Below are 288358 nucleotides of genomic sequence, written 5' to 3' on the forward strand. Positions count from 1 at the left end.
CACAGAGGATTAAATGCTATTTACCGGACCAGCTTTATAGTTTAATTTTTTTTCATCTTCTTTTTAAGTCATTAAATTGTATCACATCGAAAAAAAAAAAACCCCAAACCCTGCATTGGCGGTTTTCCCTAACGTTATGTAGGCTTAAGGGATAGTGAAACCAGGACAGAGAACTGTTTCTGTGCCCAAGCGAGTAAGGAGCAATAACTTATTCATTACCCGAGAGAGAATGCCACTCCTCCTTTCCAGGCTGCAAAGAGGCCAGGCTCAAAGGGCAGGCGGGCTGGCTTAGGCAGCGCCTCTGAGGCTACCTGGAAGCCGAGCAAGTCACCTGAGTCGTGCCGGTGCCTGGGCTGCCAACCTGCAGCCACCGGGCCGCAGTCTGCGGGGGCAGGAGGACACTCCCGGGGCGGGAGGACCCCCTTGGTCCTCTTAAGCAGGCAGCCGACCCACGGGTGCGGCGGCGCCAGGTGCCGGTACCCAGGTAGCGCGTGCCCCGGCACCTGCCGCACCAACCCCGCGCCCGGGGCGGGGCTTCTCGCGTCCCCTTTAAGAGTGCGTATCGCTCGCCCCTGACGTCAGGGTGTCTCTCCGCACGAGCCCGCGTCCCGCGCCTCTCCGCGCCTCTCCGCGCCCCCGCGCCCACTGCCCCGGCGGCTGCACGACGAGCTGCGGCTCGGCCAGCGCGCCGCACAGCTCGGTCCTCCCTCCTGGCTCCGCCGGCCGCCCGCTCCCCGCACCAAAGCAGTCTCGCGGGTCCTCGTGCGCCATGTCGGTGGCCGGGCTCAAGAAGCAGTTCCACAAAGCCACTCAGGTAAGGCGCGTGACAGGTGCGCCGCGGGGCGGTCCCGGGAGCGGAGGGCGCGCTGGACGCCCGCAGCGGGCAGGGAGCGTGGGGATTACGGCCAGCAGCGAGCCGGGCCCGGCCGCTCCCCGCATTGCTCGCCCAGACCGCCGCGGCGGCGGCCCGGGCATCCCGGGGCTGGGAGCCCGCCTTGCGTCCCGCACCCCCGGCTCAGGGCGACGCTGCGGGCATCCACGGGTCCCAGGCGTCCAGCCTAGTCGCTCCGAGTGTCGCCCCCGTATCGCCCCGCGCGGGCGCGACAGGGAGGGGGCCCCGGGGCAGCCTCGCCTCGGCGCGCAGGTGCCCGGGCGGCACGGTGGGAGATTATGTAAAGTCGCCTTTTCCCTGGTGACCTTGCGGTGTCGGTGCGCCCGGCTGTCCCGGGATGTGCTGGCTGGGGAGGTGGCGCGCCCTGGGGGTGGCTGCGGAGATGCCCGCGGTCTGCGCTCTTCCCCTGTGGTCTCCGAATTCCGCCTTCCAAGGCATCCGCAGGCTCCCTAGGAATGGGAGGATGGGGCTTCCTTCTGGGAAGCTCATGCGTTAACTTTTCCTTGGAGAACTCGGTCGTGAAACTCCTTTGAGGCCAAGGCTCGACCAGCAGTTTGCATGCCTATAAAAATTTCCCATGGGTTTTGCAGCCTTAACATTACCAACTCATCATGTATTTCAAAGTATTATTTTTAGTGAACCTTTTACATTGGATGTGCCCATCTTTATGGGGTTAATAAGCTGTGATTATAATAAAACTTCTTTAATTCAGATTTTAATAATTTAAATCTTGCTGGGCAGGGTTGAAGAATTTTACATAGGGAAAAATAAGTGAATACTTATAATGTGACCTATTTCTTATATAATGAGTATGGTTCCTTTTTTTTTTTTTTTTACCCTTCTGAAACAGTTCTAGTTTAAAATAAGAGGTCTTAAGCCAAGGACTTTGTTGACTTCTTTAAATATTTCACCTAATTTAGCCTTAAATATTTTTTTCATAGATTTGCCCATAATTAATGCTGAGCTTTCTCATAATTTCTCAGAGGTAGTGAGGTTTTTCCCAGGCTACCACAATAAGTCCTATTATAAACCACCTCCAGAGAAGGTGAGGTTTATGTTTTACAGAATTTTGGTTAAGTTAGGGTTAGAGATGCAGCATGAAGTTCATCCCGTGTGCCCACATGCCATCTCTATCACCACAGACCTGCCTTTATAGAATCAGTTATATTTGTCAACTTGGGAAATGGAGAAAAACTAAGACTATTTCGGTAAAAATACCCATTAATGTATTTTTGCTTTTCACCTTGGATCTTTCTGAGACTTCTCTGCCAGAAGAAATATTTGTAAGTATAAGTGCATTGTTGGTGTAATTTGGAAGGCCTCTAATAACTTTATACTTCACATTCCTTCAGGTTTACAGAAGCAGCATATGTGCTATCCAGAAATTGTCAGGCAGGATTTCTTTGATGTCACTAACCTTTTTTATTTCTGGTACTTGTCACTTCTATAAAGCATCACCCCACCCCCAGCACCAAATTGACTAACACCACATCCTTTTCCCACTTTGATTCTGAAGACTTCCTTTGCAAACCCTGGTGTCCTACAAGGCAGTTGGGAACCTTGGCTTTGGAGTGGGAAAGGCTAAGGATTGACCCATCTCTGCTGTCTATGACCTTGAGCAAGTTATTTAACTTTTGAATCTCTCCTTGCTAGAATGAGCATAATAACCATTTCTTAAAATTGATGTAAAGATAAATGAGTTTTTAGAACACACATTTTAAAATGTTCAATAAGTGGTATTAACATTAAAATAATTTTTTTAGTATAAAATACTGTCCTTTATATTAGTAATAATGAGACATGAGGAAATTATAGAAGCTGGAATTTCTAGCTTTGCTACCTTAAAAAATTAATCAAACCACTCCATTTTAGCTAAATTGTGAAGCTACATGCAACTTTGAAGTTCAGAATAAAAACTTGAATTGTGGTATGAAAGAACTTCTCAGAGCCTTGGAGGAGGTCTGCTTGTGATGAGATGAGATTAGTATTTATCACACTAAATCCAGATGCAGAATCACTGTGTCATTTTCATTTTTTTACTGAAAAGCCTTTCATTTTAAAGGGGAAGTGACGCGCAATCCCTTATCCATAACTTAACGTAGCACGATCTTAGAAAGCCCAAGGCAAATGTTATTCTCCCTGTGCATGTGTGGGCATTTTCAAGGATGTGTAAAGCCAGCGCTAATGTTTGCATGTGACAAAGGTATTAGGGGAAATAGCCATGTCCTACTTTTTAAGCCATTTTCCCCCATACAGTTCCATGAACTTGATCTTATCTACAGAGGAAACTTTAGACCTAGAATTACTCCGTTTTGAGAATGGATATGCTAGATTAGGTACACTGTGTTTATAAGTGGAAGGCTCTGCTTCAGGAACATTTCTCTGGTCTCTGTGAAATTCAGTGTTTTGCTTATGTTTGTGAGGGGTGATATTTGTATTAATAAAGCAGTTTATTTTCAGTGTTTACCCACTGATTGGAAATCTCTGAATTAGATGTGTCACCACTGTTCTCTTGGTTTGGAAGTGATTATTTCTGCCTTGTTGCTGACAATTATTTTCAACATCTCTGCTCTTTGGAGGTTAAAAAATGCCTTTGCCAAATAAATTTTATTAAAGGGGAACATCCTTCAAGCTTGAGAACATGTTAAAATAGCAAAAATTGATCATCTTTTTTACTTGAATATAATTTATTACTTAATTGCTCATAAAGATGTAATTTATCATGCAATTAGAATAAATAAGATACAGTTTTTTAAACTATAAAATAGGGCAAATGAGCATGCATTATTCTACTTTAGTGAATTTCATGTATATTGAGATTTCATTTTAGCAAGAGTAATGCCATTTTTTTTCATTTGTTGGTTTAAACCAGCAGCAGATTAGGTAAAAATAGCTCTCTGGTTCCAGTTAACAAGCTGTTCTTACAAAATCTATACTTTTCAAAAAACTTTATCAAGCATTTAATATGGACACACCTTGCTGTAGAGTGAAAGGTTCTTCAGAGTATAATTTGTTAGGTCCCTGTATTAGTTTGGTAGAGTTGCAACAAAGTATCACAAACTGAGTGCCTTAAACAGCATGAATTTATTGTCTCACACTTCTGGAGACAAGGTGTTGGTAGGGCTATGCTTCCGCTGAAGGTACTAGGCAAGGATCTGTTCCAGGCCTCTTTCGTAGCTTCTCGTGCTTTGTTGGCAATCTTTGGCCTTTCTTGGTTTGTGGACACATCACCCCGATATCTGCCTTCATGTTCACATGGTGTTTTCCCTGTCTATGTCCAAATTTCCCCCTTTTGTACAGACACCAGGACAAGGGCAGATTGGGGGCCCAACATACCTGATGAGTATGGCCTCATCTTAAGTAACTATATCTGCGTGACCCCATTTCTAAATAAGGTCACATTCTGAGGTACTGGAGGATAGGACTTTGGCATACGAATTTGGAGGGGGGACTAATCAGCCTATAACAATCCTTATTTTCCTAAAATCATTCACCACAGTGTTCTTCTAAACATTGTGTTCGATTCTATGTAAAGGGACGACTCAGTCTGTAAATGGTAACTTTTTATTGCATAAAATGAGAAATGCTTTCGTCTTTTCAATGAGTTTGGTTAGACTATATACCTATTATAGACTATACCTTCTGATTTTTTTAAAGGATAAAACATATTTGGTTAGCCTGTGTTAATTATGATATAGTCTGGTATGTAATTATTGTCACACTCAGATTCTTCAACTGGAAACATTTAATTACATTGGTATTTTATGCTTTTCTGTTTTAACTAATTTCTTCATGCTTTCCTCACATTTAAAATGCTGTGTTTTATATAGATGTTTTGCTCTGGAGAATGTTACATGAATCTGTTTATGCATTTGTTGATTCAGTGAGACTTAAAACTGGTTGAGGTATTTAATTAAATATATAATTAGTTATGACTCTGAGTGAGGTTCTCAGTTCCTTAATTGCCTGCTCTAAGCAGTAAAATCTCTGCTGCCTTCACAGTCTTGAGTATGACTTACCTCTATCCCTGCAGGTTCTTAGCCTGGGGTCCATAATAGACTGCAGAGGGCCTATTTATTTGTTAAAATTATGCCACATTTTATATGTGCAGTTTTCTGTGGGAGAGTGTCCTTAGCCTATCACCAGATTTTTAAAGGAATTCCTAATCCCTACCTCTCTTCTCAACAAAGTAAAAATACATTATAAGAAGTTGATCATGTCATCAGGAGAGAATGAGGTGGTCCTTATAATAGTGATCACTCCCTCCATTCTTTTTATTTATTTATTTATTTATTTATTTTTTTTTTTCGGTACGCGGGCCTCTCACTGTTGTGGCCTCTCCCGTTGCAGAGCACAGGCTCTGGACGCGCAGGCTCAGCGGCCACAGTTCACGGGCCCAGCCGCTCCGCGGTATGTGGGATCTTCCCGGACCGGGGCATGAACCTGTGTCCCTGCATTGGCAGGGGGACTCTCAACCACTGCGCCACCAGGAAAGCCCGACTCCCTCCATTCTTTACTGGGCTTTACAATGTCTGCTCAGAATGCAGCCTTCTCTGAATGAATTTTAGGGGCAATCAAATATAAAAAAAAAAAAAAGTTTCCAAAGGTGTCAGAATTGAATGGGGTGTTTGTGATAATTTATATAATAACCTTCTGATACACTTGGCAAATGGACCTGTGGGGTGTTTAAACTGAAAGTGGTGACTGAGAGTCATTTCCCTTGCGACTGAGATTCTTCGTGATTGAAGTTTTTTTCGTGGACACGGTTATATTTTTGCAAGGGCTCTCCCCTCACAGTGATTCTTTAATGCTTTAAATTGAGTTTATATGAATTTTGGTGCCAGTCTACTTGGAACATTTAAAGTACCTCCCAGATTAATTGGAAATACCCTTGAAAATGGCAAGGCTTGCTTGGGGAAAATGGTGACTGTTTTGGGAAGAAATGTCATTGTGGAAGGAGGGCTTAACTTTGGGATGCTTAAGCTGGCAGAGCAGATTCCACTCTGCTGAGCCTGGCTGCATAAGGGCGTCAGGAGCCCTGGGCCTTCTTTACAGTGGGTGGTTTGAGGAGGTGAGCAAGAAGGGTAAGGCCACAGGTAAGTAAATAATGAGAATTGTGTGAGTTGAAGAACAGCTCCAGGGTTTAAAGTGGTGGGGCTTTCCTAGGGATGAGCGGTCCTTCACAAGTTAAGGCCGGATGGGCAAGATTCTGGGGGTTAGGAAATTAAAGGATTTCCTTGGCTTTCCTTTTTCCCCCTTTCTGTTCTTTTAATCCTTTGTACCCTTGTTTGTGTTCTTCTTTGTGATGACCAGTCGGGTGTGGCCACAAGTGGGGAACACAGAGGTTTAGGAAAACAAAGTTTATTATACTCACAGGTCCTAGAGAGACAGAGTCACTGCACACTGAGAGAGGTCACAGGGGAGGAGGGCCAGGAAAGTGGGCTCAACCAAGCAGGTGGGAGCCAAGAGAGAGGACGAAGACCCGTGGACAAGCCACCTTTATGGAAGGTCAGGGTGGAGTATGCAAGAAAAGGGATGAGGGAATTTCCTTTGTGCATGAGAATGTTACTAGTTCATGGTCAGGGGCAGGCAGAAAAACAAACCTTGTGGTGTGGCCCACCTTATCACACAGGTGCTCTTAGTCACCTGGGTGGGGTGCTCACAGCTTGAGTGTGTGGGGATGCTGAGGGAGCAGGAAACAAAATATGAAGTTTTAAAAACTTTAAAGTACAGCCTTTCTCTCTCTCGCACTCTTTTTCTTGGTTTAGATTTTCTTTATTTCCCTGACCAGTTTGGAGCCAAAATGTTTGAGTGATTTATATGGTCTATAATGGATAATAAAGACTAAGAAGAGAGCTGTGTATAGCTGTACCTATTAAAATGTCATGTTGTGAGACCCTGTCAAGTATTCTTGCAGACTATCGACGAAATATTTTCAAATGATATTGAAACTTCAGCTGAGTCTGGTGCTTTGGGAAATCACTATTTATGAAGATTTTACATTTAGTACAACTTCTAAATTCAGAATCTGCTGTTCTTCTTGCTTTGCTCTCACCTTTCTCCTCTAGCCCTGGGTCAGATCATATATGGTGTATGACTGTGAAGAAGCTATCTGTCATTCTCTAGAGCCACTCAGCTCCTAGGAGGTTTGCTCAGATTACTTTCTAGCCTCTTCTGACTTGTGATATCTGAAAGAAACAGAAGTATCTTTCTTACAATTCAAACTGAATTTACAAATAGATCCTAATTGGAGCAGCTTAAGCAGTATCTCAGTATCAAGGTACAGTTCTTGTCAGGCACGTACGGGTAGTTTGCCTTTGCTTTTCAGTGTACAGGAAAGCTCACCCACAGTGAACACTCCCGCTTGGGAAAAGAAAGAATGGGAATCATGGCAGTATGGTCCATAACAGTGATGCCATCTGCTGAGTAAGGTGAAGTCCCCCGCCCCTACAGTAGAGGAAGTTCCTTGGTTTTACCCTGTTTCTGCAATCCGGGAAGAACTCTTTTGTTCTTTCTTTTATTTGGCCAAGTCTAAAGAGAGTGACAAGGAGGGTGGCCTCTGGGAGCTGCAGAGCTTCTTTAGGTGGCTTCCTGTTTATGTAAATTTGGGGGTCACTTTACAGTCACAGGCTTTTAACTACTCATGGCCCATGGCTGATTTGACCAATAGCATTTCTTCAGAAACTTAGAAGACTTCTGATATGTTTTATTCTTGTCGTTCCACTTGCCACTTACCACAGTGGAATCTTTTTGTTCCCCACTGGATCCGTTTGACCTTTTTTAGATCTCGTTTTCAACCAGGACATTTGGTTTTGTTAATCTGAACTTTGCACGAAGTCCTAATGCTTTGGTTTAACCAAGGGGTCTTAAGGGATCTTTGTTGCTCAAACTTCTTTCCATTCTTATTTCCTGTTATTTGCTTCAGGGATCCAGGATGACTAGGGTTCCGCCATCTTTAACACATGGTTTTCAAGATCGCCAAAGGGAAAGAGTGTGTCGGATCAAGCATGGGAGATTTTCACGGGCCAGACCTGGAAGAGGAATGTGGTCGGCAGGACATTAAGACCTTCAGTGACCTTCCCTCTTGTATGGTCCCCTTGCCTTTGAGTGTGGGTCAGCCTGTCACTATGAAAAGATGTCCCTCCTGAGATTATTACTTTATATGGCAAAAGGGAGATTATATGGTTGGGCTTAATCTAATCACATGAGCCCTTTAAAAGAAGAGCATTTTTTTCTGGCTGGTAGCAGAAAGGGAGGTCAGAGAGGACTGGACATGCTGTTGCTGTTCAAAGATGAAGGGGCCATGTGACAAGGAGTGTACTTAACCTCTAGGAGCAGAGAGCAGCTCTTGGATGGCAACCTGCAAGGAAACAGGGACCTTCTAAGGTCCACAGCTTTTAAGAACTGGATTTTGCCAACCATGTGAATAGAAGAGATTTCTTCCCCGGAGTCAGCAGATAGGAGCCCAGTCTAGGTGACACCCTGTGGCCTCGTGAGACTGAGCAGAGACCCAGGCGAGCTGGCTCAGGCTTATGACCTGTAGAAGTCTGAGCAAAATAAATGGCTGTTGTTTTAAGCTGCTAAGTTTGTGGTAATGCGACAACAGAAAACTAATAGAAGGAACAATCAGTTATGTTTAGGTTCAGTTTGCTGGAACTTGTATGGCCAAGCCATGGAATACCTAAATGCAAGGGAAGAAGGGAGGAGGCTGGGAACTGTGGTCTATCGAGTGTACCCAGAATGTAGAAGTGGGTGTTGGTAAAAATCTAGAAGCCTTTGCGATGCCTGTGTCTATAACACATTCATTTGTATGGGTGCTTGTGTGTGTATATGTATACACACACATATACATACAACATAAACACGCACACATAAAATTTAAGTCTCATTTGCTGTCAGTCTTATTACATAAGGTTCAATATTACATATGCCTCTTTTAATACATGTTATATTTTACAGTTTTTTCCCCATGGTTAGTTTGTTTGGTATTTTTCTCTGGTGAAACACAAGTTTCTTTTTGTAGTCCCTGATCAGTTTTAAACAGTGAAGCTGTTAATTACTTTCTGAGCATCCTCTTAGCTTGGTAGGCTGCTAGTGCAGTGACAGCTTCATTAACCTTGGAATGGGGAGAATGTGGAACATTGAACAGTTTTTTGAATTGTTAGTTTCCAACAAGGCTTCAGGGATCTTCACCAGTGAGAGCAGAGTGGTTGACTGTTCATCCCACATCTGTTTCTGTGCTTGTGGAAGGCTGATGCCACCACAGGTACAGTGAAATGCCCTTATCTTGTATGGGCACATTAGACAGCTACATGGTAATTTGAAGTTGTTCATTAAGTAGTTGTCGAGGGTTCCAGATGACTGTGGCACACGTTGTGTTGTTTGTGAGTGATGTGTTAGCTTCACGTTCTTTGACATGATTCCTGGGTCCAAAGCCCTGAGTGGTTTTCTAGGTGTAGCTGGTGGGCAGTGCCAGACCTCTTTTGGAAAGGATGAGGTCTTGCACCCTGAGATGTCCTGTGCGGGCTTGGTGTCATTTGACAGCTTGACCAGGGAGAGACTAGTCAGACAATGTTCTGTTTCTGAGTGAAGTAACCTAAAGGTGATGTATCCCGTAAGAATTGATTACAGAATGAGTACAGCTTTCACCCTTGTCATTCCCTGCATTTACTGCTCACTGAAGTGACCCTGGAGTGCTTCTTTATGTTGCATGAATGTTGGCCATGTTTATAGTATTCATTAAACTGCTTAAGTGGCTACTTCTGGGCACCAGGGACCTGCAAACCCAAACCCTTGGCCGTGGCTGCCCTCCTTCACGTTTGTAGACTGACTGAGTGAAGTGCTTTCTGGAGATGTTCTCTTCATTACTGTTCCCAAGATTTTACTCATGCAAGTTAATATCTTGTTACCCAGAGATTCTATTCTGCTTCTTAACACTCAGCTTTTCACTTGAGTGCTGTCTCCTATTCCGCTTTCTAATTAAGTTTAACAACATTGTTTTTCATTAAGCTCTTTTCTGTCCATCTCATCCACTACTCTCTGTGTGACTTTGGTCCCTTTGAAGCTCACAGATCCAGAATCTTTAGAATTTTCTACTTTTTTTGCCCATTACCTTTACCTTAAACCCAATCCAGAATTTCCAAAGAGATACTTAAAATGCTCATCATCCACCTCTTTTCTAAATTTTTTGATACAGACGTGGAAAACTCCTTTTTCTTAGCTCCAACAGAAGCTTGGAAAGCTTATCATTGTTTACAAAATTTAAATTGTTCAGCAAGTATTTTGTGATCATTAAGATGCATCTAATTCATTTTTATAAGCTCTTTCAGCTACTTTCTATGTCTCAAGATATGCACACTTAAATCATCTTGATCCATTTTCACCATAAACCACCTTATGTGAAAGGATGTGTCCTAAACAGAAAGTTTATCATAAAATCTCTATAGCAATGCATTTGTCGAAATTTGATTACTGTTACTCTGCTTTTATGAGGCAATGAGTTATGCTGATATCATGTGATACGTATTGGCTTGCCTTTTATAACATTTAAATTATTGCTGTCTTCCGTCACTGTGTCTGCTGGTTGCTGCCGTGAGTGATTCAAGTGAATTTCTATAGGCTCTTTTGATTTCTGTAGGCTCTTTCCATATGATTATGGTGGAGTAATTTGACTGTTTCCCATATTTGGCATTCAGCTTTATCTTCATGACTTTTGGACATCTGCATTCATCTTTAATTTACTGACTTAAACAAGGAATCGTTATCCTTTGATAAATGGAAAAACCACTATCACTTATCATAAATAGAGGTATAGGAAATTATCATACAAAAAAAGAGAGTCAAGTCCTACATACTCTTGCTTGAGGAAATCTGTGAGCTTGAAGTTTATTCTGCTTTTGTTAAAACAGGAGATTAACAAATGTTAGACAAGCAGTAAATACCCTAACAATACACTGAAGCCTTTTTCCCTCACTAAATCAGAACGATTGTAAGAAGACTAAAGCAAATGATATCTTCATTGAGGGAATCAGTGTAATTGAGGGCACAAGTCTGCACCAACTGTGTTGTTCAAGACTTGCCCCCTCCCACAGTTGCACTGTGTAAATGGTCGGCTCTTCTCTGACTGTCAGGGAATTTTCTGCCCATGATGTAATTTGATCATGTATCATAAAAGCCAAGGTCATTTGTTTAGAGCAGCACTGAGTCATCTGTTCTGTGCTTAATGTTCAGAAGGGTGCCCCAGGCGTGCTTCAGGAGAAGCTCTTGACATCCTGTAAAATATGGTAAAAGCCTGTCCCTCATTAGGATAGTGTAAAACATGAGCGGTAGGAACCCAGGATTAGAAACTCAGAGACCTCCGGCATCCTCCTAGTGTTCCCATTCTGAGGGCCCGTGAGACCTCGGACAAGTCACCAGTCACTTGATTTCATCTCCACCCCCACAACCCCCAGTCCCTAAGTTCCACAGCCGAGGCAAGATGGACTTGGACGTGCGTGTAGGTTCTGACGTTCACGCTTCTGCTCTTGTTCGCCTCTGATTCATATCTGAGTGGAGCTATCATCATCTTTCTAAAGAGCAAATCTAACGTTGCTCCTCTGCTTAAAACTCATCAGTGGTCCTTATGGCTCCCAATATAAAGCCCTTGTCAGTCCCATGAGAGAGTTTGGAGTGTGGTCGGACGCTTTTTACCTACTTAGTCTCATCTCTCACAGCTGTGTAAGTGTGAGATTATCTTTTACCCCATACTGTACACACTTACCTGCTTTTGGGCCTTTGCACCATACTGGCCTCTTTGTGGAAATTCCCCTTCCCTCTCTTCCACTTTATACTTGACTAATCACTGCTTCTCTTTCAGGTCTCAGCTTGATAATTTCTTAGGTACCCTTCCCTCATTTGGTATGGGTTAAATGCCGTTCCATGTGCAATGAAAACTGCCCATAGTGCTTCTCTTAAGTATGGGGCTTGGCCCACTGCACTGCTTGTTGGTTTATTTCCCTGTTGGTATCCGCCAGTGTGGGTATAAAGAAAGGGACTCTGTTTTGCTCTTCATTGTTTCCCTAATGCCTGTTCCTTAGTGGGTATTCAATAGACATTTGTTGAATGAATACATCCTTCCTGTTTCTCTTCTACTTATCCATATTTATGTATGTTTAAAAGGGGTTCTCTTGTGTATGTATTTTTTTTGTTTGGTGTTTTTGCGGTACGCGGGCCTCTCACTGTTGTGGCCTTTCCCGTTGCGGAGCACAGGCTCCGGACGCGCAGGCTCAGCAGCCATGGCTCACGGGCCCAGCCGCTCCGCGGCATGTGGGATCTTCCCAGACCGGGGCACGAACCCGTGGCCCCTGCATCGGCAGGCGGGCTCTCAACCACTGAGCCACCAGGGAAGCCCTGTGTATGTATTTTTTACTTTATTTCTGCTTAAAGATACATCACATATTTTGAGTTAATTTAGAAGTTGAACTAAAACATGCTCTTATAGAATTGTAAATTTGTAAATTTAAAATAAACTTCCTTAATTATAAAAATGGCCAACATGGTTATTAACTCATTAATTACCCAAACCAACCCCATAAGGGCATTATTATCCCCATTTCACAGATGAGAAAACTGAAGCACAGAGTGGTTAAGTAAGTTGCCCAAGATTACGCAGGTTTGGTGGCAGAGTTAGGATTTTCGTCCAGACTGGCTAGTTTCAGAGCTGATAACTGCCAATAATTCTCAACTACGTGTCCTATTCCAGCCTTAAGTGTCAAACTAAGAAATATCTGAAAGGGTTTAGTAATCAGTAAGATAAAGATGAACATCTTAATAGAAAAATTAGAAAAGAATATGGAAAGACAATTCAGCTTTCCCTTGTTATCCACAGGGGATTGGTTCCAGGACCTCCACGGATACCAGAATCCGTGGTTGCTCAAGTCCCTTATATAAAATGGTGTAGTACAGTTGGCCCTCTGTGTCTTCAGGTTCCGCATCTGGGGTTACAGAGGGCTGACGTTATAGGAAAGGACTACAAGTGGCCAGGATACAAATATAAAAATCATGGAAATCAAACAGCAATATATGACATTTCTCATTATTTACATCGGCGTGGATTAAAGGGATGATAACATTCTGAGTCAGCAAAGGTAAGTATGTGGGCTCTCGTTTGATGGTGGGAGTATAGATGTCAGCAGTTTTCTTCCTTGTAATTCTTTTTTTAGGACTCTATTTACAGAAAATAAATGTATGAGCTTGCAAAACTTGTGTACACAGTTGTTCATTTTAGTAGTTATTGTAATGAAAAGTTGTAAAGAACCTAAATGTCAAATGATAGGGGATAGGGAGGTAAATCGTGGTATGTCTGTATCGTGGAATATCTATAGCTATTTTGTCCATAGGGAAGGATTTATCAGTGCAGAGAAGTATTCACGATGATTGCAGTGAAAAGAACAGGTCATAAAACAGATATGCAGTAGGCCTAATAAAGGGTAAAGAGCTACAGTAGTAGGTAAAAGACACTGAGAATTTATATGTCAGGCACTTTGCTATAAGATCGTTTTTAAAATTAACATTTAAACAGTGGTTTTTCCTGGTCAGTTGGGCTTATGGATGAGCAGTCGGTGTTTCTGCATTTCTTCATCTTTTGTAATTAAATTTTATCTATCACTACATTTTCTTTCCACCCCATCATCCTCACTTCTTATTCCCATCCCCACTTCCTCAGGTTAAATTGAAAACAAGGAATAGAAGAATCTTGCAAGCCATCTCTGGGATTGGAAGCAAACCCCATTTCCAGCGAAGTTCTAGAACTGTCAATCAGTGTAGGTCTGTTCCTTTAGGCGTTTGGCTTCACAGCATTAGAACACCTACCTCGCCCTCCATAGAGCCCTGGATTAAATTGTGCTGCTTGGGTTCTTTCTGAATGCGTGGCTGCTTCTCCTGTTTCTTCAAGAACTGTAGAGGCCTCATGAATAAGAACGCTGCTAATGACTTTGGCTGCCATTTCTCTTGAATGATGTTTTCTTCTTCCAGATCCCTAGTCTTATCCTTAGGAAAGACAGTGTCATGGCTTTGACTCTGTTTTGCATAAAGGGAAAGAGGGTAGCTAGGACATGTATGGTGTAAAAGAGTGTTTCTGCAAGATGCTCTCTGTCATTTGGTGCATACTGTCCAGCCTCATTCTTCAGCTCCTGTAGCAGGAGTCTCCTGGGCATCTGTCACTTCTTAGCTTCTCAGCAAAAGGCCCGTAGGCAGTGCATCCCAGCAAAGAAGAATGAAGCCTGGTGGAGACTCTCTAACAAGATAGGAGACATCCCAAGTGATTGCCTTTGAACATGAATGCAGAATTCTGTTAACAGCCTCTCGTGGGCTTCCTTCTATTGAGGATAGAAAATGCAGAGTTTAGGACATAAATAGAAAAATTATACCTTCTTTGCACCCCAAGCAAAATAGAACAGACTGGAAGAACCATGACCAGGAAACACAGCCTCAGTCATGAGATGGGCCGGCGGGATCAACCCGAGCACTGAGGGTGGCTTTGGGTTGGGTACCAGTGTGCCTTTATGGATAGTTCGGCTTTCTCTGGGGCCTGGCACTCTTTAATGGCTTCAGTGAAAAGTGCTTCAAGCTCTTAAGATGAATAGGCTGTGAAGTCATTTCTGGATTAAAGCTTGTTTTTCCAGCCTTTGCAGAATCGCTTTAAATTTCTGGAGCCAATATTTGTAAGTTGAGAAATAGGAGTTGAAGACTCTGCCTCAAGAAATTTGTTTCCAGCATAGTAATCCTGCATATACTAAACGGATGCTTTTACTTGCTGCAGAACTTCAGGTTTTGGTCCTCTTAAGTGTTTTGAGACTTGAATATTTAAATAGATCCCTGAGAAAGAGTGATTTTTGAATTGAGGTATATGTAGCGTGATAGAACTTTGTTACCTATGCATTCTGGTCTGTGCTCTTCTTAGGTGGTTCTCTGAAGAGTGGAAGAGTTTTGCAGGACATTTTTCTCATAATTGGGCATTACTGGTGGAAGGTGAGGTGTGAGTCTATTTGATTTGTAAGATTTTTAGAGCAGGTTATTAAAATATGCTTTTAAAGCTATTCAGTGAATTATCTTGATTTAAAAACTGTCTCCATGCAAGATAGATTATTATTTGTATCAGTATTTTAGTCTCTTTTTGTTCCTGAATGGACCGTTGGAATCCTGAAGTCTTGGTTATGGAGTACCCATGGACTGGGAAAAGGTGTGCAATTCTGTTCCTGTAGATTAAATTACTACACTTTTTGGTTATACTTCTGAAGATGCTTTCCCTTTGCCTCATGCTTCATTTAGTAGTGATTCTCACCCCAACCTACCATCTCTGCAGGTAGTTTAAGGCCACTTACACTTATGTAGTGGTTCCCAAACCTGGGTGTGCATCAGTCACACGTGGTTCCTACTGCATGGGAGTCTGAAATAGATGTGAGGAGGGGCACAGACATCGCCATTAGAAAACTCAAAACCCCTAAAACAGCTCCTCAGCTTTAGGGACTGCTGTCCAAAGAATCTTCTATTAATACAACAAGGGGGAGAGATACCTACCAAGACCAAATAAGTCTGAGAAATATTGGAAACCAGGTTAAGCATGTGTCTGTACCGCAGGGCTTTGCTGAGCCTAACCATCACAAAACGTTCAGAGTCCTTAAAGCAGGGTTTGACTACGTACAGTTGATTTACTAATCCTCCTGCCTGTTTCCTCCCCGCTCCCCTTCTATTCTTCTTTTCCTTTTTTCCCTCTTTCGTTTCTCTTTTTTAAAAAAATTAATTAATTTATTCGTTTTGGGCTGGTTGGGTCTTCGTTGCTGTGCGCGGGCTCTCTCTGCTTGTGGCGAGCAGGGGCTACTATTCGTTGTGGTGCGTGGGCTTCTCACTGCAGTGGCTTCTCTTGTTGCAGAGCACGGGCTCTAGGTGCGTGGGCTTCAGTAGTTGTGGCTCACGGGCTCTAGAGCGCAGGCTCAGTAGTTGTGGCGCACGGGCTTAGTTGCTCTGCGGCATGTGGGATCTTCCCAGACCAGGGCTCGAACCCTTGTCCCCTGCATTGGCAGGTGGATTCTTAACCACTGCACTGCTAGCAAAGTCCCCATTTCTCTTTTTTTAAAAAAAAAAAAGTTTAAAGGAAGATTTGTTGTAGACTACCCATATATAAAATAATGGTTCTCCTTCAGAAGTTCTTAAAGTTTGGTTTTGATATGTGTTTCTTTAAGTGAAAGCATCATCTGTATTTTGAAATAAATGTTAGGGTCTTTTGAATAACCCCTTCTGCCAGATGAAAGTTCTTTATTCAGTATGTCAGTTAATTAGATCATCATGATTTGTCTCTTCAGTAACTACTCAGATTCTTGATTTTCTAACATCCGTCTCAGGAAACTCACATTAACTTTTCCCTTTTTGTTGATGAACGTGGAGTGACAGCTTAACATTTTGTAGTGTGTACGTACTGATTTTACTATTCTAATACCTCTCTAAGGAGAAGGCATGTTGATACTTAACCATTTAACATATGAGAAAATGGAGTCTGAGTACCTTGCCTATAGTTTCTGCAGAAGCGATGGTATTATGAGAGTCTGGGCCAAACTTGGTTTGCATCCTTCTTGCCAATCAGCAGGCTGTTTGTGCCTAAACCACTGCCCGCACTGCCAGATGTGTTCATGGCAGCTGTGAGGGATTGGAAGGGAGAGAAGCAACGCAGGAGTGTGATGTTCTTAAGATACTGCAAGAGGCAAGGGCTGTAGATGGCTTGCCCTTGCCGAAAAAGCCATTTGCAAATACAGAAACTCATTCCCTTCTCAGATTAGAAAGAACTTAAAAATATGCAGTCGTAGGTTTTTCAGGAAGGTTATGAGGATTGAGGAGTAAGCATTCAAAGATTTTTTGGTAACATTGTGTATTATTTACTTATTTATTTTCCTAAGAGTAATAAACCATGGTGCTGTTGAGTTGCAAATATGGCAGGACAAAGGCCTTTAGCCTCTAAGCTTTGTGATCTTGATTTGATATTGTTTGTATATTCAATATATTTAATACACGGGAGCTGTCTTTTCATGGTTAATAATTCATGTCCTTTGGATGAGTGAAATTGCTTCGAACTGGGACTCCTCTGTGGGAAATAGACTTTATCTAGTTCCTACTCCCATTTGGCTTTATAGGTCCTTGATTACAATGACTTATTTCTACATTGTACAGTCTCACACTTGTATCAAGGTTACTAATCATGTAGAATTTTCTTTTTTTAAAAATAAATTTATTTATTTATTTTCGGCTCCGTTGGATCTTCGTTGCTGCATGCAGGCTTTCTCTAGTTGCTGAGAGCGGGGGCTACTCTTCGTTGCGGTGTGCGGGCTTCTCATTGCAGTGGCTTCTTTTGTTGCGGAGCACGGGCTCTAGGCACGCGGGCTTCAGTAGTTGTGGCGCACGGGCTGAGTTGCTCCGCAGCAGGTGGTATCTTCCCGGACCAGGGCTTGAACCTGTGTCCCCTGCATTGGCAGACGGATTCCCAACCACTGCGCCACCAGGGAAGTCCTAGAATTTTCTTTTCTGATGCCAAACCTCTCCCGTCAAACGTTGGCAGTTGTTGTAATGTCGGGTTTTTTTCTTTTTTTTTGTTTTGACCGCACCCTGTGGCATGTGGGATCTTAATTCCCTGGCCAGGGATCAAACCTGCGCCCCCTGCAGTGGAAGCGTGGAGTCTTAACCACTGGACCGCCAGGGAAGTCCCTGTAATGTCCATTTTGAAATGCTGTGGAAGTCCCTCAGTCCACTGCTCACCCTCCCTCACCCCCCACCATCGTGGTTCAAGCTGTGACCCAGCATCTCTCCTGCCTCCAGTCAGGTCACATTTTAGCCAGAGGGATCCAAAGCTGAATATATCTTTGACTCGTACGTGCTTAAAACCTTTCAGTGGCTTCTGGTTGCACAGACTAAAATCCTAAATCACGAGCTGCAAGGGCCTGCCTGATCTGACCCTTGCCTCTCCACCCTGATTTAGTGCCAGGTTTCCACTCGCACTGTGCTCTGGTCATCCATCTGTCTTACAAATAGTAGGCGTTAAATTGATTACCTGCCAGGTTCTGTGCTAAGTTCTGAGTGTAGGGAGGTGAATAAAATACTCATTCCCTGCCTTCATGGAACTGGCAGCATAGTGTGGGAGACAGACCAATAATCCTGCAAATGTATGGTTAGACATTGTCACAAATGCAACAAAGAAATGCTAGGGTGCTATGACGTGAGGTCATACCTGACGTTGTGCTGTGGAGAGAGACCACACTCCCTTCACGCCTAGGAAGAAGGTTCAGGGTGCTTATCAGGCGCAGCAGGGGAAGCTCTTACCAGCAGAGACAATTCCAAATGTGAGAAAGGGACCATTATTTGCACGTAAAGAGCAGATGATGGTTTCAGAGATACCTGCATATGTTAATTCAGAAAGGATAGCCTTGAGGATAGATACTACTTCTTGTATTTTACTGCAGCTAGGATCTTGGAACATATCTAGCTGGAGTAGCTTCTGTTGAATAAGTAAGATTGTATGATCTGATTTACAGCAATAGCTTTCTTATCAAAGACCGTATCTCTGGCTTTTCAGAGTAGATGATCATAGAGTGTCTCTCTGAGGTTGGGAATTTAAACTGAGAAGAAACCAGCCCTTTGTGAAGTTGCCAGTAGAACAGGCAGATGTGGGGCTCTGCTGCCAGGCCTTTGTGGCTGGATTGTGTGTGCCTGTCCTCCCCTCACCCTAGGGACACTTCAGTCCTACTCATCCTTTACCCTTAATGCAAATGTTACTTCTTGGAAGCCCCTTCTTGGATCTGATAGATTAGATGAGGTTCCCCTTTAATCCGTTTACTGTGGTTTGTTACTGTGCATTAATATTGTGGCCATTTGATTAAATGTTTATCTCCTTCACTGGTCTCTAAATTCCTGAAGGTAAGGATCATGTTTCTCTTTGCTTACTTTTGGGGATGATGATAAGTAACATAAAAATAGTGGTTACCGTTTAGCTTAACCCCATAAAAAACCTATGGGGTAGGTACTATTACACCCATTTTACTGATGAGGAAACTGAGGCGCAGAGAGGTTAAGTGTCTTTCCCGAAGTAAGGCAGCTATTAAGTGAAATAAGTCAGACAGAAAAAGACAAATACTGTATAATATCACTTATATACGGAATCTAAAAAATAAAACAAACTAGTGAATATAACAAAAAAGAAACAGACTCACAGATATAGAGAACAGACTAGTGGTTACCAGTGGGGAGAGGGAAGGAGTGAGAGGCAAGATAAGGGTAGAAGATTAAGAGGTACAAACTACTATGTATGAAATAAATAAGAGCTCCATCAAAAACAAACAACCCAATCCAAAAATGGGCAGAAGACCTAAATAGACATTTCATCAAAGAAGACATACAGATGGCCAAGAGGCACATGAAAAGATGCTCAGCATCACTAATCATTAGAGAAATGCAGATCAAAACTACAGTGAGGTTATCACTTCACACTGGTCAGAATGGCCATTGTCAAAAATCTACAAACAATAAATGCTGGAGAGGGTGTGGTGAAAAGGGACCCCTCCTGCGCTGTTGGTGGGAATGTAAATTGATACAGTCACTATGGAGAACAGTATGGAGGTTCCTTGAAAAACTAAAACCAGAACTACCATATGTCCAAGCAATCCCACTACTGGGCATATACCCTGAGAAAACCATAATGCAAAAAGAGTCATGTACCACAGTGTTCATTGCAGCACTATTTACAATAGCCAGGGCATGGAAGCAACCTAAGAGTCCATCTACAGATGACTGGATAAAGAAGATGTGGCACATATATGCAATGGAATATTACTCAACCATAAAAAGAAATGAAATTGAGTTATTTGTAATGAGGTGGATGGACCTAGAGTCTGTCATACAGAATGAAGTAAGTCAGAAAGAGAAAAACAAATACCATATGCTAATGCATATATATATATGTGTGTGTGTATATATATATATATATATATATATATAGAATCTAAAAAAAAAAAATGGTACTGATGAACCTAGTGGCAGGGCAGGAGTAAAGACGTAGACATAGAGAATGGACTTGAGAACACGGGGAGGGGGAAGGGTAAGCTGGGGCGAAGTGAGAGTGGCATGGACATATATACACTACCGAATGTAAAATAGATAGCTAGTGGGCAGCAGCAGCATAGCACAGAGAGATCAGCTTGGTGCTTTACGACCTAGAGGGGTGGGATAAGGAGGGTGGGAGGGAGACGTGTGTATATGTGTACATATAGCTGATTCATTTTGTTGCACAAGAATCAATTATACTCCAATAAAGATCTAGTAAAAAAATTTTAAAAAATAAATAAGATACAAAGATATATAGTACAACATAGGGAATGCAGCCAGTATTTTATAATAACTATACATAAAATGTAACCTTTCAAAATTGTGAATCCCTGGGACTTCCTTGGTGGTCCCATGGTTAAGAATCTGTCTTGCAATGCAGGGGACGCCGATTCGATCCCTGGTCGGGGAACTAAGATCCCACTAAGCCTGCATGCCACAACTAGAGAGCCTGAGTGCCGGAACTACAGAGCCCCCGTGCTCTGGAGCCTGCGCACCACAACGAAAAGCCTGTGCACCACAGTGAAAGATCCCACGTGCCACAGTTAAGACCCAATGCAGGCAAAAAAAAAAAAAAAAAAAAAATTGTGAATCACTGGGCTATACACGTGAAACTTATATAATATTGTACATCAACAATGCCTCAGTAAAATAAATAAAAACAAAACAAAACAAAAGCAAACAAAAAACACAGTAACGCAGCTGTTGATGGTGGAGGCAGAATTTGACCCTGGCAGTCCATCCTTTGGAAACTGGAGTAGACTTTAAATCAATCACTTAGTGTTTCATTTATTCAGTCAGTGGAGCAGAATAGAAGGTCCGGTGATAAGTAGTGCAGGTGTATTGTGGTAATTTGGTATACAATAAAGGCAGCATTTCAGATCAGTAGAGAAAAGAATGGGTTGTTCAGTAAATGATGTTTGGATAGTCATCTGTCCCTTTGGAAAACTGGATCCTCTTATCACACTTTATACTGAAATGGATTTTAAGTGGTTGGAATGTATAAAGGTAAAAGAATATAAAGTAGTAAAAGGAAAATATGGGTTCTCTTGAACTGGAGAAAAACTTTCTGAACGTGATTGATAAGGTGCAGAGACTGTACAGTAAAGGTGGGCGATTTTTTGCTACATAAAAATGAAGAGCTTCTGAGTAGCAAAAGCATCCTAAATATGGCTGTAATGACTAGTGGGATTAAGATATGCAGCATACAACTAAAGAATAAAATGGACAAAACCCAGCTTTGGCAGGTGTGTGGGGTCAGGGGTTACTCTCATGTCCTGCAGGTTCCTCCTTTTTGGGAGCCAGTTAGGCAATGTGTTGATATGTAAGTTCCCTTTGATTAAGGCATTTCTTAGAATTTATCACAGATAGGAAAGTAGGAGGTGTGGTCAAAGAGAGATGTTCAGAATTCATCACTGTGTTAATGGTAGTGAAATATTGATGTGGTCGTCCAGTGGATTTCTGTGTGGCTAATGAAAATGACGTAATCTAGATTAATTCACGAGAACACCTTTCCTTGATATCATTGGGGCCAGGGGGTGGATTTTAGCAATATGTGTATAGTGTGAACCTATATGTAAAATTGTAGGCAGGGCCTGTATCCGAACATGTGGCTGGGTGCATGTCCGGAATAAGGTTTACAATGTTAATAATTATCTCTAGATATGTCTTTTAAAAGTTTTCTGTTTCTTAAATTTTTTTGGATGTTATTTCTTTCAAAGGTATATGCTCATTGTTTGTATTTTGTTTTTAATAATAACAAAACTATCCAGAAATGAGAATAATTATCTAAGGTGTATTTTTTTCCAATCTGAACAATTTTCCAGCTTATGAAATAAAAAAAAATTAAGACTTTTTTTATCCTTTTGTAAATATTTAAATTTTTAAAAATTTTTTATTAAAGAATTTTTATGGAAGTATAGTTGATTTACAGTGTTGTGTTAGTTTCAGGTGTACAGCAAAGTGATTCAGTTTTATATATATACATATATATACACATATATATGTGTATATATATATATATATATATATATATATTCTTTTTCAGATTCTTTTCCCTTATAGGTTATTGCAAAATATTGAGTATAGTTCTCTGTGCTGTACAGTAGGTCCTTGTTGGTTATGTATTTTATATACAGTAGTGTGTATATGTTAATCCCAAACTCCTAATTTATCCCTCCCCTCCTTTCCCCTTTGGTAACCATAGTATTTAAATTCTTATATCACTTATTTTTGGCTCCTATAAATGCTATTCCCACTTTTGTTCTTCCTAGCCGCTGTATTAGGGATGTTTGAAGTATTCAGGGTACTGAACAGAAGGTCAAACCCAAGGAAGGAAATGGGGTTCAGAAGCATTTTCATTAAAATTGCATGAATACTGAAGTTTATTCCACAGCACAAAGCCTTACTGCATGAGCTGGATCAGTGTTTAATGGAAACAGCCTTTTAAGCATTCTTAAACTCTCTGTTCTTAAACTCTCTGTTTTTAATTAAACATACTATGTTCTTTAGCCTTAAAAGATGGAGTAACTAACACAAAGGAAGGGAAAAAAAGCATCAGCGTCAAAGATAGGAGTATAATGTCGAAGGGAGAATTTCAAATAAAGCACCCACACACACAGCTCCCTCAGAGATAATATCAAACAGCACAGCTCGTTCAGATTCTGATCTTTTTTCAGTTAGATCTTCAGAGAACAGTTTAATAAAGCATTAATTATGTAGCAGCCCTACACACACTGTAGACAGGGATAATCTCGCTGCATAATTTTGCTAATGATACATCTATAGGATACTATTTCTATCCTAATATATCTGTTCTTTAGTGACTAGGGGTAGGCTTATTTTAGAACCACAAGCAGCATTTGATATTCAACACTCTATCTGCTTCAATGGCTACATGTACCACTATTTTGGATTTTGTGGGGAATGGACTTCTAAGAATGGTTTTAAGATAATCTGCAATGTGTGGACAAATTGGGGATTTTTAAAATAATTTTTACTCATTGTCCTAGGTGAGGAAGGTTGGAAGGCAGAGCATAGGGAAGGATGGGATAAATTGTCTACATAGGTGAAAAATGCCACGTGAATTTAGGGTTTAGGGTTTAGGATATGGAGATTGTAATACGTTGATGGAGCTGCAGTAGGTAACAGATCTCTCCAAATTTTTTCTTTTTCGTTAGCTCTATGATAAAACACTGTGATTTTTTTCCCCTTTAATCAGTGTGTTCCTCAGACTTTTAAACCATTGAATGCACGCATCACCCAAGCTTTTCTTTTTCTTGGATGCCTTCTGCGTGTTGTCGTATCTTCATCTTTATCACACCACTTGGCATCTTCATCCCATTTAGGTCCTGTTCGGTGGTTTTTGTTGTTGTTGTTTGGTTGGTGAAGCTCCTGTTGTCTTAAGTGAGATCATACGCTTTACTCTGAACCAGTCTGTTACCAAAGGACATATAGTAAAATGGGTGAAAGGTGGAAAAAATAAACACAGGGTTTAATATTCAGAGGATTTTTTTTTTTTTTTTTTTTTGCAGTACGCGGGCCTCTCACTGCTGCGGCCTCTCCCGTTGCGGAGCACAGGCTCCGGATGCGCAGGCTCAGCGGCCATGGCTCACAGGCCTAGCCGCTCCGCGGCATGTGGGATCCTCCCGGACCGGGGCACGAACCCGTGTCGCCTGCATCGGCAGGCGGACTCCCAACCACTGCACCACCAGGGAAGACCCGAAATGCTGATTTTTAACTGCATGTGTGCGCTTGTGTGTATGTCTGTGTGTGTGTCTGTGTGTGTATTTGGTTCTCCAGGTTGATGGAAAGGAGTGTGGTTATTTTGTCTAATGGCTATGTGGATAGTATTTCCTTTTATCTCTTGTAAAGTATCCTTTTTAGTTGTTACAGAAATCAAGTCTTTTTCCTACATTAGCTTCAGAAAAGGTGAAGTGGTATATAAAAATAAACCATGACAGTGAGTAAATTTAAAAAAAAATTAGGTATAGAGGAGAAACCCAGTGAGTGGTTAAATGACATTGTTAATTTTCAGGTTCTCTAGAATGCTTAGGTACAGCCAGAAGTAATTTTTTTAGATCATTTGAGTTTATTTGGTGACTGTTGAATCCTCAGAATTTGGATGTGGTCATTGCAGGAGAGAGTCTCATTGTGGGAATCCAGAGTAGGTTTGATTCTGTCAAATAGTTACAAGTAATTCTAGTTCTAGTAGTTACAAAAGAGAAATGGTCAAGCTTGGGAATCATGAATTGTATTTTTAAGCTGGGGATTTTACAGATCATTTGACATAAGTGAAACTGAAACCTCACCATTTTAAGGGCATTTGAGAAAGCCTTCTGGCTTAACTTGATGAAACCTAACTCTTTCTTCCCAGATTCTCTTCCTCCTTTGAAAACCAAACTGACATTCTTCATATAAAGTGCTAAAACATGCAGAACTCTGTTTATTGGTGGTAAGACTTAAAAGAGGAAAAGACTGAAGAATGACAATCAGATATCCTTGAATTCTCCTCTGGACATGAGGCAGAATGCTCTTGGTGTCCCAGCACCCTTTATCAGGATCAGGTTAGCTAGGGACAGAAATGATCTTAAATCATGGGACCATGACTTGAAGTGGGGCTGCTGGGCTCCTGGTTTTTTTTTAAAAAAACGCTTGCAATAACCTTTGAGTTCGCTCTCAGTGCATTGTCTAACAAGCCAGGTCTGTCCTGCCTCTCTTTTGCCCTGAGGCTTGGCTTCTTACACACTGCAGTAGTCCCTTGGTATCCCAGGGGGATTAGTTCCAGGACCCCGCCCAGATACCAAAATCCACGGATGCACAAGTCCCTTATATAAAATGGCCCAGTACAGTTGGTTCTCCATATTCACAGGTTCTGCATCCGTGGATACGGAGGGCAGACTGCACCTCAGCCCACTTGTCTCCCCCAAGATGCATCGTCACATGTAAGGACATTACTTTAGCTTATTTACCTCAAAAACCTACTCAGTGGTGTCGGTTTGATTGCTGTCATCTGAACTCTTTTAGTTTTACTTAGGTCGTTTGTGGTAGGTCACAGTTGAAGTCAATTAATTTTATGGCTGGGTTATGATGAAGCATACAGAACTATCTCTGATTCAGTACATTTCATCCAAAACATTTTTGTGCGACTTTGTCTTCTCTCTTTCCAAGTGTTTTGTAGTGGCTTCTGCTGTAGAGGCCACCAGCTGCTTATCTCTTTCACCCTTGCCTCCAGGAGATTGACAGTTCTGATTACTGTCAAAAGGGTGGATCTCGCCCTCCAGGTGAGACTTGACCTCTTGTATAGGGAGGAGTAGCCTGGTTTCCTAGGGCCATAGCAGTGTAAAAATAACAAATATTACTGATTTGAGAAAGAAGGATTACCAACGATGGTAGCAAGACAGTTGATTATGATATCTTCCTCTTTATTCATCCATTTTTTGGGAAAATGGAATGGGCACAGATAGGAAACACCTGTACCAGAATGGAAAATTTTCTTGTAAGAATAACAAAGGACTTCTATTATTGAATTTTTTTTTTTTTAATGTTTGAACTAACTGCAGGGTGTTCAACATAAAAAGAAATCCTACAGTTATTCTAGAAATTGATGTGCTGTCAGGAAAACTGCCTTAAATCCCCTTTGGAGTGCATTCAGATGCTCCTATTGTGGTATTTTTTTGGGAGATTATTTCCCTTGGGTAGCAAGTGTTTGTTTTATTTTTCAGTTATAGGCAAAGAGCCATATTAATGATGGGGGCCTGGACCCCGTGATGGAGCAGTAGTGTGGGTGATTCTGATTCTTGAGATATGCTACACATGCTTGGGCCTGTGTTGAGAGCTTGGCTCAGTTCAGGAAGATTTGTTTATGAGAGATCTCCTGATTTGTTAAAATTTTTCTGAATGTTATTTGAATCCATCCTGTTCATTAACACCCCAGAGTTACCTGCATAACCATGTTCATAGGAACATGAGTCACAAGAGCCAAAAGGTGGAAGCAGCCAAGTGTCCGTTGACAAAGGAAGGGATACACAAAATGTGGTCTATCCATACAGTGGAATATCGTTCTGCCTTAAAAAGGAAGGAGTTCCTGTCATATGTTATACGATGATCCTTGGGGACATTATGCTAAGTGAAATAGGCCAGTCACAAAAAGACAAATACCGTATGATCCCACTTACACCTAGAGTAGTCAGATTCACTGAGACAGAAAGTAGAATGGTGGTTACCAGGGACTGGGGGGAGGGGGAATGGGGAGTTAGTGTTCAGTGGGTAGAGTTGCAGTTGGCGAAGATGAAAGTTCTGGGGATGGATGGTGGTGATGGTTGTACAACAGCGTAAATATACTTAATGCCGCTGAACTGTGCACTTGAAAATGGTTAGTGTGGTAAATTTTATGCCTATTTAATCACAACTTTAAAAAATCCAGAGTGGATCGTTCTGCTTTGTTTTGGCTTCGGGGCACAGTGGGGTGTGGCTCTCCCCATCCTATGATTGTTGATGGAAACTGTCGTCTGGAAAGGACCTTAGACTTCCTCAGCTCCGACACTCATTTTGCAGGTGAGAAAGCCGGCTCTCAAGTGAGGAGATTTCCCCGCTTCATTGGTGGGCATAGTCCTCCAAGCTATGGCTCACCCAGTTTTCTGTGGAGGCAGTATAGAGAATATTAAGAGGCTGGCTGTGGGGTCCTAGTACTGGGCTTCACTCTGCCTCTGCTACTTAACTCAAATTCACACAGATGGTTCAATTCTCCTATCCTGTTTCTGAATCTATCAAGTGGAAAACATAGTAGAATCCCATGAGGTTGTTATGAGCTGATCCATATTAGCACTTAACACTTAGCATCGTGTTTTTCCATACAGTAAGTGACAAATGAATGGTAGCTGTTTAAAACCTGGTGGTCCATGGGTTAGGACTTGGTGCTTTCACTGCTGGGGCCCGGGTTCGATCCCTGGTCAGGGAACTACAATCCCACAAGCCGCACAGTGCGGCCAAAAAAAAAAAAATATTGTTCTTGTCTTGTTGCTGTTAATAGCTTCTGCAAGGAGGATTTGGAGACCAAGGTGTTGGGATCGAGGCTCAGCGGCAATTACGTTTTAGTTCTCTGTCCTGAGCTGAACTGCTTAGCGTGTCCTTGTCAACCGGTGTGTGAGCGGGGCAGAGGAAGTGCCTGTCGTGGTGTGGCTGTGAAGGAAGCAGTGCGGAGCCTGACAGAGCTTGGTTCATGGTTATGAGCTGGGTCAGTCGTAGCGGTTAAGCGGAGGTCACCGCGGGCAGCAGGCCTCGCAGCTGCAGCTCTGCAGCCCTGCAGCCATGGCCGTCAAGAGCAGTGCTGAGAGTAGACGTGCTCGGCTCTCGTCAAGGCCCGAGGCTGCAGGTGTGTTCTCGTGGGCCTGTTTTCCGGGGCCTCCTGAGGGAGGGCTCCTGGACTCCTCTGGGTCGGGTGTCCCTAGCAGTTGGCCCGAGGTAGGCCTGCAGGTAGGACTCGGCTTAGTTCGGGGCAGGGCAGAGGTGTTAAGTGTTTTCTCACAAGTACTTCTGTTTCTGATCCAGATGCTAAGCACCCCTCACTACCGACTCATTGTCTTGTCAGCTCTTTTTTAGCTCTTCCCCCAGTTTAGGGTGGAAGACTTCATCCAAAATTAAGCTTACCAGGGAGGTCATTTGTGCTCAAGGCAAATTCATGTAACACATAGGTATGGAGTGCCTGTGTGCCTAGCCGGGGATAAGAGGCTGGAGCTACAAAGAGAAATGAAATGATCTTGCCCTGGAGAGGCTCAGCACTCTACAGTCAGTGTACAGTCCTCGCCCCTGAGACCTGAGAAGAACTGGGTAGAGATGTTCATCTTAGCCCAGATAGCATCTCGGTGAGGAGGACTGGGGCCACCATTGCAGTCTTACCATGTATTACAAGTGTGTGTGTGAGTTTGTGTTCAGTGTATATATAAACGTTCATGTGTAGGTGAAATATATATGGTAAACTTCCTATCAAAAAATTCATGGTGTGGGGCTTCCCTGGTGGTGCAGTGGTTGAGGATCTGCCTGCTAATGCAGGGGACACGGGTTCGAGCCCTGGTCTGGGAGGATCCCACATGCCGTGGAGCAACTAGGCCCATGAGCCACAACTACTGAGCCTGCGCGTCTGGAGCCTGTGCTCCACAACGAGAGGCCGCGATAGGGAGAGGCCCGCGCACAGCGATGATGAGTGGCCCCTGCTTGCCACAACTAGAGAAAGCCCTCACACAGAAACGAAGACCCAACACAGCAAAAAAATCAATTAAAAAAAAAATTCATGGTATGAGATTTGTCATAGTCTCTGACATTCCTGGTTAAAGAATCTCCTAATATTGTTGACCTCCAAACCAGATGAATCCTGAATGACTTTAAAACTCCGGTGCCAGAGTGGACAGAGGACGTGGCTTCCTGTCCGGGTGCGTGCACACTCACCCAGATCAGGGTCAGGCAATAAGTCAACTAATTATTTTATCTGCTCTAAAATTTCTGCACTTGTCCACAAGATCACTGTCACTAATGGCTTATTCTTTTTTTCAGTAGTCTAATCCAGTGGTTCTCAACCCTCACTGCTGGGTTAGGATCACTTGGGTTAGCAAAAAAAAAATGCTCAGACCCCAACCTTCCCCAGACCAATTAAACTCACGTGATATCACCGTGCAGCCAGAGTTGAGAACTGTTAGCCTACCCTTTACTTGAATAACATCTCCTTTCCCTTTTGATGTGAGCTATGCTAGTCTTCTTGCTTTAATGGCATGGCTATGCCAGTTGGGTTTTTTCTTGTTAGCCATCCTAGAGGTGTTTTTTTCTTTTAATAAATTTATTTATTTATTTATTTATTTTTGGCTGCGTTGCGTCTTTATTGCCGCGCACGGGCTTTTCTCTAGTTGTGGCGAGCGGAGGCTACTCTTTGTTGCGGTGCGCAGGCTTCTCATTGCAGTGGCTTCTCTTGTTGCGGAGCACGGGTTTCTAGGCACCTGGGCTTCAGTAGTTGTGGCACGTGGGCTCAGTAGTTATGGCTCGGGCTCTGGAGTGCAGGCTCAGCAGTTGTGGCGCATGGGCTTAGTTGCTCCGCGGCATGTGGGATTTTCCCGGACCAGGGCTCGAACCCACGTCCCCTGCATTGGCAGGTGGATTCTTAACCACTGCACCAACAGGGAAGTCCCATCCTAGAGGTTTGATATAGGAAACAAAAAGCTAAAATTAGTTTAAGAAGTTTATGTCAGATTTAATTGATGCTCTCTAGTGAAGGGGAAGCTTGATATTTTCCTGAAGTCTGAGCTGCCTAACATTTTCTGTTTGACGTTTTACTTTCTCTCCTTTAGGTGAGTAAAGAAGGAATTTAGTGTTCCCTGTTCTCTGTCCATCAATGCTGAAAGCTACCACAACGGATAAGTAAAAGTATGGAATTCAAGATATATTTTGACCAGCTTCACTTCTTGTCTAGGCAGCTTCTTCTCTGGTTGTGAAATGGCAAATTAGAGTGTCAGCAGTTTAAAACGGGGCCTTGCTGTGATTTCCCATGAGTTCATGTGAAAGATGGGAGCACCCCACAAGCACACTGAGCTTCAGAGGAGCACGTTCATTAGCTGTTGCCCTTTCTTCCTTCTCTTCTTGTAGATATAGAGGAAGAGAGTTTGTGTGCCAGGGAAAGGACTACTTTACTATGGCTCTTTGAAACGGTGACACGTTTAGCTGAAGGATTAAGTGAAATAAACCATATAAGGCCTTTTCCAAAGTATTTTTTACAGGCTTACTATTCATAGTCCGTATATATTTACATCATATTCTGGGATGTGCATAATATGACCTGCTTCTTCAAAATTTGAATGGATAATACTTCTAGCAGCTTCCAAGAGTAGTCTGTTGTTTGTTTCAGCCCATAGCAGAATTGCCTGTATTGAAATTCCATGAAAATAATTCTGTGAAACATGATACCATCACAAACTGATTATTCAGACTCATGGATTAAATGAGTTTATTATTATTAACAATTTTATTATTAACAGTTTATTTTGTTTTATTATTTATTGAATACTTTTCTGTCCCAAATATCTGTGTTCAGTGCTGGACGTATTGATGATGTGAAATTTTTTTACCCTGAAGAAATTCAGGATTTTTCTTTCCCCTCAGCTCACCTGTTGAAATTAAAACAGAATCCTGGTGTTTGGGGGGCTGAGTTGCACTTGTATATCAACAACTCAGGAAATTATATATTTAGAAATAACACCTTTTTTGAATTTGGAAGCAGCCTTCTTTATGGTCAGCCCTTATCAGAGAAACCTGTTAAAGGAAACGTTGGTAAACACATTAGGTTCTCTCTCACCCAGTTCTCACCCACCCAGATTGGAAGCAACAGTTATTTTTCTTTGACTCATCATTTATCAAGTGACATGACAATTTGCTGATGGATGAAGCACAGAGATATTTCAGCTGCTTTGACATTCCCTAGGAAAGCATTGTTTCCTGCAGTTTGAGATTTGCTCATGTTTTCATGATTCTTCACTGTCTCTCCTTACATAAGACATTTTGAGACAGAAAATAAAATGACTCAAGGCTCAAAGCACAGGAGTTGTCATCTGGATTTGAGGTTAAAATTTAGTAACATAAATGTGGAAATACAGTTTAACCAATCCTTTTTACTTCTAGTGAATATAAGACACTTATAATCCCATAATTCATAATAATTTCAAAAATAACAACTTTTTAGTAAATTAGCTCTGTTTTGGTGGATGGAGATCTAGGTGACCCACTGACACATAAAGGTGATCTGTTCTTTCACTATCCTTATCAATAATGGCGAACTGATGCGAGCGTCTTCTGCTTCTGCATCACACTGTTGGTGTCATGGGGGATGCAGAGCTGATGAAGACGTGGTCTTGCCCTCAGTGGGCTTTAGTCCAGCAGGTGACAGTGCTAGTAATCAACATTATCCAGCCCTTAATGAAAAATAATTCAGATAGTCTAGTGGCACCTCCTTTTATAGGTATAGCAGTGACATGCAGAGAGATAATAGCTTGCTCAGGATCACAGTTTATATGAGAGAGAATTAGAGTTTCCACCCAGGTAGTCGGGGATGTACAGCCCAAGAACCAAATAAGTAGTTTAGGTGAAATTTTTCTGGGATTTTGCAAAGGAGGATTGAGACTGAAGAGAAGAAGCAAAGATGCCCAACCTTGTGTTCAGGCAGATCCATTGAGCACTTTTTGGGTCATGGCCTTTGTACCTATGAAACTCTTAACGGGTAGCGGGGGTTACAACTCGAATGCCTGCAGGAGCCCGGTGGGTAGAGTGAAGCCTGCCAGGTGGGGCTGTGGCGAGCTGGAGAGCCTCTCTATGGGGCAGCCTCGAGGTGCAGCTGTAGCCGTGGGAAGGTGAGCTCTGTATGACTGCTCTTTAGAAGGGCAGCTAATTAAAGGTCTGAAAAACACCTGTGGGCCATGACAAGTTTGTGAGTCTCTAGTGTGCAACGCTGGACATGTACTTGAAAGGCGGTTGGGGAGAATTTTTGAGAATGTGGGGAAAACACTTCGTTCTCTAAAAGAAATTTATACAGATCACATTACAGAGCTACGGCTGAGCTCTGTGAGGCTGCCCGAGAAGGGCCTGGGCTCTCATTGGTGGGTGGGAGGCTCTTGGAAGTTACAACAAGATGCACCACACTTGGGCTTCTCAAAGCGTCATTATGCTGCCCTGAGATCTCCAGGCCACTAACAAGAGTACCTTCTGATGCAAGTGTACGGCTCAAGTACTTCTTTGCTAAGTTAGGTGGAGCCCTTGGTACCATTCAATCCGATTTTTCCTAATTTGGTCAGTGTGTTATGCATTGTTAACTCTCTGGGCCTGGATTTGGTTTGAGACCCCACCTTACTGGAACTTGGCAACCGTGGACCAGTTCTGCCTTCTCAAGATTCCGCTTCCTCAGGGTACTGGAAGGATTAAATACCAAAATACACATAGGGCTCTGACATATGGCAAATGGTAGTTTCCTTTCTTTTCATCCTTTTCATTGATCACTTGATTTATGGAAGTGATATCAAATGAGCTTTTCTGATCAGTGCTGTGTGTGAGCCAAGGGCTCTGATGTTTTAAAATATTATTTTATTTTTTATTGAAGTATAGTTGATTGACAGTGTTGTGTTAATTTCTGCTGTACAGCAAAGTGATTCAGTTATACATACATACATATATATACATTTAAAAAAATATTTGTTTTCATTATGGTTTATCACAGCATACTGAATATAGTTGTCTGTGCTATACAGTAGGACCTTGTTGTTTATCCATTCTGTTTATAAACGCTTACAGCTGCTCACCCCAGCCTCTGGCTCCATCCCCCCACCCCCACTCTCTTGGCAACCACCAGTCTTTTGAGGGCTCTGATTCTGTTTGCAGTCTGTTCTGGCTGACAGGCTGGCTTGGGCATTAGGAGACAAAGATGGGAGTGAAAGGCCTGTTTCTATTCTCAGGTTTTTGATTTAGGGTGAGAGACACGTAAAATCGGAAGTTTGATGGTGGGATTGGTTTCAGTGTTTGGATACCTTTGGAATGGCTACAATGACTTTAATGGGGTGAGTACACCCTGCAGTGGGAACTGAGAATTTAGGGAGACCCTCGCAACTGTTAAAACATATACTTAAGGGGCTTCCCTGGTGGCGCAGTGGTTGAGAGTCCGCCTGCCGGTGCAGGGGACACGGGTTCGTGCACCGGTCCGGGAAGATCCCACATGCCGCGGAGCGGCTGAGCCTGCGCGTCCGGAGCCTGTGCTCCGCAACGGGAGAGGCCACAACAGTGAGAGGCCACAACAGTGAGAGGCCCGCGTACAGCAAAAAAAAAGAAAAAAAGCCCTTAGATTGTCTTCTGTAAGCTTGTTAGCTGATCCTCTGGAGAACTGTAATAAAAATAGGGCAATGACCCCTTAAAATAAAGCCTTTTATTATGTTATAGGAACACTTTTTTAAATGAATAATTTATATTTACTGATCCCTTTCTTTAGGTCGTAGGCTCCTTACACTAAAGTTAATACAGTTAAAACATTACTGTCTGGATAAAGAAAAGTTGTTAATAATGCCAGGGTGTTAAATAAAACTCTCATTTCTCTTCAGTGAAGCATCTTGTTTTGAGTCGGCAATTAATGTTTTCCCCCGTTTCTCTAAGACTGTACTGAATCATTATGACAAATTTCATTTTATGAAAGATGTGAATAACTTCTTTAATTAGTTTTTGTTGTTTATGGTATAGACATTATATATGAATATAACTTGCAAATAGGAAGATATGCTTTATTAGTCTTTTATTTCATAAAGTTTAACAATTATTTTGCTATAAAGAAAGAAATACACAGGTATAGTAATTCCATCTGATTTTAAGACAGTCTTGTAATAAGTAAGTGGATGACTCGCTTTTTACAAGTCTTCTAAACTTGTTTTTGAAGCCGTTTTTAGAGAAATACATCATAAATATTTATTGAGTATTTTCATGATTATGAAAGCAAGATTAATTTTTATGGGATAAGTATGCATCCACAATAGACATATAGTACATTTTGGGTTCTTTTTTTCATTTTTTCATTTTTGCTTTTGGTTGAAATTTATCATGAAAACTAAAATATATTCTACAGTGAAACAAGTTTTCTCTTATCCTCAGGGCACAGCAATTTCATACAAAGGAAAGCTCATTTAGAACTTTATTGGCTTCAGTTCCATCTAGCTACAGCAAAATCAGAGACGTTGAATTTTCATGGCACTGCAGTGGTATGTTCGAGAGGCGCATGAATTGAGTATGGGACATTATACCTGAGACTCCATGACTGGTAACCATTATTAAGTTTGTGATCTCACACTGATATTCTCATAGGAAGCTGGTGGATCCCAAAGACATGGACTAAGGCTTTTAGTGCCTCTCAGAACATGTCTTGTCTCACTTTGGTCGTTGAAGCCTTTCTTCTCTGGGAATCGGCGCTGCCCTCGCTAAACCCCTTCGGAGGGATCAGAGAGGGCAGTGCCTTGGCCTCTGTCTGCAGAGCTCCCAGGAGGGGGCAGCAGGAATTTCCCATCCCCCCAGAGTCTAACCAGCTTCTCTTGTCTTTCGGGTCCATCAGGGGAATTGTAATGAGAACTTGCCTATCTGAACACTTTTCCCCATCATACAATAATATGATACTTTACGGTTCTTTAGGCTCTTTTTGCAAGCATTTTTTAATTTCACCCTGGAAACAGCCCTGTGAAGTCCTCGGCTAGTGGTATTGGGTCCAGTTGTACATATGAGAAAGTTGTCTCGGAGATGAGGGTGCTGGAGGAAGGTCTTGCAGCAGTAGAGCTGGCAGAGAAGGCAAGCCCATGCCCCGTCTATGTGTAAAGAAGTCCAAGGGTTCAGCGGTGGAGTTGCCTCTCGTCCTGTCTGTACTACAATACTACAGTACTGTGCCTGGGAAGGTCAGGGAGGAAGCACCCTTCCTGGGATACTCCTTGGTGTGGCTTGTGGCCGGACTTGGGACAGTAACTTTTTTTTTGTTTGTTTGTTTTTGTGGTACGCGGGCCTCTCACTGTTGTGGCCTCTCCCATTGTGGAGCACAGGCTCCGGACGCGCAGGCTCAGCGGCCATGGCTCACGGGCCCAGCCACTCCGCGGCATGTGGGATCTTCGCAGACTGGGGCACGAACCCGTGTCCCCTGCATCGGCAGGCGGACTCTCAACCACTGCGCCGCCAGGGAAGCCCTGGGACAGTAACTCTTGTCAGTGCTCAGTGCTTTAGGATATGATGAGTCCATATATGTGATACAACCTCTGTGGTGTGAGAAGCACATGACCCTCTTAACATTGCCGTACCTGAGAGCTTGCTAGAAATGCAGAATCTCAGGCTCCACCCCAGACGTGAGGAATCATAATCTGCTCTTTCACAAGGTCTGCAGTGATTCTCATGTACCTTAAGTTTGCAAAGCACCAGCTCTAGAATACAGAGGACAAGAGATCCTCCAGTTGAGAATAAAGTGAGGAGGGGGGAGTGTGAGTGTGTGTGATTGAGATGATACTTCATTTTGCATATGTGTGTTTATCTCATGTAACTTTTTAAAAAAATAACAAGTTTAATGAGATATAATTCATGGACCATGTAATTTGCTTATTTAAAGGATACAATTGAGTGGTTAGTATATCTACAGACTTGTGCAATCATAAACACAACCAATTTAAAAATTGTTCACCACCCTAAAAGAAACTCTGTACCCATTAATGTGCACTGGCCATTTCCCCTCGAAGCCCACCTGCCTTCCTAGAAGCCCCTGACAATCACTAATGTACTTCTGCCTTTTTGGATTTGCCTATTCTGTACATTTCATATATGAAAGAACTCATATAACATGTGGTCCTTTGTGTCTGAATTTTCTCACCTAGCATGGTGTTTTCAAGCTTCATCCATGTTGTAGCATGTCTCAGTACTTCATTGCTTTCTTTTACTGTCATTGTACTTGTCGTGAGTTATTTTGAACAGGAGTCAGGAGATGCTGCCTTTTTTCTTAGCCTTGATGAAGTTGAGACAGTCTTTTCACAGTACAGTAGGAGTCAACAAGAGTAATTTAATTTCTTAGTGCAGTTGTTGCTTTCTAATGCCACAAACTCTAGGATCTGAGAGCTGTGTGACAGTGAAATGGAGCATTGTTACATGCTTTCAATTGAAAAGAATAAAGTATTATTTTCCATTTTCTTTCCAAGTGAAGTTTTGATTCCTTAATTTTCATCCACTTTTTCTATGAAAGCAGTGGTATGCCATCCATGTTCTGCTGAAAACTCTGCCTATCTTTACAAAATATCCAGCTGATGTTGGTGAAAATTAAAATGACAAAATACTGTTTTCAGATAAATAACAACAATAGCTATATTTTTGGCAAGAAACCACGATTGTCCCTCCTCCAAGCAGTCTGTTCCCTGTGGTTCTGAATGTTAGTAATTTTAAGCTTCCCAAAGGAAGACTGCATTCTTTCCTTTGCTGTCTGTGCTAAGCTCTGAAATTTTTATTTGTCAAATAAAGGACAAATTTTCCTCTAGATGTTTAAAGACCTTTAAGAAATCTGTCATGCAGAATACCTTACTGATGGAGGAAGATGTTTGCTTGGCCCTTGGGCTTTCTTTTTTTTATAGGTTTATTTAATTTATTTATTTATTTTTGGCTGTGTTGGGTCTTCGTTGCTGCGCGCGGGCTTTTCTCTAGTTGCAGCGAGTGGGGGGCTACTCTTCATTGTGGTGCGCGGGCTTCTCATTGCGGTGGCCTCTCGTTGTGGAGCACGGGCTCTAGGCGCACGGGCTTCAGTAGTTGTGGCTCGCAGGCTCTAGAGCACAGGCTCAGTAGTTGTGGCTCACGGGCTGTGTTGCTCCGGACCAGGGCTCGAAGCCGTGTCCCCTGCATCGGCAGGCGGATTCTCGACCACTGTGCCACCAGGGAAGCCCCGGCCCTTGGGCTTTCTGAAGATCATTTCATAATGCATTGTAATGTGTGATGAAAAGGAAAAGAATGGTAGCAAGATATGTTTATACCTGCACAGAAGTCATTTTAGCATTTCATTGCTCTGATGGTGTTACACAGTCATTTGGAGATGCTTACTCTGGTTTTAGCAGTGTGAGGTTTCCCTTTCCCTCGGCTCTCCTCCCTGACTAAGCTCATCTTAATGCCACTAAGTTACCAGCGCCTTATTTGGCTGGCTGCCTGGTAAATCAAATGACTGGCCGCACTGGAGATCTTGTGTGGCCACTTTCTAAAGGGTTTGTACTTCTTTTGGACTCTGTCTCCCTCTCCTCCTTTGGTGGGTAGAGTCAATTATTTGGCTCTGTTTGAGAAGGCTCTGGGCAAAATGCCATCTATCTATCTTTTCAACTTTTGGGGACATGCTTTCTTAACCGATCTCTTTGGGAAGTAAGTTTCTTTCTTTAACCTAACTACTATTTTTTCAGTGCTGATCGTTCTCAGCAAATCACCAGCGTTCTGTTCTTCCTCAGCATCCCAGCAAAGTCGCTGTCTTGTGGATGTGCATTTGTGTGTGTGTAATGCTGAAAACGCTTGGTTTCCAAGAAGAGAAAAAAAGATAAAGATCCTTGCCTCTTTTTGTCTTGGAAAATGAACGCGACTGGGTTAACCAGATTCCTCTGTTGGACGAAATAGGAAGGATTGGATGGAACCCTTATGTCAAGGCAGTTGACTGGGCTGGATTTCAGGGAGCAAGCTGGGCTGCGCCACTCAAGATTCGTGTCAGGATCTTTAGTAGCCTTGGAATTGGCCCAGGATAGCTATTGTTTTATAGTAGGTCAGACTCTGGGGAAAGGGGCTGGCCACCAACATTGTAGCAACCTTGCGAGCTTTTGTATTACTATTGTTGTTGTTACCACTGTTGCTTTATAAGTGGAAAAACTGAGGCCCAGAAAGGTTAAGATTCAAATTTCCCTGCTTCCACAAAACTATAAGCAGCATTTCCAAGACAGGGGAAAGCTTCGGCCTCCAGGGACCCACAGAGGGGCCCAGCAGCCCGTGACACCCCCTCATTAGTGTAAGCGCCCCCTTAGCTCCATCTGAGAATGCCCTATCCTCCCTCCTCTCTCCTTGTGGCCCCTCCCAACTATATTGGATATTTTGGCTGTGTGCTTCTTGCTCACAGGTGCTAAGAGACTAGTAGCAACTCATTGTTGAGTGTTTCTTTTATTTATTTATTTATTTATTTATTTTGCGGCACGCGGGCCTCTCATCGCCGTGGCCTCTCCCGTTGCGGAGCGCAGGCTCCGGACGCGCAGGCTCAGCGGCCATGGCTCACGGGCCCAGCCGCTCCGCGGCATGTGGGATCTTCCCGGACCGGGGCACGAATGCGTGTCCCTTGCATCGGCAGGCGGACTCTCAACCACTGCGCCACCAGGGAAGCCCTGTTGAGTGTTTCTTACACAATTTGGTGAATCAAAGGTTGACCTCCCGGTGAGTACCCTCTGATGGGCTGAGGCTACGGACCCGCCCAAAGTCTGTTTTGTAGGAAGTGTTTTCTGGGACCTTTCAGCAGTTCTCAAATAAAGCCATGTAATTGACCACCTGTATTTTCTATTAATAAATTTGGACTTTTGAAAAATGTATAATCTTTCCATCTTCAAAATTTCCCCATAACACCTTATTTTTTTATTTCCCTCTATTAATACATGCTCATTGTAAAAAACTTAGAACAAAAGTTAAATTAAAAAAACCCGACCCCATTATGAAGAAATCCTTATTAAAGAATTCTATATTTCTTTCCTATAGAAAAATGTTAACACTAGCCTTGTAGAACTCAGTTAAATGGCAGCGCAATCATTTTAATCAGTTACTAATTTGCTCTAGTAGTTTAAAAAATAGTTTCACACCATTGAATAAGAAAGTTAAAATTTGTGCTCGTTGGTAGGATCCAGAAAGGTGTTTATGGGAATGGAGGTTCTGAGACAGTCGGCATTCTGCCTTCTCCAGGGCTCCCTAATTAATGGTGTGATGACTTTCTAGGATATACAGTGAATCAGTGATCCATTTTTCAGGAAGGTAGCGGCTGCATTTTGTTCCATTGTGGGGAAAACATAATATATGGGTACAACTTCAACTGTAGTTAGTTGGTTGTAGTGATACTTTTTAAAAATTGGAATCAACAAGGAGAAATCTGCCAAAATGAATTCCATATGCACTAAGCTAATAAAAGAAGCTGCTGTATTTTTTTGTGTGTGGAGGTGGTGGGTTTTTTTTCTTTTTGTGAAGGGTGTGCAAGAGGGAGGGAGAAGGGCCTGGGAGTTGGAAGAGGCTGCAAATGATAGAGCAGAGTGAATAACTAGATGATGAATCTTGAGGAAATCATGAGGGGGAATAAAATATTGTTACTGTTCTATCAAAAAGTATTTTCTCCTTTATTATTTTAAAAACAAGAAGGTATCAGCCTTTAGAATCATATCAATGATAGGTTGTTTCTTGTTTTGCCTCTTTACTAATAGAGCCTGCAGTTTTAGTAACTTCTTTAATTTCTGTTTGAAAGAGACTGGTAAAATTAGTTTAAGTAGTTATTTTTAACTTTATTATATTTTTTTCTGAGTATATAATGCAGTCAGTATAGTACAAAAGATTAGACAGGGTAGTGTTCTGTTGTACTAGTATTGTGCCATCACTTACTTAACCTTTGTGCTTTTGGTGAATGTTTTCAATTTGATCTTTTGAATAATGCTGCAATTTATGAAATTGTAAACATAGGTACGTTTGTGAGGAAGGAAGTGGAAATCAACGACTGAATGATGGTTTTAGGATTGTCTCTGGAAGTTGGGGCTCTGTCATTGTTTCCCAGACTGGTGCTCCTTGGAACCCTCATCAGGGAAGTAGACGTTTTTGGAGTATAAGGAAAGTATTTAATGGCCAAGTAGGCTTGGGGGATGTAGTGTTCTCTATTTTCTCTCGGAGCTTCCTAAGCAAATTAGCATATTAAAGAATTAAAGTGATCACATGGTGCTAACAACAACCAAAAAAAAAAAGGCCAAGATAATTTTTCAAACTTATTTGAGCACCACAAATATCAAGATGCATATTAACATCTGTCAAGATGGTTTCTGGGAAAAACCAGTTCGGGAAATGTTGACCTGTGTGATTCTTCCCTGCCTCCCCACTTCCGTAGACAGTGAAAACGAGCTAAACAATAGATTTTTCAGCTGAGAAATTGCTTGCCTTTGGAGTCATGTTTCCTGACACCTGTAGCTTGCTTACCTCTCTGGTCATAATGCTTAATGTGAGAAATGCCTTCTTGGGAAAGCTGTATGTCAGGACCATCTTCTGTTGGTGGGCATGAAGACAGGCGGATCCGGTATTCTGGGTGGAGCCCAGTGTGAACTAAAGCCTTGAGTTGTGAAATCATGTACTACTTGGAGACAAAAGCAAGGAGTTCATTTTGACTGGGATTCAGGGTGTTGCAGGGGGTGAAGGAGAGTGGGGAGACTTTGTGAAATAAGCAGCACTCCAGCAGAAGTTGCCGTTTGGAGTTTCTGCTGTGGAATATGGAGAGGAAAGGGCTAGTTTTTTTTTTTTCTGTCCTGCCCTGGTTCTCAAGGAGGGATGATTTACGCCCCCGCAACCAGGGGACATTTGGCAACGTCTAGAGACATTTTTGGTTATCATGACTAGAAAGGTGCTTTTGCCATCTAGTAGTGACCAGGGTTGCTGCTAAACAGCCTACAGTTATACAGGACAAAACACCACAGCAACAAATGATTCAGTCCAAAAGGTCAGTAGCACTCCATTGATAAGCCTGCTCTAGTGGGATCCTGCCGGGGTTGGGGACTTAGTAAATTTATTTTATTTTTTTCTAAGCATCTGAAGTAGCATAGATCAGCCATGTGCCTTTTTGGAATGTTGCTGCTGCTGTGATGCTAGCATTTGATAATACAGGTTCAGGACTTTTATTCACAGTTCTACATTTAAAAAACTCTGAAAATGTAAAGTTTCTGCATAATTTATTTAGCAGTAAAATCTCACCTGTACTGAGCTGTCTTGGTTTATTTGATTCTGTGTGAATGTTAGTTAGTGTTTTGATAGTAGGGTGCTGGCCCACACCTGGCTTGGGGTTTTATATCGAATGGTCAGTGCACACTGTATCATCTTTCTAAAATACGAAAAATTCTGTATTTGAAAACACTTCGAGCCCCAAAGGTTTCTGATAAAGGATTGTAGATTTATATATTGAGCTGAATTTTTGCCTAATTTGGTTTCTTTTAAGAAATTAAGAATTATTAGTGGATATTTACTGATTTTTTTTTTTTTTTTTACTTCAAAAATGACATAGGATCCTTGAAAAGAATTTGATAAGTACATAAAGGAAATAATATGATTAACCACCTGTGCAGTGCTTACTGTGTGTCAGGGGCTGTTCTCAGTTTACATGAATTAACTAATTCAGTCTTGAGAATTCTGTTGTTGATGTTTACAAGTGAAGAAACTGTGGCATAGTAACTTGCCCGAGATCCCATGCCTAATAAATGGCAGAGCTGAGCCTTTCTGAACTCAGCAACAAAGAAGGAAATCATCCATAGTCTGAACAGCTAGAGAGGTTAAAGGGTAGCTGAATGAACCATAATTTATTTAAACAGTCTTCTATTGCTGGGCATTTAGACTGTTTTCACTTTTTCACAATAGAACATTGACATGGGCATGTTTGTCTTTAAATGTTTGTTCACATCTCTGATTATTTCTTTAGGGAATATTTTGAAGGGAACCCTTAGAGTGCATAACTTTTTACAAACACTTCATATATGCTGTGAAACTCCCACGAGCACTTCACCCTCATCAGCACTGAGTGTTCAAGTTTTTTTTTTCTGATCCTGGGATGTATAGTATCTTGGTATTTTCTGAGAAGATGGGACAGATGGCTGGACATTTAGCATGATTTTTTAATTGTTCAGGATACCAGAGTTAAAAATAAAAATTTCCCAAGAAAAAAGTTGGAACAACTGAATTTTAAAACTTTATATTTCAAAACATTAAAATGTATAGCCACTTTCTTTTCAGGTTGATTCCTGAAGTTAAATTGAGGCTCCATTTCAAATTATTATGCAGAGTTGGCAGAAATAAGGATATCCAGCATTAAGGAATATTTTGGTCAGAATCTAATTGGTATGTGATCAGTGTATGACTAAAATAACCCTTCACTAAATATTCATGGAGCATTTTCTATGTGCCAAACACTGCACTTTGTGTTGGAGATGCAGTGAAGAAAAAGGAATAACAAAAGCAAATGCTTGTAGTGCTTCTTAGGTATCAGGCACTGTCCTAACTGCTTACGTATATTAACTCATTTAACTGTCACAGTAATGTTATGAGGTAGGTACTATTATTATCTCCAGTTAATTGATGAGGTTGAATCACAGGGAAGGTAAGTAACATGATCACAGACATACAGTGGCTAAGGGGCAGAGTCAACGTCTGAACCCAGGCAAAGCCTGATTCTATGAGTTTGAGGAGTAGGCATAAGCGTGTTAGCGCAGTAATCTGGGCATGAGAAAATGGCGGTCTTAGCTGATGATCCAGCAGTGGGGTTGAAGAGAAATGGAAAGATCAGAAAGTTTTTTCAAGGCACAATTCATCAGACTTGGTAAATTCATCAGATTGGCTGTGAAGGAAGAGGGCCACGCCTAGATTTTCTGGCCTGAGAGACTTGCTGGATGGTGGTACCATCAGTGGATTGGGGAAGACCAGGGTAGGAAGAGGAGCATGTTTTGGGGAGGTAGAGATGACTAGTTTTTGGATTGGTTATACTGAAGGGGTCTAAAAGATGGAGATGCCCGGAAGGCCATTATCTCTAAAATATTTGAGAGTTATTAGGTTTGATGCCCAGGTAGTTTATTTATCAGAAAGTTATTTTCTTTAACTATTTACAGTGTGTGGTTTATGAGAAGGTTCTGCAGCTTTTACAGATGTCAGCAGTTTCAGTTGATGGCTTTGGTTTTCATGTATCAAACATGTACAAATTTAATTGTGTCATTTTAATGCCCTTTAAAAACCTCATTTTAATGCTTATAGACAGTTTTATAATGTGGTTGTACCATTATTTCTATAACCAACAATCTGTGAAGGGATAGGTTATTGGCATTTTTTCTTTAGATAGATTGTAGATATAATTTTATACTTAGTGTCTTTGTTCATAAAACACTTCCATCATTCGGGATTATTTCTTTGGAGGTCGATCGGAATGAGAGCTACTAGATATTAGTACATATTGCAAAATTACTTTCTTGTGCTAATTTACATCCACCAAATATGTGCAGGACTTACCTCTTGATCAGCCAGTGGGTTGAATGTTGTCTTGATTTTTGTGACGCCATCATTCACTTCCTACTTTTTATAACATATCCTATAATCACAATCATATGATGACTTGTATATTCTGTCTTTATTTCATTTTGATCAATAGCTGATTCACATATTCACAAGAATGTTTACAAATCTCATCTGATAAGGATGTGGAGATTATCATCATTGTTCTTTAACTCTGTCTAAAGTATTACCAGCATGATATTTAAAGTCATTTGAGATTGTCTGCCAAAGTCTGGCTGATGATGGCATAAACACCTGGAATTCAGCAAAAGATGCCTGTTCTTCAGTGTGTGGTTTGCCTGTCTCTATGTGATAAGTGGAGAATTAAAGCCATTTTATGGATAATTCAGGACAAAACCAAATTTTACTATAAGTTATCTGGTTATCTGGGGCAAATTAAGATAACGTGTTGACTGGAATTATGCCAGTAATGGCCTCAGTTTTGTACTTTGTTTTCCACTTTGCTCAGTAAAACTTTGCTCTCCAAACTTTAATTTCTATAATTTTTCCACCACCAGTATCCCTATTTTGTGTAATTTTCTTGAAGTTACTAATGCCTGCCTCCAGAGCCATGGTATTTGGCTTCTTTTGATTATTCTCAAGTGAAATTTTGAGAAAACTAGAATCAGGCTATTTGTCATGTTAGAATTTTCTGCATTTATAAACTGACCTTCTTATAACCTTTTAATGAACTTGCATGAGTTGTGATGAAGGTTTATTATTCAGGGATTACTTATTAGCCTGGTTACTTGTCAGAGTGACACATTAAAAAAAAGAAGTTTGTCTACCCATCTGCCTCTTCCCATATCCCCCCAAACAGTCATCAACTGGGAGAATAATAATATGCAAATAAGCCATCTGCAATGTCCAAATGGGAGGATAGCTTCCAGTTCTCAGTCAGAGATGTGTCAGAAGCTGGGTAGTAATTTCAGTAGTTTTCTTAAGAGGGCGGGGATCTCTTAGGAAGTAGCTTGATTAAAAATGTTCCCATAGTATTGATAATAAGGACATTTGGATGTGAGTGCCCAGGCCACTTGTGAGTTAAAAATCTCCTATTTCCAGATTCAGCCTATAACTGTGGGATGCCTATGTTTCATCATAGGTGTTCTCAACTTAATTTTTTTATCCCTCTACAAAGACTCCTCCCACCCCACCCCCCCCAAAAAAAGTGATACCAGCTAAAAAATATGAAAGAATACTGGTTCAGGTTAAATAATACCTTTGGTTTTCTGGTGCAGTCCTGGGCCTGTGTTGTTCTCTGAGAAAGTGTGTACCCTTGATGCCCTGATGTTCAAAATGAGGAAGGTGAGAGGCAGCCATGGCAGGTCAAGAAAAATGGATCCTGAACCTGACCTGCAGGTTCTTCTTTTGGAAATGTATGTGTTCGGGACATGAGAACAAAGACTTAAAATTGTGACAACTGGTGCTGTAGTTTTAGAGAATGAGGACTATACTTGGTGTCATATCGCAGAGTAAAATTATACCTGCTCTTTTCTCAGTTCCTCCCTTTCTCTTGAGCTTTTGGGTCGTCATTCTCCTCAGCTTGCTGTTGTTGGAAGGCGTGAAATAGATCATGGCTCTCTTCCATCTGAGTGGCCCCATTAGTGGTGATCAGGAGTGAGGGGTGAGAGGCTGGTGTCCGGTGCTGTTGCTTTATCAGGCCCCAGGCTGTGTCTGAATGTTTTCCAGATCTGGAAGCTGTGCCCTGTCAGTGCTGAGTGGCGTGTACGGAGCTCGTGGGAATCTAGATGGAGAGGTCCAGTAAGTAGAGTGTTTGGGAATATGGACTTAGGTGGTGGTGTGTCCATGTGTAGTTCAAACTTTGGGTGGGAGTTTATATATGACACTGTGTAGACTGAGAGCTAGGGACCTACCAATTTTAGGGAATGAATTGAAGGAAAGTTGCCTATGAATAAGAAGTCAGAGAGGAAGTGGGAAACCCAGAAGAGAACAATGTCAGGGAAGCTAAGACATGACAATGATTCAAGAAGAATATAATCAGAGGATGAGAGCACGTGTGGTTTTTTTGTTTGTTTGTTATTTATTTTTTTAAGATGTTGGGGGTAGGAGTTTATTAATTTATTTATTTTTACTGTGTTGGGTCTTTGTTTCTGTGCGAGGGCTTTCTCTAGTTGTGGCGAGCGGGGGCCACTCTTCATCGCAATGTGCGGACTTCTCACTATCGCGGCCTCTCATTGTGGAGCACAGGCCCCAGACGCGCAGGCTCAGTAGTTGTGGTTCACGGGCCTAGTTGCTCCGCGGCATGTGGGACCTTCCCAGACCAGGGCTCAAACCCGTGTCCCCTGCATTACCAGGCAGATTCTCAACCACTGCGCCACCAGGGAAGCCCGCTTGTTATGTTTTTACTTGGAAATAATTTCAACTTACAGGAAAACAAGTACAAATAATAACTGTCTACTCTTTCTGCAGATTCAGCTGCTATTAAAATTTAACACTATTTGCCTTGTTTTCTATATACACGCATGCACCACTATACACCTCTACACACCCACACAATACATTTTTCATTTTGAAGATATGTTACATACATCATGGCCTTCTACCTCAAAATTCCTAAATATTTCATAAGAATTGGGATAGTCTCTCATATAACCACAGTACAGATTATCAACTTCAGGAAATTGAACATTGATACAGTTTTAAAGTCATATCTAACATTCATATTCTAACTTGGTCAGTTAACTCAAGATGTCTTTTTAAATATTTTCCCCTCCAATACAGGATCTAGTCTACGCTCAGGTACTTACTTTTATTTCATTCATTAGCTTTCTTTCATCTGAAACACTTCCATAGCCTTGTTTTATCTTTTATGACATTGACAGTTTTTAAGACTGTATCCCTCCCCTCTGAAAAAAAAATAGAATGGCCTTAAGTTTGGGGTTGTTTGATGTTTCCTCATGGATGGATTCTGGTTATATAATCTCAATTGGAATATTGCAGAGGTGATGTTGTATCCTTCTCAGGATATCACATGTGGAGGCGAATAAGGCCTATTGGTGGTGATAACTTTGATCACTCTGCCAAGATGTGGTCAGTTTCTTGACTGTATGATTACTGTTTGCTTACTAGTTGCAGGAGAGGGAAAATAAATCAATGAGGAGACACTTTAAGATTATGAAAGTATCCTGCTTTTCATAAAAATCCAAGTAATGTTTAGCATCCATTGGTGATTCTTACTAGATCTAATCTTTCCTGGGATAGGTACAAAATCACAGAATTCCAACTCAGTACTCCTTCCATATTTACCAATCAGCTTTCAGCATTCTACTATAAGCAAGAGCCTGCCATTCATTCTTGTCTTTCTGTCTATCTCTCTATCAATCAATCAATCAATAGGTTATTGGTATAGACTCATGAATTCTGTTTTCCAGTGCTTTATAAGTCACAGTTGAACTCAATTATTTGGTGCTCAAATTCTCCCAGACTTGGCCAGTGGGAGCCCCTTCAAGGTGGCTCTTGTGTCCATGTGGTATTTCCCCATCATTTTTTTGAGACCTTTTCTTACTTTCTGGCATAAAGAGATGTTTTGGGATCACCTTGTCCCTACTCCACCCCACCCCTGAAGCCAGCCATTTCTTTGAGGAGCCCAGGTTTCTTTTAGTAGAGAAAGGATACAGTACCTGAAGGTCCATGTTTTCGGTGATCCTCTCTGCTGTATAAGGATTGGGAAAACTGCCAATTTCTTGGTTGATGAATTTTGGATCAGGTAGAAACCTTGTGGTAATGAGGAAGGGCAGCTGATTTTCAGTTGTTAAAGAAAGAATATATATTCAGAGTACGTCTGAGATGAGGATTGTTCTTGCATTTAATTTATTTGTAAGCCTTGGCTGGAGTTAGCCCGGCAGATGGTATCCCTTTGCCTCTGGCCATACCTTTTTGGAAAGGGTCTGGCCTGCATTTTAATGAACGTGCCGTGCGTATTCTGGTCCTCTCCCATACCTGCATTTTTAGGTGTCCCTTTGTCACCAAGCTCTATAGACTATCCTTTAACACTGGATCATTGTGTATGAATGGACGGGCAGAGGAGGGGAGGGGAGGGGAGGGTGTCTGGCTCCTCGGCGAGAGCAGTCTGCAGGTGCCATTGAGTCCACGTCTGTCTCTTGTTGCCTGGGTCCTGTCTGGGAGCCCCACCTTGTACTGCTGTGTAGAAGGAGCAGAATCATAATTGCAGGGCTGTGCGGACACATGGTTCCTTTTATAGTCTACCCCTCCTAATTTCCCCCATACAACCCACGGCTTCTGACCACTGGAGCTATTTAAAACGTATTCCTACCTGTCCCATCATGGGATCCTCTCGACAGTAGCCTTGTGTAGTGATCAGGGAAAGATTAATTCTGTCTTATAGGGAGGAAGCTAGGCAAAGAGAGATGAACTTTCCAAAGGTGAAACGGCTAGTAAGTGGCAGAACCAGGACTTCAGTCCAGCTTTTCTGTCTCTCCATTCCACACTCTTTCACCTTGGTTTTGGAGATTTGAAGACGAAGGAAGGTGAGCCCTCTAGAAATGACCTAGGCATGGAAATTGGTGGGGGCAGGACGTGGGTTAGATGACCTCCTTCTCAATCAGCTTCCTGTATGGGACTTCACATATCGAGGGTATAATTTTTCAAAGTGAAAGAGAGGCCAAGGTCACTCTATGTCCTCATGGAGAACCAGACCCAGGAAGTATGTCCAAACCCCAGGGCTACCCCAAGGTAATTAGGGGAAACAGTATAAAGCAGCCTCACTGCTTTGCGGTTGATGAAGCAGAGCAGAAAAGCTGTTCTTTTCTCCTTGGCTTTAGTTTGCGCTTCCTCCCCTGATCCTCCTTGTCTGACCTGATGGGCTGGCTGTCTTGCTGGGCTGGGAGAGGTATCCGCTTGTCTCCCTGGCCGTAGCACACAGCAGATGGAGCCAGTGGGAGCCTGTATTTGTATGCCTCAACAGGTGCAGTCTGGGATGGGTTCTGACCTCTGCCTGGTACTGTATGTCAGGAGGATCTCACCCCATATGAGGATTTCCAGATTTCCTCTGGCCTGGGGCCAGGTTTGGGAACACCAGCAGTGATGCTGAGGGGGGCCTTTGTGAGGGGCCCTTGAGATAGCCTGAGGTTAGAAAACCACCGAGCTGTCCCTTCCGAGCTGAGCTGTCTCCACGGAGCTGAAGCTTCCCCAGGGAGCTGAGCCTGAGGCATAGCTTCAGAATGGCTGTAGTTAGGCTGTGTTCTCATCTCTCGTATTTCCCGCTCCAGTTGTGTTTTCATTGTTTTGTTACAGGCTCGTGAGCTTGGCTTTTTCAAGTGGCAGTGATGATACTTTTCTTGTTTTTTAAAAAAGAGTAAAACAATGGCGATCTAGTGCAGTTACTTCAAGACACACACCAGCTACCCTTCACCAGTAAATTGAAGGCCATCAAATTAGTAGTTCTTAGGGAGTCTGTGGACCCCCTGAGATGAAATGCAGAATGTTACATGTGTGCATGAATATGTTTTTCTGCAGTTGCACAGGTATTTGGCAGCCCTTCTCCAATGCCTGGCCTCCAATATCTTTGCCACCTTCCCTTGGCTTTGCCTGTTGTGTCCCTCAGAGGTTTCTGAGCCCTTTACTTAAAAAACAATTTTTAAAAAAATTTTAAATTAATTATTTATCTGTCTGCATTGGGTCTTCATTGCTGCATGTTGGCTTTCTCTAGTTGTGGTGAGAGGGGGCTACTCTTTGTTGCGGTGCGCGGGCTTCTCATTGTGGTGGTTTCTCTTGTTGCGGAGCATGGGCTCTAGGCGCACAGGCTTCAGTAGTTGTGGCACGCAGGCTCAGTAGCTGTGGCTCACGGGCTCTAGAGCGCAGGCTCAGTAGTTGTGGCGCACGGGCTTAGTTGCTCCGCGGCACGTGGGATCTTCCCTGACCAGGGCTTGAACCTGTGACCCCTGCATTGGCAGACGGATTCTTAACCACTGCACCACCAGGGAAGTCCCTGAGCCCTTTAATTTGTGGAAGAGTCCAGGGAGAGGAGGCCTTGAACATGGTCTCTCCTTACTACAACATTGCGAGTCTTGCCCTCCCCTGCCTCCTCCCGGTGCCTTGAGCACCATTCTGAGCCGGGATGACTTTCTTTCTTCTGGACTTAGTGTCAGGCCCTGGACTACATGCTGTGTGCACCTCCCCTCGTTTAATATCAAGATTCCCCTCTAAGGGAGGTGGTAAACATTCAGTAACACTTTCAAGCTATTAAATAGAGGAACTGGGACTACCAGTCACATTTGCCAGATTCCAAAGCCAGTGTTCTTCCAATACACTCCACAAAAATGCCAGCTGTCATTGTCTGAGCACCCACCGAGACACCCTCTAGCGTGCTCCCTCACAGCCATCCTGCAGTGCTGCAAGGCACCCCACTGCACAGAGAGTCCTGGGGGCCGCCTTGCAGCCCTGCTTCCTGTGAGAGGCAGAGGACTAGCCTGCTCTTTGGGGAACAGTGGCAGAGCTCTCAGAAGCTTCTCCATCCTCAGCCACTTGGCTGGATTCTTCATTCCTGGCCCAGATGAAGGCTCTTCTCAAAACGAAGACCGGAAACTGTGGCCTTCTTGCCTACAGTGATTCTGCTGGAAAAAGACAAGTAACACAAATGAACCATTAGCAAGCAGACACCATCCGTTATCTGACTTTTAAAATTAGAAATAATTAAAGTAATCATAATTACAAGGTGTTTTTTTAATGTAGTCACATTGGCATGAAAAATATAAACCCGAAGCTCAGGGATTTTAACTCTGGGAGTGTAATTTGTGTGTAATGCTATGAACATTGTCAATTAAAAAAACACATTGCTGTGGCTGTGCTCTGATGGCACTCTGAGAAGGTAAAGGTATTTATTATCTTGCCATGCCCCTTCGTCTGTCGTGCTGACCATGTAAACAAAGGATAAACCCAGGTAAAGCTCCTGAGATAGGGGCTCCAGATGGCCTTAGCTGAAAAGACACCTGGCATCCAGCGTGGCCATGTGGCTCTTCATACATGAACCATGGGGAATTTTTTTTTTTTTTTTTTCACCGCTCTAGTGACTCAGGCACACAGTGGTGATCTGCGAAGTTTGGCTTTTAGCCTCTCTGCTGTATTTAACCTCTCCATACCTCACATTTCTTCCTTTTTTCCAGCCATCACACAGGCTGATTGTGAAGATAAGTGTACAAGAGATACAAGCGCCCTAAGCTCTCTTGGGTCAAAGGAGTGCTGTCCCTCTGAGGAGTGTTTTGCAGTACAAAGCAGAAGTCAGTGCACATCGGAGACTGATGCTGTGGCCGTGGGAAAGTTACTTAAGCTCCCCGAGCCTCAGTTTCCTCTTTTGAATATGATTCCATCATTCAAAATCATGGGTGATCGTTGTGCAAATGAGCCCAAATAGATCAAGCACTTAGCATTGTCACTGGTACGTGGGCACTGGGGGAGAAGGTGACTCTTCTCCCTGCCCCCTCACCTCCCTGTGTGTCCCCAACCCAAGGAGAACCTAGAGTAGGAGCATTAATGTATTTCTCAGACACAGTGCCAAGCTTAAAAATACATCTCCAGGGCTTCCCTGTTGGCCCAGTGGTTAAGAATCTGCCTGCCAATGCAGGGGACAAGGGTTCGAGCCCTGGTCCGGGAAGATCACACATGCCACGGAACAACTAAGCCCATGCGCCACAACTACTGAGCCTGCGCTCTAGAGCCCGTGAGCCACAACAACTGAAGCCCACGCGCCTAGGGCCCGTGCTCCGCCACAAGAGAAGCCACTGCAATGAGAAACCCACGTGCTGCAACTAGAGAAAGCCCGCGTGCAGCAACGAAGACCCAATACAGCCAAAAAAACAAAATCTCTAGCTCTGGAGATGGCCAGGGAACTTTATTATGGGGTGTGTGTGTATTAATCTATGTGAGTAAGGATGCATAAGTCAGGATCTCACCTAACGAGAGGAAGCTTGCCTTGGTGACTTTAGTTCTTTTTACTCAGATTTGAAGATCTTATGGTGAGGAAAGATAGAGTAACAACATATATTTGAAGCTAGAAGACTCAGTGACTTGTTTGGAGGATTTTTTTTTTAATGGTTAGCTTAAATTTCCAGCAAAAAGTTCTGGGCAGGTTTTGTCTAGCTAACGGGAGAATTGCATATCGGACACTAACTATTAATGGATGAAATCCTGACAGCTACCCTTTTATAGATCTTCATTGTGAAACAGGGCTTCATATAGGTTGCCAACTAAGAATCGATCTTGGATCCAATTCCATCAGAGCAGTTTTAATATTTTTAGAAGTAATGCTCACCCAAGCACAGCAGACGGTGATATGGAATACCAGCTGTTTATAAAAATCTATGTTTTAATTAATTTCTAGAAAATTAAATTTCCTTTTTTTTCTCTCCGATGCCTTCTGTCCAAACTGTATGAAACTGCATCAGGGTTCAGGAAATGGCCTTTGCAGAGAATTTAGAGGTGAATTTGGATGTTGACTTGTAGGACATGTGGATAGTATGATATTGGGATAGCTGGGGCCAGGAGACCTGGGCTGTAGCCCCAGTTCTGCCTTTCATGAAATGTGTGATCTGGGCTTGATCACAAGGGCCATTGTGGCCCTCAGATTGTGCAGTTATTAAATAAGGGGATTTTATGATCTCAGGGATTTTATGATCTCTAAACTTCGATCATGTTTTCATTTCAATAAATTACTATTATAGCTGCATGATAGAAATGAAATACAGTATTTGTAAGTCTCTGTCCTAAAATTGTGATATTATATCCTTTAGAACCATGTAGCTTGGATGGTTCCGAAGAATAGTTTGGGGAAAATGAGATTTAAAGAACCAAGACATTGGTTTTTGGCAGTCTGGCACTACATCCTCGCCATATTAAGTGGATTCTCTTGTTCTGTATTTGAAGAGCATGTTCAGCTTACCTTAGACCTATTACTTTCCCATTTACCCAGGTTTCACGTTTTGTGATCGGCCACTGTAAGGCCCACCTTCTGCGTACACCTGTGATCAGGTTTCTCAGTTCAGTGAAGTCCTGTAGTGTTGTTCATTGATACTGACTTGGACTCTCAGATGATTCCTTGAATATTTCTTTCTGTATATATTCTGACCTCTCTTAGGCCACTGATTGAAGTCTAGTTCCCAGGCCACCTGCAATAGAATTACTTGGAGGTTCTTGATAAAAGTGTGGTTCCCTGTTCACATCCCATTCTTACCGGAGCCAAGTCTCTTGGGATAAGACATAAAAATCCTAATTTTTTTTTAGCAAGCTTCCCAAGTGACTCTTAAATTTAAATCGGCCTCAGAATCACTGTCTTTGGGAACTGAGGCTATACCTTTGTTCATGTTCTCAGGATCTAACATAACTGGAGTTCAATGATTATTTTTTGAGTAAATGAATCAGTGCATGAATGGGTGAATATGTAGTAGTTTATTGGAAAGCTATAAAATACCTTTACCTGCCCATTTGTATTGAAGGCTCTGAGATATTTATTGAATGAATGAATGGTGCTGATAACAAGGTGATGGAAGTAGTATTTTCATCGATAAATTTCTAACCTACCACCTTTCATTTCATAAGTGTTCCTCAAACATTCATTTCATAAGTCTTCCTCAAACAATGTATCTGTGTTAGAATATTATTGAGTGTGTACTGAATGTTACTGGAGGCGGCTCTGCTTGTGCACAGGTGTCTTTGACCTTGTGTTCAGAAGCACACTACTCCCTTGGTGAGAAGCTTGTAGGAGAACATAGGCACCGGGTTTCAGTGTAGGAAGGCCATCAAGTGGACTGACTAAAGGGCGGGATGTGGAGGGTGGGTAAACAGGCTCTGGCTCCTTGCTTTTGCTTGTTGTTTTAGAGCTTTGTGGTTGTTACATAACACCCCTAAAACTAGAGACTAGGCAAGGCCAAAATGCACTGATTAAAGAAACTACTGCTGATTAGCAGTTAATCTGGAAATGGCCTATTTCCTTACTTCATGTTATGTTGATGATGTAGCCTGAGGGGCTTCCAAAGCCCATTTGGCTGCTAGGGGGTGGGAAGTGGATTTTGGTTCTGAGGCCCAATCTCTGCCTGCTCTTTATGGTCAGGGCAAGGCTTGATCAGTGGTAATTTCTTCAGTCATGGCCCATTTCTCCCATAATGACAGTAGATGGTTAGGACCCTTTAATTGTTGAGGAACTCGGTTATTCAGCAGATAGATGCAATCAGAATGATGGGAAGGAAAGGTAGGTAGCAATTGATTTAATATGTGGTCTTTGATAAAGATAGAAAAGTATCCAGAGGCTGTGAACACTGCGATTGCTTGATAGTATAGTTTTAGTTTGAGTAACGGCATAGAGATGGTGATTCTCTAGAGGCGTGGTTGAGAGGAAGAATTGAACTGATCTCTAGGCTTCTTAATTCTTAGAAACTTTTCTGTTAATAAAACCAGCCTAAAAAGGTGAAACGTACAGTTAATAGCTAATAATGTAAGCATAGCAGACTCTCCACTGTTGTCACATTTCTTCTAAGTGATTCTGTTTTGGCAGTACATTTTGTTCTTAGAAAATACAAAAGTGTAGTAATTCATTTTTCAGAGAGCGAGGTGGATACTATCCATCTTTATTCCCTCTAGAATTCACAAGAGCCTCCTTCACACAATCCCTGTTGGTGTGAAATATTTTTCTAGTCTTCTGAGATGAAATTTTTCTTCCTAGTCTCCTGAGTCTGTTTTCTCACGTCTAAAATGAGAGTTTTGTATCACAAATGATCTTGGACGCCTCTTTCAGCTCTAATAGTTAGATTCTGGGTAAGAGACGGTTTTTTTCTAAATGGATAATAAGTTTAACTAAGATCACACTTTACTTGCAACATTTTAGATCTCTTAATATTTGTAATCTAGTCCTAATATCTTTCCTTAAATTTTTTTTTCTTCCTCCATCCTCCCTTTCCTAGATTTATTGAGAATGTATTCTATAGTTTGATTAATTTGCAATAGAAAGGTTGAACTTAGATTTTAAATAAACCGTTTGTATTCCAAGGATGAACTGCAGTTTCCTCAGTTCAGTGAAAACTGCCGCTGGTGGGTTTCTCTGCCGTGCCTTCCCCGGGACTCTGTTGGCCAAATTCCCTCTCAGGTTTCAGTGCAGTGATGATGACTGTGACAAGAGGCCCTGCTTGTGTGGACAAGAAGCAAAGAGAACCAGGAGTGTGTGCACACGAGGTTTCTGGGAACCCTGGCCATAGCGTAGTCCTGGTTGTGCCGTGCATGGCCTGCGTGACATGGGTGGGGAGGGGCCACTGGCCGTGTCTTTGCCTTTGCTAAGCGGTAAAGTGAGAGGGTTATAGTAGACAGGCGTTGAAGTAGATGACCTAATACTGACGGAATGCTTCAGATTACCAAAGTGTCTTTTAAGTCGTCAGAGAAATTACGCTAGTTATAGTTTGAGTGTAACACGCACTTACATTCTAATTCACCAAATATTAGTCATGTAAATATGGAATAGAATAGAATGCGTGGTTTCACACTGGGTGTGTAAGATGGTATGTGGAGATGTAGGAAAAAATAGTAGAACTTAATATTTCTACAGTTTTCTCCAACTTAAAAGTTGTTTTTATATTTTGAACTAATGTAGGATGCATATTGTTTCTAAATAAAAATATCAGGGCCCTGCATGCTGAATTTTTACTGATTGGGGTTTGTATTTGGGGTTAGAAGACCACGAGAACAGATTATAGGTCTCTTTCGCCCAAAAGAATGTATTTCATTAGGACACTCCAGTGTCTGATTGTTAAGCAATTAGGATCTTCTGCCTTTCCTTGGGAAAGATTATGATAAAGAATTATTGTTTGAGTGTGTCCAATTCAGCAAACCTTTACTGACTACTATGTAACTTGGGGTGTGTTGAGAGGGGAGTACGTTTAAGCAGGCAATTCTTGCCTTCATAGCGTATAATTAAAATAACAACAACAGCTTATGTGTTCTAATACCCTCTTGTTCAATTCTTATGTTCACCTGGGTATGAGATGTATTTGGTGAACCTTGGCCCTTCTAACTATTCCTGCTGCCATCTCTCTTGCTACTCTTTTCTGGGTTTATTGTAATGTAAACCAACCAAACAAGACTTCTGGAAGCCCTTTAGATGGAAAATATGAAGACTTAATTTGATATCCTGGAGAAAATGAAGCCCCACCATACTGGATGTTCACATCAGCTGGGCTGGGTTACAGTGCTGGTGAGTGGGTGCTTTGAAGGCACTAGGGTTAAATGTTTTGAATACCACCCTAAGCAATAAGATCTTGGGTTCTGTGGGGCTTTAAAACATCCTTTATTCTATCCCACTTTTCACTGACCTCTGCAAACATTTTATAATTCTCTATACTCTTTCTGAAAATGAGCTTTTTTTATATCCCAATCATGTACCTGGAGGAGACATACTTTGAGAAGTAGAGAGGTTGACTTATTGATGGGTTTAAGGCTTCTCCCTAGGTGTTCATGTTTACATTTTTTTTTGAAATTGACCTAAAACATCAATGCTTTGCTTTAGTTTTGAAATTTATATGATAATTCCTTTCTGGGCATGTGAAAATATTGTTTCTTGGCAAAAGCATTTTCTTTATAGGGTTGAGCATCTTCTTTTTAATGGATATTTTTGGGAAGATTTTAATAGAGCTTAAGGACTTTCTTAACCACATACAACATTATTTTTTCTATAAATTTATGGGAAAGAGGATCAATGAAAAGGTTAGCATAACACTAATTAGTGAATGTCATTTTCTCTAAAGCTGGCCTAAAATTGTCTTTGCATGCAGAAAGAGTTTGAAAAATTGATCAAAACTTAGCACGAGAAATAAAAAAATATTACAAACAAATAGGTCTTTCACTATAAAAACAAACTATCTGTAACAGCAAGGAAAAATAATATAAAAAATTCACTGTCCCTAGCTCAACTATTTTTATTGATAGTTATGCATGTTGTTTTTACTTTTGTCCATATAGTTATAAATCACTTATTTGATCTGGAGCAATTAGTTTGTATATATTTTTTAACATCTTTATTGGGGTATAATTGCTTTACAATGGTGTGTTAGTTTCTGCTTTATAACAAAGTGAATCAGTTATACATATACATATGTCCCCATATCTCTTCCCTCTTGTGTCTCCCTCCCTCAGTTTGTATTTTTGATTTTTATCTGTAATTTATATATGATCACTCTTTTAGTTTTTCCATTTACTGTACAAATATTACTGAAATAGCTACAAAATGGGTTATCCAGTTGATTTACTATAATCAGTCTCATATTGTTAAAAATTACATTGTGTCCAGTTTTTTGACACTGTAGACAATATTGTTGGAAAAGTATTTTTGCCTGTAGTGTTTTCCTTTTTGGGGATTACTTCTTTAAATTAAATTTGGACTTTACATTTGGAGTTTCTGGGTCAATGTTACTTTCATGGTCCTGAAATAAAAGTTTGTTTTATAGTTTTTAGAAGAAATTTTTTGACAGTAATGCAAAATGGAGAAGAGAGAATGACAGAGCTAGCCTAACCTTAGTTTTTAGCTTTAAAAAAACACCTAGAAACATTTAAGACATTTGCCCAGGTAACAAAAGTTAGTAGCAGAATCAAGACATGAAGCTAAATCTCTACTGAGTGCCAATGAGCTCATTGGGGCCTGGCTTCTCTCATTCCCGGGTTCTCAGACTTTAATGGACGTCAGAATCACTGGGGTTTCTCAGAGCTGCATTGCTGGGCTCCACCTCCAGAGTTCCTGATTCAAGGAGGCCTGAGAATTTTCATTTTTACCAAGTTCCAAGGTGAGGTCAGTGCTCACACTTGGAGAGTGTGAGCTAATACCTCTTTGTCCTCAGACAAGTCAGTTTGTGTGTCTCATCCCTTTGATCTATCTATAAAGCAAATACAAATGTGGGAGAACATATGCTTACATAGTGCTTACTACATGCTGGGCACCGAACTGAGTGCTTTGAACATGTTATGTCATTAATATCTCTAGTGATCCTTTGAGGTAGGTGTTACTATTTTTCTCTGTATTACACATGAGGAAATGAAGGTACAGAGAGGTTGGATGGCATTAAGTTCCCTTAACCAGGAAATGTTGGAGCTGGTATTTGAACACAGGCAGTCTGGCTACAGAGTCCATGTTCTTAACCACTAGGTGAAAACAAAGGTAGTGACAGTATCTACCTCCTAGGGTTTTCTGTGATGATTATATGAGATAACCTTTGCAGTGGGCTGGCACATGTGTGTGTTTAAAGTCTCCTTCCCTTATTCTTATTCCACATGTAAAAATAAAGTCTAATTTTCCAGCTGTTAAGCCCTGTGGTATGTTAAAACACTGACCAGAAAGTGACTTTTGGCAGGAGAGGCAACTAGCCAAGTGTAGTTTGTGTCGCAGTTGCTCTATAAAGGTATGTTGAATGAATATGTGAATTCTGAATTGTCCGAATTAATGTGAAACCATTGCCGTTTTCTCTTGTGACACTGGATTAGATTTCTAATCTAAGATTTCTTAAACAGGACACAAAGAGCACAAAGTACAAAAGAAAAAACTGGTAAAATGGACTCCGTCAAAATTCAAAACTTTTGTATCTTTCAAAGAACACTTGGGGATAGAAAGGCAAGCCGTAGACTGGGAGAAAATATTTGTAAAACATAAATCTGGTAAAGGGCTTCTGTTCAGAACGTATAAAGAACTCTCACAATAATAATAATAAAAGAGGCAGCCCAATTAAAATTTGGGCGAAAGATGTGAATAAACAGTTCATTAAAAAGGTACATAAATAACCAATAAACACAGGAAAGGATGCTCACTATCACTAGTTGTCAGGGAAATGCATATTAAAACCTCCGTGAGATACTATTACATACCCACAAAAATGACTAAAGTTTAAAAGACTAACAATGCCAAATGTTGGTTAGGATGTGGAGCAACTGGAACCTTTATATGCTGCTGGTGGGGATCCAAATTAGAAACCAGTATGGCAGGATCTTATATAGTTAAACATAAATTTGCCGTATAACTCAGCACTCCAGCTTTTTGGTATTTGACAAGGAGAAATGAAAACATATGTCCGTATAGACTTTTATGTGGATGTTCATAGCAGTGTTATTCATAACCGTCCCCAACTGGACACAACCGCAGGGTGGCATACCTGTACTCTGGAATACTACTCACAAAGGAACAAAATATTAATACATGCAGGTACATGTTGACTTTTAATGAATCTTAAAAAATTATGCTACGTGAAAGAGGTCAAACTCAAAAGAATAAATATTATCTAATTCTATTTGTATGAAGTTTTATAACTGGAGAAACTAGTGATAGAAAGCAGGTCAGTGATTGCCCGCGCTGGAAGTTGCCTGTGCATATAGACTGCACAGGAGCACCAGGAAGCATTTCAGGGCAATGGGATTGTGAGAACTTGAATGGAGGTAGTGGAGGTTACAAGGTTGTGTATAATTACAAAATTTATCACACTGTACAATTAAAATGGGTGGCTCTTATTGTAATTTATTATTTTAATTATAATTAATCAGTGAAATGATAAATTATACCTCATAAAGTGAAAACGTTTAAAATATATATAGCCTCTGCCAGTTTATCTTACTGGCTTCTACCAGTGAAGCATTCTGCAGTGTTTCTTAATTAAATGTGGTAGTAAAGAGTTATTCTTCTAAGCATTTTATACTCTTAGTCTTTTACTAGTCATTATGTGAGTGGAGAATTTGGAAGGAGGTTACTTTTTCCCTTTCTTATTCTATGTTTTTTTAAACCATATTAATCCAGTTTGCTGGTCCTTTATTATTTTTTTCCCAAGAGCATTTTTTCCACTTACTGTTAAAAAGACTGGACAGGTTGATGGGACACATATTCTGTTTTGTACTAGACAGCTTGTACTTCATAATAGTAAAGAAAACCAATAACATTTGTATTTTAAAAGGGCCTCTCTCAACCTGTTTTCTTACTGGGAAAGAGCCGAATACTGCCCCTTGCAGGGCTGGTGTGAAGGTGAACTGAGACCACCTGTTTGCGGTGGCTGTACTATATGCCCAGGGCATGGCCCTCGCAGGGCCAGTGGCTTTCCTGTGCTTTTCCATGACACTTGGTTCAGTTTTCTCAGAGCCAAGGCCTGGGAATGTTTTAAAAGGTTTACTTGAAATGTTTATTTTCTGTGACTGTGTTTTATTTATTCGTTTACTTACTATTCCTGTGTCCTTAAAATGAAGGCTGTATTATACAAATATTCTGATCAGATTTAACATATCATTCAGGCCTAAGAGAATATTCTTTTCTTTCAACATGTTACCTAATGTAGCATAATAGCATAGGATTTCAAGTTTCTAAATTAATTCCAAGGAAGAATGTAAATATAGAAAAGCTTGCCTTTAGAGATTACCTAAATTTATGTATAAATTCTAAGTAAAATACTGGCAGTGCATGTGGATACAGAATTACATAATCCTTGTGATTATAATGAAATTGAAAAGTTTTGTTTGGTTTTTACCTGGATGAGTTCCTTCGTAAAAATTATTTTCAGGCTTTTAAAAGGAGCCTTTTTGGCTGGGTAGGTGCTGACTCTTCTATCAGTTTTCTAATATTCTAGACGCTGTGCTTAAGTTGAAGTTTATATTTTCACCTCCGGCACTCAGTAGTGTTTCCAAGCAAGTAGCTTTTCCAGTTGTCTGACATTAGGCCCAGTCGCTGTCTCCCTACTGCTCCTAGAGTACGCACTGCTTCTGGTAACAGATGAGAGCAAAGGTGCACCAATGAGATCAATCCATAAATATTTTGAACTCAGATTCTTCTCAGATTTCTATGGATATGAAATTGACAAGACGCAAACTGCTTCTCTAAACTGACTTACTTGTAAAAGAAATTTATTTTAAGAAAAGGTGGAATATTCTCTAATCACACATATATTGTTTGTTTCTCCAGTGTATAAAAACACTATGCTATATATTGTGGGAAAAGACTAAAATGAATAATAGCTGACACTCAGCAAGAGCTCATTGTGTGCCAGATGCTATACTAAATGCTTCATGTGGGTGATTTCATTTAATGCCTACAACAGCTCTGTGAAAGAGCTCTTGTTAGTTACACACACACACACACACACACACACACACACACACACACACACACACACACACACACACACATTTGAGGAAACTGCTGCTTTAGGAAAATGCAAATGATAGAACTGGGATGCTAATTCAGACCACAGAGCCAGTGTTCTTAACTCCCATGATTAACATCCAAAGCCTCACCTTCCTCATCTGTAGAATGGGGATAACAAACAAGCTTGTCATGAGGGTTAAATATAGTCAGGCTAAAAAACACTTGGTAGTATACTTAATGGTAGTAGCTATTATGGCAGTCATTGGAAAGGGATTGTAACGATTAAAATAAATAAAATGTATGTAAAGCACTTAGCAGAGCGTGACACCTAGGTACTCAGTGGCACGAAGAGACATCCTTTGAATTGGACGTTAAAAACTGACAGGGTTTTTACATATGTAGATCAGTGCTTGGGGGAAAAACCATGACCAATATTAGGGAAATGCATGTACAAAGGCACTGAGATGAGATTGAGGACTGTTAAGTAGTCAGCCTAGCTACATTAAGGTACCTAGGAAGAGTAGGAAGCTGGGTAGCAAAGGTGATTTGGGGCCAAATCATTATAGGTGAATGTCAGGCAACCAAGTTTGGCTTTATCCTTCGTTTGGAAAGCCAGTATGCCGATTTAACTTGTTCAAAAATGTGCTGTATTTTTCCTTAGCATTAGTAAATTAATGATTTAGACACTTGAGAAGGAGAGTTCCCTTGGATTATTTTCTTATTATCATATCATTTAATACATTAATTTTCCAAAATGTCCTGAGATGGTGCCCTGATAGAATCAAAGCTGCTCAGAAAATGAACCATTGGCTTCTTTCAGGTAGCTTCTTGGGATTCTAAATTATTGTGTTGTCAGGTCCCAGATACTGTCTCAAGTCTGTCTTTTGTTATATCTGATGTATTCAAAAGAGTTTTCTGTGATAGTTTGGTTCATTCAGGTTGAAATAATGAAGATAGCTCCTAGAGAAAGCTGACAATGTAGGTTACAATTGAAAACCTGGAAGCAAAGTACTGTGGGCTGTTCATCACATCAATAATTGATTTTCTTTTCAAATTATTACAATGAAATCCAGGTAGAAAAAGCACTGCTTCATCAAGTATATTATTTTATTCTGAGTATAAATGTGTTTCCTGTGTGACATTCATTGTGAGTGTGTGTGTATAAATCTGTTAGTGTGGGCTTTTATGCCTTTTTCTCTTAACTCACATATTCATTATAAGGTTCTACAGTATATATTTTTAAAACATTTACTTTTTTATTAAAGTATAGTTGATTTACAATATTGTGTTAGTTTCAGGTATACAGCAAAGCAAATATATATATATATATATATATATATATACACACACACACACACACACACACATATATTCTTTTTCAAATTCTTTTCCCATATAGATTATTACAAAATACTGAGTAGAGTTCCCTGTGCTGTACAGTAGGACCTTGTTGTTTATCTATTTTATATACAGTAGTGTGTAGCTGTTACTCCCAAATTCCTAACCTATCCCCCCCAACCTTTCCCCTTTGGTAATCATGAGTTTGTTTCCTAAATCTGTGAGTCTGTTTCTGTTTTGTAAATAAGTTCCTTTGTATAATTTTCAGATTCCACATATAAGTGATATCGTATGATATTTGTCTTTCTCTGTCTGACTTACTTCACTTGCTATGTTAATCTCTGGGTCAATCTATGTTGCTGTAAATGGCATTATTTCATTCTTTTTTATGGCTGAGTAGTATTCCATTGTGTATATATATATATATATATATATATATATATATATATATATATATATATATATATATATATACCACATCTTCTTTATCCACTCATCTGTCTATGGACATTTAGGTTGCTTCCATGTCTTAGCTATTGTAAATAGTGCTGAAATGAACATTGGGGTGTACAGTATACATTTTTAAAGAGAGAAAACAACTATATTTTGTATTTAACAACTCACTTTACCTCACAAATACTGCATTCTGATTTGGCCAAAAGGTCTATGTTTTCAGTATGATTTAAATGAAAAAATAATTAATAATGGTATGATAAAGATAAATCTATGTTACCAAATGGTATGATATTTAAAAGGGCAGGGGGGATGCCATAAAACTTTATTTTTTTCTATTTCAAATGAAAAATAAATTAGTTTTCTCTATGCCTATTAATTAATACAAGTGAGTTTGCTTTATTAGACTTAGCTCAATGAGGCAGCACAGTTTTCTTTTAATAAAAACCTATGCAAGGCATCATTTCAGCCATGAGGAAAATAATGAATGTTTTTAGTTATTTTGAATAAAAAATGTGTAACACTGTTTTACTTAGAGCAATGTAGGTGCTTTTTCTGCTATGCCTAAGTTTTGAACAGATAAATGTTTCAAACCAATTTGTCATACATCTGTTATCACAGAGAAATGAGGAAGAAAAATCACAGTTAACAGTTTTGACAGGTTTGTACCAAAATGGTATTTAATAAATCCAGATGTTCTACCCGGAAAAAAATGTAGAATGACTCATAGTTTAACTTAATCTAAAAGAAAAGCCTTCATATTCACCAGTTTTTATTTAGAGTCCCACACATTTCGAATATACTGACAATAACATCTTCTCTGTAGAGAGTAAAGTTGACTTCATACGAGCTCTGATTAGAATTTTAACTAAAAACAACAGTTCAGATGATGTAATTTTCATTCAGATTCTCAACTCAGTTATGGAATAAAATATTGCACATGTGTATCGATATAAAATAAGTAAGATGTGGTTACTGCCAGGATTTTACTTAAACTAGAAATAAGTGACATTCTTGTAATCATTTGAAGTACACAAAAGAACATGAACTCTGGTTTGTGTGTTCCCCAAGGCTTAATAATCATGTTGCAGTCATCCCTTGGTGTCCGTGGGAACGATCCAGGACCCCTCTGGATACCAAAAGCCACCAAAGCTCAAGTCCCTTATAGTCAACCCTCCACTGCCTCTGGGTTGCACATCCATGGAAATCTGTGGTTGAAATGTGTTTGAGGTGATATCCACATGATGTTTTCAGTTAACTAACTGAAGCATATTTTTGTAAAACTGTCTGTAAATGGTAATATTAAGGATAAAGCAGATCTTAGTACATTATAGAATCTTGTCATATTTGGAATATATAAATACATGAGATTGCTCATGGTAATTCTTTGTTTTAGAGCATCTAGAGCCTTTCCTCTACTGCATAGGTGTGTTTCTTATTCTATGGAATACATGGTTTCCTTCCCTTCACTGGTCACCCTCATATCCTAATTATAGAGCCATAGAATTTCCCCAAATCTGAATTATGACACCCTATCACTGACCCCAGACCTTTTCTCTGATTCCCTTCTTTCCCCCATTTGTGTGTGTGTGTGTGTGTGTGTGTGCGCGCGCGCACGCGCGTGTATGATAGCTAGAAAGAAAGAAAACATATTCTGTTTCATGACTTTTCTTCTTGATTCTTTTTCAATAGTTTTTACCATTCTCAATTACTATTACATGATTAATTTTAATATCTGGCAGGATAAGCCCTTTCAGCTTTTGCTTTAGTTTCTTCCAAAAAATGTCTTAGCTGTTATTTTTCTTTTTTTCTTCCATATATGTTTTTAGAATTAATTTGTCAAGCTCCCTCCAATTCCTGATGGGATTTTATATGCAATGCAGTGATGTTATAAGTTAATTTTAGAGAAACTTGATATCTTTAAAAATGTTAACTCATCCTGCCCATGAGCATCTCCTCTCTCTATATATACAGATTTTTTTTTAACATCTTTATTGGAGTATAATTGCTTTATAATGTTGTGTTAGTTTCTGCTGTATAACAGAGTGAATCAGCTATACGTATACATATATCCCCATATCCCCTCCCTCTTGCACCTCCCTCCCACTGTCCCTATCCCACCCCTCTAGGTGGTCACAAAACACTGAGCTGATCTCCCCGGGCTGTGCGGCTGCTTCCCACTAGCTACTGGTTTTACATTTGGTAGTGTATATATATCAATGCCACTGTCTCACTTCGTCCCAGCTTACCCTTCCCCCCCTCATGTCCTCAAGTCCATTCTCTGTGTCTGCGTCTTTATTCCTATACAGAGATTTTTAAATGTGCTTTAAGGTTTTAACGTTTTCTCCTTGAGAATCTCGTGCAGCCTTTGTTAGGTTAATTCCTAGATATAATGCTTTTGTTGTTGTATATTGTTTGTTGTCCTTATTACAGTGGAGAGGAATATTATTGATTTTATGTATATTGGTTTTGTACTTGACAGTTTTGTAAAACTCTCCCATGAGTTCTCCATTCCCTTATCATACACCTCTTTGTTTTATTTTTAGTGGTCTGTGGGTGGGGTGATTAATTCTTTTGGCTTTTGTCTTTCTTAAAAAGTATTTCACATGATAGTTTTGCTGGGTAAAGATGGTTGATGGTTTTTGCTGTCAACATGTTCATCATATCATTTTCATATTTCCAGGATTTTCTTATCGTTAATATTGATGTTACTTAACTGTTTTAAATTCTTATTCTCTTTGTTCCCTCACTCTTTATTTCAGTAGTTATTTCCTCTCTATTCTGCCCTTAAACTCCTTGGATTTTGGTTTTTCTTATGGTGTGAGGGAGGGATCTTTGCCATTTCTTTGCCTTCTCTCTTGTCAGTCTTGCCTAAGGCTATTGTAAATCATTAGCCTTTAAAAAACACCACTTGGTTGTTTTTTAATCTCTCTCTTTCTTTATTTTTTGGTCTTCTTCTAGTTCATTGATTTCTGCCCATATCTTTATTCGCTGCCTTCTCATTTCTGACTTTATTCTCTTGGCTTTGTCTTCCTTAATGAATTAACTTATTGGCTCAGAGTCTCCTGCTATTACTGTTTCAGGCACAGTCCACAGATTCCGGCATGAGCTCTTCCCTTGTCATTACGCCGTAAGGATTGTGAGTTCTCCTTGCTGTTTCTTCTTGAAATCACATATTATTTTTCATTATTACTTTTACATATATTTCAGATAGGATATCTTCTAGTTATCCTTTTATTATTTGTTTCTGCCTATTATTATATTGAGGTAAGAACATAATCTGATGAACTTTTTGGTAACTTTTTGAGGATTCCATTGTCGTTTATGAAGTGGTCAGTTTCTGTGAATATTCCATGAGTGCTTAAGAAGAACACATAGTCTGTGTTTCTAAAGTTCTATGTGTTACTATTAATTAGTATATTTACATTTTCTCTTATCATTTCTGAGAGGAGTATCTTAATATTATATGTAATATATATAATATTATTAATCATTTATTTAAATATCCTGTCAGTTTCTATGGGGAGCATATTAAAGTAACTGATGAAAATAGTTGATTTGTCTATTTATCCCAGTAGATCTGTCACTTGTTTACTTATATATTTTGTGGTCCAATTTTTAGGTACATAATACTTCTGTGATTATTGTAGTCTTGTTCTGTTTCATTCCTTTTCTTAGTAGGCAGATTCTCTCTTTGTCCTTGATGATGTTTTGGCTTTAAAGTCTATTCTATCTGATAGTAAAATTGCTATATTGGCTTTCTTCCATTTTATGCTCCTCTGACGTATATTTTCCATACCTTTAATGTTGATTCTTTGAGTCACGATTTTTAAAAAATTCAATCTGAGAGTCTTTTGGGTATTAAGTTTCGTCCATTTACTTTATTGCTGTTCTGTCTGCCTTATTTATGCCACCTTATTTTGTGTTTTGTCTTCATATGCTTGTTTTTTGCCTGCCTACTTGCTTGCTTTCCCACCTTCCACTGGAAACTCTTTCAACTGGACGTTTTAGCCCCACCCCCCCACCTCAGTTCTTGGAAATTCTTGACTGTTAGCTTTTCAGCTGTTTTTTTCCCATCTGTTTACATTTCTGTATCCTCATGAGACTCATATGGAGAGTTTCTTGACCTGGTTTCCTCAGAGGATATAGATTGTTGTCTTTCATTCCTAGTGCTTGTGTTCCTCAGCTGCCTTAATATCTTCTCTGGACTCCTTTTAATTCCCCTGGAATTATCACCTGTCTTGGTAATGATGTCTGCCTGAGACTAGAAAACTTTGATAGGAAAAAAAGGGAGGAAGAACCTTTCTCTAAGTGAGAGTTTAAGACTCTCTCTGAAGCAAGAGTTGTGTGACCTTATGGGATAACTTGTTTGGACTTAGGTTTTCCCAGTAGGAGAAGAAAGGAATAAAAAGAATTCTCAATAATTGAGTTCTTTCATGTATTAACCTCTATGCCAGGCACTGTCCCACAGTATTCTCATTTAATTCCAACAGAAATCCTCAGAGGGGTAAGTAGCTACCATCCCCATTTTACAAACAGACCTAGAGGGAGTAGCTGACAGAAGGAGGTAAAGAGCAAAGGTGGAGCAGAGTCTTTAGGAGAGTCACCAGCTTTAGATACCCCGGCAAGCCACAGTCATGAAAAGAGGAGCATGGAAAAAGTCATAGTGTTTGAGATTATGCATTCACTGTGTGATGATGTGTGGGAAGGGGTAGGGAAAGACCAATGTGTTGAAATGATTTGTTGCCTAGAGGAAGTTAACTTTTTCACGGAAGCTGGAAGGGTGAAAGCAGTTCATTCGGTGGGCAGCTGAATTGGGCTGGTCCTACGAAAGAAGAGGAGAGACGTTTCCTTGATGAACGTTCACTGAGGCCTTCATAAGATGCCAACATGGAGGGTACGGGATAGCTTAGCTTCAAGTAGGTAGAAAACATCAAGTTCATAACAAAAGGAATGACGAGAAAGGTTTTTTTTTAACCCTGGGAAAAGCAGTTGTACAGTATATTTACACAGCCAGGCTTCTGTCATTATTCAGTCTACATTTTAAGCTTTGACTTTTCCTTGACTCTAATTAGTGACGAGCTGCTAGAAGGTGTCAAGCCAAGGAGAGAGCTGGCAGGTGGTGGGAGGACAAGAAATCAAGAGAATCCTTTTCCCAGTCAAAGGAAAACCAGGCTGCGAAAGTTAATACGTCTCTGGCTGCCCCCTTCTCTTCCCTTCTCTGTGTCTTTGTTCATAAATCATTCACGAGCTTTCCTTTCTCTGGTGAATGTGACTTATTTCTCTGATGGGTTTCTGTGCTGTTTCCCCTGAATAACTGCAGTCCAGGAGAGAAGGGGGACTGTTGTGTTTTTTCGTATTTGTTCACTGAAGTTTTGTTATACAAATGAGTGGATAAGCAGTCATGGAAAATGTAGCAGTAGATATGAATCTTGCCTTTCTGCTAAGAAATGAGGGTTTTGATTTGTTTCTAGGAGAGCTCTGTCTCTGAGTCAGTATGCCTGTCTGAAAGGCTAGCCCAGAAGAGTAGATTAGGGCCCAGAATCAACGGAATTTAATGATGAAAGTGATATATTCCATGTCCAGGAATGTCCAGGAATCTCATAAGAGAAAATAACAAAATGTTTAAAGAGAACATTTATGAAAATGAAGTTGTGGGTAAAAATGAATTTAATCACCACTGACTGTATTAATCAGTAATTACTGTGGATAGGAAATAGTATGCTGAAAGATAAGAGAACACATTGTTTTGTGACAGAAGTGTAACACTCTGTTGCAACTTTAAGAGTATAATAAGTAGAGAAAATGAGGTAATGGTAAAAAGTGAAAAATAACTGGGTGTGGTAACATGTGGACATTTTCCATCTAATTGTTCCTTTTAATGACAGAGACATGCTGCTCCAGGAGGATGTGATTGGAGGTCTGCAGTGAGATTAAATAGGTCCCGGAAGAAACCATGGTTCAGTGTTCTGCAGATGTTCAGACATCAAACAGTTCTTTGCCTTTCTGTGAAATATCCCTCAGCAGAGGGCGGTGATGAAGAGAGGAACTGGATCAGCGTGCATTTTTCTTTTTCTCTGGAAATGCTCTTGGACCCCTAAGAGGCTTTGAGCCAGGGTCCATGAATGGGAAGCTGTAAAGGGGAAAAGAAAATCACAATCCAGCAGGTCAGAAGGCCGTAATTTATGATAAAATAAGTACCTAGATGGACATTTCGTTGTTTCATCTTTCTGAATTCGCATAGCACTTGCTTTTTCATGTAACTGTGGGAATATGACAACAAGGAACACACTGCAGTCTCTTTTCCATCCCTCTCCCCAGGTTCAACTCTGTAATAGGGAAATTGGGTGTTTTCCTACACGCTCTGGCTCTGCCTCCCTGATCATACAGCTTGGGAAGCTGGTGACATGGACTGAGTCCATTCTGATAATGCACATGGCAGCATGACTTAATATTGCACAATATGTTTTGTGTGATGGATCGAGTTATGCGCCTTGTAAGTTGAGTCTGAATAGTCCATTTTCAAAAATCATTTACAGAGAAATTTGTTTTACATTACACCTTGATTACCTAAAACCTTAAAAAAAACCCAAAATAGTGTTTATTTAAACATACCACTTAAAACCTAAATGTTTTGAAATGCTGATTGAAGCACTTTTCCTTTATTTTTCACATCAGCTGACCTAGTTGCTGTCACATCTTCTGGGTCTGCCTCCTCTGGACTTCTAGCCCCAGTAATGTTCTTTAGCACACTGAACAGATCCAGTCCATGTGGTCTAAACTGGATCATCTCTAGGGTCACCATACCCTTCCTGCCTGCTTGCCTTCAGCCAGAGCCTCCTGAGTCAACCCCACCTGCTGTGTCCCAGGAAGAGGGGAGAAGGGGGTCCAGGTGGCTCTGCACAGAGACCTGTGCTTCTTGAAGCTGAAGGAAAGTACTGTTAAGGCCTAATGTGTTACATTTTAAGTTAGGATGAGATCTGAGGTTGGTTCACCCCTTCTGTTCTGTCTCAGTGCCCTGAATCGTACTTGGAATGAACTGTGGATACGTATAAATAAGGTCTTTCCTCTACCATGTTCATGTGCTGCTATTGAGTCATATGCCGACACAGTTTTGGTTTAGATGCCATATATAAAATATATTCATGCTCGGACCAGAACTAGAAGTGTTGTATTCACCATATAGAACTTTGAATTGGTTTGGAGTATCTGCAGATACTCTATTAGTTACACGCTCAGCTTAATTTCAAAAGCAGTAAAAATACCAGAGCAATACTTTAAATTTCAGCAGTGGCTTTGAGGTAACATTAGCCTTAACTTCATGGGCAAATGGACTGCTTAGTACAAAGGAAACTAATTCTGTTTTTAAATAAATAAATTTATTTATTTATTTTTGGTTGCGTTGGGTCTTCGTTGCTGTGCGCGGGCTTTCTCTAGGCGAGCAGGGGCTACTCTTTGTTGCGGTGTGTGGGCTTCTAATTGCGGTGGCTTCTCTTGTTGAGGAGCGCGGTCTCTAGGCACGGGGGCTTCAGTAGTCGTGGCGCGTGGGCTCAGTAGTTGTGGCTCGAGGGCTCTAGAGTGCAGCCTCAGTAGTTGTGGTGCACGGGCTTAGTTGCCCCGCGGCATGTGGGATCTTCCCTGACCAGGGCTCGAACCCGTGTCCCCTGCATGGGCAGGTGGATTCTTAACCACTGTGCCACCAGGGAAGTCCCTTCATTGTAGTTTTGATTTGCATTTCTCTGATAATTAGTGATGTTGAGCATCTTTTCATGTGCTTTTTGGACATCTGTATGTCTTCTTTGGAGAAATGTCTATTTAGATTTTCTGCTCATTTTTTGATTGGGTTGTTTGTTTTTTTGACATAGAGCTGCATGAGTTGTTTGTATATTTTGGAGATTAATCTTTTGTTGGTCAAAAACATTTTAAATTATTAACAAAATGTGACTGTTCCTAGGGAATGGTCTCGAAATAGAGTTTAGTCATCGACCTCAAAGAGGAATATAATCTAATAAACTTAAGCACGTTGAACTAGTATTTCATTTCTGCTTTTTTTTAGTCCCTACTAGTTGCCAGCCACTTTATATTAAGAATTAGTATATTATGTGATGAATACCTCATCATCTTGCCTTCCAGGAGCTTGTCTAAGAGGAGAAAAAAATGCATGAACAGGCCATTTTAATATACTGCAGTAAACACTGTGATAAAGGTATGTACACGTGACCACTTGGAGAATTTGGGGCAGGAAAGCAGAGAGATTTAAGGGGCAGATGGTCCTCGAGGTCTCCCTGTGTCATCCTACGTAGAGGTGAGACCTGTGGCAGTAGGTCCTTACACGCCCTACGTGGGTCGGCTCTTATGGTTGACTTGGTTTCTGATGTCATCGCCTCTAACTACTTGTGCCTTTAGGCAAGTTTCTTACCTCTCTAGTTGGTTTCTTCATCTATGAATTAGGGACAGAAGTAAAAATACGTGCCTCACAAGGCAGTTATGAGGACCAGAGAGATAATGTGCCTTACTGTGCTTTGTAAACAGGGAAACGGCATATGCGTGCTATTAGTTGACATTCTTGGCACTCACCTTGTCACTTGAGCTAATTACTTAATCTGTCTATACTTTGTACTTAGGTGTAAAATGGAATAATAGTAGTTTCTTTGTAGGGTTAATTGTAAGGATTAATGAATTAAAATATGTAAAGCCCTGAAGACGGTGTCTAGCACACAGTAGAAACTGGTTATTTTAATTATTATTGCAACAGAAGAGGTTGACCCTACCTCTCAGTGATTCTAATGGAAGATTTTCAGCATACTCAGTTTACAGTGCTCTCAGCATAAGGATTCCATGTAGTTTTAATGGCTTAATAAAACTTGCGTGTTGTTGGACTGCTGTTATAGATGAGCATCAGAATTGGATTAACTGATTAACTGCAGGTAGGATCGTAGGAGGTGCTCCATATTAGATCACTCTTGAGGCTGAATTGTTCGGAAATGCTTCTTTCTGGTATTCGTATCATATCCTCTACTCTGGCTGCAGAAAGTTGGTTTAATGAACAGTGAATAAGATGCTGCTCTTTTTAACAGTCTTTAATAAATTGTTAATTAAAAACTTCAGTCTGGGGCTTCCCTGGTGGTGCAGTGGTTGCGAGTCCGCCTGCCGATGCAGGGGACACCGGTTCGTGTCCCGGTCCGGGAAGATCCCACGTGCCGCAGAGTGGCTGGGCCCGTGAGCCATGGCCACTGAGCCTACGCATCTGGAGCCTGTGGTCCGCAGCAGGAGAGGCCATAGCAGTGAGAGGCCCGCGTACCACAAACAAAACAAAAAAACTTCAGTCTGGAGTGTCTGATGCTGTACCTTCAGTAGGCCACTTATAAGGAAAAACCCTTTTCCTTTTCTTGTGAGGGCTATGTAGTGTTGGTGGTTGGTGTCTTTTTCCTCCTGATACTTTTTTCTTTCCTAGCAAAAAACAAAATCTATAATCTATTTTGTTTATACAACTACAGCAAGGTGAGTAGCCATTTCTGATAACTTTTCTTTTTTTAGTAGTAAATCATGATGCTTCCCTTTTGTTTGATTTCTTCTTAAGGCATATTTTAATTCCCCTCCCCTTGGGATGTCTAAAAAGGCTTTATTTCATCTGAATTTCACTAGATGTGTGAAAGAAAATGGGTTTATAATAACAGTTAATAAAAAACAGTACCAAACAACATTGCTTATTAAATGTTTACTATCTATACCATCCACAGTACTAGGCATTTTAATACATAACCTCATTTAAAAATCATTTAAGAACATTGGGAGATATCCCCCGCAGTAATTTTTTTTAAAAAACTGGATGTTTATTTGAAGGTGGCTTGAAGCTGCATTTACATAGCAGGAACTCTGTAGTGTACTTACTGGGAGGGGAACTGTTAGAAATTGCGGGGAGGAGTGTGACTGAAGTCCTCCAAGCTGTACCTTGAGGTCAACACCTCTCGCCCTACCAAGGGACCAGAAAATCTACTGTGAGAAATGAGTCCTTTAGATTAAGTCTTCCCATCTTTGGGAGCCCCCGCTTAAAATGCAAATGTCCCTCAGAGGTAACTGATTAAATAGGAAATCAGTCATGAAATTATCCTCCTCTGAGCAAAAATGGAGCTGAACAAAGGCTCAAGTGACTTTTAATGGGACATGGAGAAACGGCGATGGAAATTTTCTTGCTAGCGGTAGTTCCTAGGGAATTAACTGACGGGAGAACGGGGGACCTAGGGAGGAAATACAGAGTGGGGAGGAAGAACGGGAAAGGGGAGAGAGCGTGAGGCACCTCCCTGTACTTACATGGGGATCCCAAGTTATGAAGGAAGTCTCTGTTTGGCTCTGATCCCTCCCTCAGACAATGCTTTGGTTCTCTTTGGTCCGCTATTGTGTGTTCCTGGCATGACTCTCAGCCCCATGCGCAGGCTCAGCAGTAGATAATACAGCTGTAGGATAGGAGCCAGCAAATCCAGTTTTGAGATGCCTGGTAGGTGTGGGGACAGAGACATAGAAGTTGTCCCTGGAATGTCAGCCCTTGAAGTAAGTGTGGTGTGTGTATGTTTTCACACCAGCATATTCTGTATGTCCCTGGGCTAGAGAGAGGTTTATGAATGAGTAGAGGTTAAGAAAATAGAATAGTTAATCTTTGGGTGCCAGTATTTAGATTCAGGGAGAGAACACTTAATCCTATTTACACAGAATATTGTACTTACATGTCCTCTTGAATTCAAGTTAGGAACTGGTGCTAAAACACAGAAATGAGTGTACTCACAGGGTTTACTGATTATTTCATCAGATAACAGTTCATAGTCAGTGTTATTTATTTGTTCCATTAAAGTTGAAATTGGCTTACTTTAGAGGCACAAGAATCTGGACAGTGACCTCCAAGCTAAATAAAAAGTGCAAGTCAAGAAGTATCTTCTAGTTTTAAGACTCACTGCTTCAGAGTCTTTCGTCCCTATTAAAACTGGAAGACATAAAACTGGGTTTTTGGTGTGTCAGGGGAGAATTTACTAATCTTTGTGACTTACTTCCCCCAATCTGTAAACGTGGATAATCGTAACTGCCTCTGAGGGTGGCTATAAGGATTAAATGAGGCAGTATAGTGCAGGTGTTTAATTAAACAGGCTTGAATTATGACTCTGCTACTTCTTAGCTATGTGGGCAACCTTACTTAATCTCTCTGAGCTACAAGTGCCTCATCCATTAAAACCCTGGTTGTGGAAAGAAAGAAAGTATGCAAGATGCCTGGCATATATTGAGTGGTTTGCCAGTTGGATGTGATTTCTTTGATGGGGACTGTGTCAAATTTGAAATCGTTGCTGACATTTAAGCCTCAGAAGAAATCAGAAGATCTGGCCGCCTTGCACCGGTGTCTCTGGCTGCCTGCTTGAGCTGTGTGCCTGTGGGGTCCTCTTTGGGTGGGACCACTGCTCCCAGCTGGCTATACCTTGCCTGCTCATTCACTCATGCTGTCTGGCTGATCCTGTAGGCATTTATTATTTTGCCAATAAATGGAGGTTTTGGTTAGGAAGTATGCAGCACTGGCTGTGACACTTGGCATCCATCACCATGCTCAGTCAGTGTTTCCCTTTTTCTCTATGAGGCCACTGATGATGTAGTGAGAACGCAGGTTTAATCCAGATGATTTCAGCCCTGAACTAGATTCTGTCTCAGTTGATTGGGTGACCTGAGAGAACCACTTAACTTCTCTGAATCGCAGTGGGTTTTTTTTTCAGGTAAACTGGAGCATTTGGACTGGTTGGTTCTCAGGGCTTCTTCAAGTAGTGAACTTGTCTGAAAAGTGGTATATACCACACTTAAACTTCCACAGGGTGTTTGCAGAAATCTTGTATGATATCCTAAAAAGAAAATGGTGAAGTATGGATTGTGAGACCAATTAAGTGAATTAAAAAGTGGCTGAGGGCTTCTCTGGTGGCCCTGGTGGTTGAGAGTCCGCCTGCCGATGCAGGGGACACGGGTTCGTGCCCCAGTCCGGGAGGATCCCACATGCTGCGGAGCGGCTGGGCCCGTGAGCCATGGCCGCTGGGCCTGCGCGTCCGGAGCCTGTGCTCCGCAGAGGGAGAGGCCACAACAGTGAGAGGCCCGGGTACCGCAAAAAAAAAAGAAAAAAAAAGTGGCTGAAAAAATGTGTTCAAAGTTGTTGGTAATCCCAGTCTGACAAGCTGAAGAATTAAACCTGTGCTGTTGAAATTTTCATTCTTGATTGAATAAAGCTGTTGAGGGCAGGTCCATCAATGTCGCAGCTCATGTGAAGCTGGGAGTGACAGTCAATGATGGATGACAGGCCTCGGATAGAATGGAGCAGTGGACCGTAATTGAGCAAGGATAAATGGGCAGTGCTATAATTTGGGTGTGAAAAATGAACTGTATAAGTAAAGATGGGGAAGAAAATATCTTAAGAGCAGGTGAAAAAGAATGCTCAACCTTGAGGGATATCCGTGACCATCACTGTGTTACATAAAGAAAACATTAGGACCTCTGTTCATGTTTATTTAGACGAGCATCTTTTCAAAATACCTACTTTTTGTATGTTGACGTACGTAGTAGGATGGTAGTACATGAATAAAAACGTTTGGAACACAGGCTTTCAAAAAAAATAATATGGGAGGGTGTGATCAAGTTTGGCAATTACTGGATTGGAACCTCTGCTTGTTGAGAGGTAACATCGTACTGTGGAAACTGTAGACTTTGGAGTCAGATATTCTTGAATAAAATTTTTAGCTTTAACACTTAATGCTTATGACCTTACATAGGTAGCATAGCTTCTTTGAGTCTCACTCTTTCATCAAGTGTACAACGGGTGTTACAGTACCTTTCTCAAAAGTATGTTGGGATGGTTACAATGAGATAATTTTCTTACCATCTTTCAGCTATTGGTTTCTAGTTTGATACCATTACGGTTGGAGAATATACTGTGGATAATTTTAGTTCTTTTCAACCTGTTGAGGTTTGTTTTATGACCCAGGATGTGATTTGTCTTGGTGAATATTCCTTGGGCACTTGATAAGGATGTGTATTCTGCTGTTAGGTGCTGTGTTCTATAAATGTCAGTTAGATCTCATTGGTTGAGGTGTTTGTTGTTCAGTTCTCTGTCTCTGCTAATCTTCTATCTAATAGTTGTATCAGTTGCTGAGAGTGGGATGTTGTAGTCTCATAGTGAGTTGATTTTTTGTAAAGTGCCTGCCCGGTATGCCCGGAGTAGTGAGCATGGTATACCTCAGAGAAGAGAAGACTTAGTACCTGCATAATATTAGGTCTTCAGATATTCACAGGACTGCTTAATGGAAAACAGAGGCTGCCCCTCTGAACAAATGCAAAAAAACCACAGGCGTAGAGTTTTCAGTACCATGCAAGGGAAGTGTTCTCATCTTATGGCTTCCCATGAATTCAATATCTGATTCTGTCACTATTAGCTCTCTAGGTTTATAGAAATACTGTCCTGCCTTTGTACCCTTCATGGTTGTTGAGCAACCTTGAACACCAGAACCTCCAATTTCCTCTCTATAAAATGAGTTGGATAAGTTATTCTTTTAGTTTTTAATGACTCTTAGGTACAGTTTCAAATATTTGGCCCTTTCTTTTGACATGTAGCACATAGAATTAACCTGTTTCCACATTTCACAGTAACATATGTAAAATTATATGCTTTCTGTTCTTTGGCCAAATCCTTTCTTAATAAACCTCTTGGGGAGGACATATTCTAATGCAGGAGAAAGGAGTTACATGTTAAGTGACAAAAAATAGCCACAGGCTTTATATCTTAACAAAGCAGTCATTCATCACAGTAACATTTTGTTTCTTTGTGCCTCATTTTCTGGAGAAAGCTGTCCACTTCTTTGGGGGCATTTTTCCCCTTGGAATTAAGAGAAACTAAAGCAGCATCTATTGGTGTCAAAAAAAGACACATAAATGTGACTGCTGAAGCATCAAGTATTCAGTAATAACCGTAGCAGAGCAGTGCCACTATATTTCAGATGTGTCTCTTAAATAGCATATTGCTGGAATTAAAAAAAAGTCCAACTGAGAATTGATCTGTTAGCTGGTGATTTTTATGTAGAACAGATATATCAACTGTGATGGCTGTTATATTGAGATTTATTTATTTCCTCAGTTTTTTCCTCCATTTTCTATTTACTTTTGCTTTTTCTTTTTTTTACTATGCACTAATGCTTTTGCTTTTTTAAAAAAATTAATTAATTTATTTTTGGCTGCATTGGGTGTTTGTTGCTGCACGCGGGCTTTCTTTAGTTGTGGTGAGCAGGGGCTACTCTTCGTTGCGGTGCGGAGGCTTCTCATTGCGGTGGCTTCTCTTGTTGCCGAGCACAGGCTCTAGGCACGCAGGCTTCAGTAGTTGTGGCACCTGGGCTCAGCAGTTGTGGCTCAGAGGCTATAGAGCACAGGCTTCAGTAGTTGTGGCACGTGGGCTCAGTAGTTGTGGCTCACAGGCTGTCGAGCACAGGCTCAATAGTTGTGGCTCATGGGCTTAGTTGCTTCACGGCACGTGGGATCTTCCCAGACCAGGGCTCAAACCCATGTCCCCTGCATTGGCAGGCAGATTCTTAACCACTGCACCACCAGGAAAGTCCCTGTAATGCTTTTTCTTTTTTATTGCTTTACCCTTATTTATTATATGGATTAAACGTTTTCATGATTTCCCTTCCACTTGTTTGGAATGTTATGCATTTTATTTCTGTTAGGCTTAAATTTTAACCTGTATGCTCTGGTTCATTTTACAAAAGATAAATCTGGCTTTTAGCAAAGTTGTGAATCAAGTAAGTAGGAATTTATTATGGTATCAAAAAACATGAGCACTAAGTTCTGAAATATGGATTTGTTGTTGTTCTGTGACTGCAGTCTGACATTTAGTAGTTACTTGTTAATTATATTCTTATTAATGATTCTGGGGAATGATCCATCATAGAGATGTGAAGGCTGATGTAAATCTACCGTGAGATGATTTAATCTGTGCCTCGGCACTGCAGACTTACTGTTAATGCATCTGTAATTAAAGTGAAGTTGCTGCCAGTGGCTGAACCTGAGTTAGGAAATGAAATAACAGTTAAAAAGCAAAAATAAACCTCTCTTATGAAACTAAAAAATATCTATTGGAATAGCATGAATTAAAGACTCACCATTTCATTAGTGAAACGAACTTTTTTTTTCAGGTATGGAAAGAGGTGCTCTACCAGCCATCTTGGTTATAGTCACCACCTGTGGCAGTTTTAAATGCAAGAATGCCAAGGGAGAAAAATTCTGAAACAGAAATATTGCTATCATTAAAAAAAAAGTCCTTTGGAAATGGTCTTTAGTTTTAGCTTTCCTGTATTCATACACTAAAGCTTTCATTTACGTCTAAATGAAGTTGGTAGCAGCTGAGGAGCAGCTGTTGGGAATGCTATTAGGCTTAAATCTCTGGTTAAAACATTGATACTGGTTTTTTCATCTCTTTGAAGCAAAAATGAATTCCCATGAATATGTTAGAAAATGGGCTTCCCATTACTATTTCTCTTACCATATGTAGTATCCGGAAATGTGTGCTCCAAAACAAATCAAATCAAGGCGCTTGTGATGTGGAAATTGGGTCAGACTTGGAGTTTTCCGTTCCTGGCTTGCCTTGCATTATTGATCCTGAGAGGCATGCACAACACTGTATGTCTTTGCTTTAGTATTTTACTCTTTAAAAATGAAAATTATAATGAGTTTGAACTCACATGATCGTGAGGCAGTTGAGGCTCTGAAAGAGGCAAAATTTTGCATTTAAATACATTGTAATGGAAATATATTAATGTCAAATTTATGAGAAACAAACTTATTTGACAAAGACAGGGAAAATGACTGACTCTATGATTGTATAGAAAATTCAAACGTACCTTTGGAAAGAGTCAAGAAATATTTTCCAACTACTTGCATGCATAACCTTTCTTTCCTAGACCTTCTTTTCCCTTTAATTCTCTCAACTCTCTGGAGAACAGTGACATTTCACGGGGAGATTCATTCAAAACACAGAGGGAGGTTTAAGAAGGTTTTCTTTGCTTGAAAAAACTGTTTCTATTTCTTTGCTTTGATTATATTTTAAAGAAACTGATGGCTTTTGAGTAACTTTTTATTTTACAATGATGTCAAGTTTACAGAGAATTCCGTGATTTGCTTAAAAAACTACCAAACATAAACGTTACCCAAATTCGCCAAGGTTTGACCATGTGCTTCACTGGCTTTTTCATTAGCTCTTTCCCTCTTGCATACATACTGTTTTTTTTCTGAACTGTTTGAGTTAGTTGTAGACTAACCCTTACGTATTTCAATACATATATCCTAAGAAAAAGACATTTTCTTACATAACCTTATTACATTGATAAGAATGAATACTTTGAAAATTTTATCTATTGTCCTAATAACGACTTTTTTAGCATTTTCCCTTTATACTGGGTCCAGGATCCATTTGTATGGATAGTATTTAATTGTCATGTCTCTTTAGTTTCTTTTAATTTGGAACCGTTCTTTATCCTTACTTGTCCTTTCATGACCTTCGTATTTTTGAAGAGTACAGGCAGAGTATTTTTTAGAATGTACCTAAACTTAGATTTGTCTTATATTTCTTCATATTGTATTCAGATATTTGTTTGCTTGTTTATTTCTTCTTTTACTTATTTATTTATATTTTTATGAACTCATGGATTATTAGTCAGTGGTTTATAAACTGTTACTACCAGTACTTAGTTTGATGCTCAAATTCTCCCAAATTCGGCCAATGGGAGCTCCTTCAAGCTGGCTCCTTAGCCTTTAGAACATGCCCTCATCATAATTTGAGTTATTTACTTACTTTCCAGCACAGTATGATGTTCCAAGCTCATTTTGTATTGTATACTTTCTCTGCTTCAGTCCTGGAATCAGCCAATTCACCAAGGAACCCTAGTTCCTTTTAGGGGAGAATGGTATTTAGATCTTGGTGCTAGGTGTGTGCATTGCTACCAGGGTGTCGTAACTGTTAGGCCCTCTTGGAATTCCAAGCTAGAAAGAAAGAAAAAAAAGATCTATAGACAGACACATTACATATAATGTGTGTATACGTATATACATACATATATACATAATGTGTATGTATACAGCTATCCATCCATCCATCCATCCATCCATTAAAAACCATGAATTCTTACTGGTACCACCACTTTCAGTCTAGTACCACAGAGCTCTTTCTGGCATTCGTTCCTTTCCATATTTGTAACTCATTCACCATCTGTGAAACACCTGACTTCCAGTGTTCTCAATATACCTACTTACTTGCTCAATCCTAAAAATGCTTTTAGAATTTTTTTACCTGTACTACTGTGAAAAAGAAACCTAATCACTAGAGTTCAATATTTATTTATGGTTCTTTTTGTCCTTAGATTGAGGGTATGTAGTGAAAGTACTGCATTCACAAGTTGCTTGAGCTAATTCCCTTTTTCCTTTCTTCAATGGGATTATGTTCTTTATTCGAAATACGGTTGGGTCCCGTGTTTCTGTTGTGTTCCATTTTAGGATCCCTTTACTCATGCTTGTTGTTTTTATTTATTTGAATATGTAAAACATTAATATGTACCCAGAAAGTGAAAGTGAAAGTTGTACCCAGAAATGTCCACGGCCCCCCCGCCCCACCCCAGTTCACATCCTAGTTCCTAGTACCTATAAGTAACTACAAGTGTCAGTTTCTGGTTTATCTTTCTTTTATTTTCTTTTGCAAAAATATGCAGCTACAGTTGGTATATTTTCTTTTCCCATTCTTTCATACACACGAGGTGACGTATGGTATATGTTTATGGGCTTTGCTGTTTTCACTTAACAGTATATTCTGGGTTCTTTTACAGCAGCATAGTGTCCTTTGTCTCGATATCACGTGGTTTATTTAGCCAGTTTTCTAAATGTTCCCATGTAGGTTGTTTCTGGTACTTTGCAATCAGAAACAGTGCTGCAGTGGATAACTTTATGTATGTATAATTTCATAATGTTAGAGGTGTATATTTAGGGTAGACTCCTGGAAGTGAGATTGCTAAGTCAAAAGGTAAACACATAAGTTAATTTTGTTAGATATTGCCAAATTCCCCTTGGCTGTGCCAGTTTTCATTCCTAACAGTAAGCTATGAGAGGGCTTTTCTTCACAGTCTTGGCTAATACCCCTTGGTAACTTTTCCTTCTCAGTGGTTTTCGAGCGTGAATGGGGAGAAACAGTTGTTTTTTGTCAGTGACATGATTTTGTCTCATTTAACCTGCTTATTGGATTGTAAATGGGCCACCAAGTAGCATGCCCTCTGTTTTCCCAACTTCAGTGCTATTTTTGGTCCAATTTAGCTTGGAAAATAAAGTGGCAGAATCAGGTTTTATCCCTCTTTTATCTATTCAAAGCAGTAGGATTTTATGTAGGATACTTCAGTGGTTCTCAAACTTGAGTGGGCATCACAATCACCTGGAACACAGAGTGGTGGCTCCACCCCCAGAGGTTGATTCAGTAGGTCTGGGGTGAGGCCAGATTATTTGCATTTCTATAATCTCAGGTGATACTGATGCTGCTGGTCCGGGGACTGCACTTTAAGTCTAGGACTTCCCTGGTGGCTCAGTGCTTAAGAATCCACCTGCTAATGCAGGGGACACGGGTTCAAGCCCTGGTCCAGGAAGATCCACATGCCGTGGAGCAAGTAAGCCCGTGCGCCACAACTACTGAGCCTGTGCTCTAGAGCCTGCGAGCCACAACTACTGAAGCCCGCGCGCCACGACTACTGAAGCCCGCGCACCTAGAGCCCGTGCTCCGCAACAAGAGAAGCCACCGCAATGAGAAGCCCGTGGAAGGACTGCAACGAAGAGTAGCCCCCGCTCACTGCAACTAGAGAAAGTCCGCACACAGCAATGAAGACCCAGTGCAGCCAAAAATAAATTAAAAAAAAAAAAAAGAACCAGTAGTCTATATTAATACAATGGTTTATGGAGTATCTCAAGGAAGCTGTTAGATCTTATGATTGATACTGTATTTGAGTGATTGTATAGGACAGATGTCATCATGTCTGTACTGCTGAAAAGGCAAGCTATCTAACAGACCTTTAAATCTTAGTACTGAAAGGCGATAGAATAGTCAAGCTTTAGGTCATCCATTTATTGAATCATATATTTATCAATCACATTTATTGGCTTTGAACTGTATTTGCTAGAAAGTGCAAGTGCTTCTGTTTTACATGTTGAAGGCTTTTATTTAAGGAAAGCTACATGTATTTTCTAAGATCCTACATTTAAAAAAACAAAGCCCTTGACCTCAGGACCTTCTGAATAACCTCAGCAGTTCTGTGCGTCTTTGTGCACATAATTGATTTTATTGCAGTGGAGCTGAAAGTTAAAGCTGGAGTCTAATTCCACAAACTTAATAATGGCCTTCAGAACTGATAATGACACCTTGATTACCTTGAGATGATGTGGCTGTTGGTTGAAACACTATGACTTTAGGTGTTTATCTTGACACATAACAACTGTGTTACCTCATCAAAGATTGTACCCATACCCTGACTCAAATGAAACTATACCAGCCAGTTAATCCCATTTAAATCAGTGTAGAATTGACTGGGAGGTACCCACGGAGTAGTTTCAGAGCCTAGTATGTCACAGGACACCTAATAGGAAACTGACCTCTGCAACCTGATGTTTTATTTTGCCCTGAATCTACTCTGCCATGTGAAATACAGTTATTTAAAGATATGTAAAAATGCAGATATTGAATTTTCTTATTTTGTTGTGAAGGTGATACACAGACATTTCTGGTTTGGCAATAGTTAAAATTGGGAGTAGAGAAGGAAAATTTGAGAAATCTTTGTTTCCAAGCAACTGAACACATAATATCAGATCCGTGTACCACTTGCTTAATGTTAAGATTCCTGAAGTGTAAATAATTGATTGAACAGAGATGAAAACAACCATTATAGTCAGCTGAATTCTAAACTCCTTGACCTGAGTCAAGGCATATACATGGATTTTGAAGAGTTGATGGACTTAAATAAGCATTTAGTTTCCAATCTTTGGTTTTGTGAACGCGGGAATCCTGAGCTATAACCCATCAGGAGGTGAATGAGCTGCAACAGAGCCTTGGGCTCTCCCTTCACATCCCTCAATACAGAGGGCCTAAGGAGTGATTATTGCTATAAACGATGCAAAGTGTAATATGCCTTACATTCATCAAATCCTATAATAACTTTCACTTCTAATTCTCCCTCTGATATCTCTCTTTTCACTCTAGAAGCTTTCCCTGGTTGATTTCATCTATACTCATGGTTTTAATTCTTGTACTTACATAGATGTCTTCCATATGTACCTCTAGCTGTATTTTGTTGATAATTCAGACTTGTATATTCCAGTACATGCTGTGCATCTTAACTGTTCCATTTGTAAGTCAAACTCAAAAGGTCCGAGAAGGAATTTATCTCGAATCTACCTTCTCCAGAGGAGACTACTGTGCCTGCTCTGCTCTGTCCTATTTGGAGGTGATACCTGGGAATAGTATTGGGCTCTTTGATTTCTCCCTTATTACCCTTTACATCCAGTCATTTGCCATGGCCTGCCAATTCTTTATCAGTAGTTCTCCCCAATTAGTATACGCTCTCTTCTCCTATGGTCTCTCACCTTGACCTTGACTGTTCTACCTGTCACTGGGTGTGGCCCTCTCAATCTTCTACATCTTATTTACTGCAACCATAATCTTTCAGAAACATAATTCTAACCATAGTACTCCCCTTCGAACACTTGGATGATGCTTGATCACCAGCAGGATAAAGCCCAGACTCCTTATAGCCCACTGTGATCTCACTCTGCTTCTCCAGCTAGACGTCTTGCCGTTCTCCACACATCCCTCAGAATGCAGCAATTCAGAACTGCTTTTAGTTCCCTGAAAATACCGTGGTGTTTCACACATCCTCACTTGTGATTGTGCTAGTCTCTCTTTACTAACCTTTCTGCCCCTTGTAATTCTTTTGCTTTTAAGACTTTGCTCTGTCTGCTCTAGGATGCCTTCCTTAATTTCTCTTGCTCACTCACCTACTACCATCTCAGATTGTCTGTTGATTTTTCTCTACGGTCTCCATGGGGTACTCTATGCATATTTCTATGGTAGAATCTTGTCTACTTTATTGAATTCATTTTTAAGTTCCTTGAGTGGAGGGTCTCTGTTTTGCTTCTCCTTGTATTCCTCTTGCCTAATAAGGCTCCTGAAATCATTGTAAATTGATCTACACATTGGCTTATGAGGACGTGCAGAATTAACTGCATAGTGGTAGCAAGGAGTATCTTTGCCTTTTCAGTGACAATTTGAGGTAGTGACATTTTGGGGGTATTTATTTAGGGTGTCTATTGCTGCATACCAAAACACTCTAAAACTTTAGTGTTTAAAACAACAAACGGTTTATTTATTCATGATTTTCTTAGAAAACTTTGGACACCTAATTGGGCTGGGCTTGGTTGGATGTTTCTTCTTTTGGTCCTGTCTGGGCTCACTCAGGTGTCTTCATTCATCTGATGGCTTAACTGAGGCTGGATGGTTTAGAATAATCTCACTCACATGTCTGACAGTTTGGTGTTAGCTCTCAGCTCTGCCTCTCTCTCATCCTCAAAAGAGCTGGCCTGGGCTTCTTTACATGGTGGTCTCAGGGCTACAACAAAGTGAGGGTGGAGGATGCAGGTCTAGAAGTCACATGGTGGCACCTCTGTCACATTTTTAGGTTAGAGCAAGTCAACAGGCTGGCCCAGATTCAAGGCATGGAGAAGAGCAGTCATGTCGCATTGCAAAGGAGTGCATAAAGGGATGGGAGGAGTTTTGTGACTTTTTTTTAAACCTTCAGTATTCCTTGTTAATACTGGATTGACTTCTCTACTTTTTGAGTTCTTTTTGCACATTGTATTACTTCCATGGTAGTCATCTTACATGCTTTACAGCTTGTATGTTTTACTTCCTTCTTTAATTAAGTGATCTTTTTCTTGCATTTAGGAAGAGTATAATAAAAACAGATTTCATAGTGCATACCAGATTTTTTCATTTGGCAGGCTTTCAGTAAATACTTAGGGAGTGAATTATTTTTTTCAGTTAAGAAACATTTCAAGTATACAGAGAAGTAAGAGAATAATATAATATATAGCTGTCTACCTACACTCTGAACATCTTTCCTGAGATAGAAATAGTGCTGTGAACCGATAGCTAAAATAGCATTGCCTGTGCAGTTACATGTGACTTATAATAAGCTGTTGTTGGCTGACTTGAGCTTTTAACAACCATTTATGACCTTGTTTCAAAGGGAGAATGAATTCAAGCACTCTGCCTTGCAAATTTAGTTGAGTCGTAATTTGGGGACCGCTTTCAAAGCCAAGGAGCTACCCCTGCATGTGAATATTACAAGCATTTGGATAATGTCAGTATCTATCTGAAAAGAATGAGCTAATTACCGAATTCTTTTAAGTTGTACAGAGGTAATTGTTTTCCTTGGAACTTCAAAATTCTTTGCTACAAGACACTGAGGAGTAGATAGAGGTGCTTTAAGGGTGTAGACATGCTGTGTCTAGTACTGTTATTTGTTGTCAGGAATACCCTGCTAAAAATCTCAAGCTCTAATTGCATATTGGATTTGCTTCACAGATGACCAGCAGAACCCAGTAAAAATCCTAAGGCTTTCACTTGCATGTTGGATTCATTTCATGGATGGCTTTTCCCAGAGTGCTTGGAAGCTGTGTGTACACCATAGTGAGCTGGAGAGTGAGAGAATACAGCAGGTTAGAAAAAGGGAGAGAAATACTTTCTAGTTTAGGGACGGTGCATACTGTTCAGTTCACTGTGCCCTGTGTTATGTCTGGAAAACATAAATCCCTGCAGTTAATCTTAATTCCTCATCTTAGTCTCTGATGTCTCCCCCTTTTTTTCTACCTCCCCCAACTTTACTATAAAAATAATTAAGTATTTAGAATTATTTTTGCCAAAAGTTTGAAAAGTATATCACAGACCTCATTACATTTTCTTCCTTGATAAATAATTGTGTGTCTCTAAAAATGACATTTTCCTACATAGTCTCAGTATAGTTTTCACAACTCAGATGTGTCCTCTTAAAATGAGAACGATGATTCCACCTTCATTGAGTCAATGGGGTTGTGGCTAAGTAGGTCTGAGACATAACAGGTGTTTCCCCAGCTTGCTTTTCCATCTGTTCCTGGTTTCCTTTATGTCTTTTTTCTCTATTTCTTTTTTTTTTTCCCCATATTTCTGCCTCCCTGTTTCTGCCCTGAGTTCTCTTATTGGCATTTCCACCTTGTGTGCCAAATATCTTAACTCCTCTGTCTTGGTTTCTTCCTGAAGTGACTGATGGAAGCCATTGCAGCACCAGGGCTGCTCAGAGGGGTCACCGGCCAGTACCCAAGGAAAAGCATCCAGAGAGGCCTCCCCCTTCCTCATTTGCCTTCAGTCATCCCTGTGGGCTTAGGGATTTCTGCAGGGGTGAGCATGAGCTTCTGGCTTCAAAGTACCCACAATTATATTCTGACTTGTTCTCTGTGAAGATTTCAAAAACATTTTTTTTTTTCCTGAAAATCTACATCTGTGCCCATTTGTGCAAACACTGGAGTCTCTTCATTGTTTCCTTTTTTTGCCTCTCCACATGTTCTCATTCACTAAATAATCTTGGTTTCGGCTTATGTTTGGCCTTTATGCATATAACATGGTTTGGATAATTTTCCCGTGATGCAGTGCTCTGACATTGTACAGGTGATATTTCAATATTGATTTTTCTAGTGAATGCTTTGAAATATTATCAATTAGAAGCATTTAGCAGTTTCTGACCTTTCACCAAGCTCTTATTTTGGGATCTACAATGGTTCCCTTAATATGTTAAATGAACAAGTTATTATTTCACACAACTCACACCAAATCTTTTAGCCACCTCTGCTTCTACAAGCTCTGAGGAGTCTGGAAGTAACTACATTAAAATGAGCAAAAAAAAAAAAAAAAAAAAAAAGGTAGAAACTTATGATGAAAAGTACCACAAATCATTTTTAGGAATGCTGTATTATTCTTAAACATAAGGGGGAAGAGAGAAGTGGCAAAAAATGTCTTAGTGTAATCAGTACAGGATTGGAAGCCTGTGCTGTAGGAACAGCGAGTGACACCCTGGTAATATTATCAGTTCATGCTTTTGTTCTCTTTTTCTTTTGCTCCCCTTGTGTTGTCCTCTCACAACTTACCTGAAAAAATGAAAGCATATTTCTACACCTGCTGTAGGCTTTCCTGTGATACATGTCTGTGTCACCGGAAAGCCTCCTGGCTCTTGAATTAAGGAAACTTGGTATCAAATTGGAAATGAAATGTTCGTCCTTTGCAAAACCCATCTGGGTTGGATCAGTTCTACGAGATAGCATTTTAATTTGAGTGTCAAGCACTTGGTGATATAATTCTCCTTAGCAAGTTGACATGATGTATGTGCATTTGTGTATTTCAAACACCAGAATCTTTCATGTTAATAAAAACAAACACACAGACAAAAACTCACAAGAACAAGCTACTGCTAGGATGTGGGAAGCTGGAAAGAGTATTGCCCCAATGCTTACAACAGTAAAAAGCCAGATGATCTACAAAAGTCACAACTTTTCTTGAATCCATCAGAGATTGGACCATAACACAAATTAATTCACGAGTCCATACTCATATAAGTAAGTAACTGAATAAATTTATTATTTATATTATATAAATAATATAAGTAAATAACTGAATAAATTAATAAATGGGGGAGTAGAGACAAATATCTCATGCAGAAGAATTCCAAATAATTTATGTACTCTGCTGTAAAGGAGGGCATGTAACTCCTCACTCCTTCAGTGTGGGCTGCTCATAGAGCCTTTCTTCCGAAGGCTACAGTATGACAAAGGGTTTTGGGGAAAAGAGTAACTTTACAGTGGGGAAACCTGACAGTGGGGAAACCTCACTGTCTGAGCCAGGTGATCTAGGTTCCTATTAACAGTAACAAGTCATATTGATAGTATGTACCCTGGATGTGTTATGATGAAAATGGCACCTTACCTTTGTGGTAAACCCACACATGCAGTCTAATTATGAAAACCATCAGACAAACCCTAGTAGAGGGGCATTCTGTCATATGCCTGACCAGCAATCCTTATGACTGTCAAGGTCATCGAAACCAAAGAAAAGTCTGAGAAACTGTCACAGCCAAGGGGAGCCTAAGGGGACGTGAAAACTGATGCGATTATGTGGTGTCCTGGATGCATGCTAGAACAGAAAAACATGTTACTAGGTTAAAAGAAGGAAGGAAATCTGAATAAACTATGCACTTTGGTTAATAATAATGTATCAATATTGGTTCATTAATTGTAACAAACGTAGCATGCTAAGGTAAGGTGTCAATAAGAGGAGACAAACAGGAGGCCCCTGGACCCTCCTTTAGACTATCCTGACCACAGACTGTGAGGCCCCACGTGGTCTGGCCTTCTCTTTTCAGCTCCAAGTGTTAGCACTGCCCACTTCAGCACTGCTCCAGCTTCATTGGCTTTGTTGGTCTTCCTTGAGCACGTCAAGGTTCTTCCTGGTTTTCATTGGCCATTTCCTCTACCGGAAGTGTTTTCCCCCGGATGTTCACATATACTATTCACTGCATTCTGGTCTTTTGGCAAATATTACATCATTCGAAAGCCCTTTACTGACCATCCTACTTAAAGGTGTATCTCTTGGAGTCTGTAACCACAAAACCTGTGTTCTTTTTCTTCATGGTACTCAGTATTTCCTGAATTTATTTATTTTTAAAGTTTTCTACCCACCCCACTAGAACTTAGGTCACATTTGGTCAGGAACTTGGCTGGTCATATTTACTCCTGCATCTGTAGCTACTGGACCAGTCCTTGGTACATGGTAGGTAGGCACCTAGTATTGATAAATATCAGGTGAATGAAAGAATTCCCGAATTCTGCTCTTTTCTATTAATGCTTACACCATATTTCCTGTGCCTCTCATAACAACTGTGCTCTGCTGTGCATTATGGTTTTGTATGTATGAGACACTGTTTCCCTTCTAGATTGCTACACAGCAGCAGTTGTGTATCTCTCATTTATCTCCTGTCCCCATGGTGTCTAGCTTGTTGCCTGGCAGGGCATTACTGCTCAAAAGCTATTTATGGGATAAATATTTGTGTCTGCATTGCATCTGTCTTATAACTGCTCTCAGCATAGCCCAGTGGGATGCCACAGGCACTGCATCAAAAGTTAGATACGTCTGCTTTTCTTGGGGACATTACATCTTACATCCCTACTATTATTCTGAACTTCTCCATGCTTTAGCTCCCTGGATTTTGACCTCTTTGACTTTGGTCTTGGTTTCTCCTGCATCATATGTGCTCTTTAGAATTGGAGACATCACTTTAATTTTTTACCAAGGCCATGACATAGAAATCCTGTAGGATGACATCTCATCTTGCCCAATAATTGTGGTTGTGAGGCATCTGGCTCCTGTGGCCAGCTAAAGACCAAGACAGATGTGAGGGCATCTGGGGAGGAAAGTCAACACTGTGAATGTATCCTGTGGCTTGCAGGAGGCAGGCAGTCTGCTTAATGGGAGATCGACTCGCTCCCCACTCCTTTCCTAGCTCCTCACTTTTATTAAGAATGACAGGCAAAGTGCCAAGTACTGGGTACACCTAGACGAGTAAAAGACTTTGGAGAACTTATAATACAGAAAAATGGTCTTCATATAGTTGAATCATGACACCTATGGAAAGCCAGGTCATTTGTTCATGATGCTTAAGCCAGGGTCCCCTGTTCACTTGGTACAGCTTCCATGAATGAATTGTAGGCATAAGGATTAGCTAGAAGCAAAAAGACTTCTGCGATGTAGCCTCCCAACATTTGCTCCCAAAGCAGTGGCAAATATACTTTTTTTTTTGGTTTTTTTTTGTTTTTTTTTTAACATCTTTATTGGAGTATAATTGCTTTACAATGGTATGTTAGTTTCAGCTTCACAACAAAATGAATCAGTTATATATATACATATGTTCCCATATCTCTTCCCGCTTGCGTCTCCCTCCCTCCCACCCTCCCTATCCCACCCCTCCAGGCGGTCACAAAGCACCGAGCTGATCTCCCTGTGCTATGCGGCTGCTTCCCACTAGCTATCTACCTTACGTTTGGTAGTGTATATATGTCCATGCCTCTTTATCGCTTTGTCACCGTTTACCCTTCCCCCTCCCCATAGCCTCAAGTCCATTCTCTAGTAAGTCTGTGTCTTTATTCCTGTTTCACCCCTAGGTTTTTCATGACATTTTTTTTTTCTTAAATTCCATATATATGTGTTAGCATACGGTATTTGTCTCTCTCTTTCTGACTTACTTCACTCTGGGCAAATATACTTTTAAATAAGCTCACCCTATGAAGAAAAGGGCATGTTTTGCAGAGTGGAGACTTCTGCAGTACTTCATAACCAATCAGAGTCTTATCATACTACTTAAGTCAGTGATGGATTTGTCCCTTGTAGGTGCAACACGCTAGGTTTCTGCTGTTTACGTGTGTAACATGTATATTTCTGTTTTCACCTTACTCTGCCAAGAATTAACTCCTTTTTTTTTTTTTTTTTTTTTAGGTTTTCAAGGGAGTAGTAGTGACCAGATGACTAAGGTTTCTATGCATTTATCTTCTTTACTTTGGGAAGAATTTCCTTTAGGAGTCTCATTCCAGAGTCTGAGTAACCTTAAGCACTGTGTTTTTCATAACCTCAGGACCCAGGAGTTTTAGAGAACAGTTTATTAAGTGATCCTTTGAACTAAGAGAGTCTCTGTAGTTAAAGCCATGCCTGTGTTTTAAGACTGTTTTTATGACTTAGGTGTCAAGGTTGGTTCAGAATAATTTTTGCAGTTGTGAAAAGCTGGTTCAGTTGAACATAACTGCATTTTGTTTAAAGCAGGGAATTATGCTTGTGGCAATGCCCTTGATTCTGTTCAGCTAATTTCTTTTCTAGATGATTTCTTTGTTGGAGTACTTATTCCCAATTTATGGTCTCAGTTCTTAATTTCTCATGGACTAAATTCTTTATACAAAGTATAAATTTGACCTTGAAAAGAAAGCAGTTTCCCCTCTCCTCATACCTTCAGCAAAGAAACAAAACTCCTTTTCCTTTTGTCACATTTCTCATTTCTTCTATTCTCATTTAATTAATGATGAAACTATTTTCCTCTGGTAACTTATGGCAAAACAGATCTAGAGCTTAAAGAATCTATTTATAGTCCATCTTCTTTAAGACAAAATTGAAGACTCTTTGGGTAGGTAAGTCAAAATAGGCATTTTTGGTCACTAGGCCCCTACAGTTTCCTCCCAGTACTTGAATTATCAGCTTTTGAATTTTATTTTCTAGGATTGACGAATCTCCTTATTTGAGTATATAGGGACAAGACTTTAAACTGCTGGTAGTCATTTGCAGTTCTGCATGAATTGTTCAGATTTATCGTTTGCATTGACTGGGCATTGATATGGTAAAGTTCTAATGAGGGAGAACACAAAAGTATAATTTGGGGCTGTAAAATAATGCTTATGGAGAAAGATCTGTGAGGTTGCTGTCGTGGGCAGCCTGAATGGTCTAAGAAGACTCAGTTATTCATTCAGCAGTTATGCCTTGAGCACCTGCTGTGTGCCAGGTACTGTTCCACATGCTGAGCATATGCCATGAAGAAAACAAAACTTAGACCTCATGGGACTTGAGCACTAGAGGAGGCGATTTGGAGAAGAGGCTAGTTCCAGGAGAATGCCTTAAAGTTCTTAATAATGTGGCCCAAGATTCATGCTGCCCCCCTTTCTTCCCCAGTAGTTTTGCACCTTGATATTAATTGTTCTGCTGTACACGCTCCATTGAATAGAGCTGTGGATTGTTAAGCGCTTTGCCAGTAGAATCACGTCCAGGTATTTCTTCAGTTGTCTTTATTCGTTGTTCTAGTTGTTGCTTTATAGGTTTTTACCAGTTTTGAAACTTTCTTTTGAGACCTAAATTGCCCTTTTACTTCCTTTCTAACCCTAAGTCCACTAGCGTTTTACCTTGTTAGTCAGAAAAATTACCATCATTATCAATAAAAACATTAAAGACGTTTTATTTACTTCTTGGACAGATCATATACAATTGATTAATAATACATTGCTTAGAAAAATATGAGTACTTAGTGCATTTCTTAGTAACTTTGATTTTTCAGGGTAATCTACGAATGAGTCCCTTGTATAATTGGTTTTCGTCAGTTTATTACATCTTAAGCCTGTTTTTCCATTTGTTTTCATGTGATTCCTATGTGTAAAAGTGAAAGTACTTTGTTTATGAACATATGAAGCATGACTGGATTTGTTTAAATCTACACATAAACTGAATTGCTTTCTTCTTAATTTGCTGTTTTTGTTTTCAGACAAAAATCGATGGGATTTGTAATTACAGAAGATTTTTACACCAACATAGTTGTTATTTGATTAAAAAAACAAATGTGCTGTTCTAGTAACTATAAGGATTATAGACTTTTTTCATTCTTGAACATTATTTAGATTTTTTTCTGATCATCATTTGTCATTTTGTCAGTATTTTATTTTGACTTTAAAATGAATGATTTTAAATGCTTTTGGCAGTTATTGTAAAGTACTACATACTCCATATAAATTGCCTGATATTCTTTGAGGGTATGTGCTAAAGAGGGTATGTATTTTAGTCATTAGAAGAAATGGCTCAATTAGGAAATACCTATCAAAATTACAAATGCAATCAATTTCTGAGCATTTATTCTGAGGTATACTTATGTGAAGTAACATGTGCAAAGGTACATTTTTGAAATGGCAGAGTATTGGAGAGAGACCATGTAATTGTATATTAACGGTATAGATGATGACGGTACATCAGTAGTGGAATACTATGCGAGTGTTGAAAACACAGAGGGAGCTTGCTATGTATTCATATGGAGGAAAGCAAGGTGCAGAACACTCATCATGACAGGCTTTCTGTAGGAAGAGGGGTGGTGGTTCTGTTGCAACAGTAAGGCTGGGTAAGAATCACGGGATTGGAGATTGATGAAAGGTAGCCAATATTCAGTTCGAGAATCACGTGGTTTATTTCACACCATTACCACACAAGTTAGTCAAGTAGTGAAAGTAGAAAAGAGGGTCACGGCCCCTCCAAGAAGTCCGGGAAGGAGGCCTCTTAGCAGGAGCAGTGACCCCTGGTCCAGCAATGGGCCTCTTGACAAGTGTGAGCGGGAAGTTGCCTTCTGCTCCAACCGAGCTGCTAGTGCAGTGTCCCTGGAAGAGCTCTCAGCAGTGTGGAGTCATGTCTTCCAGCGAAGAGCCAAGTCCCTTGGCCCAGTTGTCTCATTTTAAGCAGTCCATCAGTAGGGTGTTAACAGTTGCACTCCAAGCTGTCTTGTCTCTATGTTTGCTCCTTCTGTCCCGGTGAAGTCTCCCTGCAGACATTACCAAACAAATTCCTTATCTAAGGTAACGCTCTTAATTTATCACACTAAGACACTCACAGTCCTGGATCAGATGTCTCAAAACAACTAATATGAAAAAGTCATTGCTGTACTCAAGGTTTTCTAGAATTTCTGTGTTTTCATCAAGGAGCTGTATAGTTTTTGCATTTTGTATTCAGACCTGTGGTTCGTTTGAGGTGGTTTTTGTAAAGGGTTTAAGATCTGTGTTTAGATTCATTTTTTTGCACGTGAATGTCTGGTTGTTCCCTCCCATTTGTTGAAAAAACTGTCTTTACTCCATTTGATTTTTTTTTTTGTTTGCTCCTTTGTCAAAGATTAGGTGACTGTATTTACGTGGGTATGTTTCTGGGCCCTCTGCTCTCCTTGTTTATTCTTTTACCAGTACCGCATCGTGTTGTTTACTTAACTTTATGGTAAGTCGCCATTGAGTAGTGTCCGTCCTCTTTGTTTTCTCCTTCAGTATTGTCTTAGCTATTCTGGGTCTTTTGCCTCTTCATTTAAACTTTAGAACCAATTTGTTGACATCACAAAAATAACATCCTGGGATTTTGATTGGATTGAATCTGTTGATCAAGTTGGGGAGAACTGATGTTTTGACAGTATTGAGTCTACATTATTTAGGACTATCTCTTCATTTATTTAGTTCTTCTTGGTTTCTTTTATCAGAGTTTTGCAGTTTTCCTCATAAAAATCTTCTACGTATTTTGTTATAATTAATACATAAGTATTTCTTTTTTGGGGTGGGCTAATGTAAGTGACGTTGTGTTTTTAATTTCAAAATCCACTTGATTATTGCTGGTAAATAAGGAAGCAATTGATTTTGTTTAATAACCTTGTATCCTGCAACCTTGGTATAATTGCTTATTAGTTCCAGGAGTTTCTTTGTTGATTCTTTTCAATTTTCTGCAGAGACAATCATGTCATCTGCAAAAACAAAGACAGTTTTATTTTTTTCCTTGCTGATTTATATACCTTTTATTTCCTTTTTATTATTTTTTTTGTCTTATTGTATTAGCTAGGACTATCCATACATTGTTGAAAAGGAGTGGTGAGTGGGCACATCCTTGCTTTGTACTTAATTTTAGTGGAAACACCTCTAGTTTCTCACCTTAAGTATGATGTTAGCTGTAGGGATTTTTGTGGATATGCTTTATCCAGTTGAGGTAGTCCCTCTCCATTCCTAGTCTGCTAAGAGTTTTCAGTTGGTGTTGCATTTTGTCAGATGCTTTTTCTGCATTTATTGATATGATCATGTGATTTTTTCTTTAGCTTATTGTTGTGATGTATTATATTAGTTTATTTTTGAGCGTTGAACCAGCCTTGCATTCCTAAGATAAATCACACTTGGCTGTGGTGTATATATATATAGTCTATACATTGGTGGATTCAATTTGCTGATACATTGTTGAGGAGTTTTGTGTTGATGTTCGTGAGGACTGTATACTTTTTAATACTGTTGGTGTTTTTCAACCATGTCACTGTATTGCCCACTAAAATTAAAAAGTTTTTAAAAAAAGTCTTGGCCACTTGGGACCTTACATGTATACCACTATTGATAACGAGTTTTGTAAATTTGCTGGGTATCTCTGTGAGCAAAGAAAAAGTGATGTTTGTACACTGGATTGGGGTCCTCTTTTGAGATTTTTGATTGCTGGTGATCTTTTGTCCTTTGGCAAGCACCTGAGCTCTGGTTCCTGGAACAGAAATCCCTGCAGTAAGAAACCTAGTGGATACTCTTTTGGTTGCATTAGATGCATGAAAAAAACAAAGAGATGAACTAACTACACAATTTTCATTTTTTAGGAGTTGTCATTGCTTCTTTGTAAAATGGGGATAGAGGTAATATTTTTGTTTCTATTTTGTTTGGTACAATTTAAGTGGTATAAAGGCTCTTTAAAGAAATAAAAAAAGAAAGTTTGCTTTTTATTCTACTGTTTTGTACAAGAGCCTTTCCATACACATGAAAGAGGACAGCAGAATTGCTGCGTGAACATTTATAATTTTCTCTCTAATATTGTTTTGTAAGAATTGAGTTGAAATTGCTAAGAACTTGATTCATTCCCTACTGGTTTAAATAAGCAGGCAGTGAGCCAAATGCATGGAAAAGCCATTGATGGGAGAGGGATCTCATCTGGCTCTCAGGATAGGCACTGAACTTCAGTATATTTGCAATAATATTAACTACTTATTTCTTGGTTGGAAATTTATGATAATTTAATTCCTGTTGATAGAAGAGTTTATTATTGAATGTATAATGGAAATTTAGGATAATTATTAATGATCTGAACTTATATGAAGTATATGTTAACTTTCATTTTACTACTTTCTTCCATGCCTACTATTTCTCAAGATATTCATTGGCAATGGTTCTCTCTTTTAGCTAGTTGGAAACTTTCATATTATTCAGAAGGGAAAAATCCTGGTAAGGAAGTTGGAGACAAGAGCAGATCTTGGAATGTACCAAGAGTCTGGTGTTGACCGCCCATTTTTTATGCTAATAAGAAAACATTAGTTCTTTTTTTCAGGGGAGTTTCTCAAGTGTTTTATTCTAAAAGGAACTATTGCTTTTTTATACCATAATCCTGGATTTGCTGTATGCTAGGCATGTCCCTACCAGCTTAACAGTACTGACTATCATTTAGCCTTCAGAATTCAATTTATAAAATGTCATTTTTTTTTTCTTTCTGTCAGCTGAGACAGTAGAGCTGAAGCCAAGAGAGGAAAAAGCAAATATTTGAGAGTGTGAATATTATAAGTGTGTGACGGGTAGAAATGAAAATATCCATCTCTAGGTAAAGTGAGCATATTCTTTTTAGATTTCTATGTGCCAGTAAAATGGGGATGAGTAATTCCCTAAAGAGTTGCTCTGAGGTATTAAAATAATTGGGTTAAACGCCAAACTTCATATTCATAGATCCCACTAAAATTTTTGCAAATAGGGGTTACGGGCTGGACTAATCTTTTTTTTTTTTGGTAGGGGATGGAGTAAGAGAGAAAGCACTTCAGTGATATCTTTCACAGCAATCATGATGTTGAGTTTTGAGAAAATCCAATAAAAATTATAGATAGAGTGCTATAGAATAAATAAATAAGAAAAAAATAGAAAATAGCCAGAGATTGCTACAGGGGAAAGAGGCAAAAACTACTAGAGGGAATACAGAGGAAGAAGATAATTAGAAAACAGGTCATAAGAAAGATCATCTTATTCTCTCCCCTGGCTGTTTTTTATGGCTTTATTCATTGGGTGAAAATTCTGGAATGTTCAGTGATATCTCTTAGCTCAGCATTTTATCAAGATCTTTTCATTTTCTCGTAATGAAATGCAATCCCTCTCCCTTCTTATGGTGACGGGCACATGATGAATGATGGGAAAGGAATTCAAGGACCCCAGGATCTTGTTTCTGCTTGATACACAGCAGATGAGATGCCTGAGGTGTCAGTAAATGTCGGAGATTTTATTTCCAAGTGGTTAGAAACTTTACGTACCGCCTCTCCTTTGCACACATACGGAGTAATTGGATTATTTTCACGGAGTCAGTCAGGATTTTGGTGTCACGTAACATCAGTGAAAGAAATGTGATTGCTTGAGTCTCACTCAATGTACTCCTGCAGATCGAAACTTTCTCTAACCAGGAGGTATGTGAACTCCTTGTGTGCTCGCCTGGAGCCTTCTGACCTCCTCTGTCAAAAGCCGTTTCTGTCCTGACGTTCCCGGTGACGGTCGTGGGTCCGATGGCAGTTACATAACCACAGTCCCTTTTGCAGTCAGGCTGGCCTTTATTCAGAGAGCTAGTACAGGATTTCTTCTTGGCAGAAATAAGCAAAGAAAAAGCTATTCAGATTATTTTTGTTAATGGAAACATTATGAAAAACAAAGTATCTGAATGGCTCTGAAATTTGAGGATGGTATTTTATCTGAAGGAATTGGTGGGGAATATCAGGGTCATTTCTTAGATCTGATCTTTGTAAGTAATAGGGGCCTTTTTGTATTGACGTTGCATTTTTAAAAGGCATCTTGACATTCTGGGGGTTGGGGTCCGGTGTGGGGGGACCCTAGATCAGGAGGAGACAAGGCCACTAGTTCTAGTCCAGGCTGTGTTGTGGTCTCACTTGTTTAGCCGTCTGATTCATGGAGGCCCTGTGTAATCCCAAGGTCCTCGCAGTTCTGAAGCTTGGTGTTTTAATTAGGGGCAGCTTGAGGACTCAGGAGGCCCACGTTATTGACATTAAGAAGACACCTTGTTTTGGGGTGGGGGGGCTTCCCTGGTGGCGCAGTGGTTGAGAGTCCGCCTGCCGATGCAGGGGACACGGGTTCGTGCCCCGGTCCGGGAAGATCCCACATGCCACGGAGCGGCTGGGCCCGTGAGCCTTGGCCGTTGAGCGTGCGCGTCCGGAGCCTGTGCTCCGCAACGGGAGAGGCCACAACAGTGAGAGGCCTGCGTACCGCAAAAAAGAAAAAAAAAAAAAAAGACACCTTTTTTTTTTCTTTTAAAGAGGATATCTTTGAAAGGTAGTGTTGGAACTCAGGGAAGGATATTTTAGCCACAAATTGCTGTTACATTTGTATTTTATGATGATGATTTCAGATTTATGCTTGTGCCCTGAAGCTAACTGATTGTGAAGAAAACAAAAGAAAAAAGGAAGAATGCTTGCACGTATCACAGCAGAAAAGCGATCACTTGACTCTCAGGGATGTGGCTCCTCACCTGCTTTTTTTGGGTTCTTCTAACCGCCCACATCTTTCGTGTAGGTACTAAAACTTAAATTGACCTCCATGCATACCTTTGCAGTGTATCTCTGTGACCCTCTGACATTCCTTTACTTTCTTGGACTTTTGCTCATTTTACGGTGGTTTTGAGAGACAGAACATATAGAAACCTCAGTGTCTTTTACAGATACAGTACAGTAGTTGATTAAAAAAAAAAGTGTGTGTGTGTGTGTGTGTGTGTGTGTGTGTGTGTGGAAAGAACGGACGCACCACTGGGGAGTGGACTAAAAGTCTAGTTGGAACTTTGTTGCTGTCACAGGCTGACAGCTCCTCATCAGGGGTCACTGACCCCACACAGGTACTAGAGTCCACATGGGATGTGAAAACTGGGAGATGAACACTTAGGCGTGGGCAGATATATTGCTCACAGATGCAGAGACAGTCCGCTCTCTTCCATGTTCATAGCTGGCTTTCCATTTTCAGCTTGGGCTCATCCTCAAATGTATTCCTGTATAAACTCCAATCAGAGTAGTAGCCAGTCCCAGCTTTTGTGTTCATAATATAACCTGAGGAATTCAAAGCAACATTTTTAGTCATCTGGCATAAACAGTTCTTGTATTAGCAACTTCATTAGAAATCCCCTGGTGCATAATTTCTGTTAATGACTTCATCGAGGAATCCCCATCATTGCTTCCCAAACAGCCTTTTTGACTACTGAGCTTGAAGTGAATCAAGGAAGGTTTAAATATCCCACAGTTTTGCAGTTACAGAAACTGCTAGGAGTTGTAAGCCATGTCTCCTCACTATGTGGCCTGGGTTGCTTCTCCTGCATTCTTCTTGTCTTCTCATCTGCTCTATCATCATGATGTTGCTTGAAAGGAAAAACAAATACCAGATTGGCATTGAATCTCCAGAATCTGGAAGTGGGCTATTAGAATTTGAAAAGCATATTCATTTTCTGCTTTCTGTCTCTCTGTACTTACTCCTGTTCACCCCTAATCTTGTCCTGTAGCTGGTGTGTAGGATTCTATCATCAGCCTTAAATATATTTGACCAGGTACTACCCTAGAAAAACTTAAGGATGAATATTATGTACTTTAATAGACTCCTGGGTAGGAAGACTTGGAGACCTGGACTCAACTCCAGACACAGCTATTCACTTATGGCTTTGGTCAACACCTTAACCTCCCCAGGGTTCCATTGTCTGGTCTAATAAAGCATGGTGCCTTCTGACTCTGAATTTCTGCCTCATGAAATAATCCAAGCCATATTGTCAATGATTACTGCTCTTCATATCAGCCTTGGAGATAGAGCTTTCCAGACCTGCTCTAAGTTCTGGACTCTACAAATACATGAGCTTTTCTGTATCCAGTGGCCCCAGGAAAGTAAAGTATAGCTGGTGGCATTTTTGAACTTTGTTTGAACTGGCTTCTATTTTTGGTCCACATAGAAATGGAATCGGATTGAAAAGCAACCTCATCTCTGTGCTGTGTACTCCTTTACCCTTTATGTTGGACAGAGAAGCAAAGGCCTTGAGGTCATTGAGCCTTAAGGTAGAACATTTGACAATAGTTATGGGGAGAGGTGGGGAAATCTCTGTGGGGAATGCAGTGTGGTTGTTGAAGAACCTTAATGGTGTACTCTTCTAGGGGATTAATGAGAGAGAAGCCTTGTGCTCACAGGTGTGTGTGTGTATGAGAGAGAGAGAGGGAGGGAGAGAGGGAGACGGAGAGCAGAAGAGGTAGATCGATATCTGGAAAGTCTTCATGAATGGGAGAGAACCAGCAGAAAGTCCTTGGGAAGTTTTTATTTTTTCATCTGTGTGAATATGTTTGTATTGGAATGGTTCTGAATCCCAGGCTTTAGATAACCTAAGGTAGTAGGACATAGTATCAAGAGGTAAAATTTTATCAGCCAGAGCTGAGAAGTATTAAATAACTGAGAAAGAAGAAAAAGAAATAAAAGGTGAAACTAGATGGAGAAAATGATGCTGGGCAGGTCACTTAGCAAACTCTCTGGCATTGTTTCTGCATATGTAGAGGAGTTGGACCAAATTAGACTTTTTTTTTTTTTTCATTTATTGTGTTGTTCATCATTGTGTATTTGCTCTTTAGTTATTCTAGGTCTTTTTTTTTTTTTTTAACATCTTTATTGGAGTATAATTGCTTTACAATGGTATGTTAGTTTCAGCTTCACAACAAAATGAATCAGTTATATATATACATATATTCCCATATCTCTTCCCGCTTGCGTCTCCCTCCCTCCCACCCTCCCTATCCCACCCCTCCAGGCGGTCACAAAGCACCGAGCTGATCTCCCTGTGCTATGCGGCTGCTTCCCACTAGCTATCTACCTTACGTTTGGTAGTGTATATATGTCCATGCCTCTTTATCGCTTTGTCACCGTTTACCCTTCCCCCTCCCCATAGCCTCAAGTCCATTCTCTAGTAAGTCTGTGTCTTTATTCCTGTTTCACCCCTAGGTTTTTCATGACATTTTTTTTTTTTAATTCCATATATATGTGTTAGCATACGGTATTTGTCTCTCTCTTTCTGACTTACTTCACTCTGTATGACAGACTCTAGGTCTATCCACCTCATTACAAATAGCTCAATTTCGTCTCTTTTTATGGCTGAGTAATATTCCATTGTATATATGTGCCACATCTTCTTTATCCATTCATCCGATGATGGACACTTAGGTTGTTTCCATCTCTGGGCTATTGTAAATAGAGCTGCAATGAACATTTTGGTACATGACTCTTTTTGAATTATGGTTTTCTCAGGGTATATGCCCAGTAGTGGGATTGCTGGGTCATATGGTAGTTCTATTTGTAGCTTTTTAAGGAACCTCCATACTGTTCTCCACAGTGGCTGTATCAATTTACATTCCCACCAACAGTGTAAGAGGGTTCCCTTTTCTCCACACCCTCTCCAGCATTTATTGTTTCTAGATTTTTTGATGATGGCCATTCTGACTGGTGTGAGATGATATCTCATTGTAGTTTTGATTTGCATTTCTCTCATGATTAGTGATGTTGAGCATTCTTTCATGTGTTTGTTGGCACTCTGTATATCTTCTTTGGAGAAATGTCTATTTAGGTCTTCTGCCCATTTTTGGATTGGGTTGTTTGTTTTTTTGTTATTAAGCTGCATGAGCTGCTTATAAATTTTGGAGATCAATCCTTTGTCAGTTGCTTCATTTGCAAATATTTTCTCCCATTCTGAGGGTTTTCTTTCGGTCTTCTTTATGGTTTCCTTTGCTGCGCAAAAGCTTTTAAGTTTCATTAGGTCCCATTTGTTTACTCTTGTTTTTATTTCCGTTTCTCTAGGAGGTGGGTCAAAAAGGACCTTGCTGTGATTTATGTCATAGAGTGTTCTGCCTATGTTTTCCTCTAAGAGTTTGATAGTTTCTGGCCTTACATTTAGGTCTTTAATCCATTTTGAGCTTATTTTTGTGTATGGTGTTAGGGAGTGATCTAATTTCATACTTTTACATGTAGCTGTCCAGTTTTCCCAGCACCACTTATTGAATAGGCTGTCCTTTCTCCACTGTACATTTCTGCCTCCTTTGTCAAAGATAAGGTGACCATATGTGCGTGGGTTTATCTCTGGGCTTTCTATCCTGTTCCATTGATCTATCTTTCTGTTTTTGTGCCAGTACCATACCGTCTTGATAACTGTAGCTTTGTAGTATAGTCTGAAGTCTGGGAGCCTGATTCCTCCAGTTCCTTCTTTCGTTCTCAAGATTGCTTTGGCTATTCGGGGTCTTTTGTGTTTCCATACAAATTGCAAAATTTTTTGTTCTAGTTCTGTGAAAAATGCCAGTGGTAGTTTGATAGGGATTGCATTGAATCTATAGATTGCTTTCGGTAGTAGAGTCATTTTCACAATGTTGATTCTTCCAATCCAAGAACATGGTATATCTCTCCATCTATTTGTATCATCTTTAATTTCTTTCATCAGTGTCTTATAATTTTCTGCATACAGATCTTTTGTCTCCTTAGGTAGGTTTATTCCTAGATATTTTATTCTTTTTGTTGCAATGGTAAATGGGAGTGTTTTCTTGATTTCACTTTCAGATTTTTCATCATTAGTATATAGGAATGCCAGAGATTTCTGTGCATTAATTTTGTATCCTGCCACTTTACCAAATTCATTGATTAGCTCTAGTAGTTTTCTGGTAGCATCTTTAGGGTTCTCTATGTATAGGATCATGTCATCTGCAAACAGTGACAGCTTTACTTCTTCTTTTCCGATTTGGATTCCTTTTATTTCCTTTTCTTCTCTGATTGCTGTGGCTAAAACTTCCAAAACTATGTTGAATAAGAGTGGTGAGAGTGGGCAACCTTGTCTTGTTCCTGATCTTAGTGGAAATGCTTTCAGTTTTTCACCATTGAGGATGATGTTTGCTGTGGGCTTGTCATATATGGCCTTTATTATGTTGAGGAAAGTTCCCTCTATGCCTACTTTCTGCAGGGTTTTTATCATAAATGGGTGTTGAATTTTGTCAAAAGCTTTCTCTGCATCTATTGAGATGATCATATGGTTTTTCTCCTTCAGTTTGTTAATATGGTTTATCACATTGATAGATTTGCGTATATTGAAGAATCCTTGCATTCCTGGAATAAACCCCACTTGATCATGGTGTATGATCTTTTTAATGTGCTGTTGGATTCTGTTTGCTAGTATTTTGTTGAGGATTTTTGCATCTATGTTCATCAGTGATATTGGCCTGTAGTTTTCTTTCTTTGTGACATCCTTGTCTGGTTTTGGTATCAAGGTGATGGTGGCCTCGTAGAAGGAGTTTGGGAGTGTTCCTCCCTCTGCTATATTTTGGAAGAGTTTGAGAAGGATAGGTGTTAGCTCTTCTCTAAATGTTTGATAGAATTCACCTGTGAAGCCATCTGGTCCTGGGCTTTTCTTTGTTGGAAGATTTTTAATCACAGTTTCAATTTCAGTGCTTGTGATTGGTCTGTTCATATTTTCTATTTCTTCCTGATTCAGTCTTGGCAGGTTGTGCCTTTCTAAGAATTTGTCCATTTCTTCCAGATTGTCCATTTTATTGGCATAGAGTTGCTTGTAGTAATCTCTCATGATCTCTTTTATTTCTGCAGTGTCAGTTGTTACCTCTCCTTTTTCATTTCTAATTCTATTGATTTGAGTCTTCTCCCTTTTTTTCTTGATGAGTCTGGCTAGTGGTTTATCTATTTTGTTTATCTTCTCAAAGAACCAGCTTTTAGTTTTATTGATCTTTGCTATTGTTTCCTTCATTTCTTTTTCATTTATTTCTGATCTGATTTTTATGATTTCTTTCCTTCTGCTAGCTTTGGGGTTTTTTGGTTCTTCTTTCTCTAATTGCTTGAGGTGCAAGGTTAGGTTGTTTATTCGAGATGTTTCCTGCTTCTTAAGGTGGGCTTGTATTGCTATAAACTTCCCCCTTAGAACTGCTTTTGCTGCATCCCACAGGTTTTGGGTCGTTGTGTCTCCATTGTCATTTGTTTCTAGGTATTTTTTGATTTCCTCTTTGATTTCTTCAGTGATATCTTCATTATTAAGTAGTGTATTGTTTAGCCTCCATGTGTTTGTATTTTTTACAGATCTTTTCCTGTAATTGATATCTAGTCTCATGGCGTTGTGGTCAGAAAAGATACTTGATACAATTTCAGTTTTCTTAAATTTACCAAGGCTTGATTTGTGACCCAAGATATGATCTATCCTGGAGAATGTTCCATGAGCACTTGAGAAAAATGTGTATTCTGTTGTTTTTGGATGGAATGTCCTATAAATATCAATTAACTCCATCTCGTTTAATGTATCATTTAAAGCTTGTGTTTCCTTATTTATTTTCATTTTGGATGATCTGTCCATTGGTGAAAGTGGGGTGTTAAAGTCCCCTACTATGAATGTGTTACTGTCGATTTCCCCTTTTATGGTTGTCAGTATTTGCCTTATGTATTGAGGTGCACCTATGTTGGGTGCATAAATATTTACAATTGTTATATCTTCCTCTTGGATTGATCCCTTGATCATTATGTAGTGTCCTTCTTTGTCTCTTCTAATAGTCTTTGTTTTAAAGTCTATTTTGTCTGATATGAGAATTGCTACTCCAGCTTTCTTTTGGTTTCCACTTGCATGAAATACCTTTTTCCATCCCCTTACTTTCAGTCTGTATGTGTCTCTAGGTCTGAAGTGGGTCTCTTGTAGACAGCAAATATATGGGTCTTGTTTTTGTATCCATTCAGCCAATCTGTGTCTTTTGGTGGGAGCATTTAGTCCATTTACATTTAAGGTAATTATCGATATGTGTGTTCCTATTCCCATTTTCTTCATTGTTTTGGGTTTGTTATTGTAGGTCCTTTCCTTCTTTTGTGTTTCTTGCCTAGAGAAGTTCCTTTAGCAGTTGTTGTAGAGCTGGTTTGGTGGTGCTGAACTCTCTCAGCTTTTGCTTGTCTGTAAAGGTTTTAATTTCTCCATCAAATCTGAATGAGATCCTTGCTGGGTAGAGTAATCTTGGTTGCAGGTTTTTCTCCTTCAACACTTTCAATATGTCCTGCCACTGCCTTCTGGCTTGCAGAGTTTCTGCTGAAAGATCAGCTGTTAACCTTATGGGGATTCCCTTGTGTGTTATTTGTTGTTTTTCCCTTGCTGCTTTTAATATGTTTTCTTTGTATTTAATTTTTGACAGTTTGATTAATATGTGTCTTGGCGTATTTCTCCTTGGATTTATCCTGTATGGGACTCTCTGTGCTTCCTGGACTTGATTAACTATTTCCTTTCCCATATTAGGGAAGTTTTCAACTATAATCTCTTCAAATATTTTCTCAGTCCCTTTCTTTTTCTCTTCTTCTTCTGGAACCCCTATAATTCGAATGTTGGTGCGTTTAATGTTGTCCCAGAGGTCTCTGAGACTGTCCTCAGTTCTTTTCATTCTTTTTTCTTTATTCTGCTCTGCAGTAGTTATTTCCACTATTTTATCTTCCAGGTCACTTATCCGTTCTTCTGCCTCAGTTATTCTGCTATTGATCCCATCTAGAGTACTTTTAATTTCATTTATTGTGTTGTTCATCGTTGCTTGTTTCATCTTTAGTTCTTCTAGGTCCTTGTTAACTGATTCTTGCAATTTGTCCATTCTATTGTCCATTCTATCTCCAAGATTTCGGATCAACCTTACTATCATTATTCTGAATTCTTTTTCAGGTAGACTGCCTATTTCCTCTTCATTTGTTAGGTCTGGTGGGTTTTTATCTTGCTCCTTCATCTGCTGTGTGTTTTTCTGTCTTTTCATTTTGCTTATCTTACTGTGTTTGGGGTCTCCTTTTTTTTTTTTTGCAGGCTGAAGGTTCGTAGTTCCTGTTGTTTTTTGTGTCTGTCCCAGTGGCTAAGGTTGGTTCAGTGGGTTGTGTAGGCTTCCTGGTGGAGGGTACTAGTGCCTGTGTTCTGGTGTATGAGGCTGGATCTTGTCTTTCTGGTGGGCAGGTCCACGTCTGGTGGTGTGTTTTGGGGTGTCTGTAGACTTATTATGATTTTGGGCAGCCTCTCTGCTAATGGGTGGGGTTGTGTTCCTGTCTTGCTAGTTGTTTGGCATAGGATGTCCAGCACTGTAGCTTGCTGGTCGTTGAGTGAAGCTGGGTGCTGGCGTTGAGATGGAGATCTCTCGGAGATTTTTGCTGTTTGATATTATGTGCAGCTGGGAGGCCTCTTGTGGACCAGTGTCCTGAAGTTGGCTCTCCCACCTCAGAGGCACAGCACTGAGTCCTGGCTGCAGCACCAAGAGCCTTTCATCCACAGGGCTCCTTAATTTGGGATGATTCGTTGTCTATTCAGGTATTCCACAGATGCAGGTACATCAAGTTGATTGTGGAGCTTTAATCCGCTGCTTCTGAGGCTGCTGGGAGAGATTTCCCTTTCTCTTCTTTGTTCTCACAGTTCCCAGGGGCTCAGCTTTGAATTTGGCCCCGCCTGTGCGTGTAGGTCGCCGGAGGGCGTCTGTTCTTTGCTCAGACAGGACGGGGTTAAAGGAGCCGCTGATTCGGAGGCTCTGGCTCACCCAGGCCGGGGGGGTAGGGAGGGTCACGGAGTGCAGGGCGGGCCTGCAGCGGCAGAGGCCGGCGTGACGTTGCAGCCTGAGGCGCGCCGTGCGCTCTCCCGGGGGAGCCGTCCCCGGATCCCGGGACCCCGGCAGCGGCGGGCTGCACAGGCTCCCCGGAAGGGCGTGTGGCTAGTGACCTGCGCTCGCACACAGGCCTCCTGGCGGCGGCAGCAGCGGCCTTAGCGTCCCATGTCCGTCTCTGGGCTCCGCACTCTTAGCCGCGGCTCGCGCCCGTCCCCGGAGCTCTCCCAAGCAGCGTTCCCAATCCCCCCTCCTCGTGCACCAGGAAACAAAGAGGGACGTAAAAGTCTCTTGCCTCTTCGGCAGGTCCAGACCCCTCCCCAGACTCTCTCCCGGCCAGCCGCGGCGCACCAACGCCCTGCAGGCTGTGTTCACGCCGCCAACCTCAGTCCTCTCCCGGCGCTCCGACAAAAGCCGGAGCCTCAGCTCCCAGTCCCGCCCGCCCCGGCGGGCGAGCAGACAAGCCTCTCGGCTGGTGAGTGCCGGTCGGCCCGATCCTCTGCGCTGGAATCTGTCCGCTTTGCCCTCCGCACCCCTGTTGCTGTGCTCTCCTCCGCGGCTCCCAAGCTCCCCCACTCCAAATTAGACTTTAAGCTCCTGTTCTGTGTAGGTTACAAGTACAGTGGAAGATGTTTCTGACCTTGAAGAGAAGTTAGATGTTTCATCAATTTTTTTCATTCAGTTTTTATTCTTTTCCTGAAGGTATAGTATATGCAAACTGTAAAAAATAAAATGACAGAATAGCATGTGGGAAAGAAGCCAAAATTCCCTGAAATATCTCCATCTATATAATCCTAATGGGTTTACCGTCAATCATTTGGTGAAGATATTATTAGACTTCTGTGCAACCGGCATAAACTCTTTCATATCATTCAAGGTGAAGGAAACAAATGGTCACATCTTATATTTCTCCAAACTAAGCTAAAACCCACTGAAATATATACTTGCCAGATTGACAGGAGTTTCAGTATTACCCTCCAGGGATGTCCTCTCCTGTCTCTCCCACCCCAAGTTTACACAGTCCAAAGAGGAAATTCACTGAGATTGGCATTCAAGCAAGAAGAGCCTTAGTCTGTCTCCTGCGGCTCTCCCTGCCCCTTAGCCCTCCTGCCATGCTGAACACTGGCCCCACGTGGCTGACCAGCAGTGCTTGGCTGTTTCACTGTGTTATGTCCTGAGCTTAAACTCCCAGGAAAGACCACGTAGCTCTTCGAATAAGCCCAGCTCCACTGGTTTAGTGCCCCATCCATTTTACGTGTTACATAGAATTTCATTGATGACATGTATCATCATTTGTTTAGCCAGTCATCTAATGGTGAATGTTTAGGTCATTGTCAGTATTTGTCATAATTATGTCATGGTGAAAACCCTATTCAATCATGTCTTTAGACTTAATACCCAGGGGTCATGTTGATGGATCAAAAAATATACCTGTTAAATTTCTACCCCTATTGCAAATTTGCATCCCAGGATAGATGCATCAATTTACTCTCCCAGTGAGAGTGCATGAGAGTGCCCTGCATTGTCACGCTTGCTGGTGATCTCTCTGAAAAAAGAAAATAGTTCTGGCTACCACAATCTCCAAAGGAGAACATATGGTCCCACACGTGGGCAAAATTATATTTAGAGAACTTGAGCTCCTCTGTGTGTTCAGGATCCATCTGTTAGGGACTTATTGTTTTTCCTTTTTTTTTTTTTTTTATTAGTTTGTTTTGAATTGATTGTGTCTACCCATTTGGAATCAGAGGATGGGCTATTTACCTCATATTCTTTCAATCATATATGAAGATGTGGCCAGATTTCTCTCAACCTGCTGGGCATTTATGACTTTTTTATTATGTTTTTCCATATACATATGATTTACCCAGTAGAATAAATTTAAGTCCAGGAAGTCCAATTAAAATTTCCTTAAGTGGTATCCTAAAAGCCAGCTGTGAGCTTGAAAACTCAGCAGAACTGTGAAGTTGTTAGAGATCTCTCCCTTAGCCCTCTTTTTCTGTGGTTTCCTGATGGCTAGGTTACGTTAGGTTAGCCAGTATTCATTTCTGAGTCTGTCTCTGTTGTTTTTCTGAAGATTACCCGTTATTGTCTGTCTTTTGTTCTTTAGCCAGATTCACTTGCCATTCAAAATTTTTCATCTTTTCCCTTTATTTTACCCTTCTTCTTTGGAAAATGTCCTATATTCTATGCTTTTGATTTGAATGGTCTCCTAAATATTACAAAGGCCTATGTTAAAATTTTGTCAGCAATGAGGCCATATGGTTTCCTAGATGTTCCACAGACTAAAGAAAACACTTATTCCAATATTTTGAATCCAACTCTGAGGACTTAAACATATGGTATAAAGATGCTAGGCAAATGGCTTTTAATATTAGAACCATATCCAGCAGAGTGGCAGATGAACTCATCTCTAAGACTTGCTTAAAGAGAGGGATGAAGCTTGCAGCTGTGTCTCGTTGTGCTCTTGTGCAGTGTGCCTGCCCTTGGGGCAAGTCCTTTCCTGTTGGGCCTTCGTTCCTCACGGGTAAAATGAGCTGTAACGTTCCACCATTTCATAACCCCTCCCCTTGAAGTGGGCCCACAGAAGCGGAGAGGGAGGCAGTGAAAATGGAGTGTCTAATACATCAAGGAAGACCCCCTCTGAGGTCTGAATGAGCACAATCTGTACACAGGAGAAGTCTGTGCACGGAGGAATAAGACCAGAAAACTTGAAAAAAAAAATGTCTTGCTACAAAACTTAGGAATGCTGGATAAAATATAACAATTATATGTTTTAATGAATATCAGGGATAACCAGAAAATAAAGGAAATATCAGGGACCAAACATGAGGAGGTAACTGAAGACCTGATCTGTCCTGGGAGAAGTCGGAGTAGGGGCCGGGTAAGGGGGGGTGAGACCACAGGAGATGGGGAATGAGGGTGGGGCTTGAGTTTTATCTTTTTGAGAAGTTGGAAGTGAGTCATCCCCTCAGAAACTCAGGACACTCAAATAATTTTTTAAATTCACATATACATGTCCTAACAATACAAAGGAAAATATCCAAATGTTGAAAAACATGTAAATGCTTAAAGACAAAATATTACCTAAAATATGACAGAATTAAGACCAAAGCAGTGTGTATCCCAGGGCTGCTGTAACAACCACAAACTAAGTGGCTTCGAACAATAGAAATTTTTTCTCTCACAGTTCTGGAGACTAGAAGTCCAAAGTCAAGGTGTTGGCAGGGCCATGATCTGTCTGAAGGCTCTAGAGGAGAGTCTGTTCCATGTTTCTCCTCGCTTCTGGTACTCCTGGCAATCGTTGGTGTTCCTTGTCTTATAGACACATCACTCCATCTGTGCCTCTGTCATCACAAGGTGTTTTCCCTATGTTTCTGTTTCCTTGTTTCTTCTCTTTTTATAAGACCATCAGTCATATTGGATTAAGGGTCCACCCTAATGCAGTATGACCTCATTTTAATATGATTACGTCTGTGATGGTATACCAAGTAGAGGCAGACCACCATTTTTAAAAAGCAGGATTATGTCTGAACCTACGATCAGACATAATTAAATTAAGGGTAGAAAGGAAAGAATTAAATGAAGCAAAAAATAGCTTGCTTTTTACAGAAGAATGACACCCAGTAAATGTGTAAGGAATGATAGAGTTAGAAAATCACAATTCTCTAACCCCCAATTGAAAAATGATTTTGATAAATGATGTTAGAGTCATTAATATGTTTGTATGGTACTAGGTTGTCACACCACAAGATTATTCCTAATTGAAAAGGTGGAAATCTAACTTTATCAAGGGGAAACCTGGAGGTGACCACTTAAACCAAGTGATCAAACTGAGCATTGATAATAGTGGGACAACCTGACATGTGTGCCTCCTGATGTGATGTAACCTGAAGCACATATCCTCACCTTAGGAAGCAGTCTTCAGCCAACTAATTAACCTGAACCTAATTAAGCCTTGTGCACCTATCTTTGAGATTTCAAAAAAATACATAGAGGACCAAGTTAAGTGACGCCATCAGAAAACAATTGGATGAATCTGAAGTTTGTAACATTCTCCAAAACAGTTGAGCTGGTCTGTTGAAATACCAGTGTCATGGAAGAAAAAGAAGGGGTAGGGGAAACATTTCAGAACTGAAAGACTAGAAGGATATAAAAACTAAATGTCATTCATGAACCATGATTGATGTTCTGGAAAAGTGAGTTTAAAAGATGTTCTGAAGATCTAAGCAAATCACACATGGATAAGATACAGATATTAGGAAATTATTGTTTTAAAGTGTGGTATTGGCATGTGGTTATTTGAGACAATGTGCTTATTCTTAGGAGTTGCTTAATAAAATATTTGTGGATGAAGTGTCATAAAGTTGGAATTTGCTTTCACGTGGTTAAGCAAAAAAATATATATATAAATCTGTATGTAATATGTATATACACGTCAAAAACAAATATACAAAATTGTTAATTTAAAAAATTGAGATAGTACATATATAGATTATTCTTGCACTGTTGTTTTCAAGTTTTTTAAATAACAAAATGTTGGGGGAGAAATCCAGTTGGTCTTATTCAGGCTCGATGATGGCTTACTATGAGGGAGGCTGCTAACACATTTTGCCATGTTAGGTGCAAGGAGACGTATATAATTATTTCCAGAAGTGATAAAGGCATTTGATACAATTGAGTATTCATTCCAGTAATTCCTTATAGGAATAGATTAATGCTTCCTTAATCTGCCTCAGTCTCACCAACCAGCATCATGCCAAAATTTTAAAATACTCCCATTAGAGTCAGGAATAAGACTGTTGCTTAACTTTATTCTGGAGGTACTTTGTCATCAACACAGTTCAACAAGGAAAGAAGAGTGGGAGTATAGAAACTGGAAGAGGCGTAAAATCATCGCTATTATCAGATGATATGACTGTGTACCTAGAAAGCTTTATGGGATCAAATAGAGAATAACATGACAAACAATAAGCACACTCTTTTTTTTTTTTTTTTCCCCCGGTACGCGCGCCTCTCACTGTTGTGGCCTCTCCCGTTGCGGAGCACAGGCTCCGGACGCGCAGCCTCAGCGGCCATGGCTCACGGGCCCAGCCGCTCTGCGGCATGTGGGATCTTCCCGGACCAGGGCACAAACCCGTGTCCCCTGCATCGGCAGGCACACGCTCAACCACTGCGCCACCAGGGAAGCCCAGCACACTCATTTTAACATACAGAAATATTAACATACAGAAATAGCTTACATAGATAAAAACAACCACCAGTTAGAAGATAGAGTGGAAGAAAAGACCTCATTTGCAATAGCATTAAAGAAAATGGCTAGGAATAAATTTTTTTTTTATCTTAAATTAAAAAAAATAAAGTAAAATTCTTCCTTAGAAGGAGGCATAAGAAATAGAAAGGCATACCATGTTCCTTTTTAGATAAGGAGACTCAGCATCATAAAGGTATCAGTTTTACCTGAATTAAACTATAAATGTAACGTGATACTTGTAAAAAATGCTACTGTAAAATTATCATGAATTTTTTATGGAGAAATAATCAAGTATAGCTTGAAAAAATATAAAGAAGGATCATAAGGTAGTTAGCCCTGACAGATATTAAACACATTTTAAAATCTTTAGTATTTAAAACAGTGTGTTACTGGTTCTGTGACTTTGAAAATATTAGAAAAAAATAAATTAGAAAGACAGGGAATATGCTGCAGAAAATCCTATTAAACTAAATTTAGACACTTGCCCCTTGCAGTGTTCCAAATGCTCTTGAATCTGTTAATGCCTTGCAGTCAGCTGGTTATGTCACTTGATTATCCTTTTGTTAATCCTGGCTCTTGCTCTGACCTGAACGAAGCCAGTTACTTTATCCTGCCCTTAGAAATCGCTTAGGACTGAGACAGAAGACAACCCAGCCGTCTTTACTAAATCCTTCAAGGTGTGTATACATTAGACATTGGCAGGAACCTCAAGCTCTTCAAAGAAGACTCAACCCAGATGAAATGTGGAGCTAGCCTGGGTGTGTCCAGAATTTCTGATCCTTTGCCAGATGAAAATCAGCTACATTCTATGCGTAGGGAAATTTTTTAAGGATTTTGTGGCTCAGAAAAAAAACATTTTTTTTTAACAACTAGACTAAGTGAACCTCTTTTCATGAAGATATTTAAGATGCTGTGAGACCAACTAATTATGAGATTGATCAAGGTTGAATCTTGATACTCATAATGATAAATGTGACTTTTAAAATGAGTGTGACTGTTTAGAATAACATGTGCTGGTTTCATCCAATTTGTAAATTTCAGATTTTAAGTAAAGCTTAGAATTGTATTATTTGGGAATTTACACCTTTTTATTTTGGAGTTAAGGGACTCTGGGCCACTCAGTAGGGCCTGGATTCCACATCTCCCAGTCCCCATGCTTGTGCCCTTTCTATAGGATCATACTTCTTTTCACACCTTTAAATTAGTTATCTTCATTTCCTTAGAATGTGTGCTGAAGTTTTCAGAAGGGCATGATAGACATGAATGTAGTTTTATGGTGTCTTAATGTAAATGTTTTCTCCACATTGCCTGTGATGCTAGCACTTTTTCATGAACTATCCTATGCTCTAAGTTGCTGCCAGATGCAGCAGGAACAATTGCTATTCCTAAGGAAACCCATAGCTCACTTTATTTTCCTCTTACCTTTTCTTACCCTGGTAAACTTTCATGGTCATTTAGCTCTGTCATAAGAATGAAAGAATGCAGTGAGTTTAATCTTTCCTGTGTTCAGTTATATGGTCCACACTGTTTGTGTCTTCATTCCAGTTTTTTTGTGTGTGTGTGTGTGAATGGAAAGTTTTATTTATGAGGGAAGATCTGCATCTTTTTTTTTCCCCCCTCCCAGCTTCAGATGTCTCATAGATGGGCAGCTCAAGTCACTTGGATCTTCCTCATTTGTCCCTCTCTTCCTGATGTCTAAGGCTAATCTTATACTGTTAAAATGAATAATGACATAAAAAATAGAATCCCGCTTCCTATATAGGAGAGACTTAATTAAGAGCCAGAGAAGGCTAGAGAAAGCTGCTGTAGGGTTTTGCCTCAACAAAGTAGTAAGTGTTGAAAGGAAATGCAAGCAGTGTGCTTTGGTAAGAGAATTGTAGCATGTCAGGGTAACAAGGGACTTTTAGGCAACATCTGTGTATAACGATGTGACGTATAAAGCCCCCCCAACTGCTGACCAGTGGTCAGGCAACCGTTTGACCCACGCTGAAGACCAGAAACTTGTGAGTACAGCTAGAATGACAGAAAGAACCTTGGCTTTTGGTAGGTCTCTGCCTCCTGACTGCAACACATGTGCTCTGTTACCTTGGGCAAAACCGTCTCTCATCCTCAGTTTCTTTATTGTAATCTTATTAGGCTGTTATGAGAATTCAGTGAGATCACAATAGCTGTTATTCTCAGCTAGTCCGTACTCAGAAGCAGAGCTGAAGATATCTTCTCGTTCTCATCTCTTGGTTCTGAGTGTACCTCTTGGGGCTATGCAGAACGTGTTTGTAATCTCAGTACCTAACCTCTCTGGTTTAGTTTAATAATTTCAGATCTCACCTCTCTCTAGGGCTGTTTGTTGTCCTTTGTGTATTGGAAAGCTGTGTAATTGAAGGACAAATGCACACAAAGCATTGGTAAGCTGGTAAAGCATTCTCTGTGATCTTCCTATATCCTACTGCCTTATGCTGAGCTTATGCTACACAGACAGTCTCATTTGTGAACTTGGTGTGTTTATGAACAGAAGCTTAAATTAAACTTAACTGTTTCATTTCAGTCATCTACTGATGTGGAAAATTGTTCACTTTCTGGAGAATATACTGTATACATATGTTTCACTCAGAGGAGAGTGAGAGCTATCATTGGCATCAAACATTTACTTTACAGCTGTTAGAACTTAACCCTAAATCCTTACCCCTAAGATATAAAGCACAGCCTATACATAAGTCTTTTCCACTTGCTATTGATAATCGAAATCCTGTCCCAACACAACAGGTGATAAAGTAACCCCATAGACATATATGATCTCACACATACCCATCACATGTATTTACTCTTCACATTCCAAATACAGGGTGAGACCTGGAGAGACACATTTTCACATTTGTCCTCTTAGAAGCATGTGGCTTTTATGCATGCTGTCCCCATCGTGTTAAATAGAGTGTACAAAGATAATTCAGCAGAACTTTATCTCTGGGCATCTCAATTCTGAATGGTCTGTGATTCAGGGGTGCCCTCAGGGCCTCTGAGATGGCTCAAAAAGGGTCTGTCCCTGGATTCTGGACTATTCTTATTGTCTTGTCCTCTTTCTTCCCCTCATGGTCATCTTTGCTCTTTGCAGTTGCTGTGCCTTCTTCTTGACATTCTTATCACCACCTCTACCCCTTTGTTCTTTTTTTTTTCCTCCTACAATTTCCCTTACACTTCAGTTTGTTTTTCATATTCAGCGATGCTGAATTTTGCTTCAGCTTAATTGATTGCCGTATGTCATACATTTGATTATTTGAGCTTCACCCTTCTTGGTCCTGTTTCATGTCAAATATTTGTTTCTAGAGAAACTCTACCTTGAGTAATTTAGGAACCCTGGAGTAGAACATATTCTCACTTGGGCTTTTAAACATGTAAAATTTGAGGATGGACCCTGTTAGATCTTGACTTCCTTAGAACCTCATCGTGTATATAGTTAGCAAATATATATGATTGTATTACATTGCACTCATAAATTAAATGTTCCCTAACCACAAGCACAGTGGTCAGGTCTCTCTGGTGGCTTAAACAGACCACTTTACTTACCCTCATGTAACTCAGATAATGAATGCCCTTTGTTGTGCTTCCAATTTGCTATGTGAAGGAGGTCCACTTCTGAGATCGGTTTTAAAAGTGTTGTTTCAAGGCTGTCTGCATGGCCCCACTTAAGAAATTAGGCTATGCAAATCCAACCTGATTACATGATTCAGGTCTAAGGAACTTCGAAGTTCATTTGAGGTTCCTGGTTACCATAGCTTTTAGATTTTACTGGAATTGAAAAACTGAACTTTAGGCCTTTTAAGTTTGATGCAAGAATTCCACTTCTGGCACCAGTATGTTTTCTTTAATTCTGAGACCTAACTGACCAGGCTATAATTTTTCTCTATATTCAGAAATTGATTCTGTGGCCTTGATATACTTTTGTTTATCAGTTTATTTCCTGCTGCCATGATTCTTACTCCTATCAAAACACTTGTTTCTAATGTAGGTAAAGTGCTAAGCCCAGAGATTCTGCTGATCTGTAATGTTCCTAATTGTGCAGGCTGAAGTGTCCCAAGGCTTGCTCATTTAGGGTCCACGGAGAATGCATCTGGCCTGGAAGAAGCTTGTTTTGTTTACTTATATCTTGTGAGAGAGGTCACTCCTTTATAGTGACCTGGCATGGGCCGAGGGCACGACTCCCCTTTTAGGCCCAGCTCATCAGTAGAAAGCCCAGCAATGTGGTTTGTGACTATTATTTTTCCTGTGGCAGTGCAGTGTGGAAAGCCAGAATCTTTTTGGAAAATCTGATGTTTTTTCTTTACCAGAAAGATTCACAGAATTTAAAGGGAAAAAAATCCCTCAGTCGTCTAGTGTGCACAGTTCGAAACTGTCATTTATTTTAGATTGAATTGTTGCTTCAGGAAAACGGTTATCCATAATCTTTTATCAGGTTTAGCTGCATGCTGAAGTACTCTTCTAATATCTTATTATTAGACAGTGAAACCATTTTTGCTCTGTGTATGAGTATAAAGCAGAAGCTTGTTAAACCTTTAATCAAGAAGTCATCCCAGCTTCCTAGTCCCACATGGAAGAACATATTTCTTGTGTGGTGTGTCCATAAAATCAAAGGCCCAGTCCATGCACAGATGCATGTTACTCCTCAGCAGAGAGACACCCTGGATATTAGCCTGTATCTAGTACTGTGCCTGTCATTCAAGGGAGCTGTGTATCATTGGCCTCTTTTCCCCCGCTGTGCTTAGCAGGGCCCCCAGACTGCATCAGAAAGAACTTAAGAATGAAAATGGAAACTAACATGTGAATGCCTACATGTTACATTAAAAAAGAGGTTTTCTCATTACACGTGTATGTATGTGTGTGTCTAACCTATGTGCATTATACATACACACGCACACATATGTTTAACCTATATTCTGTCTCCTCTGTTACAGTGCTTACTTTACAAAACGGCAATATTTTTATTCTTTGGATAGCTGAACTGGCATTCATTCATATATGTAGTAAGTTTCTACTAATGCTCTAAGCACTATGGAAGAATAAAAATATGAATCTTGTTGTCAAGTAGCTTACAGCCTCCTGGGAGAGGTAGAACCATTAATATAGAGTTGAGGGATGTGCTAATAGAGATACTATATGTAAAAGGTGCTTTGGAACCTTAGAGGAAGGAGTGAAGTCCTTGGGTAGGGATCTCAGGGTAAGATGGAATTTTCTGGGAAAGACCCGCTGTGTTGAGGAATCTGAATTTCACCCTAAAGTCAGTTAGGGAACCGTTAGTGAATTTTATCCCTCAGAATGACATGGTCAGATTTGCCTTCTAGGAAGTTCACTCTGTGAACTACAATTTAAGAATGAGAGGGTAAGGTTATTCCTCAAAAAATTAAACATAAAATTACCATGTGATCCAGCAAGTCCTCTTCTGAGAAAATTCCCAAAAGAACTGAAAGTCAGGTACACCCATATTCACAGCAGTACAATTCACAATAGCCAAGAGGTGGAAGCAACCCAAAGGTCCATGGAAAGATGGACAGATAAACAAAATGTGGTATATAGATACCACAGAATATTATTCAGCCTTAAAAAGGAAGGGCATTCTGACACATGCCGCAACATGATGAACCCCGAAGATATAACGCTAAGTGAAATAAGCCAGTCTTCATCTGTGAAGTGTGATAATAGCACCTGCTTCATAAGACAACAGGGCAGTCCTGAGTGATAAATGAGTCAACTCATATAAAGTGCTTCAAAGGGTGCCTGATACACGGTAACTCCTCAGATATTAGCTGCTACTGGTGCTGCTTTTGCTGCTACTATTACTACTCCTACTTTATTTGAAGCAGTAAGAGGATAGATACAGCATATTAATCTTGGTTCTTTGACTTTGATGGGATGTCCTATTTTTAACAGTTTTATTGAGGTACAGTTGACATACAATGAGTGCACCTACTTAAAGTGCACAGTTTGCAAATGTTTGACATATGTATACATCCATGAAACCATTCATGAAATAGCGAAAGTGAGAGTATCCATTGCCCCTCAGATTTTTCTCAGGCCCCTTGGTAATCACTCCCTTTCACGTCTGGCTTTATCTTTCCAGGCAACCACTGCTGTTCTTTCTCTTGCTATGATTAATTTGCATTTTCTAGAGTTTTATATAAATATGGTCATACAGTATGTACTCTTTTGTCATCTGACTTATTTTAATCAGCATAATTATTGGGATCCATCCATATTTACCTATGAATAGTTCATTCCTTTATACTGCCAAATAGTATTCCGTTGTATGGATATAGCACAGTTTGTTTACACATATGCGCCTGTTGATGGATATTTGGAGTGCTTCCAGTTTGGGGGTATTACAGATAAAGCTTCTGTGAATATTCATCTGTAAGATTTTCTATGGACAGAGATATGCTTTCTTTTCTCTGGGGTAAGTCAAGGAGTGGAATGGCTGAATCATATAGCAGTTTTATACTTAGGTTTTCAGGAAACTCCCAAACCAATTTACAAAGGGTTTGTCCCATTTTACATCCTAGTGGCAGTATAGGAGAGCTTCTGTTGCTCCACATTCTCACCAGCACTTGGTATGGCAGGCTTTTTAATTTTAGCTACTCTAATAGGTATACCGTGTACAGTGGTATTTAATTGTGTGGGGTTTTTTTTTATTTGTTTGTTTGTTTTGCGGTACGCGCGCCTCTCACCGCTGCGGCCTCTCCCGTTGCGGAGCACAGGCTCCGGACGCGCAGGCTCAGCGGCCATGGCTCACGGGCCCAGCCGCTCCGCGGCATGTGGGATCCTCCCAGACCAGGGCACGAACCCGCGTCCCCTGCATCGGCAGGCGGACTCTCAACCACTGCGCCACCAGGGAAGCCCTTAATTGTGGTTTTAATTTGTATTTCCCTAATGACTAATGATGCTAAGTATCTTTTAATGTGTTTATTTGCCATTCTTGTATTTTCCTTGATGATGTGTATTTTCACATCTTTTACCCATTTATTGGGTTGTTCGTTTTCTTGTTCAGTTCTGTTTTATATATGGATACAAGTCCTTTGTCAGATATATGCTTTGTAAATATTTTGTCTCTGTCTATGGCTTGACTTTTCATTTTCTTCGCACTGTCTTTGGAGCAGCAGCAGATGTTAATTTTGAAGATCTAATTCATCATTCTTTTCTTTTAAAATTTGTGCTTTTGATGTCATAGCTAAAAAAATCATTACCTAATCCAGTATTACAAAGATTTTGTCTTATGTTTAGTTTTAGAAGTTTTATTGTTGTAGGTATTAGGGTTAGATCTCTGAACAGTTCGAGTTAATTTTTGTATATGGTGGAAGATATGGATTGAAGTTTTTTTGTTTGTTTTTGTGCATGGATATACAATTGTGATAGCACCATTGGTTGAAAACTATTCTTTCTTCACTGAATTGTCTCTCCACCTCTGTTTAAAACAATGTGTTGTCCTGTATATCTTTATTAATTTCTGGACTCTCTATTCTGTTACACTAATCTCTTTGTCTATTTGATGCCAGTACCATACTGCCTTGATTACTGTAGCTTTATAATAAATCTTGAAATCAGATAGTATAAGCCTTTCAACTCTGTTCTTCTTTTTCTAAGTTGTTTTGGCTATCTGTGTTATTCGTATTTCCATTTGGATTTTAGAATCTGCTTGTCAATTTCTACACATACACAAAAGATTGTTAGAATTTTGATTGAGATTGAGTTGAGTCTGTAGGTCAATTTGGAGTGATAGAGATCTTAACAGTATTGAGTCTTCTAACCTATGAACAAGGTTTTTATTTAGGTCTCCATTTATTTAGGTCTTTTAAAAATTCTCAGCAATGACATAGTTTCCACTGTACAGGTATTTTTTTTTTTGTCAGATTCATCCCCAAGTGTTCTACGTTTTTGATGCCATCTTAAATGGTATTTTCATTCATGGTTAGTATATAGAAATACAGTTGATTTTTGTAGGTTGACCTTAGATCCTACAACCTTGCTAAACTCACTTATTAGTTCTAGTAGCCTTTTTGGTAGATTACATTGCAGTCTCTACACAGAAAATTTTGTTACCTGTTTTCTTCTTAATTTGAATTCTTTTTCTTCTCTTTCTCATTTTATTATATAATAATAAGTATCTCAGTGACTAAAACCTTCATTACAGTGTTGAATAGAAATGTTAAGCCTGAACATCCTTGGGAATATTCTTGCTTTGTTCCTGACCATGGGAAGAATGACTTCGTTTTATTGATCATTAAGTATGATCTTACCTGTACATGAAGTGTTAAATTTGAGGGTGTTCCTTTCCACTCCTAGTTGGCTGAGGGTTTGTAGATGTTGGGTTTTGTCAAATGCATTTTCTGTATCTTATTGAGATGATTATATTATCTTCCCTTTTTAGCTTCTTATATGGTGATTGATGTTTGGAATGTTAATCTAGCCTTGTATTCCTGGGATAAACTTCACTTATTAGTCCTTTAAAATTTGTAGAATATGTAGTGATATCACCTCTCTCATTCCTAATATTGGTAATTCGTGTTCTCTTTCTTTTTTCCTGATTAACCTGCCTAGAGGGTTATCAGTTTTATTGATCTTCTCAAAGAACCTGTTTTTTGTTTTATTGATTTTTCTCTATTGTTTTTCTGCTTTTTATTTCATTGATACTTGCTTTGAACTTTATATATAAAAATATGTTATTTAACCATGTGTACATACATTTATATATGTGTGTGTATACACATATATAATATGTTTAACCATGTAGCATTTTCTGTGCTCTTCATTTTCTGTGTACATCTAGATTTCCATCTGATATCATTTATCTTTTCCCTGAAGAGCTTCCTTTAACATTTCTTCTAGTGTGGTTCTTGTGGTGATGGATTATTTTAGTTTTTGTATTTCTGAATATGTCTTTATGATGCCTTTGCATTTGAAAGGTGTTTTCACTGAATATAGAATTTTTGGTTGACACTTTTTTCTTTTAGTACTTTTAAAGATGTTGCTCCACATTTTTTTTGTTTGTTTGTTTTATATTGTTTATGCTGTCAACCAGAATCTTTATTCCTTTAATCCTCTGTATGTAGCATGTCTTTTTTCCTCTGGCCCACTCTTAAGATTTTTTCTTTCTTTTTTTAAACAGAAACAGACTCACAGATTTATTTATTTATTTTTAATAAATTTATTTATTTATCTTTGGTTGTGTTGGGTCTTTGTTGCTGTGCTCGGGCTTTCTCTAGTTGCGGCGAGCAGGGACTACTCTTCGTTGTGGTGCACGGGCTTCTCTTTGTAGTGGCTTCTCTTTTTGCAGAGCATGGGCTCTAGATGCACAGGCTTCAGTAGCTTTGGCACACGGGCTCAGTTGCTGTGGCTTATGGGCTCTAGAGCACAGCCTCAGTAGTTGTGGCGCACAGGCTTAGTTGCTCCGCGGCACGTGAGATCTTCCCGGACCAGGGCTTGAACCCATGTCCCCTGCATTGGCAGGCGGATTCTTAACCACTGCGCCACCAGGGAAGTCTCAAGATTTTTTTTCTTGATCATTGATTTTGAGCAACTTGATTGTGATTTGCTTTGGTGTGGTTTTCTTCATATTTCTTATGTTTAGGGCTTTTTGCTTCTCAGATTTGTGGCTTCCTCAAGTTTGGAAAAATCTCAACCATTCTTCAAATCTTTTTTTTGCCCCCCACCACTCTCCTCCCCTCCACAAACTCGTTATCCTTATATTAGCTCACTTGAAGTTGTCACCCAGCTCATTGGTGCTCATTTATTTACTTTTTTAGATTCATTTTTCTCTGTTTCATTTTTGAGTAGTCTCTATTGCTATATTTTAAATTCAGCAATTTCCTGCAATATTTTCTGTTAATGTCATCCAGTATGTTTTTCATTTCAGACATTGTAGATTTCATCTCTGGGAGTTTGATTAGCATTATATCTATATCTCTATATATGAAACTAATGTTTATTATTGAACATACGGAATACAATTACAATTGTTTCAATGCTCTTGTCAATTAATTATATCATGCATCAATTCTGAGTTAGATTTAACTCGTTGTTTTTTTGTATTATAGATTTTTTTGTTTGTTTCCATTTTTGATAACTTTTGGTTGTGAGATGTTGTGAATTTTATCTTATTGGTTGTTTTTATATTCTGTAAGACTTCTGGACCTGAGTTCTGGGACACAGCTAAATGACTTGGAAACAGTTTTCATCTTTTGAGTCTTTCATTTAAGATTTGCTGGGGAGGACCAGAGCAGGTGTTACAGCACCTTATTTCGCACTCCTGAGGCAAGAACTCTCTAAGTTCTCTACTCAGTGCTGAGTCAGTTATGGTTTTCCAATATTTCTGATGGGAATATACTCTGTTCCTCTCTCCATGTGAGTCTTGAATGCTGTTCCCTTTAATCTTCTTGGATGATTCTTTCAGCAGTCTTGGTTAGTTTCCTTACATGCTTGCGTTGATCAGTTCTCTGCTGAATAGTCAAGGGGACCCTCTACAGATCTCCATGGTTCTCTCTCTGTGCAACTGTGCAGCTCTCTCCACTCCAGTACTCTGCCCTACAAATTCTAGCCTCCTTGTGTTCTCCTCAGACTCTAATCTCTGAGAGTTCACTTGTGTTTTTCCTCCTTGCATTGTGGCCTGTAAAATCCCTCAAAACAGTAAGTTGGGGCAGTTGTAGGGCCCATCTCATTTGTATCCTGCCAGTCAGGGATCAGTGTCTCATTTCCTGATACCCAGTCTTGAAAACTGTTGTTTCTTATACACATGTACACACATATGCACACACATGTGCACAGGCATACATACATATCATATGGTTTGTTCGTTAATTTCAGGCAGGGGGATAAATCAGTCTGTCTTACTCCATCTTGCTCTGGAACTAACTCTGTTATATTAGTTTCTGCTGTACAGTGAAGTGAATCAGCTATATGTATGCCTATATCCCCTCCCTTTTGGATCTCCCTTCCCCCCTTCACCCCCCCCATCTAGGTCATCACAGAGCACCGAGCTGAACTCCCTGTGCTATAAAGCAGGTTCCCACTAGCTATCTGTTTTACACATAGTAGTATATTTATGTCAAACCTAATCTCCCAATTTGTCCCACCCTCCCCTTACCCCCCGTGTCCACATGTCTGTTCTCTACGTCCACGTCTGTATTCCTACCCTACAAATAGGTTCATCTGTACCATTTTTCTAGATTCCACATATATATGTTAATATATGATATTTGTTTTTCTCTTTTCTAGATTACTTCACTCTGTATGACAGACTCTAGGTCCGTCCACATCTCTACATATGACCCAATTTCATTCCTTTTTATGGCTGAGTAATATTCCATTGTATATATGTATGCCATCTTCTTTTTTTTTTTTTTTTTTTTTTTTTTTGCGGTACGCGGGCCTCTCACTGTTGTGGCCTCTCCCATTGCAGAGCACAGGCTCTGGAAGCACAGGCTCAACGGCCACGGCCCACGGGCCCAGCCGCTCCGCGGCATGTGGGATCCTCCTGGACCGGGGCATGAACCTGTGTCCCCTGCATTGGCAGGCGGACTCTCAACCACTGTGCCACCAGGGAAGCCCTGCCCCATCTTCTTTATCCATTCATCTATCATTGGACATTTAGGTGGTTTCCATGTCCTGGCTATTGTAAATAGTGCTGCAGTGAACATTGAGGTACATGTGTCTTTTTGAATTATGGTTTTCTCAGGGTATACGGCCAGTAGTGGGATTGCTGGATCATACGGTAGTTCTATTTTTAGTTTTTTAAGGAAACCCCATACTGTTCTCCTTAGTGGCTGTATCAATTTACGTTCCCACCAACGGTGCAAAAGGGTTTCCCTTTTCTCCACACCCTCTCTAGCATTTATTGTTTGTAGATTTTTGATGATGGCCATTCTGACTGGTGTGAGGTGATACCTCATTGTAGTTTTGACTTGCAGTTCTCTCATAATTAGTGATGTTGAGTATCTTTTCATGTGCCTCTTGGCCATCTGTATGTCTTCTTTGGTGAAATGTCTATTTAGGTCTTCTGCCCATTTTAAAATTTTTAATTGTTTTTTTTGATATTGAGCTGTATGAGCTGTCTGTATATTTTGGAGATTAATCCTTTGTCCGTTGGTTCATTTGCAAATATTTTCTCCCATTCTGAGGGTTGTGTTTTCATCTTGTTTCCTTTGCTGTGCAAAAGCTTTTATGTTTAATTAGGTCCCAATTTTTTATTTTTGTTTGTATTTTCATTACTCTAGGAGGTGGGTCAAAAAAGACCTTACTGTGGTTTATGTCAGAGTGTTCTTCCTATGTTTTCCTCTAAGAGTTTTATAGTGTCTGGTCTTACATTTAGGTCTTAAATCCATTTGGAGTTTATTTCTGTGTATGGTATTAGGTAGTGTTCTAATTTCATTCTTTTACATGTAGCTGTCCAGTTTTCCTAGCACCATTTATTGAAGAGGCTGTCTTTTCTCCATTGTATGTTCTTGCCTCCTTTGTCATAAATTAGGTGACCATATGTGCGCAGGTTTACTTCTGGGCTTTCTGTCCTGTACCATTGATCTATATTTCTGTTTTTGTGCCAATACCAGACTGTCTTGATTACTGTAGCTTTGTAGTATAGTGTGAAGTCAGGGAGCCTGATTCCTCCATCTCCGTTTTTCTTTCTCAAGATTGCTTTGGCTATTCCGGGTCTTTTGTGTTTCCATACAAATAGTAATTTTTTTTTCTAATTCTGTGAAGAATGCCACTGGTAGTTTGATAGGGATTGCATTGAATCTATAGATTGCTTTGGGTAGTAAAGTCATTTTCACAATATTGACTCTTCCAATCCAAGAACATGTTATATTTCTCCATCTGTTTATGTCATTTTTAATTTCTTTCATCTGTGTTTTATAGTTTTCTAGGTACAAGTCTTTTGCCTACTTAAGTTTATTCCTAGGTATTTTATTCTTTTTGTTGCAGTGGTAAATGGGATTGTTTCCTTGATTTCTCTTTCTGATTTTTCTTTGTTGGTGTATAGGAATGCCAGAGATTTCTGTGCATTAATTTGGTATCCTGCAACCTTACCAAATTCATTGATGAGCTCTAGTAGTTTTCTGATGGCATCTTTAGGATTTTCTATGTATATTATCATGTCATCTGCAAACAGTGACAGTTTTACTTCTTTTCCGATTTGGATTCCTTTTATTCCTTTTTCTTCTCTGATTGCCGTGGCTAGGACTTCCAAAACTGTGTTGAATAAGAGTGGCGAGAGTGGACGTCCTTGTCTTGTTCCTGCTCTTAGTGGAAATGCTTTCAGTTTTTCACCATTGAATATGATGTTTGCTGTGGATTTGTCATATATGGCCTTTATTATGTTGAGGTAGGTTCCCTCTATGCCCATTTTCTGGAGAGTTTTTATCTGATTATCTCAGTAGATTCAGGAAAAGCTTTTGACAAAATTCAACTCCCATTTCTGATAGGATGCTTTTTGAATTGTTAGAACCTGTTAGATGAATGTTTTTCAAAGGCATCCATTGTGGTGCAATGGGAACAGTGATATAAGGCTGTGAGAGCCTCATCCTTTCTACCAATGACCATCTGTATAAGTTTTATCAAGGGATAGACTCATGGAGTCTCCTGGTTGGATGAGACTCTACAGGTTATGTGGCTGATCCTCCAGCTGATGCATAAAACCCTTTCTGTACAGTCTCTCCTATACTCTCCCATGTTGGGCAACTTGCCTGTTTAAAGGACACGTTTCCTATTTAGATGTTTCTCATGGTTAGAAACTTCTTAACTTACATGAGCTAAAGTCTTTCTCCCACTAACTCCCGTCTAGATTTGTCTAGTGAAGTCATGTGAAATTACTCTAATCCCTTTTCCACACAATAGCCCCCCTTACATTTGAGGGCCAAGTGCCTGCTTTCTTCCCAGGGCATCTCCAGGATAAATATCTTGATCTCTCTGAACCTCAGTTGTCTTATCTCTAGAATGTAGTTACAGAAAGGATTCCTGCATCTGTGAGTGCCTTCGTGAGTGAGATACCATGCTAGATGCTAAGGATACAGAAGAGAATATACTGTCTCTGCCTCCCAGAAACTCACCAGGGAAGAGAAGTCAAATGATGCAGCAGAGAGATGAAAAGCCCTCTTAATAGAAGTGTGCAAAGTGTGCTGGACCCTTCACAAGATTTTAGAGAAGATTAAATTAATTAAGATATTGGAAGTATAGTCTGTACACTATAAAAGACTGTAAGTGTGTTTGGTATTCCTATTAGCGGTAGTCAGAGATGTACCAATAGCTGATCTGTCCCCATTATTTTTTCTGAAGCCTGTTGTGTCTCTGACCTTTTCAGTTTGAAGCTTCTGTTTGAAACCTCTGAGTTCCACATAATTAGTGAGTTTGGATAGGTGATGGTGCCCACAGGGGGCTAGAAACATGCCAATAAGTTTATCTTTCCTCCTGCTCTTGCAGGTTGTTTGGGTTCAGGGCTTGTAAAAGACAATTGTACTCAGTGATTTTTTAAGTGAATTCAGATCTTATAAGCTAGGGACACCGTAAATCTCTAATGATGCTTTATTGTTTAAAACTCCAGATGGTGATGGTAATACTTCAGCTTTTCTCCATATGGAGAAACAGAAGACAGCTTTCAGAAGAAAGCAGTGGCAAAATTCAGATATCGTCATTTTGTAACAGTAGGTCACTCTGTGTCTCCCTCACAGGGTGTTTGAGCTTCTCATGGTGATTTTTCAAGCATCTGTTTACTTTGCCAAGCATATCATAAATGTAAATAAGAGGAAGAACTATATATTGATGTGACATGATGCTGAGGTTAGGGTTTGCCACAATATGGCAGCATTTCTTACACTTGGTGAACTTAAAAATGCAGATTCCCAGAGCCTACCTCCAAATACTCGGATTTAGCTGTCTGGTGGGTGTTGGGAGAGGGGGAGAGCTGCTGCAGTGTACTTGAAATTCGTTTCTGGATAATTCTAGTACAGGTGGGCGCTGCATTGAGAAACACTGGGGGCGGAGTGCGCCTGTGATATGAGGGCAGTAAATCTTGTCCCGCCTCTGACTATGTATTTGTTCTTGCCTCCACTAACTTTGGAGGGTCTCCTTTTTATCAGGAGTTTATATCGTGAGGAGTCAACAAGATGAGTCAGATAGTTCCATTCTCAAAGAATCTTCAGTATAGCCTTAAGATGTCTGTAGATCCTGGTTTAGTAACTACATGACTTGGAGTGGGTTACTTTTAAGCTTAGTGATATAACCTGGATAATACAATCTACCTTTTCTTCAGGATTTTTAGGAAAACTGATTAAAGGTTAATAGGAAGACTATTATCTTCCCTAAGCTGGACAAGAACTGATTGAGTATAGCTGATATCCATTATTCAAGAGAAAACATTTCTCCATGCCATCTTGAGCATTCATTTCCTTTTGGACGTACTTTTGTTTTGTTTCGTTTTATAGTTGTAATTTAACTATTTGGCCTTTGAGTGTGCTGTAAAATGTTGGGTTACAAAAGTTCCTTCTGTTACCAAATGGCTCATCAGGATTTAGACTTCTCTGGGCCACTTCCCTTCAGAGTCTGCTAGGGCTGCTACCACCACCACTTATTGTCTTTGTAAATTAGCTGTTTTCTTCTGTCAGTAATTTCTGTTCAAATCTGATTATACCAACTAGGCTTCCACTAGGAAGTGGTAGGTGTAGGTGTATCCAGGGCACTCTAAATATAATTACTGGGTTCTTTGAGCTAGCTCATTATTTCGGCTTCATGGTGCCCCATACCCCTTTCTTTCACAGATGTCTTTAGCTAAATCACCAGTACCTGATTAGTAAATTTGCTTCAATTGTAAAAGATAAACAGTACTCTATAGTAAAAGCACATTTAAAATACACAGAAAGCAGAAAAAAAAAAAAAAAAAAAACCACCGCAACGTTTTCTGAGAGACGAAGCAAGCTTACTGCTGTGGTATAAATAAATGGTCTTTGTGGATTTCATTTGCATTATTTCTGTACCAGAGTTTTCATAATGTACCCTCAAAATCTCACATTATATATTTCTTACTTCTTTTTTTTTAACATAAAGAAAACTACCAACAACGATATATTTTTGAAAAGTAAAACATCATATGCTTTTTGTACATGCTTATAAGCCTTGCGAGAGCAAGGCCTCAAAAAATTGGGGAAAGACTCAGAATTGTTCCTCTCCAGGGAAATCTTTAGTAAAAGGTGAAAGATTTATATGATCTGAAGAGAAACCAGAGTATATTTCTTACTTTTTTGTAGCATCAATAATCAGTGTTTGAGGCATCTTCTAGCGTTTCTCCTGACTGCCCACTTTTATTTTTTACAAACATTGAAGTCTTAAATTTTTAATTAAAAAATATGAATGAGTAAATTCTCTGATTGTGTGGTGTAATTAATCTCACCTGACTTTTGCCTTTATTATCACCCACATGGTACATGCTTATAAGTAGTTAATAATTTAGTCACTTCTTTCTGAATATTAACAAATGAGTCTATATGAATTTCATACACCAACTTAAATACAAAATGCCTTGATGACAGGTCTGGTTGAGAAATGTATCTCAACAATCTGTGAGATGAAAGAGTTGTTAACTTCTCATAAACTTTCAAATCACGTGGATGAGAGTTTTTTAAAAAATTGACTGTAATGAAAAGGTAGGTTTTAGGTAATATCTTTTAACACCTGAGATCAGTATTCTCTTCATATTTTCTCTCAGCACTACCTTCCTGAGGCAATTCTGCGTTCTTCCTCTCTTTGCCGGAGGATTTCTGCTACCTACGAAGACCCTTTCCAAATGTATTTTCTGGGATTTTCTCTCTCCCACAGTCAAAACTTATATGTCTTTTCCTGATTTTTCTTTAAGCGCTCTGGCCTCCATTGTTTTTGATGAGAAGTCAGCTGTTAATTTTATGTTCCACAGTGGAACAAGTTGTTTTCCTCTGGTTGATTTCAACAATATATCTTTGGCTTTCAACAATTTGATGAGTTTGGGTGTGGTTCTCTTTGAATTCATCCTACTTGGAGTTCATAGAGCTTCTTAGAAATATAGATTAGTATGTTTTTTAAAAATCAAATTTGGAACATTCTCAGCCTTTATTTCTTTGAATATATTTCTGTTCCATTCTCTCTCCTTTCCTTCTGATACTTTCAGTGTGCGTATGTTCTACAGTTAATGGTGTCCAACCTTTCTGAAGCTCTTTTTATTTTTTTCTTCTTTTTTCTTTCTTTTCTTTGGATTATATAGTCTCTATTCATCTGTTAATAAGTTTCCAGTTCAAATCTGCAGAGCCACTGTACTGAATTCTTCATTGCAGTTACTGTACTTTTTAACTCCAGAGTTTCCATGTGGTTCTTTGTTGTATTTTCTATCATTTTGTTGATATTCTCTGTTTGATAAGACATTGTCATCATACCTTCCTTCACTTCTGTAAGCTTGGCTTCCTTTTGTTCTCTGAATATACTTAAAATGGCTGCTTTCAAGTCTTGTTAACTTCTGGGCACCTGTAAGTTTCTATTGCCTGTTTTTTTGCCTGTGTATGGGTCAAACTTTTCTGGGTTTTGTTGTTTTTTGGGTGTTTCATAATTTTTTTGTTGAAAACTGCACATTTTAGGTAAAATGTTGTAGCACCTCTGAATACTGACGCTCCTTTCCCCTTCCTTTTTGGAGGAAGTTTGTTGAAGTTGGTGTTAGGTCATTTATTTATCTGTTTAGTGACTTGGCTGGACTAATTCTGTAAAGTCTGTTTTTCCCCACGTTACGTCCTCTATGACGTTCTTGCGTAGGATTTTTTTTTTCTTGTTTTTATTTTTGGCCTGAATTCTTAAGGGTTTTCTGTGGGTCTTTATGAACCATTTATTGATCACAGTTTGTGCTTAAGCCGCCCTAGCTACTTAGATGTGTGTGTGTGGTTTGTAGACTGCTTTCACACTTCAGGGAGTTTACAGTTTCTACCCATTTTTAGCCAGGGTCCAGTAGTTCAGAGGTCTTCTCTCCAGTCTCTCCAGGGAGGGTTCAGCACTAGCTAGGCACAAAGTCTTCCAGACCACAAGGGATAGATATGATTTTATTTTTAAGCCCAACTTCCTGACTTCCTTCTAGGTTAGAGTGGCTTATTGTTTAGCCAGTGTTTTGGTCAAAGGTTTTGCTTAAACCTTTTAAGTCAGTAAGGCTTCCACATTTTGCTGATGGATCTGTGTATGACTTGGGGAGTTTTCATGACTGCCCCAAGTCCCACTCTGGTTACTCCTGAGTGGGTACAGCCTAGGATATGTTCTCCCTCTTTAGGACCCTCAGGGATGAGTGTGATCCCAGGAGCACTCTTCCTGGATGTCTCTTAGGCTTTGTTAAATTTATGGCTGGTCCATCATTTTGTAATACGTATGATACATCATGATACTTACATCATGAAGCTACTAGGTGCATGTAATTATTTGCTTGCCACCGGAATCTCCATTGTTTTTGACAGTGTCCTTAGGCATGAACTTCTCCCTGCTATGTCCCCCCAAAAAACAGTCGATTCAGGCAGCATCCTAGAGCTCTCTGTCATTAGGGCTTCCCTCTTCTCCTGGGCAGAACCTCTGTGCCATTACCTCAGATCTTTGGACGGCAACAGTAGCCCGCTTCTCCCTGAGTGACAGCCCCTCTCTACAAGCAGGCACTGCATGGTATTTTAGCTTGCTTCTCTCAGTGTGGAATCTTTGCCTGATGAGTGAGCTAGGGTTGCTCACTTGGTGATTGGAGCCCTAATGTTCTCAGCCTGTTGCTCCTGGGGCCAAGCCCTGCCCTGCACGTAGAAAAGGAGTCGGGGAAGAGGATGTAGTCCTCTCAGCAGCACCTGCCCAGATTTGTGCTTCTGCATTGGAGGGTTAGGAGTGGAGGAATGGGAGACCCTGGCAGCCTAGCCTGCCTCTCTCAGATGAAACCATAGCCCTAGACTAGGAGCTGGGGAGAGATAGAACCCTGTTCTTGGCTGCCTTGTCTGTTCTTGGCTAACCTACCCAGATTAGAGCTTCCATCACCTCCTCTTTTCCTGAGTTTTTTCAAGGCTTTGCTGTAGGCTAAGAGATATTTAGCTCATCTGGCGATTAATCCCTTGTAGTTGAATGTGCTTCTTAGGTTGTGGTTTCTTATAGCTTTATGTCTCTGTTGCTAGTACCATTAACGTCATAGGAAGTACTCAGTAAACGTCCCTGGATGAATGAGTGGATGAATACCATATTTTTCAAGTGATGTATTTATTTTTACTCAGAGTGGGTGATGTATACAATGGGGCTTTTGAGTACTTGGGAGCTCTGCTGGGTGTGGAAGTAGGTCTACACTCTGCTGACCTAGGCCAGTCATAGCCAGTCAGAACTTTCAAAATAAAAGGAGGATAAAGAACTACCACATGGCACGTGAGTAAGAAAAGACAACCCAATAGCAGAGCAAACATCAGTAGCAACCAAAAAAAACAAAAAAATAGGCACATATATGCACAGGCAGCCCATAGAATAGGTATCCCAGAAGATCAGTTAGTGTGAAAGGATGTTCACCTTCCCTAGTAATCAGGAATATGGAAATTGAAAGCAATATTGTAATATACATCCATAACTATCAGATTTGCAAAAATTAAGAAGTCTGACAAAACTAAATATTGAGGAAGATGTGGAGAAATGGGAATTTTGGTACACTGAAGGGGGGCTATAAATTGGTACAACTTCTTGGGAGAGTAATGTGGCAGTAATGAAATAAACTGAAGATTCATGTATCACGTGTACCTTATGACACAGTAATTTCACTTCAGGGCACATATCCTAGAGAAAACTCCTACTCATGCAGCAGGAGACACTCACAGAGGGATGCTTATTGCTGTACTGTTTGTAATAGTGAAAAGCAGAAAACGACCCAAGTATACGTCACTAAAAAAATAAATTTTTATGTAGTCTTACAGAGGAACACTGTACAGCAGTTCAAGTGAATCGTCTGCCTCTACCTACAGCAACATCTGTAGGTTTGATGTGTGACAAGTTATGGAAGGATGGGTGCAGTATGATACCATTTATATATGCTAAAAACAGAAAATAAACCTTTACACTGTTTACAGATTTTATAGCACAGGTTTCAGCATACCATGATCTGTGGGCCAAATCTGACCCATGGCCTATGTTAGAACAACTCACTAGCTAAGAATGATGTTTATATTTTCAAATGATTGTAAAAACAAACAAAAAGCAAGCAAGCTATGGCTTTTCTCCAAGCAGGTCAGATAGACACTCCAAGGGAAGCTTGGAGCTCTGAAAGAAAGTTTACTGTATAAAAGGGAGAGTGTGCTTTAATTTAAAAAAAAAGTATGAGGCATAGAATGTATCTGATTGTCTTATAAGCCTGCTGTAACAAAATACCATAGACTGAGTAATTTATAAACAACAGAAATTTATTTATCATAGTTCTGGAGGCTGGCAGTCTAAGATTTGGTGTCTGTTGAGGATCCTCTTCCTAGTTCATAGATTATCATCTTCTCACTGTTTCCCCACATGGCAGAAGGTGCTGTCTGGGGGTCTCTTTTATAAGGGCACTAATCTTATTCATGAGGACTCCACCCTTATGATCTATTCACCTACCAAGGGCCCCACCTCCTAATACTATAACACTGGAAGTTAAAATTTCAACATATGAATTTTGGGAGGATGAAAACACTGTCTATAGCACTGACCGTCAAGTCCTAACCTAGTTCTACTTGCCACTTTACTAAAACTTTGCTATCCCCTGGTAAACATATGCTCTGTGTGTCTAGAGTCATATTCCCTCAGCATAGCCTGGTGGATAGTTCCAGCATCCTTCCTCCAGCCTTTCTGCCCCAGGAGTTTCTTCTGTGTCTTGGAATTTTAGCTTTTTCTGGGTTTTGCCTGACCTATCTGGAGGCAGCCTTCAACCAGTGGAAACATGAATCAGATGACTGCCCCAGCTTCATCCAAGGAACAGTACTGAGGTGTGTTCCACATGGTTCCTCACAGGGACCACTGCAGGAGCAAGCCACATTACCCAATTCTGGAGTGTGGTAACCAGCTCCAGAACACACTTTTCTGGGCCTTGCCTTTCTCTGCCCCACTCTTCCTGCTCCCTCATTCTGCTTGCTGGGACCACCATGCAAATAAACTGCTGCCACTTCATGCATGACCCAGACTCTGTTTGGGGAAGCTCCAAGCTAAGACAGACACATAGACAGTAAAAGAACAAAACTGCCGTTGGGAAGGAGAGTGGTACTGTGGGGGTGGCGGAAGCAGAGGGGGGCACAGGGAGCATGAAAGGAGCTTTAATTATATTTTTACATTTTACTTATTCATAAGTATCCACAACAACTAGGGCAGAAGGTGAGCTTTTTAAAAGCTGAGTTGTGTACAGATGGGTATTTACATTTTAGAGTTTGAAATCATGTGCCAGATTTCTATGTGAAAATAGTCTTCCTCTTAAGTTTTCTTCGGGAACCTGTTTCTTATGGTGCTTAAAATCCAGCTTCTGCCTTGACATGTTGATCATACCTTTTTGAGTGACAGTAATTCATTATGAGAATAAAAGAAAGGCACCCATATTTAAATAGTAGAGAAAATGCACCAGAGTAATTCAATTGAAAGAGACTTCCCCTTCATTTTTTAAAAAGATACTTCACAGGATAACTTTCTCCTCTAGTAGTAGTGATATCGAAAACCTTCTGCTGTGTTCAAGATATGCTCCTGAGCTCTAAATGACAGGGTGAGCATGCTCTACGTTAGGAAGTATTATGTAAGAGCAGAAGGTAATTCACTCCAGAGAAACACAGTTTACAGGAAACTATAAAATAACTCATTGGGAACATTTCTTTTAGATTCCAGAAAATTAAGTCCCACTGTGGGTTTTCATGCAGAGTGTAGAAAAGGGAAACAAAACCAAAACAAAAGGACAACAACAACAACAAAATTGTGTTCTCTAAGCCCCCTTAGAGAGCAGGATGTTTTTATTAGCATATTTGGGATTTGATGCAGGCAAGACTTCTTTCAGAAAGAAGCCATATGTTCTCTTGTGCATGCCAGATTTGTGACAATCACGATTCTGTGGTCTTGCAAATGAAAGCAAAATGTTGTGTAGCCCTCCCAGCAGGGATGAAACCTTTTCCTAAAGCAGCATCCTTTTGTGATACCCAGCTCTCATTTGACTGAGCTGCTTTGCGCTCAGTATATCTAGCAAAAGGTGTTAAAATTATAAATCCTCTCCTTTTACCCTCATTGCTCATAGGATGAAGGCCTTCATTTGGCCCAAAAAGGCCTGCAGTGTCTGACTCCTGCCAGCATCTCCAACATCATCTTGGGTGCCTTTTCCTTCCCTCTCTAATCTTCATTCATGCTGGGCTCTTGGAGGAGCCATGCTTACCCCGGGACCTTTGCACATCCTCCTCCTGGTCTCTTCCTTGCCTGACAAATAAAAAGCGTTCAGGGCTTCCCTGGTGGCGCAGTGGTTGAGAGTCCGCCTGCCGATGCGGGGGACGTGGGTTCGTGCCCCGGTCTGGGAGGATCCCATTTGCCGCGGAGCGGCTGGGCCCGTGAGCCATGGCTGCTGAGCCTGTGCGTCTGGAGCCTGTGCTCCGCAACGGGAGAGGCCGCAGCAGTGAGAGGCCCGCGTACCGCAAAAAAAACAAAAAACAAAAAACATCCAGTAAATACTTTCCAAATGAATGATAGAGGTTAGAAAGTAGCAGAATCTTACATGGTGGTGGTGGTGGAGATGCTGTGGCAGGCAACAAGCATATAAAAAAGGCACCACTTCTGTCTAATCACCAGTGTTTTAAATGGGTATGGAATAGGCCAACTCTTCCTTTTACTCTCCTTTCCTATTTTCATCGTAGTCTTATCAGCAGTCATGCCAGCATATTATCTTAATAATAATTTTTTGAAAACTGTTTAAGGTACTGTTGGAGAATGTGTCCAGAGCTGCTGCTGATTATCCTGTATCCATATCCACTTTTTGCCATCAGACTTTGCCACCAGTAGAGGGGTATTTTGAGGGACGGAAGAAGAGATAAGTACCATGATTGTTCAGGGGAATGATACCAAATAGAACTGAAACAGGAAAAGAATAAGCAGACCAAATTAGTGCATAGGTTGGTGTACTGACATACACTGCAGGCCAACCCTGTGCCAGGGCAGTGCTGAGCACTAGGAAACAGAGATGAACAAGACCAAGATCGCTGCCTTCTAGGAACTCTAAAACGTTGGAGAGGCATTCAAGTAGATGATGATAGTACAAAATACAACCTAACAAGTGCTGAATAGAGTTTGACCCAGTGTTACCGAACCAAACTTGGGTCCACTCGCCTGCTGTGCAGCAAAGCCGAGCTGCTGACACCAGGTTGTGGTGAAGGACATACAGTGTTTATTGCCGGGCCAGCTGAGGAGACTGGGCAGCTTATGCTCAAAAGACCTGAACTCCCCAGTGGATTTTAGGGAAGGGTTTCTAAGGACAGAGTGAGGGAGTGGATCCTGGGGCACCTGATCAGCTCGTGCACAGTTCTCTGATTGGTGGGTGGTGAGGTAATCCTGTGTGATCAGCTCATGCACAGTTCTCTGATTGGTGGGTGGTGAGGTAATCCTGTGTGATCAGCTCGTGCACAGTTCTCTGATTGGTGGGTGGTGAGGTAATCCTGTGAGGTCACAGGGATCAGCATTAATCAGTCCTCAGGCTCCAGCTGGTCTGGGGGCTACGTGCTCATGGTCATCATGTAGTTAGCTTCTTCCACCTGGTGGAGGTTTTAGTATCTGCAGAACAATTCAAGGACATGGCTAAGGATATTATCTGTAGCCCCTGAGGAAGAACTAAAGGTTCTTGACTAACGTATTCTTATTTTGTCTTGCTTGACTGTTTTCCTTTGTTTCTGCATTTTCTCACTTTTCTGATTAAATGTGTTCTTTGGAACTCGGGAAAAGCCTAGGAGACTAAAGCTTTTCTACAGACAAGAGGCAGGTGGGGGATATGAGGGGTGGGGAGTCTGTCCTTGGGAAGGCCCTACAGTGTCTTGCTCAGTGTCACCAGGGCTGTGGGAGCACAGAGGAATTTGGACATCTTTACAGGGGAAGGTACAGGTGACCTAGTGACGATTTGATCACAGTAGGTACATAGGCACAGGAAGAAAGTTACAGATTTATTATTGAAGGACAGTAAAACTTAACTGATATTAATCAAGTCTTGTTAGTTACCAAGAAAATGCTTAGCAATGATTTTTAGCAATATAGACAGTTACGGAAAGCAAGTTAAATTTTTTAAAGAACTTTCGTACATTAAACTATCCTCTGATGTTGCAGATTGGTATCTATTGATTACCACTAACCCAAGTAGACTCTCTCCTGGAAAACAGGATTTTTCTTTTTTTTTTTTTTTTTTTTGTGGTATGCGGGCCTCTCACTGTCATGGCCTCTCCCGTTGGGGAGCACAGGCTCCTGACGCGCAGGCTCAGCGGCCATGGCTCACGGGCCCAGCCGCTCCGCGGCATGTGGGATCTTCCCGGACTGGGGCACGAACCCATGTCCCCTACATCGGCATGTGGACTCTCAACAACTGCGCCACCAGGGAAGCCTGGAAAACAGGATTTTTATTGTGTATGGGAATCAAGGGACCTGAGTTTCAGTCCTGTCTCTGGTATGACCTGGCTGTCTGACCATAATGTATCTGTTTATCTCAACCCCACGTCCTCAGTGCTCCCCACCCCTGCTCCTCTCCCTACCCTCCAGCACACACAGGTACCCGTGGGATGATGTAGTCCCAACAAAAACACAATTTTACTCCTGCAGTGCTTCTATTCTGAGGGGTGACCAGACTCCCTCCTTCCTGCAACGTCACCTCAAATTAGAATTGGAATCCCTTATTTTGCCAGAAGGACCCCAACCCCCGCAAAGAAAAAAACATACTGCATGCCCTCATGAATGTATTCACTTTCCTCTCACATTCTCCTACTTAACCTCTACTTGCTAACTCCATGAATTGCTATAACACAGAACTCTGGCTACGTGAGTTGATTTGATAAGAAAACTTAAGAGGTCACTTCTGAAAAATGGGTTCTCAGTATAGCATTGCATTCTGAAATGTAAATCTCCAGTTCCTCTTTAACTGGTAACGAGTGCCCGCAGGAACACCATTTTGCTCTTTAAAGTTCCTCATCTGGGTCGATGCCGTATGTATTAATGGCCTTCAAGCCTTTATTTGGCCTGGATTTTGGGAAGTGTCTGTGTCTTCCTTCTACCACAAGTTAGTCCTGGGTAGACATATTTTGGAAGTCTCAACCTTACAGTCGCCATGTCTGTGATGTCACTGTGTTACTTTTAGGTAACAGAGTCACGTGGTGGTTCTTATAGGGTAACGACACTAATCCTTTGCATTGGTGAAGTGCTTTACAGTCAACAAAGCACCTACTCAGTCACCTTATATAATCTTCATAACTGTCCTGTGAGGTGGCTTTGAATTATCCACATGTCAGAAAACTTGAGAGGTAAAATGATTTGCCCAAGGTTATCAACCTAGAAAATAACACAGAATGTCCATCACCTTATGGATGGACAAAGAAAATAGGGTATATTCATCCAATGAAATATTATGCAACCATAAAAGGAAGGAGGTACTAATACCTGCCACACATGGATGAACCTTGAAAACGTGATGCTAACTGAAAGAAGCCAGAAACAAAAGACCACGTCATTATATAATTCCATTTATATGAACTATCCAAAACAGATATTTCCATAGAGACAGAAAGTAGATTAGTGGCTGCCAGGGGGTGGGGCCTTGAATGGAGTTGAGGCTGACTGCTAATGTGTACCAGATTTCTTTTTGGTGTGATGAAACTGTTCAAAAATTAGATTATGGTGATGATCACACAGCTCTGTAAATATACTAACAGTCATTGAATTGTATATTTTAAATGAGTGAATTTTGTGGCATGCAAATTATATCACACTAAAGTTGTTAAAATTTTTAATTCATTTTTCTTTTCCCTACACCCCAGAGCTTTAGGGAAGTGACTTTAGGAAGTGTCTTCTTGATACATATTTGGCTTCACATTTCCCTGTCATGAAAAGAGATGCCCAGCCTCTTCTTAAGTCAGTCCCTTCCAAATATTCCTCCATCTCTTCTCTCATGTCCCAATTGAACAAATAAGAGGACAGCCTTCTCAGGGTCCCTGTGTCCACCACTCCCTAGCTGACACTAGCACATCAGTAAGCCTGAGAAGAATTAAAAAGACAGTATTCTTTCTTGTGTCCTTTCCATAGTTTATTTTTTGGCATATTTTTATCAGAGCTTTGCAATCAGTCAACTCATTCAAGAGCAAGTCTCCCACATGGTTGGTTGAAAAGCACTGGGCAGAAACTTGAAAGGAAAGGAAGCCAGTAGTGCCAGTTTGGAGTGCTGGAATTGTATTTAGACCCTGTCCCCAATTTAATGTATAACTTTGAGCAACTCTAAGCCTGGAGGAATGCCAAATACTTCCCACATATATGTTTGTGTTTATGTAAGTGTTTGTGTGTGTGTGAGAAATATAACTATTGGTACAGAATTGACTGAGGCAATAGGAAATGGGACAGTGAAGTGAGTAGTTTCTTTCCACACCTTAAAAGCATATTGGGAAAGAAGGGGTCAAATTAACTCTTAGATGATGTGGGATGCAGTGACATTACTCTGAATACATGCTCTAGCTGTTGCAGCAGGCTTGCCTGTGAAATATACCCTGCAGGGGCAGAGGACACTCAAAGTTCTAATAGTAGAAATAACGGGTAAAAAGCAAACCAGGAATTTGTATGATTGTCGGGGCGGGGAGCTTCCTCCACGTCTCCTTCTCCAACTTCAGCATGAGCCTACCAGGTGTGAATCTCCACAGTCGGCTGCAGTGCGGGCAGCAGACCTTGAAGCTGAGGTAGAAGCAGAGTGGTGCACCTGTCAGGGCTTAGTCTTCTTAGGTGTTGACGAGATGCTTAGCATTCAGGAAATTCTGCCCAGATTATAAATGAAATCTGTATCTGTATCTGCCTTGTCACTAAGGTGCTTTTAACATTTTTGGTTCAGATGATGGAATTTCTGTAGGCATGAGTTATCAAACTTGATATCTCAGACAGGGATCCATCTTTCTGAGTTTTGTGTTGTTATTCTGTGTTCCCAATTGAATCCCTCTATTAGCACGTCAGTGATTTTTCTGTATAAGGTGGTGGATCTGGTGTCTCTTTATTGAATGCCAAGTGGTTGTCCATCCACTTTCATGACTATCTCTGAGGTCTCTTCATATCTTCTCTTTATTGTTATTTAAGGTAAAGCTCACTACAGCTAAGAGCATGGTGCTAGCTTTCTTTGGCTTAGGAAGAAAGGAGGATTTTTCTCAGGATAGAGCTTGGCTGCCACATTTGGTGATGTAAAATGCTATATAGAGAGCTGAGTGTGGATGCGTGAAATACTTGCAGGAAGTCTCTCAAGTGTCTTCAAATACCCATTGGCTTGCAGTTTGTCCTTGATGTTTGCTTTCTGCAAAGGTGGGGTATCTACCTTGAATGGATGGATGGAGGCTGTCCAAGCGTTAGTGATAGAAATGGAGCATATTCTGAGCTGCCTGCCCTGCAGCTGAGACCCAGCAACTGTCAGTTACTCTACTTTTTATGGGCATCTCCTACTAAAGATGATTTATTGTCTTTTTTTTTTTTTAATTTTAGAAGGAGATTTGCATCAAAATAACTCTAATCTGAGAATCTGGGGGTGGGAAGGGGGAGAGTTCCATAGCATTTTCTCTTCAAACACTTTGCATGGCATTTTCTCTTCTCCTTCCTTTCCTAATTGTTATCTACCTTTGATGTACTATAAACAGCACTCCAGCAGGTAGAAATTGCATCAGTTAGGGTTCTTCAGAGAAACAGAAACAGTAGGATATGGGGGCAGAATTTCTTCTTCCTCCAGGGAACCTCACTTTTGTTCTTAAGGCCTTTCAGTTGGTTGGATGCAACCCACCCACATTTTCAAGGATAATCTTATTTAGTTAAACTCAACTGATTGTGGAATTAACACATCTACAGAATATCTTCATAGCAACAGCTAGATCAGTGTTTGATTGAATAACCGGGTACTATAGCCTAGCTAAATTGACTCATCAAATTAACCATAATACAAATAGACATCAAATTTTAAATTGGAAGACATCTTAGAACTCTCCTGGTTATCTAACCACACCCTACCCCTGCCCCATTTAGTGGATGAGGAAACAGAGGTCCAGGGAAGTTTGTGATTTCAGTTCACACACACACAAAAGGGCTTCCCAGCAGTTTCTCTTAACAATTGAAGGTCTGGTACTACTTCCCCTTGCCTTATCAGCTGAGTCATCAGGCATTAGGTTCTAGACTATTCATTAACCAGGACTGAAATCCCAAATGAACTACTGGTACTTTTTTTTCTCTTTTTGAGTTCTCCTTTTTTCTCAAGGGATTTTATGACTGAGCTTTAAATAGAATTTAAAAAAAAAAATACTGTGTGACATAATTCTAGCCCCAAGTCTTAGTGTCTATTTTTAGCAGACACTGTCTTTTTATGTTTTGTTCAGTTTGGGTGGCTTATTGCAGTAGACTATGAAAATGTGTATTTTTTTCCCCTATTGCCAGGGATGGGAAACTTTATGGAAATACTCTCCCGCTCTGTGAATCCCCCTTGCTAAATTACCCCTTATCTGATGAGGAACTAGATTATTTGGGGGAGTTGAAAAATACAGAAGTGGTTATTGGTTTTTTATTCTGCACATTTTATATACTTAAAACTTTTTTTTTTCTTTTCTGAAGGCCAGAAATAGGATCACTTGTGAATGAAACTGTAGGTGATAGTATAAACTATGTTTCCAGGGAGGGACTGAAACTTGCATGATACCTCTCCTACCAACTCCCTTTGAGGGGTGTGTGTAAGTAATTAGCCACATAGTCCATGGGAGGTTCTCACTTTAGGGAAACAGGGCTTAGAAAGTTACTGCTTTTAACTCCAGTGAACCACACCAGAAGCTCAGAGAACATCATGTAAATTAATTTCTGCATTTTCTATATAGTATTTGACAAGAAGCAAGATAGGCTGAAAGCTAGGGAAAAGGCCAAAAGCTTAGCTCACCTAAACTCACTTTAAAGTTTGTGGCTCCAGACATTCAAAGAAAATCATTCGCCATTCTATTGAATTCTTGGGGTGTGGGGGGGGAATCACTAGTTTTTAGATTTTTAGGAACCTTTCTATTTTGCTTCAATATAGTGAGAAATAGCACAGTTAGCTCAATTAACTCAATTTAGATAGATGAAAATGCCTTCACTCATTTTCTAAGAAAGAATACAACATTTCTTGACGGGAAAAATAAATATATATTTTTTGAAATTCACTTTCAAAATATCATGGCATTTAAGCATTCCAATTTAATGACAGCTAAGAAAAACTAGTGTGAAACCTATATCCCATAAAGTGTTATCCACCCTGCCTTTCATACATGGAAATACCACCATCTGGAAAAACAAGATCTACTTGTATTTAGCCAGATACCAAGAAAATACTGCTGTAATTTTGACTTTTCTGTTTCCTTCTGAATATTGGGTATGTCATCAAGTATTACCATTTAATTTTTAGGACCTAACCAATGAATAATAATTAAAGAACTTTCATTAAGATTCAGAGTATGGGCTTCTTTTATTTATTATCATAGGTGATGCCTTTCTACAAATATTGGGAAAACAGTATTTTGAATTTTCTATTTTTTTGCCTGTTGACAGTGAAGAAGATATGACACTTTACAGGGGAGGTAAGAGTCTCAGAAAGAAGACTGAGAACCAGTGCTCACTCATAGTTAAGGGTCCTCCTTCAATTTATTTTTGTCTTAGAATAATTCATTGAGATACATTTTTTTTTTCAACTGATAATTGTCTGCTCTGCAAACACTGTGTTAGGTGCTGCAGTCTCAGATGTTTTCAGACAAAGAAGCATGTGACATGATTCCCACCTTTTGCATCCTATAATAAGACGAGCAGAAGTTCTCAGCAATTTTACTCATCAAGTAGCTAGTTCCAGGGAGTCCAGCAGATGATGTGTTTCATTAAGAGTTCACAGGAAATCTAGTAACTTCCATCTAGGGCAATCAAGATGAAGATGGAGAAGGTGAAATCTGGGTGAACAACTTAGAGAATTGGTAGGATTTGAAAATAAGAAATGAGAAATAGGTCCAGATACAAGGCAGAAGGAATTAACACAGCATATTTGGTGGATGCTAAGGAAATCTGGCTTTGTATAATGAATGATGAGACAAAGCTAAACAAAAACAGGGACATTAGGCAGTAAATAACATTGCAGTAAATAACTTTGCAGGGACATTAGGCAGTGACGTATGAATCAATTTGGTCTTAAGTCTATTGAATTTCACTGATGTGATTTTCAAGGAGGCCTTTATAAAAAGTAGCTGGAGATATGGTAGTTGGATCTTCAGTGTTTGATTGAAATGCAATGCAGGGAAGAATCAGAGCTGCCACTAGAGAATGGAGTGTCTTTTGCCTAGAGTTGACAGTTAATGTGGGAGAGGATGAGTCATTGTTGGAAAGCGGGAGGCATCCTTTGGGCTGGGAACAGTGGTCATTTATTTAAGCTGTCTCCTGCTGCTGGTTCCCTTGACATTTTTCTTATTTGGCATATAGAAAAAAATAGCATGAGACAACACTACTGCAGACTCAGAATTAAGACTTAATTTAAAACGTGAGTTGATTATATTATTTATTTTCATTTTTTGAAGAGAAAAACTATCCCTGAGTGAGGTAATCAGTCTCATTTGCCTTACTTTATGCCTCCTTTCAGTCATCTTAACATTAACATTTACAAAACTACACTGTAGTTCAGTCCACAAATCTTTCCTGAGTATGTGTTGTGAGGAATACAATGAAGAATAAGAAGAAGGTGAGATTTTTGGTTTGATTGGAATACAGAATATATGGAGAGTGTAATAGAAAATAAGATTAAAAGTATAAGCTCTCAGGCCTTCCCTGGTGGCGCAGTGGTTGAGAGTCCACCTGCCGATGCAGGGGACACGGGTTCGTGCCCCGGTCCAGGAAGATCCCACATGCCGTGGAGCGGCTGGGCCCCGTGAGCCATGGCCGCTGAGCCTGCGCGTCCAGAGCCTGTGCTCCGCAACGGGAGAGGCCACAACAGTGAGAGGCGTACTGCAAAAAAAAAAAAAGAGTATAAGCTCTCAGTGTTGTGCTGCATGGGTACAATTGAAGATTTTGAACAGAAGAGTTGTTTTTAGACAGTACAGGTGGGCATATCGACTCATTTATACTGTTTTGTTTGATTCACATAACTTTTGCTGGTATTTATTTAAATAGGGGATCAATTTCTCAAAAAGCAAGCATATTAGCTAAAGTATACTAAACAGCATCGGAAATCATTCAGTTCTACGAAATCTTGGTTTTAGGAACCACCTCACTGGAAAATAGTAGGGCAAAACCATTCTTAAATACATGGTGCTAGGTGAGGAAAACAAAACTGATCGTTGGCCAAATGAGCTCAGAGAGCCTGTCTTCCTCACCGCGACTCTTCTACACAAAGGCAATAGAAGTTTTAGTAACGTTATGTAAAGAACAGGAGGAGAAAATGTTTGGCATACTCCTTAGGAGCGAGAAGATTGTTATTTAACACATTGTTTAATTCAATGCCTTGATATGTTTAGATCCTTTGTGACTTGGGGAAAAGAATAGCCCAGAGAACAATGTGGATGTCGTTTTGAATACTCTTCTTTTTCCGTGAATCTAATTAGATGAGAAAATTTATATCAACCAAATAATCAGACCAGGACCAGTATCTACCTGTTAGCTTCATTCAGTATATTTGGTGAACTGTTTCTCTCAGAGCAGCTCAAATGTCAGCTTTTGTGGAGAATAGAAAGATTCATATTTTCTCTTTCTCCCTTCCTCTCTGTCTTCCTGCCTTCCCCTGCCTCCCCCTCAGTACTTAAGCCAAATAGTTAAAGCCAGTGGACTGATGAGTTGTCCTCCATGTGAGTTACCAGGACTAGTTCTAAATTACTAATGGCCAGTGTGATCCCATTTGATATAGAGCCAGCAATTGTGGTGCTAACCTGTTGATGGATGCAAAATGGGAGGAAGTTAAAATTACTCTCAGTTGAGCAATATGGGATTGAAAGTATTATATAAGCCCTTGTGCTTTTGATGAAGGTCATATTTTATGGCTTAGAGATGGCCAAAATGTGATTAACCCAAGGTTACCAGGATTCTCTAATGTTACTGTAAATGGAGACATTTCTCAGCTGCTTGGTTTTTGTGACAGTTTTGCAAATGAAAATTAAATATCTCATTCACGGGTCATGGGAGGGGTATATCTATAATGATCCTCTTCAGCTAAAATGGGGCCTTGTGATATAGTGAGTTCCGTGACATCGAAAACAGACAGGTAGAACTGAGACAGTTGAGTCGGGGTTGTGTAGCTTATATTTCTTTATTGTGCAGGAGTTCACCAAGATTAGAGTTTCCCAGCCCAAATTTAACAGAAAACCACATACTTCAAGAATAAGACACAAGAGGGGCTTAAGTATGAGCTAAAACTGCCATCACTGAGCAAAGTGAAAGGGAGGGAATCAGTGTAAAACTCATAATAAAATTAGTTTGGTGATAGGGAAAATTCGATATTAATAACCTTTAAGTCCCCTTCTATCCCTTTTTCTATAACTTAAACCTCAACATGCAGGTTAAGTTACTGGCACTTGGAATTCCACTAGGAGGTTCTAAACTGAATCCTAAGGCCTTCCCATCCCCATTTCTGGGTTGGTAAACATCTTTAAGAGAGTAGGTAAAGAAGCTGACTTCTGGGCCAGATCACAGTTGATACAGGCTTTTTAGATTTGGTGATAGTGATGCTACACAAAACCTGGATCTGTGCAGACTGTTGAAATAGTTGATAGCCATCATCACCTAGGATACAGGTTAAGTGAGAGTGCTGATGTCAAGGACCGAAGGTTAAAGCAGTGAATCTAACTCTGGCCATCTGGCCCTTTGAATCTAAAGGAACTTCAGGCAGAAGTGGCCAGCACCACGGACAGCTCTTCAGTGCTGTGGTGCAAATGCAAAGCCACCTAGGGTTTACTTGGGAAAATTGCCTTCCAGGTCCTGGTTCCGCCTCTTCCTAGCTAAAGATCCCTACCATGGACAGGCAGTTTAATTTACTCAAGCCTCAGTTTTCTCATCTGCAACATAGGAATAATGTCTGCTCTACATAGTTCTTACGGTATGCATACTGGATGATAAATTACAAGTGAAAGTACCAGTTATACAAATTAAAGATGTGAATATTGTTTTTACTAACATTTCATTTTTAATCATTGACCTTTATCTGCCTAACATTGTATTATGTTAATGAAAATTGCTAGATTCTTCTCAAAGTATGAAACAACAGTTAAATAAACGGATGGGAAAGACCAGGGTATTTAATCAGATATACAGTTTACTGGTAAGAGAACAGAACTAGGATATATTGCATGTCTTGTAGGTTCACGCACCGGTTTTTATATTTACTATGCCATTTATTTTCATAACAACTCTGTGTACCATGGCAGTCCATTCCATGCCCTTCCATCATAGCATATCCCTCCTGTTAGTGCTGCTGAGGGGAAATCTGGGCCAGAGTGGTGATAGAATTCAGACTCTTGGTTTTCCCAAGAGTGATCTCTTCTAAAGGTTTTCCTGATGGCAGAATGCAGGAGTTAAAGAAAGAGCGTGTAAGGACTATACCTCAGCCCCCTATAAGGGGATATCAGAGCTTCCACGGCCAGAAAGATGGAGCCACGTATCCCAGGACCCTTTTAGAAGGAGGTAACCCAAGCTCACTTGGATGACCCAAGTTGTTACTGAGGTTGCTGCAGGTCTGGCCATGGTGGGGATCCTCAGCAAAGACCCTCAACACAGTGGCTATTAAAGGAAATGGAAAATTATACTTCAGTATCTGTGTATGATAACTTCATGTAGCACAGTGACATCTTAGTAAAAAGCATCTAACTACCTTTACAGTTATTTTAAGAGGAATGAAATTCTGGTGTCATTAGCATTTAATATTTCCTGTCTTTGATGAAATTAAAGTATCTTCCTTGTGATCCCTTCATAATTTTTATTAGACTTAATTTGAGTCTTTATTTCAAAACAGAATAGAATATCTAATCTTTTAATGAACATGAATTCTACATGTGGAAAATGACCATTGGCATATGTAAATTGATGAGAATAAAATGTATGATAATGGGAATTGATTGGGTAGCAAAGAAGTACCCTCAGCATCTTTCCACATAGTTTATCTTATGTATATAAGGATGTAGGCAGCTACAGGGAGATTTATAAGATCTGAAGATCAGCTAGGCTGATATTTTTCATACCAGTTTGATAGATGCTTGTGATTATCTGTTCAACAGCCCATTGAGGAATAGGTTGAAGATGTAGCAATTTTCCACCTAGGTAGCATTTTAGATCCATTATCAGAGGGAAATGATTATTGTATGATGCTGTTTTCCCTAGGAACTTTCAAAACGAACACGTTAGTGATTTGATAGTTGTGTGATGATTTATATAATAGAAAGAGCACTAGGGTTGAAATCAGAAGATACAAGTTTGAATTCTTGCTTCAGTACCTACCAGATGCATGGATTTTGGTAAGTTGTTCATATCCGCTGAGCCAAAGCTGTCTCCTATGAAAATGGGACGGCCCACCTACATCAGAGAATAGTTATGAGATTGTATTAGATGATGTTTGTCAAAGTGCTTAAAACTTGTGACACATGTTTAAAAGAAATTTTATTTATAATTCCTTTTTTGGGTTATTTTCTACAGAAAGTGAGTGAGAAAGTTGGAGGAGCTGAAGGAACCAAGCTAGATGATGACTTCAAAGAGATGGAAAGGGTGAGTCTTCATCACTCAGAGTTCCCTTGACATAAAATTGCCCAGCATACTAAGTGGAGAAGAGAGAAAGGAAAGGGGAAACCGTTCTCCACTGGTACCTGAGAATACATTTTGTTATTCTTAAAAGTACTCTCCTTTTAGTGTATATTTTAAAACAGAAAATGTAAAGTATCTGGTTTTTTTTTACTATCCTAAGAACAAAGCCTCCATGAAGGTGAAATGTCATAATGGATTTTATCATTACTTTTCCAAATAGGGGCAACACGGAGCTGGTGTTTGAATTGTGCTGGGGTGGGACGAAAAGAGGATAAGGTGGGGAATGATGTATCAAATGTTTTGGGGAGAGTTTGAGTCACTTCCCAGCTTTCGAGAACTTTCCTGAGGGGACTGTGCCAGCCAGAGGCAGCATGTGTAGTGAACACAGTGGTGAGCCGGTCTGACCTTGGCCTGAGCTCCACTTCTACTGCCTGTTGCACAAGTCAGCATATTGCTCTGAGCTTCTCTATTTTCATAAATAGGAGAATACAATTTATGTAAAAGGAGAATACAAATGCGTTCTTCAGAGACTTTTATTAAGGATTAAAAATAATATAAATCATTTAACATTCTTCCTTAAAAGATAGCAGGTTCTCAACAAGTGAGAGCGGAGGTGGTGAACAAAATAAGCCTTTTTATTTTTCTTGTGACAGATGCCGTATTTTCTCTTTTACTTCTCTTTCACTTTGAGACTGTCCATAGAAAGAGATACATAGGCTTATGATGGAGGGTGGGTATTGCATTGTGCAATTAATTATTTTAGATTTTAAATTGTGGATGAGTAAAGGATCTGGGAATACAAACCCTGCACTTGAACAGAGAGGATGGCGAAAGCCTGTGATACCCAGAAACCACGTTTTTACTTTCTGCCCTTTTTCAGTTTTTCTTCTGAAGAGTTCATTGATGAATACAACACATTTTTGTTCTGTACCTCCTCTGAGACAGGCATGTAGGATTTAGTAGTGAACAGGAGAGATAAGCTTTCTGACTGCATTAAATTCATAATCTAGTGGGGAAGACAGACATTGGACAAATACTGACCAGTGTGGCAAGGGTAACGAAACATGGCACTAGAGAAGCTTGGAACAGAGGAAACTCACCCACATAGGGTGGTCAGGGAAGACTTTCCTGATATTTAAGTGAGGATATAAAGGATGAGTAAGAGTTAGCAGAGCCTAGTGCGTTTCTAGTAAAGGAAACAGCAAGCAAGAGACAACCGGACAGGGACTTCTGTGGTGGTCCAGTGGCTAAGACTCCGTGCTCCCAATGCAGGGGGCCCAGGTTCAATCCGTGGTCAGGGAACTAGATCCCATGTGCCGCAGCTAAAGATCCCGATGCCGCAACTAAAAGATGCTGCAAGCTACAACTAAAGATCCCACATGCTGCAACGAAGACCCAGCGCAGCCAAATAAATAAATAAATATTTAAAAAAAAAGAGAGAGAGAGAGCGAGAACTGGACACATTTGAGGTCCTGAATAAAAGATGAGTTGCTGAGAGACAGGAGTCTTGTGAAATGAGACTGTTTAGTGTTTACCTAGCTGGTATTTCTGGCTGAGTTCTTGAGATGGACCTCACCGATAGAATAGGGAGCCTCACTGATAGGAGATTTAATGAGGCTCCAGAACCCGACACACCTGCTCAGAATGACTTGGCTTTGACTCCTCTGCTCGCCATAGTGTCCTCATAATACCACTCCCCTCTTTATGAGCAGCCCTGTGGGTCTGTTCATTTGCACCAATCTCTGTCTACACCCAGTCTTCCTTCGTCCCCCTTATCCTTTGACGTCTCCCTCCCATCCCCACCCTGGCGGGAGTGTATAATATTCCACGTGGCCAGTGCCCTGTCACTAATGACAGATTAGGCAGGTGTTTAGGAATTTAGGACTAAGGAATCAGAATTTGAGTCCTGCTTTCAGCCTCTGCCAGGACACGAGGTAATAAGCTCGGTAGCCGACTGCCTAAACTGAGACAAACTAACTTTCTATTTCTTAAATGAGATTAAAAAGAATAAGAAATTTGGAGAACAGTGTTTATAACTGAACAACTAATTGAGCCTTTGAATCCATGCCAGTCTTGCAAAGTAATTGAAATAAAAGAGGACCTTACAAACATTTTACTTCAGGCAGAGACCCACAGACATCCCTCTGAGTCTGTTGGTAAGGTTTATTTCTCCTGTTTCCTAGAAAATAATGAGTTTCTGAAGCTTTTATTTCAAAATCTAGATATTACCGTAATAAGGTTTTGCTGGTTGAAGAACACACTTGTGGTTTTGTATTTGGGTTTATAACTAAGTAAACTGAGAGATTTAGGTTTTAGTGAGGTGTGGAAATTGTTTATTCCGCTTCATCCCACACATCTTTTGCCTTATCTCTACTCATGTTAAATTCACATTAAAGGTAGAGGTTTCTGTGGTAATTGGAAAGCACATGCTTTAGATTTAGACTCCAAATCTGTTCTGTTTATATGTTTATTACACACAAAAACATTTTAGCTCAGTGTTCCCAAACCTGCAGAAGAATCACCTTTCCATGGTCAATTTCCTGTTCATCAAGCCTTTAGAGCAGAGAGACCTTTGTTCACTGTGTTCTCAGAGGTGCAGTGAGACAACAAAATGAGATAAATTAGAGGTTTGCATCACACAGCACTACTGGGAGAGAGAAGTGGGTATTCCTAGAGGTTGCTTCCGTAATCAGCCACCGCATCCACTCTCCTGCTGAGATACAGTAAAGTCACCACGTGCATCTCTTAGCCCTTGTAGCCTTCCCGTCCTGGAGCTGACTGGGTAGACTCCTTCGGCTGTGTTGTGGCTGCAGGAACCCTGCCTGTAACCATTTCTGTCCTCCTCCTAAGTGCCTGCATGGAATTGTTTCTTTGTTCATTTTAAGTGGTATTTGTTGCTTACAAGCTTCCTCACAGACTAAATTTCTTACCGTGGTACAGACATTGTGTGGATTTTTTTTCTTTGAAAAGATGCAGATTTTTTTATCAAGAGGAAGCACTAGAATTTGAGGGACCTGGTTTCTTCGAAATTTACATCAGTTGCTGCAGTGATTGTGTGTGTGTGTGTGTGTGTGTGTGTGTGTGTGTGTGTGGTGTGTGGGTATGTTCATTAATTCACATGGAATATCTGTAAATGCGTCCATGTGGCAGGCATCCTGCTAGGCACCAGGAATATAAAGATGATTAAGGTACAGTTCCTGCCTACAGGAGCTTCCAGTTTTGATGGAAGAAATAGACACATAGATTAGTGTCTTATGGGACAATGGGTGCTTGATGCCTTGGGGAGTATTTTCATGGAAGACCTAACTCAGGTTGGGTAGACGAGTGGAGGCTTCCTAGAAGAAAGGGCACCTGAGCTAAATCCTGAAATTTTCTCTTGTTTCTGTGTATATGAGTGATGTAGAAAGAAGTCCAAGCCAAGGGGTACAGTGTCTCTTTTAGGAGCCTGAAAAGTATCATGGGAAATCCCTGCTGTTGAAACCGGAGTCCTCAAGTTGAAAGCATGGCTGTAGACCATTTTAATGAGAATGGAATTTTTCTGAAGGGGCAGCCTCAAGTTTTAAGGCAAGCAGATGTTGAGAAAGAATGGAAAGATTGTCATTCCTTATACGAGTGAGGGAATGTATTGTTTGCAGAGCAGCCTGTGGGGGAAGCGCTATAGGAGAATGTCCATGGTCATTATCTCCATATACTTAACTAGTCATTGGGTGGAGAGGAGCTAGATCCTTCTGTTAAGCCCAAGTGGTAGGCTAGAATCAACGAGTAGAAGCTACGGGGAGATAGATTCAGACTCAACATAAGAAAGAAGTTTCTGTTGTCGGAGCTTTTTAAATAATAAAGAGCCTTGGGGATTACTGAATTCCCCATCACTGCCCACGTTTAAAGAGAGAGTAAAAAAAAATAAATAAATAAATAAAAAAAATAAAAATAAAAAAAATAAATAAAAAAAAAAAAAAAAGAGAGAGTAAACCCACGGTTCCCACATTCTGTGTGAAGCACAATAGTTGTCGTCTCCTTCGAGTTTTGTGGCAAGTAATTTGTTACTAAAGTCATTTTTCATAATGTCAGTCTCACTTGGATTCTGGTGATCTATCCCAAATGGGAGAGAAAGGAGTAAAGTCCCAGCCAGCATGCTCAGAGTTTCACATATCCCCGAGTGCACCGTGAGCACCTGTCATATACGTGAATGTCTTCTTCATGGGTGTGGTGGTAAAAGAGAAGCTGTGGATTACGGTACTGAGACACTCACTTGCTGGTGTGGAACTGTAGGATGGGTGGGAGCCCCAAACAAGATGAGCTTTAAAGACATTTTTCTGCTTATCCTGAAATGTAGTGAAGACTAGCTTCTTCTCAGTTACGTGTTTGCAACATGTGTCCAAGCCAAAGTTCATTGAAGGTAAATGCCTAAGAAGATTAACCAAAAAAATACATTGGGGCAGTCTCAGCCTAATGTGTTGTTTATTTTTGTTTTCAACACACAGTTCATTAATCAGGCTTTCCAAATACATAAGGTAACTGCTGTAAAGCAGAGCAGTCTGGGGACAGGTACATTAATTCTTCCATATCAGTAGGGGACTATTAAAACATCCCCTTATTGGACCAGCCTGTATCTCACTGCCAGACAGACTTTCCCAGGGTACTGTTTTCATCGTGTCTCTGTGGTTTGTTTAGTTAGGTGTTCTCCTTTAGCTCCTGTCCTTTAAGTGGGTGTGCATTCATTCTTAATAGGTACATTTTCTTAATTTCAGTGACAGAAAAATTAAGAATTTGAAAGATTTTCGTGTTTCATGTGACATTTTAACATCTCTTTTGCGTAACCACTGTAAGTTAGCCTGTATTTAAGTGGGTGCTTAATTCATCTATTTAGTATTGATCACTAAACCCACAAACTGTGCTCCATTTTAAGATGTCCATTTTATTTTTCTTAAACTCTGCTACTGTGTACCTGTGACAGCATCAGGTATAATGCAGTGTCTGATGTTGTGAAGTCGTATCTTTCAGTCCTTTTGTTAGTCCACAAAGAATGCTGTGTTTTTCACCTGTGCTGCCTCCTGTGTTCAGGAAACAGTGACTGCTCCTTTTGCAATGGGGAAGGGTACCGTTCAGATGCCTCAAAACAATAGCCCCATTCTAGTCAGTCTGGTGCCTTTCAGTTCTCTTGTATCTTGTCTCTAAAGACCGAGACAGCTGGTGAAATGATGGGCATCCGTAGATTCAGCGTGGCATGCCTTTATGAAAGTAGAACCTTAGCACAGGGAGCAGCAAACTTTTTCTGTAAATACATTAGGCTTTGTGGGCCAGAGGGCGTCTGTGGTCTGTGTTGCAGCTCCTCACCTCTGCTATTGAAGAGCAAAAGCAAGCAAGCATCAGTGGTATTTGAATGAAGGAGCATGGCTGTGTTCCAATAAAATTTACCCAAGGACACTGAAATTTGCATTTTGTATAGTTATTATGTGCAACAAAATAGTTTTCTTCTTTTGAATTGTTCCAGCTATTTAAAAATCTAACAACGGGGGCTTCCCTGGCAGCACAGTGGTTAAGAATCCGCCTGCCAATGCAGGGGACACGGGTTCGAGCCCTGGTCCAGGAGATCCCACATGTGGCGGAGCAACTAAGCCCGTGCGCCACAACTACTGAGCCTGTGCTCTAGAGCCCGTGAGCCACAACTATTGAGCCCAGGTGCTGCAACTACTGAAGCCTTGCACCTAGAACCCGTACTGCACAACAAGAGAAGCCACTGCAACAAAGAGTAGCCCCGCTCGCCGCAACTAGAGAAAGCCCGCGCAGCAACGAAGACCCAGCACAGCCAAAAATAAATAAATATTTTTTTTTAAAAAGGAAAAAATCTAACAACAGGCAGTGGCCCAGATTTGGCCCACCGGCCATGGTTTGCCAACCCTTGACTTAGCATGAAGAAGGGAAATGTTATAGTGAGTAAAGCGGGTTGAGAGAGCTGTTTCTCTCCCTACTCATAGTCGTAAATTACAAGACTGGATAGTGGAAGAAGAACCTGCTAATGTATTGAGTTGCTAAAATCTTGCTAATGAGAAAATTGAAGTAAAAAGACCAGAGGAATATGTGCCTATGCTTTTACTTTGAGGAAAAAAAACCCAGAACTTATTGCGTACAGATAAGTTTTTATTTCCTGCAAACATGCCTGTATCTTATATAGTAAGCTTCACCTCCACTAAACAGCCTTCCCTAATGACTCCGTGCCCCAATCCAGACAAGGGTGGTTGAAGAAACAGAGGCTCAGGTGCTCACAAAAATGGAAGTTGCCGTTTGGGACATATCAAAACTTGTTTTCAAGCAGTAGGAAAATTTGGGCATTAAGGAAATCATTAGGTACAATGTCATAAGTTCAGAATTAAGCTGTGCTGTTCTCAAACGGGAGTAAGCTCTTGCCAGTTATAATAAATTATTTAAGTGGAAATCTTCTTAGTTCATGGTAGTTATACTAGGCCTGTTAATAAGAGGGTATATGGTTGGACATTGACAGTTGCGGTGTATAAATAGTGTTCCTAGTAAGAGCCTGACAAGGAGTGTTTAAGGTTCTCACCGGGTGATGGCCTCACCTTGTCCATGGCTGACACAGTATAGTTTTGTTTAGCAAAAAGAGTTCTGGACAAAAAGAGGACAGAGATGGAGAGAAGTTGGACGTTGGTCAGCCTCCTACTGGCTGATGTCATCAGGCGATCCAGTTCCTCCAGCATTCTTCCTTGGAAACCGTGTCTGATCCATGACCTTTGGAACTATATTTCTTCCCATGATAGCCGCTTGGGTTGTGTGACCTCAGAGAATTCATTTCCCTTCTCCAGGTTCAGACTGGCATATTTAAAAAATCAAGGCTTTGGACTGGATGCTCTACTGGCCTTGTTCTCTTACGTTTATTAAGTCTGTCAAGTGTAAAATCAGGAGTAAGATCCTAGTAAATGAATTTGCTAGTAGCTCTCGCCTGTTTGGTGTATGTCCTGAAAATGCATTCCGCAAATTATTATATTGGATAAAGTTGTTTTCAGAGGTGGATTGCAAGTGAAGGTTATTTTATGCTCTGATCAAAAGGGTTTAGCTAGAAATTTCTCTAGATTGATATCTAGATCAGGTACCTGAAAGTGTTGAAGGAATCTGCCTCAGTGGGCACAAGATCTGGGGTTGTATGGGCTCTTCCCTGGGAGACTTTGGCCAAACCATGGGGGACACTGAGTAGTTTTTATTCTCATTCTTCTTCTAAGGTTGAATCCCACTTTGGGGACCAAACGCAATGCTCTGATATTGTTGTCTCCAGCGTCTCTGTGCCTCCCCCAAGACCACTGGCTTTTGCCAAGCTGATAGATTCTATTTATAGAGCCTGAGTACTTGGGCGGTCTATTTACAGAACCCAGAAGGGAAAGGGGGTTTCATTTCGCAAATGAGAACCACTTTTCATGCTTTCCTTGCTGACTTGCCCATGGACCACTCCAGATATACACTGCTAGCACCCAGCCTCTGTAGAGAAGCCAGTGTAACTGAGGGCATGTGGTCAAACAACGTAGCCTGGGACAGCCTCCCTTTTGCAGAGGCCCAGGGTAGAATGGTTCTTGTGAATGAGTTTCTGTAGACTTTCAGGACTTTCAGAACAAAACCAGAAGGTGAGCTGGAAGGTGCTTTCCTCCTGGTCCTGTGTGGTTGGCCTCTGCCAGGTCTCCAGCTCCATCTAGGAGATGGTACAGAGAGCTTTGCAGCTCTGACTTGGTGTCTCTCTTCAGGTCAGGAGATGTCCCTGTATTGGGTGGTAGTTAACAACACATATGCTGGAGCCGGAATTGGGCAAGTTTCTTAACCTCTGTGTATCTGTTTCATAAGGCTTCTGAGGATTTAGTATGTAAAGATATTTAAAGCCCTTGGAACAATTTCTGACAAATATAAAGCAGTTTATGATGATGGTGATCATGATTATTACTGAGGGTAGAGATGGGGGAAAGTTAGAAATTGGTTCGCTTCCTCACATCAGATGAGTTCAGAATACCAAGTGGTCACTGGCCAATGCAGTCCCTCTGGCACTCTCCCTTAGAAACTTTGACCTTTGGAACTACTTTGCTTCCAGTCATAGCCACATAGGACATTTGGATACATTTGACATTGAATGCTTTAAGCCCTGTCATATAGTCAGCAGAAGATCTGTGTTTTTGTCCTATCACACATGTAACCTGGACTTTCAGCCTGTTTTTTTCTGCACACACCCTTTGACTTCATTTCCATTACATTGAGTGCATAGTGGTTGGTTGGCATGTTGGTAATGCTTCCAGGACCTCCGTGTATGGCCACACAAGTTCTGCACTGTAAAACTCTGGGGGACCACTATTTATTGCAGAACTAAATACTACTTAACCACATACTCAAATCTAAGATGTATTGAAAACTGAAGTTAACCAAAAGAATGTGGTACAGGGTTCACATGTGGGCAGGCATCTCTTCTAAATAGGAATGCTTTTTAAGGTAATTTTATACCATGATGACCTCATAAGAAAAAATGTTTCCTCTATTAATCACAGGAGTAGCAAGCTCCTTACACACACAGTAATCTGACTGCCATGGAAGGGGAACTGATTAAGTATTGAAAAACAAAGCTGAAAGATAAAATCTGGTTATGGTTTGGTTTCTGATTATGAAAGAGAAGAAGGCTTACACAGACGTAGAAAACAAATATATGGATACCAAGGGGGAAAGGGGTGGGGTGGGAGGAACTGGGAACTGGGATTGACACATATATAGTACTCATACTATGTATAAAATAGACAACTGATGGGCACGTACTGAATAGCACAGGGAACTCTACCTAATGCACTGTGGTAACCTAAGTGGGAGGCAAGTCCAAAAGGGAGAGGATACCTATATGTGTATGGCTGATTCTTTTGTTGTGCAGTGGAGGCTAACACAACATTGTAAAGCAACCGTATTCCAATAAAAATTAATAAAAAAGAGAAAGAGAAGGAGGCTTGCCCCATCCATAAAAGGTTGATTTTGTATGTAGGTGCAGTAGGTTACAGAAAAATTGGAATTGAGGGAGGAGCCCTTGAACTCTTAAGAAAACAACGAAGTCTCCTTGAACTTAATTGAGATCTGATATTCTGCCATCAAAAATTAATTCCCTTCATTCATACTTATGTATTCCATGTACATATCTTGGATAGGAGGATGCACTAATTTTCAGTAGTCATTTACCCTGCAGAGTGAATGAATGGACCACACGTGTTGATAAGAAAAGGATTTCATGGGGGAATGTAGAGAGGACCTCATTGCACGGCCTCTTCATGTGGTAAAAAGGGTGCAACAGAGAGAGGACATGGTGACCTGCTGAGTGCAAATACTGACCATTCAGAATTTTGCAAGGATAGACTCTAGGACCATGATTTTAATTTAGAGTGAACCAAAAGTTCAAGAACTGATGAGAAGTGTTTGCTCAAGATTTTTATGTACTTGGGGTGTTCTCAGAAGTTAAATAAAACCTTTCCCTCTCATACTTGAACAAACAGAGTCGATGTGGCATGTTTCTTTCTTTAGAACAGTGAAACATGCCACCATGCCTGGCCCTCTGTAGACATCCAGTAAATGCCTCTGGGGCAAAATATGTTTCATAGCTCCACATTTTTTTTTAATTTATGTTTATTTTATGCTGAATTTATTCCTGGGTCATGTATTTTTGTTTCTTCAGTTTCTTTTGGGACATCTTCTTCTGTGCAACCTCCTCTTCAGGTTTAGGTACAATTTGCTCTTTTTCAATAGGGATCATCTTAGTGTGGCAGAGAGGGCTCAGGTAGGGGTTAACCTGTCCATGAGCTCTGTAAGTCCAGGGCCCATCTCGGATTCTGTTCCCCTGGATGTGCTCGATGCCAGAGATGCTACATCAAAACCCTTAAGTGTAACTTTACTCTCCGCATTTTTAAGCATGTGCGGCAAAAAATTCACTCTTTTTTGGGTCATGGACCCTCTGTCCAGCCCCACTCTTTGACCTGGATGGATACGCCAGCCAACTCCAACACTGTAATGATGGAATAGCATGCGTTGCTTCTGTAAAGTGACATCTTTCAGAGACTTGGTGGCTTTTTGGATATGCATACCCTCTGTGGCCTGGCCAGCTTCATGGGTGTTCTTAAAGTGAACGTGAAGATTTGAACCTCTTGATTTGCAAGATTTTGTGGGGTTTTCTGTGTCAAGTGAAGAGTGAACCATTCTCAGAGACCACATCAGGCAACTTCCAGTGAGAGGAAGCTATATCCACATTATTTTACCAGGAGATAAGGAAGTATATTTTGAAACACATTTTAGGAAATTAGTAGGTTCCTTTCTGGGTAAATGGGCTTTCCAAGTCTTGGTGGAACACAGCTGAATGCAAAGCCAGTGGTAATTCTGGCAGCTCTGTGAGCCCCTCACCTTCCACCGCAGGATTTCGTGCTCGGTTGTACCACCAGTGGTTGTATATATACTCAAGCAAAAACTACGTTTCTAAAGCTAATAATTTGCATCATTTAGAATATTTATTTTCTCATTTCAGAAAGTGGACGTCACCAGCAGGGCTGTGATGGAAATAATGACTAAAACAATTGAGTACCTTCAACCCAATCCAGGTAAGGGCTCGTTTTATACTTGCAGGGGTATCCCTCCAGGTAACTTTTCGTTTCTCCTTGGTAGACAGGCTAGGTTTGGTGTGCTTCTGCTTGCTCTGTCCTCCCTTCTGGAAGTTCAATGGCTTCAGGTGGAGCATTTCGACCGGGAAGGGAGGACTTTTTAGGTTCACACTGAAGTAACTGGAGGCTCCTGTGATATTTTATCTGACTGTAGTGTAGTTAACAAACAGCACTGTGTGGACAGCGTGGGTGGCACATGATGTCAGGGTAGCTGCAAGCTGTTATGAACTGAACACTCATTTGAAAGGGATTGTAAGAAAGTAAATTGGGAGAATTTTCAGATAAAACATAGTAATTCACCAAAGGTGTGAAAAAGTAGGAAGTTGAATGGTTTTTGTGAAATACAGAGGGTTTCTGTCCATACGCATCACTGAAGTCTTTGGAAGGTTGTTCTTTGTTCTGATTTTTCTCCAAGCACATCACAGATCAGCACTTTTCTTGCTAACCTGTTACACTCTTAAGAGAAGGGAGTTATAATAGAGATAATGGAGCTGTACCTTGAAAAGAGAATCCGGCAGAAGTGGGGTGATCTCAAAGAGCACAAGGTGTAACAGCAAAGCAGCTGATACTCTAGACCTCCTCAGCACTCTTCCTGAGTAGCAGTTCCTAACTGCAGAGTATAGAAACTTGAAGCAAGTTTGAATATATTTAAGTAAAACGTATGAATATTGGGAAAACTGCGTCTCTTGAGACCAGTTTCTCTGGGAGTTTCAGGTTGAGATTCCTGTGTCTTTGGTGGTCCTAGGGGAGATGGTTCAGGCACTGTGTCAGCCCCACTGTGTTTGGATTCTGAGCGTTAATGGGTGAGAGATAAGAAAAGGAAATACGTGGGATAAGAGGAGGCAGACAAGCACAGTCAGTGCTGACCAGCTCCCTACTGCCTTCTGCTGCTGCTGGCTGCAGCTTTCGCTCAGGCTAAACTGTGGGAATAACATTCTCAGTTTTTTTAAAAACTGCATCAGAGATGGGATTATGTGAGGAAGGAAAATATTGAAGTAAGTGATAAGCCATAGGAACCAGGCATTTAACTGATAGTAGACCAAATTGTTGGCAAATTAGGCAACGAATAGCAAAAATGAAGTTTCCAATTTTTGCTTGCAGCCTTCTTCATGACCTCTGTATTCCACAGAGATTCAAGGATCTCTTATCTAAGAGATCTTCACCTGTTCCTAAGTATTTAAACAACTGTGATAGGTCAGTTTTGAAAAGAGAACTGCTCACCCCAAGTCTCACGGTAAGAAGTCATTGTTTAGGGAAGGATGTTTTTGTCTTTGTCTTTGAGTAGAATCTTGGAGTGCTCCCTCATTTCCTGGGATTTACGCATGGATGGTGCTAGGATTACTTAGCCCTGCTGTTGTAGGGCTAATATATATTTTTTAACATCTTTATTGGAGTATAATTTCTTTACAATGTTGTGTTAGTTTCTGCTGTATAACAAAGTGAATCAGCTATACAAATACATATATCCCTATATCCCTTCCCTCTTGCGTCTCCCTCCCACCCTCCCTATCCCACCCCTCTAGGTGGTCACAAACTCCCTGTGCTATGCAGCTGCTTCCCACTAGCTGTCTGTTTTACATTTGGTAGTGTATATATGTCCGTGCCACTCTCTCACTTTGGCACAGTTTACCCTTCCCCCGCCCTGTGTCCTCAAGTCCATTCTCTATGTCTGTGTCTTTATTCCTGTCCTGCCCTTAGGTTCATCAGAACCATTTTTTTTTTTTAGATTCCATATATATATGTGTTATCATGCAGTATTTGTTTTTCTCTTTCTGACTTACTTCACTCTGTATGAAAGACTCTAGGTCCATCCACCTCACTACAAATAACTCAATTTCGTTTCTTTTTATGGCTGATTAATATTCCATTGTACATATGTGCCACATCTTTTTTATCCATTCACCTGTCGATGGACACTTAGATTGCTTCCATGCTGTAGGACTAATATTAAGTGTATGGAAGGAGAGGGAAAATATAGTATTTACTGAGCACTAATGCATTTTCATTATGTCGCTAGTTATGTACACTGTCTTCTCTCTAAAAGTAGCTGTTTTTTTCCTGATTATACAAAGAAAACACAGTTGAAAAATTCATAGTATAGCAAAGAAACTAAAAATCCATGAACACAGATCTTTGGTGGGGACCCATCTGTGTTCCTGAGTATAATGGAATTCAGGTGTATGGAGGTATGCTGTGTTGAATAGGATGTCCCTCAAAATCCAGGGCTACCCAGAACCTCCAAATGTAACTTTATTTGGAAATAACATCTTTTGAGATGTAATCCGTTAATGATCTTGAGACGAACTCATTCTGGAGTTAGAGTGGGCCCTAAATCCAACAACTGGTGTCCTTATAAGAAGAAGAGAAAACACAGAGAGACACAGGGCAGAAGGCCACCTGAAGACAGAGGCCAAGATTAGAGTGATGCTGCCACAAACCAAGGAATGCCGGGAGCCACCAGAGCTGGAAGAGGCAAGGAAGGATTCTCCCAGAGAGCCTCAGAAAGAACCAACCCTACTGACACCTTGATTTCAAGTGTCTTGAACTGTGAGAGAGTAAATTTCTGTTGTTCTAAGCCATACAATCTGTGGCAATTTGTTATGGCAGACCTAGAAAACTGATACAGTAGGCTAGCCTCATTTTCCTCGGGGAAAAAACAAGGGCCAGAGAATTTAAGAAACTTTCCCAAAGTTACACACCTAGGAAGGGACGAAACCAGGATTGGAACCCAGGTCTGATGCCCCTGAGCCCAGGAACTTTCCATTGCACAGTCCTGCTTCTGAGAAGAATGGGTTCTTCATTTAGGTGCAAAGGGTACTTTACTTTCAGAGTGGATATGACAGAAATCCAGAAAGGGAACAAATTGTGGGGTTGAGCCTTGTTTTTATTTTAATAAAAAAGATAGCAGGAGGAGATAATTGGGGGAGATTTGAAGTTTTAGAAATGACGTATTTTTAACAGAATCCTGAATGTGCTTATTAGCTACCAACATATTGGTTTTCTGGCTATTTAAAAATTGAATGAACATCTGCCACCACAGAGAACCATTAAGGCCGTCACCAGGCGATCACAAGTTGGTTTCAGAAAAGCAGTTATGTGTGGGCAGGGCACATATTTATACAAATAAGTGTCATCTACAAGGGTCCAGAGTAAAACAAAATTTCATATGCTCATTCTTCAGAATTTAGATAATTTGTGTTTAATTGGCTTATAATAGATACGACTTAGTTCCTCCATGAATTTCTTGCCCTGAGAGCAGACACTGGCTAGAGCTCCTGAAAGGTGGCTGATCCAGTACCCTTGTTCAGAATGCAAGTGTCCTTGAGAAGGGGACACAAGATTCTAGCCAACACCCACAGGCTCCCAGTCCATGGGCACAGAAGAGCAGAATATTCCCAAACTCATGCTGTTTGATAAATGCTTTGACCACTCAGCCTCTCTGTGACCCCAGAAACTGGGTCAACCAATATGGATCACTGGTTTCTGGTCCTGAATAAGCAAGATCTGGCCAGGGTCAGGATAGGGGCTTATGCAAAGTAACAAATTTACCTGGACAGGCCAGTAGGATCTGTGGAAATGAATGCTTTGAGGGTACTTGGAGAGTATCTTGTATTTGATTCATACTCTAGGATGCATTCTGGCTTTCACATCTTGTGGTTATGGAGCATACACATCTGTATAGTCTTGAAACTCAATTCCTGTTGAAATGATGACCAAAGAGAGTTGGATTACTTTTCTTGAATCTGTAGCTGTGCTCTGTGTAGGCACCCCCATCTGCTCTTGCCCACCTCCGGAGTGATATTTTAAAAGGCAGACCTGATCATGTCATCATCTTGCACAAAACCCTTGCAATGGATTTTCACTGCTTTTAGGATTAAGTTTTACCATTTTTAACAAGGCTCAAAGGGCCCTCCCTACATGGTCAGCCTGCCCTTTCCCCTCTACCTTGCCAGACAAACAGTCTCCTCAGGTCCAGCATCAAGGTCATTTAGAAAGAAGCCTTCCTGAAGCCCTGACTGCATTAGGTTCCACCGTCAATGACCCTCTCATGGGCTTCCCTGGTGGCGCAGTGGTTGAGAGTCCGCCTGCCGATGCAGAGGACACGGGTTTGTGCCCCGGTCAAGGAAGATCCCACATGCCGCGGAGCGGCTGGGCCTGTGAGCCATGGCCGCTGAGCCTGCGTGTCTGGAGCCTGTGCTCCACAATGGGAGAGGCCACAGCAGTGAGAGGCCCACGTACCACAAAAAAAAAAAAAAAAAAAAAAAATTACCCTCTCATGATCCCAGCTGCTTTTCCCTGGTGGCACATGCCACACTTACTGAAATTGCGTGGTGTGTGTGCTTTGGTTTGTCCTCCCCTGTAAGGACAGGGCTCTGCCTGTCTTATTCCCCACCATCCCCCCATATGCCCCCAGGCCCCAGCTCAGTTCCAGGCAGCCCGTGACATTTGGATATTTGAAAAAGTGGATTATGAAGCACAGTTGATACCCAGTGGCTAATGTGATAAAACTGCTATAATGTAAAGGAGAGAAGGAGAAACTCTTCCTTTCCCCTAACCCATCAGCTCTACCCATGTAACCAACATTTATCAGATGCATTTACTTTTATACAAGGACCTATGCAATTCTATATATAGTGGGGATAGATACAGAACCAAGATTGGGCCCCTGCCCCTTGGGACCTCACAGTCTAACAGCATAAAGTATGTATACTCTGAGGAGAGCTGTACAGAGGCCTTCATGGCTAATTCCTTCTGGAAATTCCAGCTAACTGATGAAGTGAGGAGGGGTGAGTGGGGTCACAGGCCTGCAGGTGTGGCCTGCAAAGGCAGGGCTTTCGAGGACATAGAACAGAGAGCTGTATAAAGTCTTTCAGCTTGGACTGTGAAATGATTCTGACAGGAACAACATAAACCAGTACAGATTTCCAAGCTGCTTAGATAAGAAACAGTTTGAATGTGAGAAGTCCTGTGTACTTCTACTGATTGTGAGCCCCTATTCTCATGGTATCTAAGAGCAAAGATCATCAGAGAAGATATAAATCAGTTTTCTTTTTTTTTAATGAATTTTAAAATTTTATTTATTTATTTTTGGCTGCATTGGGTCTTCCTTGCTGTGTGCAGGCTTTCCCTGGTTGCAACGAGCAGGGACTACTCTTCACATTGTGGTGCGCGGGCTTCTCATTGCAGTGGCTTCTCTTGTTGTGGAGCATGGGCTCATGGCACACGGGCTTCAGTAGTTGTGGCACATGGGCTCAGTAGTTGTGGCTCGCTGGCTCTAGGGCGTGGGCTCAGTAGTTGTGGTGCACGGGCTTAGTTGCTCTGTGGCATACGGGATCTTCCCGGACCAGGGCTCAAACCAGTGTCCCCTGCATTGGCAGGCAGATTCTTAACCACTGTGCCACCAGGGAAACCCCGAATCAGTCTTCTTATATGAGTATTCTGATGCTTGTGGGGGGAAAATAAATCAGCAAATAAATCAGCAATGGGCTTCCCTGGTGGCGCAGTGGTTGAGAGTCCGCCTGCCGATGCAGGGGACACAGGTTCGTGCCCCGGTCCGGGAAGATCCCACATGCCACGGAGCGGCTGGGCCCGCGAGCCACGGCCGCTGAGCCTGTGCGTCCGGGGCCTGTGCTCCGCAACGGGAGAGGCCACAGCAGTGAGAGGCCCACGTACCGCCAAAAAAAAAAAAAAAAAAAAAAATTTAAGAAATAAATCAGCAATGTCCAATAGAAATAAGTAGCAAGGCACATGTGTAATTTTGAATTTTCTAGTAGCTATATTAACGAAAGTAAAAAAGAAAGGTAGAGAAGAAGCAAGATGAACTACAATCCTGCAGGCTGTGGAACAAAAACCACATTCACAGAAAGATAGACAAGATGAAAAGGCAGAGGACTATGTACCACATGAAGGAACAAGATAAAACCCCAGAAAAACAACTAAATGAAGTGGAGATGGGCAACCTTCCAGAAAGAGAATTCAGAATAATGATAGTGAAGATGATCCACAACCTCGGAAAAAGAATGGAGGCAAAGATCGAGAAGATGCAAGAAATGTTTAACAAAGACCTAGAAGAATTAAAGAAAAAACAAACAGAGATGAACAATATAATAACTGAAATGAAAACTACACTAGAAGGAACCAATAGCAGAATAATTGAGGCAGAAGAACGGATAAGTGACCTGGAAGAGGGAATGGGGGAATTCACTGCTGCAGAACAGAATAACGAAAAAAGAATGAAAAGAAATGAAGACAGCCTAAGAGACCTCTGGGACATTTTAAACACACCAACATTCGAATTATAGGGGTCCCAGAAGAAGAAGAGAATAGGGAAGGGACTGAGAAAATATTTGAAGAGATTATAGTTGAAAACTTCCCTAATATGGGAAAGGAAATAGATAATCATGTCCACGAAGCACAGAGAGTCCCATACAGGATAAATCCAAGGACAAACACGTAAGACACATATTAATCAAACTATCAAAAATCAAATACAAAGAACAAATATTAAAAGCAGCAAGGGAAAAACAGCAAGTAACACATAAGGAAATCCCCATAAGGTTAACAGCTGATCTTTCAGCACAAACTCTGCAAGCCAGAAGGGAGTGGCAGGACATATTTAGAGTGATGAAGGAGAAAAACCTACAACCAAGATTACTCTACCCAGCAAGGATCTCATTCAGATTTGACGGAGACATTAAAAGCTTTACAGACAAGCAAAAGCTAGGAGAATTCAGAACCACCAAACCAGCTTTATGACAAATGCTAAAGGAACTTATCTAGGCAGGAAACACAAGAGAAGGAAAAGACCTACAATAATAATCCCAAAACAATTAAGAAAATGGTGATAGGAACATACATATCGATAATTACCTTAAATGTAAATGGATTAAATGCTCCAACCAAAAGACATAGACTGGCTGAATGGATACAAAAACAAGACCTGTATAAATGCTGTCTATAAGAGACCCACTTCAGACCTAGGGACACATACAGACTGAAAGGGAGGGGATGGAAAAAGATATTCCATGCAAATGGAAATCAAACGAAAGCTGGAGTAGCAATTCTAATATCAGACAAAACAGACTTTAAAACAAAGACTATTACTAGAGACAAAGAAGGACACTACATAATGATCAAGGGATCAATCCAAGAGGAAGATATAACAATTGTGAATATTTATGCACCCAGCATAGGAGCACCTTAATACATAAGGCAAATACTAACAGCCATAAAAGGGGAAATCGACAGTAACACAATCATAGCAGGGGACTTTAATACACCACTTTCACCAATGGAGAGATCATCCAAAATAAAAATTAATAAGGAAACACAAGCTTTAAATGATACATTAAACAAGATGGACTTAATTGATATATATAGGACATTCCATCCAAAAACAACAGAATACACTTTCTTCTCAAGTGCTGATGGGACATTCTCCAGGAAAGATCATATCTTGGGTCACAAATCAAGCATTGGTAAACTTAAGGAAATTGAAGTCGTATCAAGTATCTTTTCTGACAACAACGCTATGAGACCAGCTATCAATTACAGGAAAATATATGTAAGAAATACAAACACATGGAGGCTAAACAACACACTACTTAATAACCAAGAGATCACTGAAGAAATCAAAGAGGAAATAAAAAAATACCAAGAAATAAATGACAATGAAAACACAACGACCCAAAACCTATAGGATGCAGCAAAAGCAGTTCTAAGAGGGAAGTTTATAGCTATACAACCCCACCTTAAGAAACAAGAAACATCTCAAACAACCTAACCTTATACCTAAAGCAATTAGAGAAAGAAGAACAAGAAAACCCTAAAGATAGCAGAAGGAAAGAAATCATAAAGATCAGATGAGAAATAAATGAAAAAGAAATGAAGGAAACGATAGCAACTGTTTGCAGGTGACATGATACTATACATACAGATTCCTAAAGATGCTACCAGAAAACTACTAGAGCTAATCAATGCATTCAGTAAAGTAGCAGGATACAAAATTAAGGTACAGAAATCTCTTGCATTCCTATACACTAATGATGAAAAATCTGAAAGTGAAATTAAGAAAACTCTGCGATTTACCACTGCAAAAAAAAGAATAAAATATCTAGGAATAAACCTACCTAAGGAGACAAAAGACCTGTACACAGAAAACTGTAAGACACTGATGAAAGAAAGTAAAGGTGATACAAATAGATGGAGAGATATACCATGTTCTTGGATTGGAAGAATCAACATTGTGAAAATGACTTTACTACCCAAATCAATCTACAGATTCAATGCAATCCCTATCAAACTACCACTGGCATTTTTCACGGAACTAGAACAAAAAATTTCACAATTTGTATGGAGACACAAAAGACCCCGAATAGCCAAGGCATTCTTGAGAAAGAAAAACGGAGCTGGAGGAATCAGGCTCCCTGACTTCAGACTCTACTACAAAGCTACAGTAATCAAGACAGTATTGTACTGGTACAAAAATACAGAAATATAGATTAATGGAACAGGATAGAAAGCCCAGAGATAAACCCACGCACATATGGTCACCTTATCTTTGATAAAGGAGGCAAGAATATACAGTGGAGAAAAGACAGCCCCTTCAGTAAGTGGTGCTGGGAAAACTGGACAGCTACATGTAAAATAATGAAATTAGAACATTTCCTAACACCATACACAAAAATAAACTCAAAATGGATTAAAGACCTAAATGCAAGGCGCAACACCATCAAACTCTTAGAGGAAAACAGGCAGAACATTCTATGATATAAATCACAGCAAGATCCTTTTTGACCCACCTCCTAGAGAAATGGAAATAAAAACAAAATTAAAGAAATAGGACCTAATGAAACTTAAAAGCTTTTGCACAGCAAAGGACACCATAAACAAGACAAAAAGACAACCCTCAGAATGAGAGAAAATATTTGCAAATGAAGCAACTGACAAAGGATTAATCTCCAAAATTTACAATCAACTCATGCAGCTCAATATCAAGAAAACAAACAACCCAATCCAAAAATGCGCAGAAGACCTAAATAGACATTTCTCCAAAGAAGATATACAGATTGCCAATAAACACATGAAAGAATGCTCAACATCATTAATCATTAGAGAAATGCAAATCAAAACTACCGTGAGATATCATCTCACACCAGTTAGAATGGCCATCATCAAAAAATCAACAAACAGTAAATACTGGAGAGGGTGTGGAGAAAAGGGAACCCACTTGCACTGTTGATGGGAATGTAAATTGATACAGCCCCTATGGAGAACAGTATGGAGGTTCCTTAAAAAACTTAAAATAGAACTACTATACGTCCCAGCAATCCCACTACTGGGCATATACCCTGAGAAAACCATAATTCAAAAAGAGTCATGTACCAAAATGTTCGTTGCCGCTCTATTTACAATAGCCCAGAGATGGAAACAACCTAAGTGTCCATCATCGGATGAATGGATAAAGAAGATGTGGCACATATATACAATGGAATATTACTCAGCCATAAAAAGGAACAAAAGTGAGTTATTTGTAGTGAGCTGGATGGACCTAGAGTCTTTCATAGAGTGAAGTAAGTCAGAAAGAGAAAAATAAATACTGTATGCTAACACATATATATGGAATCTAAAAAAAAAAAATGGTCAGAAGAACCTAGGGGCAAGACGGGAATAAAGACGCAGACCTACTAGAGAATGTACTTGAGGATACAGGGAGGGGGAAGGGTAAGCTGGGACAAAGTGAGAGAGTGGCATATACACTACCAAATGTAAAATAGATAGCTAGTGGGAAGCAGCTGCATAATGCAGGCAGATCAGCTAGGTGCTTTGTGACCACCTGGAGGTTGGCATAGGGAGGGTGGGAGGGAGGGAGATGCAAGAAGGAAGAGATATGGGGATGTATGTATATGTATAACTGATTCACTTTGTTATAAAGCAGAACCTGACACACCATTGTAAAGCAATTATACTCTAATAAAGATGTTAAAAAAATTAAAAGAAAAGAAGAAAGCAGCAAGGGAAAACAACAAATAACATACAGGGGAACTCCCATAAGGTTAACAGCTGATTTCTCAGCAGAAACTTTACAAGCCAGAGGGGAGTGGCATGATATACTTAAAGTGATGAAAGGGAAGAACCTACAACCAAGACTACTCTACCCAGAAAGGATCTCATTCAGATTCAGTGGAGAAGTCAAAAGCTTTACAGACAAGCAAGAGCTAAGAGAATTCAGCACCACCAAACCAGCTCTACCACAAATGCTAAAGGAACTCCTCTAAGTGGGAAACACAAGAGAAGAAAAGGACCTACAAAAACAAACCCAAAACAAATAATAAAATGGTCATAGGAACATACATATCGATAATTACCTTAAATGTGAATGGATTAAATGCTCCAACCAAAAGACACAGGCTTGCTGAATGGATAGAAAAACAAGACCCATATATATGCTGTCTACAAGAGACCCACTTCAGACCTAGGGACGCATACAGACTGAAAGTGAGGGGATGGAAAAAGATATTCCATGCAAATGGAAATCAAAAGAAGGCTGGAGTAGCAATTCTCATATCAGAGAAAATAGACTTTCAAATAAAGAATGTTACCAGAGACAAGGAAGGACACTACATAATGATCAAGAGATCAATCCAAGAAGAAGATATGATAATTATAAGTATATATACACCCAACATCGGAGCACCTCAATATATAAGGCAACTGCTAACAGCTATAAAAGAGGAAATCGACAGTAACAAAATGATAGTGGGAGAGTTCAACATCTCACTTACACCAATGGACAAGTCATTGAAAATGAAAATAAATAAGGAAACAGAAGCTTTAAGTGACACAGTAGACCAGATAGATTTAATTGATATTTATAGGAATTTCATCCAAAAACAGCAGACTACACTTTCTTCTCAAGTGCGCACGGAACATTCTCCAGGATAGATCATATCTTGGGTCACAAATGAAGCCTCAGTAAATTTAAGAAAATTGAAATCATAGCAATCATCGTTTCTGACCACAACGTTATGAGATTAGAAATGAATTACAGGGAAAAAAGCATAACAAACACAAACACATGGAGGCTAAACAGCACGTTACTAAATAACCAAGAGATCACTGAAGAAATCAAAGAGGAAATCAAAAAATACCTAGAGACAAATGACAATGAAAACATGACGATTCAAAACCTATGGGATGCAGCAAAAGCAGTTGTAAGAGAGAAGTTTATAGCTGCACAAGCCTACCTCAAGAAACAAGAAAAATCTCAAATAAACAATCTAACCTTACACCTAAAGGAACTAGAGAAAGAAGAACAAACAAAACCCAAAGTTAGTAGAAGGAAAGAAATCATAAAGATAAGAGCAAATATAAATGAAATAGAAACAAAGAAAACAATAGCAAAGATCAGTAAAACTAAAAGCTGGTTCTTTGGGAAGATAAACAAAATTGATAAACCATTAGCCAGACTCATCAAGAAAAAGAGGGAGAAGACTCAAATCAATAGAATTGGGCGATTGGGATTGACATGTATACACTGATGTGTATAAAATTGATGACTAATAAGAACCTGCTGTATATAAAATAAATGAAATTAAATTTAAAAATTTTAGAAAAAGGTAAAATTGATTTTAATAATATTTAATCCTGTATATTCAAAATTTTAACTGATGTTAAAAATCATTGATAAATTTTACATTTTTTTTCTTATACTAAGTTTTGAAGTTTGGTGTACGTTTTATACATACAGTACTTATCTGTTTGGACTAGCCACATTTCAAATGCTCAGTAGCCCCATGTGACCATTGATTCCCATAATGGACAGCACAGGACTAGATAGTTTGCCATTCTAGCTCTGTATTATATTTTGCTTTGTGTTTGATGTTTAGCTTCTTGGTTTATTTATATTGATGGTTGATTTTTTCAGTAGAAAAATGGACTCTTGATTTTTGGTTCAGGATATCTTTAAGTTGTTTTTTGGTCCATTTCTTTCAGCATTCTGCAAATCCATTTCATGGCACTGTAGTGGAGACCTTCCCCTGACATAGAACTGTAGGCATGGTGGGATTGGCTGGCTGTTGCCTTCCCAGCCTTATCAGAGTGGTGATGACAGAGACCTTTTTAGTTGGCACTGAAAAGTTATTCTGATCATGATGTCATCATTCTATATAAACTTCCACAATGTGTGGATAAAAAGCAGTTTAAACATGAAAAACATCGTGCGTCAAGGTTTGGTTTTCTAAAGAAATGCTTTTCACTTGAATGCCTGCACAGTCTGAGGTTCTCCACATGCCTGAGATTGGGACATTAAGTCAGGATCATTAAATGTCTATTCAGAACTTCTTAATAATAATTTAAAATCCCATTTGTGGAATGTTGCCTGTAGAAATAAAAGTTAGCTCTATTAATTTTAAAATATCTCATTAATCCCTGAAAAGCTATTACATCAAAATTATTATATTTCTTTCTCATGGGCTGCCCTCTTAATCAGCCCCTTCCAAAGACGCATAAATAAGATATTTGGTGGCAACAGAGCTGAAGATCAATGCATATATCGTTCGGCATTCATGTCTCAAATACTTGCCTCCAAAGCACTGTCTTTGCTGTATTTCGTGGAGGACAGGACCTGGGTCGTGTTCATCTTCTTGTCTTTCAGGGCTCTTAGCATTGTGCCTGGTGCATTGTTTGCCCTCAGTATGTCTGTTGAATAAGTGCACGAATGAATATATCCATCCTTTACTTAAAGAATAAGGGATTTGTACTGCGTCTAATAGCAAGGGCTTTTGCTTTTCTAAATCCTGACACTGAAAAGTAATGAAAATGCATAAGGACGGATTACAGAAGATTACTTGGCACTGGCTCTTTCCTCTCCCTGAAGTGCCCCAACTGCCCTGGCAGGTCACCCCCTGCCTTCTTAGTCATCCTTCCTACCTCAGCTTAAATACTCTGGCCCCCTGTCTCATCAGGTCCACTCCACTGACCTCATGACACCTTGACTTGAGTCCCCTCCATAAATCTCTCCAGTGGTTCCCCATTTAGAATAACATTGAAAGCGCTCAAGGTCCGATGACCTGACTTCATTTCCTGAAATCCTACAAGTCTCCCTCCGTCTGTACCAGTGTCCCTGGCCTTCCCATTGCTCCTCTCACCCACACAGCACCCTCATTCCTGGGACTGTGCCAGGCCGTCTGCCTGAACCACTTGGCTCCAGGTATCCCCCAGGTCTTCACTCAGGTCTCTGCTCTAATGTCACCTTATTTGTGTGGCTTTTCCAACCATCTTGTTTAAAACACCACCCTCTAAGCCATTTCCCTGTTTTGTTTTCCTTCGTGGCACTTGTTACTGCTTAAACTTTTATTCTGTATTTACTTGGTAAGGTGTGGCTTGTCTCTGCCCCTAAAATGCAGGTGGCCTGAGTGTAGGATTGCTGTTTGTACATTGTAGTCAAAGAGCCTGTTCTCACCTTTTATTGTACTTATCACAATATTTCCTTTTATAAGGTGTTTTTATTTGTTGCTGATCCTCAGCCGTGCTCAGCTTGTTTCTGCCTCAGGGTCTTTGCACAGGAAGTTCCTCTGCCTGGAATACTCTTCTCCTAGCTCCCATTATGGCTGTGCTTTCTTGTCACTCCACCTCCCCATGGAGTCCTTCCCTGGCCACTCTTTCTGAAATAGCCTCTCCCTACCACTCTCATATCCCCTTCTAATATCCTGTCACCATGTTAAATTGTCCTCTATTTTATATATTTTTTAAAAAAAAAATCGACCCATCATCGACATCTCCCATCTAGAATATAAAGTCCACAGGAGTAAGGACTTTGTCCTGTTTATTATCCCTAATGTACAAATAGTGCCCTCGTTATTTATGGAATGAATGCTGTTTATCTCTCCCACTGTATCATAAAATCATCAAAGACAAGGAATATGGCTGTTTTCGTGTGTGTGTGTGTGTGTGTGTGTGTGTGTGTGTGTGTGTGTGTATAACCTAGCACAGTAGTGCTTATTAGGTGCTTAATTTGCTGAATGAGAGAATCAAATCATGTTAATCGTATTTGAGCTCCATGTATAGGAGTTGCTAAAGTTTCAGATAGAGTTATTGTCTGCAGACCTGAACAGGCCAGAATCAGAGCTGTTACTCTGTATAATACCTACTTGGTGTCATGCGCAATTAATACATTTCACAATTGCTTTGGAAAAAGTGTAGAAGTGCATAATCTCATGTTTAAGATCATTGGGTTGAAGCTATTGACAGCACGTTCATATTTACATAGATAATAGTTGTTCCTATTTTCAGACTAGAGAGCTGAAGCTTCAAGAGAGATTAAATAATTTGCCCAAAGTCTTGCAACAAAAGAACCAGAATTCATATTCACATATGGCTGTCTCCCTGGTCCATTTTGTCTTCATTGCCATATGCTACAAAATATGAAGACACATTCAGTCTTGGTGTGTTTGCAGAATACACTCGAGTGGCCCCTAATGATTCTCGTCCTTTGTAATCCCTTCCCTTTGAGTGTAGGTGGGATCTGTGACTGACTTTTAACCAGTAAAATATGGCAAAGGTAATGGGATCACCGCTTACCACTCCCTTGGTTAGGTTACGTTACATGGCAAAATTGTGGGCTGTTACTCCCATGACCACATTACATTATATACAACTTTCTTAGCAGACTAGAGTGAGAGGGATTCTCCTGCTGGCCTACGAGAAGCAGACAGCCATGTTGTGACTGTCTTAGAAGAGGGATGAGTGCCAGAGAGCTGGGGATGGCCTCTAGCCAACAACCAGTAAGAAGCCAGCGCTGTCAGTCAAAACCACCACAGGGAAGTGAAATTTTGTCAGTAACCCAAGGGAGCTGGGAAGCAGATTCGTTGCCACTGAAGCTTCCTGATAACAAGGCAGCCTGGCTGACACCTTGAATTGAATATAGCCTTGTGAGACCCCGAACAGAGGACTCAGTTAAGTTGTGCCTGGACTTCTAACCTACAGAAACTGTAGGGTAATAAATCTGTGGCTTGAAGCCACTGAGTTTGTGGAACTTTGTTACACAGCATGGAAAACTAATACAGTATGGCTGTTTGTTCCCCAACCAGAGCTCCTATTTCAAGCATATCATTGTCTGCGGGGGCCAACAGGTCATTTGCCCTTATCACATTGGGCTCCTTAATATGGAAGCAGGAAGTCGATGGGGAAAACCTGTCATATCTTTTCAGCTTTGGATGAAGTCTCCTGAACCCCTGAGGGAGTGGTAGGACAAGTCCATTCTATGCTAAGCCTGAAGATCTCTTTAAAACATGTGACAGTGAAAAGCATTTGGTACAGTGCAGGGCACTTTATAAGGGCTCGAGAAATGTCACTCACCTTCTCTTCTCAGTGGTCTGCAGCCCTACCTCAGGGTATCTCAGGGGCTTACCCAGCAATTCCTCCACAGGTAGGGCCTCCAGGGAAAAGTCCCACTGTAGGACCCCTCCCACAAGAATATCATAGTTCTATCTGCTGCAAAAACCTGACGAAGCAGAAGCTCATGATGTTAGTGCACAGAGGATTGTGTACTTTTCAAGTGGCAGGAACCATTCTCTGCTCCTGTGATGTAATTGCCTGCTTTCCCAGGGCATACTGTGAGACCTGTGTTGGCGTCTTATAACACCCCATGCGGAGGCGGGAGATGTTTACTGTCCCATCTCACGGGTTCTTAAGGGCTGCTGACTGTGTATCACGGCTGAGTGCCTTAAAATACCTCCGCACTATTTCCCACTCAGCAGGGGCATACAAGAACTTTGCTACCTTGGAGAGAAGTGTTTTATAAATAGCATTATTTGGGTTGAGAGTAGTATGATTCCCTGCTACAACTACATATTTGTATAAGTCAGCAGGCAAAACTTCCTCTTCCCTTTCCTCAGTCCCTTCTAATATTTAACTTCGAAAGCAACTGCAAAGGTTTGAGGTTATTTACCTAAGTCCTAATTACCATATAAATCTTTTGTACCCTTTAGTAATTGTTAGTGTGCAAGGCTAGGAAACATGTTGCTCACAGTACAAGGCATCAGAGAGATCATTTTAGACTTGCAAATATTCTGACATTTCATCTGGAAAAATTAGGCCATTATACACAATCATCACAGGTTGCCAGTGTGAAATATATGCTAAAATGTTACTTATTACATATATTTTGTTGCAAGTATTAAGCCCCAAATCTAACTTAGTGTGATTTGGGGATTTGTATTCATATCCCGATTATAATCTCTGTAAAAGACTTTACAAATTTAGTTGATGTAATTCAGACTTAACTTTTTGCTCCAACTAAAGATATCATTGAGCTTTGATAGATAATAAAGAGGTAAGTAGATTTTTAGCTCTTGGTGACTATTTCAATGAAATGGGCATGAACTACAGTTTGTTTTTTCCAGTCAAAAGGGGGAAAGGGAAGAAAAGAACTAACATTTATCTACTGCCTGCTTCGATTACATGTATCACTTCATTTCACCATCACAACAATTCTGTAACTAAGTATTAGTATCACTTGCTTATAATCAGGAACAGTGAGATTGGGGTAAACGTTCTCTTCTCAGCAGAGCTACAGTGAACCCCGTCCTTTTATCCTTTTGACAACACATGCCCTTGCATTAATTAGTAGGGAATGATAATAGATTCCATCACAGAAGAACGCAGTTCTAATTTTTTTATCTTCAAAAAGAGGCTATATTTTCACATCTAAATATCACTTTTGTCCTCTCAATTTTAGCAATGCTTGTTCACAATATTTGTTGTGTTTAGTAATTAACTTCCCTATTGAAATTTAGTAACTTTCTACAAGAAGAGAGAGTAAATTACCTTCTTGTTTTCCTTGAAATATCTATTTGATCTTTAAAAAAAATTCTTGTTTTTGTAAAGATCCATACACAGAAAGCAGATCATTAGGAAATAGTCTGGCTGTAGTATTCATTCTTGTAGGAAAAAAACTGAATAAAGGAGGAATTAAAAAAAGAATAAAGGTAAAATCTTTACATTGGAGGTTTAAAGTAAGACCTATTGGGTTTTTTTTGTTTTTTGTTTTTTGTTTTTTTGCGGTACGCGGGCCTCTCACTGTTGTGGCCTCTCCCGTTGCGGAGCACAGGCTCCGGATGCACAGGCTCAGCGGCCATGGCTCACGGGCCCAGCCACTCCACGGCATGTGGGATCCTCCCGGACCGGGACACGAACCCGTGTCCCCTGCATCGGCAGGTGGACTCTCAACCACTGCGCCACCAGGGAGGCCCCGACCTATTGGTTTTGATCTCCAAGAGGGTTTTGCAAAGGACGAGTTTCTTTGGTTCTGAAAATTTACATTAAGGTTCTGTGTACACTGGGATAGATACCATGTACTCATTTGTAGGTGACTTAGTTCACTTATCCTAGTGGATTGTAGTGCATGTATGAGAGGTTGTTAGATTTGAAAAGCATTACAGACATCAGGTAAGCTGGTCTTCTTAGGTTTGAGGCGAGGAAGCAGAGGGTTAGGTGGCTCGCCCAAGGTCGCGCAGATGGAGAGACCTCCAGTCTCCTGACTCTGGTGTAGCACTCATCCTGCTTCCTGAGTCACAGCATGTATCACACTTCTTCACCTCTGCATTTTCAAACACCTAACAAGTGTAAGTATAGCTAGAGCTCTACATCTTGCTGCTGACATGTCTTAATTTGACCCGTTTTAATGAAGAAGTAATAAAGCAGCCAGAGTCAGAGTGGCATCCTGGGAGGAAATTGGGTTTTTGAGACACAGCTAAGATTCAGTTTTTGCTCAGCTTCTTGTTGCTGTGTGTCCTTGAGCAAGTACATCATTTCTTTCTGCTTCATTTTCCTTATCTGTAAAATGGAGAAGCTGAAGCTGTCTCTTGTATTTTGGGGAGGATTAAAGAGATGATGTATGTGAATTACACATAGTAGATATTTCTGAAATGATAGCTATAAGATGAAATGTCATCGTGATCTTCAGTTATTCAAAGGTATTTCAGGGCTCTTTCTAAAATTTCAGACCAGATGGTAGCATTTATGAAGACTAGTACAAATCATTAAGCATTTGTCTGCTAAAGCTCTCTGCTCTTTGAGGCAGTTAGGTTTGTTTTCTGCAAGGTAGGTAGAGATGAGAAAGGAATTAAGTCCCTAAAAGAAGTGAAAGGTTTCTGAAAAATGTATTCCCCGTCTTTGGCCTTCCCTGATGGATGCTAAGTCCATTAGGTTTCCCCTCTCAGTCAGAACATGAAGATGTGACTTGGAATGCTGTGGCCACGTCTTCTGCCTGAGTGTGTCAACTGCCTTCATCAACACTGGCCAGGGTCGGGGTGGCTTTTATTCTTCCCTGTTGTGACAGACAGATGCCCTGTCACTATGTTTTTTTATTTGAAATTTCCCAGTTGAAGAGAGAAGGAAGCTACTCTTGAGAGCATTATACAGCAGTTTAAAGCAGTTGTACTTTTTTTGAATTTACAGAAGGTCTTTTGCCAAACACTCCTGTCCTGATCATTTAGCGTGGAAGAGAGAGATGAGGTGCAGACTCATCACTCATCCCTTCCCCCTTGCAGTGAACACTCATTTTCACCACCCTGTTCCCCTTCACCCCCCCAACCTGCGCTCAGATTTGTGCTGGACCTCTTCATTCCAGCTTTCTGTTCCCGCAAAGACTGCTATAAACCTTGATTTTGAATTATAGTTAATGAAACTAAAAAACTAAAATAAAATGACATCAGAACTGTCTCTCCTTTTTTTTTTCTTCCACTTAGGAAAAAGAGCACTCCATCTTTTGCCATCACTGTCTTTGGGATCAACCCCTCTTTAGAAAACACCACTTTTGCCATGTCCTCAGAGGCTTGGGATCCACTTGTCCTGACATTTCATGGAACCTTTCTAGAAAAGCAGTCTCAAGGGTTTTCCTACAGATGTCTGTCAGGACCTCAGCTCCCACTCATATGAGTGTGCTGCAGCCTGTTTTAGAGATGTAAAAGGAAAACTACTGTTTTTTCCCTACAGTCTACCCACAGAACACGTCTGACACTAGATGAGTACGTTTTTCTCCCTACACCAACCAGTTCTCTGACTCTACCAGGGAGTCATACAATTCAACTCAGTTCTGACACTATACTTGGAGTTGGCATCAGATAAGGGCTCAGTCCCACAAGACTGCTCCAATGTCAGATGCCTCTGCTGCTTCTGACCCCCTCCTTGGGTTTGCTAATTTGCTAGAATGGCTGACAGAACACAGAGAAATGCTTATTTCATGTTTACTGGTTTGTTATAAAGGAAGCAACTGAGGAACAGCCAGATGGAAGGCAAAGGCAAGGTATAGGGAAGAGGCTTTCATAAATGTGAGAGAATTCATTTCTATTGTTTCAAGTCACCCAGTTTATAACTTTGTTACAGCAGCCCTGGGAAAAGAATACAGACAGTAATAAAATACTTATTTAAAATTGCTCCAAAGTCCCTGCAACACTCGTTTTCAGGGGGTCTTCATTGGCCCAGCCAGCCAATTTGTCCCACACGGCTCCATAAGGCGTCCCCTGACATAGCATTCGCTTAGGAGAATATTAAGGTAGGAAGCACCACATGCCAGCAGGGCAATGTCATGCATTTTCTTCAGTGGGGGTTCTCTCGACAGCAGTCAGGGGTTATTTCTGGCTCCCCAAGGGAGTCTAACTTCAGTTTTTCCCTCATAGTAACTTTTGAGAACTTGGGCAGGTTTTCCAGTCTCCCTGAGCCTCTGCATCTTCACCGTGTGGATGCAGCCCTCTCTCCACAGTGGGAATGACACAGTGAGACCCACAGGCTGGTGGCGGTGTTGGTGAAGATTAAGTTTAAATGTTCATGTGCATCACAAAACTACTGTGGGCTGCAGATGACAGGCCCCAAAGAGAAGAGGGGTCCGGGGCTCCCTGGAGGGTCTACCTCCAGCTAACATTAGGAACTTAATGCACATTTGCTATTTTCTGTCATCCCTTTAAGCTTCTAACTCAAATTAGTGATTTCTAAATATATAAGGTTTCAAAACATGAAGATTTTTAAATCTTTATAATCTTTAGGTCGCATGCTTTCCAACTTCTTAATAATTATCCGCCAGACCTTGATTAGCCTCTTCTTCCCTCAGAATATCCCATCTAATCTGCTTCCCTCATAATTAATTCCTCATTATGCCAAATCTGAGCTAGTATCTTCCTCAAGGTTTTTACAAGCCCTGTCACACACAAACCCTTCTAGAAAACTAAAATGTGCGGCTAAAAAGCCATTAATAAACTCTCCTTCTGTGTGTCATCTTTGGAGAAATGTCTGTTTAGGTCTTCTGCCCATTTTCTGATTTGGTTGTTTGTATTCCTTCTGTGTGTCATCTTTGGAGAAATGTCTATTTAGGTCTTCTGCCCATTTTCTGATTGGGTTGTTTGTATTTTTGTTGATGAGTTGTATGAACTGTTTGTATATTTTGGAAATTAAGCCCTTGTCAGTAGCTTCGTTTGCAGATATTTTCTCCCATAGGTTATCTTTTCATTTTGTTTATGGGTTTCCTTTGCTGTGCAAAAGCTTGTGAGTTTGATTAGGTCCCATTTGTTTATTTTTGTTTTTATTTCTATTGCCTTGGGAGACTGACCTAAGAAAACATTTGTATGATTTATGTCAGAGAATGTTTTGCCTATGATTTCTTCCAGGAGTTTTATGGTGTCATATCTTTGTTTAATTCTTTAAGCCATTTTGAGTTTATTTTTGTGTATGGTGTGAGGGTGTGTTTTAACTTCATTGATTTACATGTGGCTGTCCAACTTTCCCAGCATCACTTGCTGAAGAGACTTTTTCCCACTTCATGTTCTTGCCGCCTATGTTGAAGATTAATTAATCATAGGTATGTGTGTTTTTTTTTTTCGGGGCTCTCTGTTCTGTTCCATTAATGTCTGTTTTTGTGCCAGCACCACACTGTTTTGATTACTGTAGCTTTGTAGTATTGTCTGAAGTCTGGGAGGGTTATGCCTCCTGCTTTGTTCTTTTTCCTCAGGATTCCTTTGGCAATTCTGGGTCTTTTATGGTTCCATATAAATTTTAGGATTATTTGTTCTAGTTCTGTAGGAACTGTCATAGGTAATTTGATAGGGATCACATGAAAAGATGCTCAACATCTCTACTTATTAGAGAAATACAGATCAGAACTACAATGAGGTATCACCTCACACCAGTCAGAATGGCCATCATTAAAAAGTCTACAAATAACAAATGCTGGAGAGGGTGTGGAGAAAAGGGAATCCTCTTACACTGTTGGTGGAAATGTAAATTGGTGCAGCCACTATGGCAGACAGTATGGAGGTTCCTCAAAAAACTAAAAATAGGGTTGCCATATGATCCAGCAATCCCACTCCTAGGCATATATCCAGATGAAACTATAATTCAGAAAGATACATGCACCCGCTGTGTTCATAACAGCACTATTTAAAATAGCCAAGACATGGAAACAACCTAAATGTCCATCAACAGATGAATGGATAAAGAAGGTGTGGTATATGTTTATATACAGCGGAATACTACTCAGCCATCAAAAAGAATGAAATAATGCCATTTGTAGCAACATGGATGGACGTAGAGATTATCATACTAAGTGAAGTCAGAAAGAGAAAGACAAATACCATATGATATCACTTAAATGTGGAATCTAAAATGTGATACAAATCAGCATATCTACAAAATGAAAACAGACTCACAGATATACAGAATAGACTGTGGTTACCAAGGGGGAGTGGTGGAGGAGGGAAGGAATGGGAGTTTAGGATTAACAGAGGCATACTATTATATATAGAATGGATAAACAACAAGGTCCTACTGTATACCACAGGGAACTATTGATATATTCAATATTCTGTGATAAACCATAATGGAAAAGAATATGAAAAAGAATATATATATATATAACTGAATATATATATATATAATGGAATCACTTTACAGAAATTTACAAGTATAACATTGTAAATCAACTATACTTCAATAAAATTTTTTTTAAAAAACTGTTTATGTATGGGCTTCCCTGGTGGCGCAGTGGTTGAGAGTCCGCCTGCCGTTGCAGGGGACACAGGTTCATGCCCCGGTCCGGGAAGATCCCACATGCCGCGGAGCGGCTGGGCCCGTGAGCCATGGCCGCTGAGGCTGCGCGTCCGGAACCTGTGCTCCCCAACGGGAGAGGCCACAACAGTGAGAGGCCCGCATACCACAAAAAAAAAAAAAAAAAAAAGTTTATGTAAAGCTCCTGGCTGATGATAACACTAATTACAGCTAATTCCCACCTACCAAATATAAAACCAGAAGAAAAAGAAAACTTGTGGAATTTTGTTTTATCTTGATTTGGGGGGAATTTTCTTCCCCTTTTTCCTTTTATCTAATGGCCTAGACGTCAAGATTCCAGGTGTTTCCTTCTTTATTATGGCTGAATAATATTCCATTTTATAAATGTATGTATACACACCAAAAAATTGTATGATCTCACTTACATGGAATGTAAAAAAACCAAACTCATAGCAACAGAGCCCACATGGGTGGTTGTCAGAGCTGGGGGGTAGGGGGAGTGCATGAAATGGGTGAAAGTGGTCAAAAGGTACAAACTTCCAGCTATAAGATAAGTAAGTTCTGAGGATGTAATGTATAGCTTGATGACTATAGTTAACAGTACCATATTGTTTAACTTCTATATTTCAATACCATATTGAAAGTTGGTAAGAGAGTAGATCTTCAAAGTTCTTATCAGAAGAAAAAAAAAATTGTAACTGTGTGAGGATGCATGTTAACTAAACTTCCCATAGTGATCATTTCATGATATATGCATATATCAAATCATTATGTTGTCCACCTTAAACTTATTCAGTGTTATAGGCCAATTATATCTTAGTAAAACTGGGAAAGAAAAAAAAAGATTCCAGGTGTTATCAGATAATCTACCCTCTTTTGGGCTCAAGACCCATGTATTTAGTTATATGTTTAGTCCAACCTTGTGGATATTCTGTTAGACTTTGTATTTGCTGAATTTGAAACACCTCTATATTTCCTCCCCAAAGTCTCTTCCTCCTGTGTTCTTCATCTCAGATTTTTATCATCACCTACCCAGGTATCCAGTCTAGAGATTGGAATGCATTGTTCTCAAACTTGGTGTATGTTAGAATCACCTAAGGGACTTTAAAGACTGTAGCTGGCCAGACCACAAGGCAGACTGGTTACTCGGAAATCTGGAAGTGGCACACAGGCATCAGGTTTTGTTTTTTTTCCTGAGCTTTCTATTGATCTATAATATACAAAAAGTATAGTGCTCAAATCATAAATGTATGGCTCAATGAATTATTACAAACTGATACTGTCATGTAAAGGTACCTAGTTTAAGAAACTGCCCATTGCTGCCCTTCCAGATGCAAGCTGTCCTTATTTCTAAGGCCATATAGTTCTGTCTAATTTAGACTTTTGCTTAAATGAAATCATAGAGCATGTACTCTTTAGATCTGCCTCCTTTTGCTCAACTTTATATTTCTTTTGCTGTGTGTACGTATAGTCCTTTCATTCTCATTGTTGTCTAGCGTTCCATTGTGGGAATAGAGCACAATTTATTTGTCTGTTTTCTCACTGATACACATTTGGGTGTTTCTATTTTCTGGCTATTTTGAACAGCCCATTTTTGTATATGAGTCTTACGCACATTTCTGATGGATACACGCCTACAAGTGGAATTGCTGGGGCACAGGGTGTAAGTCTTTTCAGCTTTTGTAGATAGATACTGCTAAGTTGTTTTCCAAAATGTTCTACCAGTTCTTGCTCCCACCAGCAGAATTGGACGTGTAGATGTATTTCTGGTGTATCTGTGGGGAGGAAGGTGATCTCCGCGTTTTACTCTTCCATCATCTTCCCCGATGGTCCCCACCAGCAGAATTTGAGAGTTCAGGTTGTTCTACACCCTCTGAACACTTGATGTTTTCTGAGTCTTTTTTCTTTTCTTTTTTTTCCACTTTAACCATTCCTGTGGGTATGTTTCAATGTGGTTTCATTTGCATTGGCAAAATAATGAAATTGAGCCCCTTTCAGATTAGATATTTGAATATCTTCTTTGGCGAACTGTCTGTTCAACCCTCTTGCACATTTAAAAAATTGGGTCATCTTTTTCTTAATGGTTTATAGGAGTTTTTTCTTTTTAATATTTTGGATACAAGTCCTATTTTGGATATGTGTATTGTGAGTATCTTAACATTTTTTTGGTTGCCTTTTTTTTTATTATTTGTTTGTTTTATTTTTGGCTGTGTTGGGTCTTCGTTGCTGTGTGCGGGCTTTCTCTAGTTGCGGCAGGGGCTGCCCTTCACTGAGGTGCATGGCCTTCTCATTGTTGTGGTTTCTTTTGTTGCAGAGCACGGCCTCTAGGTGCATGGGCTTCAGTAGTTGTGGCATGCAGGCTCAGTAGCTGTGGCTTGTAGGCTGTAGAGTGCAGGCTCAGTAGTTGTGGTGCATGGACTTAGTTGCTCCGTGGCATGTGGGATCTCCCGGGCCAGGGCTCGAACCCGTGTTCCCTGCATTGGCAGGCGGATTCTTAACCACTGTGCCACCAGGGAAGCCCCATTTTTTTGGTTGCCTTTTAATTCTTTCTAATGATTTCTTTTGAAAGATAGAAGTTCTTAATTTTAACACAGTCCAATTTAGAAATGCTTTTTTTATGAATAAGTGTTTGTGTGCCCTATTTTAAGAAATATTTGCGTAGTCTACAGGTCATGAGTGTGTTCTCCGATATTATTTTTTAAAAGTTGTACTGTGTTTCCTTCCATAGTTAGATCTGCAATCCACTTAGAATCAATTTTAGGTATAGTGTGAGGTAGAGTTGAGCCGATGTTTTTTCTTATAGGATCTCGTTGACCCAGTACCACCTTTGAAGGAATCATTAGTTTTAAAACCTCCCCAGGTGATGAATGGGCAGCCAGCCACTGCCCTGACACCATCCTAGATGCCCCTCTCCTTTCTCCTCACGTTTAATCAGTCACCTGATTAATGCTACCCACCACAGGAGTCTAAAATTTCTCTCTTTTCCTATTTCCTCAGGACTCATCTATTACAGTGTTTTCATAACTGGTTTCTCTGTCTCCAGTGGCTTTCCATTTTAGGAAGACCCGCTTCTCAGTTTCCCTAAGTTGATGATAGGAATCTTTTTTCCAAAATCTAAACCTGATATAATTTGAATTAAAGCCCTTTTGAAGGTCTAGATGTTAAATAACTCTCTGTCAGAAACCTTTGATGGGAGACTCTAAGCTCCTCAGCATGCAATTCAGGGCCCTTCACAGCCTGGTACCAACTCTGTGGCCTCCTCACATTGTTCCGTTTGGCCTTGCACCTAAGCCACAGACACTTTGAAGTTTCCAAATGCACCAGGCATTGTTATGTGCCTTTGCTCATAGTCGCCAGATGCCTGGAATGGCCCTTCCTACTCCTCTGCCTTTACAGCTCACTCTTCCAGAAACCCAGCTCAAGTGTCACCTGTTTCATGACCCTTCCTGGCCTTACTCTCCTAGCAGAATTCATTGCTCAATTCTGTGGTGTGAATACATTATAACCTTATTCACAGTATGGCCTGAGTCTGCCTCAGATCACAGTGAGTGGAGGCGCTCTCTGACTCTCCAACTAGACAATAAGCTCATTGAGGACAGAGACTGGGCCTTGCTTCTCTCAGAGTCTCTCTGGCATAGTCCCCCTCAGGCAATGAATGTTTTATTCATTTAATTATTCATTTAATCAGTTAATCATTCATTTTATTCATTTAATCATTTAATTCATTTCTAAAAAAATCTTTAGAAAGCTGATTTTTTGGTAAATACCACTTCACTCAGGGAGTGCAAATTCATAATTTTTCTGTATTGGGGGATACATAATTGTTTCCAGTGTCACCTATGTATTGATTTTTATTGATCTTTTTTTATCCCCTTAGGGCTTATAATTTAGCATAGGAGCCCTCTTTTGTTGGGAGAAATGAGAGCCTCTATCCTGATTCCAGGAGATTGTGTGATCAGCTTCTTGTCATTTTCCCATAAAGCACTTTTTCATGGCATAATTGAGAGATGTCGTGCTTCCAAAGAGCCAGCATTAATAATGAGTGAATGGAAAATGGGGTCTCACCCTTCTGCACTTTAAAGAAGTGGAGTCAGGAGAAATGAAAAGGCCCAGCATCCTCGGAAATCTTAAAATCTCGTGTATGTAAGGGAAACACCAGCCAGATTGCCATCAGCATGACCTGCTCTCCCAAATCATCCTATCAGATCGCAGAGTTAGTGTGTAATTAGATCTTATCAGCAGCCTCTTGCTCCATTTTAGAGCACAATAAGAGATTGTTGTGCTTTTGAGCAGGGAAGTCTTTTCTAAGGATTAGAAAAAAATGATATATACAGAAAATTGTATAAAAAACCAAAACCTTTAAATGAAATCATTCAGTCCACAGTTAATAAGTAAGCACCTGCTGTATGCTTGGCCCTTTGCTAGAATTCAGTAAGATGTAGTTTCCTAACTTGTATCAGGAAACAGACATGCAGAAAAGAGAGAAAGTATCATGTGAGATATGATCAGTGTATGTACAGGGCATGGCGGAGACATAAAATGAGGGAAGGGTCACGTATACTTGGAGGCAGTAGAGGTAAAGGGTAATTGGGAAGAACTGTAGAAAAGATGTGCCTCGTGTTGTGTTGGGCAGGTAGACAGAGAATGGGGTCATTCCAAGAAGAGGGACAGTTCTAGCAACTTCAGGAAACTGCTGAAGTTTTCTACGGCTGAAGGCCAAGGCATGCTTTCCTGGAGAAGTCTTCTATCTAAGAAGAACCACCTTAAGTAGGGGAACTTGGAAGAGTTTTAGGAATTTTCCAACTGTCTCCTTTTTTTTCAACTTTTTATCAGTGAAGAACCTGAGACTCAGAGAGGTAAAGTAACGCATACAAAATCACACAGGGAACTTGCTGGCATGTCTGATACTCATAGAAATAGCCAGCACTTATTGAATGTTTATCATGTACCAACATTGTGACATACATTATATCATCTAATCCTTGCATCATCCTAACCTTACAATGAGGGGGACGTACCATTTTACAAATGAGGAAACTGAGGCCAGAATCATCCAGCAAGAAATCTAGCCAGGATTTGGTCTCAGACAGTCTGACTCCAAAGTCTGTGTCTTAATCCCACCTTGTTAAACTGGCTGTCCTTTCTGGTTTTCCTTCCACAGTTAGCAGCTAACTCCTACCTACAGAGCTGCAGAAATTTATGTCCATCCTGAAAACAGAGTTGCACAATTGAAATACTTACAATCATTTTTATTGGCTTACTTTCAGGGCTCTATCAAGGATAAATCATAATTTTTTTTTTACATCTTTATTGGAGTATAATTGCTTTACAATGGTGTGTTAGTTTCTGCTTTATAACAAAGTGAATCAGTAATACATACACATATGATCCCATATCTCTTCCCTCTTGCGTCTCCCTCCCTCCCACCCTCCCTATCCCACCCCTCTAGGTGGTCAGAAAGCACTGAGCTGATCTCCCTGTGCTATGCGGCTGCTTCCCACTAGCTATCTATTTTACGTTTGGTACTGTATATATGTCCATGCCACTCTCACTTTGTCAAAGCTTACCTTTCCCCCTCCCCATATCCTCAAGTCCGTTGTCTAGTAGGTCTGTGTCTTTATTCCTGTCTTACACCTAGGTTCTTCATGACATTTTTTTTTTCTTAAACTCCATATATATGTGTTAGCATACGGTATTTGTCGTTTTCTTTCTGACATACTTCACTCTGTATGACAGACTCTAGGTCTATCCACCTCATTATAAATAGCTCAATTTCGTTTCTTTTATGGCTGAGTAATATTCCATTGTATATATGTGCCACATCTTCTTTATCCGTTCATCGGATGATGGACACTTAGGTTGTTTCCATCTCCTGGCTATTGTAAATAGAGTTGCAGTGAACATTTTGGTACGTGACTCTTTTTGAATTATGGTTTTTTCAGGATATATGCCCAGTAGTGGGATTGCTGGGTCATATGGTAGTTCTATTTGTAGTTTTTTAAGGAACCTCCATACTGTTCTCCATAGTGGCTGAACCAATTCACATTCCCACCAGCAGTGCAAGAGTGTCCCCTTTTCTCCACACCTCCTCCACCATTTATTGTTTCTAGATTTTTTGATGATGGCCATTCTGACCAGTGTGAGATGATATCTCATTGTAGTTTTGATTTGCATTTCTCTAATGATTAGTGATGTTGAGCATTCTTTCATGTAATTGTTGGCAGTCTGTATATCTTCTTTGGAGAAATGTCTGTTTAGGTCTTCTGCCCATTTTGGATTGGGTTGTTTGTTTTTCTGTTATTGAGCTGCATGAGCTGCTTGTAAATTTTGGAGATTAATCCTTTGTCAGTTGCTTCATTTGCAAATATTTTCTCCTGTTCTAGGGTTGTCTTTTGGTCTTGTTTATGGTTTCCTTGGCTGTGCAAAAGCTTTGAACTTTCCTTAGGTCCCATTTGTGTATTTTTGTTTTTATTTCCATTTCTCTAGGAGGTGGGTCAAAAAAGATCTTGCTGTGATTTATGTCATAGAGTGTTCAGCCTATGTTTTCCTCTAAGAGTTTGATAGTGTCTGGCCTTACATTTAGGTCTTTAATCCATTTTGAGCTTATTTTTGTGTATGGTGTTAGGGAGTGATCTAATCTCATACTTCTACATGTACCTGTCCAGTTTTCCCAGCACCACTTACTGAAGAGGCTGTCCTTTCTCCACTGTACATTCCTGCCTCCTTTATCAAAGATAAGGTGACCATATGTGCATGGGTTTATCTCTGGGCTTTCTATCCTGTTCCATTAATCTATATTTCTGTTTCTGTGCCAGTACCATACTGTCTTGATTACTGTAGCTTTGTAGTAGAGTCTGAAGTCAGGGAGCCTGATTCCTCCAGCTCCGTTTTACATTCTCAAGGTTGCTTTGGCTATTTGGGGTCTTTTGTGTTTCCATACAAATTGTGAAATTTTTTGTTCTAGTTCTGTGAAAAATGCCAGTGGTAGTTTGATAGGGATTGCGTTGAATCTGTAGATTGCTTTGGGTAGTAGAGTCATTTTCACAATGTTGATTCTTCCAATCCAAGAACATGGTATATCTCTCCATCTATTTGTATCATATTTAATTTCTTTCATCAGTCTTATAATTTTCTGTATACAGGTCTTTTGTCTCCTTAGGTAGGTTTATTCCTAGATATTTTATTCTTTTTGTTGCAATGGTAAATGGGAGTGTTTTCTTGATTTCACTTTCAGATTTTTCATCATTAGTGTATAGGATTGCCAGAGATTTCTGTGCATTAATTTTGTATCCTGCCACTTTACCAGATTCATTGATTAGCTCTAGTAGTTTTCTGGTAGCATCTTTAGGATTCTCTATGTATAATATCTTGTCATCTACAAACAGTGACAGCTTTACTTCTACTTTTCCTATTTGGATTCCTTTTATTTCCTTTTCTTCTCTGATTGCTGTGGCTAAAACTTCCAAAACTATGTTGAATAAGAGTGGTGAGAGTGGGCAACCTTGTCTTGTTCCTGATCTTAGTGGAAGTGTTTTCAGTTTTTCATCATTGAGGACGATGTTGGCTGTGGGTTTGTCATATATGGCCTTTATTATGTTGAGGAAAGTCCCCTCTATGCCTACTTTCTGCAGGGTTTTTATCATAAATGGGTGTTGAATTTTGTCAAAAGCTTTCTCTGCATCTATTGAGATGACCATATGGTTTTTCTCCTTCAATTTGTTAATATGGTGTATCACATTGATTGATTTGTGTATATTGAAGAATCCTTGCATTCCTGGAGTAAACCCCACTTGATCATGGTGTATGATCCTTTTAATGTGCTGTTAGATTCTGTTTGCTAGTATTTTGTTGAGGATTTTTGCCTCTATGTTCATCAGTGATATTGGCCTGTAGTTTTCTTTCTTTGTGACATCGTTGTCTGGTTTTGGTATCAGAGTGATGGTGGCCTCATAGAATGAGTTTGGGAGTGTTCCTCCCTCTGCTATATTTTGGAAGAGTTTGAGAAGGATAGGTGTTAGCTCTTCTCTAAATTTGATAGAATTCGCCTGTGAAGCCATCTGGTCCTGGGCTTTTGTTTGTTGGAAGATTTTTAATCACAGTTTCAATTTCAGTGCTTGTGATTGGTCTGTTCATATTTTCTATTTCTTCCTGATTCAGTCTTGGCAGGCAGGTTGTGCATTTCTAAGAATTTGTCCATTTCTTCCAGGTTTTCCATTTTATTGGCATAGCATTGCTTGTAGTAATCTCATGATCTTTTGTATTTCTGCAGTGTCAGTTATTACTTCTCCTTTTTCATTTCTAATTCTATTGATTTGAGTCTTCTCCCTTTTTTTCTTGATGAGTCTGACTAATGGTTTATCAATTTTGTTTATCTTCTCTAAGAACCAGCTTTTAGTTTTATTGATCTTTGCTATCGTTTCCTTCATTTCTTTTTCATTTATTCCTGATCTGATTTTTATGATTTCTCTCCTTCTGCTAACTTTGGGGGGTTTTTGTTCTTCTTTCTCTAATTGCTTTAGGTGCAAGGTTAGGTTGTTTATTCGAGATGTTTCCTGTTTCTTAAGGTAGGATTGTATTGCTATAAACTTCCCTCTTAGAACTGCTTTTGCTGCATCCCATAGATTTTGGGTCGTCGTGTCTCCATTGTCATTTGTTTCTAGTTATTTTTTGATTTCCTCTGTGGTTTCTTCAGTGTTCACTTCGTTATTAAGTAGTGTATTGTTTAGCTTCCATGTGTTTGTATTTTTTACAGATCTTTTCCTGTAATTGATATCTAGTCTCATAGCGTTGTGGTCAGAAAAGATACTTGATACAATTTCAATTTTCTTAAATTTACCAAGGCTTGATTTGTAACCCAAGATATGATCTATCCTGGAGAATGTTCCATGAGCACTTGAGAAAAATGTGTATTCTGTTGTTTTTGGATGGAATGTCCTATAACTATCAATTAAGTCCATCTTGTTTAATGTATCATTTAAAGCTTGTGTTTCCTTATTTATTTTCATTTTGGATGATCTGTCCATTGGTGAAAGTGGGGTGTTGAAGTCCCCTACTATGAAAGTGTTACTGTCAATTTCCCCTTTTATGGCTGTTAGTATTTGCCTTATGTATTGAGGTGCTCCTATGCTGGGTGCATAAATATTTACAATTGTTATATCTTCTTCTTGGATCGAACCCTTGATCATTATGTAGTGCCCTCTTTGTCTCTTCTAATAGTCTTTATTTTAAAGTCCATTTTGTCTGATATAAGAATTGCTACTCCAGCTTTCTTTTGGTTTCCATTTGCATGGAATATCTTTTTCCATCCCCTCACTTTCAGTCTGTATGTGTCTCTAGGTCTGAAGTGGGTCTCTTGTAGACAGCATATATATGAGTCTTGTTTTGTATCCATTCAGCCAGTCTGTGTCTTTTGGTGGGAGCATTTAATCCATTTACATTTAAGGTAATTATCGATATGTATATTCCTATTCCCATTTTCTTAATTGTTTTGGGTTTGTTATTATACGTCTTTTCCTTCTCTTGTGTTTCTTGCCTAGAGAAGATCCTTTAGCATTTGTTGTAAACTGGTTTGGTGGTGCTGAACTCTCTCAGCTTTTGCTTGTCTGTAAAGCTTTTAATTTCTCCATCAAATCTGAATGAGATCCTTGCTGGGTAGAGTAATCTTGGTTGCAGGTTTTTCTCCTTCATCACTTTCAATATGTCCTGCCACTCCCTTCTGGCTTGCAGAGTTTCTGCTGAAAGATCAGCTGTTAACTTTATGGGGATTCCCTTCTGTGTTAATTGTTGTTTTTCCCTTGCCGCTTTTAATATGTTTTCTTTGTATTTAATTTTTGACAGTTTGATTAATATGTTTCTTGGAGTGTTTCTCCTTGGATTTATCCTGTATGGGACTCTCTGTGCTTTCTGGACTTGATTAACTATTTCCTTTCCCATATTAGGGAAGTTTTCAACTATAATCTCTTCAAATATTTTCTCAGTCCCTTTCTTTTTCTCTTCTTCTTCTGGAACCCCTATAATTCGAATGTTGGTGCGTTTAATGTTTTCCCAGAGGTCTCTGAGACTGTCCTCAGTTCTTTTCTTTCTTTTTTCTTTATTTTGCTCTGCAGTAGTTATTTCCACTATTTTATCTTCCAGGTCACTTATCCGTTCTTCTGCCTCAGTTATTCTGCTATTGATCCCATCTAGAGTATTTTTCATTTCATTTATTGTGTTGTTCATCGTTGCTTGTTTCATCTTTAGTTCTTCTAGGTCCTTGTTAAATGTTTCTTGCATTTTCTCTCTTCTATTTCCAAGATTCTGGATCATCTTTACTATCATTATTCTGGATTCTTTTTCATGTAGACTGCCTGTTTCCTCTTCATTTGTTAGGTCTGGTGGGTTTTTATCTTGCTCCTTCATCTGCTGTGTGTTTCTCTGTCTTCTCATTTTGCTTATCTTAATGTGTTTGGGGTCTCCTTTTTGTAGGCTGCAGGTTCGTAGTTCCTGTTGTTTTTGGTGTCTGTCCCCAGTGGCTAAAGTTGGTTCGGTGGGTTGTGTAGGCTTCCTGGTGGAGGGGACTAGTGCCTGTGTTCTGGTGGCTGAGGCTGGATCTTGTCTTTCTGGTGGGCAGGTCCACATCTGGTGGTGTGTTTTGGGGTGTCTGTGGACTTATGATTTTAGGCAGCCTCTCTCCTAATTGGTGGGGCTGTGTTCCTGTCTTGCTAATTATTTGGCATAGGGTGTCCAGCACTGTAGCTTGCTGGTCGTTGAGTGAAGCTGGGTGTTGGTGTTGAGATGGAGATCATTGGGAGATTTTTGCCATTTGATATTCCATGGAGCTGGGAGGTCTCTTGTGGACCAGTGTCCTGAAGTTGGCTCTCCCACCTCAGAGGCACAGCACTGAGTCCTGGCTGCAGCACCAAGAGCCTTTCAGCCACATGGCTCAGAATAAAAGGGAGAAATAGTAGAAAGGAAGGAAGGGAGGGAGGGAGGGAGGGAGGAAAAGAAATAAAGAAAGAAAGAAGGAAAGAAAGAAAAGAAAGAAAGAAGATAAAATAAAATAAAATAAAGTTATTAAAATAAAAAAATTATTATTAAGAAAAAAAAATTTTTAATAGAAAAACAAACAAGAAAATGGATGGATAAGAACCCTAGGACAAATGGTGAAAGCAAAGCTATACAGACAAAATCTCACACAGAAGCATACACATACACACTCACAAAAAGAGGAAAAGGGGAAAAAATAATAAATCTTGCTCTCAAAGTCCACCTCCTCAATTTGGGATGACTCGTTGTCTATTCATGTATTCCACAGATGCCGAGTATATCAAGTTGATTGTGGAGCTTTAATCCGCTGCTCCTGAGGCTGCTGGGAGAGATTTCCCTTTCTCTTCTTTGTTCTCACAGCTCCCAGGGGCTCAGCTTTGGATTTGGCCCCGCCTCTGCATGTAGGTCGCCGGAGGGCGTCTGTTCTTCTTTCAGACAGGACGGGGTTAAAGGAGCAGCTGATTCGGGGGCTCTGGCTCACTCAGGTCGGGGGGGAGGGAGGGGCACAGAGTGCGAGGCGAACCTGTGGCGGCAGAGGCCGGCGTGACGTTGCACCAGCCTGAGGCGCGCCGTGCGTTCTCCCGGGGAACTTGACCCTGGATCCCAGGACCCTGGCAGTGGCGGGCTGCGCAGCTCCCCAGACGGGAGGTGTGGATAGTGAGCTGTGCTCGCACACAGGCTTCTTGGCGGCGGCAGCAGCAGCCTTAGCGTCTCATGTCCGTCTCTGGGGTCCGCGCTGTTAGCCGCTGCTCACGCCCGTCTCTGGAGCTCCTTTAAGCAGCGCTCTTAATCTCCTCTCCTTGTGCACCAGGAAACATAGAGGGAAGAAAAAGTCTCTTGACTCTCCCACCCGTCCACACTTTTTCCCGGACTCCCTCCCGGCTAGCTGTGGCGCACTAACCCCTTCAGGCTGTGTTCACGCTGCCAGTCCTCTCCCTGCACTCCTACCGAAGCCTGAGCCTCGTCTCCCAGCCCCGCCCGCCCCGGCGGATGAGCAGACAAGCCTCTTGGGCTGGTGAGTGCTGGTCGGCACCTATCCTCTGTGCGGGAATCTCTCCATTTTGCCCTCCACACCCCTGTGGCTGCGCTCTCCTCCGTGGCTTCGAAGCTCTCCCCTCCGCCGCCCGCAGTCTCCGCCTGTGAAGGGGCTTCCTAGTGTGTGGAACCCTTTCCTCCTTCACAGCTCCCTCCCACTGGTGCAGGTCCTGTCCCTATTATTTGTCTGTTTATTCTTTTTTCTTTTGCCCTACCCAGGTACGTGGGGAGTTTCTTGCCTTTTGGGAGGTCTGAGGTCTTCTGCCAGTGTTAGGTATTCTGTAGGAGTTGTTGCACGTGTAGATGTATTTCTGATGTATCTGTGGGGAGGAAGGTGATCTCCGCATCTTACTCTTCCGCCATCTTCCCCCTCTCCCATCATAAATTTTTATCAGTTTAGATATTGGACCATCAGCCACTGTGTCAGTCAGAGTTCAATAAGGGAAGCAAAGACATGATGGATACTATGGACTAAGAGATTTATTAAAGGAACTAGAGCTTGTACAGTTGTAGGAAGATCTGGGTAAATAAAGGCCAAAAAAGTAGAGTTAAGGATCAGAGAAAGTTCACTGACCAGCCCTGACCCAGGTAAACAAACTTACAGGAATCTGGCAGGTAGGCAGGCCCAGCTGCTGGAGCAGCACTGCACAGGGCAGCTGACGTGGAAGGCTGCGGAAGACTGTTGTCTCTTTAAGGTTACCACCTCTGTGTGCAGCGGAAGCTCTGTGGTGGGCCTGGGGGCACTCGTGGTCAGCAGAATCAGCATTCAAGAAGAGCTGGGCACAGAGTATGAAATCGAGGACAAACTGGGACCTGTGTTCACCTCAGCCTTCCGAGTGTGTGGCTGCTGCTTCACCTTCGCCCCTCAAATGTGCACAGCCTCACTTTGGACCAATTCTAGCTTGGAAACATGCAGGGGAGCGTTCTGGGAAATGTAGTTTCCCATACAACCAAGTTGACAGTGGAACACTTCACACACATTTCTAGAAAGGGAACACGGAGGGTAGAAAGGAGTGCTTGCCCCTGTCTCCTGTGCCTATGGTGTGTGTCTGTGCTAGTTGCTCTTTTAGCTGTTTATCACTGAATCCTGATAATAACTTTCAGAATTAAATGACTTTTCAGGGATACACAGCTAGCAAGATTTGGAGCCTGGATTTTTACCTGTGTTTGTATGAACCAAAGCTAATGTTTATTGTAATGCTCTATGCTGTTTTCCATGACAGACAAGACCTAATGGTCTGTTTTCCTGTTTGATCATTTGGATTAAGAAATATATATATATATATATATATATATATATATATTTTTTTTTTTTTTAACACTAAGATTTAGCAGAAATACTGGGTTTTCAACATTCCCAGTTAGTTACCATGCTAGTTGCTTAGGAGAGACTGAGCAGTGACTCACAGGGACACCACTTTTAGGTCAGAGGAAAATAACACCATTTGGCAGTGCGAGGAGAGCTTCTGTTTCACTCTCCGCAGAGCTTTGACTTCCCTTTGGCTGTGCCCAGAATTAGAAAGCTCTTCAAGGGATGGTACAGATTATGCTTCAGAGTCCAGAGCTGATACGGATTGAGCTTTGACTGCCCCTGTTTCTCTCCCTGAATAGATAGTATAAATTTTTGAGGACAAAAAAGAAACTGCTCCCCCTCCCCTTTTTAACAGAAGACAAAACAATGGAAGCCCTTTGGGGGAATAAATTAGCTTTCTTGGTCATCCTAATTTTACTTCCTGCTGTTTCAGTTCACCAGATACCTTTGCTTCCAGAAATCACCTAGATGTGGACTCATCGAGACCTTGCCTCTGATGGTTTTTTCCTTGATGGCATTTCACCTGTTAATCCTTATGAACTTTTCTCTTCCTAGCCAATTCTCTGTATACCACTGAACATACTTTTCAGCAGAACTTTTTGGTGGAAACACCCTTGAGGTTAGAGCAGTGCCCAGACTGTGAAGATACTGTGAGTAGTTTATGCAGTTCAGCCACTAAATTAGGTCTACTGATGGAAAAAGAAGTGGGAAATATGTTACATTTACTACTTCCTAATGGAAGTAATATATGCTCATATTATAAAAAAATAAAATATTTTTTAAAGCTTTTTACAAAAAACAGCAGTCCTCCTGGAGTTACTTCCCCCATTTCCATTTCCCAGAAGCAACACATCTTTCCCCTCTCTCATTTTTCCAGTATGTTTATAGCATAATTTATGTTGGATCAGTATTCAGTATTTACATTTTACACCCTTGTAAAACTTGTACAGATCTGAGACATACAGAATAATATGGTTATATTTCTTTTCTTATACAACCTTTTTGTTTTTCCTGGAGTTAATAATTGTTTTAATTTTCAGTTTCTTAACTTTTTGTGTACCTTTCACTGATTCTTTCCCTAACCCTCTGCCACAGATATGAATTTCCTGTCAATACATTGAAACATGCCAGGTGTCAATCATCTTTCAGATATGTATCTGATGCTGCATTCTAGATTGGTTACTGTCTTAGTTTGGGTCCCCCCAGAAGTAAACCATGTGCATGGGTGTAAGCACAAGTGGTTGATTTAGAAGATGATTCCAGGAAATCCTGTTAGGAGATTAGGAAAGGGGAGGAGGCCAATGAAGGGTGCATTATAAAGCAAGGTACAGTAGTGGACAACTATAACCTGATTCCAGTGGGGATCACGGGGAGCCTATAGTTCCCTGTAGCTCATGGCTCCCTGAGCTGCATGCACCTGGTTATGTATAGTGTCAGCTGCAGTTGGTGCTCAATGCCTGATGCACAAGGACCATCTTGGGATCTCCCTTTATCATCATTTTTACCTCTTTTCTTACACTGGATCCCTTTTTCTGGATCTCTTAACCTGTCCCTTTTCTCAACTGACACCTTTGTTTTGGTAGAATGCCTCTTCCATTGACCTTGGGAAGACAAATTAAAATCTTCCTTGTGTATTTGAAAATGTCATATGTTACTTTTATACTTCATTGATAATTTGAATTTAGGATTATAGATTATTTCCTCCAAAAATGTTGGAGTCATTGCTTCATTGTTTTCTGAGGAAATTTCTCATGTTGTTCATGGTTTTCTCATGTTCAGTGACCTTCTAATACTTGATACTTTGTGTGTAGCCTATTTTTTCCTCTCTGAAAGGTTTTAGGACTGTCTTTTTGTCTCCAGTGTTATGAAATTTCATGTTAATAGTCCTTGGTAGGATCCTTTTATCCATTGTCCTGGGCATTCGATCGACCCTTTCAATCTGGGAACACGTTTGTTAGTTCAGAGATTTCTTGAACTTTTACAAAGAATTTCTTCCCCTTCCAGTTCTGTGTTCTTTCTTTTTGGAGCTTCTATTATTCAGCTGCTAGACCTCCTGGACTGATCCTGATTTTATGTTTTCTTTCTGATTTTTTTAATCTCTGGTTTTTTGTTCTACTTTTGGGGGGATTTGCCTCAACCTCATCATCTGTGCTTCTGTTGATTTTTTTAAATTTTATGTTTTATTGAAATTCATATTTAAAGTTAAATTATATTTTAATTTCTAAGAGTTCTCTGTTTCTTTTTTATTTCATTGATAAAGTATCTTAGACACCTAAGAATGTTAATGATAGTTATTTTTCTTTCCCTGAGTTGTTTGGTTTTTACAATTTCCTTGTTTGTTTTGCCTCTTTCATGTTAGAAACTTTCTTCAAAGTCTGATGTTAGTGGCTAACCTTTTCCTCTTAGGTGTAGGACAGTAAAGCTGGTCAAGGGAGGGTGCTTATTTACTATTATAGCTTCATTCTAGGGTAATCAGCCTGAAGTTGTTGCATTGGGTGCTTCCAGCTGTGAATATCTGTAGGTCTCTTCTCTTGAGTCGGTTGTATTCCCCAGAGAAGAATCTTCCAGTCTTCTGCCCAGAGGATTCAAACCTGACTGCCAGTTCTCTAGGGCAGGGCTCGCCAACCCCCGGGCCACGGACCGGTACAGGTCCTCGGCCTGTTAGGAATCAGCAGGAGGTGAGCAGTGGGCGAGCCGTGGAAAAATTGTCTTCCACAAAACCAGTCCCTGGTTCCAAAAAGGTTGGGGACCGCTGCTGTAGGGGACCAGTAGGGGAAGTGTGCTGGCAAGTCTCACAGTTCACAGTCTGGACTGGCCCTAAAGCCCTGTTTTCAATATAGGTCAGGTAGCTTCTCTCTGCAAAAGAACTCTATTAGATTGCTACACTTTTTATTCTTCATAAAAAAAACAAGTTTTCTAGTTCCCATTCTCTTTTATGATTCAAAAGGCTGTCAGTCACGTGAGCCATAGGATGTGGACAGAGTCTGCTTATGAAAACCACTTCCATGACCATCTACTAGTTTCTAAGATAGTCTATTTATTCGTTTATTCTTTCCTTCAGCAGTCCAGGTTAAACATCTAATGCGTGTACAGCTTTATGCTAATCCTGTCTGGGAGATACGCAGAGCAGCATACCAGTATCCTGCTCTCATGGGCCAGAGGAGAGATTGCTATTAGGAAACTGTTTCTGCAGTAAACCCAGTGGGGGCAGGTTGAACTAGAATAGCAAAGGTGGGAAAGTAAAGATGGGGGCTTAGAGAGATTGTAACAATTTGAAAGAAAGGCTAAAGCTATGGCAAATATAAAGATAATGTGAAGGAGAGGAGTTAGGTCCCTTTAGAAGAGAAGAGAAGGGTCCCTAAGGGCACATCTAACTTGGTGAAGCTATCTAGCCCGAGATCATATTATAGGAATTCTAGTGTCTTAAATGTGTATTTTTCTAGGCTTCCTCTGTTTCTTCAAGTACTGCTTTTTAAAAATATATATTTATATATTTATTTATTTATTTATTTATTTATTTGGCTGTGCCGGGTCTTAGTTGTGGCATGTAGGGTCTTTTAGTTATGGCATGCGGACTCTTAGTTGCAGCACGCACACAGGATCTAGTTCCCTGGCCAGGGATCGAACCCAGGCCCCCTGCATTGGGAGCGTGGAGTCTTAACCACTGGACCACCAGGCAAGTTCCTTCAAGTACTGCTTTTAAAAATCATTTAAAAATAATTATGTTAACACTTAAAAATGGTTAATTCAGACATCTGATGATGTTTCTCAAGAAAACAGAAATTTTACTAATCCAAGAGTCTTAAAAATAGTTAATAGCTGTGAATAAATTTAAAAGCTGGTCTCTTCAAATATATGAATCAATAAGTATTTTAGATGATTTGAAGAAATAAGCTAATAGAATATGGTTTTCTCCCCCCTTCTCGTGAAAATGTAGAACATATTCAAGATGTTCCTAAGTAATTAATGGAAGAATTGAACAACATAATCGAACAACAGTGAAAATGATAAATTTGAAAATCAGCCACAGTATATTAAACTGTTACAGTTATTTCAGGTAATTGTTTACCGGAAGACAGCTCTTAGCGGAACCAAGATCTAAGCACAAATCAGTAACCAAATTCGTAAAAGGAATAAATCTTTAGAGTGTAAAAACAGGACTTGAAGGGATTAACCACCGTGTGTGTTTTCATTCCTCGGTTTCTTTGATCTCCATTTATCTTCTTTCCTTCTGTTCATTTGGTACCTCTTATTGTCTGGTGTCTGCTTATTTCAGTTGTATTTGTGCTAATGTTACTCCTTCTTTGTGTTTCCCTGGTACCTTGTGTGTATTAGCTGTTATTGCATTTATCGCGTTTGTTGCCACTGTTACCGTATCTGACACCTCACTCTACTGTGAGCACCTTGGCAGGGACTGTGTCTTTCCTGGATTTCAGATATGGCCTATTGTAGAAAAGTCTTTGAATATATACTCTAATTATATCATTCCCCCCAAAAATGTGTCATCATGTGACATTTTCAATTTTTTAAATTTAACATGTATGATACACTTTTCTATGAGAAGCAAAGTAAAGAAAATGTGAATTTTACATTTTTTCCAGGTACCGCCAGGCTTTACATCTGTTAGCATGACTAATTGCTACTCATTATGTGATTCTAAGCTTAAAGATATTTCTCACCCGAAACCTTCTTTGCGATGCCCACTCCTACAGACTAGGGTGATGCTGTGTACTTTCGTGACTTGCTGTAATCTCCCCACATGACACTTAGTATATACACTTCACTCTAATTGCTTTTAAAATAGACGCTACCCTCAGTTCACTATAAACTTCATAAAGGCAGAGGCCATAGCTGTCTTGTTCATTATAATATCCCTGGGCAAACTTGGGAGGGTGACCTCTCATAATAATTCTCTTTGTCTGCAGATTCGACCTTTGAAGCCCAAAGTTTAAATAAAAACCTATTCAAAAGAAATGTTCAAGATGAAATGGCAGCCACTAAATGCTGGAAGTGTGTGCTTTAGCTGTGATTCTATCAGGGGTTTCTAAACAGATGGAATCCTGGGCATAATTCTCGGTTAATGTACATTCCCAACTCTGATAATGGACCTGAGAAGCCGTAGTATCGTAGCATCAAGTAAATCATTGTCTTTAACAGTGTGCTAATAAAGCTGTTTCTTCCATGAAAACTGGATTTGCCTTCTAGGCATCTTCTTTTATAAAAGTAAAAGCAAAAAAGAAATTGAAATGCTGTCTTTGTGGCACAAAACTAATTTTCAGCAGCAGTTATGTGCGAGAAAAATAATTAAGTCTTTTTAATGAACACAATATTTCTGTTCTTCATGGGACTGTTTACTGTTAGAATCTTAGTTGAGAGGTGATTTTGAAAATAGTTCTATTTTATACATGGTGTGAGTGAAACATGGCATAAGGCCCACACTGCAGGAGTTATCAGTTAATTTTCTACTTCAGTCCATAGGCTCCTAGAATTGAAATAAAAGGTAGAATCTTAAAACTTCAAGATCACATAATCCAGTAGTTTTTGAAGTGCTTTCTGTGGGCCACCCAGATCCACAGAGGGACTGAAGGGCCACAGCAATGAAGAGAGTATCAGAAAAGGCACAGGAGTAGAGAATGGACTTGAGGACACGGGGAGGGGGAAGGGTAAGCTGGGACGAAGTGAGAGAGTGGCATGGACATATATACACTACCAAATGTCAAATAGATAGCTAGTGGGAAGCAGCAGCATAGCACAGGGAGATCAGCTCGGTGCTTTGTGACCACCTAGAGGGGTGGGATAGGGAGGGCGGGAGGGAGATGCAAGAGGGAGGGGATAAGGGGATGTATGTATATATATAGCTGATTCACTTTGTTATACAACAAAAACTAATACACCATTGTAAAGCAATTATACTCCCATAAAAATGTTTAAAAAATAAAATAAAAAAAGAAAAGGCACAGGAAGACGGGCAAGATGGGATCTTCACCTGGACGAGCTTGCCTTTTCTATTAAATTCCTCTTGAGATTTTGAGAGAAAGGGAGAGTTTAGCGATTAAAAGAGCAGGTGTGTTTTTATCTGTGGACCAAGCTGCACATATTGCAGATGAAGACATTGGTGGAGGGGCAATTTTCGGTAGCTGAGCTGGTTTAGAGACCGGTGAAGGCCTGACTCCCCACCCAGCCCTGTCCCTCCTACATCACTGTTGCCTGCTTTGAAAGTCTCTTATCTCTTTGTCTTCAGCTTCCAGAGCTAAACTCAGCATGATCAACACCATGTCAAAAATCCGTGGCCAGGAGAAAGGGCCAGGCTACCCTCAGGCAGAAGCACTGCTGGCAGAGGCCATGCTCAAGTTTGGAAGAGAGCTTGGAGATGATTGCAACTTCGGTAATGTATGCTTCCTCACATTTTCATTTTTCATTCGTCCATGGGATTTTAGTGCCACTAAGAAAACTCTGTAGGAAATCATCCAAACCATTTTATATTTTGATTCTCAATTTTAGGTCTTGTCCACATGGGCCCCAAATTTCTTTTCAGACCGTTTCATCATTTGTCTTAGGAATTTTATGTATTTTCTTTTTTCCTAATGAGATCCCATCATTACAATAGCTGGGTGACACATCCGGATGCCTGGACATTTACCATTGCACGTGTCTGGCGGTAACTAGTGTTGGGACGGAGGGAACTGTCAACATGACTCATGCTGACTCAGCATGAGTCAGCACCCCACCCCATGAGCTTTCTCTTTGCTCCCTGCTCTTCTATCCAGGGTACCTAATTTGACTGCCCCAGGTGAATTCCTTCACCCCTCCCTCCTTTGACCCTCAGCCGCCATAGTAACCACCTTCTGTTTTCACTCCTTCACAATGTGAGGTCGCAGCAAATGACTGTCCTTCCTGATTGAGCCCTGTGCTCTGTTCCTGGTATTTGCTTCTGCTCAATGTGCTGGCCTTAAAGAGGTCTCCTCTAAAGGAAAGCAAGTACTTACAAAGGAGGGTAGGGAGCTTCCAAATTGCTTTTTAAAGGAAAAGCACAATTTTATGTTCTTTATAATAAGGGGTCCCTCTACCACCCATTGGGTGCATTGAGTCTATTGTACTCAGTGAACTTTCATGTACTGTCTCAGGTGGAAAATACACTGATCTCCAGAGGGCATTATATGCTGTCTGCTGTCTTGGTTGTCTTCAGAAGACAGACAGTAATCCCAGGTTTTTCGTCTGTGATGGGTGCTGTTATTGCAAGTGCATTTCACCTTCACCTTTGTTCTTTAACGAGTACAAGTGCTTAGTTATCCCCTTGCAGGCCCAGCGCTTGGTGAGGTCGGGGAGGCCATGCGGGAACTCTCGGAGGTGAAGGACTCTTTGGACATGGAAGTGAAGCAGAACTTCATTGACCCCCTTCAGAATCTTCATGACAAAGATCTGAGGGAAATTCAGGTATCTGCAGCTAGTTATTTGGGAAGTGGGCAGTTGGAATTGTACAGATGCAGGTGGCCTTCTCCTTTAGGAAACATTTTTTAAAGCTTACCGTGCATGTTGTCAGCACTGAGCATGTGAATTGCAAAACAATCCAGCACGATAAATCGAGAGAAACCAGAAATGCAGTACTTTTAGCCCCAATGTTATGATGACTGTGCCACTCCTGAGTATTACATTTGACTTCTCCACGTTCAATTTTCAAGTTTTTTCAAGCTTTTTTCTCCATGAGGGTAATATCCTTTCCCTGTGTGAAATCGCCCCCAGAAAACCACAGAATAATAAAGAAAATTTGTTAGCTTAAATACATAATTATTCTGTTACTCTGTAAACACGTGTTTTCATATTCTCATAATGTTTGTTAGGATTGAGGGAGAACCCAACTGTCCTCTTTCTAAAACATGTGGAAGAGTTTAGCTCTTCCAAATAATAAACTTCAACTGGCTTTACCTAGAACTAGGTGTGTGATGTTCGCTCACTCATTCTTTTAACAAATATTTGTTGCACTTGTCTGAAATTTGATTTCCTTGACTGTAAAATGAAGTACCACAATGTGTAGTCTCCCTGATCTTATTCTAGCTTAAATCTCCTTCAGCCCTACCACCGGCTCAAGGTCACACAGTTAGTATGTGGCAGACTCACTCCAAATCTAACATGTAACCCTGCCTCCAGGACTCTACCCTGCAGCTGACTGCCAGTTCAGATGTTCTAAAAGAATATTCCTTCCAAAGATACACACATTTAGTCTGGATCAGGGCATGGATTGGAGGCAGGGTGTAACGTGGATGGGAAGGTCGAGGATATCCTTCCTCCTTCCTTCTCATTTCTTCACCACTCCCAACTCTGTTTCCGTTTCCTTCCCTTTTACTCCTTGCACACCCAGGATCAAGGAAAGTCTAGCATTTTCTCCCACCCATTAGTAGTGAAACACTGCTGCTCATAGGACAAAAATACTTTGTAGCTTTCGGAAACTACTTTCCTACTTGGTCAGTGGAGGTGTCGGACAAGGCTAGGCAGCCACACACCAGGAATGTGTGCATCTGGGGTGATGCAAAGAGGGATTGATGCGCAGTGTATGGTGTTAGGTCCTTTCCAAGTTAGGTCTAGATGATGACTAAGTGTCATCATCTGTTAGATGGGAGGCTTAAATTAACCATGATTCTCCTAAAGATACATCAGTCAACTAGGGTAAGTGCTGAGACATAGATTCCTAGGTCTCAGCCCTGGATATTCTAATTCAGGTGATCAAGAATCCATATTTTTAATAAGCATCTAAGGTGATTCTAACAGACTGGATTACCTCAAAGATAAATCCTTTCCAGCACTAATGTTCTATGGTATGAAAAGGAAGAATACCATGCTATCTCACTCATTTCAAGGAAAGCATTTTTCCTCTGCCTTCCCATGAGATACCACTTCCCTTGAAGATGGGGACTTGTGAGCCCCATATACCTGTGCTTTCCAAATGTGTAGGGTGTGTACACACATTCCTGGCTTCTGCCGTGGGATGGAGAGGGATATATTCCACTTTAGCTTTGACCCAGCAGGGGTAGAAGTAAAGGGTATTGGTATTTCCCACAATTTCTTTCTTGCTATTAATTATTTTTAAAGATGTTTCCCAACATAAATGTTTTAGCATTTGGAAGCGTTTGCCCCAGTGCTGCAGGTTTCTTTATTTTTCTGGTGACATGATGTTTTAGAACTTAGCCTGTCTTATTTTGGAAGCTAATAGGCATGATGGGGAAGTGAGCTGTAAATAGGCCTTTTCCGTACATCCTTTCAAAGTATATTCCCACCCTTGACTTTTTCAGCATCATTTAAAGAAGTTGGAGGGTCGACGCCTGGACTTTGATTACAAGAAGAAACGACAAGGCAAGATTCCAGATGAAGAGCTACGTCAGGCTCTGGAGAAATTTGATGAGTCTAAAGAAATTGCTGAGTCAAGCATGTTCAATCTCTTAGAGATGGATGTGAGTGACTCTCCTGTGGTTTTTAATTTAGCTTTGGCTTTGAGGCACGAGATTCATGTGTTAAAGGGTTATGTAATTAAAAATGTTAATGACTGTACTATGTGGTGAGAACTTCAGTAGTTGGTTATTCTTTCAAATTATTTAAAATTGTAAAGTAGACTGAGAAATGGTGAAGCTTTTTCTCTATTCCTATAGTTTGATTTAACTAGATTTTTGTCTGCTAATGATCTTAAAGTATTATAAATAGTGGGGAGATAAAGAATGTTTCTGATGATCTATAGAAGTCCAGTAGCTTAAGCAAATACTCTGTTGAAATGTGAAATGTAAGGCAGATTGACTTCAGATTAAATAAGATTATCAGTCAAGTAAAATGTATTCAGAAGTGAGTGTCCAACATAGGTTAAGATGGTCTGTATTTTGAAGTAAAGTCGACAGTTTCTTTCCAAAGATGATTTCAATTGAGATTGACGATTGTAGCATAGATACTACATTTGGGACATAGAGGAGATAGTTTAAAAGTTGCCTTCACATTTCCAGAGTGCTGAATTACTATTCACGGCTTTAGAACTTACATTCCGACCGCTCATGTCATAAAACCTGTTAACCAGCTTTCCTGTCCTTGCTCATCCCCACCTCCGGCCCCATCAGTTACTGACCAACTTCTGCCAAGATATTTACAGAGCCTTTATGTACTTATCACACCCCAGACTGGTGACAGGGGAGGCAAGTTGAACATATCCAGACTTTCACACTATCCAGAGACAGGGTCAGAGTGTGTGTTTATGTAAAACAACGTGTCCACCTAACTACTGAAGAGGAACACCGTGGGGATGAGGGTGACCCGAATCACAGTGTTCCTTCCCTTCACCCAGAACCCTACCCCACCCCAAAACCCATGGGGCAGCATTGCCTCTGTTAACTCAGAGGCCATTATTCAGCTGGATCACAACACAAGACTCAACATGAAGAGTAACCAAAGATGCTTAGAATATTAGAGCTGGAATGAACCCAAGATGTCACTTGACTCAACCCTTCTACATTGCAGATGAGGGTCAGAGAGAACAAAAGATTTTCCATCATACCATGCTGTCTCCCATAGTGCTTCATGTGAGAAATCAATACCCACGTTTTTATTAACAGCACTAATACTGACTTGGCATGAAGTTATAGAGAGCAAAGAATGTTCTAGTCAGTGCATCTTTTGTCCTATAGGAAATCAATAAAATAAGCCAAATCCTAATCAGAAGGTTGTAACTAAGCATGAGACTGTTTGATGAGAGTTATGTCATCTTCAGGAGGATTCTGACTAAAGTTTCTTCTCATAGCACTAGAGTTTCCAAACACAGGGATGCTTTCTTATCCTTAATCAGTTTGTAACTTGCAAAACTATCTATCGGTCAGCCTGGCTCACCACACAGTCATGGGCATCACTGAGCACTGGTCCGTGTGTCCGGGGTAGCTGTGTCGTGTGGACTGGGCACTAGCAGCTGGTTAAGGACAGTAACCTGGTAACTAAGGTGTGATTCCCCTGTTGATCTGCAGATCGAACAGGTGAGCCAGCTGTCTGCGCTCATCCAGGCGCAGCTGGAGTACCATAAGCAGGCAGTCCAGATCCTGCAGCAAGTCACAGTCAGACTGGAAGAAAGGTATTTTACAGCTCCCTGCATTTTCCATTTCCATTTTCTTGCTATGAAATGGTGTATAAAGACGTGGAGATATTAGAATGCATTCGAAGAAAAACTTCCACCAAAATTCCTGCTGATCCTACAAAGACACCTTATGGACCATTTGTTTTGATTTTATGTTGTCTTGGGCTTTGTTTTACCTTGTTCGGTTGAATCTAGTCTTGTGTTTATGAGAGCTAAATACTTAAGGAGTATTTCGGATGCCACAGATGGGACGCCAGGACTCTACTGATGATAATGGATGTGATTTGCTGAGCAGCTATTCTGTGTGGGTACTGAACGTGTATCATCATCAATCATAGAAGAGCCCTGTAAACCAAGTATTGTTAGCCTCACCTAACAGACGAGCAGACTGGGGCTCAGGGTCACACAGTGGTGCAACAGGGCTTCACGTTTAAGCATAACCTGTTGGAAAGCCTGTGTCGTTCCATACCTTGTATTTCTCTGAATGGTGACGAGGTCCGTGAGAGGGAGCTGTTTTCTTATGTCTGTTCCACCTCCTCAGATGGGCCTCATAGCCAGGCTGGGTGGTTTAATTCATGAATGAGTCTCCCTGGAGCTGCAGGACACAGCCTGCACAGCTGTACACGGTAGCCCTGTGCTATATCATATGTGTTATTTTAGTTAAACTAAATGCACGTACCTCAAAGGATGGCCTCAGCAGCTTTTATTCTCAGCTCATGGCCAGAGTCGACTCTCATAGCTGATGATATGGCTATAAGTGCACAAGGCAGCCTCCAGTTACGGTGCTGTATTACGGGAAACGACCTCACCCGTTTCCATCTGGCCAGCCTCTTCCTCTCCTCAGTATCTTCCTTGACTAGTGCTTGGATTGTTCATCTTTCCTCAGTGCACCCTTGTGGAATTATGTGTAACACTCTGAAGCCTCTAGAATGGTTTAAAACCATGCGCTTCCACGTACTAAAGAAATATTATATGTCTTTGTGACATCTGTTGAGCATGAAGGCCACTTTTCTTTTTTGCCTCTGAAATACGTCCAAAGCCACTGTCATTCTACAATCGCCATACCCTAAACTGCCCCCACCCTTGCAAATGTGCTGTTCACTTTGCTTCGTGAACACCTGAAGCTGTGGAAAATACTTCCGGGTGTGCAGAATACATTTACTGCCTGTACCTTTCCACCTCTCTCGTGTCTCCCTTGGATTCTCTCCCCCTTCCTCTGTGCTGTTCCCAGAGCACACAGTACTTCCCCCTTTCCTCCCTCCATACCATCTGAAGCTCTACAAGAAATAACTTGCTTCTGGAAACAGCTGTCCATCTAGAAATGACTCCTACCTATCTTTTACCTTTTCTCCTTAAACCTTCTCCAACTTCCCCGTGGACAGGTAGACTCCTCACCACCCCCAGCTCCACCCCTGGGTTCCTGTGGCATTTGGTCCTATCTCCGTAGCAGCACTTACTACAGTTGACAGTAATCAGTTGTTTATGTTCTGTCTCCCCTCCAGGCCATAAGCTGCTTGAGGGTAGGAACTGTGACTTATTCATCTTTGAGTTCCTGGCACCTAGCACCCTGCATACTTGCAAAGTGAGCTCTGAGTAAATGAGGGAGAAAGTGAGAGGAAGGATGAAGGCAGTGAGGGTATAACCACAGCGGGTGTGACCACAGCACTAAAGTGGAGACAGACACAGATAAGAAAACTAAGGGTCCTTTTCAGATTTCCCATACTCCACAATGGTAGGTTGGTGGGTGACCTAAGCATTTTCAGGATTGTATTGCTTTTCTTTTTCTTCTTAATTGGCTGCATACTCTACCCCCCTTTTTCTTTTTAATGCAGAATAAGACAAGCTTCATCTCAGCCTAGAAGGGAATATCAGCCTAAACCTCGAATGAGCCTGGAGTTTACAACTGGGGACAGCACTCAGCCCAATGGGGGCCTCTCCCACACGAGCACTCCCAAACCTGCAGGTAAGGAGCGGAGGCCTGCAGAACCCATTCCCCGGGCCTGGGCACACTGCACTGACACTCTTCCAGAAATGCTAGGAGCAGTCCAATCTGTGTGCATAAGGAATCCACTGTAATATATTTCTTACAGGATGGTTTTGTCAGGTAGAAACTCTTAAAGGAGTTCCTTCTTGTCTCATTGATTATCTCTTCCCCTCCTTTACTCTCTCTCCTCTATAAAACTTTCTTTGTTAAGTCCCTTTTTTCTCTCACTGTCCATCATCAGCACATACTTAACTGTTCTAACAAACACATTTGATTTTGACCCTCCTTTGTGGTCTTACAATTACCTTAATATGTGAGTTTAGTTGTAGGGATGGCATCTTTTCTTCCTGTTATTCTGCCTCCGTGATTCCTGCCTGCATGAGGAATCATGCTCCTGGGCAGTGCGTGCCCACGTACACTCACGTATAACCCACAGACAGCAGGCACTCCAGGAACTTGCTGAGTTGGATTTCCTGAGTCACAGCAGCATGTGGGTGAATATATTTGTAGATGAATATATTCTGAGTCTCAGCATCTGCTAGACTTCCCTCCTTTCCCCACCCTCCAGCCGGTTCATCGTGCTGTGGTAAGAGGTTGATACAATGGGAGCTAAAACTTATTTTCCATCAGGCATGTTGATGTATACCCAGTAATGTATTCTTTTAGGTGGTACCACCGCTCTCCACCCCCTACACGCAGATCAGATAAAAACCTGTGCTTGAAATAGATTCAACCTTGGTAATCCTCTTGGTTGAAGAACAGGAACTATCTCATACTGGATGTGGATTTTAAGGATATACAGCTTTCTCCTGTTTTCCCTGCATCCCCAGTGCCTGATGTTCTACAGTAGGAAACATAGATGCTCTCAGGAGACCATGAAGGAACAAAGTGAGGTGTGTGGCGACAGTTGGAGTTCTCTGCCCCTTGTGCTTAGCTCTGCTGCTCAGAGCCCTCAGTGTGCGGATAAACAGCAGTGGTTTTTAGAAGTTATCTGGTTACAAGGACTAGTCATATAAGTTATAGGTAACCTGCTTCCCCCTGCTCAAAAACCAATCCCATATTTCACTTTTCTTTTGGAGACTCATTAATTTGCTTTCTCTAAGTAAAAAAAAAAAAAAAAAAAAAAAAAATTCATTGTTCCCCTTCAAAGCCATCTAGATGGCATGGAGCTGTATGCACTTGTCTGCGTCGATATACATATGTGTGTGCCTGCTGTGTTAATATATTTGCTCATTTAACATAGATCCCTTTTAAGCTGTGATCCCATCCTTCGATATTTAACTCAAGGAAGAATATATTATTTTTTCTATGCCGTAGCTCTGATGCACACCTCATGTTTATATATGCAATATATAACGCAAAGGTGTAAATTATATCATTTTTATATAATCTCATTTAATAGCCAGAGTAGTACTGTGAAAAGTAAGTTCTACTGTTAGTTCCAATTTTAGACAAAGAACCTGAGAGCAAAGTGCCTTAGGCAAGGTCACAGAAAGTAAGAACTTGAACCCAGTGTTTTATATTGTCTTATTTTTACTACATTACAGCGATTTCCAGAGGCTGGGCGGGGAGGGGTCTTTATTTTTAAAAAGTGAGAACTGCATTGTTATTCTGAAGTTGTAAAGTTTTGTCCGTGTAATAAACTCTATTATTTCACATGTGCAGAGATCTTAAAGTGCTAGCATGGAAAGAATTCTGGCCACGCTTCATTTTGAACCTAAATCTCGTTAATACTCCTTAAGTCATTGGGTCTCCCATCTCTGGGCATCGTTAGCAAGGCCAACCTTGATGAATTGTGTTGTACGTATCACAAGGATAGATGTGGCCAATTTTTCATACTGGAAATAGAAACAGCAATTCAACAACTTCAAGAAACATGAGAAAGCTTCTGAAGACTGCTAGAGGGCAAGGTGCCGTGCAGCAGACACTGGGGACCAGTAGCAAGAGGAAGCGTCAGCGGGAAGAGGAGTGAGGGAGGAACCAAGGGGGACAGCAAGCTGGGCAGGTGCAGCAGGAGGTAGATACGTGCATTAAATTCCCCTTGTCTTTCTGTGTTCTTCTCTCCTGCTCTTACTCCCAGGTGCCCCAATGGATCAGCCCTGCTGCCGAGCTCTGTACGACTTTGAACCTGAAAATGAAGGGGAGTTGGGTTTTAAAGAGGGTGATATCATCACACTCACTAACCAGATTGATGAGAACTGGTATGAGGGGATGCTCCATGGCCAGTCAGGCTTCTTCCCCATCAATTACGTGGAGATTCTGGTTGCTCTGCCCCATTAGGATGTCATGCTGGCTGGCTCACCTCTTCCTGACCCAGATAGTTAAGTTTAACCACTGCTTTGGTAATGCTGCTTACAACACATCCCAAGTGCAGGCTGCAGTGGTCCAAGTCATCAAGCCCCACTGAGTACGTTTCGTTGACTTGTGTGATCCCACGAGAGTCATGGTGATGGATGGTATCTTCTTAGCCTGGTGGGCATGGCATGTGCTTTGTAAATACCATCTGAGACCAGCCAGAATTCACAGAACTGCTGTTGACACAGTTCTCAGGAGGATGTGGCTTCTTAGAATATGACCATCAGCCACATCACAGATAAACCATCCTGCCGAAGATGTTATCTACCACCCGGGGCCATCTCAAGGTCTCAGGTTCTCCATTTAAATAGAGGAGAAAGTTCTCGTTTTCACAGTGACCCCTCCCAAACATGTGGGTCACAGAATTGTCAAAGGGAGCCTCCCTCACCAGCAAATTGTCTTCTGGTCTGAACCAGCGAGTCCCTTGATGCTGTCAATATAAAAGTGTTGAGTGTGGGTTCAAAGCCTTCTCTGAGAACAGTCACCTTTGTTCCACAGCTTATGCCTATTTCTGAGTTACAGCCGGTTTTCTTCCCTCCCTGCTATTAAAGCCAGAGGGGGATTCCCATTTTATTTCTAAGTAAGACAGTTAGCAGTCAGCATATTGAGGGAGGAGCTGAAGAGGAGATTCTCCATTATGAGGAAATGGGAAGAGATCTGGTTTCCAAGCTTAAATTTCTTGCTGTACAGAAACCATGTATACATACAGGGCATTTCTGAAGGTACCTGGACAGAGGAACAAATATCTTCACTTCAGTCTTATTTATGAATTACGTGTTTCATGAATACATTTGGTATAGAGACACAAGAAGAAAAACACTAGAAACCATTTTCCCACTAGTTCATAGACCGAGAAACAGTAACCATCTTCCCACTCCACTTTCACCTTGTGTTCTTTGAACATCATTTGTGCATATTCTGCCCTCAATGAGGACCAAATAAAGATGATTTTTGTGCTTAGCAGTTTAAGATGTGTGGCTGCATATGCAAAGCTCTTTCCCAGTTCAGTCATGACTTTTATTTCTGTCCCTTCTATCTCCTCTTCATTTTGTGTGTACAGTGCTGTGTGTAAACTTATGAGTGGTTTTCTTCATTGATTTGTTTCTTGCGGGTTTTTTCGTATCAGTCATTACAGTCCTGTTAGGCATCCAGAGTTCTATTTATCTAGCTGTACAGATTCTTTCAGAGGTTTAATGTGCTGCTTTGGATGTGCCACCTGCGGTAGTGGATCATGTGGAGCGACAGGCAAATCTTACTGCTTAATGTATAAACTCTTAACCGCGGGAAGCGTCGCTGTTTCCAATAAATATTGCTGAAGACAGAACCAAAGGCTCTGGTCCTTTATTTTGTGTCAGTTCTCTGGGTCCGACAGTGAGTGGACTAGTCTTCATTGCCTTCTGATACAACCAAAGCAGACCTGGTTCCAACCGCAGACCTACTTCTCTGTAAGCAAGGGAAGTTCCATTATCAAGAAGCGACTTAGCGTGGACACTGGTAACTTACTGGTAACCCAGGGAAGGAGGAGATTTGAAAAAGAAGATAAGAAAGTGGAGAGAAGAGGTCTTCTAGAAGTTAAATGAGATAGCATCATGGTGATATAATCAAAAGAGTGTAATATTCAGAGGAGCAAATAAAATGTATCATTTCAATCAGTCTTTTGTTTTCTTTCATGCTTAAAGAGAAAGGAATAGATGTGGAAATACAGACCGGCCAAAAGGTGGCCGCTTTTTCTCTTGGTGTATATATGGGGGGAGGGGGAGGTAGGTGGGGGGAGGGGAGCAGTGCATACAGAATATGTATTTCCTGAGCTCCTGAGAAAACAAACATGTTCTTTATGTACTGGGTGCCCTTTGTATTCCTCCATGCCGAGGCCAATAGTCCAAATGTTCTAATCTAAAACAAATTGTTTTAATCAAATATATTAGGTTCACATATATACTGTATGTGAACTGCTGTAACATGAAAATAATATTTTTGCTAGCTATGAGTTAGAGTATTATAGATCAATTCTTCAAACCAATTTAAAGAAGAAATTACCAATGTCATTATTGTGAATGGAGAAAATCCAGAAAAGTCACAGATAAACTATTAGACTCAATAAGTAAATTTAATAGGATTACTGAGTATATAATCAATATCCAAAAAATTTTTATATACCAGTAACAGTCAATTAGAAAAAAGTAATTAAAATGTATATCATTTACAAAGGCATCAAAAATTCAAGTCTACAGACATAAATCTAATAAGAATTATATAAGATCTCTACATAGAAAATTATGAAACGTGTTTGAGAAAAAATAAAGAAGACCCTAATGAGTGAAGAGATATTTACATTTATGGGTTGGAAAACTCAGCATTGTAAATATGTCATTTCTACCCAAATTGACCTATAGGTTTAGTGCAGTTTCAGCCAAAATCTCAGGAAGTTTTTTGTGTGTGTTTGAATATTGACAAGCACATTATGAAAGTTATGTGAAATGCAAACGGATATTTCTTCTTAAAGAAGAACAGCTTAGTTGGAGGACTTTCTCTAGATGTAAAACATAAAGCTATAGTAATTCAGAAAGTGTGATGTTGATTCAGTGATAGGACAAAAGATGATCCGTACAGAAGAGCAAGTCCAGAAAGAGGCGTATATGTATCCAACCATATTTGAACCAGTAAAGCTTTCTGTTGTCTTTAATGTTACACAGTCAGGTGTGATATAGATATAATATATATATTATAAACTGAGTAATTGCTGTAAACCAGAAACTAACACAACATTGTAAATCAACTATACTTCAGTTAAAGACAATCATGCCTCAGTAGTAAAAGCTGGTTTATAGTTATAAAGTTAAAAAAACAACAACTGCTTTTGCAGACTGCCTTTCATCCCATGGGGGTGGTGATGGTGACAGGAAGGACTTAATGCTAAAGAAAGCAACATCTTGAAGCTACCATTTGGAACTCTGTGTGGTGGTTGGTGAAGACTTACTGGGCTCCATGGAGACGTGGCTACACCAGCAATTTCTAGGCCCAGCTGTTGGGGCCCGAGGAGATGTCAAGGAAAAGAACAAACCTATTTTTGAAAGGACCCGATGAAGGCTAGCCGCTTAAAGGTCAGGGTGTTGAATGTCACTCACTTCTCGTGTGTGTCTAAGTGATGGTGGCCTCCCATCTGGGTCAGAGAAGCTGTGATTCTTGACAGGAGTGAGGCAGGCTGTCAGCTTTGGAGGTAAAGGAGTGGAGAGCAGCATCTCAATACCATTTTCTCAAAAAGGAACCCTGGACTTCTTTTGTACTACCTTCTGTGGTTATTCACCCATATGTACCAAGGCCAAGATTTTGGGAAGTCCCTTCAGATAAGAAATAACAAAGCTTCACAGTAGAGGGGTGGAGAATAAAGTTTGAATATCAGGAAAATTCGAAGATGTTTGGAGACCTTCGTGTCATCTGGGTTCTTGAATTTTTTTCTGCATGACGAGTGTGGTCTCAGAAACAAGGGTTTCATATCTGTTTTCGGATGTCATCTGAAAAATGTTTGCAGCATTCCCGAAATTAGCAATTTTCCTTTCTTTATATTCCAGGCTTGCAAAATGTAGATTTCTTCACCTGGCAGAGTCTTTCCTGATTCTAGGCTTTTAGGGGCCTTTAAGCAATAAAAATAGGTGTGTATTTACAGCTGTGTTTGAATTTCCTGTATCATTGTTTTCACACCAGGGAATCAAACACATTCAACGCTTTTATCAGATGATGCTTGTAATTGTTGCTTGTAATTGTATTACGGCGTATCGAGCACTTCATTAAGCTCAATATATGTGATTTTGATTGAAGACTAAGGTGTTAAACACTTGGCTCTTTGCGGTCAAACACTGGAAGAAAGAGAGCTTTGTAAAAGGGTTGATTGTTGACCCAATGTAGTCTCAGGCTTACTGGTATTCAGAGCTTAGAAAAGATAAAAGAACCTGTCAACATTATGAAATATCTTAGTAGCAAGACAAAAGGTGAGCTCCTTGATGGTGAAATAAAGAGACTATAAGGTCTTATAAAAGGCTGGTTTTATAGAATGTCAGACATAGGAGATGAAGAAAGTAAAGAGAAGTTTCATAAGAAACATTTTTCACACTTTACCTCCCTGCTAGTGTTCCGGCTTCCTCTAAATCTTTCTGTGTGTGACTGGTAAAAGAAACATCACATTTCTTTATTTTTCTAAACCCAATTAAGTATGGCTTTCTTCCCGCTCCCACCAGAATTGGCAGGCAGTGCTCTCTCGATTCTGTCTGTGGGGAAGGGCCTCTGGTCCTCAGCGTAGGTGATGCTACTGCTGCCGGGTTTTCTCGCCCAGGCCTTTGTGGTCTGCTAGAAAGTACAGCTCCAGCCCTGTCTGCCCGAGCTTGCTGCTGGGTCTTTGCTGGAAGTCCCAAGCTGGAGCATCAGCACCCAGCATCCCTAAGCACAGGGCCACCCCCACCCCTGAAAATTTACCCCTTCTTCATTTAAGTCCCTTACTCCAGTAAAACAAAATACACCATGTACTGCTTTACCACCTATCCTAGATACAGTGATTGACTGGATTTGGGGAAAAGGCCAGAGAATCTGTATTTTTCAAAAGCTCCACAGTGTCTTACCTGCATCTCTTACCAAAACGTCTGCCTCCATCAGGGCTCGTGAAGATGAAGAAATCAGGAAGGCACCTACAGAGCCTCCTAAACTTACCTAATGGTTAAGAGTCAGGTGGGGCAACTTGCACAAATTTCCAGGTTCTCCTTCCAGCTGCTCTTCATCAGAACGGCCCATTGAAGGGCCTGGAAAGGTATATTTCCCCTCAGAAAGGTTTAGGAAACAATCATCTACAGTGCTTCTAAAACTGAAACATGCATGAGAATCCCCTGGAGCTTGTTAAAACAGATGCTTGGGCCCCACCCCCCAGAGACTGATTCGGTAGGTCTGGGGTGGGGTGAGAATGTGCGCTTCTAATAGATTCCAAAATGATGTGTTTCCTGATCCCTGGACCACACTTGGAGTAGTACTGCTCTATGAGGTACACTTCTTAGGAAGAGCCAGCTGTGTCACCACTCCTGTCAGGAGTTAACCTGTGCATTCTGCGGTACTTTTAACTCTTTTCACGGGAATCTGCCTTGTAGCACGCACCTCTTCCTGCTTCTGATGGGAATGGAGGGTGTGACCCATTGATCTAAATAAAAGCCAGGGCAGATTCCCGGGTCCTGATGCCTGAGATTCTGATTCCGTTTCCTAGAGTGGAACCCAGTATCTGCAGGTGTGTCAGGCATCCTGTCCCACCTCATAGCTTATGCAGGCAGTCTTCAGGCCACATGGAGAAACCCTGGTTCAGACTTAGGTTTGTGAGTACCGTGGAAGAGGATCCCTTAGCAGACATGGGTTGGCAACTAAGAAGGGGAAAGGAGGGAGGAACCAGCTTCCTTTCACATGCAGTGCCAGTTCTTCCCATAAAAAAGAGAGAGAAGTATTGCATAATGCACAGGTTAACCCCTGACAGGAGTAGTGACACAGCCTTTTCCTTGCCTTGATTTTTCTTTTTATCAATAGGAACATCAAAGCATCTAAATGTATTATGTAGGAAATACAGATGGGAGGAGAAGGGCGGAGAACGGGAAGGAAGAAAGTGGTTCATGAGTCTGAGGAAACCAGACTGACTGCCTTAGCAAACCTAATCACCGAAATGCTGATGCCATCTGATTATTATATATTGTCTTTTATGTTCTTTTTCCCCCTTTTTGTTTTCTCTTTTTATTTTTTTTTTGCGGTACGCGGGCCCCTCACTGTTGTGGCCTCTCCCGTTGCAGAGCACAGGCTGTGGACGCGCAGGCTCAGCGGCCATGGCTCACGGGCCTAGCCGCTCCGTGGCATGTGGGATTTGTTTTCTCTTTATTCCCTCGGTTTTATGGGACCTAGATTGCCCTCTGCTGGCCAAAACAAAAAAATTTTTTTTAATCAGATAAAAAGCTGACAAAATTTCCTGATTGTTTTATAATCGTCGTGTGTAAACAAACCTTAAGATCTGGCTCTTTCCCGGGGCGTGATGCTTAAGGTACTGCTCTTTTAATCAGTTAGTCATTTTTAGCATATCTGGGTATCCAATGGATACATAGTGAAATAACGTGTGATGTTCAGAGAGAGACCTGAGTTCCTGCTCTTGTCGTAAAAAGTACGGCATAATAATCCAGTTAAGACACATGTGATTAGCAACTTACAATGACTGCATGTGTGCAGTATGGGAATTAAACTGTGGTCTGCTCCCAGCTTTCTGAAGCTAAGCTGAAAAGAAGTTGTAGGTCATAGTATCTCACCTTGAACAACAGCCTTCAAGAAATGCCATCTCCAGAAACAATAACAAAAGTTACAAAGTCTAAACAATGTACTTGGAGTAATTTTTAAAGCCGATTTACTGAGGTATAATTTTACATACCGTAAAATTTACCTATTTGAGATATACAGTTTAATTATTTTTAGTACATTTATAGAATTGTGTACCACCATTGAAATCTAGTTTTAGAACATTTCCATCACCCCAAAGGGATTGTGTCCATTTGCAGTCAATTCCGCTTCTACCCCCGCCTCTAGGCAACCTCTAATCTGTGAGTAGGGTTGTTTTAAGGCATAAAAATTGAGACATCTTAGTTAAGTGGAAAAGATAATGATTTAACTGATAAGTGGTACTGGCATAGCCGGCTATCCATCTGGAAGAATATCCCGTCTCACTTGCTCACCGCCATGAATCTTGTCACCTCTTCCTTAACACTCTGCAGAGCAGCTCCGGCCTCTCACCTCACTTACTGTGGACTATCATCCTATCTAAGCTGGTAGGAGCCGTCGCAGTGACCTGTTAGGATGGCTCGAGGTGTTGAATGCGGGGTCACAAGAGAGTCCTCCCAAGCCAGTAACCGCTCCACCTGCCAGCCTTACATTCTGCCCACCCATCCCCACTTCGGCACGCTCACCAGAGATCCACTCCCACATGTCTTCCCCCAGTTCCTGCCAGTTCACACCAGCCGCCTCTTCTTTCACTGTGGAGACTCTTTCTCCCAGACCAGGGACTGGATTTCTGGGTTCTGGGTGTGCTGAGCTCTGATGCTGTTTATTAGCCTGGAAGCAGTGAGAAGCAGCAGGCTCTGCAGGTGGAGTCTTTGTAGGGGCTCCAAGGAGGGGAGGCTGCTCTCCTCTGACAAAGTGGACGGAGGATGGGCCTCTCTCAGATGGGATGATTTAGAGCGCTCGGGAGTTTAGGGTTCTGAGCCTTGTCTACCTGAACGGCTCCATCCTAGTCCTCTGGGTCGCACTCTCCTGACTTTGACAGAAGGGAACTGTCAAGGCTGTATAATCAGTTTTCTTTGTAGCTTTGCCTCCTGGGCGGATTTTGAGTTGATTTCCAGTGAAGTCCGCCCTACAGTTGCAGGAGATAAGGGTTTCCTAAGCGCCTCCCTGGAGGCCCTCTGTTTTTTACAGTTTATGGCTGGTTGACCTGTAGCTATCTTTTTTTTTTTTTTCCCCAAGATATTCAAACAGTTACCAAAGCAACGAACACCATAGCCACAGCCGTCATAATTACCATTTCACTGTGCTGTTCAAGTGTTCTTCACCTTCCACCAGTGCCTAATCCTATTACCCCAAGGTAAGAGTTCATTATGATGCTTTGTCCCTCAAATGGCCACCGTAAATGGGGCCCTTGCCGTCTGACCAGTGGGTAGGCAATCAGCTGCTGAATCCTCCTCCGAGAGTTTGCTTTCCAGGCCATTTCTGGTACTAACTTTCTTAGCCTGGTACCCCAATATCCAGAGACTGAAACGAAGGCTTGCATGCGGGTGGGTTTGGAGGGAACTGTAATTCCAGGAAGCCGGAAATCAGGATGGGGAATCCACAAAAGACAAAGATACATTTCTGAGGTATTTTACTGCTTTGCAATTAGTGTTTGATCCCACTGGATTCTACCAAGGAGAAATATTCTCTTGGGGAATGAAAGGGCTAAGCACTGATCTATTGGCCCCTATGCCCTACACTTTTGGGTTTCTCATGGCCAAGTGTAAGAGTGGGTTCCCAAGGGGTGAGAGGTAAGCAGCCTTAACCCGAAGCAAGGCTCTATCTATCTCCCTGCATCTGTGCAAAGCTAGTCAAAGCTTGCATGGAAGTCGATGCTGCAGCTTTTTGGCTGCAGTAAGGAGTAGGGGAAGAGGATTTTGAAGTGCACACCGTACCTACCCCGCACCTCATGCAGCTTCTACTCCATCCATTTTTGCCCTTCTCTCCTCAGATCTTGCAGCTCTTGTTATAAGCAAGGGATTATCTACCACGTTGGGATAAGCCCCTAACCTGGAGGAAGTATATTCTTGCTGGCATCTTTTGAACCCCTGAACCAGCTTATTAAGCATATCCCCCGGCACAGCTTCTTCCTAAATGTCTCCTCACCCGATTTCTTTACTTTGGATGACCCTTGGATGTTTCCTGAGACTGAGGATTAGATACCCCTCCTAATTTTGCTCAAAATGTCATTATCCATACTGCTGTTGTTTCCATTAATCTTGTTTTGTGTGACATGATGGAGGAGAACTGGAAATTTCTGTCTCATGCTGCCATGTTTATACTGGAATTCCTACTCTGATTCTTTTACTCACACAGAAATGGAAATGTCAGGTCCCTGAGTGAGAGGCAAGGTAGAAGGTTTCACGCTCTCCTGTGTTACCATCCATGCAGGGCCAAACACTACTTAGATACTAACCTTGTTGATTTTAGCCCCTGCTGAAGGCAAGATGTTTCAATTGTCTTCACAATCCTGGCTCCAGAGCTGGTGTGAGTCCCTTGGTGATGATCGGTGGGGCTTTGTCTGCACGCCAGCCAAGCCTCCGTGGTAGCCACCAGGTGAGTGTTCCCTAGGAGTGGGGGGAGTACACGTTCTGACATATTTTATTATTTTTCCTCAGGGTAGAAAATACAGGCCCGCGGTGATGTCTAATTGCAACTCTCTGACCTCATTTGTGGCAGATATCTCCCTGTGCTTTTATAGAAACATAAAAATCAAGCAAGCATGATTTCTAGCCAAAGAGAGACTTTTAAACATTTTTTTCTTTCATTGCTGTGTATCAGTGGCCTGTTTCCTAAGAAAGCTCTCAAATGTTTCAAGTATCTTGTTCAACAATCCACAGGCAATAGTCTGTCAATCCCTTCTGCTTCACAGGAGGGATTTTTCCAAGGGTTTCCCATAGCTCCTGACATATATTATCCCATTTAATCCACACAACAAACCCAAGAGAAAGGTGTTGTCAGCCAGTTCTATATATGAAGGAACTGAGACTCAGAATTCTAACTCAAGTTTTTCTGACTCCAAAGCCCATACTCTTCTGGTACCATAGGACACAGCATTTCACATAACTTGTATTTTGTGGATGAGGAACACAAGTCCCCAGATTCAAAACACACGACCCCCTCCATTTACTAGTTCTGTTACGTTGGGTAAACTACTTAAACTCTCTGTGCCTCATTTCTTTGTTTATAAAATGGGGATAAAATAATACCTACTTCATTGTTGTGGTAGGTTGTTGAGGATTAAATGAGTTAACACGAGAAGTGTTTAAAATAGAGTGACACAGGGAACTCCCTGGCAGTCCAGCGGTTAGGACTCTGCGCTTTCACTGCTGAGGGCATGGGTTCGATCCCTGGTTGGGGAACTAAGATCCCATAAGCTGCCTGGTGCAGACAAATTAAAAAGTAAAATAAAATAACGACACAGAGTGGGCATGCCACGTGGTTTAATAAAACCAAACCAAGGTTCTGGGACTAAAATCAATTCTTCTGACTCCTGCCCCAAAGTCTTCCTCTGTGAAGCGTCTCTGAAATGGTAACTAAAGTCAATGGGAAAATGCATTATACTTTCCAAATGCTTTATGCACCTTTTTTCAGCAAACATTTACAACATTAAACAGTGACAATTTATGTCTTTGGTTATTTGGACACTGCAGTCAGTGTAGAATAATTCAGATCCATTCACTAGAAGACCATTTATTGTTCATGCCAGGGAGAGAGCAGGAGATCGTAAGGTTGGAGCTAATGGATCTTTAAAGAATGGAGGTAGCAAACTGGGGAGACCAGGTAAATGGAGGCTGAACAGGCCAGACAAGCCATATTTGTCCTACACATTGTAGTGGTGAAAGTCTTCACTGCAAGTGACAGTAACCTAAGGTACACCAAAACAAAAACAGAGAAAGGAAGGAATTGGTACATGTGATTGGTAAGTTCAAGGATAGCACTCACTTCAGGCAAGACTACATCTAGGGACTTGAGCAATGTCATTGGAACTTACCCCATCTTTCTTTCCCCCTCATCTCTTCTTGTTTCTTGTTTCCTAATAATTTATTGGCTTCATTCTGTACTGCCAGAGACAACTCTTTGTACATCATGGGGAAAATGATTACTGACACATCCGTGTCTTCATCCTTACAGGAAGGAGAGCACTTTCTCTTCAATATCCAAATAGAAAAATCTCATGGAAGAACATCAGTTGGCCCCGCTTGGATCTGTGTCCATCCTTGGACCAGTCACTATGGTCCGGTCACTATTGTTAGTTGGATAGGGTCCCATGAGAGTCCCAGCCTTGGTCGTTGCCCTCCCTAATGGAGTAGGAGAGTCAAGGCTTTGGGCTAGAGAAGAAATAGCTCTCCAATTAAAAGGGGAATACTAGACAAACAAAAATCAATCAATGTTTCTTGCCCTCTGTATACAGTCTCAGGTTTTCTCAACTGTTTTCTTCTCCTTTCCCCTCAAGTCTATTTCCAAACTGGTTTCTGGCTGTTGGTTTAATTTACCTTCCATAATCTCACCCTTAGACTTAATGTTTACATGTGAACCCCAGACTCCTGACTCCTGTCTGCACCTCAAGGATTATGGCTCAGATGTGTTCTTCCACTCTTTCTGCTTTAGACAATAACCTTAAGTAAGATTTCCTTCCTTGGCAAATCCTATGGAGCCCAGATTCTAGCACCAGTTTCATCTTCCCAATTCCGTTGAGCTTCCCAGAATTAGAGATTTTGTGTGACATGAGAGTATGTTTAGAGTACATTAGGACTTCCCTGGTGGCACAGTGGTTAAGAATCCGCCTGCCAATGCAGGGGACACAGGTTCAATCCCTGGTCCGGGACGATCCCACATGCTGTGGAGCAGCTAAGCCCGTGCACCACAACTACAGAGCCTGTGCTCTAGAGCCCGCGAGCCACAACTACTGAGCCTGCATGCCACACCTACTGAAGCCCACGTGCCTAGAGCCCATGCTCCTCAATGAGGGAAGCCACCGCAATGATGAGTAGCCCACGCACGCAACAACAGAGACCCAATGCAGCCAAAAATAGATAAATAAATAAATAAATAAATAAATAAATAATCATAGAGTACATGTGTCTGATAGTAAGTAGTAAGCCTTCAGTTTATATAACCCACTGAGGGCTGGGATCTCAGGAACACTGGAGTAGGACGCATCTGAGGATTAACAGTGGATCAGAGTAAGAGCATTTCTGTAGCTCAGGACCATTTCTATAGGTCCTGGGAAAACTGTGGGACTTTGAGATTAAAAGGGAACAGATTGACTCCAGGGTTGATAAGAAACATGGGGACATCAGTACAGCTTCCTTTTACTGGGGGGAGGGGTGGGTATGTCTCTTAAGACTCACTTAAACTGAAGGTTTCTTCTCTGTTTCTTTCTTTTATTGCAATTTGTTGAAGACACAGGATGATACATTTTATAGAGTGTTCTCAGTAATTTGGTATTTGGATCTAGACAAGTGACTTGATCAAATTCAAGCTTGAGTTTTTAGCAAGACTACCTCGTAGGTAGTGTGTTCTTTCTTTAGGAGGCATTTAATCTTTGATCATATATATCTTTCTGTGATTTTGGCAGTCATTGAAAATCATTCTTTAGATACATGAATAGAAGTTGCAAAGTACTGATATTCTAATTCTGTTATTCCTTCTACACTTATTTTCTAGAATACTTTTATAAAAAGAAACTTCCTTTTATCAACTATTTTTTTTTCCTAGTGGTACACTGTATACAGGAAAGGCAGGATAAATTCTTGATTCCTTTTTCTGTTTTCCTGTTTTCAAGATAGTTAATTCATTAGCATTTCCAATAGTGACCAATAGATTTTGTAAGTATCGTTATGAACTCATGGATCTAAACATATTTAATATGTTTCAGTTCATTGAAGTTATCCTTATTGATACTCAGATTGCCCCTCTTTTGGCCAGTGTGAATCCCTTTAAGTTGGCATCTGAGTCCTTTTAATACAACCTTAGGAGTCTCTGCTAACTTCCGCGCTTTCTAGTGAAATGAGATATATGGGCTCATCTGGCAGGTTTCTTGCCCCAAAACTGGAATCGGCCATTTCTTCAAGGAGCCCTGGTTCCTTTGAGTAGTAGATCTCAAGACCACAGCCGAAGTGCTAGGGACTTATTTTATCTTCTGAATTAACAAGAAGGCAAAGTTATTCAATTACAATCTACTTAAGTAATATGAAGGCTCTGAAGGTTACTAGTTCTACGAAAAGGCCCTATAGATTTTCAGAAATTTTGGACAGTATATTAGTCAGGGTTCTCCAGAAAAATAGAAAATAGAACCAATAATCTGTCTATCCATCCATCCATCCATCTATCCATCTACACATATATATAAAGAAGATTTTTTAATGAGGAATTGGCTCATATGATTATGGAGGCTAAGTCCCACAGTCTGCAGTCCACTAGCTAAAAACCCAGGAAAACCAGTGACGTAATTCCAGTCCCAGTCTGAAGGCCTGAGAACCAGGGAAGCTGATGGTGTAAATCCCAGTCCAAGGGAAGGAGAAAACTGAAGTCCAGTTTAAGTGGATAGGCAGGAAGGAAATGAATCCTCCTTCCTCTGCTATTTGTTCTATTCAGGTGCTCAGTGGATTAGATGATGACCACCCACACTGGGGAAGGCTAGCTATTGTAATGAATCCACACATTCAAATGCTCATCTCATCCGGAAGGGAAGCGCCCTTACAGACACACCCAGAAATAATGTGTCATCTGGCCCTGAGGCCCAGTCAAGTTGACACAAAAAATTAACATCACAGAGAGTATGTTTGACCATATGGGTATGTTTAAATACTTTTGTGAAATGCCCCCTAATTATCTCAAGAAGGTCTTCAGGGGCTTTTTAAAGATTCAGGCTCTTATCCTCCAGAAGGGTTGAAGCTGAGGTATGATGAGAGGCCCCTGGGACTGCTGACTGGGTGAGATGTACTAAATGAACAGAGAAATCAAACTGGGGTTCAAGTATAAGCCTAAAATTGAAGTCACTAGATGGGCTAGATGCTTCAAATTGCAGGCATTGATTTGCAAGAGCAAGCTGTTTTTCACGTGCGTAGCCCTATGTAATTGGTCTCAGGAGGACTGGCAGCTTGGATTGATTTCTTTAACAATGGTTAAACATTCACCCAAGCAATGCTGGATGCCGCTAGTGGGAAAGCTATCACACAGGCTGAATAGGCCATATCAGTCCCTCTGCGTGTTTGTTTGTTTGTTTGTTTGTTTGTTTGTTTTACATGGGTGAACTGTGCAGAAAGCTAAATTTTAATCTCAGTGTACTTCATCTGAGTTCAGCTAGTTGTTGGTGGTAGTGTTCAGCCTACCGTGCTCTGACAGCCTGTTGCAATTATTTCCACCATGGGGCTGGCCGGCCATTCCTGCAGGAGGTCTGGAATGTACCTTTCACTGGTCAAGTTCCTTCCCTGGACATGGCTGGAGGCTGTTCAAGTTGTGTAAAGAGCCATACTCCCCTTTATGAGTGAGTTCATACCACCACCTCCCCTTTATCTTAAAAATATGGCATTTTATATGCGTTTTCTGATGCAGGTCAACTAGAGAGTTTTGGAATCTTTAGCTGGGGGAATTCTAGGCCTTGCACTAAGCATGTTAAGTGCATGAAGACTTTGAGTGACACTTGTCTGTACATCTGAAGGAGGTCATTGACTTTGCTTTCCAAAAATGATTCACTTCATTCTTCGGACCTGAAGATGGACAGTGGACTTTTCAGAAGGCATATCTAAGTTGCAGAGCTGATTGGCTTCTGGGTGAGAATGTCAAATTACAGTTGTATGTTTGGGGCTATCACCAATGTCAGACTAAGGATTTGGAGTGACTAAAATCAACTGGTGGTCAGACCCTGAGATAGTGTGACATCATATTGTCCAGCTAACATTAATAATGTAACTCTTTTTTCTTTAAATTTATTTATTTTTATTTTTGGCTGCGTTGGGTCTTCTTTGCTGCGTGTGGGCTTTTCTCTAGTTGTGGTGCGCAGGTTTCTCATTGTGGTGGCTTCTCTTGTTGTGGAGCATGGACTCTAGGCACCTGGGCTTCAGTAGTTGTGGCACACGGGCTTAGTTGCTCTGCAGCGTGTGGGATCTTCCCGGACCAGGGCTTGAACCCGTGTCCCTTGCATTGGCAGGCGGATTCTTAACCACTGCGCCACCAGGGAAGCCCAATAATGCAACTCTTAAGTGGTACCTATGCCATGTTTTAAAGCCTCCCTAGCTAGTGCAATACTGAGAAAGCATATTCCTGTGGTATTTTTATTGAGGAGGTTGCCTACAGTGCTTTTACTTCTGAGTAAGCACAGAACTTTCACCTTCGCCTTACATCGATTTATGAAGGAGAGGGAGCTTATTTGGGTCAAAAAAATGACACAGACAAGCATATGTAAGAGTAGAATTTCTGGTGGGCAGATAAATGAATTATAAACAACATTGATTGAGAGCGTATCATGTGACAGGAGCAGCTCTAATATTTTACATGGATGGTTTCTCACACTTCCTTATAACAACCCAGTGAGGTAAGAGCTGTTGTTGATCCTTGTCTTTGTCCATTCAGGCTGCTATAACAAAAATGCCACATACTGGGTGGCTTAAATAAAAACATTTATTTCTCACAGCTCTGGAGGCTGGGAAGTCCAGGACCAAGGCACCAGCAGATGAGGTGTCTGGTAAGAGGCTGCTTCCTGGTTCATAGAGATGGATATCTTCTCACTGCGTCCTCACAGGGCAAAAGGGGCGAGAAAGCTCTCTGGAATTTCCTTTATAAAGGCATTAATTCCATTTATGAGGACTCTACCCTCGTGACCTAATCACCTCCCAAAAGCCTCACCGCCCAATGCTATCACTCTGAAAGTTAGGATTTCAACATATGAATTTTGGGAGGAAGCAGACATTCAATCCATAACAACCCCCGTCTTGCAGCTGAGAAAACTGAGGCCCAGAGGAATTAAGTTATGCTGAGTGCATGTTGTTTGCCAGAAACTGCTAAATATATTTTCTAATAGATCTTTATTGGAGTATAATTGCTTCACATTACTGTGTTAGGTTCTGTTTTACAACAAAGTGAATCAACTATATGCATACATATATCCCTATATCCCCTCCCTCTTGAGCTTCCCTCCCACCCTCCCTATCCCACCCCTCTAGGTCATTGCAAAACACCCAGCTGACCTCCCTGTGCTATGCTGCTGCTTCCTGCCAGCTAACTGTTTTTCATTTGGTAGTGTATATATGTCGTTGCTACTCTCACTTCGCCCCAGCAACCCCCCTCTCCCCCGGCATGTCCTCAAGCCCATTCTCTATGTATACGTCTTTATTCCTGCCCTGCCACTAGGTTCATCAGTACCTTTTTTTTTTTTTTTTTTAAGATTCCATATATATGTGTTAGCATACGTATTTGTTATTCTCTTTCTGACTTACTTCACTCTGTATAACAGACTCTAGGTCCATCCACCTCACTACATATGACTCAATTTTGTTTCTTTTTATGGCTGAGTAATATTCCATCGTATATATGTTCCACATCTTCTTTATTCATCTGTTGACAGACATTTAGGTTGCTTCCAAGTCCTGGCTATTGTAAATAGTGCTGCAATGACCATTGTGGTACATGACTCTTTTTGAATTATGGTTTTCTCAAGGTATATGCCCAGTAGTGGGATTGCTGGGTCATATGATAGTTCTGTTTTTGTATCAATTTACATTTCCACCAACAGTGCAAGAGGGTTCCCTTTTCACCACACCCTTTCCAACATTTATTGTTTCTAGAGTTTTTGATAATGGCCATTCTGACTAGTGTGAGATGATACCTCATTATAGTTTTGATTTGCATTTCTCTAAGAATTAGTGATGTTGAGCATCTTTTCATGTGCCTCTTGCCCATCTGTATGTCTTCTTTGGTGAAATGTCTATTTAGGTCTGCTGCCCGTTTTTTAATTGGATTGTTTGTTTTTTTTGATATTGAGCTCCATGAGCTATTTGTATATTTTGGAGATTAATCCTTTGTCCATTGTTTCATTTGCAAATATTTTCTCCCATTCTGAGGGTTGTATTTTCGTCTTGTTTATGGTTTCCTTTGCTGTGCAAAAGCTTTTAAGTTTTATTAGGTCTCATTTTTTTCTTTTTGTTTTAATTTTCATTACTCTAGGAGGTGGGTCAAAAGAGATTTTGCTGTGGTTTATGTCAGAGTGTTCTTCCTATGTTTTCCTCTAAGAGTTTTATAGTGTCTGGCCTTACATTTAGGTCTTTAATCCATTTTGAGTTTATTTTTGTGTATGGTATTAGGTAGTGTTCTAATTTCATTCTTTTACATGTAGCTGTCCGGTTTTTCCAGCACTGCTTATTGAAGAGGCTGTCTTTTCTCCATTGTATGTTTTTGCCTCCTTTGTCATAAATTAGGTGACCATATGTGCGTGGGTTTATCTCTGGGCTTTCTATCCTTTACCATTGATCTATATTTCTGTTTTTGTGCCAGTACCGTACTCTCTTGATTACTGTAGCTTTGTAGTATAGTTTGAAGTCAGGGAACTTGATTCCTCCAGCTCCATTTTTCTTTCTCAAGATTACTTTGGCTATTCGGGGTCTTTTAGGTTTCCATACAAATTGTAAAATTGTTTTTCGAATTCTGTGAAGAATGCCATTGGTAGTTTGATAGGGATTGCATTGAATCTGTAGATTGCTTTGGGTAGTATAGTCATTTTCACAATATTGATTCTTCCAATCCAAGAACAGGGTATATTTCTCCATATGTTTATGTTGTCTTTGATTTCTTTCATCAGTGTTTTATAGTTTTCTAAGTACAAGTCTTTTGCCTCCTTGAGCAAGTTTATTCCTAGGTATTTAATTCTTTTTGTTGCAATGGTAAATGGGATTGTTTCCTTGATTTCTTTCTGATTTTTCGTTGTTAGTGTATAAGAATGCCAGAGATCTTTGTGCATTAATTTTGTATACTGCAACCTTACCAAATTCATTGATTACTTCTACTAGTTTTCTAGTGGCATCTTTAGGATTTTCCATGTATAATGTCATGTCATCTGCAAACAGTGGCAGTTTTACTTCTTCTTTTCCAATTTGTATTCCTTTTATTTCTTTTTCTTCTCTGATTGCCATGGCTAGGACTTCCAAAACTATGTTGAATAAGAGTGGTGAGAGTGGACATCCTTGTCTTGTTTCTGCTCTTAGTGGAAATGCTTTGAATATGAGGTTTGCTGTGGGTTTGTCATATATGGCTTTTATTATGTTGAGGTAGGTTCCCTCTATGCCCATTTGCTGGAGGCTTTTTATCATAATTGGGTGTTGAATTTTGTCAAAAGCTTTTTCTGCATCTACTGAGGTGATCATATGGTTTTTATTCCTTAATTTGTTAATATGGTGTATCACATTGATTGATTTGCGTATATTGAAGAATCCTTGCATCCCTGGGATAAGTCCCACGTGATCAAGGTGTATGATCCTTTTAATATGTTGTTGGATTCTGTTTGCTAGTATTTTGTTCAGGATTTTTGCATCTATGTTCATCAGTGATATTGGTCTGTAGTTTTCTTTTTTTGTGATATCTTTGTCTGGTTTTGGTATCAGGGTGATGGTGGCTTCGTAGAATGAATTTGGGAGTGTTCCTCCCTCTGCAGTTTTTTTGGAAGAGTTTGAGACGAATCAGTGTTAGCTCTTCTCTAAATGTTTGATAGAATGTGCCTGTGAGGCCATCTGGTCCTGGACTTTTGTTTGTTGGAAGATTTTTAATTGCAGTTTCAATTTAATTACTTGTGATAGGTCTGTTTATATTTTCTAATTCTTCCTGGTTCAGTCTTGGAAAATTGTACCTTTCCAAGAATTTGTCCATTTCTTCGTGGTTGTCCATTTTATTGGCATATAGTTCTTTGTAGTAGTCTCTTAAAATCCTTTGTATTTCTGTGGTGTCAGTTGTGATTTCTCCTTTTTCCTTTCTAATTTTATTGATTTGCATCCTCTCCCTTTTTTTCTTGATGAGTCTGGCAAAGGGTTTATCAATTTTGTTTATCTTCTCAAAGAACCAGCTTTTAGTTTTATTGAACTTTGCTATTGTTTTCTTCATTTCTATTTCATTTATTTATGCTCTGATCTTTATGTTTTCTTTCCTTCTACTTTCTTTGTTCTTCTTTCTCTAGTTGCTTTAGGTGTAGGGTTAGAGTGTTAATTTGAGATTTTTCTTGTTTCTTGAGGTGAGCTTGAATTGCTATAAACTTCCCTCTTAGAACTGCTTTTGCTGCCTCCCATAGGTTTGGGTCATCGTGTTTCGTTGTCGTTTGTTTCTATGTTGATTTTTTATTTCTTCTTTGATTTCTTTAGTGATCTCCTGGTTATTTTGTAGCACACTGTTTAGGCTCCATGTATTTGTGTTTTTTACAGTTTTTTTTTTCCCGTAATTGATTTCCAGTCTCATAGCGTTGTGGTCAGAAAAGATGCTTGATATGATTTCAATTTTCTTACGTTTTCTGTGGCTTGATTTGTGACCCAAGATGTGATCTATCCTGGAGAATGTTCCGTGTGCACTTGAGAAGAAAGTGTATTCTGCCACTTTTGGGTGGAATCTTCTATAAATATCAATTAAATTTATCTGGTCTGTTGTGTCATTTAAAGCTTGTGTTTCCTTATTTATTTTCTGTTTGGATGATCTGCCCATTGGTGTAAGTGGGGTGTTAAAGTCCCCTACTATGATTGTGTTACTGTTGATTTCCCCTTTCATGGTTGTTAGCATTTGCCTTATGTATTGAGGTGCTCCCATGTTGGGTGCATAAACATTTATAATTGTTATATCTTCTTCTTGGATTGATCCCTTGATCATTATGTAGTGTCCTTCCTTATCTCTTGTAACAGTCTTTATTTTAAAGTCTATTTTATCTGATATGAGTATTGCTACTCCAGCTTTCTTTTGATTTCCATTTGCATGGAATATCTTTTTCCATCCCTTCACCTTCACTCTGTGTGTGTCCCTAGGTCTGAAGTGGGTCTCTTGTAGACAGCATATACATGGGTCTTGTTTTTATATCCATTCAGCCAGTCTGTGTCTTTTGGTTGGGGCATTTAATCCATTTACATTCAAGGTTATTATCGATATGCATGTTTCTATTACCATTTTCTTAATTGCTTTGGGTTTGTTTTTGTGGGTATTTTTCTTCTCTCATGTTTCCCACCTGGAGAATTTTCATTAGCATTTGTTGTAAAGCTGGTTTGGTGCTGCTGAATTCTCTTAGCTTTTGCTTGTCTGAAAAGCTTTTGATTTCTTTGTCAAATCTGAATGATATCCTTGCTGGGTAGAGTAATCTTGGTTGTAGGTTTTTCTCTTTGATCACCTTAAGTATATCCTGCCACTCCCTTCTGGCCTGCAGAGCTTCTGCTGAAAGATCAGCTGATAACCTTATGTGGATTCCTTTGTACATTATTTTTTGTTTTTCCCTTGCTGCTTTTAATATATTTTTTAATTTAATTTTTGTTAGTTTGATTAATACGTGTCTTGGTGTGTTTCTCCTAGCGTTTATCCTGTATGGGACTCTCTGTGATTCCTGGACTTGGGTGAATATTTCCTTTCCCATGTTAGGGAAATTTTCCACTATAATCTCTTCAAATATTTTCTCAGACCCTTTCTTTTTCTCTTCTTCTTCTGGGACCCCTATAATTACAATGGTGGTGCATTTAGTGTTGTCCCAGAGGTCTCTGAGATTGTGTTCAATTCTTTCCATTCTTTATTTTGCTCCTTGGCAATTATTTCCACCATTTTGTCTTCCATATCACTTATTTGTCCTTCTCCCTCAGTTATTGATTCCTTCTAGTGTATTTTTCATTTCCGTTATTGTGTTGTTCATCTCTGTTTGTTTGTTCTTTAGTTCTTCTAGATCTTTGTTAAACATTTCTTGTATTTTCTCAATCCGTGCCTACATTCTATTTCCGAGATACGGATCATCTTTACTGTCATGACTGAATCTTTTTCAGGTAGATTGCCTATTTCCTCTTCATTTATTTGGTCTTGTAGGATTTTACCTTGCTCCTTCATCTGTGACATATTTTTTACTCTTTTTTTTTTTTTTTTTTTTTTTTGATGAGTGGGATTGCATTCCTCTCTTACTGGTTGTTTGGCCTTAGGCTTCCAACACTGGAGTTTGTAGGCTGCCAGGTAGAGCTGGGTCTTGGTGCCGAGATGAGGACCTCCAGGAGACCTCATGCGATGAATATTCCCTGGGGTCTGAGGTTCTCTGTTAGTCCAGTGGTTTGGAGTTGGAGATCCCACCACAGGAGCTTCGGCTGGACCCCCATCTTGTGAACCAAAATCCTGCGAGCCACTTGGGGTGGCAAAAAGAAAAAAAACGGAGAACAATAGCAAAGTAAAAAATAAAATTAGGAAACTAACAGTTATGTTAGAAAGAATATAAAAATAAAAATATGGGTAAAACAACAACCAGAAGGTAAAACAAAACCACAATAGTAAAAAGGAGGAGGAGAAAAAAAAAAGGTGGAAAAGGCCTTGGCTGTGGAGGGCAGGGCCTAAGCAGAGATGAGGTTTGGGGTGGTGGGTGGTGCCTATGCTTAGGACTCACAGGGCTGGAAAAGGCCCTGGGGGCTGTGGGTGGGAGGACTTAGGCTCAACAGAACAGATGGGGCCCAGGCATGCCTCCTGCCTCTGGTCTCAGAGGGCAGGGGACCCCACCTGGGAGCCCAGCAGGTTTCCCAGTCTCGAGTGGGTGGAGCAAACGTCCTTCACTCCTCTCCCTCACTTCCTGTCCGGAGGGGCCCCTCCTGCCTGCCTTTCCTCTTCTCCCCCAGCCTCCCTCCTATGCCCCCAGGACCAGCATGGCCCAGAGGGGCCCTCTGAGAGCATAGAACCTGGCCCAAGAACTGGGCAGACTTCCCCGGCCGATCGGGCAGGGAGAATGCTGGGCATACTCCCCCCTGATCTGAGACCCTGAGGGTCCCTCCAGGCATGGGAACCCCTCCCCCTTCTCAGCCAACCCTCAGGGGTGCTGATCCTGTCCAGCCTCCACTTCTCCTCCCCCCTCAGTCCAGCCACATCCTACCGATTCTCCTGGGGCTTCCTTCCGTTTCCTTGGGCGTCGAGGTCCCTCACCAGTGTCTGCCAGGTGCACTAGTTGTGGGGAGATGGGAACTCCACGTCTTCTGTGCTAAATAGTTTACTTGGATTATTTCACATAATTCCTTACAATTACCTGATAAAGTAGAACTATTAGTAATCCCCATTTTATGTATGAGGAAACCAAGGCACAGAGATTTAATTGTTTCCCTAAGATCACACAAGGGTGAGTAGCAGAGCTAGAATTTGAGCTGCAGAGAGTCCAGCCCTCTTAAAGGGCCCGTTTGTTCTTGGGATTGTTTTAGCCTCTTAGGATTTATTTCTCATGTAGCAGCTGTGTTTGAGAGGAGGGGACATCAACTTTAAAAAGTCCTATAAAACAAGGGTGGGTTTCAGGGCAAAAGAAGCAGGAATTGGCATCTGTCCTGGCTCTGTAGTGTCCACATGGCCCCACTGTGGCTGGAAGCGCACCCTCTGGGTGCCAAGAGGGCCACATGGAGAATCCCAGCTCTGGGTTCAGGCCTCACTGACAATTTCCATGCAACAAGCCCTTTGAAAACCATGTCACCCAGAAAGCCTGCAGTGCTTTCTGATGGGCTATTATTATTGCTAATAATACTTTGTAACTGAGTAACTTTCTAAAGTGGGTTGGTCCTCTTCTCCTCCTCCTCCCCCTCTTCCCCCCTCTTCTTGTTACTTCCCCCCCACCTCCTGTTATGCCCCCTCCTCCTGTTAAGGCAACTCTAAAACAAGAGAGCCCAAACAGAGCATCAGGGGGGCATAATGGAAAGGCCACCAGGTGGGGTCTGAATGATGAGGGCTTGCATGTCACTTCCTTCCTCCTGGATCTTGATTCCTCATCTAAAATGATGTGTTAGGCTAGGCCAAGAGTCCCAGTCAGAATCTCTGGTGTGTGATCCTGAAATCATTTGTAGACACTCCATGGGTGAGAGGCAATTTTGAGAACCACTTCCTGAGAGGAGTAAGGTCAGTGTCCTCCAAGTTTTCTGTTGCTGCTTCCAAACCACAGCTCTCCTGTGTTCTTGTAAGGAGAGGCTGAGAGACTCATGTATCTGTCTCTCCCTGTCTTTATCGTTCCTTTCTGTCAGTCACCACCCACCACCTTCACTGATGATTTTGACAAGTGGCTCAGAGACTTCTTTCCACTGTCTCCTGATCATCCTGGTTACTTTCATGCTAGCCAGTTCAACTTTCTAGCCTAGTTGCTTGGTGTTTTCACTTCCCCTCCATGACCACCACCTAGAACTGCATTGCCTCAGAGATCTTGAACAGCAGTAGTCTACTCTTGACCTACATTCCATGGTCCCCGTTGTAACTGGTCTCTAGCTAGTACCCTTGTCTGCTTTATCCCTTTATCTTTCTGCCATGTCTCTGGCAGCATCCCATTCCATCCCATGATGCAGCTGTGTGCTTTCTTCCCTGCCCTAGGGCCGCCAGGCTTACTGGAAAAAATAACACAGATGCATGCCATAACATTCTGTGAGTGTTTTCTAACTCTAGCCAAGGACTTAACATTGCTAGCAGTACTTCTCTGTTCCCTCTCCCCTTCCTCACAACAGCTGTTTTGGACTTGTACCACAATCCTCAGGGTACCTGTCCCTCCCTTATGCCATCTATATCATTTTTAGTAGACTTTCTTTCTGTTCAGCTGGAGAAATCCTTAAATTCCTGCCCTGCCTCAAAGAGATTTTCTTCTCTTGTGAAGGTTGATGCATTTTTCAACCTGAATTTTGGATTCTACCTCCATGACAGAATAATTTATTGTGATGTTAATTTGTGCTTGCCCTATGTTCCTCACCCATCCCCAGGCCCACGACCCCCCATCTCAGGGATGGTTTGTGGCAAATGGAGTAACAGAGGTTGCTGGAATCCCTGTTCTCTGTAAATACTCAAGTTTATGGAAAAGGGGGCAGGTAGAGAAGGGCTGGTCTGTAAAGGCAAGAAGAGAGGAGAATGATTTCTCACAGATCAGGAGGATCCTAAAGGTCGAAAGGAGAGGAGAATTCCCCTGAATGATGGGGACTCAGTGGTAGGGCCCTGGGGAATAGTGGGTTGTCTATGTGATAAATCTAGGGATGCCCACCCCCAGGCCTATGGGCTCACAGTCTCCCTCAAAGCAGATTGGGCCCTGCAGGCTTGAAGAGTGAGCATCTCTGCACTCTGTGCTAACCAGTGTGGTCAACAACCAGAATGGCTTCTAGATGTTTTGATGCTAGGAACCTTGCATGATTTGGGGAGGGAGGAGGACCCCATTATTGACTGGGATTGAATTTTCCACCAAAGAGTTAATTTGCTTTAGAAGGAACTGTGATCTGAAATGGTTTGTAAAGTTTACGCTTCCAACTCCCCCCACCAGAAACTTCAGGGTCTCACCTCTTCAATTATCACCTCAACCCCCTCTCTCATACCTCTGCCCACATCCTCTGCTGGTTCCTTCCCCTCAGTATGTAAGCACATTGAAACCTCCCACATCTTGAAAAGATACCCTTCTCTGGGACCCATGCCTTCCCTAATTATCCTTCCATCTCTCTCTTCCTTTTCACAGGCTTCTTCCTGAAAGGACATCTACTTGGGTCATATCCGTTTCATCTTTTCAATGTCACCAACACTTGCTTCTTACCCAGTGCTCACCAAGGGTTAAGGTCACCAAGGGTGTCATTTCACTTATCTCCTCTGAAGTAGGATGTTTCCTTCTGGAACCTTTGTTTCTTTGCCATTGGGGAAACACTTCATTCTCTTTACTCTCTCCCTTTGGCATTCTTAGAATCAATGGAGCTTTCATTCTTATCTGTCTCTGAATGTTGACCATCACAGTGTTTCTTGCCTGACCCTCTCCTCTTGTCTCCCTCACTCTAAATATGCTCCAAGGAAAGTGACCAGATCTGCTTCCATGGCTTCAATAACCGTGTCCTTATAGATATGTTGAAAATCTTTATCTTAAATCCAGATCTTCTGAGCTCCAGATATAAAATTCAACTGCCCTCTGGGCTCCACTTGGCTCCTGAAACTCAGCGTGTCCCAAGCAGAATTCATCATTTCGCTCCCATCCGTGACCTGCTCCTTCTCCAAAATTCTGCATATCCAGGAGCGACCTACCTACTTGGAATTCACTCTTGACTTCTCCCTTCATCTCATCTTCCAGCTCCCTAAATAACCAAATACTGTCCATTTTACTATCTAAACATTTTTTTTTTCTCCCTTCTCTTCCATTCTTAGCAGTTCAGAGGCAAGGTCCTAATCTCTGCCTCCCTCCCCATCCACACTTGCACTTTTTTTCTTATTTTTTTTTAAATTTATTTTTGGCTGCATTGGGTCTTCGTTGTGGTGCATGGGCTTCTCATTGTGGTGGCTTCTCTTGTTGTGGAGCACGAGCTCTAGGTGCGTGGACTTCAGTAGTTGTGGCTCACGGGTGTAGTTGCTCCATGGCATGTGGGATCTTCCCAGACCTGGGCTTGAACCCATGTCCCCTGCATTGGCAGGCACATTCTTAACCAGTGCACCACCAGGGAAGTCCCCACACTTGAACTTTTACAAGTATCCTCACTGCCCTCAGGCTTCTTATCTTGTCCTCTTCCATTCGTTCTCTGATAGTTATCAGCCTTCTTAAAACCTTCCATTATTCCTCATGTCATAGAATATGAGCGTTATCAGTGAGCATACTTTGGTTAGAAAAAACAATATGTAACCAGGAGTGGCTTAAGCCCTAAGGGCATAAGAGGGCTGCCCCTAGGTTCATCAGAACCACTTTTTTTTTTAGATTCCATATATATATGTGTTAGCATACAGCATTTGTTTTTCTCTTTCTGACTTCACTCTGTATGACAGACTCTAGGTCTATCCACCTCACTACAGATAACTCAATTTCGTTTCTTTTTATGACTGAGTAATATTCCACTGTATATATGTGCCACATCTTCTTTATCCATTCATCTGTCAACGGACACTTAAGTTGCTTCCATGTCTGCTATTGTAAATAGAGCTGCAATGAACATTGTGGTACATGACTCTTTTTGAATTATAGTTTTCTCAGGGTATATGCCCAGTAGTGGGATTGCTGGGTCCTATGGTAATTCTATTTTTAGTTTTTTAAGGAACCTCCATACTGTTATGCATAGTGACTGTATCAATTTACATTCCCACCAACAGCGCAAGAGGGTTGCCTTTTCTCCACACCCTCTCCAGCATTTATTGTTTGTAGATTTTTTGATGACGGCCATTCTGACTGGTGTGAGGTGATACCTCATTGTAGTTTTGATTTGCATTTCTCTAATGATTAGTGATGTTGAGCATCCTTTCATGTGCTTGTTGGCAATCTGTATATCTTCTTTGGAGAAATGTCTATTTAGGTCTTCTGCCCATTTTTGGATTAGATTGTTTGTTTTTTTGGTATTGAGCTGCATGAGCTGCTTGTAAATTTTGGACATTAATCCTTTATCAGTTGCTTCATTTACAAATATCTTCTCCCATTCTGAGGGTTGTCTTTTCCATCTTGTTTATGTTTCCCTTTGCTGTGCAAAAGCTTTGAAGTTTCATTAGGTCTCATTTGTTTATGTTTGTTTTTATTTCCATTTCTCTAGGATGTGGGTCAAAAAGGATCTTGCTGTGATTTATGTCATAGGGTGTTCTGCCTGTCTTCCTCTATGAGTTTTATAGTGTCTGGCCTTACATTTAGGTCTTCAATCCATTTTGAGTTTATTTTTATGTATGGTGTTAGGGAGTGTTCTAAATTCATTCTTTTACATGTGGCTGCCCAGTTTTCCCAGCACCACTTATTGAAGACGCTGTCTTTTCTCCATTGTATATTCTTGCCTCCTTTATCAAAAATAAGGTGACCATATGTGTGTGGGTTTATCTCTGAGCTTTCTATCCTGTTCCATTGATCTATATTTCTGTTTTTGTGCCAGTACCATATGGTCTTGATTACTGTAGCTTTGTATAATAGTCTGAAATCAGGGAGTCTGATTCCTCCAGCTCCATTTTTCTTTCTCAAGATTGCTTTGGCTATTCAGGGTCTTCTGTGTTTCCATACAAATTGTGAATTTTTTTGTTCTAGTTCCATAAAAAATGCCATTGGTAATTTGATAGGGATTGCATTGAATCTGTAGATTGCTTTGGGTAGTATAGTCATTTACACAATGTCGATTCTTCCAATCCAAGAACATGGTATATCTCTCCATCTATTTGTATCATCTTTATTTCTTTCCTCAGTGTCTTATAGTTTTCTGCATACAGGTCTTTTGTCTCCTTAGGTAGGTTTATTCCTAGGTATTTTATTCCTTTTGTTGCAGTGGTCAGTGGGCGTGTTTCCTTAATTTCTCTTTCAGATTTTTCATCATTAGTGTATAGGAATGCCAGAGATTTCTGTGCATTAATTTTGTATCCTGCAACTTTACCAAATTCATTGATTAGCTCTAGTAGTTTTCTGGTAGCATCTTTAGGATTCTCTATGTATAATATCATGTCATGTGCAAACAGTGACAGCTTTACTCCTTTTCTGATTTGGATTCCTTTTATTTCTTTTTCTTCTCTGATTGCTGTTGCTAAAAATTCCAAAACTATGTTGAATAAGAGTGGTGAGAGTGGACAACCTTGTCTTGTTCCTGATCTTAGAGGAAATGGTTTCAGTTTTTCACCATTGAGAAAGATGTTGGCTGTGGGTTTGTCATATATGGCCTTTATTGTGTTGAGGTAAGTTCCCTCTATGCCTACTTTCTGCAGGGTTTTTATCATAAATGGGTGTTGAATTTTGTCAAAAGCTTTCTCTGCTTCTATTGAGATGATCATATGGTTTTTCTCCTTCAATTTGTTAATATGGTTTATCACATTGATTGATTTGCGTATATTGAAGAATCCTTGCATTCCTGGGATAAACCCCACTTGATCATGGTGTATGATCCGTTTAATGTGCTGTTGGATTCTGTTTGCTAGTATTTTGTTGAGGATTTTTGCATGTATGTTCATCAGTGATATTGGCCTATAGTTTTCTTTCTTTGTGACACCTTTGTCTGGTTTTAGTATCAGGGTGATGGTCGTCTCGTAGAATGAGTTTGGGAGTGTTCCTCTGCTATATTTTGGAAGAGTATGCGAAGGATGGGTGTTAGCTCTTCTCTAAATGTTTGATAGAATTCGCCTGTAAAGCCATCTGGTCCTGGACTTTTGTTTGTTTGAAGATTTTTAATCACAGTCTCAATTTCAGTGCTTGTGATTGGTCTGTTTATATTTTCTACTTCTTCCTGGTTCAGTCTCAGAAGGTTGTGCTTTTCTAGGAGTTTGTCCATTTTTTTTGTGGTTGTCCATTTTATTGGCATATAGTTGCTTGTAATACTCTCTCGTGATCCTTGGTATTTCTGCACTGTCGGTTGTTACTTCTCCTTTTTCATTTCTAATTCTATTGATTTGAATCTTCTCCCTTTTTTTCTTGATGAGGCTTGCTAATGGTTTATCAATTTTGTTTATCTTCTCAAAGAACCAGCTTTTAGTTTTATTGATCTTTGCTATTGTTTCCTTCATTTGTATTTCATTTGTTTCTGACCTGATCTTTATGATTTCTTTCCTTCTGTTAACTTTGGGGTTTTTTTGTTCTTCTTTCTTTAATTGCTCTAGGTGTAAGGTTAGGTTGTTTATTTGAGATGTTTCTTGTTTCTTGAGGTAGGATTGTATGGCTATAAACTTCTCTCTAAGAAGTGCTTTTGCTGCATCCCAAAGGTTTTGTGTTGTCGTGTTTCCATTGGCGTTTGTTTGTAGGTATTTTTTGATTTCCTCTGATTTATTCAGTGATCTCTTGGTTATTTAGTAATGTGTTGTTTAGCCTCCATGTGTTTGTATTTTTTACAGAATTTTTCCTGTAATTGATATCTAGTCTCATAGCGTTGTGGTCGGAAAAGATACTTGATATGATTTCAGCTTTCTTAAATTTACCAAGGCTTGATCTGTGACCCAAGATATGATCTATCCTGAAGAATGTTGCATGAGCACTTGAGAAGAAAGTGCATTCTGTTGTTTTTGTGTGGAATGTCCTATAAATATCAGTTAAGTCCATCTTGTTTAATGTATCATTTAAAGCTTGTGTTTCCTTATTTATTTTCATTTTGGTTGATATGTCCATTGGTGAAAGTGGGGTGTTAAAATCCCCTACTATGATTGTGTTACTGTCGATTTCCTCTTTTATTGCTGTTAGCATTTGCCTTATGTATTGAGATGCTCCTATGTTGGGTGCATAAATATTTACAATTGTTATAGCTTCTTCTTAGATTGATCCCTTGATCATTATGTAGTGTGCTTCTTTGTCTCTTCTAATAGTCTTTATTTTAAAGTCTATTTTGTCTGATATGAGAATTGCTACTCCAGCTTTCTTTTGGTTTCCATTTGCATGGAATATCTTTTTCCATTCCCTCACTTTCAGTCTGGATGTGTCCCTAGGTCTGAAGTGGGTCTCTTGTAGAGCGCATATATGGGTCTTGTTTTTGTATCCATTCAGCCAGTCTGTGTCTTTTGGTTGGGGCATTTACTCCATTTACATTCAAGGTTATTATCAATATGCATATTCCTATTACCATTTTCCTAATTGTTTTGGGTTTGTTTCTGTGGGTCTTTTTCTTCTCTCGTGTTTCTCACCTAGAGAATTTTCTTTAGCATTTGTTGGAAAGCTGGTTTGGTGGTGCTGAATTCTCTTAGCGTTTGCTTGTCTGAAAAGCTTTTGATTTCTCCATCAAATCTGAATGGTATCCTTGATGGGTAGAGTAATCTTGATTGTAGGTTTTTCCCTTTCATCACTTTAAGTGTGTCCTGCCTCTCCCTTCTAACTTGCAGACTTTCTGCTGAAATATCAGCTGTTAACCTTATGGGGATTCCCTTGTATGTTATTTGTTATTTTTCCCTTGCTGCTTCTAATATTTTTTCTTTATATTTAATTTTTGATAGTTTGATTAATATGTGTCTTGGCATGTTTCTTATTGGATTTATCCTGTATGGGACTCTCTGCGCTTCCTGGACTTGACTATTTCCTTTCCCATATTAGGGAAGTTTTCAACTATAATCTCTTCAAATATTTTTTCAGTCCTTTTCTTTTTCTCTTCTCCTTCTTGGACCCCTATAATTCAAATGTTGGTGTGTTTAATGTTGTCCCAGAGGTCTCTCAGACTGTCCTCAATTCTTTTCATTCTTTTTTCTTTATACTGCTCTGCAGTAGTTATTTCCACTATTTTATCTTCCAGGTCACTTATCCGTTCTTCTGCCTCAGTTATTCTGCTATTGATTCCTTCTAGAGAATTTTTAATTTCATTGATTGTGTTGTTCATCATTGTTTGTTTGTTCTTTAGTTCTTCTAGGTCCTTGTTAAACATTTCTTGTATTTTCTCTCTTCTTTTTCCAAGATTTTGGATAATCTTTACTATTATTACTCTGATATCTTTTTCACATAGACTGCCTATTTCCTCTTCATTTGTTTGGTCTGGTGGGTTTTTACCTTGCTCCTTCATCAGTTGTGTGTTCCTCTGTCTTCTCATTTTGCTTAAGTTACTGTGTTTGGGGTCTCCTTTTCTCAGGCTGCAGGTTTGTAGTTCCTGTTGTTTTTGGTGTCTGCCCTCAGTGGTTAAGGTTGGTTCAGTGGGTTGTGCAGGCTTCCTCGTCTAGGGGACTGGTGCCTGTGTTCTGGTGGATGAGGCTGGATCTTGTCTTTCTGGTGGGCAGGACTGTGTCCGGTGGTGTGTTTTGGGGTGTCTGTGGCCTTATTATGATTTTAGGCAGCCTCTCTGCTATTGGGTGGGGTTGTGTTCCTGTGTTGCTAGTTGTTTGGCATAGGGTGTCCAGCACTGTAGCTTGCTGGTCACTGATCGGAGATGGGTCTTAATGTTAAGATGGAGGTCCCTGGGAGAGCTTTTGCCATTTGATATTACGTGGAGCTGAGAGGTCTCTGGTGGACCAGTGTCCTGAACTCGGCTCTCCCACCTCAGAGGCACAGGCCTGACACCTGGACAGAGCACCAAGACCCTGTCAGCCACACAGCTCAGAAGGAAAAGGAGAAAAAAAGAAAGAAAGAAAAAGTAAAATAAAATAAAGTTATTAAAATAAAAAATTTAAAAAATTATTAAAAATAAAAAAATTAAAAAGTAATTTTAAAAAAGGAAGAAAGAGAGAAGAGAGCAACCGAACCAAAAAACAAATCCACCAGTGATAACAAGTGCTAAAAACTATACTAGAAAAACCCTAGAAACAAAAACCAAAACTGACAGACAGAACCCTAGGACCAATGGTAAAAGCAAAGTTATACAGACAAAAGCACACAAAGAAGCATGCACATAAACACTCACAAAAAGAGAAAAAATAATCTATATATATAAAAAAAAGGAAGAGAGCAACCAAATCAATAAACAAATCTACCAATGATAATAAACTCTAAATACTGAACTCCAGTAGGCATAAAACCCGAAATAAATTAATGCAGAAAGCAAACCCCATGTCTACAGTTGCTCCCAAAGTCCACCACCTCCATTTTGAGATGATTCGTTGTCTATTCAGGTATTCCAGAGATGCAGGGTCCATCAGGTTGATTGTGGAGATTTAATCCGCTGCTTCTGAGGCTGCTGGGAGAGATTTTCCTTTCTCTTCTTTGTTCTCACAGCTCCCGGGGTTCAGCTTTGGATTTGGCCCCGCCTCTGCGTGTAGGTCGCCAGAGGGCAGCTGTTCTTTGCTCAGACAGGACGGGGTTAAAGGAGCCGCTGAAGCGGGGGCTCTGGCTCACTCACGCCGGGGGGAGGGAGGGGTGTGGAATGCGCTGCGAGCCTGCAGTGGCAGAGGCCGGCATGACGTCGCACCAGCCTGAGGCGCGCTGTGCGTTCTCCCGGGGAAGTTGTCCCTGGATCCTGGGACCCCAGCAGTGGTGGGCTGCACAGGCTCCCGGGAGGGGAGGTGTGGATAGTGACCTGTGCTTGCACACAGGATTCTTGGTGGCTGCAGCAGCAGCAGCCTTAGCGTTTCATGCCCATCTCTGAGGTCCGTGTTGATAGACGCAGCTCGCGCCCGTCTCTGGAGCTCGTTTAGGTGGTACTCTGAATCCCCTCTCCTCGCGCACCCGGAAACAATGGTCTCTTGCCTCTTAGGCAGTTCTGGACTTTTTCCTGGACTGCCTCCCGGCTAGCTGTGCCTCACTAGCCCCCGTCAGGCTGTGTTCACGCAGCGGACCCCAGTCCTCTCCCTGGGATCTGACCTCTGAAACCTGAGCCTCGGCTCCCAGCCCCGCCCGCCCCGGCGGGTGAGCAGACAAGCCTCTCGGGCTGGTGAGTGCTGGTCGGCACTGATCCTCTGTGCGGGGATCTCTCTGCTTTGCCGTCTGCACCCCTGTTGCTGTGCTCTCCTCCGTGGCTCCGAAGCTTCCCCCCTCGGCCACCCACAGTCTCTACCCGTGAAGGGGCTTTCTAGTGTGTGGAAACTTTTCCTCCTTCACAGCTCCCTCCCACTGGTGCAGGTCCCGTCCCTATTCTTTTGTCTCTGTTTTTTCTTTTTTCTTTTGCCCTACCCAGTTACATGGGGAGTTTCTTGCCTTTTGGGAGGTCTGAGGTCTTATGCCAGCATTCAGTAGGTGTTCTATACGGGTTGTTCCACAGGTAGATGTGTTTCTGATGTATTTGTGGGGAGGAAGCTGATCTCCACGTCTTACTCCTCCACCGTCTTGAAGATCTCCCCAAGAGATCTTTTGTTTTGATGTGATTTTAAACAGGATTGTTTTTTTACTTTCTCTTTCTGATATTTCATTATTAGTGTGTATAAATGCATGGATTAACAGACACAAGCCACTATGTATATATAATAGATAAGCAACAAGGATATACTGTAGAGCCTGGAGAATTATACCCATTTTCTTGTAAAAACCTGTAACAGAGTATAATCTGCAAACATACTGAATCCCTGTGCTATGTACTTGAAACTAACACAGTCTTGTAAATCAACTGTCCTTCAATTAAAAGAAAGAGCAGTTGTCACAGCTTTCAACTCCTGGAGCCCTTGAACATGTTCTCTGTCACCTCCCTGCCTCTGCCTTCATAGACCCATCACCTGGAATCTAACTCCCCGTATGTACACATCACTGCCTTAACTGGCTGCCTCCTAGCCCCTTACAAACCTCGGCTCGGATATCACTCCTCCCCCCTGCCCACTGGATTATATGTCCAGCGTGTGTTCTGAATTACATCATTTATCCTACTCTAATTCCAAATTTCCATTCCTCATAGCAATCTTCAACCCCCTTGAAAGCTGGGGCTGAGGCTTTTCCCCCTATTATAGCCACAGTCCATTTTCTTTGAAGGGGCTGAAGTATTTTTAATAATCCCATTTGTGGATTTGAATATAAAGCCGCTTCCTCTTTGTGGTTTTTCCCCATGGTTTGGTTAGCTGCCCATAGCCAGTAGAGGGCACTCTGGCCTTTGACTAGAGTGCCCTTTGGTGGTAGTTTGATTCCTTCAGCATTCAGCTTGCTTTTATTTTCATTTTCCCCCAAAGAGGTGCTGATTTGAAGTTTCTTAATCAAGAGACTGAAATCATACATTAGATATTTAAAGTTATATCTTGTTTGTATAATGCATCCAAAGAATATATTGGGGTTGTGGAGAGTGATGACACACCTTCACTTAATCGTCTGAGGTTTACTGCTGAATCCATGCAGGCTCGAAAATTCCCCTCCTTAGGCAGAGTGGGTGCAGCTGTTGAGTTCTTGACAGTAGCTGAATGGGTCTGAAGAGCATAATATGGTGTCTTGCAAACGTACTAACCTTTCAGGGCTCCAAAGCCTGCTCCACCCCTCACTGAGGCTGGATTGGCCTAGGGTAGTTTTGATGAGTTGTGATAGTAAAAGTGAATATTATTTGAGGAATGGAGGGGGAATGAGTCTGGTTTAGGAAGTGAGGGTAATGGGTCGTTCATTCATCCAGTCAGTCTTTCACGTGTTTAATAAATATTCGAGAACCTACCATGTACCCAATGCTATTCTCATCACTGGACTACAGCAATAAATAAAACCTATTAAGTCCCTGACCTCATGGAGCTTATGTTCCAGGGAGGGATATAAAATTAAATTTAAAAAATATATAATAAAATATAAGGAAAAATCCCACGGTGGGGGCGGGAAATACAGCATACTGAAGGGTTAGGGAAACAGAGGGTGCCGTTTTAGGTGTATGCCATAGAGGGGAGAACATTCCAGACAGAGAGTTCAGCAAGTGCAGAGACCCCAAAGCAGAGAGTGCCTGGTGAGCTGAAGGGATGGAAAGAGGCCAGAGGAGCTGGAGCAGGGCTGTGTGGTGAAGGTGGTGGGAGATGAGGTCGGGGAGGTAGCAGGGGTGGGGCAGGGAGAGCTGGGGGGCATGGTTAGGACTGGGATGTTCTTCGCAGTGTGATGAGAAACCACGGGACGGATGGTCAATAGTGGAAGCAGGAAGAACAGCCTGGGGGTTAATGCAGAGTCCAGGCAAGAGGTGCTGGTGGCCGGACCACAGTGGCAGCGGCAGAGGTGGTATTTAGTGGTCAAATTAGGCTGTATTTGAAAGACTTTAAAGACAGAGTTCCTGAGATTTGTGATAGATTGATTATATGAAATGTATATAAGAGAGAGAGTGGCCAAATCCAGGGTCTCGTTTTCCCCTTTCTTTTCTTTTTTTTTTTTTTTGCGGTACGCGGGCCTCTCACTGTTGCGGCCTCTCCCGTTGCGGAGCACAGGCTCCGGACGCGCAGGCTCAGCAGCCATGGCTCACGGGCCCAGCCGCTCCGCGGCATGTGGGATCTTCCCGGACCGGGGCACGAACCCGTGTCCCCTGCATCGGCAGGCGGACTCTCAACCACTGCGCCACCAGGGAAGCCCTCCCCTTTCTTTTCTTTCTTTTTTTGAAAAAATAAATTTATTTATTTTTGGCTGCGTTGGGTCTTTGTTGCTGCATGCGGGCTTTCTCTAGTTGCGGCGAGGGGGGGCTACTCTTCCTTGCGGAACACAGGCTCTAGGTGCACGAGCTTCAGTAGTTGTGGCACACGGGCTCAGTAGTTGTGGCACACGGGCTCTAGAGAGTAGGCTCAGTCGTTGTGGTGCACAGGCTTAGTTGCTCCGCAGCATGTGGGATCTTCCCAGATCAGGGCTCAAACCTGTGTCACAGGCAGATTCTTAACCACTGTGCCACCAGGGAAGCCCCTCCCCTTTCTTTTCTGAGGATGCATTTAAACTGAAGCCAAACTAGTCATCATCCATCTTAAGCTCTTGTTTCCCTAACACCAAGCCTAGCACTGAACAGCTGTTGTTTATGCTGCCGTTGACAGTGAGGATTTCTTTTGTCTGCACTGGGTCTTGAATGCAGCATGTGGGATCTTTAGTTGTAGCATGTGGACTCTTAGTTGCGACATGCATGCGGGATATAGTTCCCTGACCAGGGGATCGAACCTGGGCCCCCTGCACTGGGAGCTCAGAGTCTTACCCACTGGACCACCAGGGAAGTCCCAACAGTGAGGATTTCTGATTTCAAATAACAGGACTTCAGCATAGGGGCTTCCTTCGTTGTTCTATGATTGACAGCAGTCTGTTCATCAGGTTTGGATGATCTGCGAGGTGTAACATGAGCACCAAGGGTTTTTCCCTTTGTGGCCTCTGTTTCCCCCAATCCTCTTTCTGCTCTTTTATCTAGAATGAAGCATTTCATTTTGTTAGCTGAAGAAAGCCACCTTTAAAAGTTTCATCCCTATACCCCAAGAAAGAACATTTTATATCCCTTCTGAAAAAGTGCAGTGAAACCTCAGTGTGGCATTTGTCATTATTTCGAGTCAGGTTGGCGAGAATCTCTGTGATCAGGGCAGATTTTAATTCTTCTGGGCTCTGTGCCTGTAATTCAGAGAGCTGCCACCAAGTGGCGCAAAGTCTAATGGGCTAGGCCTCTCTGGGTACAGGTAGGAATGGAGAGCAAACTCCAGGCTTTTTTTTTCCTCAAGAACTTGCAATTTATAGAGATGAACCTCATTTAAAATTATACCCGATAACTTGGAAAGAATAATAGCACAATAATTCATAATGAAAAAGCCTGTCTTTTAAATGTTACCCATCTCTCACCTTCTCTGCAGCTCACTGCCTGTTTTAGGTCCCCTCCTCATCATGTCATGTCTCCCCCAATTCCCACATCACCAACCTCCTAATTGCATTCCCTGCCCCTCACCAGCCCTACCCAGTCTTTTATTTTTTACCCCCAAAATGATCTCTCTAAATCACAAGTTTGATCTCATCACTCTCCCCCTCAACACTTTGCCTCCCATTGTCTACAGAATAAATCCCGAACTTCAAGCTCTTCATAATCTGGCCCAATTGACCTTCACATCTGCATCTTCTCCCACCTCATCTTTTCAACCCTATGTTCTCTTGGTACTGGCCACACTCGTGTTCCTTTAGTAAGGTGTACATTCAAGCCTTTGCTTTTCTCCATGCTGTTCCTTCTGCCTGGAATGCTCTTTCCTTTTTCCCTGGAAATTTCATACTGATTCTCCAAGCCTCTGCTCAAAGCACCTTCTCTGTAAGATCTTACACAGCGTACTCATGATAAGCTCTCCTGTTGCTGCCGTAGCAGTTTTTACAACCCCCTGTGCCTCTATTCTAGTGCAGAGGCTAATCACCAAAGCTGCTTTTTGTTGGTGGCTTTCTATGTGCCAGGGACTCCTTAAGGTCCTTTGTCTTAACAATAACGTGGATATATGTCTCACATGCAAGGTGGCTTGAAGATCAAGGTTTGCTTACATTCTGTAACTTTTCAGAGTTTACTAATATACCAGAGGCACAGCAAATGCTTATAAATTTCCCATCGATTAAAGACCCAAAGATTTTGGTTTTGATCTTGTGGGTTCTGAAGCACCACCTGGTGATTGTAAGAATTCCTGTAAGATTTTTTAAGAGTTCCCATAAGAATTCTGAGAAGACTAAAATATGCACCTTTTCACTGGGATGAGGTTTGGGGAATGCCTCACTTTATAAACCATGGGCTATAAACCACAGAGGGAAAACCCGGTCACCCCTCTCTCTTATTAAGAGCATTTCCAACTTTCTGACAATCATTGTAGATTTAACATGTTTTGGATGATAAGATGAAATGTAATCAAGTTACCCAAAGTGTTGTGAGGTTCTAGTCACATGTGCGCTAAACGAATAACTCAGTTATTGTCTTCCCTTCCCCTCCTCCCTTGTGTAATTTTAAATGTTTTAGGAGTTCTAGTACAAAAATAGAGAGCAAGTGAAAATGTTTCCCTTCACTCTGAAAAGTTTCAAGGGTTACTAGGAGTTTCCCTACAGTTTGTTGGAATGTAAGAACATCACAGATACAGGGAATTGTATGGATTCACTTTCTTCTCATGCTGTTTTGGACCGAGAAGGGTAGAACATCTGCAGACACCTGTTTGTTCTTGTAACTGCAGGGCGAAGAGGCCGATCTAAATGTCTCATGGGAACTGGGGTGGGAAGGATTATTCTTTCTGTGAGAGAAAGAGTAGGTGAAAAATATGGAGATAGTTAGATGATAGACTGATCGATAGATGTATATTCAGGCCCTTCCATGTCTGGATTAAGACTCTTAAACAAGGTATGGAGACCAAAATTAATGCCTGTCTCTGGGATGAGTGCCCTGAATTTGCAGAGATAACCTACTGAAAACCAAAGTGGTATGATCTAGTTTGGGGTCAGAAGGGAAAAGTAATTTTTAGTGTAAACCTGGGTGGTGGCATTCAGCTGTCTTTCAAACCAACCCCAAGAATCTTGGACCTAAATTCCTCAAGACTGGAGACTAAAATACCAGGGCATGTTCCCATCCTGGAGCCTAATAAGGAGCTACAAATACTAGTGTAAAGTGAAGCCTTCCTCATCAACTCCAGAAAAGGAAATAGTCCTGGAAGGGAGTCGACAGTAGTTACAAAGGAAGCCCCCAGGGGGCAGAAAAGAGCACCATCAATGGCAGTGGTAAAACCTCAGTGGATACTTTAGGGGAATGAAATATGTGACTAAGCTGGGAAAAGGGTAACCTCAGGGGTCTTGGATTTCCACTCATTTTACTGGGTGTCCAACAGAAAAACATATCCATCAGGTATGCTGCCCAGTCATTTTGCCCAGACACAGTTCATACTGACTAATCTGGTGTGTGAATGCACTGGGGGAAAGTGTAGCTTGTAAGCATTTCCCTACAGCTCTTGCTATGTTGTACTATGATGTGTTATTTGTGTGTCTGTCTCTCTTGCAAGATTGTAAACTATTAGGGAGAAAGAAGTAAGCATTATTCATTCTTGTACCACTAGTTCCTAACTTAGAAACGACACTGCCAGTTGATCAACAAATCCTGGTGAATGAATGAATTTCTGAATGAATCACTGAGTGAATGGATGAGGACATGGTTTGGCCCTCTCTCTGCTCCTGAAGCCTGACTCCACATACTGCTTCCTAAAAAGTATTTCATGATTGCTGAGAAAGTTTACCGCTAGCACCGTCCTTTGCATTTTAAAGGTGCAGGATTGAGAACAATTGCTTATCTATGCAGACAGGGCTGGAAAGACCTGATTCATGGTTTGCAGGTCCCTTCAGTAGGCACAAACAAGACTTTTCTTTGACTTGTGTCTCCAGATGCTCTCTACAGACTCAGCCCAGCTTCCCACAGCTCAGATATTGGACCAAAACACCATCCACCTTTAATTCAATTCTTTCATCAATAGTTGATATGATTTTCAGGCTCTGGGAATGAGTGGACCAAAGGGTGCTGTGAAGGAATGTGTGGGGACCCTGTGACAACTTCCCGTGTGGAACCATGTGCGTCTATATGAAATTCAGTACAGATTAAGCAAGTTACCAGGGTATTGTTTGTTTTGTTTTTGTTTGCTTGCTTTGCTTTGTTTTATTGTAAGCTTGTTATCATCATCATCAAACACCTGTGAGGGCAATTTAGGTTTCAAATAAGCAAACCACAAATACAGGCAAGCACATAAGTGTATTGAAGAACAGGAAGTTGGTGGAAATAGTTACCCTCTCAGACCCAATCTGTGTGAATGAACACTAAATGAAGAGAACTCAGAGATGAGTCTTTTCATGATGAACATCTTTGTATTTTATGAAGAACTTGGAAATAACTTACCTCTATGGATGGACTATAAAGAGTCGCTGAACCTCTGGTAGCAAAAAACCAAAAAACAAAAACAAACAAAACAAAACAGAAACCAAAAAACTCACTCTTGTTTCTAGGATAATCATAAATTAGTTGACAAGTTTTTGTGATTCCAGAGGGCTGAGAACATTTTATCATGGTGCATTTATTTTAGAATGTACTGGGGTGGAATTGTTTTGGTCCACAGCTGTGTTTTTGCACTTTACAATTACCCCACTATGCTAAATTAATTTAAAAGTAATTAGATTTGAATGATTTAAGTTATGGTGATTAAGATTTCTATAAGGTTTGCAAGTCTCTGACATTTAAGCTTCTACAAGATACTGTGGCACTTGCATCGTGTGGAAAGTGATTTATAGATGGTTAGGTGACCCAAGAAGTTCAGGACCTATCTCGCCCCAACCTCCAGTCCCCCTGGAATCTGAGGGAGAAGATGAGGATGACAAGCAAAGGGCTGGTTGGGGCCTGACCTGGTGTGGAGCTTGGCCAGCTCATGGACTGAGTGTCTCTCTCGCCTGAAGTGTGCTGGCTGAATGTCCAGCTCCACAGCAGAAGAGGAGGCTTCCTCAGCTCCCTTTAACCCTGTCCACACTGAAATCTCAGGTCTCTGAAGGTTACCCTTAAGGGGGACGAAGGGCAAGCCCAAGGAAAAGTATGCCAAGAAAGAGGAGGAGCCAAATGCTGCAGGAAGCTTTCTAAGCACGAGCTCCCCATTCACCTGAAGAAGGCTGTTGAGTCAGTCCACCATCTAGGAATTCCACAGGGCTGCCAAGGTGGAGGGAGCTAATGGCGACAAAAAATGGAGCAAGAGCTGCCACCAGAAAACAAACCAAAAAAATTTTTTTGTCTGTCTTCGTATAAGACTTTTTCATAAACATGGTGTTGTCCCTGGGCTTACTTTGCTGTAAATGGAGAAATGACTCATACCATCTAATCATTTCTGTCCAAATTTAGTGTTGTATTCATGATGGACTTTGTAGTCTTTGGACTAAATCTGCTTTATAGGGATCAAATAATTATATGGAAACAGCCAAGTGTTGTTTCACAGTTATTAATCCATTGAACACGTGTTAAACTTGTTTTTACTGTAGCTACCCACACCTGTAGCTCATCATTGGAGACACCGTGGGAGCTTTCTGGTTGGCCCTTAAAAATCTGTAGAGTTCAGAGTTACCAGGTCTTTCTGATGGTCAGCCAAGATTGAGAACTGTCAATCTAGCTTCCTAGTTCTAGCCTCCTAGAACTGTCAATCTAGCCTCCATGCCTAGTGGTCTTCCCAAATAGGTGTTTTGTTTATGCTCATAATTTAAGTGCTTTTCTCTATGTTCTTTTTCTAAACCCTAACTCTTCTCTTGTCTCTTATCTTTGATGAGACCTTCTCTGAATATGTGATTAAACAAAATACTCTCTAATATCTGAATACTTACAGAATATATTTCTCCCCTTACATACTTAGTCATCTTTTGAGGTCTGTAAATCTGACTTCCCAGACCTGGGGGCAATCAAGTGTATAGCTCTTTAAGACTTCTAAGAGATTAATGGCTACACAAACAGATGCTCAATGTACATTTGCCAATTAAAAAAAATAGAATTCTAAACCTAAACTGATGAATGCTAAATACTTCAATTTTGAACCTACTTAGAAATTTTTTGCTAAAGAGAACATGAAATTACAGTGAAATTGGTGGTGTAAGTGTCAATGATGGGATTCTCTTACAGTAGAAACCTTCCAATCCTAAGTCTTGTTAACACTGAAAGGCATTGTAGGCTCTCTGTTCAGAACTCAAAGGCAAGCCAATCTCTGGGATAGTAAGTGAATTAAGGGGTTGAATGACAAGGTCCATATTAAGGTTCTTGCATGAAGTAGTACAGTCCTCCCTGTGCATGGCTGCACTGTGCATGAATTTCAGTTAGTTAAATAACACTAGTCCCACAAAAATATGATTCAAATTTCATTACCATGTTATACTTACTGTGAGTAATTGCATAACATACAATTTGTTCCTAGCTCTTCAGGCAACAAATATCTATGTAAATAACATGCAAATCATGATCAGTAACCAGTCATGCCCTTTATTTCAAAGTCTGCGAGTGATTGGTCTACACACATCCTTTTTTAATTTGCACAGTCAGCAAAGCATGTAGTTGTATTACCTCCTTGTCTCCCAGGGATAAACCAACATGACATTTTATAAAAATGGATAATCATAAAGGAAATTGGCCAACAAAGATAAAAGTGCAAAAATGAAATGAAAAGTGATAACCCTGGAAGTGAAATTTGAATCAGACATAAATGGAGTTATGGAAGTACTGCTCACTATGGAAATGTTGACAGGGCTGCTATTTGAAAGATTCGGCATATACAGCTGGAGGAACTTAGGGAGGGTGAAATTATGTATCTAAATCAGGGAAAGTGGTTGTGACAAAAAGGATACCGTAGAGGAAGTGGGGCTATCTAGTAAAGAATTCCCCAATAAGTGAACTTTCAGAGCTGTTTCATGACATTGAAATTGCAAAAGATACAGTATTGGAAGTAGATCCTAACACAGAAAGGAGTATGACAATTCACCAACATATAAACAATGCTCATTCTATATCATAAATTATATGATGAAAAGGAGAAGGCAAACACTGTTCAAACTACTCTTGACAGGTTTTTAATGAACAAGTAAAACATTTTAATGTTCAATGTTCCTAATGTGCTAAATTACAATGTACTAACTAAACATTAGTTTTACTATTTCTTTCCATTTCCCTATCCATTTATGACCAACAGTAGGAGAGTTTTTAATATTTTGACAAAAATTTTTAAAGGTCACAGAGCAACTGTAATTTTCCCCATTGATTATTAACATTACTTTGCACAGTTTCAGCTTCCAGGGTCATTTTTACAGTCTTGCACTGCCATGCAAAGTGAGGACTGCCTTTATTATTTCCAAGTAGACTGTTATAAATTAAGAATGCTTATCATAATGTGTAGAGTAAACACTTAAACATACATAAATAAAAGGTACATGGAAAAGGTATAGCTAAAAGGTTTATAGAAGAATTCAAAGAGATTACTTAAAATTATTTGATTAACTCAAAAGAAGGTAGGAAATTAAAACTAGTGAAACAAAAACATCTTTTTAGATGGCAGCAAGGTAATAAAGTCAACTATATCAGTGATTACATTAAGTGTACATGTGCTAAACACTTTAATTAAAATTCAGAGATTGTCAGATTGGACAGAAATCAAGTTTCAACTATATGTTGATTACAAAAGACACAATTTCACATAAAGACGCCCATAGATAAAGGTAAAAGCAAAGAAGAAGACATTCCCTACAAATAGAACTGTAAGAAAGGTGGTAAACTTTTTAATATGGAATAAAGTAGATACCAAGCAAAGAGATTATCAGAGATAATGAGGGACACTTGATAATGATAAAAAGATTGATTCATCAATAATACAAAATAATCATAAATGTGTACATATTCAATAATTTCAAAATACATGAAATAGGAGAAATAGAAATATCAGTAATTATCATTAGAGATTTTAATATCCTTTTCTCAGTAATTGATAGAATAATTAGTTAAATTCAGGACAGGTAAAGATGTGAACAACACCTTGACCTAACATTGCCAGAACACTACCCACAACATCTGCAGAATACATGTTCATTCCCAGTGCATATGGGACTTCCACCAAAATAGACTATTTGCTAGGATATTACATTTCAAAAGATTGAAATATTATGCACTATGTTCTGTGACCATAATTAGAGATAAATAACAGTAACTTAATACATTAATAATGCATAATAAGACAAAAGATGAAAATTTTGCATTTTTATAAGCATATTTTGTATTTGGGTCCAGTGTGATTTTTCTCTTCATATATATTCTTTAGAGCTGTCATAAATATGCCCTACCCCAATGGTTAATTTTGAACATTGTAAAATGGCAGCATTAGTCTCATAGGAGCTGTGATATTTGAATTAATTCAAAGAGCATCTGACATGGTTTAGGTGACAGATTGTGAAAAGACTTAGCTATTAGAGGACCAATTGGACCAAGTGCTTTGGTTCTGTTTATCCAGATGACATATTAAAATTTCCCCATTTTGAAAAATCCACTCTACCAATCGGTATTATTATTATTATTATTTTTTTGCGGTACGCAGGCCTCTCCCTGTTGTGGCCTCTCTCGTTGCGGAGCACAGGCTCCGGACGCGCAGGCTCAGCGGCCATGGCTCACGGGCCCAGCCGCTCTGCAGCATGTGGGATCTTCCCGGACTGGGACACAAACCCGTGTCCCCTGCATCGGCAGGCGGACTCTCAACCACTGCGCCACCAGGGAAGCCCCCAATCGGTCTTTTAATTGATGTATTTAGACAATTTAGTTAGCTAATGTTAGGCCTTAAGTCTACCATTTGTTTTGGTTTGTTTTTGTCTGTTCTTTCTGATTTTAGTTTCTCTGTTTTCTTTTTTCTGCCTTCCTATGTTACTTTAAAAATTTTTAGAAGTCCATTTTCATTTATCATTTTTACTTATTAACTATAGTGGTTTTGAGTATACCACTTTGTATAGCTTTTTAATCAATTTCTTCAGGTATTATATTACATATACTATATATATATCCACACACACACACACACATATATATATATATGTTATATATATCATATGTATGATGCATAGTCTACTGGTATCAACATTTTACCAGTTAGAATGAAGTGTGGAAACTTATATCATTTTATATCCGTTTGCCCTCTTCCATTTATAATATAATTGGCTTAAATAAATATTAAATTTAAGAATTTCCTCTGTGTATATTGAGAACCAAATTAGAGACTGTTATAATTCGTGCTTCAAATGTCAAACGTAATTTTAAAAACTCAAGAGGAAAAGTAAAATCTTCTTTACTCATATTGCTCCTCTTTCCATTGTTCTTTCTTCCTTCTTGATATTCCAAGATCCCTTCTTTTTTTCTTTCTTTCTGTTTAGAGTAGGAAGCCATGGCTTATTACTGACAGGTGGGGTTGGAAGTCCAGGGTCCCCAATTGGCATCCAATGACACTCGATGGGGGGGATGGCCCCTTATTACTGCTGATATCACCCCTTGTACCCTGTCATTACTCTAGTCACAAGGTCCCTAGCCTGTTTGCCTTTTGCTTTCCACCTTTCAGAGTCTTCTTGTGTTTCTTTAATGAGAAAATGTCCAATATTTTTAGCTGTACTGAATAAAAAGAATAGGGAAAAGTATGTCTACTTCATATTTGCAGATGTGGAAATCTTGGGAAATATTTCTAATGCAATGATAATGAAAACTCAATCTATCAGAATTTGTGAGATGCAGCTAAAGTAAGATGCAGCTAAAGTATTTAGCAAGAAATACATAAATCTAAAAAGTTATATTAGAAAATAAAAATAATCTATAATTGGTGATCTAAACCTCCACCTTAGAAAGCTAGAAAAAGGAGACCAAATTAAACTCAAAGTAACTAGAAGATGGAAATGATAAAGATAAAAGCATACTAAATATATCAGAGAACAGAAGAATAAAATATTCATTGAAATCAGCAGCCCTTTCTTTGACAAGATCAACAAAACTGAGGAATCTTTAGCAAGACTGATCAAGGATAAAAAAGAGAGAAGATGTAAATTGCCAATACATTCATTTTTGATATAACACTTGTTTTGAGACGTGAATTCTTTCCAGTACAATTGGTAAACTAGGGAACACCTTGAGTGTAGCACACTTTCACATTCACTTGTGCATGATTCTTCTGTGCACAAGAAACATAGGTGAATGCTGAACCCAGATGAACCAAGTCACCTAGGAATACACAATATGCACATCTGTGCACAGCTCAGACATCTACCAGCTACCTCATTTCACCACGTGTGTGATGGGCCACACCCATCCACATCTGGTGTTGGATCTTCCTGTTCAGTTTTAGAAAACTATTTCCATCACTTCATAACTCATAAACTGCAACCCTTCTGATGCCTGCTTCCACAAGCAAGCTTCAGGTCTTTTTTTAAGGTGAAGTGCCACGTTTGTTGTAGTGCTTATGCATTTCTTAAGCATTCCACATGTGTAAAACTGCTACTGTTTTTTAACAGATTTCTATCTTTTTCTGTTATGTGTCACCAACAAAAGTTTTTGAATGTTGTACCCTTATTCCTATTTTCCCCGTAAGCCTTGTGGTTTTTACTGTGTAATTTTGCATAACACCATGATTTTTAAGGATATATATGTAGCATTATAGCAAAACTGACTGTTACTTTACCAGGTGCTGAAATTTACTGTCCCTGATAGTACAACCAGACATTATATGCCTCCTGATATGTTGCATTATGCACTATATAGCATCTCCTGTGAAGACTTCTTACCAAAAGTCTTGAGCCTGAAGCTAATCAAGATTTAGATCTAACCTCCAGTGTTAAAAAAAAAAGAAAAAGAAAAAGAAAAACTCCACAAGGGAGGGCAAAAGAAATAATTTAAATGACACCATGAGGAAACCACTAGATAAATGCAAAATGTTACAACCAAGCAGATAGTTGGCCTGGTCTGATTGTATCCTATTTTGGAGAAACCAACTATAAAATACATTGTTGGTACCACTGGGGCCACTTACGAGAGACAAGGTATTACATGAGATTATGGAGTCATTGTTACTTTCAAGAGTAGTAATGTTATTGCTGTGAAATTGCAAAATGTCCTTATTTGGGGACTATAAAAACTTACATATTTAGAAGTGAAATGTCCTGATGTGCGTAATTCCTCTAAAATGTTTCAGCCTTTTACATATGCGTGTATACACACACACACACACACACATACACACACGCATATATATACATATATGTATATGCAAATAGAAATGCGAATATAAGTATATAAAAGCATTTATATACTTATTTATACACTTATTTATAAATATGTAAAAGCAAATACAACAAAATATTATGGATGTTCATCGTACTAATCTTTTCACTTTTTGTATGTTTGACATTTTTTTCTATTTTATTTTTATAATTTTACAAAATTGGCATTTAAGAGGAATTAAAATATTATTCACCTGCTTTTTTTCACAGAAACTCCTTGACTTTAGGGACCACCCCTCCCCCTCCCCCCACCAGGTCTCAGGGCCAATGTATCCTTGCCTGCTCCAAGTGGACACGGTCCGATCTCATTGCTCTCGTGTCTCCTGTTATAAAAGCTCTCCGCTCAGGAGGCCTGTGCCCATCTTCAGGATTCCTTGCATTCCTTCAGGATATAAGGCTCCCATTGTATTCCCTTGACTGGCCCCACAAGGGAAATTTAGCATAACTTTCTCTCTTACTTGGATTTTTTTTTTTTTCTTTTGAGAAAAGGAACAATCAGATCAGAGCAAAATCTGAAAAAGTGGAGTCATGCTTAATGTTCACCAGGAGGAGAGACAGTGTTCTAGACATTTGGGGGAAAATTTTTTTATGCCTTTAGCGAAGGCTTTAGCACAGATGGTCAGCCCAAGGGGGAAGGCAGAGCCAGGAGAATGAGTGTACAATGTGTGTGCCTGAGTCCTGCTTTCGTGAAGAACTTGGCACAGCGAATCTGTCTCTCCCAACTCCTTGTTGACTCAGAGCTGCTGAATCCGAGCCAGGCCTGAAGGAAATAGATATCTGAGTACAACACACACTGGGACAGCTCGTGTGCGCGCTGTTGCAGTGATTACATGGAAACCTCGGAGATGAAGGGCATGGGGGTCGGGCATCCAGGAGATGAGTTAGGGTATTTAGGAGTGATTATAGGACTTTCTTCTGGCTTTTTTTTTTTTCCCCTTTAGTTTTTCACTCGAAGAGGTGATTAACTGTTGTGCATCCAGAAGTGGTTTAAGCTAAACACAGCATAGCTGGCAGAGGTTGTTATAAAATAGAACTTGGTTGTGGGAATGCTGCCTCTTAGCTGTAATCCTTCCCCTGGGTAAAGAAATGTCAATGCTATGCCCTCAGGCCAAGGTCAACCTTGAGAATCAGGTGTAAGATCTCAAGTCTTTAATTTGGGGGGGAAAGGTCATTCTCATGGGTATGCAAACTATCTGAAGTCAGAGGGACCTTTTCTTGAATAACCATCATCTATTTTAGAAGTGGAAGAGACCACCATTAAGAAGATTTAGTTCAGATTCCCAATTTTATAGATGAGGACTATAGAAGTAATTTACCCAAGCTCGCATATAGGTAATTGGTGATAGAGGTAAGACTCCAAGTTCAGTGCATTTCTCACTATAGCATGTGGTTTCTATGAATTTAGGATTCTTTCCCTCATTGATTTATGATTAAATGTGAACTCAGTAGAATACGATTAAAACTCAGAGGAGATTGTGCGTTGGCCTTATTGACCTTGCAAAACTTTGATTAGGTTCTCAAAGGTGGGGAGGAGACTGTAGTTGGAAGATTGTATGGACACAATCAGCAAAATAATCAGAGCCTCTAGTTAGAGGCAGGTATTGCCCTTTAGGTGGTCTAATCTCAGGGCATGCTCAGAGATGATTCCAGCTGTGCCATCTGAAGAGCTACATCGGCATTGTACGTGTAGGTACCTGTGTGAGGTGGAGAACTAAGCATTATGGAGTTAGGAAACATTAGAAAGTAAGAAAGGTGGCTCTAGGACCCAAGCTAGGTGTGCACAGAAATATCTCCCTGCCTCCAGCTTTAGCTGAGTCCCCCCTGCATGGGATGCTCTGCAACAATTTTTTTCTTCTGTAGAAACTCCCTGGAAAATTCTATTCTTTTTATTCATTCATTCTTTTATTTTTTAAAATTTTTATTGGGGTACAGTTGATTTACAATGTTGTGTTGGTTTCAGGTGTACAGCAAAGTGAATCTCTTATACATATACCCACTCTTTTTTAGGTTCTTTTCCCATACAGGCCATTACAAAGTATTGAGTAGAGTTCTCTGTGCTATACAGTAGGTCTTTATTAATTATCTATTTAACATATAGTAGTGTGTATATGTCAATCCCAACCTTCCAGTTTACCATCCCCCCCTTATCCCCTGGTAACCATAAGTTTATTTTCTACACCTGTAATTCTATTTCTGTTTTGTAGATAAGTTCATTTGTACTCATTTTTTAGATTCCACATAGAAGTGATATCATATGATATTTGTCTTTCTCTTACTTCGCTCGTATGACAATCTCTAGGTCCATCCATGTTGCTGCAAATGACATTATTTCATTCTTTTTTATGGCTGAGTAATATTCCATTGTATATATGTACCACATCTTCTTTATCCATTCCTCTGTTTATGGACATTTAGGTTGCTTCCATGTCCTGGCTGTTGTAAATAGTGCTGCAGTGAACATTGGGGTGCATGTATCTTTTTGAATTATGGTTTTCTCCAGGTATATGCCCAGGGGTGTGATTGCTGGATCATATGGTAGCTCTATTTTTAGTATTTTAAGGAACCTGCATATTGTTCTCCATAGTGGCTGTACCAGTTTACATCCCTACCAACAGTGTAAGAAGGTTCTCTTTCATTCATTCTTTTAAAAAAACTTTTTTTGAGGAAATAGTTTCAGACATGTAGAAAGGTTGCCAAAATATTGTTAAGAATTCCTATATACCCTTCACCCAGATTCTCAACATGTTAATGTTTTACCAGTTTGACTTATCATTCTTTCAGAATCATTTGAAAGTATACTGCAGATATAATGCCTCTTTATGCCTAAATTCTTCAAGGTGTATTTTTTTAAACAATGATATTCTTTTATAAAACTATAGTACAGTTATCAAAACCAGGAAATTAACATTCATACAGCTATTATCTAATCTACATTCACACTTCATCAATTGTCACACTAATGTGTGAATGTATTTTTGTGATCTAGGATCCAGTCTAGGCTTACATGATACATTTAGGTGTCACGTCTCTGTAGTCTCCTTAAAGTTCCTCAGTCTTTTTTATGACCTAAACGTTTTTGAAGATTACTGCCTGGTTACTTTGTAGAATGTTTTAATTTTTGCTTTATCTCATGTTGGCGCAGTGGTTGAGAGTCCGCCTGCCGATGCAGGGGACATGGGTTCGTGCCCCAGTCTGGGAAGATCCCACATGCCGCGGAGCGGCTAGCCCGTGAGCCATGGCCGCTGAGTCTGCGCGTCCAGAGCCTGTGCTCTGCAACGGGAGAGGCCACAACAGTGAGAGGCCCGCGTACCACCAAAAAAAAAAAAAAAAAAAATTGTTTCCCACAATTAGATTTAGTTTATACCTTTTTGGAAGTAACATCACAGAAATAATGATGTGTTTTTCTCAGTACATTATCTCAAAAGGCAAATGATACCTATTGCCCATTATGGGTTATAACTGAGCAACTGGGGAAAGTGGTGTCTGTGACATTAGTACACTGTAAAGTAACTTTTTTCCCCATTTGTAATTAAGAAGAGTCTTGTGGGAGATACTTCCAGACTATGTAAAAATTATGTTTCTTATCCAAGTTTCACTCGTTGGTTTTAGCATCATGGTGATTCTTGGTTGCTGCCCAATGCTAATTATTTTCTAATTCCACCACTCCTTCCATATTTGTTTCCATCATGTCTTCTATATCTGTACCTATATCTGTTAGGTACCATTCTAAGGCAAGGAAGAGATTTTTTTCTTGTTTCTCATTATTTGTTTATATGCGTACATAAGTACAGGCACATGGAGTCTTCTTGCATTCGGTGGGCTATAATCTGTACTGTCAACATTTATTTTGAGGCTCAAATTGTCCTAGGTTGAGTCCCTGTAAACTGACTCCTTATCCTTTTGACACGTCCCCATATTCTTTTAACACATCTCTACTTTCTGGTGCAGCAAGATGTTCCAGGTTCATCTAGTAATTTCCCAATCCCACCCCTAAAAGCAGCCATTTTTTCAAAGAACACTGATTCCTTTCAGTGGAGCATGGTATTTAGAATCCCAGATCTGGGTGCTAAGTTTGCTTATTTGTACCGGGATGTCCCAAATGACGCTTTTGCAAGCACTATTTTCATCATTTCACTTCTATGAAAGTTGCTGGGCCTTTGTGCTAGAAGACCCAGGGTCCAACTTTCCACTTCCAGGCCTGTCCTGGTGCTGCCTTCTGTCTTCCAAGAAGAAGCTTTCACCTGCTTGTTCTCATATTCTTAGTAACATCTGTTCTCCCAGTGGCTGTGAATTTGGATGCAAGCTTCCCAGAGCCCATCTGTCCAACCAATTCCTATAGCAACCATGTATTCTGAACCCCAAACTAGGAAATTTCAACACACAACCTCCCAAGCTTAAATATACTTATGGATAGAATGGAACAAGGCCTTTGAAATCTGAAAAGTCCTGGAAATTCTATCCATCAACAAGTACAAAGACCTCCCTCTTCTTCTTCAAATAGGGGCACAGATGTGAAGAAACAAAATTGGTAAGTGTGGGTAGAGCTCAACCTTTCCAAACGTCATTTGTGAACCTGTAGCCTGTTCCCTGGTCTATATTTCCCAACTATTCTTCTGAGAAGTTTCAGGGAGGGTCTTTGTCAGTCATGCCTCTTTAATTCTTGGAACTAAAGCTCATAAATCCTTCTCTGTCTCTAATCTTGGGTATCTCAGGACTGAATTAGAACCCTGTCAAAGCATTTGCTCTCCATATGAATTCCCAAATGCTCTAAATATCAACTCTCCAAAAGAAGACCAAATACAGTGAGTGATGGTGGACAGGAAAAGTAACTAACATAACATATATGTTTTATTTTCCCAGTCCTGAAAGTTTTCCCTGGTCAAGTCTGTCATTTTTATTATGTCTTAAAGTTGTGCTTTGTTATCATTTCATTTGAAAACACATGTCTTTGTTTAAAAATGTGTGTTAGTTGATGCTAGTTGTATATTCTGAAACATCTTCCTGGAGTCATAGTAGTTTTCATTAATCTCAGAAACCGTGGCCTTTTCTAATGCTGGGGAAGCAGAAGCACAAAGGAGGACTTGTCAGAGCTGACTTCCAGCTCAGGGCTGGATTTCAGTGTAATCTTAGCAAGTCACGCATCTTGTGTACTGTGTCTACTGTTGCCTCTAGCCCATGTGGTAACTTTGCATGGATTAGACAAAGGTGCCTAAAAGGTCTCAAACTCACAAGTAATTAGTTGGTCACTTCCACTCACAACTGATTAGCCAGAATTAGTCACATGACTTCATCCAATGACAAGGCTGTCAGGAAGTGTCCCCTCATGCACCCAGAATGGGGGGAAACAGGAACTATTTGGCAACAAGATTAATGACAACAAAATGCCTTACAATTGGTTGTATCTTATAATTGATATTTATAATATTTTACCGTATTAGTGGTAGGTAAAATAGTGGTGCTTCTTACAATATGTGGCCTCTCAAATTTTGTGAAATATGGCTGTTTTTATGGATAGTATGAGACTTTTAACAGGATTTCTTCCTAGCCCCACTAACACATGGGGTAAAAATCAAAGACTATGGTCATAAAAACACTCACAGCCAATACACTAATGCAGAAACTCACAGGATGTCTTTGTGGGCACTGTTGGGCCAAGTTTATGCCATTTGCATGTGTATAGGGGGAGCTGTGTCCATCCTTGGCCATCACTTTTGACCCTCTCTCTTTGTCCTGTATTCCTCCCCCATCTTATGGCCATTGTAACTGCTGCTGCAATGCCTGGGGCCAAAGTCTCTTTGCTTGTCTGAGTCCTGGTGGTCCCGTGGCTCTTGCCATGACTACTGCTTCCCCTGGGACCCTGGTCGCCGTGCCATGTCCACTAGAGTTAATTACCCCTATTCCAGGCAGGAACCGCACTTAGGCCAAAGCTTGGGATCTGGGTCCGATGGCCTCATCTCAGCCTGAGCCCTGGTACAGCTCTGATGCAGGTCGTCTGGCTGTTTGGAGCCCCAGCTGATGCTGGTATCTGGGCCCAATTCTGGTTGCCACCTGGCCAGACTCTCCCAGTAATGCGCCACCTTGACCGCATAGCCTGTTCTGCTCTAGCCACCAATACCCTGGCTAGCCAGCAAAGCGTCCTCCTCCAGCACCCCATGATCATGCTGAGGAGGCTGTGTTTCTCCCACTCTAGACTGTTAATGATCTTCTAGAGGATAGTCCTGATGAGAGAAAGCCTGTCCCTACTGTTCTGTGAAGCTTTAAACACCATGCAGGGCTTAGCACTTGCTCCACAAATCACTTACTCTCCTTCCAGACCCACTGCAAACTTTCCCATCCTTGCCCATTCCCCTCCAGCCACACTGAGCTGTCTGCAACCACCTGCTCTCCAATACACCAGGCTCTCTCACGCCCGGCTCTCTCATACCTCGGGTCCTTACACAGGCCTTTTGTTTAGAATACATCTTGCTGTTTCCAGCCTATTCTTACACATTCTTCAATGTCAGGCCAAAGACTATCATCCCTTGGACACCTTCCCTGATTTCTGCAGTCTGACTCATTCTCCCTTCCTTCAAGCCCTCCTGAATTTCAGCCATACTCATGTCAATCTAATCACTATATCACATTATAGTTGAATATATCTGTCTCTTCAAAGCAAGCTCCTTGAAGGCTGAAGCCATGCCCTTGCATTTCCGTGTATCTCATGTCTAGCACAAAGCCTGGCACGTTGCAAAGCCCAGTAAATGTTGAATGGATACAGGTCTGTGCTCTTGATGAAGAAAATGGGAAGTCTGTCACCAGGCATACAAACTTGAAGGCTCCATTAGGGCCCTCTCACTGGAAGTGGGGTGACACCAAACCTCGAGACAGAACAAATGGGAGCAGGAGAGGGAGATGCCATCCATGTCAGCTTTCCTCAAGTGTAGTGAGGGGCAGGGAGGGACCAGCAATGATGCCAGGGAGGAAAGATGGGGCATTTCTCAGACACCAATGTGTGCTAAGGAACAGCTGCAACACAGAGACCAATAAGGCAGGAGCCTCAGCCTAGAGAGGGCACCCGAGGGGTCAACTCGGTAGCCAGGATTTTACTGCTGAGCGCCAGAACTGTTTTCCCGGCTGCTCACTGGAAATATCCTGGACACCTCAGGTTCGGGATGCCCAAAGCTGGGAATCATTGTCATCCTCTCTATCTCCTGGGCTTCTTCCTTGGTGAGGGTTCTACCACATATTGAGCCAGGAATCTGGGTATCATTCCTGGTGCCTCTCATGCCCTCACTTCCCACATCTGATACACTATCAAGATCTGTCAGTATTTTCACCTGAACATCTTTGGATTCTCCTTGCTGAGTGCCTCTTAATTCCATCTCCTTATCTCCCCTCCATTCTCACTCTCTTGATTCAGACCACCATCCTCTTCCAGACTTAAAACTGATGGCCCTGCCTTTAGTCCCTGCACAACACCGTTAGGTACTTCTCTCCCTTTTCTGAAAGACTTTAGGACCTACTCGTTGTCAGGATAAAGTCTTATTTCCTTAGCATGATAGAATCACCTTCACAATCTGGCCCCTTCTTCAATGTCAAGCTTTATCAGTTAAGATTCTTTCAGCTTTAAGTGGCAGAAAATCCTGATGCAAAGGACTTAAACCAGTGATTTCCTAAGTGGCAGACACATGTCTAGAGTGTGTGCAGGATGACCCATTGGACTACAAGGAAAAAATATTAGAACTTCTTAAAAGTAAGACATCAAACCTTCCATAGGTTTAAGAGTCTGAAGGAGGAGATAGAATTCCGAATTGGGGAAGAGTTGACCAAGTGCGATCCAGGTGTGCCTGGCTCAGTGAATTTAGAGATCGTACTACCTGGATTTTTTGGATGGTGAAGATAATGAAATGATTTTCCTTTTAATTTGTTATTGAAACATAATTTATAAAACTGAAATATACCATAGATTAGTTTTTCCTTTTATAGAACTTCTAGAAGTAATAGAAACAACAGAATGTACTCTTTTGTGCTTGCCTTTTTTGCTTACCATAATGCTTTTGGGACTGGGATTCACGTGTGATGATGTGACCTGGTATATGCTTGACTTCCTAAGAAGCTGCCAATTTGTTTTCTAAAGTGTTTGTATGATTTTGTACTCACACCAGTGGTCTATGAGAATTTAGGTTACTCCATATCCTTGCCAACATTTGATGTTGTCAGACTTTCATTTTAGTCATTGTAGTGAGATGGTATTTCATTTGGGTTACGTTTGCATTTCCCTGATGACTAATGGTGTTTTTTACCTTTCTATGTGCTTGTTATCCACTTGTATATCTGCTTTTGTGAAGGATCTGTTTAAGTCATTTGTCCATTTAAAAAAATTGATTGACTTTTGTTTAATTTGTAGGAGTTCTTTATATATTCTACATTTAAGTACTATGTCAGATATATTTGTTGCAAATATTTTTTCTAGTCTATGAGTTCCCTTTTCATTCCTCTAGTAGTGTTTCTAATTTTAGTAAAGCTTTAAAATTCTGGTAATTAGACTTTATATATTTTTTCTTGTGGTGTTAGTACTTTCTGTATCCCATCTAAGAAACTTTGTCTGATTATGAAGATAACCTCTTGTGCTTTATTCTAGTATAGAGTAAGAGTAAAAGGCACATAACCTCTTAGTATCATAAAATCAGTTTTGAGTTCACAGACTTCCTGAAAGGGTCTCAGGAGCCCCCAGTGATAACCAGAACACACTTTGAGATCCTATACTTTATATCTTTACTGATTTTTTTGTCTATCTTTTCTATCAGGAGTATGAAATTTCTAAGTCTGATTACAGGGTTTTTTCCTTTGGTGCTGTCAGATTTTGCATCATATGTTTTAGAGCTCTGTTATTTCATGCATACACATTTAGGATATTTATGTTTCTCAATGATTTGATCCTTTTATATGTCCCTCTTTATCTCTGTCAATGCACTTTGTCTTGAAGTCCAATTTGATATTCATATAGCCACTCTATCTTTTAAAAAATATAAATAATGATTTCACAATATATATTTTTTGATCCTTTTACCTTTAACCTTTATATTTAAAGTGCATTTCTTGTGGACAGCATATAGTTGTTTTTGTTTTTTGGGTTGTTTTGGGTTTTTTTGAATGCCAATATGACAATCACTTTCAAAAATTAGAGTTTTTAGTCCACTTAAATTTAATATAATTATTGACATGGTTTGGTTGAAGTCCACTGTCTTGCTGTTTGTTTTATTTGTCCTATCTATTTTTGGTTTACTTTTCTTTCTTTCCTGGTTTCTTTTGGATTAATTGAATATTGTTTAGTGTTTCTTTCTGTATACTCAGTTGGATTTTAGTTATACCTCTTTGCTTTATTTTTTAGGGGTTGCTTTAGGAATTAAAACATCCATTCTCAACTAATCACAGTCTACCATGAATTAATATGTTTAACACTTCATATACAACCTAAGATCCTTAACAGCATACTTCCCTGTACATCCTCTTTCCTTTGTGCTGTTGTTGTATAACATTTTACTTTTATGTATGTATAAACCACACAATGCATTGCATTAATTTGTATTTTATACATATAATTATGTGAACCCTTTTACTGTGCAGACACATATTCATTTTTTAGCTCAGAAATGTGTTCTTCTATGACTTAATTATGTTTAGTGATGGCCTCACCTCTTATTTTTTCTTATTTTGGGACTGATTTGTTTTTCAGATTGCTTCAATATATTCTCCAAGCCTTTTATCTTTTACCTCATGGCTTTTATCTGTTGTATTTTTGCTCAGTTCTTTGAAATATTTCTTCCATTTGTCTGGCTTATGATTTGAATCTCATAGTGATTCTTTTGTCAATTCATTTTTTGACTTTTTCAATTCTAAATAGTGTTTTTTTTTTAGTACTAACAGCCATCTCTGTATTATCCTTGACTACCTTTAATACTGTCTTTCCTGTTCAATTTGTTGTTAGTCTCCATCAGCAGCTCTGTTTCACTAGGGCCTGTTCAGAATGGTTCTTTTTGTTCTTCCCCTCTCTGCCTGCCAGACACCATTACATATAATTGGTAATTGAGTTGATGGTCTGCTCACTTAGGCTCAAATTCAGCTGCTGACGCACCTGAAGTAGGGCTGTCCTATGAGTGATGAAAAACTTGGTGGTCTCTGCTCCTTTGAGCCAGTAGTGGAACAACAGGCACTTCATTATCCTCTACTGAAGTGTCAGTGTCAGGAAGAAGCTGTTCTGTTTCTCAGCCTCTCTGGGTTCTCCTGTCTTAGGAGCAAAGAGAAGAAAATCCCTGTTCTCAGCTCCTCCTCAGCATTTCAGAGTCAAGGAGCCCAGGCCTAATGGCTGTTCCCTTGGTAGTGTCGTTGGGGTGAGAGGTGGGGTTCCATGGATCTCAGTGGACTGAGTTCCCTTCATGGATCCACAGTATTCTAATCCTTGACCTTAAGGTCTCCATTGCTGTTTCCAGGTTCTCACCTTGCTCAGGTGGAAAAAGTCCTGCGCACATAGTCATCTCTACTTTTATCAATATCATTGTCAACTGCAGTCATGGCAGTGCTTGACTCAGTAGAAGTAGCTGGACTGGAGTGAAGGGGGTCAGAACATAGTCAAGCTGCCATTCTTCAGGAATTTTCTATTCTAGGGACTATTGTCAGACAAAGGAAAACTGACCACAGAGATTACCGAGGTAACCATCATGTTCCCCATCGAGTGGTGTGTGAAGCAGTGTGGTGTAAGGGGAAAGCTTTGGGGTAATCCAGACTTGGGTTGGAACCCCAGCTCTTCCACATACCCGTAGTTGGCAAGTTATTTAGAGTCTGTGAGCCTCACTTTCCCCCTCTATAGAATAAGGAAGATGAGAGCTCCTTTACAGAATTGCAAAATCTAAACCAGGTATTACATGCAAAGCCCCTACACAGGCAGGTGGTACCTTGTAGGTTCCCTTCTCCCTTTTCTTTAAACCTCGTTCTGCTAACATTGATCTATTTTCATGTCTCATTGGCCAGCTCACAGACATGTCTCATAGCCCAAAGCAAGGGTACCTACAAGATCTCAGCTCCAACACACGTTTTCCAAGTTGTGTGGCTATATAATGCTACGATATGTTCTTGTACTGTAAACAGCGAGGCACCACACCCTGGATGTCCTGAAACAGGAAGAATTGATGTTTTGTGTAAATAAGCAGGGTTTGAGGTAGAGAAAGAATATTTCCTAAAGCCCTGGAGTTAGCCTGGGTAATGCAGTGTGTGAGAGAGAAGCTGGGTCTGGACAGAGGGAGAGGAACTAAAAGGGTGGAGTTTAAAGGAAGATGACTTGGGAGTGGTAAAAGGACTAGGACAAGGATAGGGGTTGAGAGAGGGAGAGGCACTGGGACTGGCCCTTTAGACCATGCATGTGCCCCACAGGTAGACAGAGCATAAGAGCACACAGGCAGAACTGACTGCTAACCGATGGCAGCTTTCCTGTAACCTATGAGCCTGCCAGTCCATCCACACACCCTCCACGCCTGGAGAACCAGAATGGCAACCTGCAAACTAACCGGAAGTATCCTCTACTCAGGGCCCTCTTTATTTTGTCCCAGATATTCACATTCTTTCCTGTTCCTCACCTTTATCCACTTTCCTGTTGTCAGCTCTGCTCTGACCTTGGTGCTCATTGACTAAGTTTAGTTTCCATGGCTTGGCTCTGATGCTTGCTAAGGAGGCTTAAAGTCATCTCTCCCTTTAGCTCCTGGCAGTAACTCCATCCCAGCTTTAGCACCTGCTCTTGGAATGGAGGTTGACCGTCAGTCTGGCCACTAAACTAAGTTTTCCTTTCTAATGTGCCTGATGCTGTCTCCTCTGTCCTTTCATGATTTGAAAATGTCCTTGTTTCAAAGTCTAATTGTCCCAAAAGGTACTTCCTTCATTGCCTGCATCTCCACCACTATGATAGTGATTACTTTAGCAATCACTGTTTATTAATCACTTGCATGTCCCATTCATTATATATAGCACTTAGAAAAGATAATATCCTTTTACATAATCAGCAGCAGTTGTTCAATCAGGTTAGCTAATCAGCATAAGTGAATGAAAAGAGATCAGGATGTAGATGGGAGGTGAAAAAGAAGTTTCAAGAAAAAACTGACAATTCATGTCATTTAGGGAAGCCAGCATTATTAGGTAAGAGAGCTGGTTAGAAATGCACTATATCGAAGTTCATTTTACTTTATATTTTGCTTAGGGAAGGCAAGATTTAGGGCTGGGGAAAAGCTTTTCCTTACCATTTTCTGTTTATTAATATACAAACAGTTCTTCAAGCTAAGAGGCTAGATTTATTAAAATCCAAATTGTCTGAAATATAATTTGTCTTAAAATCACTTTGTGTACCCCCAACTAATAACCTAGTTTCTAATTTAAGAAACTAGAAAAAAAGAGTGAATTAAACCCAAAGCAGGTAGAAAGTAGGAAATTAAAGATTAGAGCAGACACTAATGAAATGAAAAACCAGCCAAAAAATAAAGACAAAATCAATGAAAACAAAAGTTGATTATTTGACAAGATCAACAAAATTAAAACTTTATCTAGACCAGTGGTTCTAAACCGAGGATAATTCTGCACCACAGGGTACACTTTCCAACTTCTGGAGACATCTTTAATTGTCATACCTTGGTGTGTGTGTATGTGTGCGTGCCCATGCCAGAGATGCTGCTAAACATCCTATGATGCACGACAGCCCACTCCATAATAAAAGTTATTGGACCCAAATATCAATAGTATTGATACCGAGAAACCTGATTTAGTCTGACAAAAAACAAAAAAACCCCAAACCAAAAACAAACAAAGAAACCAGAGAAGACACAAATTATCAAAGCCAGGAAGGGAAAAGGAGACATCACTGCCACCCTTATAGAAATTAAAAGGATTATAAGGGCATACTATGAAAAAACTTTATGCTAACAAATAAGACAATTTAGATGAAATACGAAGGTTCATACAAAGACACGAATGAAACTGACTGGAGAAGAAGTTGAAAATCTGAATAGACCCATAACAAAGAGTTTGATTAGTAATTGAAAATATTCTCTCAAAGAAAAGTCTAGACCCAGATGTCTTCACTGGCAAATTGTATAAAATATTCAATGGAAAAATAATACCAATTTTCCAAAAAGTCTTCCACAGACTCTTCCACTTCCCAACTAATTCCATAAAGCTAGTATTACCCTAATACCAAAACCAGACAAAGACATCACCAAAAAAACGACAGACCAATATCTTTTACGAGTCTCGATGTAAAAATTCTCAACAAAATCTTAGCAAAATGAATTTGTCTACATATAAAAATATTATACACCTTGACCAAGTAGGTTTTCTCCCAGGAATACAAGGTTGGCTTAATATCTCAAAATTGATGTAATACCATATTAATAGGATGATATGAATAAAGGACAAAACCTATATGATCATCTCCATAGATGCACAAAAAGCATCTGATAAAATCTAATACCCACTCATGATGAAAACTTCCAATAAACTAGAAATGGAAAATATTTTTCTCCACTTGATAAAGGGATTCTCTGAAAAATCTACAGCTAGAATCATACTTACTGGTGAAAGACTGACTGCTTTTCCCTCTAAAATTGGGAAAAGGGCCATGCATTGTATGACCCCATATGTATAAAATGTCCAGAGAAGTAAATCTATAGAGACACAAGATGGATCAGTGTTTGCCTGTGATGGGAATGGGGAATGACTGCAAATAAGCACAAGAAATCTTTATGGGGTGATAAAAATATTCCAAATTTGAATTGTGGTGATGGTTTCACAGCTCTGTAAATTTACTCAAAAATTATTGAATTGTACAATTAATATGGGTGAATTTTATGGTATCTAAGTTATATTCAACGAATATCACTCTTAAAATATCACCGTGTGGTGTATGGTGTATGTGTATACACATGTGTGGGAATGATTATCTGAATTTCTAAGGACTTAGGCCCTAGTCCTGGCCTGATGTCTAATTAGCTGTCTATCTTTGGTAAAATTTCTTTATCATTCCAAGTCTCAGTTTCTTCACCTATAAAGTGAAGGGGCAAGGCTATTTGATTTCCAAGGTTTCTTCCAGTTCTAACATCATAAGTATCTGGGTGCTTTCATGTGAATTGTGGTTCATGGGCCAGGTAACTACGGATTAGACGCTAGACTTCAGAGAAAGCTGTTACTCTCTGCTTTAGAGAGTAAGAGACCATTAGGATGGGAGAACCTCTTGAAGATCAGTCAGGGCTAGGTTACCCCCTTTGCCATGTAAATGAGAACACTGACACATTAAGTGACTTCTTCAAGTCAAACCAGCCCAGTGGGACTAGAATCCACTCACCTGGTCCTCAAATCAAAGTCCTTGCTCAAGGGAAAGCCAATGTCCTTTCCCAGAGCAAAGCTGTCCTTTTACATTTATTTTACTAAGAGCTGGGGAGCAGAGCTTGGAGGAAGAGTAGGCGAGAAAGGACTGTTTGGTGCCTGTATGTATGGGTTATACCTTCATGCAAATAGATGCGAGGCTGGGTCTGAGGATGGTGTGAAGGGCGTTGCTTATGTGTTTAGTATCTTCCTTGCACAACTGTAAACACATTCTTCCCTTTTCTAACCGCCTTTTCCCCAGTAGTCTCCCTGTCACTGAGTAAAATCACCACAAGCATCAGCTTTCAGGAAAACCCCTATTTGTTATTCAACAGATATTTTATTCCTACAAAAGCCAGACAAAAAAGTAATCACATAAAAGTCAAAGTATAGTGAACTCCCTGTAAATTCATGGCCTGATTTCATGGGTCCCACCCTGCTTTGTTTCTGGCTGTGAGCATGTGGGTCCAGGTTCATTTCTTTCTCCTCTTCCATCATTTACTGCTTTCTTACTGCTTCTCACCTCCAAGCTAGATCCCAGAGGGTGAATTAGGGTATCAATTGTCTGCTGCCTTGTGGCTGGAAACGTAATGTTGTAGGTTAAGTTCCTTGAATCTAGAGAATTTGGAAAGTTGACTATCAGGGTAGTAAAACGCCTAATACTCATGACTAATTGTAAGAATAGCTGCCATTTGTTAAACACTGTGTTCCAAGCAGCGTGTCAAGCTCTCTATATGCATTAATGTGTTTACATCTCAAAACAGCCTTATGAGACAGGCACTCTTCATTTCCTTATGAAGCAACTGAAGCTCAGAGAAGATAGGTAGAGTGGTCAGGGGCATGTGAAATAAGTGATGAGGCTCCCAAGTCTGTCTGTTTCTAGAGCTGAGCTCTTAATGTAACAACTGCACCACGCTGTCTCTGGATCCCATCTCATCTGAATCCAGTTTCATCCACTGCTCAAATCCCTCCACCATACCACTGTCAATGGACCATCCATTCTCACCATGGCAAGGAACTCACAGCCGCTGGGGCACCCCATTCTGTACTTGAGGGACTTTTTGCAGCTTATGTTCAGTATTTGTCCTGGAACTTCTACACAAACAAGTTAAAACCACATGACTGACTTTCAAATTAAAAAAAAATAAAACAAGAAGAAGCATCATGTCCCTTTGCCCCTTGAGCACCGCCCCCCCCCCCCCCGCCCCGCAAATAGTCCCATTCTTGAACAATCTCTATGTGACAGGGTTTTGCACCTCCCTACCATCCTGGCTTCTCTCCTTTGCACATGCCCCAGGTTATCACTCCTCCCTCTTAAAATGTGGTGTGGAGCCCACAGCACAGGAAGGAGCAATGACATCACCTTCCCCTTTCTGGTTTCTATACTTCTTTTAATGCTGCCTAAGCCTTGCTTAATTTTTGATGGTCACATTATTTTGGTGGTTAATTACCCTGGGAAATCCATTTCCATCTCTACATGGTTCAAATAAAATAGATTTAGAAATCACAGATGAGTACATACTTCAGGCTTCAAGAAATACTTGTTAAATTAGATTAACTGATTGCCTTAATGTCTAGTTCCACTTAATCTTGCTGATGATTTTATTCCTTGATCTCATAATCCAAATTTGGCCAAGGATTTTTGCCAGTCTTTTTAAAAAAATGCCCTTTCCCTTAGAAGAAGAAAAAAACAAACAGCTCCTTCTCGTGAAGAGCCTGGCTGAGCCATGTGGCTGAGCTGACAGGGATGCATCCTCTGTGCTCATTCCTCTCCCAACTGATGGCCAAGTTGCATATTTGACCACGGAAGATGCTGAGGAACTCTGCCCACTCTAAGTTTAGCCTTGATCTTGTTGAGCAGCAAAAATATCTATGTGTCAATGGCTAAAATTACCCACTCAGGCTCTCTCCACCCCTGGCCTGCATTATCCATCATCTGTTTATTTGTAGTGGGAAGAGATCATCTTCCAAAGTGGGCCAAAAGCAGATAGATTCAATTCTACCCCCTGTTGAGGCATAATAATTTTCTAAATCTGCCTGGGGACTCAAATTAGTTCTGGATGCTTTCCTGTCACTTGGGTGGAGGGCTTGTCCCCAGCATTAATATTGATGGAGATATAAATTGTTGCTGCCTATCTAGTTATTAACTGGTACTTGAAGTGGAGTTTTAAAGCCCTACAAAGATTAAAAAAAAAAAAAAGGCAAAATGCTTGCCAATTTCTATAGTTCTTGAAACACTCAAGCAGTAGGGTCCTCCCTGATGTCCTTAAATCATAGGAACATTTCCCCAGCCCAGCCCCTGTCCTGTAATTCTACCTGAAAGCAACTTAATGTGTATTTGAGGTTGTTGCCTTCTTCCTACAGCCCAATGCAGAAGGTGATTCAGTGAGATGAAATCCGAGCTGGGCCTGGCATGCCTGATGTTTAAAACATGTCTAAAGCATGTATTTAGCTGTCACAGAGAGATCTGACAGTTTATGGGAAAGGTGCTGTGTACAAAGGACCAGCAGTGGGCATTCCCAGCACACACCCACTTAGAGTATGCTGTGATCTGAGGGTCCCCTCTCCCCAGAGCCAAACACAACCTCTTATTTAATAATAATAGTAATAATAATAATAATTTAAGAATTAAATAATTTTAATTTATAATTATATTTAATTTATATATTTATAAATTTAAATATATTTATAAATTTATATATTTAATATAGTAATAAAATATAAATATATATAATATAAATATAATATAAATAAATAATATAAATATAAATTATAAATATATTTATAAATTTAATTTATAAATTAAATAATTTATTATTTAAATAATTAAATAATTTAATAATAATAATAATTTAAGAATAATAATAATAGTAATAACAATAAACCCTCATTTATAAAGCACCAGAATAGCCCCAACCATGGTTTTCTTTTGGGGACACCCTATAAGGACATGAATGCAGGTAGAAACAAGTAACCATAACCAAGTTAGCTCATCAAAAGTGTGGTTTTCCTTCTTGGATTAAAGTAGTACAGGGAATATTTGATTTTAGTCATTGCCAGAGATCCTGGAACCGGCTGAATTTCTTAGCACTGGGATTTCTTGGGCTGCATCTCCACTTTTGGCTCCTGAAATACTTCCTCCTGCCATCATCGAACACTTACTAAGCATCCTCTAAACATGCGGCATTATTGTACTTCACTGTCTTATTCAGTCTGCAAGGCAACGTAGGCATCGTCAGCCTCTTTTAGAGATGGGAAAAATGGAGCTCAAAGAGGAGAAGGATCTGCTCCAAGGCCTTTTACATGTACACGCAGCTCATCAGCAGGAGAGCTGACAAAGTGGCCAAGCAGCCAACAGAGCCTAAGGTCTCCATCTCTAAAGCCCTTGCTCTTAACCGCTGTGCCCCACTGCCTCCACGGGACCTTCTCACGCCTGTGCCCTATCCCTGCCCACCCGCCTCCCATCCAAATTAAGTGTTGGGATTATCCCCTATCACCTAATGCTGGCTCCAGTGAAATGAATTGTCAAGCTTAAGAAGAAAGTCCTACCATTTTCTCTGAGAAAGGAGAGGCCCTACCAGTGGAGAGATGCTCACCCAATCCCCAGCGTCCCCACCCAGGCATCTGTCCAGCCTTCAGAGGACCCCAGCCCCGCTATCTGACCACAACTGCATGGAGAGACCCCAAGTGAGCCCATCCGAGCCCATCAACCCCAGAACCATGAGAAAGAAAACTAAATTTTTCTTTTAAGCCACAAAGTGTTGGGAAATTTGTTATGGCAGAAAAAGACAACCAGAATACTGCAGTTAGTGAATCAGTCCGTCTTCTCTCTAATTCACTCAAGGTCCATAGTACCTACGGTCTAATGCAGAAATATCTTGCAGAGATATCTCCAACCTCCCACATAAAAAAAAAAAAAAAAAAAGGAGAAAGAAAGAAAGAAAAAATCCCCAAATGTTCCAAACCCACAGAGGACCACTCAATTAAATTTTGTTGTCATTGGGTTGAAGGGCAGTGATTGGAGCTTTAAGAAATTCCGTAACAGCCTTTTACTCCTATGTTGTCACATAATGCAACAGAACAGGTCTTGCCTGGGAGGAAGAGAGGAGAGAGGATTGTCAAAGCTCAATTACTGTTTCGGTAGTTCATCACTTGACATTTATACGTCTAACGTGTCCAATGTGCCTGTGAATTTGACATTCCAAATGATTGACCATGACTGCTAAAGGGTACTTCACATCATGAAGGAAGGCAGGGTGTAAATTCTCTGAATGACCAAGTAGATCACTAGTAGACAAAAATGGGAGTGGGAAATCATATTCTACAAATGCTTCCTATGTGTGCAAATACTTCCTATGGTCAGGGACTGTCCATGAGTTATCTCCTTTGATCCTCATTCAAACACCTAAGGGAGTTACACTTCTCCCCATTTTACAGACGGGAAAACTGACTCAGAGAGGTTGTAATTCGGGGGTCGCTGGAAGAGCTAGGACTTGAACATTCAGTCTGATTCCAGTGTCTGTTCTCTTTTTACTCATTAGCATCAGCTACACAGAGCCAACCGATGTGACTTCAGTGCAGATGTCAAAGCAATATGAATGGATCTTTGCCGCCTCCCTCTGCCCCTCCCTGAGGCAGGAGCCATTCTTTGACTTGTCTCCAGGAGTGCATGGCTGTCATTGAACCAAACGTGTGCTGCACGGGTAAGAGCTTGTGCTACACTCTAGTCTCCCCTGTATCCAAACCCAGGATGCTGTGTTCCTGCCCTGGCGGGAACATGGGTATCTACTAGTGTTGCTGGTCCCTGAGCTGGACAGCACTTTGAGTTACTGGCTCTTGGGCCACGATCGTGTTTCCAAGGGTTTGGTTACTTGGAGCAGAGTCCTAGATGACCATGCCTCTTCATTCACGGAGAAAATAGAGGCCTATCTACATGAACGTCCTGATCTTTATAGCGCCACTAATCTCTATCCCCCTCACTCCCACCACACACTTACTCGTCGTAGCAGAAAGGTTCCAGTCACAGCTTAGATGTACAGCCGTATAGCTCTCGTTATATATTACTCCGTAACTGGGCTGGAATTTCTCACAGCCTCCCCTTTTCCTCTGATGGTGACATACACTTCTTTTGTTACTTCAGGATAACTCAGTCACTTATAGTTTTACATATGGTCAATTCTGAATTTAGTTCTTTCAATGCAATCTGAATTCCTGGTGGCTCTTTTTTGCCTGGGGGAGTTGCTCTTGTCCACGTGTTGTCCTTTGTTCTTGACTCACCGTGGCTCTGCTGCCCCATGCCTCCAAGCCATGGCCATGGCCTCCATGCTTTCCGTACCCTCTGCTGAAGCATCTGTGGCTGGTGTGGTGTGTGGATCTCCTCCTGGCCTTCACGTACCCCTGCAGCTCAGTTCCACCTCAGTTTAGCAATGCTGCTGCCCCGAGACTCACCTCTGCCCTCCTGAGGCTTCTCTGGATTGTCACCTCTCCCCAGTCTTCCCAGGGCTCTGGCTGGCACAGTGACTCCCTTTTACCACGGAAAATGTGGTAATCCTTAGTGTTGCTCGCCAATAATCTCTGAATTATACTCACTGGGCCCCTGATAGGTGGCTGGGGCCATGTAATTCATTTGAACAATAAGCACAAATGAGGTGAGTCAAGACGAACCTCTAATTGTCTGGACAAGACCCTCCTGAATCGTCTTCCTCTTCCAGAGTGATCGTCTGTATTCACGATGGCCGTTGCGTCATTACTCTGCGTCCCCGACTGTTGAAATAGACTGACTTCCCTGCCAACTAGTGATGGTCGTATATTATGTACAAAAAAAAATAAGTCTGTTAAGTTTCTTAGATTTCAGGGCTGTTTGTTATAGGAATTTTTTTCACATTTTCCCCGTGCCCCACTGGAGGACAGGAATACTTCTAGGGTTGGGGGAGGGGAGCTATTCAGGCCCTCCCCACCCCTGCCCAGCCTAATGTGCCATTATTGCTACCATACTTTCTCTGTTCTCAGGTGACTGAGGCACTTCAGTTCCCTAAGCCTATCTGGTTTTTCCATCCTGTCTCCATGCCCCTGCTGGTTTTGACCTTGAGGAGTGAGGCAAAGAGCAGGCCCTCTGGCCCACCTTCAGGCTCTCTTCTCTTAATCCTCAGGTTTCCTCTCAGCCAAAGAGGACATTTACCTCCTTCCTGTGTGATGGGAAAACTTACTTTGACGTCATATCCTGTCTCCTTCCTATGGCCTCCTCCTGCCCTCCTGCCATGCTATGGCTAGTTTTATAGGCCTGTGCTCTCCCCTTTCAGGCCTGCCTCACATTGTCCAGCCCAATCTTTTCTCTTTCTTTTTTTTTCCATTTTATTGAAGTATAGTTCATTTACAATGTTCTGTTAGTTTCTGCTGTACAGGAAAGCGATTCAGTTATACATATATATACATTCTTTTTCATATTCTTTTCCATTATGGTTTATCACAGGATATTGAATATAGTTCCCTGTGCTATACAGTAGGACCTTGTTGTTTATCCATTCCATATATAAAAGTTTACATCTGCTAATCCCAACCTCCCACTCCATCCCTCCCCCTTGGCAACCACCAGTCTGTTCTCTATGTCTGTGAGTCTATTTCTAGTTTGTAAATAATTTCATTTGCATCATTTTTTAGATTCCACATGTAAGTGATATCATGTGAAATTTGTCTTTCTCTGTCTGACTTACTTCACTTAGGATGATAATCTCTAGGTCCGACCATGTTGCTGCAAATGACATTATTTAATTCTTTTTTATGGCTGAGTAATATTCCATTGTATAAATAGACTGCATCTTCTTTATCCATTCATGTGTTTATGGACATTTAGGTTGTTTCCATGTCTTGGCTATTGTAAACAGTTCAAACTTTTCTCTTTCAACCAGCCCAGCTCTTACAAATCAAAAATACTCAGCCTTCAGACTAGCCCAGGACTTGAGGAGCTATATTTTGAAACTGAAAGCTGAGTTTTTCCACTGAGGACAGTGAGTAAGAAAGCCGCCTCTCCTGCCTGGCAGGTAGAGGAAGAGAAATAGAAAAAACATTAAAAAAATAAAGCATTGTTCAGCATTGCAACCTCCCGCCCCTACATCTGCGCACCCATACCCAGCCCTGCCTCATCTGCCATCAGAGCTCTGGTCCCAGCCTGGCCTTGCCTCTCATTCCCTTCCCATTTCTGCAATATCTCCCTCTTTACTGCTTCCTATGTCTTCATCATTACATCATCTTTACATTTTCCCTGTGAAATTAATTAAACAGGGAGGCCGTAAGACTGAGGGGCTTCTCATGCCTTAGCAGCCTATGTAAGCAAATCAAAACCTAAGCCTGAAATGCCTCAAGGTTAAGAAAATGAAACCTAAGGACAGCCCGTCATGCACAGTCAACGAGCCTTTCCCAAATAAGGTGGCTGCTTAAGCTAGAGCCAATCAAATGACTTCCTTGTTTGGCTTCGGTCATCTTCTCTATAAAAGTCTTGACCCAGCTGTTGCCAGTGGAGCACTCCTAACCACTTCCAGTCTGGGGCTTCCCAGTTCAAATAGATTTCTGCTCACATAAACTCTTCAAATTTTCTATACGCCCCAGTTGATCTTTCAACATCCCCTGCAAAAACCTATAAACAAAAAGTCCCCTCCAACAAACCTACAGACAAAAAGTCCACAAAATTCCCTGCCTACTGTATGTCCCTGTCTGTCTGTCTCCTCCACAGGTTTTCTGAAAGGGGAGCACGCTCACCATCCATTCCTCACTCCCATCCTCTTCCATTTTTGCTCCCGAGTCCAGTGGGCACATGTCAGCCTCATCTCCCTTGACCTCTCTGCAGGATTTGCTCGCATTGACCGCTGGCCTCTCAAAGCTCTCTCCTCCCCTGGCCCAGGCTCTCCTGGGGTTCCTCCCACGTCTCTGGCCATTTCTCTGCCTCTCTAGTGTGTCCCTCCACCTCTGCACATGCTTTTGAGGTTGCTGTTGCCTGGGTTCTGCCCAAGGCTCTTTTTTCTGTTTACATCCTCACTCAAGGACTTAGAGACCACCAGATACACCCTTCACATCTGTCTTCCAGCCCTTTGAGTTTCTTCTTTGCTCCTAAACACATGTCTCAAGCTTAACCTTCTGATGGAAGGCAGGTTGTGTATGTGGTGGCGTGCCCCTCTTCTGGGCAGTCAGTGCCCAGCTCGTCAGCGCTGCGGGGGTCTGCTGGCAGGGGGGTTCTTTGTGCTCTGGGAGGCCTCTCTTTGTCTTCAACCCACCTTGGATCCTGCTGTTTCCATCCCACTGTTTCTCGCAAGAGTAAACGTGGTCTCATTCATTATCCACTCCCTGATGGTAACAACTCAGCCGTTTCCGACAGCTTGAGCGTTCTCCTGTCCAGCCAGCTGAAGATGTTTTGTTCTCTGAGGTCTCAGCATCCCTTTCAGAGAGAATTGCACGATTTGCCTGGGGGGCCAGGGGTGGAGGCAGAAGACTGCCTCATTTAGGCCTTGTCACGGGAACACAGTACTGGACCACATTTGGGTGATGGCAGCCTCTGTGTGGGGTAACTCTTCCTGACAGCATCAGCTCTATCTAGCCTCAAAACCTTTGTACTAGCAGTTCCCTTTGCCAGGAACATTCTTTCCTTTCCTCTTCCAACTTTCTGCAGGCCTCTGCTCAAGGATCGCCTGTGTTAACTAGCACCCTTCAGTCCTCTCCCTCCCCTTATCTGGTGTCCCGCCTTTTGTTTCTTAGCAATTATCACCATCTGACACATTTTAATCTGTCTATTGTCCTCCTCTCTCTACCGGAATATAACCTCCATCAATACAGGGATTTTTACAGCTTTGTTCAATGCTGTATCCTGTCTCAGACAGGGCCTGGCATGCTCAGATAAATGGATGAATGGATGAATGAATGAATCATGATATTTCTTCTCATGAGAATAAGTAGTTTAGAGCAGTAGATTTTAAACTGCTCCGGATAAACCAAGTCAGAAACCTGGGGTTCACACTCGGCTCTTTCTTCTCCCCAACATTCAGTATCACTCAGTCAGTTCTACCTATTGGATGTCCCTGAACTTAGTCCCATCTCTCTGCCCTCATTCCCAGTCCAGAGCCACATCATCTCTCACCAAGTTACAGCCAAGCTTTCACGCCTGTTTTCTCTGACTTTAGTGCTCCCGCCTCCAAATAATCCTTCCCACCTAGCCAGAGGGTGTTGCCGACACCCAAAGCAGCTAATGGCACTCCCTGGATTGAAAGACTTCAAAGTCTTCTCATTTCCTCCAGGGGAAACCCAACCTCTTCTGCACATACAACGCCTGAGATCTGGCTTCCACGGCACTGAGCAGCCCTGCCTCTCACAGCTTTTCCCCTGGACTCAGTGTTCCACAGCCACCCAAGCCCCTCCACCTGCTTCAGCAACCAGCACATTCCAGACAGAGAGGGGAGTGTGGACTGGGAGAGGCTATTCTGACCTGAGAGTCTTCACAGACTCCAAGCCCACAAACAAAACCTGAAGCTTCTGCTTCTTCAGCCTACCCCCTTCTATATTCAAAAAGGGCTCGGTGCTTCCCTCTGCCACGTATGCAAGTATAACACTGCATTTTAGTTGTTTGCTTGTTCATCTTTCTCGCCCATCAGATGGTGAGTTCCAGTGCACTTTTTTTTTTTTTTTTTTTTTTTTTTTTTTTGCGGTACACGGGCCTCTCACTGTTGTGGCCTCTCCCGTTGCGGAGCGCAGGCTCCGGACGCGCAGGCTCAGCGGCCATGGCTCACGGGCCCAGCTGCTCTGCGGCATGCCGGTCCCGGACCGGGGCACGAACCTGTGTCCCCTGCATCGGCAGGCGGACTCTCAACCACTGCGCCACCAGGGAAGCCCTCAGTGCACTTTTTTATGTATGGCTTATATGCTCAGTCTCATAAGGAGGCTTGCACATGGGGACCACAGAGGAAATGTTGGTTGAAAAGGTGATGAATGAATACAGCTTTAACATACACATTAATTTCATTCATATAAACTGGAAGGAAAATACAATAATCTTTTACCATATAGGAAAAAAACTAAGTTAGATAAAAATAACTTCCTTCCTAATTAACAATTTCATATTTTACATGCTACTGCTCCAGGGTATGTGCTGTTCTTGCCGGTGTTATTCTCTATATGTGTCCATACCTGCCCTTAAGAGTGAATGTTTCTAGTACATAATGCAGGAAAATATAACTCGCCATCCTGAAAGAAATCATCAACATGATGAAGAGGCATTTAATTCGGGGGCTTTGAAGACTGAAGTGTGTTTAGTGTATGCCTGGGGCAGGTGTGAGGCCAGTGGGACAGCATCCCTCCTTCCTGCCCTGGGGTTGACAGCACATAGAAACGGAAGTGGTTGTACAATCTCCAAGGTCTATTTAATCTTTGGCCTAGTTATTGAATTTGCCAAAAAGGAGGCCAGTTAGTTCCAGGTGTGATGCTGTGGTCTCTGATGTGGAACTTCCCCAAGGGGGAGTTGGCTCACACCTGCCTTCCAATGGCCCCAGCATTATTAACAAGCCTCTCTCTTGCCTATGGGCTGGGAAGGGAATTCTGTTCACTTATTTTATGTCAGTGTCCTGTATCTTCTGGAGACTCAACTATGCATTTGGTAATGTTCCTTTCTAACGTGAGAATTCGTTGCTATTTGGGTCATACAATTTACACATAAGAAATGACCCTCTGAAAGATTAGATCTCAAAGTGCACTTTATTGAAAAAAAGCATTTCCCTTTCTCTAGTTAAAAAAAAAGACGTCGTGTTGATGAAGCCTTTCTTGCCCCTCACTCATGCTGTGACTCTTTTTGCCCAAATGGGTGATTTGTCCCCAGAGAAAATGATGTAACAGTGTTTTCCTCCATGAAGGAACATAAACTAAAAACTGGGCTCACTTTCACATGCTCTAAAACGCCTTTCTTAATGCTTTCCAGTGTAGCATGCTGGTCTTGTATACCCCTGCAATTTCCCAATTTCAGTGTTCCCTTTACCAGCCCCTGGGAAAACCAATTTTACTATTAGTCTTGCACACTTATAGATCCATGTTTTCATTCTCAACCAGGAATCATGGCGAATTCTCAGCGGCGCATATATATACGGGGAGCTAACATTGTTCATTCTTTAAAAAGCTCTCTGTAGTATCAAATGTATCATGAAATTCATGGGAGCAAGAAAGCAGCCACAACTCCCTAAATGCCTGTGGCTTACTCTGTTTCCCCAACTCCTGCCAGGCCCTCGGTCCCTGTGGTTTAAACAGAGGCCTGTGACCTCAGACTTGAACTTTGGGGAGATTGTCCCCACCCACATATAAAGAGTATCTATGAGCAGAACATGAGGATTTGATTAGGAAATGTGTTCAGGAGGTTGGACAGCTATGTACCAAGAAATATACTCTCATTCTTACGTAGTGTATAAAAGCAGTGAACAACTTAGGGTTGGTTAAGAAATATTGCAGTTCTATAGCATAGGATGTGAACTCCTCAAAAGAGAAACTAGTGCTATTTATAGCACTAGAGTCTAACTTAAAATTCAAATACATTTAAGAGCAGAATCAGGTAAATATGCATTTTATGCTCCGTAAAGATCACAATTATAAACCAGGTACCAATCTTTTATAAATGTCAAGATGAACTCCAAAGACTGTATCCTTTTTGGAGCTCTAGAAAAACTGGAAGATTTTCATAACTCCAACAAGGAACAATGTAACTATGAAAACACATTCTTATATTCTGTCCAGGGTATTTACTCTGAGCATTCAATTTTCTAAAATTCCCTAAGATCATTGTATGATGCATACTTCTTAATCAAGTAACTCCTAAGCTTTAGAATGGGGATAACATAAAACATAAAACGGTATGGCAATGATTGTGAAAGAAAAGAGCCCCCTTTAGACATAGATTTAAAAAACACGTCAAAAACCCTTAAAGGTAGCTGATAACGTTGGTGACAATTTTCTAAATACAGTCCACGAGCTCCTGCTTCAAGATGAAATATATTCAGGAATGTTGGTATTTGGTCCTTTGTAAACTTTAGATGACGCTAGCCCCAAGTGATAAGTAAAATTCTTTTGCCTAGAGGTTCCTGAGGGATTAGGGCCTATAACATAGATTATCAGTGTAGTTCTGAACCCACAAGAAGCGTGGGGAAGAAAAGCGTTAGGAATAATGGGGATACAGCAGTAGCTCTTTCAAAGGTGTTGGAAAGTTTAACTATAACTCATTTTACTCTTCATACATAGTTTAGCCACTAACCGTTTGATAATTGATGTTCTTAAAATCAATGGTAAGATACATTTCAACAGTTTTTCCTCTGACAAGAAGGAAAGTCCTCCTTCATTTCAATTAGTAGGTGTTAGTGATTTTGGAAACTTGATCCTCTGGATATGAATATCAAGGAAAAGAGTGAGACCTATATTATGGAAGGTTGCCAGTGTTTATGTCACAACTCCTTACATTGCGCATATCACATGTCTCACATTCTTTTGGAATGAGGTGGAGCATAGACACAGTTTAATAAAATACTTAGGAGTAATTGAGCAAAGTCTTGTTTCACACACATAAAATTAGTTTGCAGAAAATATTCCTCTCTGACAGTATTTCTAGATTTCTACTTATTTATAAACTTTGTTTACTTGTGAGTTTTTTTTTTTTTTTTTTTTTTTTTTTTACAACCTTTCCTATTTTAGCTGCATTAAACACAACATTACTTGTTTGGGAAATGTGATATGCTCCACCGAGTCCCTGTAGGAATACAGAAAAATGTCCTCAGTAGTTAGGAGGGAAGATGCATCATCTGGGGCATATATGCTCTCCGTGGACAATTTTGGATACTCATGTTTTTAAGCAGATGTTCTCTTCATTTTAAATGGCCCTATCATTAATATACCAGTAGAAAGTAAAGGTGTTTTCAAAATTTTATGCACATTAGATGAGTCATCCTGCATGCGCTGTACACATGTACCTTTAATTCTCAGGAAAGACCTGGAAATTATTTGATTTCACCTGCAGTATGTACACTTGCTAGTCCCGGAGGATTTTCTCAAGTTCAGTTCAGACCTTTAATTGCCTTTTTTTCTTCCTTCCTCTTTATTAACGCATTTCCTTTCTTCCTTTCGCCGTGTTGTTTTTGCTTTTCTTTTCTTCCTTTTCCCTTCCCTCTAAATGAGAGTCTTGCTGGCTGTGGTATCCCACGAGCCATAAATCCTCTTGTTGGCCTGCTCAAATATCCTGCTCACTCCCCTCTTCAATATTTCAGACCCTTCCCCAGCATTCTCTTGGTCTGCGGAGCACTTGGCTTGTTGGAGAAGAAGACAAAATGTGTTTCTCTTTGTTTTGGAGGTAAACTGAGAACGGTCTTCCAGCAAATCACTCTTACTCTCAACCTCTTCATCATCATCTGTGAGCATCTCCTTTCCAAAAGCAAAAATAATAGCCCCTAACCTGGCAGGTACACTGCCTTCTAAGTTGAGATTCCAACGCTTTTGAATCCAATGTTAAAATGGCAAAGCAATCCTTTCTTTTCCTTCCAGTTTTATCGAGATGTAATTGATAGACAACACTGTATAAGTATAAGGTGCCCAGTGTAATGACTTGACTTACATACATCATGAAATGATGACCACCACAGTAAGTTTGGTGAACATCCACCATCTCATATCGATACTAAATTACAGTAATAGGAAATATTATTTCCTTGCAGTGAGAACTCTTAGGGTTTACTCTCTCAACAGCATTCATATATAACACACAGCAGTGTTAACTGTATTTCTCATGCTGTACATTACATCCCTGGGACATCCCTGGCTATGAATTCCAAACACCTGGGCACATTAACAAGATTACTTTAGGTGCCTCTGAGAGAGAGTGAAGGAACATGGTTCAGGAGTGTCAGATGGTAACTTTACTGATATCTGCTTTAAGAAACAGAGAGCAGTTTCCGTCTTCCCAGTGTCCCTAGGCAAGAAAATATTCCCATGCATTAGGGCGGGGCTGGAGTCAGAGGCATGCTATTACCAGAGCTCTGGAGTTTCCTGATCTGTGCTCGGGGCCTGGCGCAAGAGGGGACTCAGGCCTCACATTATCGTTTACCTATGTTTAGCTGCGTCTCTGTCAGAACAAGCTGGGGGTTCTCTGTAGGCTGACTTCCCTGTTTTTGGAGTAGACTCCCAGGAGGCTGTCAAGACACCAGGGAGGGAACTGTTCCTTGAGGCACTTAGGCAGATGATGCTGTGGTCAGCCTCACTGACGTCTGTGTGCCTCGAATGCAGGGTGGAAGAAGGGGAGAAAGCCTCCAGACTGCGTGGGCCATGTGGACCTGGGTGACAACCAGCACAGAGAGATGAGTCAAGGGTCAAATGTTCCCACCCTCCCCCAGTACAAAGACCTCCCTTATTGTATTGGCACATGGTGCTGGAATTATGGGAGCCTGAGAATGAAATTAAATTTTGCTGGATAAAAAAGGTTAAAATATTTTTTAAAAATATCTTAGAAGTAGATAAGACGTATACTTACTACATTCATATGTTTGGCATTTTGTTGCAATTTAACAACAGTGACTTTAATTTATAAAAGTGATAAATCCTTAACATAAAATAATAATGATGATAAATAGCAATAAATGTTTAATATAAAATAAATAAAAAGAGCAAAAAATCTTACCAAATACCTTCCCTTAGAGATAACCTATATTGACAGTTGGTAAACCTCAGCCTAGATACATTTCTATGGGTAATCAGATGTAAAAGGATGGATAGAGAGAGAAAAAGAGAGAGAGAAATAATTTTATTAAAATGGGATCATACTATATATGATCTATATATATATTTAAATAAGAAGGATTCTACTTTACTTGAATTTAACACAGGAAAAATGGTATTGAAGCAAAACTAAAGGAGTTGCTATTCTTCACATAATTGTTTCTTTACCATAAGAGATACTAGTTTGCATAAGATTCCTTAAAAGTTAAGGGAGGAAAATGAGGCTTAAATAACTACGTTTTGTTTATAACAGCACCTTTTGATTTAATAAAATATTAATTGATTCCCTGATAGAAAAATTGAGATTAGTGTTTTTGTACTTCTTCCCACTCTACTGCCCCCAAATTTAGTTTAAAGTCTGACCTCAATGACTCTGGGCTTGGCCATGTGACCTACTTTGGCCTATGAGTTGCGATGGAGTGTGACATTTGCCTCTTCGGAGCAAAAAGTTTTAATTCAAATGTGTGTTTTGGCTTGAGACATCTGGCTTTAGCCCTCCACGATGCAAACAGCATGTTCTGAAGAGGCGCTACTCTTTCAGTCTGGTTTTAGCGAGGAGAAAACATGTGGAGATGGACCCAACAGAGCCACAGCTGATCCACAGCCCTTATCTAATGTGAGCAAGATACAAATGTTTGCCAGTAGGATACTGAGTTTGTTAGTTATAGCATCAAAAATAGTAACTACATTTTTTAAAGTTTATGTATTTATATTCTGCCCTGTAAACACAATTTTTTCTGGTTGTTTAGTCTTAGCTTTGTATTTAAATGGATTTAGTATTTAGCACCAGTTCTTGTACTTAAAGCATCTCCATTTCTGAATGATTTATTTTGATTCATATCTTGATGAGTAGATTTTATCATAACATACATTTTTCTAAAACAGTTCAAGATTGCCATATTCTGTGGGTTTTTTCAAGTTTGTGAATACCTTCTTGTGGCCCTTGTCTACTTGAATACCAACTTAGCTAGGTATAATATTCTCACCCATTTACTTTCCCAACAGCGCATAAGGTTTCTTTTCTCCGTATCCTTGCCAACACTTATTTGTTGTCTTTTTGATAATAACCATTATGACAGGTGTGAGCTGATATCTCATTGTGGTTTTGATTTGCATTTCCCTGGTGGTTAGGGATGTTGAGCATCTTTTCATGTGTCTGTTGGCCATCTACATGTTTTCTTTGGGATTTTTAAAAATAGTGGTAAAAGATACATAACAAAATCTACCATTTTATCCATTTTTGAGTGTATGGTTTCAGTGGCATTAAGTATATTCACATTGTTGTACGACCGTAACCACCATCCAACTCCAGAACAGTTTTCATCTTGCAGAACGGAAACTCTCTACCCATTAAACAATAGCTCCTCATTCCCTGCTTCACCTACGCCTCGCAACCACCATTCTACTTTCTATCTCTAGGAATTTCACTACTCTAGGTATCTCATACAAGTGGAATCATACAATATTCATCCTTTTGTGACTGGCTTATTTCACTTAGCATAATGTTTTCAAGGTTCATCCATGTTGTAGCATGTGTCAGAATTACCTTCCTTTTTAAGGCTGAATGATATTCATTTGTATGGGTGTACCACATTTTGTTTATCCATTCATTTGCTGATGAACACTTTGATCACATCCACCTTTTGGCTATTGTGAATAATGCTACTATGAACATAGGTACACAAATATCTGTTCAAGTCCCTACTTTCAACTCTTTTGGGTATATACTCAGAAGTAGAATTATTGGATCATATGGTAATTCTACTTTTAAGTTTTTGAGAAACGGCCATACATTTTCCATACTGCCTGCACCATTTTACGTTCCCACCATCAATTCACAAAGTTTCCAATTTCTCCCTCTCCTCATTAGCACTCGTTTTCTGGTTGGTTTGTTTTATAATAGCCATCCTAATGCGTATGAGGATCACTTCTTGATCTATTCTCTATATAATCACCTCTTCTCTATTTGCTGTCATCTTTTTGTTATTCCTACCTATATTCTTTGTGATTAATTCAGATTTTTCAAATTAAAGAATTTAGCTAGATTGATACTTATTAGATATATTGTTACATACTTATTAGATATATTATGCTCTTGTTCTGATGATTTGTTAGTTTCCTTAGCTTTGTATCATGCATTTTCAACTCATTCTGTAGTTTTCTGATACTCCTTTATTGAATTCAGATATTTTTAAAATGTTGTATCTCAAAACATTTCCAAGGAGTATCATTCTGTCCCTTGAGACAGATTTTCTTTGAGACCAGGTTCCTTTTGCCTGCTATTTTCCTTTCCTTTTCTTTTTTTCTTTTTAGCATGTTTATATAGTTGCCATGCCACTTCTCCTCTTGTTTATATTTAATGTATAATACAGGCATCTCTAACCAGTCTTCTCTTTGCTCTGCGAGATTATGATACATACGCCCTGTCATGCGTCCTTCTTTTTCTATGCCTACTGTTTTTCTTTTCTCAGCTGCATTTTGAGGGATAAATGTAGATTTCTGTCCATTTATTTGTAGCCTGAAGGAATTGCAGCAGGGAGGCAGGGAGAAATTAGTTGGGGGCTGGATGCAATCTTTGTCAAAGGACTTGAATTCTCTGTTTTAAGAGTCCATTAAATGCCATGTATTATGACCCATTTCTTCAGGAATACACCCCACTCCCATTGCTTTGGGTTGTTTCCCCCAATCAGCATCTTTTCCCTTGACTTGGATCCTTCAGGTTTGTAGGAGTTTCTACCCTTTAATACTTTTTCCTGAGTTGCCTACTCTCTCCCATAACCTGCCTCCATTCAAATTGGAAAGTATTTTATAAATTCTTTCTGTAGTATAATTTTTAGAAGGGTGGGGTTAGAAGGAAAGCCACAAAGGAACATTTAGTTGTCTTCCCTTGACATTTTCTTAACATTCATATCATGAAGCTTAACCTCCTTCCGTTTTTTTTTGTTTGTTTTGTTTAATTTTTTAAAAAATTGAGGTATAATTAACATATAACATTATATTAGTTTCAGGTGTACAAGTTAATTATTTGATATTTGTATACGTTGCAAAACAATCACCACAGCAAGTCTAGTTAACATCCATCCCCATACATACGTTTAAAAATATTTTTTTTTCTTGTGATGAAGACGTTTAAGATCTACTCTTCTGGCAGCTTTCAAATATGCAATATGGTATTATTAACTTTAGTCACCATGCTATCCTTTACATCCCCACGATTTTTCTTTTAATAAATAAATAAATAAATTTGTTAAAAAAAAAAAAGAAAGGGCAGTTGATATAAAGACTAAATTTTCTATCAGCTAAGAGTCCACATTTATCAACTGTTAAAACATACAACTTTCTGGACAATCTTAAAGATATTACTGTCATTTTTGAAAAAGCAATTTGTATAGGGTATAACTTTCATGTAGAATTACTGCTAGTATAGGCGGATTGGGGCATTGCTAGGAGCGTCCCCATGATTTTTTTTTTTTTTTTTTTTTTGCGGTACGCGGGCCTCTCACTCTTGTGGCCTCTCCCGTTGCGGAGCACAGGCTCCGGACGCGCAGGCTCAGTGTCCATGGCTCACGGGCCCAGCCGCTCCGCAGCATGTGGGACCTACCTGGACCAGGGCACGAACCCGTGTCCCCTGCATCGGCAGGCGGACTCTCAACCACTGCGCCACCAGGGAAGCCCCCCATGATTTTTAATGCATTTTTTTAGGTACCAGAAGAAGAAGATTCTCTAATCAGGATTTGTCTTGCTGTCTTTTCCTGAAATTCAGTATGTCTTTTGAATTTCTGCTCCAGGGCTATGAAGAGCCTTACCTGCCTTCTAAAAAGAAACAAAGCTTGTGGTTCTTTGGCATCAAGGGGATGTTTGTTAGAACTGGTGTCAGCTACACTGACCTTGTATTTTTCACTTAGTGTATTTCAGATACTCTTAGAACCTTTCTACCAATGGATCAAGAGAGGGCCCTGTCTTTTTTATTTCAAATGCTAACTTCTCAGGCTTGATGTGGAGTTTGAGAGGGCCTTTTTCCTTTGCCAGTATCTGAAACCCCATTTTTTTCTTCTATTGATGGGGAGAATTGAAGAGAAGGTGAGGTCAGGAGGAAATTCAGCCTGAGGAGCTGGAGTAGGTGAGTGATGATTTCTCTGGCTGAGGAGTGGGGCAGCCGCCCCCAGGGGGCTGGTCAGCAGGAGAGGGGCTGCAGGAGGGCGTGTTGTGGGCTCTGGCTCCTGAGGGAGTGGGGCAAGCTAGATTCTCTGCAGCCCGTGTTCTGTTTTACTCCCCTACCTGCCTGCTCCTCTCACATCCACCTCTGCTGCTTTTGCCCTCCGTTCCTGTACTCTTCCATCCTGCTCAGTCCGGGCCCAACTCCACAAGAAGTTTTGTCACAGTAGTGTACACTGCAGAAATAGAATAGATCTCTTTTGAACATCACGGCATCGTCACGTTTGTATGTGATTCGATACCCATTTTTATCAATTATTTTAACCACTCGACAGGGCTTGTCTTTCTATCTGAAATGATTCATGATATCTGGATCTGTATGTCTCGTGAACAAGAAAATAAGGAAGTGCTTTTGATTCACAGACGAGCCCACGCACTTACAACTAAAATATCACAAACACCAAAGAGCACCAAAATATTCACACTGATCCAGACAGAAATGTTAAAATAACTTTTCTGATATTTGAGGAAAATTATACTCTACCTGAGTGATCTACCATATCTGAATTATCTTTACCTTTTGGGGTCATAAATTACTGAATTTTGAACATGCTGGAAAAGATTCAGAGTCCTCAAAATTCAGATAGAGCTCTGACAAAGGGAAAAATTTCTGGTCCCCCATGGCTTGCTCTGCTGGCTCTGGCTGGGGCTTGCCAGAGGGGTGCCCATGAGATCTGGTCCCCTGGGACTGCCTTTCAGAGTTCCCTTCATCACTTCACTTGACTGCACTTGGAGACTTTCCCCTGGATGACCTGGGTGACTGAACAGGCAATATTGTGTTTGTTCTTCTCCCCAAAGACTGAGTCTGCCAAGAACTTGAACTTCAGTAGCATTCTTGCCTCTTTGTGATAGGGGGCTTGAAGCCCCTGATTGGTGCTTGCGGTCAGTAAGAAGAAGGGCCTTGGGCATCTAGCCACTCACCTGTCCTCTGAGAATTCACCTGCTTTCTGAGAATCCTTTCAGGCAGATCTAGTGGCCTGGTCAGGTTTTCACGGACTACCAGTCACGCATTTCATATCTGAGACTCCTTTCTCTTAAAAGATCGTTTTGTGTCTTGCCAGACACCATCAACAAGATTATGAGTCTGAGTAAACAGTTCCTGAAAAAAATTCCATATTCTCTTAGTACATACCACCAGTTAAGTAGCTCATCCCACCATGGGTGATATTTCTAAGCAGATGTAATTTATTTGACAGGATGGAGGTAGACTAGGTCAAGCCTGAAGTCTGGATCCATTCTCCCTAGGATTCGAATAATTTTATTATTTCAGTAAAATATCCCGATGAGTAAGGTTGTGTGAGGATTAATTTAAAATAATTTATACAAAGCACATAGCACACTCCCTGACACATAGTAAGTGTTCAATAATAAAGATAAACAAAGATTCTTGGAACTTCACTGTAATAGATACATGTGTCTGTAAGCCCACATACATTTGAACAAGTTAGCCAACATCAAACATGGGTGGAAGATTTCCTAAACTCACTATGTAGGCTTCTATTTATTTAAAAAAATTTGTTTTTTTTGCGGTTCGCGGGCCTCTCACTGTTGTGGCCTCTCCCGTTGCGGAGCGCAGGCTCCGGACGCGCAGGCTCAGCGGCCACGGCTCATGGGCCCGGCCGCTCTGCGGCATGCGGGATCTTCCCGCACCGGGGCACGAACCCGTGTCCCCTGCATCGGCAGGCGGACTCTCAACCACTGCGCCATCAGGGAAGCCCGTAGGCTTCTATTTTTAAGCAAATCATAGGAAATAAATATAATATTATATACAGGATAAAATATATATTATTATTATATTCATGTGTAGAATAAAATTAATAATATATTAGTATATGTAAATGAAAACAAGCTGTGTTTACTAATCATTTTAAATATTATAGCTGTTTTGTGGAGCTCTGTCTATGTACCAGGTGTTACACAAAGCACTTCACAAAGATGATCTCGTTTAATCCTACAACAACAGTAGGTGCTACAGTTATTCCTGCTTTATAGATAGGGCAATAGACTCTGTGTGTGTGTGTGTGTGTGTGTGTGTGTGTATGTGTGTGTTGCCTTAAGTATCTTCCCTGTGCTCACAGATCTACTAATTGAACAAGCCAGGATTTGAACCCAAGTGTGTCAGAGTTCGAAGCCAGTGACCAGATTCTCTAAAAACCACTGTTTCTCTCACTAGTTATTTATTTGCTGGGCTAGTCCCCAGGCTGCCACTCACAAGCTTTACACTCCTCCAAGGAGCTTTGATGTTGACTATAACTTTAAATGTTTGTTTGTTTGTTTCATGATAAAAGACCATTTGAATTGAATGCTTGTTAAGTACCAGATATTTTGCTAATCACTTTATGTAGATTATCTTAATTGTTCCTCAAGGCTTTCCCGGATCCAGCCTCCATCTCCTGCTTACTTCTTCAGCTTCAATTCTCTTTAAAAAAAATCTTATTTGTTTTTTAAAATCTTATTTGTTCCTCTTAGCAACTCTGCAAGGTAACTACTAATATTCTCCTTTTACAGAAGCTCAGGGAGATGAAATCACACAACTCTTAAGTTGCAGGCTAGAATTGACCAAAGGTCTACAGTTCTTTCATCTTTCCACTTCACCACACACATGCCCACACAACCAACACCCATGACGTGGAAACCTTTCCCCTGTGCAGGCAGCCTGTCAGCTCCCTGGTGGAGGCCTCCCCAGCCTCCTGGTCATGGATGTGCTGGAGTCTGATAGAAGG

General features: G+C 40.7%; 1 protein-coding gene across 1 annotated transcript; it reads left to right on the forward strand.

Moving 5' to 3' along the window:
- Nucleotides 1-769: 769 nt before the first annotated feature.
- On the forward strand, nt 770-207128 carry SH3GL2 (SH3 domain containing GRB2 like 2, endophilin A1; the record flags this gene model as incomplete). The annotated part of the gene is made up of 9 exons (XM_082843598.1): nt 770-814; nt 145206-145274; nt 155842-155914; nt 197644-197787; nt 198703-198836; nt 200687-200845; nt 202388-202491; nt 204327-204457; nt 206559-207128. The coding sequence occupies 9 exons, from the start codon at nt 770-772 to the stop codon at nt 206756-206758; spliced, it is 1059 nt and encodes a 352-aa protein (XP_082699724.1). The 3' UTR covers nt 206759-207128.
- Between the last annotated feature and the right edge of the window lie 81230 nt (nt 207129-288358).

This window comes from Leucopleurus acutus (genome assembly GCF_964270905.1).
Source record: "Leucopleurus acutus genome assembly, chromosome: 7".
NCBI classification, from domain to species: Eukaryota; Metazoa; Chordata; class Mammalia; order Artiodactyla; family Delphinidae; genus Leucopleurus; species Leucopleurus acutus.